The 240,893-nt window shown below is 42.9% G+C and overlaps 9 protein-coding genes and 1 pseudogene across 30 annotated transcripts; 6 read left to right on the plus strand and 4 right to left on the minus strand.

Moving 5' to 3' along the window:
• Nucleotides 1–619: 619 nt before the first annotated feature.
• On the minus strand, nt 620–14,653 carry LOC112228814. 2 transcript variants are annotated; one of them, XM_042309760.1, is made up of 6 exons: nt 14,369–14,653; nt 13,399–13,450; nt 10,799–10,854; nt 7,348–9,524; nt 6,073–6,378; nt 620–1,570 (listed from the first exon to the last, which is right to left on the minus strand). In XM_042309760.1, exons 4-6 carry the CDS (start codon nt 9,506–9,508, stop codon nt 1,305–1,307), a joined length of 2,733 nt encoding a protein of 910 aa, XP_042165694.1. In that variant the 5' UTR covers nt 9,509–9,524; nt 10,799–10,854; nt 13,399–13,450; nt 14,369–14,653; the 3' UTR covers nt 620–1,304. The 2 variants fall into 2 exon arrangements, with proteins under 2 accessions (XP_042165694.1, XP_042165693.1); XM_042309759.1 differs by having other exon boundaries at nt 10,762–10,854.
• A 7,486-nt stretch (nt 14,654–22,139) lies between these two features.
• mark2a (MAP/microtubule affinity-regulating kinase 2a) lies at nt 22,140–50,518 on the plus strand. Of its 14 annotated transcripts, none has more exons than XM_024394471.2 (19): nt 22,141–22,908; nt 35,008–35,181; nt 37,937–37,990; nt 38,438–38,486; nt 38,680–38,745; nt 38,911–38,981; nt 39,080–39,136; nt 39,593–39,829; nt 39,942–40,061; nt 40,208–40,346; nt 40,724–40,836; nt 40,926–41,061; nt 41,221–41,372; nt 41,467–41,555; nt 44,304–44,441; nt 45,683–45,946; nt 47,214–47,240; nt 48,599–48,637; nt 49,014–50,518. In XM_024394471.2, exons 2-19 carry the CDS (start codon nt 35,044–35,046, stop codon nt 49,447–49,449), a joined length of 2,325 nt encoding a protein of 774 aa, XP_024250239.1. In that variant the 5' UTR covers nt 22,141–22,908; nt 35,008–35,043; the 3' UTR covers nt 49,450–50,518. The 14 variants fall into 14 exon arrangements, with proteins under 14 accessions (XP_024250241.1, XP_024250239.1, XP_024250236.1 ...); XM_024394460.2 differs by having other exon boundaries at nt 22,142–23,375; XM_024394462.2 differs by having other exon boundaries at nt 22,142–23,375; nt 48,602–48,637.
• A 4,630-nt stretch (nt 50,519–55,148) lies between these two features.
• On the plus strand, nt 55,149–58,270 carry LOC112228810 (RNA-binding protein lark-like). 3 transcript variants are annotated; one of them, XM_024394459.2, is made up of 2 exons: nt 55,149–55,377; nt 55,857–58,270. In XM_024394459.2, the coding sequence occupies exon 2, from the start codon at nt 55,990–55,992 to the stop codon at nt 56,944–56,946; it is 957 nt and encodes a 318-aa protein (XP_024250227.2). In that variant the 5' UTR covers nt 55,149–55,377; nt 55,857–55,989; the 3' UTR covers nt 56,947–58,270. The 3 variants fall into 3 exon arrangements, with proteins under 3 accessions (XP_024250227.2, XP_042165409.1, XP_042165410.1); XM_042309475.1 differs by having other exon boundaries at nt 55,149–55,338; XM_042309476.1 differs by lacking the exon at nt 55,149–55,377 and adding an exon at nt 55,402–55,643.
• Nucleotides 58,271–61,631: 3,361 nt separating this feature from the next.
• LOC112228168 lies at nt 61,632–64,125 on the plus strand (annotated as a pseudogene).
• An 823-nt stretch (nt 64,126–64,948) lies between these two features.
• bada (BCL2 associated agonist of cell death a) lies at nt 64,949–71,333 on the minus strand. Of its 3 annotated transcripts, none has more exons than XM_042309631.1 (5): nt 70,830–71,333; nt 70,548–70,620; nt 70,283–70,433; nt 69,886–70,112; nt 64,949–66,191 (listed from the first exon to the last, which is right to left on the minus strand). In XM_042309631.1, the coding sequence occupies exons 3-5, from the start codon at nt 70,422–70,424 to the stop codon at nt 66,090–66,092; spliced, it is 471 nt and encodes a 156-aa protein (XP_042165565.1). In that variant the 5' UTR covers nt 70,425–70,433; nt 70,548–70,620; nt 70,830–71,333; the 3' UTR covers nt 64,949–66,089. The 3 variants fall into 3 exon arrangements, with proteins under 3 accessions (XP_042165565.1, XP_042165564.1, XP_024250225.1); XM_042309630.1 differs by having other exon boundaries at nt 70,548–70,623; XM_024394457.2 differs by lacking the exon at nt 70,548–70,620 and having other exon boundaries at nt 70,830–71,331.
• Nucleotides 71,334–76,244: 4,911 nt separating this feature from the next.
• LOC112228808 (sodium/calcium exchanger 1-like) lies at nt 76,245–123,799 on the plus strand. 2 transcript variants are annotated; one of them, XM_042309725.1, is made up of 9 exons: nt 76,245–76,993; nt 77,301–77,408; nt 102,433–103,845; nt 104,066–104,583; nt 120,117–120,223; nt 120,787–120,908; nt 121,575–121,674; nt 121,920–122,192; nt 122,338–123,799. In XM_042309725.1, the coding sequence occupies exons 3-9, from the start codon at nt 102,508–102,510 to the stop codon at nt 122,715–122,717; spliced, it is 2,838 nt and encodes a 945-aa protein (XP_042165659.1). In that variant the 5' UTR covers nt 76,245–76,993; nt 77,301–77,408; nt 102,433–102,507; the 3' UTR covers nt 122,718–123,799. The 2 variants fall into 2 exon arrangements, with proteins under 2 accessions (XP_042165659.1, XP_042165660.1); XM_042309726.1 differs by lacking the exon at nt 77,301–77,408.
• Nucleotides 123,800–137,663: 13,864 nt separating this feature from the next.
• On the plus strand, nt 137,664–141,792 carry LOC112228807 (protein phosphatase 1 regulatory subunit 14B-like). Its single transcript, XM_024394453.2, has 4 exons — nt 137,664–138,219; nt 139,624–139,707; nt 139,913–139,945; nt 140,180–141,792. Exons 1-4 carry the CDS (start codon nt 138,025–138,027, stop codon nt 140,264–140,266), a joined length of 399 nt encoding a protein of 132 aa, XP_024250221.1. The 5' UTR covers nt 137,664–138,024; the 3' UTR covers nt 140,267–141,792.
• A 240-nt stretch (nt 141,793–142,032) lies between these two features.
• Nucleotides 142,033–146,362, minus strand: fkbp2 (FKBP prolyl isomerase 2). Its single transcript, XM_024394452.1, has 6 exons — nt 146,255–146,362; nt 143,518–143,675; nt 143,235–143,347; nt 142,981–143,027; nt 142,744–142,779; nt 142,033–142,619 (listed from the first exon to the last, which is right to left on the minus strand). The coding sequence occupies exons 2-6, from the start codon at nt 143,671–143,673 to the stop codon at nt 142,558–142,560; spliced, it is 414 nt and encodes a 137-aa protein (XP_024250220.1). The 5' UTR covers nt 143,674–143,675; nt 146,255–146,362; the 3' UTR covers nt 142,033–142,557.
• Nucleotides 146,363–154,789: 8,427 nt separating this feature from the next.
• On the minus strand, nt 154,790–238,097 carry pcxa (pyruvate carboxylase a). Of its 3 annotated transcripts, none has more exons than XM_024394449.2 (21): nt 237,600–238,097; nt 228,364–228,505; nt 228,057–228,241; nt 227,776–227,941; nt 227,450–227,595; nt 227,233–227,350; nt 224,744–224,895; nt 218,343–218,461; nt 208,200–208,362; nt 198,764–198,946; nt 176,081–176,225; nt 175,461–175,550; nt 175,105–175,326; nt 174,263–174,419; nt 173,841–174,081; nt 173,427–173,676; nt 167,473–167,717; nt 166,410–166,589; nt 157,898–158,146; nt 157,611–157,751; nt 154,790–157,436 (listed from the first exon to the last, which is right to left on the minus strand). In XM_024394449.2, the coding sequence occupies exons 2-21, from the start codon at nt 228,503–228,505 to the stop codon at nt 157,185–157,187; spliced, it is 3,546 nt and encodes a 1,181-aa protein (XP_024250217.2). In that variant the 5' UTR covers nt 237,600–238,097; the 3' UTR covers nt 154,790–157,184. The 3 variants fall into 3 exon arrangements, with proteins under 3 accessions (XP_024250217.2, XP_024250216.2, XP_024250218.2); XM_024394448.2 differs by having other exon boundaries at nt 237,595–238,096; XM_024394450.2 differs by lacking the exons at nt 173,427–173,676; nt 173,841–174,081; nt 174,263–174,419 and having other exon boundaries at nt 237,595–238,097.
• On the plus strand, nt 185,804–193,328 carry lrfn4a (leucine rich repeat and fibronectin type III domain containing 4a). Its single transcript, XM_024394451.2, has 3 exons — nt 185,804–186,199; nt 188,034–189,743; nt 191,682–193,328. Exons 2-3 carry the CDS (start codon nt 188,053–188,055, stop codon nt 192,772–192,774), a joined length of 2,784 nt encoding a protein of 927 aa, XP_024250219.1. The 5' UTR covers nt 185,804–186,199; nt 188,034–188,052; the 3' UTR covers nt 192,775–193,328.
• Nucleotides 238,098–240,893: the final 2,796 nt, after the last annotated feature.

Genomic DNA, 240,893 nt, shown 5'->3' on the forward strand with positions numbered 1-240,893 from the left:
CTGTGTAAAGGAAAGAATTAATGGGGCCATGTATCGTGAGATTTTGAGTGAAAACCTCCTTCCATCAGCAAGGGTATTGAAGATGAAACGTGGCTGGGTCTTTCAGCATGACAATGATCCCAAACACACCGCCCGGGCAACGAAGGAGTGGCTTCGTAAGAAGCATTTCAAGGTCCTGGAGTGGCCTAGCCAGTCACCAGATCTCAACCCCATAGAAAATCTTTGGAGGGAGTTGAAAGTCTGTGTTGCACAGCAACAGCCCCAAAACATCACTGCTCTAGAGGAGATCTGCATGGAGGAATGGGCCAAAATACCAGCAACAGTGTGTGGAAACCTTGTGAAGACTTACAGAAAACGTTTGACCTCTGTCATTGCCAACAAAGGGTATATAACAAAGTATTGAGATAAACTTTTGTTATTGACCAAATACTTATTTTCCACCATAATTTGCAAATAAATTCATAAAAAATCCTACAATGTGATTTTCTGGATTTTTTTCTTCTCATTGTGTCTGTCATAGTTGAAGTGTACCTGTGATGAAAATTACAGGCCTCTCTCATCTTTTTAAGTGGGAGAACTTGCACAATTGGTGGCTGACTAAATACTTTTTTTGCACTGTATGTATATGTATATATATTTATATATTTAATTTTTAAATGTAATTTAGACATTTCCGACCCAGTGGGGAAGAATATAAAAAACCAACAATATGGTAAGATCAGCTATCCTGTGGGACTGGGCCACTTCAATTGAAACAACCAAACATATTGATAAATTGATAAAGTGCATTGGAATGCCCTCTCTGGGGCTATGGATAGTATTTGCTGTCATAGCTGAATGGTGGGGTGTCACTGTAGTTGTTTCTATTCTGGTTCTGCATGCATTATGGATTTTGTAAATGACAGCCTTGAGTCAGACCAGGACTCATTGCACTTCCTTAACTTCTGTAATGCTCTAATGCTCTATACCACAAGCATCACATGAGCCATCTGATTACAGTGGATCATGGTAAATAATGATATCTAAGCATTATATAAAAACTTGCCACATAATTACAAATGGTATTGGATGAGGATTAGGTTGACCAAAAATGGGACTATTTATGAGTTAACCAATCAAATGATTTATTCTATAAACTCTAGAAAGTGCACTATTTCAATATTTTATTCTTAATCTATGCCAATAGGGACATTCTGTCAATCAGCATTCCCCTCTTTGTTGCTCTAACTTTAGTTTCTCCTTCACAAAACTGTGGCTGGCCCAATGCTGGTTTCCTCCTCCCCTCCATTCCTCGTATCCCGCTGTCAGACCTGGGTCTCCAGGCCGCTGAGTTTGGGGGTCAGGATGCGAGGAGTGACCCCGGAGTTGAGGTCCCTCTCAAACTCCAGTAGCTGACCCATGAAGTTGAGGTTGGGAGACACCACAGGACGACGGCCACGCACATACTTGTAGGCATCAGTCATGGTCATAAGGGTGTGCTTCATCAGGTAGGCGATGACGATGGTTGCCGAACGGGACACGCCCGCTTGACAGTGAATCAACACTCCTCGCCCACTCTGGTGAGCCTCCTCTGTGGATGAAAATAGGTGGCTATCAGATTCCTGTCAAGGATGATCACTGGAATTCATCTATTCCACAGCTTTTTCTGGATCTGACTCTCCAGTACTCCCATCTTCCCTTTTGGTCCATTTATAGCTTCCTAAATGTCTCTCCAGTCAAAAACTTTGAAATCAGAGAACGAGATCAGAGGAAAGACTTCACATATAAATCATCATGATCCTCTCCTTATCTCAGTGCTAAAATACTTCTAAGCTCAGAGAGATAAAGACTGAAAGACAGAAACGGGGAGAGTGGGTGAGATAGAAAATGAAGGTAGATCAGGGGTGTCAAACATATGGCCCGCGGGCCGGATCCGGTCCAGCAAGGGGGCCCAATCTGGCCAGCGGGTGTTTTGAAGTTGTTGTTTTTTAAATCTACAGTTTATACATGTACAGTGCCTTCAGAAAGTATTCACACCCCTTGACTTATTGCACATTTTGTTGTGTTACAGACAGAATTCAAAATAAATAAATAAAAATAAATAAATAAAAAATGCTCACCCATCCACGCAATACCCTACAATGACAAAGTGAAAACATGTTTTTAGATATTATTTATTTATAATTTATTGAAAATGAAATACAGAAATATCTCATTTACATAAGTATTCACACCCCTGAGTCAATACTTTGCAGAAGCACCTATGGCAGCGATTACAGCTGTGAGTCTTTTGGGGTAAGTCTCTAAGAGCTTTCCACACCTGGATTGTGCAACATTTGCCCATTGTTCTTTTAAAAATGATTCAAGTTCTGTCAAATTGGTTGTTAATCATTGTTAGACAACCATTTTCAGGTCTTGTCATAGATTTCAAGTAGATTTAAGTCGAAACTGTAACTGGCCACTCGGGAACATTCACTGTCTTCTTGGTAAGCAACTCCAGAGTGGGTTTTTAGACATTTTTTATAGGTTAATATCCTGCTGAAATGTGAATCCATTTCCTAATCCTAATTGATTACAAGCATACTCATAACATGATGCAGCCACTATGCTTGAAAATATGGAAAGTGGTACCCAGCAATGTGCTGTATTGGATTTGCCCCAAGCATAACACCTTATATTCAGGAAAAAAAGTGAATTGCTTTGCCACATTTTTGTTATTGCCTTGTTGCAAACAGGATGCATGTTTTGGGATATTTTTTATTCTGTACAGGCTTCTTTCTTTTCACTCTGTCACTTAGGTTAGTATTCTGGAATAGCTACAATGTTGTTGATCCATCTTCAGTTTTCTCCTATCACAACAATTAAACTCTGTCATTGTTTTAAAGTCACCACTGGCCTCATGGTGAAATCCCTGAGCGATTTCCTTCCTCTACGGCAACTGAGTAAGGAAAGACACCTGTATCTTTGTAGTGACTGCGTGTATTTATACACCACCTAAAGTGTAATTAATAACTTCATCATGCTCAAAGGGATATTCAATGTCTGCTTTTTTATTTCTACCAATAGGTTCCCTTCTTTGTGTGGCATTGGTAAACCTCCCTGGTCTGAGGTAGTCATTAAAAAATAATGTTAAACACTATTATTGCACACAGAGTGAGTCTATACAACTTATTATGTGACTTGTTAAGCAACTTTTACTCCTGAACTTTAGGATTGCCATAACAAAGGTGTTGAATACTTATTGACCCTACAGATATACATTTTTTATTAAAAACATAACTGTAACATATCGGGTATTGTGCGTTGGCCGGTGATAAAAAAAGTTTCAATTTAATAAATGTTTAATTTTGGCTGTAGCACAACAAAATGTGTGTTTTGGGGGACACACACACACACACACAATATACTTTAAAATGACTAAAACCAAATCGAAACTTTGTAGAAATTATAATGGACCCTACAATACAAATCAAATCAAATTTTATTTGTCACATACACATGGTTAGCAGATGTTAATGCGAGTGAAGTTAAATGTTTGTGCTTCTAGTTCCGACAGTGCAGTAATATCTAACAAGTAATCTAACAATTCCCCAACAACTACCTAATACACACAAATCTAAAGGGGTGAACAAGAATATGTACATATAAATACAGTTGAAGTCGGAGGTTTACATACACCTTAGCCAAATACATTTAAACTCAGTTTTTCACAATTGCTGACATTTAATCCTAGTAAAAAGTCCCTGTTTTAGGTCAGTTAGGATCAACACTTTATTTTAAGATTGTGAAATGTCAGAATAATGGTAGAGAAAATTATTTATTTCAGATTATACTTCTTTCATCACATTCCCCAGTGGTTCAGAAGTTTACATACACTCAATTAGTATTTGGTAGTGTAACGGATGTGAAACGCTAGCTTAGTTAGCGGTGGTTCGCGCTAAATAGCGTTTCAATCGGTGACGTCACTTGCTCTGAGACCTTGAAGTAGTAGTTCCCCTTGCTCTGCAAGGGCCGCGGCTTTTGTGGAGCAATGGGTAACGATGCTTCGTGGGTGACTGTTGTTGATGTGTGCAGAGGGTCCCTGGTTCGCGCCCGGGAATGGGCGAGGGGACGGTCTAAAGTTATACTGTTACAGTAGCATTGCCTTTAAATTGTTTAACTTGGGTCAAACGTTTCGGGTATCCTTCCACAAGCTTCCCACAATAAGTTGGGTGAATTTTGGCCCATTCCTCCTGACAGAGCTGGTGTAACTGAGTCAGGTTTCTAGGCCTCCTTGCTCGCACACGCTTTTTCAGTTCTGCCCACAGTTCTGGCCACTCCAATACCTTGACTTTGTTGTTCTTAAGTTATTTTGCCACAACTTTAGAAGTATGCTTGGGGTCATTGTCCACTTGGAAGTCCCATTTGCGACCAAGCTTTAACTTCTTGACTGATGTCTTGAGATGTTGCTTCAATATATCCACATAATTTTACTTAGATGATGCCATCTATTTTGTGAAGTGCACCAGTCCCTCCTGCAGCAAAGCACCCCCACAACATGATGCTGCCACTCCCGTGCTTCATGGTTGGGATGGTGTCCTTCGGCTTGCAAGCCTCCCCCTTTTTCCTCCAAACATAACGATGGTCATTACGGCCAAACAGTTATTTTTTTGTTTCATCAGATCAGTGGACATTTCTCCAAAAAGTACGATCTTTGTCCCCATGTGCAGTTGCCAACCGTAGTCTGGCTTTTTTTATGGCGGTTTTGGAGCAGTGGCTTCTTCCTTGCTGAGCGGCCTTTCAGGATATGTCGATATCGGACTCGTTTTACTGTGGACATAGATACTGTTGTACCTGTTTCCTCCAGCATCTTCACAAGGTCCTTTGCTGTTGTTCTGGGATTGATTTGCACTTTTTGCATCAAAGTACCTTCATCTCTAGGAGACAGAACGTGTCTCCTTCCTGAGCGGTATGACGGCTGCATGGTCCCATGGTGTTTATACTTGCGTATTATTGTTTCTACAGATGAATGTGGTTCCTTCAGGTGTTTGGAAATTGCTCCCAAGAATGAACCAGACTTGTGGAGGTCTACAATTTGTTTTCTGAGGTCTTGGCTGATTTCGTTTGATTTTCCCATGATGACAAGCAAAGAGGCACTGAGTTTGAAGGTAGGCCTTGAAATACAACCACAGGTACACCACCAATTGACTAAAATTATGTAAATTAGCCTATCAGAAGCTTCTAAAGCCATGACATCATTTTCTGGATTTTTCCAAGCTGTTTAAAGGCACAATCAACTTAGTGTATGTAAACTTCTGACCCACTGGAATTGTGATACAGTGAATTATTGTCACGCCTTGGTCTTAGTATTTTGTGTTTTCTTTAATTATTTGTTCAGGCCAGGGTGTGACATGGGTTTATTGTGTTGTCGTATTGGGTTTTTTGTAGGCATTGGGATTGTGGCTGATTAGGGGTGTGTCTAGCATAGGCTTGGCTGCCTGAGGCGGTTCTCAATCAGTCAGGTGATTCTCGTTGTCTCTGATTGGGAACCATATTTAGGTAGCCTGGGTTTTACTGTGTATTTTGTGGGTGATTGTTCCTGTCTCTGTGTAGTGTTCACCAGATAGGCTGTAATTAGGTTTTCACGTTTCGTTTGTTGTTTTTTGTATTTATTTAGTTATTTCATGTATCGCTATTTTTTCATTAAAGAACATGAGTAACCACCACGCTGCATTTTGGTCCGACTCTCCTTCAACAGATGAACGCCGTTACAATTATAAGTTAAATAATCTGTCTGTAAAGAATTGTTCGAAAAATTACTTGTCATGCACAAAGTAGATGTCCTAACCGACTTGCCAAAACTATAGTTTGTTAACAAGAAATTTGTGGAGTGATTGAAAAACTAGTTTTAATGACTCAACCTAAGTGTATGTAAACTTCCGACTGTAACTGTATATGGATGAGCGATGGCGACACAGTCAGGCTTGCTAATAATCACCGAAATGAAAAGTAGACAGTCAGGGAGCATAGACAATTCCCAAAACTATGGATAGAAGACCAGTCCCTGGGGCAAAATGAGTTTGACACCCCTTAGGTAGATACTGCTCAACTCACCGATGAACTCAAACACCTCCTCAAAGTACTGTCGTAGGTTCTGCTTGCTGTTGTCGGTAGCCGGTAGCCGTTTGTAGCGTACCAGGCCGGAGCCGAGGTGGTAGAGGGGCAGGTGTGTGGTGACGTTGACCACGTAGCCGATGTTGAGTCGCAGCAGCAGGTCCAGGTCCTGGGCATCCCTCTCGTTGCCCAGGAAGAGGAAGGGTAGGATGGGGCTGACCACCGCATTCTCCACGTCAGGGGTCATCCCATTCTCATCTGACAGGGAAGCCGGTAGCGAGGAGGAGAGCGGCAGAGTGAGGTGCACTGGGAGAGGACAACACAATGCAGTGAGAGATTGCTGTTAGAAAGGACAATTTCATTTGATTTGGATCACTGACAGGCATTCACCCTGAAGTATACCAGAGTTAGACACAGAGAAAATAAATCAAGCATCAGAGATAGAAAGACTTATGAAGAGATGTGTGAATGACGGAGAGACAATGAAAGTGTACAATATATCTCATTTATGGTTTTTGTTGATTAGGAGTATCATTGAAATTCACTTTACTCCTGTAGAGCAAAGAAGTTTGCAGCTCTGAGGAACTGCTAATGCTTTCATCATATCATACATGTTCTCCAAACAGGAGGGTAACGTACAGATATGAAAAAGCTTCTGAAACTTGTGATTCTTTATTCTACACTCTATGTCATCAACAGATCCGGCAGTCACTTAACAGAGTGGAGGAGGCTACAGTTACGTAACTATTAAGAAAAGAGAGTACATCATAGCTTTTTGGGCTTTGTCATTTAAATGAGAACAGCTTAATCTCCCACTGACAGGGTTCAGTGTCAGCGACTCAATTTCCCCGAAATTGTTTTAATTAATTCAGCTATTCTAATCTCCCGCTCTTATCAGCTCTCTTTGCATTCCAATCACCATCCCTCCATTTTGCTCCTCTCTGTCTCTTTTTACGCTGGAGCCCAGGCTTTAATTAAGTCATTATCCCTGGGATCCTTTTAAACAACCAACATGTTAGAATAACATATAAAATGAGTTTGGCAGGAAAGGAAGTAGATTTCAAAGATAGGCGAGGGAAGCATGGAGAAAGAGAGACAGTCAGGAGAATAAGAATAGGATGAAAGAGATTTTCTCCCTAAAATGGTAATTTATGCAGTCAGACAGTAAAGCTGGTCTCTCAATTGGAAATTTTGTTTCTGTAACTATCTCTGCCAAAAATCTGCAGAAGTATAGCCTAAGAGACTGAAACAAAAACCAGTGTATGACACCCTTACCTCTGCCGCTCTCTTTGTCCTGCTCTCTGTTGAGTGAGTTGAGGACCAGGTGAAGGGACTGGGCGGAAGGGAGGGAATGGCGTCCGTCTGCATCTCTCTGTCTGGGTTTGGGTTTGAGGAGAGTGCTGGGAGCTGACGGTGGGGGTGAGAAGGAGGGAGGGGATTGGGGAGAGGGGGTGCGGGGGGAAGGGGTGCGAGGGTATGTAATATTGCCTTCCTGCCCCATGCCATCCACCTTGCCTGACTCCCCACCTTTGTTCCAGAGCCTCTTTAGGGAGTCCTGGTCTGGATCTCGCCCAGGCCCAGACCCAATAAAATCTAGGACGGCCATCTTGCCCTGCTGAAGCCGGCGTCGGCCAGCGTGGTCTGTTATCTGATTCCGGGTGAACTCCAATAGGTTCCTACAGTCCAGGGTGACAGGGCTGGTTCCGTTGCTGCTGTTTTGGTTCTGACCCACACTTGTCTTCCCCACTCCCATCCCCATCCCTGCACAGCTCTGCTGGTTCTGTTGGGTTTTAGACCCGGTCATCTTTTTCGCCAGCTCCTCAGGCCAGATTGTGCGCACGCTGTAATCATCATCATCAGCGGGGAATACTCCCATGGGGGGCCCTGCCCCTACACCCCTGCCCATACCAGGGGGCTTGCCGCCCCGACGGGGGTTGAAGGTGACAACTATAGGGTCGCTGCTACAATAGCTGCAGGTAGAGCTGCCGGCCTGACTGGCTTTGGGGTTGCAGCCACTCACACAACTCTGTAAGGCTCGCAGCGGGGCTGAGGAGGATAGTGGGGTACAGGGCAGGCATCCCCCCACCAGTTTTTTGCGGAACGCAGCAGGACTCTCAAAGGCGCCAGCCTCCCCGGAGCAGGAGGCACATCGCAGGGGTCTGAGCAAGCCCGTGCGGCAGTCCGACACAGTGCTGTTGGAGGATGAGGTGTTGGTGGTGGAGGCTGTGGACAAACATCCCCCAAGAGTTCTTAATCCCATTGCTGCGCCCCCTCTGTGGTTCACACCTACAACCCCGTGGCCGTGGCCACAGGAGAAAGAGGAAGACGGACTCCCTCCACCCGTCTGGCAGCCAGCAGAACGTCCCCTGGCCCCCCTGCAGCGGACCAGCTTCCAGCAGCCACAGCTGAATGGATGGGAGAAGTCGATGGTACAGGTGTGGTCTGGGCTGGGGAAACCTCCACGGGAGGAACAGGGGGAGAGGGGTAGGCCGTGGAGGATCTGAGGACGATGGTCCCTGCCGCGGGATGGACGAGACTGGTTGAGGGGTTGCTGAAATGAGGTAGGAGCATGGGGGTGGTGGGAGGGAGGGGGGACAGGGTAGTGGGAGTTTAGAACAGTGGCATGGGGCACAGGGACAGAGTTGTGGTGGCCGGGCAGGCTGTGGGGGTTGGGATTTTGATGGACAGGTCCCAGTTTGGAATTCTCTTTGTTACCCACGTAGGGCACTTCCCGGGCACCTCTGGGGGGGAAGCTGGCAGAGCAGACTTTGGAGGACACGTTCTGCACCTTCTCTCTTCTGGACTTGGACTGCTGTCTCTGAGATGGGACAAACTCTAAGACTCCTCCCGGGGACACAGACAGATTATTCTGATGGTGACTGCCTGGTGAGGCTTGTCTCTGGTTCTGTGGGTGGTTTTGGAGTTGCTGCACTGCTCCTCCAGGCTTCCCTGATGTTCCTCCAGTGTTTTTCTCCCCGTATCCTGGATCCAAGCGCAACGAAACCCTTTTTTTGCTCCCCTTCACACTCCCACTGCGAACTAAAGAGTTGCTGTGCCCCCCTCCTTTTGTTCCTTTGTTCACAGATAACTTGATGTCGATCGTATGTGTGTGTTGGTGTGGACTAGGGCCAAGAGTCACTGTCCCGTTGCTGTGACAGTGGCTAGGGGTGTGTCTGGTACCCTCTGAGACAATGGCCTTGTCGACCTTGGTTTTCTGCAGATGGGATGATGATCTGCGCTTGCATTCCAAAGACAGTGAGTTCGAGGAGGGAGGATTGGGGTAGGACTGAGGAGGGTGGGGATGAGAAGGGCGGGAGAGAAGTTTGTTGCTATGGGCTGTTATATGGGAGTGGGGCTGTGGGGAGGACCCAGGTAGGGCCAAGTTTTTAGGGCGCTGAATAACCACTATGCGCTCGTCAAGAGGGAGTGGAGGCATCTGGGTTTACGCAAAGCTGTGTGTGTGTGTAAGAGATAGGGGAGAAAGAAACAGAGAAACAATGTCAAGATTGTATTCAGATAACATTTTTAAATGACTGTTGGCATCAACATCATTAAATTTTTTTGAATTTGAAGCCACATTTACATCACATCTGTCCTACGCCAGAGTAATGACCAGTGGAACAACCAAGCTATGTAACTACCTTGCAACAGACTAGGTATGGAGTATGGTGTTATGGACAATTCCCACATTTGCTCTTGCTTTTGGTTTAATTTTGAACAAAACGCTCTTTGGCCAATACTATGAAACAGTCTCTATACATACCTAGTAAACAAGTTATTTACATGTGTTATTCCCTTATAGATAACACATAATAAAGCCATTTAATGTAAATTGTTGCAGAGTTCGAATTCAAGAAGAACACATCCCCGTGACTATTACTTGACTACTGCTGCCAACCACCGTAGTGAACGATCAGAAGAATATGTGAAGCATATTTAATATACATATATAATCCATTGGATTTGGAAAGAAATACAGCAAAAACACACAGTAATGAAATCAAAACCAAAAGACCAAAATAGAGCCTTTATGGTTTTGCCAAAACAGGGCAGAGACCACTGTTTTAAGAACATTTTGTTGAAATTGAAGTTAGCTGAATCGAATGGTTGAAGAAATGAGGTAGAACCAAATAAACAGACAAATATATCTCCCTGTTAGAGAAGGCCCTTTACCATAGCAAAACAGACTAGAGAGCTGGCTGTTACTGCCACAGGCACTGAATGACCATCGATGTACGTGTCGTAACCTATAAATAAGCACTTCGTCATGAAATACTTGAATAAAGACTGGAGAAGAGATTACATTTTGGGCAAAGCTTTAGATATTGTATTATTATTATCATGTGATTCTACCCTTTAAATAAAGACAGTCAAATTGATGCCTAATTCTCATTGGTACTAAAGACTTTTGTCATCTACTAAGCGCTACTTACGATGACAAAACCCATTAAAAACCCACTTTTTTTTGTTGCATTAAAGAAGATTCTCTGGGACAGGGCAGTACAGAAAGATAACGAGCGAGAGAAAGGTTGGGAGAGAAATAGAGAGACGGGAGGACAGCGAGATAAAGACAGAATATGACGTGACAGGGTAGACCACAGACTAGACAGGAGGAAGATACATGGCAAAAGGCACTAACGATTATTCACTCCCAAGCAATACACATAGTGACCCATAGACAAAGCACACCATGCTTGCGTTTTTCCACATGCATACGTCCACGCACAGAGCTTGGTGATGGCATCCTCATCTTTTTCCCTTTTTCAGCCTTGCCTTCGTAGCCTGTGGTGGAGGGGGGCGGGGTTACATTGACCCAGTTTTGTCATGGTGGAAGTCAACATCACTCTGATCACTTTTCACTCACACATTGTAAACACCTCATCAGCACATAAATGAACACAGTGTAGCGGTGTATTGGTCCTTTTGAATCATACTGTCAAAAGAACAGTCAGACCAAAAACACAGTGCAAATCACAAAAACATACTTAAGCAAATGCTTGCAGCAAGCAATGCCTCTAGAGATCATTGTCATCATCATTATTGTTCATTGGTGCCATTCTGACCATTACTGTCACCATATCTACAATTGTAGCCAGTAGTCCTACATACATTGTGTGAAAGGATGTTCTGAATGTGGAGGCTTGATAAAGGGTGTAAAAGTAATGTTTTTGCTACAGAATAAGAACATAGGCTTACCTCTAATAGATACAACGCTTCGGATGTGCAGAAGACAGACTTCCACCCGCTATACCATTATGTGATCATTGTCACGGCGATAGAATGGCTAGAACATTTTTGAAATTCTGTCCCTGAATGTCACAAAGGTGAATGTAGAGAGGTGACCTGATGATTAGTCTCAGTCTGAAGTAGAGGACCATGTTGGACTCACAAGGCACTGTCTGTCTCTTTAGGATCTTTCACCACATACAGTGCATTCGGAAAGCATTCAGACCCCTTCCCTTTTTCCACATTTTGTTACGTTACAGCCTTATTCTAAAATTGATTAAATAAATGTTTTCCTTATCAATCTACACACAATATCCCATGATGACAAAGCGAAAACAGATTTTTTGATTTTTTTGCAAAAAAAAATCAAAAATCAAAAACAGAAATACCTTATTTACATTAGTATTCCGAACCTTTGCTATGAGACTCGAAATTGAGCTCAGGTGCATCCTGTTTCCGTTGATCATTCTTGATGTTTATATAACTTCATTGGAGTCCACCTGTGGAAAAATTCTATTGACTGGACATGATTTGGAAAGGCACACACCTGTCCTTATAAGGTCCCACAGTTGACAGTGCATGTCAGAGCAAAAACCAAGCCATGAGGTCGAAGGAATTGTCCGTAGAGCTCCAAGACAGGATAGTGTCAAGGCACTGACCTGGGGAAGGGTACCAAAACATTTCTGCAGCATTGAAGGTCCCCAAGAACACAGTGGTCGCCATCATTCTTAAATGGAAGAAGTTTGGAACCAACGCAACTCTTCCTAGAGCTGGCCGCCCGGTCAAACAGAGCAATCGTGGGAGAAGGGCCTTGGTCAGGGAAGTGACCAAGAACTCGATGGTCACTCTGACAGAGTTCCAGAAGGATAACCATCTCTGCAGCACTCCACCAATCAGGACTTTATGGTAGAGTGGCCAGACCATTGGTCATCCTTGAGATGTTTCTACAACTTAATTGGAGGCCACCTGTGGTAAATTAAATTGATTGGATATGATTTGGAAAGGCACACACCTGTCATATATAGGGTCCCACAGTTGACAGTTGTCCGTAAAGCTCTGAGAAAGGATTGTGTAGAGGCACAGATCTAGGGAAGGGTACTAAAACATTTCTGCTTCATTGAAGGTCCCCATGAACACAGTGACCTCCATCATTCCTTAAATGGAAGAAGTTTGGAACCACCCATCCAAACTGCACAATTAGGGGATAGGGGCTTTGGTCAGAGAGTTGACCAAGAACCAGATGGATACTCTGACAGAGCTCCAGAGTTCCTCTGTGGAGATGGGGGAAACTTCCAGAAGAACAACCATCTCTGCAGCACTCCACCAATCAGGCCTGTCTGATGAAACCAAGATTGAACTCTTTGGCCTGAATGCCAATCGTCACGCCTGGAGGAAAACTGGCACCATCTCTACGGTGAAGCATGGTGGTGGCAGCATCATGCTGTGGGGATGTTTTTCAGTGGCAGGGACCGGGAGACTAGTTAGGATTGAGGGAAAGATGAACGGAGCAAAGTACAGAGAGATCCTTGATGAAAACCTGCTCCAGAGCGCTCAGGACCTTCGACTGGGGCGAAGGTTCACCTTCCAATAGGACAACGACTCTAAGCACACAGCCAAGACAACACAGGAATGGTTTCGCGACAAGTGTCTGAATGTCCTTGAGTGGCCAGGCAGAGCCCGGACTCAAACCATTTCTAACATCTCTGGAGAGACCTGAAACTATCTGTGCATCAAGGGCTGTAAACGCTGCCCAAGGTTCTTCAACAAGGTACTGAGTAAAGGGTCTGAATATTTATGTAAATGTGATATTTCTGGGAGTTTTTTGTCATAAATTTGCTAAATAATCTAAAAACTTGTTTTTGCTTTGTTATTATGGTGTGTAGATTGATGAGGTGGAAAAAACAATTTAATCAATTTTAGAATAAGGCTGTAACGTAACAAAATGTGGAAAAAGTCAAGGGGTCTGAATACTTTCAGAATGCACTGTATCATCTGTTATGGCACATCAGTCTACTGCTGAAATTATATCAAATTGTGAGGCCTATTTGAAGCCTTCCGTGACCTCTGGTCACCTATCTACACGTTCACACAAAGACCTACCTGCAACACTATTTATCCCGGTTTGCTGTGGACAAATAACGGCATGCTGCGCCTGCAAGGTAAGGAGAATAATAACAACGGGCATTGGTGAAAAAAAACATAATAAATTGACTGCTAATAACAGAGGAATACAATAACTTAAATAAGGTGAAATCATAAGAGAGTGAAATGATTTTGCGCATTGTCGCACATCATTATGCTTAGGGTCCCGTCTCTCTGTGGATGGCAGGGAAGAAGAAGCAGTGGGTACATCTCCATGAGCGGCGTTTGCCCTTTGTTCGCATATAGGATATAGATATGCTAAAATGATTAGACCTAGGCTATATAAAAATAGCCAAAATTAGAATACATTCTAGTATTGAATAGTGACTTGCAAAAACGCACATCATGTAAATAATTAATAAGAAAACCATGCAAAAAAGATATATATAAATATATATATATATATATATAAGAAATAATGGTTATGGCCTTGTAGCATGTATGTCCCACAACTCCAGCATTAGGCCATGGACAAAAATGAATCATCATCATCCATTATCACTTTCACTCTCTACAAGTCCTGATAAATAATATGACTTATTTTGGCAAAAACTGCAGAGATTGAGGGTTGGTGGTATTATCCTCTGTTGGGCAGTTCATAAGTAATGAAGGTGAATTGAATCAAATTGATTCGTAGTGTCGCGTCAAATGGATACATAGCGTCCGGTGTCTCAGTAAAGGGAAAACTAGTTTGAGGACATGACTGTTCTTAGGAGTCTAGTCTGTGAGACCAGGCTGCATCCTAACGCATTGGCGTGTTTCTTATATGCATAAGTGTGTAACACGTAGCCATAGTGCTGGATCCTCATGTGTCAACAATAGCCTATAATATTCAGAGTAATTGTATATCAGACATGAGTCTTGTTCGTCAGGATACTTTACGCCTGGTTAAAGGTTTAAAATAAAGGTTTAAAATAAACTCACTTACGTTAGGATTGATAATTCCGTTGTATCTTCATGCTCTCCGTGTAATATATTTATTTACATTTTCATTGATGTTGTCCAGACATTTCTTTAGTTAACGGTATCCTCTTCTACACTGGAGGACCTATCACATTTCGCGGATCCGTTTTCCGTACAAGAATAAGCTTGCATATAAAAATAGAGGACCTACGACACTACGGCATCTCTTATTGATAACAAAAAATACAAAAATATCACCACTATAAAAAGTGTCAGTGCTTGGGCATGTGTCAATGTGCTCTCGGCTGTATATGTGAATGAGAGCGAGGAAGACACTAAGACAGGCGGTGCTGTATGGAGGTGGGGTCTGTGGTCTGTGCAGTGGATGACATCATTCCAGACCAATGGCAAGAAAAATGTTATAAGGCAGCCAGCAAATTAAGCTTCGTTTTAAGCACGTATGCAGTATAAAGTGGTATTCTCCAATGTCATTCGACGGGGTGGGAGGCAGGCCTATTACAAGCCAGTGTTGTGCTGAAATTACGTAACAGTGAAAGCTTGAATAAAATCGATTGTGTCATTGTAGTTATAGCACTAGAACATTTAGTTTCAGCCATTGTTCAACCTCTTCTTGACCTAGCCTACATAACCTACAAATAAGGTCTGTGTCTATCAGACACAAATACACACACACATCCAACATGGTGTTTTTATTTTTTAACGATATACAGTCAGGTCCCAAATTTTTGGCACCCTTGAAAAAGATTAGCAAAAAAGACTGTATAAAATATTACAAATACAGAGCTATATTTTCTAGCACAAAAAAGCACCATAATATTATTTTATACAAATACAATTGCTCAGAGAAAGAGATTTTGTTTTAACAAGTGATACTATTAAAAAATATATATATATGGGTCAAAATGATTGGCACCCATGTTTCAAATACATCAGCTTGCGAGGATAACGGTACTGAGCCTTTAACATTTTTTTCATGATATTGGAGAACACATTGGGAGGGATCTTAGACCATTCCTCCATACACAATCTGTCCAGATCCTTGATATCCTTCGTCTGTGCTTATGGACTGCCCTCTTCAGTTCAAACCTGTTTTTCCAATGGGGTTCAAGTCCGGAGACTGAGATGGCCATTGCAAGATGATGATTTTGTGGTCAATTAACTATTTCTTTATGAATTGTTGTGTGGGCTTTGGGTTATTGTCTTGCTGGTAGATCCACTAACAGAGGCAACCATGTTTTTGGCTAAAATGTCCTGGTACTGGGTAAAGTTCATGATGACTTTGACCTTAACAAAGGCCCCAGGACCAGTGGAAGCAAAATAGTTCCATAACATCAAAGAAGGTTGCCTGAATACCTGTTGTATTCGGAGCATGTGACAAATAAACTTTGATTTGATTTGATCCACCACCATATTTTACAGTAGGTATGGGGTTCTTTCCTGCTTATGCATCCTTTTTTCGATGCCAAACCCACCACTGGAGTGCGTGGCCAAAGAGCTCAATTTTCATGTCATCTGACCATAGCACCGGTTCCAATTCAAGTACCAGTGCCATTTAGCAAACTCCAGGTGTTTACACTTGTTGGATGACATTAAAAAAAGAGCTCTTTGGCCATGCACACCAGTGGTGGGTTTGGCGTCAAAATAAGGACACAGGCAGAAAATAACCCCATTCAGACAAAATATTGATGTCATCCCTCATTATGAAGAACACTGTTCATGCCTCTCTGTGTGTGTGTGTGTGTGTGTGAGTGTGTGTGTGTGTGTGTGTGTGTAAGAGAGAGAGAGACAGAAAGAATGAGAGAGAGAGTGAGGGGGTGGGGACATGTGAGAGTCATTTATAATGAAGTCTGACAACTTTAGTCAGCACAATGATGTCATGATCTTGACTACACAGGCATAGCCTACGTGATTCTATGAGTTGTTGAACATTGTGTTACAACACTAACTCACACCTGAAAAATTATGTAATTAATTTCCTAGCCCCAAGCTTCAGAAATAATGCCTTCGGAAAGTATTTAGACTTTTTCCCCAAAAATGTAACTTACAGCCTTATTCTAAAATGGATTAAATCGGGGTTTTTTCATGCATCAATCTACATACAATACCTCATAACAACAAAGACAAAACAGGTTTATAGAATGTTTGCTAACTTATAAAAAATATCACATTTACATAAGTATTCAGACCCTTTACTCAGTACTTTGTTGAAGCACCTTTGGCAGCGATTACATCCTCGAGTCTTCTTGGGTATGACACTACAAGCTTGGCACACCTGTATTTGGGGAGTTTATCCCATTCTTCCCTGCGGATCATCTCAAGCTCTGTCAGGTTGGATGGGGAGCGTTGCGGCAAAGCTTTTTTTTAGGTCTCTGCAGAGATGTTCGATCGGGTTCAAATAGGGCTCTGGCTGGGCCACTCAAGGACATTCAGACACTTGTCCCGAAGCCACTCCTGTGTTGTCCCATTGGAAGGTGAACCTTCGCCCCAGTCTGAGGTCCTGAGAGCTCTGGAGCAGGTTTTCATCAAGGATCCCTCTGTACTTTGCTCTGTTCATCTTTCCCTCGATCCTGACTAGTCTCCCAGTGCCTGCCACTGAAAAACATCCCCACAGCATGATGGTTGCCACCACCATGCTTTACCTTAGGGATGGTGCCAGCTTTCCTCCAGACGTGACGCTTGGCAATCAGGCCAAAGAGTTTAATCTTGGTTTCATCAGACCAGAGAATCTTGTTTCTCATGGTCCGAGAGTCTTTAGGTGCCTTTTGGCAAACTCCAAGCGGGCTGTCATGTGCCTTTTACTGAGGAGTGACCTGCGCCTGGCCATTCTACCATACAGACATGATTGGTGGAGTGCTGCAGAGATGTTTGTCCTTCTGGAAGGTTCTCCCATCTCCACAGAGGAACTCTAGAGCTCTGTCAGACCGACCATCGGGTTCTTGGTCACCTCCCTGACAAAGGCCCTTCTCCCCCGATTGATCAGTTTGGCCGGGCGGCCAGCTCTAGGAAGGGTCTTGGTGGTACCAAACTTCTTCCATTTAAGAATGATGGAGGCCACTGTGTTTTGGGGGATCTTCAACACTGCATACATTTTTTGGTACCCTTCCCCAGATCTGTGCCTTGACACAATCCTGTCTCAGAGCTCTACGGACAATTCCTTTGACCTCATGGCTTGGTTTTTGCTCTGACATGCATTGTCAACTGTGGAACCTTATAGAGACAGGTGTGTGTCTTTCCAAATCTTGTCCAATCAATTGTATTTACCACAGGTGGACTCCAATCAAGTTGTAGAAACATTTCAAGGATGATCTACGGAAACCGGATACACCTGAGCTGAATTTCGAGTCTCATAGCAAAGGGTTTGAATATGTATTACTTTAATTTTAAAAAATACATTTTCAAAAATGTCTAAAAAAACTGTTTTGGCTTTGTCATTATGGGGTATTGTTTGTAGATTGCTGATCTTTTTTTTGTAATCCATTTTAGAAGACTGTAAAGTAACAAAATGTGAAAAAAGTGTTTCAGGAGGCACTGTAGGTCAACTTGTAGGCTAGTAAAAGCATGAAATGCTGTTATTTTAAGCAATAACCAACAGAGGGCAGCAAAAACGAGTAAATATCTGTGTTGGGGTTTCAAGATGAATTGGGGCCCTGCAATGATGTGTTTACAGTGCCTTCAGAAAGTATTCATACCCCTTGAGTTACTGCACATTTTGTTGTATTACAGCCAGAATTCAAAATGGATTAAATATTTTTTTCTTCTCACCCTTCTACACACAATACTCTAAAATGACAAAGTGAAAAGACATTTTTGCAAATGTATTGAAAATGAAATACAGGAATATTAACATGAGTCAATACTTTGTAGAAGGACCTTTGGCAGTGATTACAGCTGTGAGTCTTTTGGGGTAAGTCTCTTAGAACATTGCACTCCTGGATTGTACAATATTTGCCCATTATTCTTCAACAAATTCTTCAAGCTCTGTCAAGTTGATTGGTGAACATTGCTCAACAGCCATTTTCAAGTCTTTCCATAGATTTTCAACCCGATTTACGTCCAAACTGTAACTAGGCCACTCAGAAACTTTCAATGTCTTCTTGGTAAGCAACTCCGATGTAGATTTGGCCTTCTGTTTTAGGTTATTGTCCTGCTGAAAAATTAGTCTCCCCATGTCTGGAAAGCAAACTGAACCAGGTTTTCCTCTAGGATATCGCCTGTGCATATTCCGTTTATTTTATTTATTTTTTAAATAAGTCCTTACCGATGATAAGCATACCTATAACATGATGCAGCCACCACCACGCTTGAAAATATAGTGGTACGCAGTGATGTGTTGGACTTGCCCCAAACATAATGCTTTGTATTCAGGACAAAAAGCTAATTTCTTTGCCACATATTTTGCCATATTACTTTAGTGCCTTGTTGCAAACAGGATGCATATTTTTATTCTGTTCCTTCTTTTCACTCTGTCAATTACATTAGTTAGTATTGTGGAGTAACTACAATTTTGTAGATCCATCCTCAGTTCTCACATCACAACCATTAAACTCCAACCATTTTAAAATCCCTATTGGCCTCATGGTGAAATCCCTGAGCAGTTACCTTCCTCTCCAGCAACTGAGTTAGGAAGGACACCTGTATCTTTGTAGTGACTGAGTGTATTGATACATCATCCAAAGCCTAATTAGTTACTTCACCATGCTCAAAGGGATATTCAGCATCTACCAATCGTGTCCTTCTTGCAGGACTTTGGAAAAACTCCCTGGTCTTTGTGGTGGAATCGGTTGTTGAAATTCACTACTTGATCGTGGGACCTTACAGATAATCGTATGTGTCGGGTACAGAGATGGGGTAGTCATTCAAACATGTCATGATTCCATTCAACTTAAGCGATTTGTTAAGCACATTTTTACACCTGAACTAATTTAGGCTTGCCCTAAAGTAGTTGAATACTTGCCTCAAGCCATTTCAGCTTTTTCATATTTTTTTGTAACATTCTCTACAAACAAAATTCCACTTACATTATGGGGTAGTGTCTAGATCAGTGACAAAAAAACACCATTGAATCAAATTTAAATTCAGTGCAGAAGTAATGGTTTGTGAATACAGTGCCTTCGGAAAGTATTCAGACCCCTTGACTTTTTCCACTTCGTTAGGTTACAGCCTTATTCTAAAATTCATTAAGTCATTCCCCCCCTCATCTACACACAATACCCCATGACAAAGCAAAAAACTAAAATATCATATTTACATAAGTATTCAGACCCTGTGCTCAGTACTTTGTTGAAGCAACTTTGGCAGTGATTACAGAATCAAGTCTTCTTGGGTATGACACTACAAGCTTGACACACCTGTATTTGGGAGGTTTCTCCCATTCTTCCCTGTCAGGTTGGATGGGGAGCGTCGCTGCACAGCTATTTTCAGGTCTCTTCAGAGATTTTTGATTGGGTTCAAGTCCGGGCTCTGGCTAGGGCCTCAAGGACATTCAGAGACTTGTCCTGAAGACACTCCATTGTCTTGGTTGTGTGCTTAGGGTCGTTGTCCTGTTGGAAGGTGAATCTTTGACCCAGTCTGAGGTCCTGAGCAGGTTTTCATCAAGGATCACTCTGTACTTTGCTCCGTTCATCTTTCCCTCGATCCTGACAAGTATTCCAATCCCTGCCGCTGAAAAAGGTCCCCACACTATGATGCTGCCACCACCATGCTTCACCTTAGGGATGGTGCCAGATTTCCTCCAAATGTAACACTTGGCATTCAGGCCAACACATTCAATCTTGGTTTCATCAGATCAGAAAATCTTGTTTCTCATGGTCTGACAGTCCCTTAGGTGCCTTTTGGCAAACTCCAATTGGGCTGTCACGTGCCTTTTACTGAGGAGTGGCTTCCATCTGGCCACTCTACCATAAAGGCCTGATTGGTGGAGTGCTGCAGAGATGGTTGTTCTTCTGGAAGGTTCTTCCATCTCCACAGAGGAACTTCAGAGCTATGTCAGAGTAACCATCGGGTCTCGGTCACCTTCGTAACCAAGGCCCTTCTCCCCCGATTGCTCTGTTTGGCCGGACGGCCAGCTCTAGGAAGAGTCTCTGTGGTTCCAAACTTCTTCCACTTAAGAATGATAGAGGCCACTGTGTTCTTGGGGACTTTCAATGCTGACCAAATGTTCTGGTACCCTTCCCCTTATCTGTGCCTCGCCACAATCCTGTTTCGGCGCTCTCCGGACAATTCCTTTGACCTCTTGGATTGTTTTTTTGCTCTGATGTGCACTGTCAACTGTGGGACCTTATATAGACAGGTGTGTGCCTTTCCAAATCATGTCCAATCAATTGAATTTACCACAGGTGGAATCCAATCAAGTTGTAGAAACATCTCAAGGATGATCAATGGAAACAGGATGCACCTGAGCAAAATGTTTAGTTTCATAGCAAAGGGTCTGAGAAATTATGTAAAGGTATCTTTTTTTAAAATGTTTTTAATTTTCTAAAAACCTGGTTTACTTTGTCATCATGGGGTATTGTGTGTAGATTGCTGAGGATATATATTTTTTTTCAATCAATTTTACAATAAGTCATTTCTAAAGGCACTGTACATGTACATCATTGGGCCCTAACCTTGTGTAGTTTCAGAATGTGATTTGTTCAATTTACAAATTGATTCCTAAGGTACCCAATGGAGGGTGCTCGGTGTAGAAATGTTTTACTTTTTCGGTGGGAGCTCACATTGAGGAGGAGCCCTGATTTGATATGGGGATGCCCACGTCTCCCCTGTTATTTGAATGATGAGCTTGGATGAACATTTAACATAAGTGGGTTCGGGGCTGTTTCTTGAGTGCCTGAGGCTTTAAATGGGACAGAAGATTTAAGGTATTGCAGAAAGAAAATTAACTGTCAGTTGCAATAGAACCTTGTTTCCTTAGCCTGGTCCCAGATCTGTTTGTGCTATATTTCCACTCCTGGTCATGCAAAACATGTTTAGCATTAGCTCTCGTTTACACAAGAGGGGGGCCTCTTGGGTTCTCAATTGAAACATGGACAATGGCTTGGCCAATATGTACAACAGTACCGACGCTCTTTTTAAATAATCATTGCTTGCGGTACTGTTTTGGTAACCTTGTCATTGTGGGGGAAAAAGTCAAATACACGTTTTTTCTATTTGTTTTACACGGGTCCCACAGGTTATGGCTAGTTTACAGAAGAGAGGTGCCCACCGGTTCTAATTAGCTATTTAGCGTCTCAGAACACCTGTGTGTAACGGAAGACTGAATGATGTTGTAACATAAAAGCAACTGGCTGGAACTGTGTTAAAACAGTACGTGCATATTTTGCACAATTATTTTGATGTGATATGAAAGTAGAGGGCCTTACGTTTATAAAACTGTATTGCAATTGAGTGTCGATTCCGATGGAATATTTGCATGTCAGAGCACCTCTTAACATAAGGGCCTTGGACGTTAAAAGAGTAGACTAGCCTTTAGCACATCTTGGGCTAATTTTCCACATGACACGGTGTAACGTCAGCATAAACAGATTGGTACCCAGGCTAATGTTTTCTATTAGTGGCTTCTTATTTCCTTCAACCACACTGAAAAATCGGTAATTCGTGGAGGTGACAGATGAACATAATTAAAACTTGAATGGCTAGTCTGAAATCAAGTCAGACCTTAGATCTGAAATAATCGGATGAGTTAAAAAAAATCCACCTAGACACCTGGTAGGTTCCACCATATTGCTTACACCCATCAGATATTGCGGTAAATGTGTAGCTAGCTATGGTTAGTGTTTGATTTCACACTGGGTTGTTTGGCCAGCTGGAAAATAATCAGCGTAGACGCAGTCGAAACCTGGGGGGCGCTTCAACTCTAGTTAGTCTATAGCCCACCCGAGATTCAGCGACCCAGCAAACTGAGCATAGCGCGGAGGGACAAACTCGGAATTAAACTTGATTACATATGTCGCTTTAGCTAGTTATTCTGATATTCAAACCTGTTAGTGTAGACATCGAGCTACAATTTATATACCACATTTATAAAACCGAGCGAGCTAACTTACTGGCCAAGTAACATAGCAAGCTAACGTACGTAGCTGGTCAGGAAGAATACAGGACGTTGCGGTTGTTTTGCTCGTGTACCATTTTAGCTAACCGGCTAGTCGGCAGTTCATTTTCAGTTTAACTCGCGGATTCGTACCTCTGCTGTGGAGGGAAACTGGCCTACGCTATTTAGCAATCTAGAGTTGGCAAAGCAAGCTCGCTGATAACATTTTCATCATTAGAACGGAGGGTCGATAGTGTATTATAGTTAATGATATTTAACTAGCGAGTGTTTTTTTTTATCCCTCTAAAGAGGACGGTTGGACTGCTGCTGTCGGCGTGGCCAAAGTTTGGTAGAATCCCCGGACTAGATTTGACCGTCTACTTGTGGGAACAAACCTCGCTTTGGGTGGAGCTTTGGCTCGTATAGCCCTCTAACTTGACAGCTCATCCTTCCACTGCACAGCTCCGTGTGTAACTGGCATACCACTTTTCTCCATTGAGTGGAATAGGCGTACCAATGTAAGATAGCTTGTGAATGCAGGGTTACCTTTTCACGTGAATAGCTGTTATTTCAGATATTTGTGAATCCAGAACTTTGAACAGTACTTATATTCTATTGATAGGTAGCTAACTACTAACGTTATATTCCTACTACCTGGACTAGGTATGGTATTTCATTGACGATTGAGTAACTTAAGCTAGCTGGATAGCTAGCTAGTTAGCTAGCTAGCTAACTAGCTAGTTTAATTACTCATAGCTAGCTAACGTTAGCCCCGAGCTAAGGCTACGTATGAGTAACTTTTTGATAAGTTGGCTAGCTAACTAAATTAGCTACACAACCAATATAGTCCCCAGTTCAGCAATAACAAACACGGAGGACAGATGTACAGTGAGTTTTGAGATTCTGTTAAGAAGTTACCCCCCGAAAATCTGTTAAGATGTCAACCCGGACGCCATTATTAACAATTGAACATTCGTCAAACCAGGTAAGCCAACTGCAGTTGCGGTATGGTATATCAGACAATTTTTAGGTAGCTAATTTAGCTAGTCTGAGCTAGTTAACCTAAACCACATAAACCCTCTTTCTTTTCCTAGCCCTCAGGCTTGCTATCTTCCTAACTTGGCTACCTTAACAATCACATTGTGTGTGGCTAGGAGGTATTGCATGGTGTAGAATTGAAGTTTTTTTTAATAGATATTTAGCTAGCGAACTATGATTAAATAACGTTAGAGGGCTAATAGCCTAACTAGTTAGGAAACATTATTGTAACCAGGTTTAGACACTTTATGAAGCATTTCAGTATGAAATGCCAATACTTTTTAAAACACACTTTTCCATGTCTTCAAATCGTGTCACCAGGAGCAGATGTAATCTCTAACATTAATGTCTACACAGAATATATCAATCATGTTTACTTTTATATTTTTTGAGAACTTTTTAGGTCTTCCCCTTGTCCTGTATGCCCCCACATTGTTTGAGTGACTTTGTCTAACTCGTCAACAGATCATTCACTGCCAGTAAGTCAAGTTGTAGGCCCAACTAGATATTGCCACTTCTACAACTGTTTAGAGTGTGAGCTGCATCCTCTGCCATCTTGTTTGTGTTAGCCAGTAGCTCGTGTCTGAACTGGAATGGGGGATTCCATCATACAAATTGCCTGAGAGTGTCCTAAATATACTTTAGTAGGAATAGCTCAAATCAGGTGTAAGTAGAGGACAGCATAATTTACATTTGTGCATTTGAGGAGCAACTCAGTCATGAACACACATCTGCTTGCAGTGAAGGCTGGCTCTCATTGCTGACATGAATGTTTTAGTCAATAATGACATTATGAAACAATTGTCTATTCAAATCACAAATTGCTGATCTTTATACATGGGTAGCAGAGATGTTGATGCATTCCATTGTGGTGAAAATACCCTAACTTGCACATGCTACTAATTCCAAGGTTTTGTTTGCCACTGAATTTGGCTGAAGCAAGGAGTGGTACCCTGCCCAGCTTGTTTGATTACAGACTGCTGTTGACCAGGGACTCAATGTTCTTCTTACCCCAGTTTCTCTGTTCGTTAAAACCAGCATTTCCAGTTGAGCTGGGCGTAGGATATGTGTGAAGGCCAAGGGGAGTGCTTCTTTTCTCCACTTTGGACAGATTAGCATTATTTGTATGCACGCACATCTGTCAGAGTTTCCCTGTGTGTGTACTTATACATTTTAGCAGAGGCTAATATCCAGAGCGACATACAGGTGCAATTCGGGTTAAGTGCCTTGCTCAAGGGGACATTGGAAGATTTTTCACCTAGTCAACTCAGGGATTCTAACCAGCAACCTTTTGGTTACTGGCCCAATACTCTTGACCGCTAGGCTACCTGCCTCCCACTTTCTCCTGCATCTGTTAGTAATTATGGTTCTGGATATGGCATCGTATTTATGATTGGTCAATGAAAGATGAAGAGAATCTTTATCCATCTGGTTGTAGGCCTATTGAAAACAATTAGGTTTTTACTATCTGGTTTCAGTGACAGTGTCTTTGTTTTTACCAGCCCTTAGTGATCTTGGTTTCTCCCTGTGGTCTTTCTGTCATGACCTAACCACAATCATATACTTGTGGGTATTAATAGCTCACATAGGCAGGGGTGGGATGATTTTAAAAACTTGTGTCAACACTCTTTTTCTTCTACCTTTGTTTTAAATTATCATTAGGTTTCTTGTCTGAAAGGATTCATCACTATCGAGTATTCCTTTATTTCTCAGGTTTGTAGCTTGTGCTGTCTTCTCGGAGGAAAAAGTTGAGATTTTTAGTTCTGCTACGTATTTTTACATTTAGGCTTACTAATTCATGTATTCTCTTACAACATAGGCTACCTGTCTTTATTTATACTGAACAAAAATGTAAATGCAAACATTTTAGAGTTCAAGTGTGTATATATAAGGAAATCGGTCAATTGAAATAAATTCATTAGGCCCTAATCTATGGATTTCACATGGGCCCAACCACTGGGGAGCCAGGCCCAGCCAATCAGAATGAGTCCGTCCACCACCCCAGATAATCCCCACAGGTGAAGAACCCGGATATGGACATCGTGGGCTGGCGTGGTTACATGTGCGATTGTGAGGCTGGTTGGATGTACTACCAAATTCTCTAAAATGATGGAGGCGGCTTATGGTAGAGAAATGAACAGTAAATTCTCTGCGAACAGCTTTTGTGGACATTCCTGCAGCCAACATGCCAAGTGCACACTCCGTCAACTTGAGACATCTGTAGCATTGTGTTGTGTGACGAAACTGCACATTTTAGTGGTCTTTTATTGTCCCCAGCACAAGGTGCATCTGTATAAAGATCATGCTGTTTAATCAGCTTCTTGATATGCCAGACCTGTCAGGTGGATGGATTATCTTGGCAAAGGAGAAATGCTCAGTAACAAGGATGTAAACAAGTTTGTGCACAAAATTTGAGAGAAATAAGCTTGTTTTGCGTATGGAACATTTCTGTGATCTTTTATTTCACCTCATGAAACATGGGACCAACACTTTACATGTTGTTTATATTTTTGTTCAGTATAGAATATATAAAACCAGAGCCCCAGTGGTGTGTGTTCCTCCAGTGCAGTGCAGGTCTATGTGATTGTGCAAGCCTATGGTTGTGGTCCTTTTCATTTTAGCAGCTTAAGTTGTGCTCAATTATAATTAAAGACTAAACAAAACTGGGTTGCAATTGACTTTTCTCTCCCCCATAGTTCCACTATGCCATGTGTTTTGATTTCAGGATGTTCTACTCATGTTATTGAGGTAAAGGACTGTCAGAAGTGTATGGAGAGGGGACTGGAGGGAGAGCTCAGTTAGTGTCTATTTGTGGTTCTTGCTGCTGCTACCATGACTGGAAATAGCCGTGTGTGATATTAATACCCAGATAAATGACAAGCTGGCTCACTCGCCTCCTTTATTTACCAGTTCGTCTCTCTCTCCCCACCAGTCTGTTACTTTGTTTACTCGCTTTTCTTCTTTCCCTCTTAAGTTTCAATAAATTGAGTAGGCAAGAAACACTTTTCCTCTGACAGGTAGCCTAACAATTACTAATAGGCCTATTTTTTTATTAAATATGTTCACGTCTTTAGGCCTAGGCTATTTTTTTTGTTGGAAAAAATGTGCCTGTGTCCTTGTTTGACTACTGTGTTTTGCTCAGTCTGAATTGAAAGCTTTTCTCTGAGTATGTTAAGGAGAGCGAGATGTGAGGCGACAGCTAGGCTAGAGTGAGTGAGTGTTTTGTTTCTGTGTGTGTATGAGAAGGTTGGGGAGGGAGGAGGGCAGAGTAGAGGACAGGTTTAAGCAGCAGGTCCCCATGGCAACACTCCCACAGCAAGACTACTTTTTCAGAGCGGGACCATTCCTTCTGATCTTAGCAACGCTAAAGCATTTCCCCCAACCTCTCATAGCAGCATTGCACATTACTCCAACAAATCTTATGTTCTCAATTGTTTAAAGTTATCAAGTATAAAATAACATTAGTGCAATTGTGACAACAGGCACAAGTGTAAGTCATCAGATACTTTTAGAGGGTACAGTTTAGAGGTCGACCGATTATGATTTTTCTACACCGATACCTATTAATCCGCCGGTTTTTATTTATTTATTTGTAATAATGACAATTACAACAATACTGAATGAACACTTATTTTAACTTAATATAATACATCAATAAAATCAATTTAGCCTCAAGTAAATATTGAAACATGTTCAATTTGGTTTAAATAATGCAAAAACAAAGTGTTGGAGAAGAACGTAAAAGTGCAGTATGTGCTAATGTTTCAGTTCCTTGCTCAGAACATGAGAACATATGAAAGCTGGTGGTTCCTTTTAACATGAATCTTCAATATTCCCAGGTAAGAAGTTTTAGGTTGTAGTTAGTATAGGAATTATAGGACTATTTCCCTCTACCATTTGTATTTCATTAACCTTTGACTATTGGATGTTTTTATAGGCACTTTAGTATTGCAAGTGTAACAGTATAGCTTCCGTCCCTATTAACGAGCGCTAACTAGCTAGCCATTTAATTTCGATTACAGCAGCCTCATCTCGGGAGTTGATAGGCTTGAAGTCATAAACAGCGCAATGCTTGACGCACAACGAAGAGCTGCTGGCAAAACACACGAAAGTGCTGTTTGAATGAATGTTTACGTGCCTGCTTCTGCATACCACCGCTCAGATACTTGTATGCTCAGTCAGATTATATGCAACGCAGGACACGCTAGATAATATCTAGTAATATCGTCAACCATGTGTAGTTAACTAGTGATTATGATAGATTTTTTTTTTCATAAGAAGTTTAATGCAAGCTAGCAACTTACTTTGGCTTACTGCATTCGCGTAACAGGCAGTCTCCTTGTGGAGTGCAACGAGAGAGAGGCAGGTCGTTATTGCGTTGGACTAGTTAACTGTAAGGTTGCAAGATTGGATCTCCCGAGCTGACAAGGTGAAAATCTGTCGTTCTACCGCTGAACTAGGCAGTTAACCCACCGTTCCTAGGACGTCATTGAAAATAAGAATATGTTCTTAACTGACTTGCCTGGTTAAATAAAGGTATTAAAAATAAAATAAATCGGCAAATCGGCGCCCAAAAATACCGATTTCCGTTTGTTATGAAAACAACTTGAAATCGGCCCTAATTAATCGGCCATTCCGATTAATCGGTCGACCTCTAGTACAGTTGTGAATGCAATACATTTCAAGAAATGTGTATTGATGGTTTAAGCTGGACTAGGGGGATGGGGATAAGAGGGAGAATGGTTGCTAAGGTAGATGGGTAAAGCTAGCTCATCAGCCTATGATGTTATACATGGACCAGAGCATGGAAAAAGTTTTCAGGTTAATTTCTTGAAGGAGTTACTAGAGTACTAGTTACTGAGCACATTCATCAAGTGCTTGTGTGTGAGTAACCTGATTTGACACCAGGTAAATGTTTGAAAAGGTAATTGGGCAGTGTTTTTAAAAGGGGTGTGGTACAGAGACTACTACAATACACGGATTTGCTCATCTGTTAAAACCAATTGGTGATGAGTTTTAAGGAGATCAAAGTTGTGCTTCCTGTTGTATTCTCTTTAGTATTGGGGAATCCTTGACCTTCTCCCTTCTATTTTTTTTTTCTCTCCCTCTCATATCCGCCCTTCTTTCTCCTGATTGTATCTGTGGCACAGCTGTCTGAGCATGTCAGCTCTTGTCCTTCGGGCTGCCTCCCTCCCTGGTCATGTCTCACCAGTGCTGCTGCTGCTCCCTTAGCCAGACAAACCTAGGCACGTCTCACTGGCACTAGGAACCTGACCCTGTCATTGTGTCAGCCATTTTGTTAACTTTTTTTCTTTTTTTTGTGTGGGGGGGTAAATCACAATACTTCCTCAAATTACCCAAACAAACTTCCTGTTGACTGTTGGGACCGGCGAGGTTGTGTTTGGCCCTCTGGAGAGCCTGGCTGTGCGTGCTGTGTGTCCTATTTTAGCCTGAGACCTCATGGCCCCCTGTGTCCCACTTCTTGGCCATCCATCCAAGCCATCAACACCCCCTTTATGCTTTGAAATCTGTGTTGAGGGGGGCATTTACAATCTCAACTCTGTCCACACCTTTTCTTAGAGCATAGCTGAAGTCTGTCTCTTCATAGAGGAAGTGACAAGGTTCCTATAGCCTGAATGGTATCTGGATGGTCAGTTCTCATGCTACTGTTAGCAATGGATGGAGTCCACAAGTTCCACTTCAAGCATCAAAATAACAGGTCAAGTACATTTGCATGTGTAGTTTTGTGCGTATCGCTGAATGATTCATGTAGGAGTTTTTTTGACAGAATGATAGCCGGCTGATAAGTGAGGTTTTTCCCTAATACTACCGGCTAATATAGAGAAAATGATTTTTGAATTTCAAATCTGTCATCTTCAAGTGTTTGAGTGTGGTTCTTGCCTCTCTCCACCTGATGCTGAACAAAGAGATGTGGGGCTGTATATGTAATTGATGAGACCCTCTAGGTCCCTCAGGCTTTTCCTGGTTGCACTCTCCTCAGCCTTTCTCTGTCTTTCGCTGTCAGTCAGTCAGCCCTGGAGCTGAGCTTCCATGACTTTGACGGTATGTCTGCATTGCTCTCGGTTTTGTCTGATATTGTGTATTTGTGAACATGTTGTATTTATGCATCTTTGAATGTGCTGCGGTCTGTGTGCCAGCCTCTGCGAGTGCGTTTTAGTTTGTGTGGTAGACTAATGTGCGTATCTGGTAGGGATAGAAGTGCCGGCTGCTGTACTGAAGGTCAAAGCTGTGTTTGTGAGGACTGCGACTGCGTTGCTGACGCTCTGTTACTGCAGAGCATCCTCTGCAGATGAGCTGGGTGCAAGACACCTCTTTGACATGCAGTGGACACTTTCCCTCACACTCCTGACACACAACAAACCCACTGTAGAGTGATGGCTAAACCATGTCTACCAGCACAGAAATGAAAAGGAAAACAAAAATGAGGTCTGCACACTGAAAGTGTGGTAGTCTGGCTTACCCTGTTCTGCTCTGTATGGAGCTCTCTGTGATGAGGCACTTCCTCATGCATTTATGCCAGTGTGTTTTTTGTTGTGTATGTGTGTGGGAGGGAGGGAGGGAGCGTTTAGATATCAGCTGCCTTCTGGCTCATTGGCTCCTGCTGGTTCTACAGGCAGACTTGCAACAAGCTTCTGATTTATCGCTCTATGAAAACTCTGGGGCGGGACTCAACACAGACACTACACAGGTGTTACGTAATTGAACACAAAGCAGGCACACCTTTTGAAATGCAGATATTGGTGCGTAAAAAAAAAAAGAGTCTTACGTGGAATGCTGTTTTGTTTCTGAAAGGGAAGTGGCTTGTTGGGAAATGTGACGTACTGTCTTTGTCTCATAGCCCGTGCTTTTTGTTTCTTCTTGGATTAAATAGAAGAGCAGAACTTGACTTATATTACACAACGTTGTTTGTGTCAACTGTCAATTATTCACCCTATGCCAAATAGCCTTAACATTTCTGTCCAATTCATTGTAAATTACATTAACATTGCTCTTGATAAGAATCCGTTGAATTTTCCAGTTCAGAATGCAGAGAAGTAGTTCTGCTTGGGCCCAGACTTGTAACACGGAAACTAAGGTCCATGCGGAACAAAACGGTGCCCGTGTCAATAGCTTTTCTGTCCACTTACATATGCTCACAAGGTAACAATCTCCTCGAGAGAGCGAGCGCAGAAGGATACATTGCAGAGTTTGTAAATATAGAGAGAGCAGGGACATGTGAACAGATAACCCTCCCCCCCTTCAGTCACCTTCTCATCCTTGCTTTCCGGGGCTCCCACACACAAACTACCCCTCTTGCACCTTTCCCCATAAAGGTACTGTACCTTCATATTTTTTTCTGGTCTTGGTCACCCCCCCGTTCCTTCTTTTCAGCCTCATTAGCTGAGGTGGGGTGACTATGTAGATTAGTAAAAAGCATGAGCTGAAATTATTGTCAAGGTGCCGAACCATACTCCCTGTTACTAGCTGGCTACCACCCTCTACTCTACCCTGCACCTTAGAGACTGCTGCCCTGTGTACAGAGTCATTGAACACTGGTCACTTTAATGTTTACATATTGTTTTATCCATTTCATATGTGTATGCTGTATTCTAGTCAAGGATCAAGGATCACTGTTCATACGGTATATTTCACACCCATTATATACATATATACTCTGCACAAAAAAAATAAAGGGAACACTTAAACAACACAATGTAACTCCAAGTCAATCACACTTCTGTGAAATCAAACTGTCCACTTAGGAAGCAACACTGATTGACAATCAATTTCACATACTGTTGTGCAAATGGAATAGATAACAGGTGGAAATTATAGGCAAATAGCAAGACACCCCCAATAAAGGAGTGGTTCTGCACGTGGTGACTGCAGACCACTTCTCAGTTCCTATGCTTCCTGGCTGATATTTTGGTCACTTTTGAATGCTGGCGGTGCTTTCACTCTAGTGGTAGCATGAGACGGAGTCTACAACCCACACAAGTGGCTCAGGTAGTGCAGCTCATCCAGGATGGCACATCAATGCGAGCTGTGGCAAGAAGGTTTGCTGTGTCTGTCAGCGTAGTGTCCAGAGCATGGAGGCGCTACCAGGAGACAGGCCAGTACATCAGGAGACATGGGAGGGCAACAACCCAGCAGCAGGACCGCTACCTCCGCCTTTGTGCAAGGAGGAGCAGGAGGAGCACTGCCAGAGCCCTGCAAAATGACCTCCAACAGGCCACAAATGTGTATGTGTCTGCTCAAACGTTCTGAAACAGACTCCATGAGGGTGGTACGAGGGCCCGACGTCCACAGGTGGGGGTTGTGCTTACAGCCCAACACCGTGCAGGACGTTTGGCATTTGCCAGAGAACACCAAGATCGGCAAATTCGCCACTGGCTCCCTGTGCTCTTCACAGATGAAAGCAGGTTCACACTGAGCACATGTGACAGTCTGGAGACGCCGCGGAGAACGTTCTGCTGCCTGCAACATCCTCCAGTTTGACCGGTTTGGCGGTGGGTCAGTCATGGTGTGGGGTGGCATTTCTTTGGGGGGTCACACAGCCCTCCATGTGCTCGTCAGAGGTAGCCTGACTGCCATTAGGTACCGAGATGTGATCCTCAGAACCCTTGTGAGACCATATGCTGGTGCGGTTGGCCCTGGGTTCCTCCTAATGCAAGACGATGCTAGACCTCATGTGGCTGGAGTGTGTCAGCAGTTCCTGCAAGAGGAAGGCATTGATGCTATGGACTGGCCCGCCCGTTCCCCAGACCTGAATCCAATTGAGCACATCTGGGACATCATGTCTCGCTCCATCCACCAACGCCACGTTGCACCACAGACCTTCCAGGAGTTAGCAGATGCTTTAGTCCAGGTCCGGGTGGAGATCCCTCAGGAGACCATCTGCCACCTCATCAGGAGCATGCCCAGGCGTTGTAGGGAGGTCATACAGGCACGTGGAGGCCACACACACTACTGAGCCTCATTTTGACTTGTTTTAAGGACATTACATCAACGTTGGATCAGCCTGTAGTGTGGTTTTCCACTGTAATTTTGAGTGTGACTCCAAATCCAGACCTCCATGTGTTGATAAATTTGATTTCCATTGATAATTTGTGTGTGATTTTGTTGTCAGCACATTCAACTATGTAAAGAAAAAAGTATTTAATAAGAATATTTCATTCATTCAGATCTAGGATGTGTTATTTTAGTGTTTCCTTTATTTTTTTGAGCAGTGTATATATATTCTGGACTCTGACATGGCTTGTTCTGATATTTCTTCCTTTACATGTTTTGGAGGTGTGTGTGTGTGTGTGTGTGTGTGTTAGGTATTACTGCACTGTTGGAGCTAGAAACATAAGCATTTCACTGCTACTGCGATAACATCTCATATGTTTACACGACCAGTACGTCTTTGTTTTTTGTTTTGTTTTTACTAACAGAGTGAACCGTATAAAAAGAAAGTTGCACACTCTACATTACCTTCAGAAAGTATTCATACCCCATGACTTGTTGTTGATATGACCGGGTCTGGATCCAACCAGGTCTATAAGGAACTGGTGTAGTTGTCCTCGGGTCCGTTCAGAACGGGTGTCAATATTTATTTATGCATCCATTTGGAGACTTCTACTTGAGGTCCAAAATCCCTGTCACAACAGACAATGCCAGGAACATTGTGAATGCGGTCATAGAAGCTGGTCTTGGACCACAAATAGGGTGCTTTTTAGTTTTGTGTCTCTTGCCAAATTAACTACAGTAACTGTTGGCATTTAATTTTCCCGCTGTAATGTTACCGAACCGTGACCCCATAACTGTGAAACGTACACCCTTAATTTCTGAGCACTGCTACATTCATGAGGATGTTACCATGATTACAGATAATCATGAATTGTGAAAAAGGATTAGTGAGAAAGTTTGAGGAACAAAGGTCATAACCACCCAAAAAAATGCTAACACCCAAAATGATACGCTACATTATTCACCATTCAGTTCCCATTGGGCAAAACATAATCCGAAACACAACCAAAACAAACTGAAAATGCATTCAACAAGTTTGTAGTCACACGATTGATGTAGTCATTGTGTGCTAGGAATATGGGACTAAATTCTTAACTTTTGACTAATTGAATCATTGTAAATTTGTTTAGTCATTCCACCTCAAAAAGCACAAGAGAATTTCGACACCCACTATCTCCGATTTGTTCTAACATTGTTACTTTAGTTTAAAGCAAATAAGATGATCATTCATGAAATATAATTTGATTAAACGAATGAATTGCACCCAAATTGGCTATTTAAATTTTTTCAATAAATATGGTACCTAACATCCGATTTGGACCATTCTTCCTAACAACGAATAAGATGAGCTATCCAATAAAAGGATCAAAAGCCACCCACAACCCCACCCCCAACAGCCAGTACAGTATCAGTTCTGTCTGCTGTATTCCCTGTGAATCTTCATTTTTTTTGTTCAGAGAAATTAGCCATTGGAGTCACAAGCTATTGGTTTTCTGCCCAAAGTTGCAAAGAAAATGTTGTGATCCATTTAATAAACACAAGAGACTAGTCAAATTTGATAAAAGGGTGTTGCAGAAGCAACAAGAACAGCAGCATCCAGTGTGCAAACCTGGTACTTTCACACTAATTTATGTAAATAATGCAAGCAACTTCAATGGTTAATTTCTCTGAACAGGGGAGGAAAACAACATCACCAGATTCACAGGGAATATACATAAAGGATCAAGAAGCAATACAGCATCTCCATACTAGATAACTGATGCTGGTTGTTGGGGTGGGATTGCTGGGGGGCTCCTGGGGTGGCTTTTGACCCATTTTTTTGGATTGCTCATGTCTTACTCACTGTTAGGAAGAAGTTTGGTCCAAATTGGATGTTTTGGTGCTATAACTGTTGAGTATTATGTGAATTCTATACATTTAAAAAGCCAATTTGGGTGAAATTTTAAACAAAATATTTCAGGAAAGCTATCTTATGTTTCTAACTACAGAAACAATTCCAGAACAGTCTGAGATGGTGGGTATCGTGGCTTGCTGAAATGGCATAGAATGACCCCAAATACTTATGAAAAAGGTCAAATGGGGTGACTAGATGCATAAAGTGCTTTCATTTCTAAACAGTAAAACAGACATGTATGAAAACCCCCTTAAAAGGTGACATTCTGAACTATCATGAAACATTTGATCTCCAATTCAAAATGCTGGCGTATAGAGCCAAATTTACACATTTCAGCTTCACTGTCCAAATAAAGAGGGGAGTATATGCTCCCAACAATTTTAATGGGTGAACCTAATGGCTTAGGTTGACCCATTAAATAGTTTGGAGCATACATAGTGTGTGACTTTATTTCATTATTTTTATATAGTGACTATGTAGATTGAGAGATCAACATTATTGGACAGTATCAAGTTATGCTCACAGTTGTGTTTTTCTATGAGGTCTCCTTGGATCCAAGGCTCTTTCTCCTTTGGGAGTCTAAAATGCATTGTCTCGATTTGTGTCGGAGGTGTTGTGTAGGCTAGTGTTAGGAAATCACCACTCCTAACAGAATTTTGTTCTCCTCTTTCAGTCTCACTCAGAGTCCAAGGCAGGCGGGCGTCCTAATATGCCGCGGTGCCGGAATTCTGTCGCCACAACGCCAGACGAGCAGCCACACATTGGCAACTACCGGCTGCTGAAAACCATCGGCAAGGGCAACTTTGCCAAGGTCAAACTGGCTCGTCATGTCCTCACAGGGAAAGAGGTGAGGATAAACTGAGATCAAACCAAGTCCAAACTTTGGATTTAGTGGTGCTGATGTTACTGCTTTTTTGTTAGATGTGTTTAGGGATGTGACTCTTTCCTTTCAAACACGGTTTGATACGCATCTAGATACATGGGCTCTGATATGATACTTTTAGTTTGAAACGATTTGGTGCGATTCAGTTTGATTAGTGGAAGGAATCGATGTGATTTGTTGCACTAACATTGTTGTCTGAACACATTAATTTTCCAGTCTAAATTAAAAATGTGATGGCGCTCAGGAGCTGGGCCTCTGAACTGGATCTGTCTGAGCTGAGTGGCCCTTGTGTATGTGTCTCAGGGGTTGTGTTAGTTTTCAACATTTCAGACTGCGTTTTATACCATTTCACCTACGTTTTATATTGAAAGTCAAGTTTTTTTTGTTGCATCAATAGAGTGATCAGGAGTGTGCAACTATAGTTTTCCTTCATAGAAAATACATTAGTGCAACACATTTGGCAGAAAAAAAGCTTACTTTCCATCAAATGACAACAGAAGTGCAACACTACAGTGCCATCAAACTATTCACACCCCTTTACTTTTTCCACATTTTGTTGTTACAAGGTGGGATTCAAATGTTGACAAAATTACAATTAAATCCAGTCTACACAAAAAAAATAAAGTTCTATTCATGTTTTCTAGTTATTTTTATATCTTGATTAGTTAAGTATTCAACCCTCTGAGTCAAAACATGTTAGAATCACCGTCGGCAGTGATTTACAGAGACTTACCCAGAAAGACTCACCGCTACGAGCTTTGCACACCTGGAATGTACACCATTGTTGATCGATGCTAGACAGCCATTTTCAAGTCATGCCATAGATTTTTAAGTCAACTGTAACTAGGCCACTCAGGAACATTCAATGTCGTCTTGATAAGCAACTCCAGTGTATTGTCTATTTGGCCTTGTGTTTTAGGTTCTTGTCCTGCTGAAAGGTGAATTTGTCTCCCAGTGTCTATTGGAAAGCAGACTGAACCAGGTTTTCCTCTAGGATTTTGACTGTGCTTAGCGCTATTCTTTTTCTTTTTATCATACAAAGCTCCCTTGTCTTTGCCGATGACAAGCATACCCAAAACATGATGCAGCCACCACCATGCTTGAAAATATGAAGAGTGATCTGAGTGGAGAAGTGCAACTGAAGCACAAAATTAGTCTGATGTCGAACAGAAATTACAATAAGAAGCATTTTATATCTGCATTTACAAAACACAAAGATATTTCTTATGAGTTTAATCTTTTTCTCTTGTGAAAAATGCAGAACTCTGTTAATGCGACCCCTGGTGGGTGTGTAGACTCCTGAGCTGAGCCATACGGCAGACTGCGCATCTAAACACTATCCAATTGGGGGGAGGGGGGAATTTGTTTTATGTCCCCCTACTTTATTCTGATATCCCCGTCACCCACTAATTAACTTGCCATTTTACAGGGCTCCAGACTGCGACCGTTTAATCGCATTTTGCAACCCTTTGACTTGGCTGTGTGCGAGTTACATTTTTAATTGGTTGCATCAGACAAGTGTTCTGATTATAACATTTCAAAATCCAATCACGGGGAAAACACAGCAATCCTGTGTAGTACTGCTGTTGCCATTGAAGAGAGGAGGTTCTCTGCTTTCTGTGGGTAGGATTTTTTTATTTCTCAACTGAATATTCAGCAGGATGTTTGATATAGCTTTGAGATACAGAGTGCACGAACTGCGCATCGACAATTGTGATTGCATAGGCGTCATTGGATAGTAGGCTACAACTGCAAAGTTTTGGGACATTACATTTACTGTTAGATTAATACATGGCTACTAGCAGTGGGTATTAGATTTAGAGTTTACTATCTAGCTAATATTTTGAGTTTCCATTTACTCAGGTGTAAATTAGCCCATGATATTAGTGCACATAAAGACAGGCAAATTCATCTCTTTTGAGCAAGAATTCTGGAGCCCTATTTTTAACAGCACAATATAACAATTGCCTTGTAGTCAACCCAAAATTCAAAATGGATTAGGTTACACATCAAATTATTTAAAATCACAACCCGTGAGATTAAGTAACTTATTTCTTGAATACCATCTCAGTAGTCTATTACACTTCTTAATAAAGCACTGTGAATGACTTTAAAATGATTACCCATTTTGTTCTGTTGTGTGACCCCACATTTTTGTATATGAGATCAAATCATGGGCTGGTGCTCGCACAAATGATTTCACTCTTTGTAATGAAATTACAACTTTACCATGTTCATGTAAAAATGACCAGATGCACTGACTGTTTAAAGCAAAACTAGGAAAACGTTTCTTGTGAAACGGGCAATCTCAAAGCCCCGATCAGCAGGTAGATGTGCAATCGGCAAAAATGCGAGTTGTCCACTCCACTAGCCGACACAACTATGCCGGTAAAACACAATTTTCTACAGCACATTTGGTAACAATGACCCAGCAAATTACATTGGTTGTCACCCAACTACACTGAACAAAAATATAAACGCAACATGTAAAGTGTTGATCCCATGTTTCATAAGCTGAAATAAAAGATGCCAGAAATGTTTACATCCCTGTTGATGTACCATGAGTGCTTGGAGTGGGGCATAACATGGAGAAACAATACCGAGAGTAATAGAGTTGTTTGGGGGGAAAGAGTCCTCAGCCAGTTCTTTCCACTGGTGGGTGGTATAGTTCAAGTCGAGCTACTCATGTCTAACTTTCCCCCCTCCCCTCCTATAAAAGGTGGCTGTGAAAATCATAGACAAAACGCAGCTCAACTCTTCCAGTCTCCAAAAGGTGAGGACAATGAGATGCTGGGTTAATGCCACACGGTTGTTGTTTTGATTTGTGTGTTCGGATAGGGGCGGTTTATTTCTGAAATAGAAAGAATACAGCTCAAATCAAGAAGAGATTGTGACAGAGCATTGCTTATTCACATCCATCCTCTTGAAGCATCTTCCAGTCCCTAACCCCAATCTTCTCCTGAAGAGGGTAGTTTCCTCTGTAGGGCTTAGGGCAGGATATGGGGGTAATTACAGGAAATTAGACCCAAGTACTTCCTGTCGTGATGGTTTGGGTGGGGTGCCAGTACTCTATTCAGAAATGTATGCATGTAGACGTGCACACAGTGATTTTCACATACAGTCTTGGAGTGTAGAGTTAAAATTATATTGGATCAACTGTGACTTTGTCGCATATAAACTGATTGATCTTCTGTTAATGTCTCTGTTCTCCTGCCCATAGCTGTTTCGTGAAGTGAGGATCATGAAGCTGCTCAATCACCCAAATATCGGTGAGCTTTGTGCTGCTTTCCTTTTCAGATTATCAATCCCCAACCAAACAACAGAAACATGTTTTGCGTGCCTGCTTATTGGTGGAGGCTTCCAATGTAGAGGTCATAGTTCATATTTTGAAAATTGATCGCTAAGTTGTGATGGAAGGTGTTGTCTTGATTGAATTGAACAAAATGTATCTTTTCTCTGTAGTTAAGTTATTTGAAGTTATTGAGACAGAGAAGACGCTGTACTTGATCATGGAGTATGCCAGTGGAGGTGAGTGAAGACCTACTCAGTTCAACCTGATGTTCTGTTTTCAGCATTTAATAACATCAGTTCTGTCTCGCTTTATTCACGTACTCTTTTTACTCACTCAACCTTTTATCCTCCTTTGTTCAACACTCCCCTACATTCTGTCTCCCCCTCAACCCCTCTCCTCAGGTGAGGTGTTTGATTACCTTGTTGCTCACGGGAGAATGAAAGAGAAAGAGGCCAGAGCCAAATTTAGACAGGTGAGACACTGTTTGTCTGCTGGTTTCATTTCCTGTTATTGCCAATACTGTTTAAAAGGGAATGGTCATCCTAGCTGTTGCTCCTTGTCTTGCTACAGATTGTGTCAGCGGTACAGTACTGCCACCAGAAGTGCATCGTGCACAGAGACCTGAAGGTGAGGATGGACAAGAAATGGGGAAGTGTTTTGATGTGTTATGTAGAGAAAGAGATGGCTACATTTGTGACTAAATCAAGATTATTACATTATGAAATGCATAAAAACATTCTTTACTTCAGGATACTTCAACTGGTGACTACCCCAGAGAATAAACAAGAAGGAGCACTCAGTTGCTGCGTATATCTGATTTTTACGTAAGCCTATTGTTTTTCCCATCAATAAATCCATCAGATTTACCCAGCAACAGTGCTCCTTTTTTTCTCTATTTATTCTCCCGGATAGTCACCAGTAGAAGTATCCTGGGGTAAGAAATGTTTTTGGGATCCACCCTTTTTTTCATTTAAGCTGGGCTGAAGTGCCTTTTGAGTACACCTTTTTTCCATGTTCATGTTGGTGTTCTTTAAATATTTTTGTTGAAAGAACTGGTATCAATAGAAAATGATTTCTCTCCAGGCAGAGAATCTACTCCTAGATGCTGACATGAACATCAAGATCGCAGACTTTGGTTTCAGCAATGAGTTCACCATGGGGAACAAGCTGGACACGTTCTGTGGCTCTCCTCCGTACGCCGCCCCGGAGCTGTTCCAGGGGAAGAAATATGACGGCCCCGAGGTGGACGTCTGGAGCTTGGGGGTCATCCTCTACACACTGGTCAGCGGATCTCTGCCTTTCGACGGACAGAACCTAAAGGTGGGCGGGGAACAGTGAAGGTGGAAGGGATGCATGGTGAACACGTGATGTTGTTGAATACCTACCCACACCTCACTTTAATCCTTGTCTGTTGTGCTCGTCTTCCCTTTAGGAGCTGCGCGAACGGGTTCTGCGGGGGAAGTATAGGATTCCCTTCTACATGTCCACAGACTGCGAGAACCTGCTCAAGAAGTTCCTCATTCTCAACCCAACCAAGAGGGGCAGCCTGGAGGTTAATAGTACCTCACCTAGCCACTGCCTCCGCTGGATACAAACCAGAATTGTGTAGAGACAACTGTTAGTACTGTGTTTTTCTATCCACCTCCCTTTCCCCATTAACTCCAAGACTCCGTCCTCTCTCTCTCTGCTTGTGTCCAGCAGCAGATCATGAAGGACCGCTGGATGAACGTAGGCCATGAGGAGGAGGAGCTGAAGCCCTTCATCGAGCCCCAGCCAGACTACAAGGACCCCAAGAGGACAGGTCAGCACCCCGACCGAGCGGGGGGGTGGAAGAGAGGTGGGGCAGGCGTCTGGTGGATGAGCTGGTGGCAGTAGAGGGGTTTACTGGGGAAGGGGTTAGAAGTCACGTTAATTGGGGGAGGGCCCCTCTATCTGAAGGTAGTCTTATTTTACGTGCCCTGTTAGTCTGCCTACCTCTGTGTTGCGTAACATGCCCTTTGCTGTGTCAACATGTGCCTTCATGTTTAGTAAAACTAAATACTATACTTTACTTTTTTTGTTAGACTCTAATGATATGCCTTTATGGTCTAACTATTTTGTCTGTAGAATCATGTGTTTGTGATCGGTTTCTCTCTGCAGTATGCTGCATGTGTGCGTAGTACTTCTGTCTTTGATGTGGTAGTACAGTTGACCTTTTCTCGCCATTCTGTCCAGATATCATGTTGCAGATGGGCTACTCTGCGGAGGAGATCCAGGACTCGCTCGTCAACCAAAAATACAATGACGTCATGGCCACATATCTATTACTGGATTACAGGAACTCTGAGGTACAAAGTGAATACACTCTATATGTAGGAGCAAAGTGTGTCCTACTCCTGCCATGGTAATATTTATGACCATCCCTCTTCCCCCTCAGATGGACGAATGCATCAGCCTATCAATGAAACCCCGCCCAGGAAGTGACCTCACAAACAGCAATGCCCAATCCCCTTCTCACAAGGTACAGCGCAGTACCTCATCCAATCAGAAGCCCCGGAGAGCAACAGATGCAGGTAGGAAGCTGTTTGGATTGATGAGGATACTGTAAATGTACTGATATTTTGGACAAATGCTCTTATTTTGGTTTCAACTATCTTTTTATATTGATCTCCGTCTTTGCGTCTCTGTCCCACTCTTTCCATTCTTCTGTTGTTTCTTGTTCTTTTTCCCAGGTTCTTCAGCTTCTAAGCGTTCCCAGGGCGACAACAAGCACACAGCAGAGGATTATGGGAGGAAAGGTTCTGGCACTGGCAGCTCCACTAAAGTCCCTCCCAGTCCCTTAGCTGCAGCAGATCGTAAGAGGAGCACCCCAACCCCCTCCACCGTGAGTGGACTTATTGTTCTGCATGCCTGCCACTCCAGGGTTGATGGCATGTACCCTACTGTACTCTACATCATATCCTCTATCGGTCCTACAGAACAGCATCCTGTCCACTGGTACGAGTCGCAGTCGAAACTCGCCAGTCCCTGAGAGAGCCACACTTGGGGTCCAGAACGGAATGGACAGGTAGACACAAGCACCCGCGCGCGCACTCTTACACACTCGCAATCACACACTCTCTGACATGGCAGTGGAGATCTGTTTTTGGGGCTAGTCACATGTCTAGGTGGCAGTGTTTACAAGCAGTGGCCAGCCGCCAGTGGATTTAACACAGAGCAGGTGGATTCCTAGTGTACATACTAGAGGTCGGCTGATTAATTAGGGCGGATTTCAAGTTTTCATAACAATTGGAAATCGGTATTTTTGAACGCCGATTTTGCCATATATATCTATATATATATATTTTACAACTTTATTTAACGAGGCAAGTCCGTTAAGAATACATTCTTATTCTCAATGACGGCCTAGGAACGGTGGGTTAACTGCCTTGTTCAGGGGCAGAAGGACAGATTTTTACCTTGTCAGCTCAGGGATTCAATCTTGCAACCTAACGGTTAACTAGTCCAACGCTCTAACCACCTGCCTCACGGAGCCTACCTGTTACGCGAATGCAGTAAGAAGTCATGATAAGTTGCTAGCTAGCATTAAACTTATCTTATAAAAAACAATCAATCAATCAATCATAATCACTAGTTATGGTGGATGATATTACCAGTTTATCTAGCGTGTCCTGCATTGCATATAATCGATGCGGTGCGCATTCGTGAAAAAGGACTGTCGTTGCTCCAACGTGTACTTAACCATAAACATCAATGCCTTTCTTAAAATCAATACACAGAAATATATATTTTTAAACCTGCATATTTAGCTAAAAGAAAGGTTAGCAGGCAATATTAACCAAGTGAAATTGTTTCACTTATCTTGCGTTAATTGCACGCGGAGTCAGGGTGTATGCAACAGTTTGGGCCGCCTGGCTCATTGCAAACTAATTTGCCAGAATTTTACGTAATTATGACATAACATTGAAGGTTGTGCAATGTAACAGCAATATTTAAGCTTAGGGATGCCACCCGTTAGATAAAATACGGAACGGTTCCGTATTTCACTGAAAGAATAAACGTTTTGTTTTCAAAATGATAGTTTCCGGATTCCACCATATTACTGACCTGAGGCTCGTATTTCTGTGTGTTATTATGTTATGATTTGATAGAGTAGTCTGACTGAGCGATGGTAGGCACCAGCAGGCTCGTAAGCATTCATTCAAACAGCACTTTCGTGCGTTTTGCCAGCAGCTCTTCACAATGCTTCAAGCTTTGCGCTGTTTATGACTTCAAGCCTATCAACTCCTGAGATTAGGCTGGTGTAACCGATGTGAAATGGCTAGCTAGTTAGCGGGGTGCGTGCTAATAGCATTTCAATAGTCACTCGCTCTGGAGTAGTTGTTCCCCTTGCTCTGCATGGTTAACGATGCTTCGAGGGTGGCTGTTGTCGATGTGTTCTTGGTTCGAGCCCAGGTAGCGGTGAGGAGAGGGATGGAATCTATACTGTTACACTGGCAATACTAAAGTGCCTATAAGAACATCCAATAGTCAAAGCTATATGAAATACAAATGGTAGAGGGAAATAGTCCTATAATTCCTATAATAACTACAACCTAAAACTTCTTACCTGGGAATATTGAAGACTCATGTTAAAAGGAACCACCAGCTTTCATATGTTCTCATGTTCTGAGCAAGGAACTTAAACGTTAGCTTTCTTACATGGCACATATTGCAGTTTTACTTTCTTCTCCAACACTTTGTTTTTGCATTATTTAAACCAAATTGATTGTTTCATTATTTGAGGCTAAATTGATTTTATTGATGTATTATATTAAGTTAAAATAAGTGTTCATTCAGTATTGTTGTAATTGCCATTATTACAAATATATATATTTTTAAATAGGCCGATTAATCGGTATCGGTGTTGAAAAATCATGATCGGTCGACCTCTAGTACATACACATTCTCACATACAGTCACACAGGAGCAGTTTTGACATTTTTTATAATGGATTAGTGACACATTTTAGCAAGTATGAAAGAATCAAAATATACTCGAGGCCAGCTTACTCACAAAGTGAAACGCTGCATCTGCAATCAACTGAAATCATAATAATTTCTTGACCCTGATAGTCAGATCTCACTCTTTCATCTGGGATTTATGATGCTGGCTGCTTTTATATGCAGGCTACTTCCAGGCACAAAAAGGGAAGAATGCAGAGGGAACGTGTTTAAATAACATGTTCTGTGTGGGAGAAGGGGAGCAGCGTTGCCAACAGCATGTGACTAAAACATGTTTGCTTGAAAGAGATGAGAGGGCAAACTGACACGGTGTGGTCAGCACCATCGCTACTAAACTAAACCGTATTGGTTGAACACTAGCACACATTCTCCTCACTGACTGAATGGCGCTTTCACACAATGTTATGTCAAATATGCCTTGTTAATTTAATAGGGTTTTGTAACATTCACATTGTCCCCATTTAAAAAAAAAAAAAAAAAAAAGTATTTTATTCCTTTTTTTTTTAAAGCCACTTTTTCTTTCCTCAAACTTGTGTTCTGTTCTGACAATTTCTCTCTCCATCTCTTCTTTGGGGTGCAATGCTTCCCTGAAGTAATGCAGTCTTCCATTAAGGGAGCTTAATGGAAGCTGTTCTGTATAGTCATCCAATACAAATCTGGCTTATCTGAGATCCTGTGTTGTCTGTGTTGTTTTCCTCCCTCCGTGTTCCCCCCCGCTTCCTCCCCACTTCTAACCTTGATTACCCCATGGCCCTCTTCCACCCCTCACGGGGGGGCGGTCGGCACTGGGTTTATTAATTTCTCTCCCCCAGCCTAACCACCCCAGGGTCCCGCGCCTCCACAGCCTCGGCAGCCGCAGTTCTCTCTTCCTCCTCCCGCCCCCGACACCACAAGTCCCTGTCCACCTCTGCCCATCCCACCCCCTCAGACATCCACGCACACCGGCCCAGGCAAGTGTCACCAGAGCGGGGAACACAAGGACAGTCACTCGTCAGAAGGGAGAATAGAGGGGATATGAAAGGGTTTGGGTTAGATGGTCCCTGGTGGCAGTTCTCAGCATTGAGTATTCAAAACAGGTAGAGATGGATCACAGATGTAGGGGTTAAAAGGGTAGCAATATTGCTGGAAGGGCAACATTGAAAGCACCCTACTTTTTTCTGTCTGCTACTTTCCCCACCCCCTGAAACTCACCCTACAAGCACCCCACCTCTTTGGGAAATACCTTTCTCCCCAACACTTCTGTCCTTATTTTGACCAGTCCTACCACAAATATTGCACATGAAATCCAGAACCTTCCCAACCTGTGGTTCATGTGTAACTGAGAGTTTGCAGGTACACATCAAACACTTTGAACGTGGCCCGGCCGGTGCCATGTTTTTGCTTGAGCCGGAACTCTCTCAGCTCCTGGCTGGTGTGCATGTCATGTAATCTCTTTTTAATACCTCCTGTAACTCCCTGTCCATACAAAATCTGACATCTCATGGGCCATGCACATTGTTTTTGTTGATTTTTTTTTTTTTTTACAATCCTAGTGAATGAGCTATAATGGTAGGATGTCATTCACTTATCAATTGGTTAACACGTAATCCACTTTATCACTACGTGGTTTCGCTATAACCTCAATGACAATGAGTGAGTGGTCCATGACATAATCAACAGTATCACAGCTCCATGCCCCTTCCCCAACCTTTCCTTCTTTGTAGTGATGCTGCATTTGTTGTTACCCTGTTAGCTGATCCTACTGTGTCACGCTGATTTTGTGATAATGCAGAGTGCCTCTGATTTTAACACTCAACAAAGCTTCATTGGCCTCAAATTCCAAGTCTGTAGTTTATACCTGCTGCCCATGGCGGGTCACGAGGCTGTAATCGTTTTCTGGGCAATATGTCATTTTACTAGGCTTCATCTTTCAAGATTAAAGTCAATCATGGGAGATTTTGCGGTGTGGATGGCATGTTGTAGCCTAATAGAAGCAGCTACATTGTTGCACACATTCCTTTAGTCAAAGGCTAAAATTATATGAATTTACTGAACTTTTGTTTCACCATCTCAGGCTCAGTTATGTTTTTATCATACATTCTTTGTGGGAAATAGCTTCAGCAATGGGGAAAATGTTGATGTGCATGGTGATAATGAAATCTATAAATGTCTCCTCTGCCTACTCATTCTACTCCCAAAACTATAAAAACAGCACTGCCCCTCTGAGAGTACCAGTGGCGTCTCCCTCTGCTCACAACGTCAGCAGTTCCACGGCGACTGAGCGATCCAACTTCCCCAGAAATGTGGCCACCAGAAGCACTTTCAGTGCTGGGCAGCAGAGGGCAACGCGGGACCAGCATGCCTCCACCTACAATGGTCCCCCAGCATCCCCCTCCCTTTCCTATGGGAACAGCCAGGCCCGAAGAGCTGGGGGCACTGGTATCTTCAGCAAGTTCACCTCTAAATTTGTGCGCAGGTGAGAGAATGGGGGAACGGGGACCTGTGATGTGATTTTCTGTTTTGCTGATCACATCCTGGTGTTGAACATCTTGCCTTAAGTGAATGAGAGTGAGAATTACAGTGAGGTATTCATGTTTGTGCATTGTGATTTTTGGACTGTTCGTTCTTCTCTTCACTGTGTCCCTGTGATGATTTTTTTTGTCTGGACATAATGTTCTTGTGCTCACAATGTGCTTGACTACAAGTACTCCCCTCCTTTTTTATTTATTTTTTAGTTTGAGTTGGTTTGGAGCTGTGCATGTTTTTGTTGCTATGGTCAGTTGCCACATGTAATTGGAGCAGCTAGCGAAGTTACTCTGTGTAGAAATACCTTCAAATACAAATCTGAGTATCTTGCTATAGTTTAATTGTTTTATTGATAAATTGTACAGCACTCAGAATGTAAGGTGTTATACACAGTGTACAAAACATTAAGAACACCTTGCTAATATTGAGTTGCACCCCCCCCAATTTTGCCCTCAGAACAGCATCAATTCGTCAGGGCATGGACTCTACAAGGTATCGAAGGCATTCCACAGGGATGCTGGCCCATGTTGACTCCAATGCTTTTGTGTCAAGTTGGCTGAAAGTCCTTTGGTTGGTGGCCCATTCTTGATACACGGGAAACTGTTGATTTATGAAAAACCCAGCAGTGTTGCAGTTCTTGACAAAAAACCGGTGAAGCTTGGCACCTACTACCATACCCCGTTCAACGGCGCTTAAATATTTTGTCTTGCCTGTTCACCCTCTGAATAGCACACATACACAATCCATGTCTCAACTGTCTTAAGGCTGAAAAATCTTTCTTTAACCCATCTCCTCTCCTTCATCTACACTGATTTGTAGTGGATTTAACAAGCGACATCAATAAGGGATCATAGCTTTCACCTGGTCAGTCTGTCATGGAATGAGCAGGTGTTCTTAAAGTTTTGTAAACAGTGTAAATGTATCATAATTGGCATGCATGTCTCCCAACCAGTGCTAACGTTAGTCCTAATCCGAGTCCGTTCATGTAACTGCTCTGCCTTTAACATCCTGAAGACTATGGTAATGTCAAGCTACATTAACAGCTATTTAGTGACAAACTGTTTGGCTTAAGCAGCTCACCTCCTGAGGGACACCGGAGGGAGTATTCATCTCTTTCAGTTGACTGACATGTATAACAGATTTGCTGTGGTTTGTTTATGCGCACGTTTGTGTACATACAGTTTTTTCTTTTTCTTCCCCCCTCCCCTTTTTTGTAGAAATCTCTCATTCAGATTCCCCAGAAGGTAGGCAAAAATAACCACACCCAGTTTTTCCTCAACTATTACCTTGTCGTATCTCTCCACTGTGAGGCTATTTTATGTGTCATGACCCTTTTTTTTTTTTTTTTTTTATAGGATTTATTTTTGTAACGATTTGCCTTTTTATACTAACTCACCCTGCTCTCCATCGCCTGGTTCACCGTCATCTGCTGCTCTAGTCATCCCTCAGTGAATGATACTCCTCCCTTTCTGCTTTCTCTCATTCCCGTTTCCTTTTTTGTCTCGGTTAGTGTTGAGTGTTGCCCTATGGGTCCTTGGCCAATTGAATAGAAAATCCTCCGTGCAGCCCAGTCTGATCATGCCATGCTACCCAGTGTGCATAAAGCTAAGAAGCTTAGAATACAGAGATGGTGATTGTTGAGAAGAACACGCATTCTTCTGAAATCTAATGCTATTGCCAGCTGTCTGTATTGTGGGAAGGCTTTCAACATTACATGCTCAGACAGAAGTAGGGATTATTGCTGTTGATTTTGAAAATGTCACGTCACTGTTATTTTGGGAGGGATATCTCCTGCATTTCTTTTCTGATACCAGGCCACTGGTCCTGGTTTGCAGTTTGCACTAAACAACCTCATATTTCAGCAACGTCCTGCTGTTCTTTTTTCTTTTTCTTAACTTGGCTTATTTTTGTTTCTATTTCGAATGAGTTCCCTGAAGTGTCATTTGAGCCGTCTGTTTCTTGGCACTAATATAATATTCTCAGCAACAAAGTGATGAAGATAGAATTTTTTGATGTTTACTAAAACTTGCGTCAAGGAGTGCATGTATATGATGTCGTATAATTGTGGTGGGCACAGACTTAAGGTTTTGGGCACCTTGGGAAACTGAGAATAGGTCCGCAGAATGCCTGCATATGCATCTGACCGATGCTGTTTATTTTATTCTTATGGATGCCTTGCTGTGGGAGTTTGAGGAGAGGGGTTATTGGATGGTGGTGATGGGCCTTATTAACATAACAGACAAAGATGTGATCTCTGACTGTTCATTCCAGTTGTATGCTAAACAAAAATACAGCAGTATCCATGGATTGTGTGATTCCACTTCGGGGGGGGGGGTAAATCCATTTTGGGGGATTTGAAATAGAATTAGTAGAGGTATTAGTAGAGATACCTAGTTATTTCCTCATAGCCCTCTAAAATGTAGTGGAGCTCACATGAATGAAATCTATGGATACATACAGTATAATTTCTAAGAAAAATACTATAGAATCTGGAATTTGAAGGTGCAGGGGTTGCAATGGGAGTTGATGGTGTTTGTGCTAACCTGGTAATAAAGTCTAATTGGAATTTGGGGAGACTAAACTTTTGCCGATTTTCTTTGAGGAGCCCGTATGAGGGAGAGGGTCGAGATGAGGCCAACAGGTGAGGATTACGATAGTGACAATTTGATCAATCTGTTGATTCAGTGAAAAAAATGTCAATCAAATAATGATTAGATTAATTGATTTAGGTGGTGTAAAGAATAGCATGCTGATTATATGATCAGTAGCGCTCCTTCGGTTTTGACAATGTAAGCATTGATCTTTTAATAACAGAAAGAGACGCATGTATTCTGTTGCTCATTGAAGAGTCCATGTAAATGCACAACTTAAATGTTTCATGCTCATGCTGTCATTGGTTCCCCCTGTGATTGAATGCATTGTTAACCAGCCCGTAACCTTGCTGTTTTGTCTGTTTTTCATTCATTCTGTCCTTGCCTTATATTTATTCTCCTTTCCTACTTTCTTTCCCAACTCAGACCCATGTTGACCACTGCTGAGAAGCTGGAGAAGGGCACCCTGGGCTCTGCAGGAGACGAGAACAAAGACTCCCTGTCCTCCACCTCTACGGTGCCCAGCACCACGACCCCGGGCCTGACCTCTAAGGACAACAAGCCCCGCTCGCTACGCTTCACCTGGAGCATGAAAACCACCTCCTCCATGGAGCCCAACGAGATGATGAAGGAGATCCGGAAGGTTCTGGACTCCAACAGCTGCGAGTATGAGCTGCGAGAGCGCTACATGCTGCTGTGTGTGTCTGGGAATCCCGCCCGTGACGATTTTGTCGAGTGGGAGATGGAGGTGTGCAAGCTGCCCCGCCTCTCCCTTAACGGGGTTCGCTTTAAGCGCATTTCTGGCACATCCATCGCCTTCAAGAACATCGCCTCCAAGGTTGCCAATGAGCTCAAACTGTGAGCTTGTGGAAGAGGGGTAGTGATGTTAACAATGAGTTGGACGGTGGATGGAGACAGACTGGAGCACAAAGGCAAAGAGGCTGAACTTTGAGACTGAACTGAGAGCTTTTGAGATGAAGGCAAAGGAGGATGGAGAGACTTTGGGTGGGTGGGGGGGAGCAAAGTGGCTAGGGGGAGGTTGTGTGTGTATAGACCGTTTTGAGGGGATTGTTAATTTTCTTGGGAGGGGATGTTTTTTTTTCAGTTTGGGGTTTCTGGCCCCTCTCGCCCCTCTGACTTTTCTGTTGTCTTCTGAGACCGTTTTGTTTCTCTTAAACCTCACAATCATCTTTTTCCAAAATACATTTATTGTTGGAAAATATGAAAGGAAATTAGTAAAAAAAAAATGTATGAACTGATTTGTAGGTTTTCTTTTTATTTTGAGCCCAAAATGGCCCTGGACTCAGCCAGCTGTAACCCTCAGGCCTTTCTCCCTTGCTTATCCTGCACCAAGCCCAATCTATGGTCTAAGCACCATGTTACTGTACTTGAGTATCTTGCCCCCATTTTCAGCTGTCTGTTTTGAACAGATGAAGAGAGCTGCAGTTTGACACTGAATGTACAACATGATTAGACTAATGTATCTGAGGTACAACGCATATTCACTACAGCTGTAAATTGGTTTTCACATCATGTTCTAATTTTAATCAGCTAATGACAGTTGCACAAGGTGTTTCCGTGTGGTCCAGAAAGCTTCTGCCATTTTTTACATCATTGTACAGTGTCTTACTTGAGGCTACCATGGACATGCAGACTTGAACTCTTTGCACTCTGATTGCGAGCCTTCACCTGCCTGCTCCCCAAGCCCCTTCAAAAATTTTTTTTTTTTTTTTTTATACAGCAGGGGTAATTTATCTGATTAAATAATTAAGGGCCAATTGATAATTATTGGTGGATTGTAATGTAATTAAGAGTTGCTGGTTGGTTTCAATGTGCTGCACTGGAATGTCTGAGTCAGAGTTCCTTTGCCTTTCTCTGGAGAAAATAATTATTAATATTGTTATTATAAGAATAAACAAAGTTGGATGATATCTTTGCTTTTCAGTTTTGTTATCTGTTATAGAAGCCCACTTTAATATGCCCACATATTGCTGATGAATGAAGAAAATGCAGAACAATTGTACACGCTTAAGAGACTCATTATTTCACCATAAACATTAGATATGCAAATAATGTATATACAGTCGTTCAGAAAGTATTAAGACCCCTTGACTTTTTACACATTTTGTTACATTACAGCCTTATTCTAAAATGTATTAATGTTTTTCCCTCATCAATCTCCACACACTAACCCATAATGACAAAGCAAAAACTGGTCTTAAATGTTTGCAGATTTATATAATTTAAAAAAAGAAAAACATACGTAAATAAGGTAAGTATTCCCTTTGCTATGAGACTCAAGATGGAGCTCAGAGGCATCCTGTTTCCATTGATCATCCTTGATGTTTATATAACTTCATTGGAGTCCACCTGTGGTAAATTCATTTGATTGGACATGATTTGGAAAGGCACACACCTGTCTATATAAGGTCCCACAGTTTGACAGTGCATGTCAGAGCAAAAACCAAGCCATGAGGTTGAAGGAATTGTCTGTAGTGCTCTGAGACAGGATTGTGTCAAGGCATAGATCTGGGGAAGGGTACCAAAAAATGTCTGCCGCATTGAAGGTCCCCAAAAACACAGTGGCCTCCATCATTCATAAATGGAAGATGTTTGGAACCACCAAGACTCTTCCTAGAGCTGGCCGCCCAGCCAAACTGTGCAATCGGGAGAACGGCCTTGTGCCGGGAGGTAACTAAGAACCTGATGGTCACTCTGACTGAGCTCCAGAATTCCTCTGTGGAGATCCTTCCAGAAGGACAAGGATCTCCACCAATCAGGCCTTTATGTTAGAGTTGCCAGACAGAAGCCATTCCTCTGTAAAAGGCACATGAGTCTGCTTGGAGTTTGCCAAAAAGGTAACTAAAGGACTCAGACCATGAGAAACAAGATTCTCAAGTTTCTCTGAAACCAAGATTCAACTCTTCAACGTGAATGCCAAGCGTCACGTCTGGAGGAAACCTGGCACCATCCCTACAGTGAAGCATGGTGGTGGCATCATGCTGTGTGGATGTTTTTCAACCTCAGGCACTGGGAAACTAGTCAGGATCAAGGGAAATATGAACGGCTCAAAGTACAGAGGGATCCTTGATGAAAACCTGCTCCAGAGCGCTAAGGACCTCAGACTGTGGTGACAGTTCGCCTTCTAACAGGACAATGCAGGAATGGCTTCGGGACAAGTCTCTGAATGTCCTTGAGTGGCCCAGCCAGAGCCCCGACTTGAAGCTGATTGAACATCTCTGGAGAGACCTGAAAAGAGCTGTGCGGTGACGCTCCCCAACCAACCTGAGAGAGCTTGAGAGGATTTGCAGGGAAGAATAGGAGAAATTCCCAAATACAGGTGTGCCAAGCTTGTAGTGTCATACCCAAGAAGACTCGAGGATGTAATCGCTGCCAAAGGTTCTTCAACAAAGTACTGAGTAAAGGGTCTGAATACTTATGTAAATGTGATATTTCATTTTTAGATTTTATCAGCATAACGCAACAGGAACCAGTATTAGTCAGATGAGGCAATGTTTTTCTACTCATCAATTGTCCAGTGTCGCGTGCCAACTGGAGCTGCTGCTTCTGTTTTTTAGCTGATAGAAGTGGAACCCGGTGTGGTCGTCTGCTGCAATTGCCCATCCGTGACAAGGACTGACGTGTTGTGAGTTACGAGATTGCCAGAACACACAACTCGTTGTACTGTGCAGTTCTTTGCCTGTTCATTGCCTGTTAGTGACCTGCCTGTAAGCTTGCACAATTCTTATCATTCTCCTTCGACCTCTCATCAAGCTGTTTTCGCCCACAGAACTGCCGTTGACTGGATGTTTTTTTACATTTTTTTTAATAAACCATTCTTGGTAAACCCTAGACACTGTTGTGCGTGAAAAGCTCAGGCCAGGCCCTTTCTGAGATACCTAAACCGGCACCTGGCACCAACGATCAATCATACTGCGCTCAAAGTTGCTTAGGTCACCCATTTTGCCCTTTTTAATGCTCAATCGAAGAGAAACTGAATATCTGTCTGCTTTTATACAGCGAGCCACGGCCACGTGACTCACTGTCAGTAGGAGCTAACTATTTCTGTGAACGGGGTGGTGTACCTAATAAACTGGCCACTGCGTGTATATCACAACAGACCTTGATTTGAGTTGACCTTTGCCTTGTACCCATAACTGCAGAAAGCAATGCTATTTTGTTTTCCATTTCAATACAAAGCACAGTGCAATAAACACACAGAAACAATGTGAAAATCAACAAGTGTCTCTGCTGAAATGAAAGGAGACCGGACAGTGAATTAGAACACGGAAGAATGACGCATTCCTGCACTGCAGATCTTGGTGTTGTGTTCTTTAAACCAGGGGATCCTCACAAGACCCAGTAGTGGGGCAAAACATATTCTGGCCTATATTATAGTATATCGGACCAAATATTTATCACTACACAATTTCACTTTGTTTAATAGGGGTAGCCTGGGTGCAAAAAAAAGGGATGAGCCTGTAAACAGACCAGCATGGATGAAATATTCCATGCACTCAATGTGGACTGGAAAATGTTCTGTGGTAGATTTAGGCTACTTCTTGGGCCTTGAGTCCATTTGTCTCTCACTTCTTCTGGACCCAACAGTTTGCCACATAGTTGGCATATTTTTTTCAGACCCTGTCCTCAGGTCTGGAAGGTGGTGTAATCCGAATGGAGCGCAGGAATGACTTGGCATTAGGCACTGAATCAAAGATGTGGGTCTCGCTCTCATGGGTGATGTGTAGCTTTGCAGGGAACATCAGAGAATATATGTTTTTGGCTGCCAATTCTCTCTTGATCCCGTCTTAATATTTTATTTTCCACAACAGCTCTGCAGTATAGTAATTGAAGACAGATATGCACTTGTCCTTAGAATAGTTATCCCTTGGTTCTCAACAGCTGCATCATCTCCTGTTTCCGTTTTAGTTTTGAAGCAGTCTTCACCTGACAAAGTTATGTCAGTTATCCCGTGAGCACTTTTGTGCCGAACGTTGGGCATTGGGCCAGTAACCAAAAGGATGCTAGATCGAATCCCCGAGCTGACAAGGTAAAGATCTGTCGTTCTGCCCCTGAACAAGGCAGTTAACCCACTCTTCCTCGGCCGTCATTGAAAATAAGAATTTGTTCTTAACTGACTTGCCTAGTTAAATGAAGGTGAAAAAAAATTGAAACTGCACCGCAGAAATTGAATGTAATTCATAGAAAAACAAATGCATTCGGAAAATATTCAGACCCCTTGACTTTTTCCACATTTTGTTATGTTACAGCCTTATTCTAAAATTGATTAAATCGTTTTTCCCCCACATCAATCTACATACAATACCCCATAATGACAAAGCAAAAACAGGCTTTTAGAAATTTTAGCAAACCCTTTACTCAGTACTTTGTTGAAGCACCTTTGGCAGCGACGACAGCCTAGTGTCTTCTTAGGTATGAAGATACAAGCTCGGCACACCTGTATTTGGGAAGTTTCTCCCATTCAGGCACGTGCCTGTATGACCTCCCTACAACGCCTGGGCATGCTCCTGATGAGGTGGCGGATGGTCTCCTGAGGGATCTCCTCCCAGACCTGGACTAAAGCATCCGCCAACTCCTTGATAGTCTGTTGGTGGATGGACAGATAGTCTGTTGGTGGATGGAGCGAGACATGATGTCCCAGATGTGCTCAATTGGATTCAGGTCTGGGGAACGGGCGGGCCAGTCCATAGCATCAATGCCTTCCTCTTGCAGGAACTGCTGACACACTCCAGGCACATGAGGTCTAGCATTGTCTTGCATTAGGAGGAACCCAGGGCCAACCGCACCAGCATATGGTCTCACAAGGGGTCTGAGGATCTCATCTCGGTACCTAATGGCAGTCAGGCTACCTCTGGCGAGCATGTGGAGGGCTGTGCGCCCCCCCCCACAGAAATGCCACCCCACTGCTGCTGGGTTGTTGCCCTCCTACGGCCTTCTCCACGTCTCCTGATGTACTGGCCTGTCTCCTGGTAGCGCCTCCATGCTCTGGACACTACGCTGACAGACACAGCAAACCTTCTTGCCACAGCTCGCATTGATGTGCCATCCTGGATGAGCTGCACTACCTGAGCCACTTGTGTGGGTTGTAGACTCCGTCTCATGCTACCACTAGAGTTAAAGCACCAAAACATCAGCCAGGAAGCATAGGAACTGAGAAGTGGTCTGTGGTCACCACCTGCAGAACCACTCCTTTATTGGGGGGTGTCTTGCTAATTGCCTATAATTTCCACCTGTTGTCTATTCCATTTGCACAACAGCATGTGAAATTGATTGTCAATCAGTGTTGCTTCCTAAGTGGACAGTTTGATTTCACAGAAGTGTGATTGACTTGGAGTTACATTGTGTTGTTTAAGTGTTCCCTTTATTTTTTGAGCAGTGTACTTGGTGTTGGTACGCAGCTGCACGACAAAGTCATCTTCCTTCTTCAGTTAGCCAGCTGGCTTGCTGCCTGGCTCACGCCATTTGCTGTCAGTGAGAAGGTGTAGTCACTAGTTACCACAGCCACAAAGACATAAACCCCGCCTATTTCTACAATTGATTTTATTAAAATCTTATTGGAAACCTAACCCTCACCCCACTGTTAACCTTATGCATAACCTTAAATTAAATTCACAAAATCATGTTTGTAGTTTCAAAAACGTTTTCGATATAGACAATTGTGACTTTGTGGCTGCGTTATCTAGTGGAAACCGATGTGGGGCTGGTGAGAAGCCATCAAAGTACAAGGAAGGTAACGTTACATAGCTAGCTACGTAACCTAACTGGCAAGGTGAGATTAAAGTGAATTTGTACAGAAATAGACTAAACAAAAGTGACTTGGTTCGTACAACCTCAAAAGGTAGCTAGGCAACTTTAGCTTGATGTAGTTAGTTACTAACGGTTAAACATATCTAACATTACTATAACGTTGTTAGCTTGCTAGCTAGCCTACTGCTGGCAGCTTTTCAGTTGGCTAGTTAGCTCGCTCGCTAACCTTACATATACTAGCAAAACTATTTGTCTAGCTACAGTAGTCTACATCTACTAAGGTAATTGGTAAGTCCTTTTGTAACTCGCTATCAGTCAGCTAGCTAATGTACTAGCAAATATACTAGTCAGCTCCGACCCTAGCCTGGCTGCAACAAGCTAGCTAATGTTAGCCCCTAAGAGCCAAGAGTGTGCCAGAGAAAACCCCCAGGACTCCAATTTACTATAACGTTTCTAATGAGATCTTAATAGCTATCTAACTCCTCTTAATTTTGGTTTTAGAGACTGAAGAAGCTGCTCTGTCACCGTGTGAGTGCTGAAGAAGAGTCCTCCAGGAATCCTCATTTACACTTGATACACACCTTTCTCTGAAACAGCTAAGTCAAGACTGTGTCTTGTTAGCTACCATACAAAAATGGTGAAGATATTTGTTGGAAACGTGAATTCCTCAACCACTGAACCAGAACTGCGTACTCTTTTTGAGAAATATGGTCAGGTGTCAGACTGTGACATTCTGAAAAACTATGGCTTTGTGCACATGAATGAGGAGGAGGAAGCCCAGAAGGCAGTGGCAGAACTCCATAAGCATGAGCTGAATGGGGCACCCATCACTGTGGAGTTTGCCACTACGAAGGTCCGCAATGCCACCAAGATCTACGTTGGGAATGTCCCTGAGGGGACCACAGCTGCTAAGATAAGAGAGCTCTTCCAACCGTTTGGTAAGGTGGTAGAGTGTGACATTGTGAAGAACTTTGCCTTTGTGCACATGCAGAGAGAAAATGAGGCCTATGAGGCCATTTCCAAGTTGAACCACTCTAAAATGGAGGGCCAAAAGATCTTTGTATCCATCTCCCGCAACAATCAAGCCAGAAATGGCAGAGGGGATGACTACCCTCACCACTATCCACCTCACCCACACGACGCTCCTCACTACCTCCCCCCTCGAGCTCTACACGGTGACTACTACCCACCTCGTGGTCGCTATCCCCCTCCTCCTCCCCTTCCCCCACCCCCTCCTAGGGCCTACTACGAGTGTGACTTCTATGAGAGGCGTGTCCTCCATGACCCATACTCTTCCTCCTCACGTTACTATGAGCAGGATCCTTATGAGCGACGGCTTCCCCCACTCCCTCAGCGGCCACTTTCTCCCCCCCTTACTTCCTGTTATTACCGGGAGCGCAGCCCCCTGGCTAGCTGGTCTCCACCCCCACCTTCCTCTGCCAGCTATGCCCGAAGGGGTGCCGGGCGAGATTTTGTTGGTGGCAGCTCTGTGCCCCCTCCTTCCTCTATGTGCTATGCTCTGGGCTCAGGCTTTGATAAGGATGATTACTTTGAGGAGAAGTACTCCAATGGTTTTGGTAGGGGCTACTAAGGGCACTTTTTGGAGAAAAAAATTCGGTGGAAGATGCTGTGTATGAGTATGTTGGCCATGAGTGCACAGTTTTTTAGAAAAACGGGTAATAGGAACAATACCGTTCATTCATAAAGCTTACTTGTCAAGTCAAGCAGCACACTTAATTGATTTTGACCAGTTTTTGTTGATCATGAATAATCACCAGCCATATCAGCAGTCTTTGAATGCGTTTTATATTAGTTTTTCATTGTTGCCAGATTTTTAGACTTGAGGTGGTAAGCTTGTGTCTTTGAATGTTTGTTAATATTAATGTCATATTTTGAATTTTTGAAGGAGTTTAGGATTTTTTAAAATGTAGTATAGGAATTATGTTTTGTGTAGTCGGCCCTACATCAGGGGTCCCCAATTACATTCATCCGTGAACAGATTTTTCTTTCAGCGGAGGGTTGGAATGCCAGAACATAGTTATAAATAATTTGTACACTGAAAATTGACCTCAAGTATCCAAAACAGATCATATTTGACAAAAACAGAATAATTTCAAACCTTAATTACATTGGAATATGATCACATATACCTCTTTATGCGTAGTGATACTTGTGAACATATTTCCTAAATCGGCAAATAAAATCATTACGGGCCACCTATTGGGGAATCCCGCCCTACATTGAGTGGACGGCACTGACTAAAACTATTTCTGCTTTTTTGGAGACAGTTTGAAGGGAAATTGATATGTAATTATCAGTGGTAAGTTATTTATATCATACTTGTCTATCACATTTATTTTGTTGTCAAGTCCTGATACACTTTTCTCAAAGACATTTTTATTTTCTTCCTGAGGATTTTAGTCCCCTAAAATCCCGCTCACTCAGGTTTTTGTCATTCAACACAATTCAAAGGTTGGGGTGTTTGTTGTGTGCAAACTAGCTGACTGACTAACCAAGCACACTGCATCAGCTGACCAAGCTCATCTCATCTGAAGGCCTTGCCACATTCGGTGCAGCATCATAGGATAAAGCATTGTCTCCGAAACGAAACCCGATACGACCGATTCATCGACTTGACGACTAAATAAAAAGATAACCACCGAAAAATTGTTGCACCTCCGGAGTCACAGCCTGTATATCTATTTGACATTATGCATATGAATCACTCGCTGTCCGTAGAGTAACAAGTCCTTTTTGTTTTTGTATAAAATGGATGTAATCCAAGATAAAATAATTGAGAAATCTACGCCTATAAGGACAAATCTGACTTGTTTTTATTAGAAGAAATACATGAACAAATGTCTTGATCAACCGCTGTTGTCATTTGGCCGCTTAAATAAATGTTCGACCTCTGATCCCGTCGATTTTTCATTTCATTTATTTTTTAGTTGACTATATCTTTACGAATTGATAGTGGAATAATTCTTGCTCAAATACATGATTGACAGTTACAAATTGTTTAATTGAAATGGTTTTTGTCCTTTTACAACCAGATATGAATTGGAAGGGGGGACATCCTCACCGGTGGTCAAGCGAGTAGCTTAGAACAATGTCAATGGTGTTGAGGTGTTTGGAGGTCAAACATCTGCAGAAGGTAAGATGTCGGGTGTATACAGGAACTTTCATATAACCTACCCCCACAAACAACCCCCCACAGGGGGCTAAACTGTGACTAAACTCACTTTTGTGTAAGACCTTACACATGGCTTTTCCCTCTTGTTTACTCCAAATAGAGGAGTAGGATCGGTATAATGTAACCCTTACCTGCTGCTATTTAATTGATATTGTACATAAGCTATTCTATGGAAGCTTTCATTCATCTGAAAAAGGTAAGTGACAAGTTGTGTCATGAGCTTGACAGGAAAACTGAAAGTACTGAAATTGAATGTAAGGATGCACAGGGCCTCCAGCATGGTCTCTGATAAATGTTTTAGTATTTATTTATTTTGATGGTGTGCAACATTGCAACCTCTCCATGGTGTACTTCCCCAGTCTAATCCATGGTCCCACAATGGTGCACATTTTCAGTTATGTCCAAAGAATCTAATCTGAAATGTCTTAATTCTCTGTCCTTGCTGATCTGGTCTTGAAGGACGTGATTGACATGTGAGAATGAGGACAAAGAACTCTGGAAAGTAATTAGGATTTGGCCCATGATCCCTTTTCAAGCACATGGATTAGAATCGGATACTGTCCTCTTTCGACCCTCTTTCCTCTTCCATTCTGTCTAAAGCACGTCACTGTGTACGGTTCCTTATGGTATATTTAAGGATTTGTAAGTATTTAAGCATAACGATTAGTCATTCATTTATCATTAAGGGAATTTTTTAACAGCCGCCATTTTGAAGACTTATTTTACTATCTGCTGTGCAATAAATTATATTGATTTCCAATGCTGGGCATGACTTGTGTTCTTCATCGCGTGTGTCTGTGTGTTAAGAGGGAACACCTAATTCTCTGTTATGTAAAATAGCATACCAGTCTGCTGCATTACCTGAATATTTAAAGGACAGTTTTGAACTTCTGATATCTGATGGAAGGATCTGGGTAGTAAGAGTAAAAGCCAGGAGAGATGAGATCCAGGAGATAATTTAATCATAAAATATGGCCACTCGATCATCTGCAGTAAAGTGAAATAACTAATGAATTAATTTGATCTTAGCCTGTGTTTGTTATTTTTATACCCGTTTAGATTTTTAGATCAGAAGTAGTTGAAGGAAGCCACTGTAGATTATTGAAATGCGTGTCCCCAGTGCATGTGATGAAGTGCGTGAAGCAAATGACTGGAAAATGTGAAATATTTTTGGAATGTAGCCAACCTCGCTCAGATACTACAACATGTTTGTGTACCCTGTGTTAAACATATACAGTTGAAGTCTGAAGTTTACATACACCTTAGCCAAATACATTTAAACTAAGTTTTTCACGATTTCTGACATTTAATTCTAGTACAAATTCCCTGTCTTAAGTCAGTTAGGATCACCACTTTATTTTAAGAATGTGAAATGTCAGAATAATAGTAGAGAGTATTGTTTATTTCAGCTTTTATGTCTTTCATCACATTCCCAGTGGGTCAGAAGTTTACATACTCAATTAGTATTTGATAGCATTGCTTTTAAATTGTTTAACTTGGGTCAAATGTTTCGGCTATCCTTCCACAAGCTTCCCACAATAAGTTGGGTGAATTTTGGCCTATTCCTCCTGACAGAGCTGGTGTAACTGAGTCAGGTTTGTAGGCCTCCTTGCTCGCACACGCATTTTCAGTTCTGACCACAAATGTTCTATACCATTTGCCATATTCTAATAATTCTCATGTGAGTATTTATTGCCACGGTCTAATGTAAAGCAATTCAGTCATTCTTGAAAGACAAGACAATCCTTGTCATGGAAAGAAACATTATTTTTATAGTTAAATACATGGATTTTGTAAGCAGTAGGCATTTAGAATTAAATTGGGAATGGAACTTTATAGTTAGGCTTCGTGATAATATCACACCCAGCGTACCTTCAAAATTAGTCTGTTCGACAACCATAATTTATTCGGAAGGCAAAGTTTTCATAATTTGTTGCAAAAAATTAACTTTGAAAAAAGAACCCACATGGGCCTCCCAAAAGTGGCACAGTGGTGTAAGGCGCTGCATTGCAGTGCTAGAGGCGTCACTACAGACCCGGACTGTATCACAACCGCCGTAATCGGGACTCCCATAGGGCGGCGCACAATTGGCCCAGCGTCGTCCAGGTTAGGGGAAGGTTTGGCCGGGGGGTCTTTACTTGGCTCATCGCGCTCTAGCAACTCCTTGTGGGGGGACAGGCGCCTGCAGGCTGACCCCGGTCATCAGTTGAACGGTGTTTCCTCCGATACATTGATGCGGCTGGCTTCCAGGTTAAGCGGGCAGGTGTTAAGAAGCGCGGTTTAGGAGGACGCATGACTCGACGCATGACATCGCTGCAACTTCCCTCCCGAGTCCGTTAAAAAATCTAAATCCACCAGTTTTTGTTGTTGCAACATTGCTTTTGTCGAACGAACCTGGGTCAATGGAAACCTACCTATTGGCTGATTGCTCCCAACTCATAGGAATCCCCACCCAGTTGACAACTTTAAAATGCTGGAAGCCCTCAATGGCAATGTCTGTGTAAAAACAGCTTATATCAATGATGAGTCCTCTATCTTTCTTTATGTCAACAGGGCAAGTTAGGCAGGTAGCTTAGTGGTTAGAGCTTTGGACTAGTAACCGAAAATCGAATCCCCGAGCTGACAAGGTAAAAATCGGCCCCTGAACAAGACAGTTAACCCACTGTTCCTAGGCCATCATTGAAAATAAGGATTTGTTCTTAACTGACTTGCCTAGTTAAATAAAGGTTAAAAAAAAGTTGTTTTGGGGTAAATTGCCGAAATGCCACGTGTCCATTTACATCAGTGCATTTGTAACAACCTAACCATTACAAAACTTTTATTAGATCAAATATGCCTCACGTAGCAATTTAGCAATTACATTTTTTGTTGACCAAATTCGACACTCATTGATCTCCATACAAAAATTCCTCACTTCGTTGGCTTATTTTCGTGGACAAATTTTGGCCCAAATAAAGAGAATCTCTCTCTTCGCCTTTTCGTTTCTAGTATGGCTTATATCCACAATGTCCCCCCCCAAATCTCAAAGCACAGTCCTCCCCAGCCCCTTCATCTGGCAGTGATGTCTTCTTCACTGCCCTCTTTTAGACTGAACACGGGCTCAGATGCCCCCCCTGAGCCTAGTAACATACAAGCTGCAGGGTAAGCAAATGCACCTGAGTGGGGCTGGAAATCGTGCCTTTAAAACTCCTACAGTGTAAGGCAATGAAGCAGACTTGGGCTGTGCCTTGTTGGACCTGATGCCCAAGCACAAACTGACATCTTCCTCATCATTAAGCTGTACCCAGCAGACATGGACCCAATGGTCAGAGAGGGCTGTGTTCGTAGACTGGAGAAGCTGGGGATAGGGGGGACCTGTACCTGATCCATGGGCCTGAGACTGAGGGTCTGGAATCAGAGGACGAGAGGAATAAACAGCATTGAGCCCACAGTTGGATTGTCATGGAGGAGCTCCATGCCAATGAGATGCTCAGAGCAATTGGGGTCTCAAACTACTCTCCAAGACACCTGACAGCGCTGCTGAAGACCTGCAGGGTGCACCCTGCTGTGCTACAGGTTCATTGATACCCTCAAGATTTGTTGGATACAACAAGGGCACAGTTTTTAAGTTATGTCACAGCGGTTCATTGACTAAAGCTCAGCCTTCAACACCATAGTGACCTCCAAGCACATTACTAAGTTCAGGGCCCTAAGTCTGAACCCCTCCCTGTGCAACTGGGTCCTGGACTTCCTGACAGGCCGACTCCAAGTGGAGAAGGTAGGCAGGAACACCTACGCCACACTGATCCTCAACACGGGGGCCCCACAGCCCCATCCTATACTCCCTGTTCACCCAGGACTGTGCGGCCATGCACGTCTACAACTCAATCATCACGTTTGCTGGCACAACAGTGATAGGCCTGATTACCAACAATGATGAGACAGCCTATGGGGAGATAAGAGCCCTAACTGAGTAGTGCCAGGAAAATAACCTCTCCCTCAACATCAACAAACAAAAGGAGCTGATCGTGGACATCAGGAGACAGCAGAGGGAGCACGCCCCCATCCACATCGACTGGGCCGCAATGAAGCCATCACTGACAATGTGGTGAAGAATTTCAACCTAAGGATGCTGAAGAAATGTGGCTTTGCCATCAAGACCCTCACAAACTTCTACAGATGCACCATTGAAAGCATCCTGCCGGGCTGTATCAATGCTTGGTACAGGAATTGCACAGTATACAACTGCAGGACTCTCCAGAGGGTGGTGCGGTCAGCCCAACACATCACCGGGTGCACACTGCCTCCCCTCCAGGACATCTACAGCACCCGGTGTCACAGGAAGGCCAAGAATATCATCAAGGACCTCAGCCACCCGAGCCACAGCCTGTTCACCCCACTACCATCTAAAAGGCGGAGACAGTAATGGTGCTTTAAACACCACTAGCCTGAGTCACTGTTCTAGCCGGCTACCACACTCTACTCTACCCTGCACCTTAAAGACTGCTGCCCTATGTACATAGTCATTGAACACTGGTCACTTCTATTCATATATTGTCCATACTGTCTTTACACACCATTATTTATATATACAGAACCAGTAACACATATGGAATAATGTAGTAACCAAAAAAGCGTTAGAAAAATCAGAATATATTTTATATTTGAGATTCTTCAAAGTAGCCACCCTTTGCCTTGATGACAGCTTTGCACACTCTTGGCATTCTCTCAACCAGCTTCATGAGGTAGTCACCTGGAATGCATTTCAATTAACAGACGTGCCTTGTTAAAAGTTTATTTGTTGAATTTCTTTCCTTCTTAATGCATTCATTTAAGTGGCCTGGGATTTGAACTCTGATTGCCTTCTATTTCTTTGTTGCCATTCTGCAGGTGGAGTTCCATCCCAGACTGGCACAGAGGGAGCTGAGGACGATTTGCAGGCACTCAGGAGTCTGCTTCCAGGTGTATTCCTCCTTGGGGAAAGGTACCCTGTTGCCGAACCATAAGTTGTGGTTATGGCGGAGGGGCATGGCAGAAGTGCCTCCCAGGTGCTCTTGCAGTGGGCCACTCAGTAGGGTGTGGCTATGTTACCCAGGTCTTCACGGCTCGAGAGGGTGAGAGAAAATGGTGTTTGACTTTGACCTGGATGGAGAGACTGTCTGACATGGACAGTGGAACAAGGTTCTGCAATAGAGATCCCACTAGTGTGGTCTAGAGGAGAGAGCCCCACAACAATATATTTGATCAGTCATAGAACATTATGTGTTAAGTGTAATTCTGAACTACAAACGATCTATAATGAAATGTTTAATTTACCATATTATGTTTAGGACATAGTTCATTGATTCTTGAACAAATGTTTGGCCAATAGGTTAGTTAACATAGTTGTATCCTATTACATGTTAAAATGCTTATTATGAATGAGTTCAACAAAGATTTGCAAATAACAATTATGTTTTAATTAGTTAATCATTGACAGTAAGGCAGATTAATACAAATAGAATTATGCCATACCTTTATTTCTTTACTCTTTCTTTTTTTTCTCCTGTGTTATTGACTTGTTTATTGTTTACTCCATGTGTAACTCTGTGTTGATGTCTGTTCACACTGCGATGCTTTATCTTGGCAAGGTCGCAGTTGTAAATGAGAACTTGTTCTCAACTAGCCTACCTGGTTAAATAAAGGTGAAATAAATAAAATCAATTCTGAAGGCTAACCGCAAAGTCCTCTAGTGTAGCTAATCCTTATTGTGGCTAGCTTCACATAGATGGGTCTGACCACCATTCATCAAATAAGAACTGTCTTATAAATTAGGGTTATTTTAGATGACACCTAGCTATATAGTTAGCTAGCTAACTATATAGCTACTGAAACAGATTATGTCGTTTTGCTATGTTTTTGGGGAAGAACATTGTTTGCATCCATGAGCTAGCTAGCTTTTTTTATGAACAGCACTGTATGTGCGTGAGACAACTTCACCGGCATCATAGCATACGTATCGATGAATCGTTGTGACATGAAATACTAGTGATTAGTGTAATCACAGTGTAATAACTACGTTAAAAAATGTATGAACGCATTGTTATGTGACATGTAATCATATTCAGGTCCTGATTGGTCAACAAGTTTATTTGACATGTCAAATTAGTGTTAAATAGTATATATTTTGACACGCAAAGACCCAAACGGCGTTCCATAGAAATCCTGGTTGAGAATGAAACGGCTGAACAAATGGACAACAAAACAGCACAGCAAGAGACTGTAGTGACACTTCTTGCACTGAGATGCAGTGCCTTAGACCGCTGCATCCTTGTGTGTGTTAACTATTTAACTGTACAAGAAATGCTTAAAAGGACCCTAAAAAATGTTCAGGTTTTTTGGCAAGGAAAATATTGGATATTGGTATCAGCCAAAAATGTTATATCGGTGCAGCACTAGTTTTAATAAGAAATTCAAACATTTCATCTGTTACACAATATAAAAAGATGTAAAAACAGTTCACAGTTATTAATGAAAAGGAGAAATATCAAAATGTTAAGACACACAAAAAGTTTCAAGTAGAATATCAGTTATAACTGAAGGTAGTGACCATAGTTGTTCTACACCAGACTGCCCTATCTATATACACTCATATTTCTTCAACCGAAGACTTAACAGTATTCAGAATATTTGCTTATAAGGCAGTTGAGAAGGGCGTATATGGCCTGGATTGTAATTATGTCTTCATTTTTGTTTTAAATATCGGTATGCATAATATACAATTGAAAAAAATATACAGATTAAATTAAAGATGATTGCAAAAGAAAGAACATTATGAAATGTACAGTCTCTAAGTTTAAGATAAATACCAAAATAAACAGTGTATCAGTCAAAGTATGTATGAGGATAATTGTTGAATGTCAAAACATTACATTTTTGGCAAAACCCTGAATTGAAGAGTTATAAGAGCTTATGTGAAGTCAGAATTTGTTTTTGCAGAATAAAGCATTCAATAGACTAGCATAGCTAACGATTGAAAACGGGGAAAAAATATGTATAATAGAAAATTGTGTTCAACATACAACATATCTGTCTAATAATTATTGTCCTCACAGATCAGTTCTTTCACACGTTTCATATTTTAAGAATCTCAAAAGTATATTTACATTTTGTGAACTTCAAACCATTGATTATTAGGTCTTGAAATTCATACCTACAAATGTAGAACATTTTCAATAGAACAATTTATGAAATTTCTCTGGAAATATTGTTATACATATGTTACAAATATGTCAGTAGCACAAGAGATTGTCGCTTAGAAAATGCATCTATTATGCACTGAATAACTTATTGTTAATTATTGCAACATATTTTCAATTATGCAGTGAATTTTTACATAACATTTGATTTGATTGTACAAAAAGGTCACATTTGAACTGGTGATATTTTCCATAAAAATACTGTAATTTCCACAAAAGTATGCACACGGGACGTGAATATTTCAGCTGTGGTCCAGTCGTTATGGAAATGAGTATGAGCTCCTTCTTGCCTTGTCTGGGTCTTTGAAAGAGGTGTGAACTTTTTCACTCCCTGCCTTCGGCCTCGTTTGGACTCCAGAGGAAAGAGAACCATCCCCGGGAGACCTCCTGCTTGACCCCTCCTGGGCTAATCCCTCTCTTGGGCTCCTAGGGAGGGAAATGGATAGAAAGGTCAACTCTATACATTTTTATGTAAAGCAGTATGGATGTGCATCTTTCCCTTCAAAATGATTCGGTATTGGGAAAGGGGGAATGTGTCTTCCGCGTTTAACCCAACCCCTCTGAATCAGAGAGCGATTAACCAAAATGTTTTGTTTTTTGTCATTTTTAAACAACTAATTGACCGACATCGATAATTTGAATTCCATTTCATAATATTTCTTTCTATGAGCTCAATGCACACAAAGGTGACAGGCGGAGCAGTTTGAGTGTGTCAAGAACTTCAAAGCTGCTGGGTTTTTCATAATCAACAGTTTTCCGTGTGTATCAAGAATGGTCCACCAACTAAAGGACATCCAGCCAATTTGACACAACTGTGGGAAGCAATGGAGTCAACACGGGCCAGCATCCCTGTGGAATGCTTTCAACACCTTGCCCCGACGAATTAAGGCTGTTCTGAGGGTAAAAGGGGGGAGGAAACTCAATATTAGGAAGGTGTTCATAATGTTTTGTATATTCAATGAACAAAACAACAAATATTTTCATAAAGTGAATAAATGACAGTGATTGCAGTAATGCGAAGCCACTACCATCATGGGACTTTTATTGTTTTATTCTGTGTTGTTACAGCATTCAACCCACATTTTATTTTATTTTATCGAAACCGAAAAACCTTGATTATTTTTTAATAATCGAACCGAAACCAAACCGACCTCCAGCACTACTGGATAAATGGGCTCCAATACAATACAGGAACAATACAATTTAGTTTGAAAATATTTGTGCGATTCAGTTTGATTAGATGCGATAAGATGAAGAAATTTGTTTATACAGTGGGGCAAAAAAGTATTTAGTCAGCCACCAATAGTGCAAGTTCTCCCACTTAAAAAGATGAGAGAGGCCTGTAATTTTCATCATAGGTACACTTCAACTATGACAGACAAAATGAGAAAAAAAAAAAAAAATCCAGAAAATCACATTGTAGGATTTTTTAATGAATTTATTTGTAAATTATGGTGGAAAATAAGTATCAATAACAAAAGTTTATCTCAATACTTTGTTATATACCCTTTGTTGGCAATGACAGAGGTCAAACGTTTTCTGTAAGTCTTCACAAGGTTTTCACACACTGTTGCTGATATTTTGGCCCATTCCTCCATGCAGATCTCCTCTAGAGCAGTGATGTTTTGGGGCTGTTGCTGGGCAACATGGACTTTCAACTCCCTCCAAAGATTTTCTATGGGGTTGAGATCTGGAGATTGGCTAGGCCACGCCAGGACCTTGAAATGCTTCTCACGAAGCCACTCCTTCGTTGCCCGGGCGGTGTGTTTGGGATCATTGTCATGGTGAAAGACCCAGCCACATAGCCCCATTCATTCTTTTCTTTACACGGATCAGTCGTCCTGGTACCTTTGTAGAAAAACAGCCCCAAAGCATGATGTTTCCACCCCCATGCTTCACAGTAGGTATGGTGTTCTTTGGATACAACTCAGCATTCCTCCAAACACGACGAGTTGAGTTTTTACCAAAAAGTTATATTTTGGTTTCATCTGACCATATGACATTCACCCAATCTTCTTCTGGATCATCCAAATGCTCTCTAGCAAACTTCAGACGGGCCTGGACATGTACTGGCTTAAGCAGGGGGACACATCTGGCATTGCAGGATTTGAGTCCCTGGTGGCGTAGTGTGTTACTGATGGTAGGCTTTGTTACTTTGGTCCCAGCTCTCTGCAGGTCATTCACTAGGTCCCCCCAAGTGGTTCTGGGATTTTTGCTCACCGCTCTTGTGATCATTTTGACCACACGGGGTGAGATCTTGCGTGGAGCCCCAGATCGAGGGAGATTATCAGTGGTCTTGTATGTCTTCCATTTCCTAATAATTGCTCCCACAGTTGATTTCTTCAAACCAAGCTGCTTACCTATTGCAGATTCAGTCTTCCCAGCCTAGTGCAGGTCTACAATTTTGTTTCTGGTGTCCTTTGACAGCTCTTTGGTCTTGGCCATAGTGGAGTTTGGAGTGTGACTGTTTCAGGTTGTGGACAGGTGTCTTTTATACTGATAACAAGTTCAAACAGGTGCCATTAATACAGGTAACGAGTGGAGGACAGAGGAGCCTCTTAAAGAAGAAGTTATGTCTGTGAGAGCCAGAAATCTTGCTTGTTTGTAGTTGACCAAATACTTATTTTCCACCATAATTTTCAAATAAATTAATTTAAAATCCTACAATGTGATTTTCTGGATTTTTTTTTTCTAATTTTGTCTGTCATAGTTGAAGTGTACCTATGATGAAAATCACAGGCCTCTCTCGTCTTTTTAAGTGGGAGAACTTGCACAATTGGTGGCTGACTAAATACTTTTTTGCCCCACTGTATCTCTGTGAGCATTTCTGCTTTACTAAGACAATCCATCCACCTGACAGGTGTGGCATACCAAGAAGCTGATTAAACAGCATGATCATTACACAGATGCACCATGTGCTGGGGTCAATAAAAGGCCACTCTAAAATGCACAGTTTTGTCACACAACACCACAGATGTCTCAAGTTTTGAGGGAGCATGTAATTGGCATGCTGATGGCAGGAATGTCCACCAGAGCTGTTACCAGAGAATTTAAAGTAATTTCTCTACCATAAGCCGCCTCCGTCATTTTAGAGAATTTGGCAGTATGTCCAACCGGCCTCACTACCGCAGACCTGTGTAACCACGCCAGCCCAGGACTTTCACGTCTGGCTTCTTCACCTGTGGGAGTTTACTGAAGAGCATTTCTGTCTGTAATAAAGACATTTCTGATCGGCTGGGCCTGGCTCCCTGTCATTTTTGCAATTAAGTGTTTGAGCTAGTAATGTATCAATATTTATATCAGTATACACTGATTGTTTAAAGCAAAACTACCAAACGCATTGCTAATGGTGAATCTCTTGTAAGGCCCGTTCAGCAGGTATAGCCAGATGACAGTGGTCTCCGATAGCTTACTAGCCTGTCTCAAAATACAAGATTCTTTACCTGACTCGCGCTTTTCAAAGATGTCTAGAAATGCACATGTTTTGTGCTCTTGTTGGAAGCAACCATTACCCCATTGCGGACTACAAATGAGCTATAACTGGGCTAATAACTCACTAACCAGCAAAGGATATGAACAAATGTGCACACGTTGCTAGGGTTGTTCGGCATGCAACACGACTCGTGGATCAATGACTGTCAACACAGTTACATACTTAGTTCAACACGGAAGGAGAGGACGCATCAGTTGTCACAATAGAGGTATTTTTGAAAGGTAGAAAGAAAGTAGTATGAGCAAAACATGTTGGTGAATCGGCAATTCTTAATGTTTGAATCAATTTTCTGACCGATGCATGCTACATTTGGATCCTTTGGGGCTTGCGGAACGATCAAGTTCTATTTTAAACATTTGAATCGGGGACCGATGGTGAATCATAACGTCCATATTAAGCAGTCTTTACTGCAATCACTGTCAAGTAGTGATACTCTGGTAAAATTAGCTCCCTACAGTACATAAATGCACTACGCCTAGACTTTTGGAGTCCATTCATGTAGCGAAGGATGAAGTCAAATTGATTACACGTTTACTGTATAGTAATGTATAGTATATAGGAACTAGAGTGTCTGCTCTGTCCCCACTCTTTCAATTGTACACTCCTCTGTCAGACCTCATATCTTACCCCTTTGTCGAGCCAGGTGTCAAATTCATCACTCATCCTCCTCAGCTGGCGGCCATATTTCTTTGCAGCCCACAGTGTAGGAGGAGCAGACTGTGATCGGCTTCGGAAAGGAGCCCCATCGCCCCCGCCCTCCTCAGTAGGAGTTATTGCATCCTGAAACTCTGTGTCATCCCTTCTGCCAACCTGGGAGCACACCTGGGACTCGGAGTAGAGCCGAGCTCGCCCACCTGTGTCAGTGAGTGGAAAGGGATGGGGGGGATTGAGATATGGTTAGATATATTTAAATATAACTTAAGAGGTTCACACATGTATCCAAACTGAGTATTAATGCATTTTCATATTATTTTACATTTCCAGGCTTGATAAGTTTGAGGGTAAATTCTAGTTTGATTCTGACCTGGTCGTGGTCTGACGCTCCTCGTAGAGGAGACATTATGGAGCTGAAATTCTGGGTAGTGTGTGGTTCCTGAGTGGTCAGACTCGTCTTGTTCATTCATGGTTTCTGGATTGTCATCCACACAATCATGTGTGTGGTCCATTGTAAATATCTGAAGGGAAAATGGACATCCACAGTGAATGATAGTGTTGATTATAGCCATGTATCCGATTCCTGAGTATACAAAACATTAAAAACAGCTGCTCTTTCCATTGCATAGACTGACCAGGTGAATCCAGGTGAAAGCTATGATCCCTTATAGGTGCCAGGTTCACCGGTTTGTGTCAAGAACTGCAACTCTGCTGGGGGGGCAACTCAATGTTAGGAAGGTGTTCCTAATGTTTGGTATACTCAGTGTATATCTACTGTAAGGATATACTATCACCACAGGGTGTTGGTAAAATCACTATAAATGTATTTTATTGACAAATATAAATTGAACTTTTTAGAAAATATCTGCAACATATTTTTGTCAAGTAACTTAACCAGTTAGCTAGCTAGAACTTACCCAAGGACCTGTCTCGAGTCCTGATGACTTACAAAAGGGTTGATTACATTTTGGTTATCCTCTTCTTATGTCAATGTTAAACTGGAGGTGATATGATATTTCTGTCTTTTCCACGAACCGGTCGGTGATGATTTCCTCGCATTGCATGTGGCACACCCGAATACAAAAATATAGTAACAGGCTAGCTACCTTTAGCTAGCGTTACCTAATTAGTCGTTGAATTGTTTTGTGTGCCACCGGGAGCCGGATCAAATGTTCAAAATGAACTTGTTTAACTAGCTACCTGACATGTTATTTTCTTATTTTCTGTTATTTTCTTCACGACTGCCTTCGCAAAATTCTATTTCAGTTGGACGACTTTCTCAAATTATTATCGAAATGTCTTCACGTGATTACCTACTTTCACAGTCTATGCTATCACAGGCGACGCACCCAATGTTTTTGTTGTCTTCCGTCGTCTTGTACGCCACTGTAGTAGTACCTATTTACCCAATCGACTGCCACTGGCATTCAGAAAGAGCCAATAAGGGCACGCTGCTAGGGTTTACTGAGTGACTATCTTGTCAAAACGTCACTGTTGCGAAAGGGCGATGGAAAGCCAAATGACTCGTGACTTGTTATCCATTTCGCCCATCCGTAATGATCATAGATGTGTTGTCGTGGAGATTTAGATTATCTGATGAATAAACACACTTTTACATTAGGTAGACACATTTCCCAATGGCCTGTATATTTGCTCTTCTTCGGTAATTTAGAGCAATTTTCACTGTTGAATTTGAGAAGGTGGATTTATCTGAGATATCACCCCTAATTATTTTTCATTTGTTTGAAGCAGAACAGTATTCTGGCCATGAGGATGGACCTGTAATGATGGGCATCACGTCAACCTATGTTTGCTTTTGTTCCCCACACCCCTTCCCTCAAAAGCACCCGTACGGTTTTATGTACATAAAACCACTGGTTATGTCTCCAATCCAATGATTGCATTCATCAAGTTAAGGTTGGAAAACTACTGGTAATTTACCGAAGTTACTGGAACGTTCAGTCATTTTGGTAATAAACGGGTATTCAATGGAAATCTATAGTAACTTGTGTAATTTGTACTTGAATAACTTTTAAAAATTATACTCGTATATGGTATTAATTTGTGTATATGAGTTTTTAGTGGATATACCATATGGTTCAAGAGAAAATAGCTGAAAAAAAGCATCTAATCAGCAATGGCATTATTTTCAATTAACTCTGTAACTCTTCCAATTATTGCTTTTTTTCACAACTGCACTTGCACATCATCATCTGCACATCTATCACTCCAGTGTTAATGCTAAATTGTAATTATTTCACCTCTATGGCCTATTTATTGCCTTACCTCCCTACTCCCTACATTTGCACACACCGTACATACATGTTTCTACTGTGTTATTGACTATACGTTTGTTTATGTGTAACTCTGTTGTTGTTTTTGTCACACTGCTTTGCTTTATCTTGGCCAGGTCTCAGTTGTAAATGAGAACTTGTTCTCAACTGGCCTACCTGGTTAAATAAAGGTGAGAAGAAAATAAAACTGCCACCAGTTTGGCACCAAAACATTTACAACAAATATTGACATGGTTAAATAAAAGTGTGTAAAAATATAGAACTTATATTTCATGCTGAAACCCTCATGTTAAACACCAAATGGCATTCACTAAGTTGATGGTTTATATTTAGGATAATGTCATTCTAGTTCTATTTTAAGATCACCTTATTTGATTATTTTATATTACTTTTACACTTGATAAGGCCATACAGATGGCCAGATTCAGACCCCTGTAATAATCTGAAGTACCGAAAAAAAGAAATGTGTTAAAATTCCCCCCCAAAAATGTAAAGTCACCAAAATTCTGGTAATTTACTGGTAAACTTAGAAAATGTCCAGTTATAGAACCTCCCTTTGCAACACTATATCAAGTCGTCTGAGATGAGAAGGTGGCCGGAAAGGCAACGAGGAAAGGAAGCCATAAAAAACATTGAGATACAACCTCTATCTTGCCTATATGTTTTATTATTTACTATATGGTGTTTTATTTACTATAGTTATCTAGTTGTAGTTTCGTTTTATGGCCACTAGATAGCGGGAAACTCTTATACATCAAAGCTGTGCTGTAAATTATTTGACTGTAGCATGCTATAAAATGGTCCAATCAAAATCCAGGATTGTAATTTAGTATGTTGAGTCCATATCAACCACTACAAGTGCATTTATATTAATTCATAATAAGGGAGGGTCATTCCTGCTAACATTTCTGGAAAGGGAGGTAGTAGGCTTGCTGGAATTATTAGTTGTTTGGACTGTTTTACTAACACTAGCATTTCATGGGTATAAGTTTAGATCACAGTCTCTACCAGAGACAACTCAACATGTCAAGGCAACATGCAATGATAGGGAAGAAATTAAATATTCCTTATTAGAGTGCCTGTGTGCTCACTGAAAGTCTCACCATTACCAGTAGTCAAAGGGATGAATACACACACACACACACACACACACACACACACACACACACACACACACACACACACACACACACACACACACACACACACACACACACTGTTTGGGATATATTTTCTGTTTTCTAGTGTCTTAGAAAATGAGCAGTGTCAAGGCTGCCTATAGTCAATATTTCTGATGGTATCAACCTAAATCTGTCAGTGCTTGTTTTCTATTTATCATTTCTTGAGCTTGGATGGTTTATTTAAGTATTTTATTGTACAGTAAATCTGCTGTTTCTCATCCGGGATTACTGATTTAGTTTATGAACTCAGACCAGATTACTGGACCCTTTGTGCACATTAGTATGCGGTGATCATTTGTAACTAAATTTAATCGAAGATGTAATCGATGTAATCTGGTCTGAGTGATAAAGTAATAATCTATCATGACAGGGCCACAAACAATAACTAGCAATGCTGCACACTCCAAGAAAGGTTCAAATCTCACCTTTCTGGTAAAAAATAGTTATAAATTGCTGAAGTGTAGTCACTTTTGAGGACACAAGCTCAAGTACACAGTACAAATGTGTTGAAAATATGAAATATTTTTCATTACGTATTTCCTATTCAACAAAACTGTAGGAATAAGGCTTGAAATTACTTATATTCATTTCTAAATATAGTATAATCAATTGATAAAATGACCATAAGATCTCGCCTTCCTTATAACTCTAAAATACATATTTGCATATTTAGTGTGCATATTTTCTAAAGGTGTCTCTTGATCAAAACATTTTTTTTAACCTTTATTTAACTAGGCAAGTCAGTTAAGAACAAATTCTTATTTTCAATGACGGCCTAGGAACAGTGGGTTAAATGCCTGTTCAGGGGCAGAACGAGAGATTTGTACCTTGTCAGCTCAGGGGTTAGCCTCCTGGACTCGCTAGGAGCTGACTTTTCATCTCATATTAATATTGACTGTCTATGACAAGCAGAAAGTGTTTTTTGTTTAATATCTATTCATTATTTTAGATTACTGGCTATAAATGAGCTCTGAATGTGCTACAGCAACAAAACCACCCTCTCCTGTTGCATTACAATGTAAGGATTTCAGACATGCGTTGTTAGTGGCTGTGACATAGAGTTCAGCCAGGCGTTGATGGACAGTCGAAAGAGCTAATTAAATGGTAGGACCGACATCCCAGATTCAAGTGGTGTCAGATTTCACATCCTGCTTCACACAGACAGAATATACATACTCCTGTGTCTGTGAGAATCAGGGTTATTGCTCAATGCAAGCCATCTCGATCTATGCTGTCCACATATACATTTTTAAGGGAAAATGTCGGTTGGAACTGGTACCAGAACCACGCAGTTGAGGTCTCAACATACTGTTTGTTCTAAGTTAGAATAGTAGAATATACAAGGTGCAATTTCGAAATTTGGTTGTGCATCAGCAGTTTTTCTCTTGCTATGTCAGTCAATGATAGTCACTCAATTAACCCATGTCAGCAAAACATTTTTAGATTGGTAAGTTAGTCTGCAGCCAGCTATCTAAACTTAATCATCATAGTCAAATTACCGGCTGGGGGGCCCCCATTGATTTTGTTTGTCAGTCTTACTCAGATATCATATTAAAACCAGCAAACATTTCTTTCCACCTTATGGAAAAATGTGTAGAATCGCATACAATTAGTTATAAATTGCTAAATCTACTCTCCACCCATTGGCAAAATGTGTAGAATTGCAGCAGACTTGCTTTAAAGCGGCAACATTTTCTCTACACCCCATGGCAAAATGTGTTGAATTGCACAAAATGGAGGGGGGTATGCACATGTGGGTACACAGACTGCGGTCCCTCATGATGAGTTCTGATTTTTTTGTGGCCCCCACCCTATCAAATTTGCCCATCCCTGGTTTAAACTGAGTCGATGTCCACAGGGGCTTGCGGAATTGGATTACTCACCTGCCCTGGCCCTGATCAACTAACCTGAATGGCTTTGTTACTGTAGATGCCTTGGTGGCTCAAATCTGTAGCTGTGAGCAAGTAGGCTAATGGTGCATTCCGTGAGAGGCAAAACAAAGAAAACATGATTACTTGATATTACATGAATATATATCCATTGTTTAGTAGCCTAAGGTTGTGCAAGGAGGCCCCTGCTGTCAGGGGAAACTCAGTGAAATTTTGTGGAGGCCAGGTCTGCTGTCACTCACTGGGCTGGGGCTCATCCAGAATGATGTGATTATAAGTGGCTTTCGATTATGCAACCATAGACACAATGCCAGTCTGTGGGCAGTCCATTAATCCAAAACCAGCAGAGTGACAACGATTTAATTTGTTTATCAGTTCCCCTGTCCAGGAAGACCATAACCCTCTGAAACATTGCTCTCATAGGGAGTTACAACCATGGGTTCCATCCAAAGGTTATTTGGTTACATTTAGGTTTTGAAAGCTGTGAAATTATTCCCCAAATTAGTTGCTTTACCATTATACTTTATTTCAACCTAAATACATCTATTACATTTCATATTCTACAGTATGCCGTGGAGCGCCATTCTTTACTTACCCAAATGTAACCTCTGGTTATAACAGTAAGATTTATGGAGATTACACTGTTTCAATAGACTGGATAATTGCTAACAAGTAGTGTTGTTAATTGACAACTTGCGGTATGCATGAAGCAAAGACTCATTATTAATGTAAATAGGAAGAGAAAAGATCAGTAACCACTGGTTTTATATTTTTTTTGGTGGAGAAAATCCAATAATTTAAATTATTTATGTCGGCCGTTAATGGGCAGGCAATGGGGAGGACGAGACGCGCGTATCGAGCTGTTTCCAAACGCCACCCCCCCCTCCCGCTCTGCAGTCCACGCTTCTATAAACTGCTGTACCCTCTCGCGCACTGTTTCTGCATGGTGCCTAACCCTGTCCACTGATAGACGAAATTAGAGAGGGCTGCATTTGCAGATATCCCCGTGTCTGCCTATCCATCCTGTTCTCCCCCATTTCCATCACCTTTGCTTCTATGCTAAACTGATGCTGATGTGAGCGGTGGGTTTAAGTCCGTTTCCATCACTCATTCGCGCCTACACCCATGTGTAATCTCTCTATCGTAGGCTATTCTTCGAATGGACTCTGAGAAACAGCATTTTCCAATTCATTTTTGGTTAATTGTGAAACATTATGCTAAACCTGTTTATTATTTGTTTAATTTAGTGCAGACAAACAGTAGTTTGGTATTCTGGTTGCTGTGGAGAATAAATGGCCGATCCAAAAAGGAGCGAGGTTCTTTAAACGATCCAGCACGGTGTCAATCATTTAACTCAATAATTTAGCATCAACAACCGCTCATTGCCTGGCTAACAGAGACGAGTGCCAAATTAGATTTTAAAATACATAAAACATAAACAAAAGATTCTGAATACCAGACATTATTTATTAAGAATAAAATGACCGAGAATAGCATATCAATTCAATCCATGTTCGCAAGGAAACCTGCCTGAGAAGCCTAGAAGAAGCGCCTAGGCAAGCTGAACGACGTCTCCAAGATCCAGCGCATCAACGCGAGGAGCACCATTGATAGGCTAGTGTTCTTTGGAGGCAACATACAGTGAGTTTTGCTGTGCCACATTGTATACGGAGAAGGAGTCGAAGGACAGGAGGCAGCTGATATTGGGCAGCAGCAAGTGAGTATTATTGCTATACAATGCATTGACCAGCACCGAACCAAATGGATGAATCATTACTTTACATTGCACATATGAATTCCGCAAATAAGCTACCACTTTAATGGTAAACAAGGTTGTTTAACAATAAGCTAACCAACACGTTGTCTCATTGGGAGGAAGTGCGTTGGATTGGATACAGGCAGCTTCATATAGGATATTGTGTGCACCTTTAAAAAACATATGAATTCTGAACGCTAGTGTCATTTTGTGTATCTCTTATCGACCAAGTTTTAAGAATTGATGTCATTGTCCTGTCTTGCAACAGTACCACATAGGAAGAAAGCCTGCTTGTCCCCTGCCATTCGGGAAGAGGTAAGGGTGATGATCTGTTAAGACAAGTTTTTTTAGTTCCTGCTGACAGAGCGCTGTTCAGGTGAGTGATAATACTGTTCTTTCTACAGCGAGTTTGACCTATTCAAGAGACTATGGAATACTGTGTGTTTTTTATTAAAACTATGGAAGTAATAACGTTGGCAAATAACTCATTTGTCATAACCTCAGTCAATCGCTTTGTTTGTACCCTAGAAGTTTACTTGTTAACGTTTGTAGTACCTTAGCTACAGTATTGTGTCCAATTGTTGATGCTGTCGTTAACACACCTGTTTATTGTCAACCTGTGTGTTAGTGTAATGTTATAAATCCTCTTCCTGATTGTGTCATGGTAATGCTACAAAGTCTACAGGAGTTGCATACTTGTCTTATTAAGATGTGTCGATATGGTTTACATAACACATTGAGATTAGGTTATACCTGAGTCCAGAGTGTTATTGTACCGCAGCAACACTGTAACTACAAATTGCACATCCAAAGTAGTGTTTTTCCACCAAACAAATGACATTAAATGACAATGTGAATTGCTGGTATGACATGTTGTTTCCTGCATAGGTGTGAGAAGAGAACCTCTGTGTATGTGTTTTTTTCATTAGTGCAATGCATCAGCGTGTGTGTTGTGCTGCATCCATGATGTAGATTCCCTTAATGATACTTATGAAGGATGAAAAAAAGAGGATGGAGGCCTGAGATGTTTAGATCATATATTACATAATCCTGTGGATGCCTTCGCTCTTCACCTGAATAATCTAATGTTGAGTTAGTGGTTCTATTTTTATTTACCACATGTTAAGGGAATCCGGTTCCTGTTTTATCTGCTCTCGTAGGGCTTGGCTCTGGACAAACGTTGAATGCTGAGAGATAGGGGGTTTTGAGCTTTCTTTGATGCACAGCTGCTTGTATTTTTGCATTTTGAATATCTCTGATCTCATTTTCTGGGTTGGAGGATGGTAAATGCGATTAGTTGTGTTTTAGTGCGATACATTAACTACCCATCCTGGAGGTTTCAGTTATTATTATTATTATTATTATTAAGGAGCTGGTGTGAAAAAGAACAATGGCAGACAGCAACTCATTGAACAAATCCATAGTAATTTAACCTCTGTGCTCCTATGAGTTCAGTAGCTACTGTGGGACTTGGTCAAAAAGGTCTGTAAGAACAAGTACGTTCAGTGTTATATAGTGTTAGAAATACCATTTTAAGGATGCAACAGTTAAATTATGTTCAGAAACATGACACAAACATGAATCCATCAAAATGACATAATTACTTAATCTTTGTCATTTGAGTGTTTATTTTGTTTATTTATTAAACGTATTAGTCCTATTTTATTATCCTTTATGTTATAGCAGATTTAAAATAGTTTCCTCTCTTAAGATACAAGTATCAACATGTCTGTTTTTACATGTACAGTAGGGTTATTTTGTCAAGTTGAGACATTCTGTCCATCGCCAACATCCTCATTGAGCTGGATTGGCTCTAGTACCATTCTTTGCTGTTTTTTGAGGTTTGGTTAGAGACATGAACTTTGACTGCTGGCGCATTCCACCTATATTTGTTCTGTTTCTGCAATCCTGCAATCTGATTGGTTGTGAGTAGTGGATTCACTGTCTTTCTCAGTTCATAAGTCACAACCACAGAGATAACTTTACGGTTCGACTCATCAGGATGTGGGTGGGTAATAGTACTGCCAGGGTTCAGGGATGTCTCTCAGAGAAAAATATGCATTGAAAAGAAAGATCACGTTGGGTCAAAAATAGATTGGTTTGTCACACTTTAAAAAAAACATCAATATCACAACAATGATCCTGTATGTGGATTTATTGAAAACAGTGGACATATCTCCTCTGAAATCTGAAAATGTACCATCTGCTGGTGTGTTAGGTCATGTCGGCTGCGTTTCCAAGGCAGCCCAATTCAGATTTATTTTTGACAAATCACACCAGATATTTTCACATCAGCTCTTTTTTCAGAGCTGATCTGTTTGGTCAAAATACTAATTAGTGAAAAAAAGATTAGAACTGGGCTGCCTGTGTAAATCCAGGGGTCTTGTATTCTCATGTACTTAGGTCAGGTCTGTTGTCAGCGTTGTGTTGTCGAACCCTGTGTACTTTTTCAAGCAAGGGGTCTTGGTGACAGAAGTTGCATGTCCATCCCCTGCTACTGCTGATGAACTCACTAAAAGTTTGAGTTCATCTTAATGCAGGTTGTGGATAGATACAATTCATGTGATCCATGTTCCAGATATTGGGAAGCCAAAAGAAAACACATACACATTCTTATCGTGATTATGGATTTCTCAGCTCCACCCAGAACCTGGGGTTCTAGAGAGGGTTAAACACATGTGCTATGTGGAAGAAGCTTTTTGTGTGCTTCAGTGAGGCATTTTGTTAAATGTCTCCCAAATGTCATTCCAGTCTTACAAATTGCTAAAAGGAATAGGTCAATGTGTTCTGTTTTGTGTGCACAGAGACTGTGTTGTGTGTTTTGTGTTCATCAAATCCCAAAGTTATTGAGCTTTCCAGGACCCCAATCAGGCGATTGAATAGAAGAACATGTGCCCCAGTCCCTAGACCATTACAATTTAACATGGCAAACTTATCCCGTCTGCACAGTGAATCCTGGGATGCTTTACTGAATGCACAAACATGGTTGTGGATCCTTTCTTCTTTAGTCCTGAAGGAATGTTAATTTCAGATTTAATGTCTGTTTCCTGTTTAGTGTTTGGCTTTGTGACGCACTAAAGGAAGTTGCAGAGGCGTTGTAATCTCTCAACAGAAACTGATGAACGGTCCTCAGGGTCTTGGTTAATTATTCACATTTTGTTGACTGGTGTGTGTGTGTGTGTGTGTGTGTGTGTGTGTCACAATGACTGAGAAAATCAAATGTCTTTTGCAATGTTTATGCAATCGTTTTTTATGTTGACACAGCCCCTTACCACTAAACATCTTGAAGTGACTAATCGGAACCAAGCTACCAACCTGTTATATTGTTATGATAGAATGGCACATTAGGGTCTCATACCCTCTTAAAATATAAGGGTGCTTGAAAAATTAAATCTGGCAAACATTGACTGTCCACTCAAACATGAAATTCTGTACTGCAAAACACTTTCACAGTACTGCTATAAATCATTGTCGAGCAGCATAACTGTTATGGTGTTTCCAGATGCTGTCCATGGTTCTGATTCTGCATGTTAGAAACAGCTACACCAGTTTGATGAAATCTTGCTGATTAACACAAACCACTGAAGACAGGAGGAGTAGGAGAGCTAGGAAGTGCTATTGATTATTTTCCTGAAATTAAAAGCACACTATGTTGTATGTCCCTCGGCTCCACCCTGGTGAAGAGAATCCATATGGAGAATGTTAAATTCCCTACTCTCTCTCCCCCTCTTTATCTCACTCTCTCTCCCCCTCTTTCTCTCACTCTCTCTCCCCCTCTTTCTCCCACTCTCTCTCCCCCTCTTTCTCCCACTCTCTCTCGCCCTCTTTCTCCCACTCTCTCTCCCCCTCTTTCTCCCAGTCTCTCTCCCCCTCTTTCTCTCACTCTCTCTCCCCCTCATTCTCTCACTCTCTCTCCCTCCCTCGTAAAAATGAACTTTTTAAAAAACGTTCTGAGAATGGAAGTGAACATTTTGCCTGCATTTTTAGGTTGCAGGGAGGTTCTGAGAACATTTTACTATGGTTCCCTGAACGTTTTCCTGGGAGGTTTTATTAATGTTCTGAGAACGGAAATTATTGGTTATTTGAAGGTAAATAAATAATGTTTTGAGAACATGTTGCAATAAGATTTTTAATAACACTGCTAGCTTAATTTGGTTTAACTGTTTTAAACTCCAAGCACTGATAGGACACAAGGAAATGAATTTGCTTAAGCATTTAATCATGCAAACACGTTTATTTTTTACTGTGGCACGGCGTCAGTGAGATTCGAAACCTATGATCTTCTGTTCTCTATCCATGGAATTAGCCCGCTGCGCCACCAGGATTGAGCTACTGTAGCATGCCATGTTTATTTTTTTACTCATACAAAGCTGTTCATTTTAGTGTATTCAAACAGACCCCATTTCAAAAGAAATAAGCACTCATTAAGATCAGGCGCGGCCAATTAGCTGGCGCGGCCAACACACCTGAACACACTTAACAAGATAGTGTATAGAACCATGAGGAAACTTGCAGAAAACATTCTGCTGAAGTACTGAAATTATACCCACCTGGGAAGCATATGGTTCTCAGAACATTATGTGTTAGCTGGGTATCCTGCACTATTCTCAGAATGTTGTGGGAAGGTTATATTCAAAATAACCATAGGAAAACCACGCTCTCACCAAGCGCTAAGAAACATAATGTTCTTAGAACGTTATGTGCCAGCTGGTACTCTACCTCCCGCTCTCTGGAGATGTGTTAAAGGTTAGGATGGAAAACTCAACTTTTTTCTCTCCTCACTGCATGGAAATGAATGTTTTGTATGTAGACTGAATTCTATTTTGAATTGGACATGACATTTTAATGATGAAATGCTCATGATGCAAACATACAGTCAGGCCCATAATTATTGGCACTCTTTATAAAGACGAGCAATAAAGTAGAAACCCGCCACTGGTTTACATGGCCAAAGAGCTCTATTGTCATGTCATCCAACAAATGTAAACGCCTGGAGTTTTCTAAACGGCACTGGCACATGGATTGGAACTGGTGCTTTGGTCAGATGACATGAAAATAGAGCTGTTTGGCCAGGTACACCAGCGGTGGATTTGGTGTTGAAAAACAGAAGCAAATGTGGAAAATAACCAAATAACTAGGGTCAAATATTATGGTGGTGTATATTTAATGTTATGAGGCTATTTTGCTTCCACTGGTTCTGGGGCCCTTTGTTAAGGTCAACGGCATCATGAACTTTACAGAGTACTAGGACATTTGAGCCAAAAACCTGGTTGCCTCTGCCAGCAGGCGGAAGTGAATCTTCTAGCAAGACAATAATCCCAAGCACTAATCAAAATCCACAAAGAAATGGTTAATTGACCACAAAATCAACATTTTGCAATGGCCATCTGTCTCTGCAGTTTGAATTGAAGAGGGCAGTCCATAAGAGCAGTCAAAGGAAAGATTATGTATGGAGGAATGGTCTGAAATTGCTCCCAACGTGTTCTCCAATCTCATAAAATATTTGTGTGTCGTTATCTTTGCAAGGGGAGGGTGCTAGAGTATTGAAGACAGTGGTGAAAAAATAATACAATTCCCCAATTATTTGGGGCATACAATATACAGGTAACTGCCAAAAATAAAGGAAACACTTGAGTAAATGAGGGATACAAAGTATATTGAAAGGGTGTGCTTCCACAATCCACACAGGTGTGGTTCATAAATTAATGAAGCAATTAACATCCCATCATGTTTAGGATTATGTCCAGTTGCCCATTATTTTGGCTATCATGAAGCTCTTCCGGTGGCTCGTTGTGGTCCAACGCCTTATTAAGACACTTTATGTTGCCGTTTCCTTTCTTTTGGCAGTTACCTGTAGCTCATAATTTGTATTATTTATTTTGTAGTCTTTTTTTTGTCATCTTTATCAAAGGTGCCAATCATTTGGAACCAGATTGCACTCCATTCCAGCCATTATTATGAGCCGTTCTCCCCTCAGCAGCCTCCACTGCTGTCTATATCACTTTCTCTCTCTCCTCTTTCCCTCTCTCTCTCTCTCTCTCTCTCTCAACATGAGTGGGCAGTGTGAATGTCTCTGCCCAGCATAATGCCAGGCAGGCTACACACTTCTCACCAGACAAAGTAAAAACACAAAGTCACACCTGAAGACACCCAGAGGATATATACCTTTTTCAGCCAGCTGTGCATGACACTGATTATAAGGAAAGTTGTTTCTGCTGTTAGAAATGTCTGGTGTTTTTGCTTAATGATACTTGAAAGGAGAAGATGCTGTAGCCATAGTAAGAAGGCATACTACCAATGTTAATACTTCCCTTCATATAAATGCATTTCTATGGTATCTGGTTTTGTTCAGCTATTTGGGGATGTGCCCACACCGGCTTCATCTCTATGTAATTATGCAATTATATAATTACTGATTCAAGAAATGAAATGGGCCTGGAAAGCTGAGTGAATGTCAATGACTCTTGAATGGAAATTTGACTGCCAACAGAAGGGGGAGAGGAGGAGGAGGGGGTAGCAGTGAAGAGTAAAGAGTAACAGAGAAGGGCTGTGCAAGACGTGTGGATATAGGTTGGCAAAGTACAGAGAAGTTTTAAGACCAAGAAGAGAACATATGGGGGTTATTTGGCAACACAAGTAGTGGAACAGAAAACTTGAAGCGGAGATGGGGAACGGGTGCAACAAGACTGCCAGCTGCTACTTGAGACATAGAGAGGAGAGGAATGGAGAATATTACTGTGTCTGCCCCTGGGCAAATGTCACCAATTGAAAGTTTAAAAAAGAGTAGCGTTATTTTTGGCTGGCAAATGCCAAATGCTGCAGATGCTGTCTCCCAGGCAACTACCTGTGGCCTTTTGCATTGTGGTCTCTCCCAGGCAACTACCTGTGGCCTTTTGCATTGTAGTCTCTCCCAGGCAACTACCTGTGGCCTTTTGCATTGTGGTCTCTCCCAGGCAACTACCTGTGGCCTTTTGCATTGTGGTCTCTCCCAGGCAACTACCTGTGGCCTTTTGCATTGTGGTCTCTCCCAGGCAACTACCTGTGGCCTTTTGCATTGTGGTCTCTCCCAGGCAACTACCTGTGGCCTTTTGCTGCCTTTTGCTGGGTGGCCTCACTTGACCTTATATTCATCAGAGGCAGAGGCAGAAGAGCACATGGGGTTATGTTGCAACAGAAGGCATGCAGCACTGACAGGTGAACATCAACAGTTGTGAATTTGAACTCATCTTACTGGCTTGCTTCATTAACAACTGCTATGGTAATTTGGTGGGTGCTTATATATGTACTATAGTGTGTTTTATACGCATGTGTGAAGTGGAAATGTGTTTTTTTGCATATCTCAACTCCCCCTGAGACACCATCGGAGAGTGCTGTCACCGCCAGTGTGGGGTCACAAGCATTTCGCTGCACCTGCTTTAACATCTGCTAATCTGTTTACTCAACAAATAAATGTTGATTTGATTGCTGATCCTGTTGAGGTCGGGGTCAAAAATGTTATTTTTCTTCTTTGCTGCAAAAATATGTGCTTTGGATTCATTATCACGGAAACCTGATAACCGGTTGATTGAACAGGGTTTTAGATAAGAGGATGGAGGTTAGTAGACAAGCATAGTTCCATTGCTTGTTACACATTTACTTACCTGAACATCTCTCTGAGGATAAAGAGGTTGAGTAATTGTTGGATTTTGTTTGTTCAGACTATTGAGTGGAGCAGGCGATGAAATGAAAAGCACATTCACCTCAGAAGAAATTAGTGTGGAACCATTTCATTCTGTTCCTCAAGTCCTGTTTGGGATGATTTAGGATGGTCTGAATGGTAATGTGTCGCATGTGCTGTGAATATGAGGGACTTGACAGAGGGACTTGACAGCACTGAATATGCAAGGAGCTGGGCTAGGATAGACTTCCGGTTTCACAACTCAAGGGGAATGCCGTTGACCTATTTAAAATGTCATTTTCTATCACGTTTGATGCCTTACTAATGATGTTTGTCTCAACTCAATTAAATATGATTACGGTTAAGACCTTATGCCTATGTGATTGTGTAATGTGACTGTCGTGGCAGTCTTCAAATTGGAACACCTTGAATATTGTATCACAGTGTTGAGAATAAGATCCCACTCCAGTAGTATTTATTTATGAGTTGTCATCTCGGTGTCTGTCTGTCAGTTTGTGTCCTGGTATGCAAAAATATGTTTTTTTCAATTTGCGTGCAACATGTGTGTGTTTAGGCATGTACAGTTGAAGTCAGAAGTTTAAATACACTTAGGTTGAAGTCATTAAAACTTGTTTTTCAACCACTCCACAAATGTCTTGTTAACAAACTATAGTTTTGGCAAGTCGGTTAGGACATCTACTTTGTGCATGACACAAGTAATTTTTCCAACAATTGTTTACAGACAGATTATTTCACATATAATTCACTGTATCACAATTCCAGTGGGTCAGAAGTTTACATACACTAAGTTGACTGTGTCTTTAAACAGCTTGGAAAATTCCAGACAATGATGTCATGGCTTTAGAAGCTTCTGATAGGCTAATTGACATCATTTGAGTCAATTGGAGGTGTACCTGTGGATGTATTTCAAGGTCTACCTTCAAACTCAGTGCCTCTTTGCTTGTCATCATGGGAAAATCAAAAGAAATCAGCCAATTTCCAAACGCCTGAAGGTACCACGTTCATCTGTACAAACAATAGTATGCAAGTATAAACATCATGGGACCACGCAGCAGTCATACCGCTCAGGAAGGAGACGGGTTCTGTCTCCTAGAGATGAACGTACTTTGGTGCGAAAAGTGCAAATCAATCCCAGAACAACAGCAAAGGACCTTGTGAAGATGCTGGAGGAAACAGGTACAAAAGTATCTATATCCACAGTAAAATGAGTCCTATATCGACATAACCTGAAAAGGCCGCTGAGCAAGGAAGAAGCCACTGCTCCAAAACTGCCATAAAAAAAGCCAGACTACTATTTGCAACTGCACATGGTGACAACGATCGTGCTTTTTGGAGAAATGTCCTCTGGTCGGATGAAACAAAAATAGAACTGTTTGGCCATAATGACCATTGTTATGTTTGGAGGAAAAAGGGGGAGGCTTGCAAGCCGAAGAACACCATCCCAAACGTGCATAGGGGGATGCAGCATCATGTTGTGGGGGTGCTTTGCTGCAGGGACTGATGCACTTCACAAAATAGATGGCATCATCTAAGTAAAATTATGTGGATTTATTGAAGCAACATCTCAAGACATCAGTCAGGAAGTTAAAGTTTGGTTGCAAATGGGTCTTCCAAATGGACAATGACCCCAAGCATACTTCCACAGATTTGTTTACCCCATCCCTTGATAATTTCTCATTTGCCAAGATAATCCATCCACCTGACGGGTGTGGAATATCAAGAAGCTGATTAAACAGCATGATCATTACACAGGTTCACCTTGTTCTCGGGACAATAAAATGCCACTCTAAAATGTGCAGTATTGTCACACAACACAATGCTACAGATACCTCACGTTTTGAGGGATCATGCAATTGGCATGCTGACTGCAACATTGTCCACCAGAGCTGTTGCCAGATAATTGAATGTTAATTTCTCTACCATAAGGCGCCTCCAACGTTGTTTTAGAGAATTTGCCAGTACGACCGCAGACTACGTGTAACCTGCCCAGGACCTCCACATCCGTGTTCTTCACCAGCAGGATCGTCTGAGTCCAGCCACCCGGACAGCTGATTAAACTGTTGGTTTGCACAACAAAAGTATTTCTGCACAAACTGTCAGAAATCTTCTCAGGGAAGCTCATCTGCGTGCTCGTCGTCCTCACCAGGGTCTTGACCTGACTGCAGTTCAGCATCGTAAACAACTTCAGTGGGCAAATGCTCACTTCGATGACCACTGGCATGCTGGAGAAGTGTGCTCTTCGCGGATGAATCCTGGTTTCAACTGTACCAGGCATCGTGTGGGTGAGCGGTTTGCTGATGTCACCATTGTGAACAGAGTGCCCCAGGGTGGCGGTGGGGTTATGATATGGGCAGGCATTAGCTACGGACAACGAACACAATTGCGTTTTATTGATACCAATTTGAATGCACAGAGATACGGTGACAAGATCCTGAGGCTCATTATCTTTCCATTCATCAGCCGCCATCACCTCATGTTTAAGCAGGATAATGCACGGCCCCATGTCGCAAAGATCTGTACACAATTCCTGGAAGCTGAAAATGTCCCAGTTCTTCTGTTTCTTGCACACTCACCAGGCATGTCACCTCATTGAGCATGTTTTGGATGCTCTGGATCGACATGTTTGACAGCATGTTCCAGTTCCCGCCAATATCCAGCAACTTCTCACAGCTATTGAAGAGGAGTGGGACAACATTCCACAGGCCACAATCAACCGTCTGATCAACTCTATGCGAAGGAGATGTGTCGTGCTGCATGAGGCAAATGGTGGTCATATCAGATATATGACTGGTTTTCTGATATTACGCCCCTACCTTTTCTTTAAGGTATTTGTGACCAACAGATGCATATTTGTATTCCCAGTCATGTGAAATCCATAGATAAGGGCCTAATGAATTTATTTCAATTGACTGATTTCCTTTTATGAACCCAGTAAAATCTTTGAAATTGTTGCATGTTGCGTTTATATTTTTTGTTCAGTGTAATTCTCCGCTTTACTGCTGCCATGCATGTGATGTCGGTTCCCTGCCCCTCCCCTTCCCCAACTTCAAAGTCAAGTCTTCAACCCCCCACTTTCCCAGGAAGGGGTTTAAAAAAATTCTCTCACTCTCTGCCATTTCACTGTTCTGTCTTTCTTCTTTTGTCCCTCCCTCTGTGTTATCCGAATGTGCATGTTGTAGATAATAGGAAACCATTTTAAATGAGCTGAATGAAGAAGGGAAGATTTAAACCTCAGCTCTGTCACTTCCATGAAGCAAAGCCTCATATATTTGAAATAAACTGCCTTGCCTGCCTTGGTTATCTCTGTGTTTTGTATTTACAGAAATTATGCCAAACAGTGAAAGGAAACATGAATCACTGGCTAGTGCTGAGCGATTAACCGAAATGTCTTTTATTTTTTTAAACAAGTAAATTGACTGATGTCAGTTAAATTATTTGAATTCCATTTCGTTCCGTTTTTTTTCTGTGAGCTCAATGCGCACATCGCACAGTTTCTCTAGAGAGAAATCCGATCCAGCTTGAACTGTGCGATGTAGTAGGGAGTTGTAGTTTTAAAAAGGCCAATATATCTACATAGGTTAGTGCTTAAAACGTGGTAATTAACTACAAATGAACACAATTGCGTGTCTACTTGTCCGGTCTGTGTTTCATTAGCCTGCTATGGAAGAGAGTACACTGCGTGATCGTGAGGTGATATAGAGAGCAGATGTTGCTTCGCATCTCCACCTGAAAATACATGATATAACACCTTACCCAAACCTGCTGCGCGCAAATTGATTTTGTCACCCCACACCAAACGCTATCATGACACACAGGTTGAAATATCGAAACAAACTTTGAACCAATTATATTAATTTGTGGACAGGTCGAAAATCATTAAACATTTATGGCAATTTAGCTAGCTTGCAGTTGCTAGCTAATTTGTCCTATTTAGCTAGCATGCTGTTGCTAGCTAATTTGTCCTGGGATATAAACGTTTTGTTGTTATTTTACCTGAAATGCACAAGGTTCTCTACACTGACAATGAATCCACACATAAAACGGTCAACCAAATAATTTCTAGTCATCTTTCAATCACCCATGTGGGTATAACCAATGAGGAGATGGCATGTGGATATCTGCTTCTATAAACCAATGAGGAGATGGGAGAGGCAGGACTTGCACCGCGTTCAGCGTCACAAATAGAACTGACTATTCTATTTTAGCACTTGGCAACACAGACTCTCGTTGACGTGCGCAAGCGTCTATGGGTGCAATAATTGAATAACATGTATGAGCAGTGTGGTCAGCATGTAAGTGATTGATATTTGATATTCAGCAGTCATAAAAAAAAATTCTTATTACTTTGAAGAACTAGAAAATAGTGATTTTTTGAATGAAATAAATATTTTATCAAGGTAAAAAGTAAAGTGAATAAATTAAGGTTAATAATCGTGGGACCTTTATTAATTGTTTTATTCTGTGTTGTTATAGCATTCAACCCACATAATGCATAGTGCATTTAATTAAAACAATTATTTAAAAAACAAAATTGAAAACCTGTGATTATTTTTTAGAAACAAACCAAAACCGAACCAACCTCATAAAACACTGGTCTCCTGGGTGGCGCAGTGGTCTAGGACAGCTGCTAGCTGTGCCACCAGAGACTCTGGGTTCGCGCCCAGGCTCTGTCGCAGCCGACCGGGAGGTCCGTGGGGCGATGCACAATTGGTGTTTCCTCTGACACATTGGTGCACCTAGCTTCTGGGTTGGATGCGCGCTGTGTTAAGGTTGGGTTGTGTTTTGGAGGACGCGTGGCTTTTGACCTTTGTCTCTCCCAAGCCCATACGGGAATTGTAGCGATGAGACAATTGGATACCACGAAATTGGGGAGAAAGGGGGGTAAAACAAAAAAAAGCACTTCTGGCTGAAGAATTATCTTGGAATAATAGTGATTATTTCATATTATATACAATGGGGAGAACAAGTATTTGATACACTGCCGATTTTGCAGGTTTTCCTACTTACAAAGCATGTAGAGGTCTGTCATTTTTATCATAGGTACACTTCAACTGTGAGAGACGGAATCTAAAACAAAAATCCAGAAAATCACATTGTATGATTTTTAAGTAATTCATTTGCATTTTATTGCATGACATAAGTATTTGATACATCAGAAAAGCAGAACTTAATATTTGGTACAGAAACCTTTGTTTGCAATTACAGAGATCATACGTTTCCTGTAGTTCTTGACCAGGTTTGCACGCACTGCAGCAGGGATTTTGGCCCCGTCCTCCATACAGACTTTCTCCAGATCCTTTAGGTTTCGGGTCACTGGGCAATACGGACTTTCAGCTCCCTCCAAAGATTTTCTATTGGGTTCAGGTCTGGAGACTGGCTAGGCCACTCCAGGACCTTGAGATGCTTCTTACGGAGCCACTCCTTAGTTGCCCTGGCTGTGTGTTTCGGGTCATTGTCATGCTGGAAGACCCAGCCACGACCCATCTTCAATGTTCTTACTGAGGGAAGGAGGTTGTTGGCCAAGATCTCATGATACATGGCCCCATCCATCCTCCCCTCAATACGATGCAGTCGTCCTGTCCCCTTTGCAGAAAAGCATCCCCAAAGAATGATGTTTCCACCTCCATGCTACACGGTTGGGATGGTGTTGTTGGGGTTGTACTCATCCTTCTTCTTCCTCCAAACACGGCGAGTAGGGGTTTAGACCGAAAAGCTCTATTTTTGTCTCATCGGACCACATGACCTTCTCCCATTCCTCCTCTGGATCATCCAGATGGTCATTGGCAAACTTCAGACGGGCCTGGACATGGGCTGGCTTGCAGGATTTTAATCCATGACAGCGTAGTGTGTTACGAATGGTTTTCTTTGAGACTGTGATCCCATATCTCTTCAGGTCATTGACTAGGTCCTGCTGTGTAGTTCTGGGCGGATCCCTCACCTTCCTCATGATCATTGATGCCCCACGAGGTGAGATCTTGCATGGAGCCCCAGACCGAGGGTGATTGACCGTCATCTTGAACTTTTTCCATTTTCTAATAATTGAGCCAACAGTTGTTGCCTTCTCACCAAGCTGCTTGCCTATTGTCCTGTAGCGCATCCCAGCCTTGTGCAGGTCTACAATTTTATCCCTGATGTCCTTACACAGCCCTCTGTTCTTGGCCATTGTGGAGAGGTTGGAGTCTGTTTGATTGAGTGTGGGGACAGGTGTCTTTTATACAGGTAACGAGTTCAAACAGGTGCAGTTAATACAGGTAATGAGTCTCCACTCACAGGAGGGATTCTTAAAGAAAAACTAACAGGTCTGTGAGAGCCGGAATTTTTACTGGTTGGTAGGTGATCAAATACTTATGTAATGCAATAAAATGCAAATTAATTACTTAAAAATCATACAATGTGATTTTCTGGATTTTTGTTTTAGATTCCGTCTCTCACAGTTGAAGTGTACCTATGATAAAAATTACAGACCTCTACATGTTTTGTAAGTAGGAAAACCTGCAAAATTGGCAGTGTATCAAATACTTGTTCTCCCCACTGTATATAGAGAGAGACTTATTTACAATGACGGCCCTTTATGGTTGTGAGGTCTGGAGTCCGCTCACCAACCAAGAATTCACAAAATGGGACAAACACCAAATTTGAGACACACAATAATGTATGCAAAGAAGGCCAATACCCTCTAATTATCAAAATCCAGAAAAGAGCTGTTAAATTCTACAACCACCTAAAAGGAAATGTTTCCCAAACCTTCCATAACAAAGCCATCACCTACAGAGAAAAGAACCTGGAGAAGAGCCCCCTAAGCAAGCTGGTCCTGGGGCTCTGTTCACAAACACAAACAGGCCCCACAGAGCCCCAGTACAGCAACACAATTAGACTCAACCAAATCACGAGAAAACAAAAGCACAATTACTTGACACATTGGAAAGAATTTACAAAAAAACAGAGCAAACTAGAATGCTATTTGGCCCTAAACAGAGAGTACACAGTGGCAGAATACCTGAATCACTGTGACTGACCCATATTTAAGGAAATCTTTGACTATGTACAGACTCAGTGAGCATAGCCTTTTTATTGAGAATGGCCGCCAAAGGCAGACCTGGCTCTCAAGAGAAGACAGCCTATGTGCAGACTACCCATAAAATGAGGTGGAAACTAAGCTACACTTCCTAACCTCCTACTAAATGTATGACCATATTAGAGACACATATTTCCCTCAGATTACACAGACCCACAAAGAATTTGAAAACAAATCCAATTTTGATAAACTCCCGTGTCTATTGGATGAAATACCACAGTGTGCAATCATAGCAGCAAGATTTGTGACCTGTTGCCACAAGAAAAGGTAAACCAGCAGAAACACCATTGTAAATACAACCCACATTTATGTTTATTTTCCCTTTTGTACTATTTTTCTGTAAAAAAGACATAATATGACATTTCAAATGTCTTTATTCTTTTGGAACTTTTTGAGTGTAGCGTTTTTTGTTTTTGTTGTTGTTGTGTATTTCACTTTTGTTTATTATCTATAGGTGAAGTCGGAAATTTACATACACCTTAGCCAACTACATTTAAACTCAGTTTTTCACAATTTCTGACATTTAATCCTAGTAAAAATTCCCACTGTTTTAGGTCAGTTAGGAACACCACTTTATTTTGAGGATGTGAAATGCCAGAATAAAAGTAGCGAGAATTATTTATTTCAGCTTTTATTTCTTTCATCACATTCCCACTGGGTCAGAAGTTTACATACACTCAATTAGTATTTGGTAGCATTGCCTTTAAATTGTTTAACTTGGGTCAAATGTTTCAGGTAGCCTTCCACAAGCTTCCCACAATAGTTGGGTGAATTTTGGCCCATTCCTCTTGACAGAGCTGGTACAACTGAGTCAGGTTTGTAGGCCTCCTTGCTCGCACACATTTTTCAGTTCTGCCCACAAATTTTCTATAGGACTGAGGTCAGGGCTTTGTGATGGCCACTCCAGTACCTTGACTTTTTTGTCCTTAAACCATTTCCCACAACTTTGGAAGTATGCTTGTCCATTTGGAAGACCCATTTGCGACCAAGCTTTAACTTCCTGACTGATGTCTTGAGATGTTGCTTCAATATATCCACATAATTGTCCTGCCTCATGATGCCATCTATTTTGTGAAGTGCACCAGTCCCTCCTGCAGCAAAGCACCCCCACAACATGATCCTGTCACCCCCATGCTTCACGGTTGGGATGGTGTTCTTTGGCTTTGCAAGCCTCCCCCTTTTTCCTGCAAACATAACAATGGCCAAACAGTTCTATTTTTGTTTCATCAGACCATAGGACATTTCTCCAAAAAGTACGATCTTTGTTCCCATGTGCAGTTGCAAACCATAGTCTGTCTTTTTTATGTTGGTTTTGGAGCAGTGGCTTCTTCCTTGCGAAGTGGCCTTTCAGGCTATGTTGATATAGGACTCATTTTACTGTGGATATAGATACTTTTGTTCCTGTTTCCCCCAGCATCTTTACAAGGTCCTTTGCTGTTGTTCTGGGATTGATTTGCACTTTTCGCACCAAAGTACGTTCATCTCTAGGAGACAGAACACGTCTCCTTCCTGAGCGGTATGACGGCTGCGTGGTCCCATGGTGTTTATACTTGCATACTATTGTTTGCACAGATGAACGTGGTACCTTCAGGCATTTGGAAATTTCTCCCAAGGATGAACCAGACTTGTGGAGGTCTACAATTTTTTTTCTGAAGTCTTGGCTGATTTCTTTTAATTTTTCCATGATGGAAAGCAAAGAGGCACTGAGTTTGAAGGTAGGCCTTGAAATACATCCACAGGTACACCTCCAATTGACTCAAATTATGTCAATTAGCCTATCAGAAGCTTCTAAAGCCATGATGTCATTTTCTGTAATTTTCCAAGCTGTTTAAAGGCACAGTCAACTTAGTGTATGTAAACTTCTGACCCACTGGAATTGTGATACAGTAAATTATAAGTGAAATAATCTCTTTGTAAACAATTGTTGGAAAAATTACTTGTGTCATGCACAAAGTAGATGTTCTAACCGACTTGCCAAAACTATAGTTTGTTAACAAGTAATTTGTGGAGTGGTTGAAAAACAAGTTTTAATGACTCCAACCTAAGTGTATGTAAACTTCCAACTTCATCTGAATTTTCACCCACATGTCTATCACTGTGCTTTCAACCATTTTAAAAGCACAGCAAAGTTCAAATGCGAATACAATGTCAGATATTTTGTTTATTTATATATCAGATTAATGTGTTATCACTGTGCGACATGTAATAGCAGAACCAAATGGCCTGGATTGTAGTTGAGATTACATTAAAAGTACATGTTACAAATTATCAATGCCGTTCGATATTCTGCACAGATTATTACAGCAACTGTGAAGATCTCCACAGACCTGTGATGACAAGTATAGTTACAGTACACTAGGAATGTGGCCATGGATGTGTTAGTCATTTTAAGGTTGAATGTTACATTATTTTGTAAGAAAGCTTCAGGCTATTTATTGTATTGCAAAAGTAATATTGAACTGTGTTTGGTTGACAATGCAACCAAATATCAACCTATAAAGGAGATGTATCTACTGTTTGAATAGTTTCTCCTGTGCCACTGGCGTAATCCCATTCTTTAACTTTTATATTTGGTTAAATTGGAGATTTGAATCCAACATATAATCTGTTAGCTTGTCGATAAGTTAATAGAGGCTATGTTTTCTATTTAAAATATTTACTGTATCTTCTGCTTCAATAGTTCCATCTGTGCCACTGACTTTAATTCCAGCTGATGTCAACAAATGAATCATTGATATGCTGGATTCATGTCTCCATCTCAACCAAACGTCAAAGTTAAATCAAATCAAACTTTAAATGTGGATTAAGTTTGATTTGATTTTATCCTATTCTTTAACTTTGATGTTTGGTTGAGATGGAGACTTGAATCCAACATATCAATTCATTTGTAGACACTACAAATATGTGTAACATCAAAGATCCTGGAGAGAATTGTACATGAGCAAATGTATGAATATGTTTACAAACAGGGTCTAATATATGATTTTCAGTTGGGTTTTAGAAAAACATACTCCACTGATTCATGTCTAATTTACTTGACTGACTTCATCAGGAAAGAGATTGATGAGGGAAATCTGTGTGGAATGGTACTGCTTGACCTACAGAAGGCCTTTGATACAGTTCACCACTGTCTCCTAATCTCCAAACTGGAGGCACTGGGGTTAAGCAGTATCCCTCTAGGCTAGGTAAAGTCCTATTTACCAGGAAGGGAGCTAGTAGTAGAGGTTAATGGTTCACTGTCTCAGGCAGAACTAATGAGTTGTGGCGTTCCGCATGGGAGTGTGCTTGGGCCTCTGCTGTTTTTATTGTATATTCATGATATGAAAGATGCTTGTTCTTGCCGTCGTTGTCTTTATGCGGATGACTACACTTCTGGTGTCTCACAAAAGTAAAACTATGTTGGAGAGCATACTTAGCACAGAGCTTACTAACATTAGCAAATGGCTTGGAGATAATAAGCTATCTCTGCACTTTGGGAAAACTATTATTATTATTTTTGGATCCAGACCTAAATTGTGTAGGTTGTCTGAAATCAGAGTGGAGTTAGGGGGTGAGGTGCTGACTACTAAAACCTCTGTTAGCTACTTGGGATGTATCCTTGATGGAAGCTTGGGAGGTGTGAGCATGGCCAATAAGGTGCTAGGGAAGGTTAATGCCAGGACTAAGTTTTTGTCTAGAAAGTCCAAGCTGCTTGATAAGGACTCCATGAAAGTGCTAGCTACTGCCCTCATTCAATGCCATTTTGACTATGCTAGTATTTCCTGGTTTGGGGGCTTATCTAAACTTATGAAGGGAAAGCTCCAGATAGCCCAGAATAAGTTGATCAGGGTAGTATTGAAGGTGAGTCCACGTACTCACATAGGCAGGAGCTGCTTTCAGGAACTAAACTGGCTGCCTGTTGAGGCTAGGGTGTCCCAGATTAGACTAGTTTTGGTTTACAGGAGTATTTATGGTCCTGCACCCAGATATTTAAGTGATTACTTTCCTCGTGTTACGGATGCACACAATCACAGCACCAGATCAGGTGTTGCTGATGTGTGCTTATACAGGTTCAGGAGTAATGCTAGTAAAGGTACTTTCTTGTATACTGGAGCCTCAGAATGGAATGAGTTGCCTCTGCCTATAAAAACAATGTCCTCTCTGGGCAGCTTTAAAAATAAATAAAAAATATGTTTGATGTCTTCTGTGTCAATATGAATAACCCTTATGATGTAACTAGAATGATGAGATAGATGTTCCTCTTTTATGTTTTTGTATTATTACTTCACTGCCGTACTGTGTTCGATCTTGTAATAGCCATCTTGTCTCAAGAGGAACACAATGGAAATAAGTCCCAGACTTTATTCATGTGCTATCCTCAATGATTTTATTCATGTGCATGTATGGCTTTTAGGTTTTATGTGTGCTTGCTTTTTTAAATGGTCGAATTAATAAACTAAACTAAACTAAACTGGATTTAAAAACACTAAACTGGAATTAAAGCCAGACTAAGTCAGTGGCACAGATGGAACTATCCAAGCAGAAGATTTCATCTCCTTCAAATGTTGATATTTGGTTGTTTTGACAACCAAACACAATTCAATATCACTAAATGTCATTACTTTTTTAATCAGCCAGAGCTTGAAACCCTAGGCTATTGTTTCGTATAGTATTAGTTGAATTCTGGGTTGAATTGAAACAATAGCTGTTGATTGTTGAAGGCCTAAATATAATCATGTTATATGAGTGATAAAGTATGGTCACATATAATTTGCTCTGTTAAACCTACCCTTTGGAATGGCTTTTGATAGCAACAGTGAATATATCTCATTTTTAATTGGAGATCTCTCAACAGTCATTCTCACGACAGCACATTGGTGATAGTCAGTGACAAATATTATAGCTAAGCTGTAGTTAGATCAATTCTCCAGTAGGAGGTGCTGCCCAGCTCATTGCTTTTTGTCTGATATAGTGGATTTAATGTTGAAGATCGGACATTGTTTTAAAGGTACAAATTCACATATTTTAAGGTTTGTCTATGTTCAAATGTTTCTACCATGATGACATAATCCGTGGTTGAAAATGCACCCTTAAAACAAACAGTTTAAATGTATTACTTTTTTTCAAATCCAATGTATTTTCCACGTAGATTCCACGTCACAATACGTTGACTAATTACGTTGAAACAACGTTGATTCAACCAGTTTGTGCTCAGTGGGATTCTCCAGTGTAAGAACCTCAGGGGTGATCTGCAGGTGTTCTGTAACTTCTCTCTAATGCTCCCTTCATTAGTATGCTGCTCCACTCTCATTCCCCCTGCTATTTGCTGGCGGTGAGCAGCCCCACCATCTAACCTGGACAAATAACAATGCTATTATATTACATTTTTAGCTGACGTCAATGAGACCGCTACCATACTTGACCTTAAAGAGATCGTCTTCATGGTAAGTCTCAGTATTAGAATGTTGGCACTGAATCGATTTTCCGGTCTGGGGGCCATTATGAAAACTGCAAACATAAGAGTATATCAACGATCAGTTACTGTGTTGTATGAGTTACATGATCTGTGTAGCATTGCTGGGGATAGCTGTCATGAGGTAAATGAAGACAGAGGGGAGGTGTGCTAAATATTGACTTGGATGGACTGAAGAGGCAGAGGGAGGATACAGTGTCAATACAGTATTGACTGCTTTTGGTGCCCAAACCTAAACCCCCTATCACACATCTGTTAATGTAGGTGGCTTGGTATGGTTTTGCAGTGTTCCATAGACTCATACAAAACAACAATGTCAAAGAAATATATTGGGTTTGAATGACCTTTGTGCTATTTCTACAGCTCTTTGCATCAATGCTAACTGAAATCTGTGGGTATGCCAGCAAGTCTATGTGAAAACAAAAAAACTGATTTTGCACAGTTATCCTAAAAATGTCAGATAGTAATTGAGTTGAAGGAATGAGGTACCCCAGTCTAGACACAGTTTAACATGGAGTGAAATTGAATCAATTTGTACGAGCATATTCTGCTGAAGAAAAATCAGAAATGGCACCGCAACATTTATGGTTTGTGTGGTGTGTTCATGTTGTTTCAAACTCTATTTGTTGTTTCTGGCCTGTCACCGTGGCGAATTCTGAGTGGAGGCAGAGAGAAACGATGGCTGGCTGGACTACTGATTAAACCTCTACCAGACACACAGCTGATGTCCAGTTCCGCGCCTGCTCTGAGTCTCTTAACCTAATATTCATGCAGTCGTCTTCTTCTTGGCATCTTGTAATGTTATACAATTCTTTCCTCTTTGCTCTGAATGTCTGAATGTTTTTGAGATGCAACAATTTCATCTTTGACCCCTCGACAGTGTGCCACATTTGCTAAAGGTTTACATGCCTGAAGACGCTTTCCTTGTTAAGGGTGCAAGTCAATAAACCAAACCAATGGAAAGGGGCACAGGGGCTTAAGATGTCCTTTCGATGTTACGCCGAGATCTTGTCCCTACCTGACCATTTGACTGCCAGTGACTGTGGACAGGGATGCTCACTGTTATTCAGATCACTATTCCCTATCGTCCCGTCTCCTTTTTTTTAACCTTTATTTAACTAGGCAAGTCAGTTAAGAACAAATTCTTATTTTCAATGACGGCCTAGGAACAGTGGGTTAACTGCCTGTTCAGGCAGAAGTACAGATTTATACCTTGTCAGCTCTGGGATTTGAACTTGCAACCTTCCGGTTACTAGCCTAGCGCTCTAAACACTAGGCTACCCTGCCGCCCCGGGAGTCAGTCGTGGCATGTGCCATGTCCACAGAATGTTTTCACCTGTCAATCATTAGGGAACTCTAGCTAGTCTCACTCTACGTGGGCTATGTTGCATGGTAAGTAAAGAATAGAAGGCAAGGAAAAACACTATAATCCAAGTAGTTGGAAGTACCAGGGAGTGCACAGGAAGGCTGATGAAAACATCAGTGCTCTGTGAATACAGGGCTGGATCCTTTCCACAGATCAGCGATGCTGGTCTGTTCACCCACCTTTGAGTGATCTCCTCTTTAGTGTGTAAACCGCCTTGGCCATATGCCCACTTACCCAGAGAGGCTGTTTCTGTTGTTATTGGTGGTACAATAGCTGTCGGTGGTCTCATTGTTTGGAAACAAAGCAGCCCTGTAGTGCTGCTGATAGGGTTATGGTTAGGGTTAGGGATAGGGTTAAGGTTAGGATTAGGGTGATCATCGAAAGAGGTGGGCGACTGGTTAGGAGGGAGTGCACGTGGAGAGGTGGGGAATGGGGAGGCTGGCACTAGGAGGTGAAAGGCTGTGGACCACTGTACGGCTTGGAAAGACAGGAGCTGCTGATGTGAGTGTACTGTACTGTTTGTGGAGAGAGAGAGAGAGAGAGAGAGAGAGAGAGAGAGAGAGGCTAAGGAAGCAGAGGCGTCATTGGTCATCCATGCGTGATACAGGCTCTTATATAAAACACGCCTCAGCCAGGACTTTTCAGAGATAAGAAAGAAAAAACACTTTCTCTTCCTGTGAACATTACTCATTACACTGTTATTGTTACCACTGACGCTGGGCCACGGTTTAACACATTTGTTAAGCACCATAGACCGAGGCATTAAAAAGAACAAGGGTTAGTGTTTTCAAAAAGTGTATTTCAAAGTGAACACCGTGCTCGGTATATTACAGAGTTAACATTGACAATACAGCACAATGGGTAGTCAGTCACAGAGAGGGGGTGAACCAGGAGGTGTTGGATGGGATATTCAGAGAATAAAGTGCTAGTTGACAGCATCAGCTATTGTAACAGCAGCTGCAATGGCTTTTATACCACCAATAACACCATAAACAGGGTTACAGTAAGTGCAAATAGGAGATTACTCAGGTGGGTAAACAATGGCGGTGCTCATCTGTAAAAATCGATCATTCGGCTTCTGGAGAGCTACTTACGTGGTCTGCTGGTTTTAATTGTCGTCCAGGCTTTAATTGATTAACCAGATATGTGGGTTGTAATGAACTCTATCACTGTAACTTCCCCATCACATTCTGATTGACCACTGGAACACCTAGCCTTAGGGAAAGACAAGGACCACTCTGTGGCTCCAAGACCAGGGATGCATTGCAGACCCTTCACTGATCTGCAAATCAAATTGTATTGGTCATATACATGTGGTTAGCAGCTGTTATTGCGAGTGTAGTGAAATACTTATGCTTCTAGATCTGACCGTGCAGCAGTATCTAACAGGTAATATCAACAATTCCACAACATAACCTAATACACACAATATATGGGAATGGGAAAATAATATATAAATATATAGAAGAGCAGTGACAGAGCGGCTAAGATGCAATAGATAGTATAAGAATAGATAGTGTAGGATACAGTATATACATATGAGATGAGTAATGCGAGCTATGTAAACATTCTTAAAGTGGCATTATTAAAGTGACTAGTGTTCCATTTATTAAGTGGCCAATGATATCAAGTCTGTAAGTAGGCAGCAGCCTCTCTGTGCTAGTGATGGCTATTTAACAGTCTGATGGCCTTGAGAAATAAGTTGTTTTTCAATCTCTCGGTCCCAGCTTTGATGCATCTGTACTGACCTTGCCTTCTGGATGGAAGTGGGGTGAACAGGCAGTGGCTAGGGTGGTTATTGTCCTTGATTATCTTTTTGACCTTCCTGTGACATCAGGTGTTGTAGTTGTCCTGGAGGGCAGGTTGTTTGCCCCCGGTGATGCGTTGTGCAGACCGTTCAAATCAAATCAAATGTATTTATATAGCCCTTCGTACATCAGCTGATATCTCAAAGTGCTGTACAGAAACCCAGCCTAAAACCCCAAACAGCAACCAATGCAGGTGTAGAAGCACGGTGGCTAGGAAAAACTCCCTAGAAAGGCCAAAACCTAGGAAGAAACCTAGAGAGGAACCAGGCTATGTGGGGTGGCCAGTCCTCTTCTGGCTGTGCCGGGTGGAGATTATAACAGAACATGGCCAAGATGTTCAAATGTTCATAAAATGACCAGCATGGTCTAATAATAATAAGGCAGAACAGTTGAAACTGGAGCAGCGGCACGGCCAGGTGGACTAGGGACAGCAAGGAGTCATCATGTCAGGTAGTCCTGAGGCATGGTCCTAGGGCTCAGGTCCTCCGAGAGGGAGAAAGAAAGAGCGAATTAGAGAGAGCAGACTTAAATTCACACAGGACACCGAATAAGACAGGAGAAGTACTCCAGATATAACAAACTGACCCTAGCCCCCCGACACATAAACTACTGCAGCATAAATACTGGAGGCTGAGACAGGAGGGGTCAGGAGACACTGTGACACCGTTCCACCCTCTGGAGAACCCTGCGGTTGTGGGCGGTGCAGTTGCTGTACCAGGCGGTGATACAGCCCAACAGGATGCTCTCAATTGTGCACCTGTAAAAGTTAGTGAGGGTTTTCGATGACAAGCCACATTTTTTCAGCCTCCTGAGGTTGAAGAGGCGCTGCTGCGCCTTCTTCACCACACTATCTGTGTGGGTGGACCATTTCAGTTTTTCAGTGATTTGTACACAGAGGAACTTAAAACATTCCATCTTCTCCACTGCTCTCCCATCGATGTAGATAAGGGGGGGGTGCTCCCTCTGCTGTTTCCTGAAGTCCACAATCATCTCTTTTGTTTTGCTGACATTGAGTGATAGGTTATTTTCCTGACAGCACACTCTGAGAGCCCTCACCTCCTCCCTGTAGGCCTTCTCGTCAATTGTTGGTAATCAAGCCTACCACTGTTGTGTCGTCTGCAAACTTGATGATTGAGTTGGAGGCGTGCATGGCCACACAGTCGTGGGTGAACAGGGAGTACAGGAGAGGCTGAGCACGCACCATTGTGGCGCCCCAGTGTTGAGGATCAACGGAGTGGAGATGTTGTTTCCTACCTTCACCACCTGGGGGCGGCCCATCAGGAAGTACAGGACCAAATTTCACAGGGCGGGGTCAAGACCCAGGGTCTCAAGTTTAATGATGAGTTTGGAGGGTACTATGGTGTTGAATGCTGAGCTGTAGTCAATGAACAGCATTCTTATATCGGTATACCTCTTGTCCAGATGGGATAGGGCAGTGTGATGGCGATTGCATCGTCTGTGGATCTATTGGGGCAGTAAGCAAATTAGAGTGGGTCTAGGGTGGCAGGTAAGGTAGAGGTGATATGATCCTTGACTAGTCTCTCAAAGAACTTCATGATGACAGAAGCGACTGCTACGGGGCGATAGTCATTTAGTTCAGTTATCTTTGCTTTCTTGGAAATAGGAACAATTGTGGTCATCTTGAAGCATGTGGGGACAGCAGACTAGGATAGGGATTGATTGAATATGTCCGTAAACACACCAGCCAGCTGGTCTGCGCATGTTCTGAGGCCACGGCTAGGGATGCCGTCTGGGCTGGCAGCCTTGCGAGGGTTAACACGTTTAAATGTTTTACTCACATTGCCCACAGAGAAGGAGAGCCCACAGTCGTTGGTAGCGGGCCGTGTCGGTGGCATTGTATTGTCGGGCAAAGAAGGTGTTTAGTTTGTCTGGAATTAAGACGTCGATTTTTGCGACGGGGCTGTTTTTCTGTTCATAATCCATGTAATACTAATGATCGATATTGTGTTTGCGCTAGTGTTGTCTGTAAGTCACTACACTTCTTCCCTTTTGTCTTCCAGAGGTGTCGGTTGAGACGTTAGACGTGAAGTGGATTGATCTCTGGAGCCAGCTGACTCGAATTTCCAGACGCCGGCATGTTACACACTCACATTCTGAGCCTTGCCCAACTCTCCTCCACCTCCTCCAGCCTCTCCACCTCCCTCTTCCTCCTCTTCCTCCTGGGGCTTACCCACCTCTCCCAGGCTGGCTCAGACCATGCAGCACCCAGCAGCCCGCCCAGCAACTGCTCTGATGGAGACCCCTGCTCTGAGGGCGTGGTCCTGCCCATGTGGAACCCTCAGAACCCGTCAGTGGGCGACAAGGTGGCACGGGCCATCGTCTACTTCGTGGCACTCATCTACATGTTCCTGGGCATGTCCATCATTGCCGACCGCTTCATGTCTTCTATTGAGGTCATCACCTCTCAGGAGAAAGAGATCACCATCAAGAAGCCCAACGGAGAGACCACCACAGCCACTGTACGCATCTGGAATGAGACCGTATCCAACCTGACCTTGATGGCCCTAGGCTCGTCTGCCCCAGAGATCCTGCTGTCTGTCATCGAGGTGTGTGGCCACTCGTTTGAGGCAGGCTCCCTGGGCCCCAGCACCATCGTGGGCAGCGCAGCATTCAACATGTTCGTCATCATTGCCCTCTGTGTGCACGTGGTGCCAGAGAACGAGACACGCAGGATCAAGCACCTGAGGGTGTTCTTCGTCACGGCAACCTGGAGCATCTTCGCCTACATCTGGCTCTACCTGATCCTGGCTGTCATCTCCCCGGGGGAGGTGGAGGTGTGGGAGGCCGTACTTACCTTCATGTTCTTCCCCATCTGTGTGGTTCAGGCCTGGGTCGCGGACCGACGCCTGCTCTTCTACAAGTACATCCACAAGCGTTACCGTGTCGACAAGGCCCGCGGCATCATCATCGAGACAGAGGGGGACAGCATGTTCACCAAGATGGATGTGGAGATGGACGGCCAGGGGGGCAACTCCCACCCCCACCCCAAGGATGTGCTGGACCACATGCTGGAGGGGGTGGAGGAGGGTGGAGGGCTGAACTCAGAAGAGGATGAGGCTCGGAGGGACATGGCCCGCACCCTGAAGGAGCTGAAACAGAGGCACCCAGAGAAGGACACAGAGCAGCTGATTGAGATGGCCAACTACCAGGTTCTGGTCCAGCAGCAGAAGAGCAGGGCCTTCTACCGCATCCAGGCCACACGCATGATGATCGGTGCTGGGAACATCCTGAAGAAGCATGCTGCCGACCAGGCTAGGAAGGTGGTGAGCTGCCATGAGGCCAGCGGACAGGAGGAGGACCCCCACACCATCTACCTGCAGTTTGAACCCTCCCACTACCAGTGCTTCGAGAACTGTAGCTCGCTCAAGCTGTCTGTTGGGCGCCATGGGGGCGAAAGCGGCTGCACAGTCAAGGTCAGTGGGGACATGCTACTCATATTTGTCTTTGTGATTTATTGTACTGTATAATGGAAAGATTATTATGTTGAAAATCACTCAAGCTAAATGTAATAATGGGAAAGGTTTTTAGATGAGATAAGGGTCGAGCCAGGGGGCCATTTTCTCCAGTAATTACTCCTGTCTAGTGAATTAATTTAATCGTCATTGAGTTGGTTTTGTTCCTGGGTCACCTCAGGTGGACTACCGGACAGAGGACGGAACGGCCAACGCCGGCTCAGACTATGAATTTGCTGAGGGCACGCTGGTCTTCAAACCTGGTGAGACACTTAAGGAGCTGACCGTGGGGGTTATTGATGACGACATCTTTGAAGAGGACGAGCACTTCTACGTGCACCTCAGCAACCCTCGCATTGTCCACCGTGCCGAGGTGGCCATCCTGGAGCCCAGCACCATCACCACCACCAGCAGTATGAGGAACCTCTCCCCCCACGTATCCCCCAAGGCCGCCCTGGGCAACGCCCACACTGCCACGGTAACCATCTATGACGACGACCACGCAGGCATCTTCACGTTTGAAGTAGAGTCTATGAGGGTGAGCGAGAGCGTGGGCACCATGCAGGTAAAGGTGCACCGGATGTCCGGGGCCAGGGGTAAAGTGGCCATCCCCTACCACACCCTGGAGGGCACCGCCAAGGCTGGGGAGGACTACGAGGATGTGGCTGGGAAACTGGAGTTCCAGAACGACGAGACCATGTGAGTAACACCACTTCCTGCCGTGTACGCTGCTCTGCTGCTGATGGCTTGTGTGTTGCGTTAAAGTATGATATTAGATGGCCCATTTGTATGGTATAGAACATGGGGTATTCCACTCTTACCCTACGAGGACCAGAGCCTGCTGGTTTTCTGTTCTACCTGATCATTAATTGCACCCACCTGGTGTCCCAGGTCTAAATCAGTCCCTGATTGGAGGGGAACAATGAAAAAATGAGTGAAACTGGATTCTAGGTCCAGAGTTGAGTTTTGAGGGGTATAGCATTTTTATCAGAATTGGAGAGGAAGAGGAGAGAGCCGTAGAGAGGGGATAAACAGCAGGAGATCTGACAGTGGGGCTGCGGTGTGGGGGACAGAGAGAGAGAGGAATGGGTAGTGATGAAAGGGAAGAAAACATGTAGCTATATTAGAACACTGTCGTTTCTATGGGAGTTCATTCATTGTAACGGCAATGTGTTGCATTTGGGATTTCGCCATTTTCATAGAGAAGGCAATATAGTGAAATGAATGAGAGGCCATAAAAATAAACTAAATGAATATTGCTGAAAAAGGTGTCGTCAAATATGTAAATGATGTAAAATAAAGAATCGTGGACTGATTGAAGGAAGGGCAGTGGCTTTAGAAAATGAAAAGGGTTTGTGTGATGGTGATGATTTGAGTGATAATTTAGACTAGAGAAAAATTAGATAGATTTCGAGGTAGAGAGGCAGGTAAGAGGGCGGAAGGAGAGTTAGAGAGAGGATGAGAGTGCAAAGCAGTGTGTTTTAGCATTCATCTCTCACTGTAGGCAGGGTTGGCTGACTGATGAGGAAGAGAGCTCAGAGAGTGGTGTGTGGGCGGGTGCTTCATGGAATGTGTGACGAGAAAAGCGATGGTAATCATGGCTGGAAAAAAGTGGAGTGCGTATACGTGTGTTAGATGGGTGGGTGGAAGGACAGGTGCATGTGTTGTCTATTCTTCTGGTGTGTGTGTGTGTGTGTGTGTGTGTGTGTGTGTGTGTGTGTGTGTGTGTGTGTGTGTGTGTGTGTGTGTGTGTGTGTGTGTGTGTGTGTGTGTGTGTGTGTGTGTGTGTGCGTGTGTGTGTGTGTGTGTGTGGGTTGGTTGGTCGAGTAGATGAGTGGGCAGGAGTATACGTTTCTGCATTCGAATGCAGATTTTGTGTAGTACAGTAAGTGAGAATTGACATTATTGTGTGTATGTGTTTGTGTGTGCTAGCGCAGCTATCTGTCAGTGTTTTCTGCTGACCAGACAGATGAACCCTCTCTTCTAAACAGCGTAACAGACTCTAACTGTCTCTCCCTGGACAGTCACAACTCAAGTGGCCTGGCACCAGCCAGCACGAGTCCAGGGGGCTTTGTGTGTGTGTGTGTGTGTGTGTGAGTGAGTGAGTGAGTGAGTGAGTGAGTGAGTGAGTGAGTGAGTGAGTGAGTGAGTGAGTGAGTGAGTGAGTGAGTGAGTGAGTGAGTGAGAGGACACCAACTTTAACAGGCAAACTAAGAGGAGCCAGGATGAATGAATTTAAAATTGAAGCATGAAGTATAATTTGTGTTTGCCCTGCAGTTCTGAGCTCCAATCGATGCACCGGGATTTATACAGACAAACCTCCGATCCTAAAAAACAAATACAGAGAGATGTCACATTCCCTAGTTTTGTGGATTAGTGTGTCTGCTCTTCTCCTATTGGAGGTTGGAGAGGGAAAACAAGCATAAAACAATCCCATGAAAAAGGAAAGGAAACGGGGAAAGGGGACAGTTATATAAGCAGAGATCTAACGGCTGGGAGAGAGAGACAGATTCTACATGGGGGATCAATACAGCCATATTCCTCACTACTCTGCTCTACGGCTACACTAACTACTGGATCGATAACCACCTGAGCATTCTGATACACACACACACACACGCACGCACGCACGCACGCACACACACACACACACACACACACACACACACACACACACACACACACACACTCTCTCCACAGTGGCAGGGTCAGGGGTTAGTAGTGCTTTGAATGCAAATGAGACTGTTTGAAATTCAACAGAGTGAACCAGAAGCTCTGAACTTATGGGCACACTTTGAAGATATTGAAAGAACACACCGGTTTTGTTCTATTTAAGTAATACAGATCTTTAGGAGAGGTGAAAAGCATAGAGTTTTCACAGTAGATGTCACAGTAGATGTCAAAGGTTTCTCTCTTCTCTTCTCATCTCTCTCTCTCTGTTCCTCTGTTCCCTGTCCTTATTTCTTATTCTGTACTGCCTCATATCTCCCCACGCCTCTTGTCTGGCAGTAATTTGGAATAGCAATTACACTCTGTTACCTAGCTACATAAATGAGTTAGGACACTCACAGAATGGGGAAAAACCACAGATACTGCAGCTATAGTGTTTAATACATTCAAATCCTAATCCGCATAATCATATTCCCTCATTATAGCTGGTCTTTTTGATGTGTTAACCAAATCCTCTACCCTGGATTCAGCCAAAAGACTGATACTGTATACACTCTCACACATGAATATACATATTCAGTACCGCAATATTATCTCACCAGAGGGAGGGGATATCTGAAAAGAAACAGGTAATATTCTGCCACCTCCAATAACGACACTTGTATTACTTTTCTTAATGAAGGGAATTACAGATTGACTGGGGAACCCCCCCCCCCCATGATAGTGACAGCTTTGATTAGTATTTGCAGTCTGTTTGATTTTGTTTTCATCCGTTTGCTCACTCTCACAGCCTAGATCAAACGGCGGCTCAGATCACACGCTGTCTTTTGCCAAAGCACTGAAACCTAATCGCCTCTAATCCCTACGCCATCAGGTGCAGCTGCAGTGATGAGCAACTCGATACCTCTGCCAAAACCAAACGTGTCATTACATTGGCGATGTATCGGATGTCACAAATCAGGAGAGGTGTCAGACCATTTTGATTGATTCATCTGTTTTATTTTCATTGTATTTACATTGTGAATGTTTTGGGCTTATGGTGAGATGTTAAAGGGTGTGTCCAATTTCACAGCCTCTTGTGTAAAGTGGAGCAGGAAGCAAATGCATAACAATAAATATACAGTATCTGAGTTACCATGGATTATCTGTCAAAAAACTTGGTCATGTTCACAAGTCTCCGTCTCCCTGCACCCCTGTGTCTCTGTGGTTAATGAGGACTGGACCTGGCTAGACTTAGCAGGCAGTGTTGGGTGACCCGCGCTCCACACTTCCTCACCCACTACCCCCCCAGCCCTCCAGGGTCCTCTATGACACACCGTAGCAGCTGCTCCATGCCTCACTCAATCACTTCAGCCTTCAGCGCCGTGTGGAGAAATCTGATGTGGGTCTGTAGACTGTATCTCTTCCTGTCTTTGTCCTGCTCTCTTTTTTCTCTCGCACATTTATTTGAGGAGAAAATGTTGGCATGCTCTGCTCAGTCATTACACAGAGGGTGTGTGTGACGTCTCACTGACTTTTCGGTAAAAGCCCCCCCCCTCTCGCTCGCCAAACCACTGCCTGTGTGTGGCCAAGCTTGTGTTCTTTGTGTGTGGACACAAATAGACAGCCGCCCACATATCGTTAGGGAGATGGAGGACGAGAGAGAAACAGACTTAATGTGAGAGTACAGGGGAGTGTGGACAGCTGATGCAAACACATGGGCTCCCACTGAGACCTACAATAGAGTACAGCACAGCAGACACACATTTACATATTCAGACCCATTTACTGTGTGTCTGGCTCTGACTGGGTGCTTCCATGCCTTTTGTACACCAGTGAACGTAATGTGAAACAACACAGCCAGGTATCACTTAAACAACACACATTTACACACAAAAACCCTGTTACCACACACACCCGCGCAAATATTGCCAGTGCAGCAGTAAGGTGGTGGCAGTGTTCCACACTGCGACTATGTTTTGCTGCATAAAACGGAACTTCCCCTGTCTACAGCACATTTCAAACCCCACTGCAGTTATTTCTTTCTGGTTTATTTACGTTCCCCCCTGTGGCCATTAAAACTGCGTACACAAACATGTGGCGTGGAAATCAAGCACAACGTTGGATGCTCTGTCGCAGTTCATGGGAGCTTGTAAAAAGGGACTAGGGACTTCATCTTCGTCACAGATTCGTGCTGCCAAAGCTACCGTTACCATGCTACTGTGCCATGGTGATTGCTGCTAATGTACCATGGCTATGCTGCTACCACAATACTATCAGCAGTATCTGCTGTCTGCTGTTAGGACTCATGAACACAACTGCATTTACAGAACTATGTACTGTAGGTCTTTCAACTGTGGTCAAAGAGAGGTCTGTGTGTTGTTGCCACTAAATCAGTTTGGCATTGAGCTGCAATGTTACAGGGGAAATCACACAGATAATCTTCACTGAGCTTACTCTAACTCAACATCACTTTCCCTGAGCTTACTCTATCTCAACAACACTTTCACTGAGCTTACTCTATCTCAACATCACTTTCACTGAGCTTACTCTATCTCAACATCACTTTCCCTGAGCTTACTCTAACTCAACATCACTTTCCCTGAGCTTACTCTATCTCAACATCACTTTCACTGAGCTTACTCTAACTCAACATCACTTTCACTGAGCTTACTCTATCTCAACATCACTTTCACTGAGCTTACTCTAACTCAACATCACTTTCACTGAGCTTACTCTATCTCAACATCACTTTCCCTGAGCTTACTCTAACTCAACATCACTTTCCCTGAGCTTACTCTAACTCAACATCACTTTCACTGAGCTTACTCTAACTCAACATCACTTTCACTGAGCTTACTCTAACTCAACATCACTTTCACTGAGCTTACTCTATCTAAACATCCCTTTCACTGAGCTTACTTTAACTCAACAGATTACATATCTTTCTACCTGTCTCTCTCTCTATATACTGTATACTTCTGTCTTTATCTCCCCCTCAGATTCACTGAGTAGAGCATTTATAGTTTAGCATCAGATGTATATGATTAGAGAAGAATTTCACTGTGGGAAGAGAGAAGACAGGCTGATGATATATGGAGAGATAGCGCCCTGCGTGCTGGATTAGCCATTAACACTATCACCTTTTGTTTAGCCTTTCTATATCTTTCTCTCCCTCGCTCGCTACTCGTCTCTCGCTCAGTCTCCCCCAGCCACTCACCCCCACAGTATAAGTTAAACAATTAGGGACTACAGAGGTGTATGATTCCTATGCCAGGGAAGAGAACTGTGAATATTTGGAAAAATTATATCATACCTCAGATCTCTCTTTCTTCTCTCTCTCTCTCTCTCTCTGTCTCTTTGTCTCTCTCTGTCTCTCTGTCTCCCTCTGTCTCTCTCTCTGTCTCTGTCTCTCTGTCTCTCTCTCTCTCTCTGTCTCTGTCTCTCTCTCTCTCAGTAATTATGAGGAGGCTCTGCTTCAGAGTTGTTCCCCAAAGCCCTCTTCTCATCTCTTTCGTGAGATGCATTCTCTCCGCCTCAGCAGCTCCTTCTTGCTTGCTTTATCCTTCTGGCTTACTCTATGAAAAATAAAGAAGTATCGATAAAACAGGGCTTATGATGTATGACTTTAACATTTTAGAGTGGTTTAGGTGTATATAAATAGTCATTTATTGGAAGAAAAGCAATTGTATTTACTCCATTCGTATCAGACAAACCAGACAGACAATGTGGGAGAGAATATAGAGGAAAGAGGTTTCCAGAGAAAGAAGAGACCGTAGAGAGATGTCATTCATCTTGGCTGTCACATGTGCGCCCTCTCCGGCCTCTAGGTCACCAGGCTGCTCGTTATGGCGCACGCCTACCACCATCGTTACGTGCACCTGCTCGTCATCAGACTCACCTGGGCTCCATCACCTCCTTGATTACCTGTCCTATGTATGTCACTCCCTTTGGTTTCTTCCCCAGGCGTCATTGTATCTGTTTTAGTTTCCTGTCTGTGCGTTTTTATTGTTTTGTTAATTTGTTTATTCAATGTTTCACTCCCTGAACATCCTTCCTGACTTTCAGCGCACACGTTATAGAATGACGCCTCACCAAAGGGACACACCAGGGAGTGTTTTTTTATTTGTATTTTTTTGTGTTGGAGGTGATGTCGGGTCCGGGTGTCCGAACCGGAGCTACTTGGGAGGCCTCTTGCTGAGCTTACTTTAACTCAATATCACTTTCACTGAGCTTACTCTAACTCAAAATCACTTTCACTGAGCTTACTCTAACTCAACATCACTTTCACTGAGCTTACTCTAACTCAACATCACTTTCACTGAGCTTACTCTAACTCAACATCACTTTCACTGAGCTTACTCTAACTCAACATCACTTTCACTGAGCTTACTCTAACTCAACATCACTTTCACTGAGCTTACTCTAACTCAACATCACTTTCACTGAGCTTACTCTAACTCAACATCACTTTCACTGAGCTTACTCTAACTCAACATCACTTTCACTGAGCTTACTCTAACTCAACATCACTTTCACTGAGCTTACTCTAACGAAACAGATCCCGGATCCCCGGGATCATCCCTTTGGTTGGCGTCCGGCAGCTGGAGCCGAACGCGCCGGGGAGGCAGTACCGTCACGAATGCTCTCTCTCCGGCGCTCTAGTTCACCATGTTCCCGCGTCTCAGCCAGACTGACAGGTTTCCCGCACCTCAGCAGAGGTGACCGGTCTGCTCCTGATCCCCGGAATCGTCATTTTGGTTGGCGAGGGTGTACTGTCACATGTGCTACCTTTCCGGCCTCTAGGTCACCAGACTGCTCGTTATGGCGCACACCTATCACCATCATTACGCGCACCTTTTGCGTCATCAGATTCTCCTGGACTCCATCACCTCCTTGATTACCTGCCCTATATACGGTTGAAGTCGGAAGTTTACATACACTTAGGTTGGAGTCATTAAAACTTGTTTTTCAACCACTCCACAAATGTCTTGTTAACAAACTATAGTTTTGACAAGTCAGTTAGGACATCTACTTTGTGCATGACACAAGTCATTTTTCCAACAATTGTTTACAGACAGATTATTTCACTTATAATTCACTGTATCACAATTCCAGTGGGTCAGAAGTTTACATACACTAAGTTGACTGTGCCTTTAAACAGCTTGGAAAATTCCAGAAAATGATGTCATGCCTTTAGAAACTTCTGATAGGCTAATTGACATAATTTGAGTCAATTGGAGTTGTACCTGTGGATGTATTTCAAGGCCTACCTTCAAACTCAGTGCGTCTTTGCTTGACATCATGGGAAAATCAAAAGAAATCAGCCACAACAGCAAAAATATTGTAGACCTCCACAAGTCTGGTTCATCCTTGGGTGCAATTTCCAAATGCCTGAAGGTACCGCGTTCATCTGTACAAACAATAGTGCGCAAGTATAAACACCATGAGACCATGCAGCCGTCATACCACTCAGGACGGAGACGCATTCTGTCTCGTAGAGATGAACGTGCTATGGTGCAAAAAGTGCAAATCAATCCCAGAACAACAGCAAAGGACCTTGTGAAGATGCTGGAGGAAACCGGTATCAAAAGTGTCTATGTCCACAGTAAAACAAGTCCTATATCGACATAACCTGAAAGGCCGCTCAGCAAGGAAGAAGCCACTGCTCCAAAACCGCCATAAAAAAGCCAGACTACGGTTTGCAACTGCACATGGGGACAAAGATCGTACTTTTTGGAGAAATGTCCACTGGTCTGATGAAACAAAAATGGAACTGTTTGGCCGTAATGACCATCGTTATGTTTGGAGGAAAAAGGGGGAGGCTTGCAAGCCTAAGAACACCGTCCCAACCTTGAAGCACGGGGGTGACAGCATCATGTTGTGGGGGTGCTTTGCTGCAGGAGGGACTGGTGCACTTCACAAAATAGATGGCAACATGAGGGAGGACAATTATGTGGATATATTGAAGCAACATCTCAAGACATCAGTCAGGAAGTTAAAGCTTGGTCGCAAATGGGTCTTCCAAATGGACAATGACCCCAAGCATACTTCCAAAGTTGTGGCGCAATGGCTTAAGGACAACAACGTCAAGGTATTGTAGTGGCCATCACAAAGCCCTGACCTCAATCCTATAGACAGTTTGTGGTCAGAACTGAAACAGCGTGTGTGAGCGAGGGGGCCTACAAACCTGTCTCAGTTACACCAGCTCTGTCAGGAGGAATGGACCAAAATTCACCCAATTTATTGTGGGAAGCTTGTGGAAGGCTACCCGAAACGTTTGACCCAAGGTAAACAATTTAAAGGCAATGCTACTAAATACTAATTGAGTGTATGTAATCTTCTGACCCAGTGGGAATGTGATGAAAGAAATAAAAGCTGAAATAAATCATTCTCTCTACCATTATTCTAACATTTCACATTCTTAAAATAAAGTGGTGATCCTAACTGATCTAAGACAGGGAATTTTTACTAGGATTAAATGTCAGGAATTGTGAAAAACTCAGTTTAAATCTATTTGGTTAAGGTGTATGTAAACTTCTGACTTCAACTGTATCTCACTCCCTTTGGTTCCTTCCCCAGGGGTCATTGTTTCTGTTTCAGTTTCCTGTCTGTGCATTGTTCATTTTTATTGTTTTGTTCATTTGTTTATTAAAATATGCACTCCCTGAACTTGCTTCCCGACTCCCAGCACACACGTTACATTGGCCATTGAGAATGGCTGACACAGACAAAATTGCCCGGCCTATTGGGAACAAGCGCCGTTCATACTGGGCTATGCAAGAATACTAAATTAATTTTAGTAATGGAGAAGTACAGAGATAAAAAATAAAAAGTAATGTATTGCCTAATATACACTTTCTCCAGAGTCTCTCTCCCAGTGCCAGAGCAGCTTCCTCCTGGGAGAGGTATGTTTTTTCAGCCCTGCACCTACAATGCATTAGCCTCAGGCCCACAAAGCAGTAGAATGACCTCACCGCTGTCTTAAGCCGCATTACTACCTTTATAAACCCAGATGTGAGGCGTCACTAACTCTACGTTAATGCAATAGAAGCAAAATAACCAAGAAGAATATTTCACAGAGACACGGAGGCACATCACAAGTCAGTTGGGCTTCTTTAGAGAAGCCATCCAGTAGTTGTGCGACAACAACAAGTTCACGCAGCTTGAGCCAGAGAAAAGGCTCTAATCTGGGAAGAAGGAAGCAGCTTGAGCCAGAGAAAAGGCTCTAATCTGGGAAGAAGGAAGCCGCTTGAGCCTGAGAAAAGGCTCTAATCTGGGAAGAGGGAAGCAGCTTGAGCCAGAGAAAAGGCTCTAATCTGGGAAGAGGGAAGCAGCTTGAGCCAGAGAAAAGGCTCTAATCTGGGAAGAGGGAAGCAGCTTGAGCCAGAGAAAAGGCTCTAATCTGGGAAGAGGGAAGCAGCTTGAGCCAGAGAAAAGGCTCTAATCTGGGAAGAGGGAAGCAGTTTGAGCCAGAGAAAAGGCTCTAATCTGGGAAGAGGGAAGCAGTTTGAGCCAGAGAAAAGGCTAATCTGGGAAGAGGGAAGCAGTTTGAGCCAGAGAAAAGGCTCTAATCTGGGAAGAGGGAAACAGCTTGAGCCAGAGAAAAGGCTCTAATCTGGGAAGAGGGAAGCAGCTTGAGCCAGAGAAAAGGCTCTAATCTGGGAAGAGGGAAGCATCTTGAGCCAGAGAAAAGGCTCTAATCTGGGAAGAGGGAAGCAGCTTGAGCCAGAGAAAAGGCTCTAATCTGGGAAGAGGGAAGCAGCTTGAGCCAGAGAAAAGGCTCTAATCTGGGAAGAAGGAAGCAGCTTGAGCCAGAGAAAAGGCTCTAATCTGGGAAGAAGGAGGCAGCTGGAATCAATAGTTGATGAGTGGTGAACAAAGAAGAATTGTTAATAGACATGCAGGGTATTGCAGAAGAACGAGGTGAAGAAGAAGAGGGGGAACAAGACAGTAGACATAAAGAGGGCCAGCGTTTCTTTCATTCTCTCTAATCGCCAGTCCTCAGGGACTCGCCAGCTCCTTTTCATCAGCCACCCAGAAGCACATTGAGTCAGGAACATAGATGCCGTGGTAGAACGATGACCCAGAGCTGCAGGTGAACCCGTACTGCAGCTCGTCACTAGCAACCCCTCAGGGACACAAATCCACAGACACAATGAGACAATGATTCCTCCAGCATAAATGTGAAGGTGAAAAAACAAGGTCGGTTTTGATCGGTCTCACCCCAAAATGCTTGTTGTTTGTCATCAGTCTTTGGCATGGTGTCTTTCAAAGCACTCATATAATTACAATACCACTACTACATATGAGATGGTTTACAACAGAAACACGAAGAGCCTCTACCTCTTCCACGCTCAGACTAGAGCTATTTTACCGAAGGCCGTGACTTTTTAACAGAACATACATTATTGCTACCTGTTGCCATGCCAACCCCCTGAATTTGTGTTTCGTACACTTCACTCGCAGTTGCGCATGAAACACCGTCATAAGACGGTGCTTGTACAGGCTCACCTTTGGCACAGCAGGAGGTTTTACTTAACACATTTATGTTTGCCTGATATTTTATCTCTCCATGTTCTTCCACCAGAGAGAAAGGCACACTGGTCGGTCTATAAATCATTTTCGGTGAATTCCCCTCCTATTGACTGGCGTACTGGAGGCCATCTGCAACCCCCGCAAAGCTGGAGGGCCCCAAGTAATTTAAGCCCCCCACTCACACACTCAACTATAATGTATTGAATATTTGGAAATGTCTATTCAACAAATGTTGTGATCCCACCCAATCCTTGCTCTGGTGTTTTAGGGCATTTCTATAGAAAACGTGAAGTTCGTAGGAGCATATCAAATTGGGTGTCAGATGAAAGCTAAGGGTCTATATTTTCCATCTTAAAAATGAGAAATAATTAAAGGCTTTGATTTCTGGATAAACAGATTGAAAGGGGGTCTTAGAAAACATCTAGCAGAAAAAGTCTTAGAAGGGATAAAAAAATACATCAAACACAATCATGTTGAAGTAAAGTCCCCTGACAACTAATATCAACACTTTTATATTTTGTTTTGGAGAAATTGTTTACCTTCTGTAACTTTAAGAAATACCGTGTGCCTTGTAATTCCGTTACCAAAAACCCACAAAATTATAAAAAATTAAAAAATATTTTCACATTTCTTTCGCTCATGAGGAGGAGGATAATGACCGTCCACAGAAGTAAGAGGTAATGGTAGACTTACCAATTCGTTATAGTGATTTTACTGATATCAATTTTGTTTATGAATTAATACATGATTAAAACTCATAATTCCGTTACCTATTTGGTAATTATCCAAAAAATCTGTAACGGAATTACTGCAACTGACTTGGCTACAATGCGAAATCATGATAGTCACAAACCACAGTTGGGTCTGCTACTGTCTGCCCTTTCACTGACATACTGTTATGTTCAGCTCATAGTGTCTCCTGCCACTGTCTGCTCTTTCACTGACATAACTGTTATGTTCAGCTCATAGTGTCTCCTGCTACTGTCTGCCCTTTCACTGACATACTGTTATGTTCAGCTCATAGTGTCTCCCGCTACTGTCTGCCCTTTCACTGACATACTGTTATGTTCAGCTCATAGTGTCTCCTGCTACTGTCTGCCCTTTCACTGACATAACTGTTATGTTCAGCTCATAGTGTCTCCTGCTACTGTCCTCCCTTCCACTGACATACTGTTATGTTCAGCTCATAGTGTCTCCTGCTACTGTCTGCCCTTTCACTGACATAACTGTTATGTTCAGCTCATAGTGTCTCCTGCTACTGTCCTCCCTTCCACTGACATACTGTTATGTTCAGCTCATAGTGTCTCCTGCTACTGTCTGCCCTTTCACTGACATACTGTTATGTTCAGCTCATAGTGTCTCCTGCTACTGTCTGCCCTTTCACTGACATAACTGTTATGTTCAGCTCATAGTGTCTCCTGCTACTGTCCTCCCTTCCACTGACATACTGTTATGTTCAGCTCATAGTGTCTCCTGCTACTGTCCTCCCTTCCACTGACATACTGTTATGTTCAGCTCATAGTGTCTCCTGCTACTGTCCTCTCTTCCACTGACATACTGTTATGTTCAGCTCATAGTGTCTCCTGCTACTGTCCTCCCTTCCACTGACATACTGTTATGTTCAGCTCATAGTGTCTCCTGCTACTGTCCTCCCTTCCACTGACATACTGTTATGTTCAGCTCATAGTGTCTCCTGCTACTGTCCTCCCTTCCACTGACATACTGTTATGTTCAGCTCATAGTGTCTCCTGCTACTGTCCTCTCTTCCACTGACATACTGTTATGTTCAGCTCATAGTGTCTCCTGCTACTGTCCTCTCTTCCACTGACATACTGTTATGTTCAGCTCATAGTGTCTCCTGCTACTGTCCTCCCTTCCACTGACATACTGTTATGTTCAGCTCATAGTGTCTCCTGCTACTGTCCTCTCTTCCACTGACATACTGTTATGTTCAGCTCATAGTGTCTCCTGCTACTGTCCTCCCTTCCACTGACTGTTATGTTCAGCTCATAGTGTCTCCTGCTACTGTCCTCTCTTTCACTGACATACTTTTATGTTCAGCTCATAGTGTCTCCTGCTGTCTCCTTCCACTGACTGTTACTGTGTCTCCTCCCTTCCACTGACATACTTTTATGTTCAGCTCATAGTGTCTCCTGCTACTGTCCTCCCTTCCACTGACTGTTATGTTCAGCTCATAGTGTCTCCTGCTACTGTCCTCTCTTTCACTGACATACTTGTATGTTCAGCTTGTAATGTCTCCTGTTACTGTCCTCTCTTCTACTGACATACTGTTATGTTCAGCTCATAGCTGTTTTTTTTCTCTTTCTGTTGTCTGAAGGTCAAACCAAGTGTTATAATAGTCTGAGTCTGGAAAACCCCTCCCCCTCTCTCTCTCTACTCTCTCCCTCCAGTATTACCTCTCCCAGCTCTTTCTGACACCTACCCATGATCCCCCTGTCTTTCCATTTACTGTAACCAGCATCCTCACCCACTGAGCACCGACCAACACGGGATGTCCATGGACGTTGAGAAGTAGTTGAAATTTGCTCAGTCCACCCTGGCCTTGTTGTTAAGGCCCACTGAAGGGCCGGACTGGACCAAATCGGAACCTGTCATAGACGTCTGATTCGCATTTGGATAGCACAGTACAATACAATACTGTACCATAGAGTGCAGTACAGAAAGGTAGAGGTTAGTACAATAGAGTAGAGTATACTCTACTTTACTCTTTTCTACTGTGCTCTGATGTGCTGTACTGTGATGTCCAAACTTGTGAAACATGAAGAGAATGACATTCATATCCATAGTTATGCATTTTTTGTGTAGTACAGATCTGGGACCCATGATGTAACTCGCCATGTCATAGCTGACACCCCAGTTTTTACGTTATTGCATAAAAACCTGAGGGAGATTTTACCGCTATTACGTTACCAAAGTTTGCATCTGCACAGTTAAATTCGTTTTTGTCCATTTTTTCAGTGGAAATTGTTAAAAGTATGCCTTGATTTGTATGTTTTGTTAAACTTTTAAGGCAGTGGTTTTTGTTTGGCATACATTTTAACACGAAGTCAAAGCCTAATTTTGTTTCCGTGGAATTGCCTTTTAATATTCTGAGTGGTGCAATTCTATTTATTCAGAACAGGATCTTGTAACTAATTCAGTCGTGATGGCTGCAATCAAATGCAACGGGAGAGTTTGTTCTCTAATTGGTTGATTTATCGCAGGCGTACCCGGAAAGAGGCCAAACTCTAAATCACCACGAATGTAATTTAAGTTTTATAAAAACAAACAGTTGGCTCTGATGAAAAAAAAACACAAAAAAACGGAATTCAATCTGTAGCTGTACTTTTTCACACAGTCTAGCCTAGGCTACTATCTGCGTTAGAATTCACCTCGACGTTTATTATCTGCTCATTGCGAGCGTGCTGTTGCAGTGTACTCAGGGGAGTAAGTCAAGTTGCATGTGTGTGGAGTGGTTCATTACCTATATATATGTATATTTAGCTGTTTATTTACCTATTTACAGTGTGTGTGTGTGTGTGTGTCTTTGCGCACGTGCTTGTTAAGAGTTTTTGCTCCAGTGAATAACAGCGCCATTCAATACCTGAAGGCCGTAGCCTGGGACCAGGGCCTCGTGCTTAATATGCTTAATACTGCACAAATGCAGTTTTCCTGCTCGCTCGCTCATCCGTCTCCATCAGGCTGTCCTGCACCTCTGCCGGTCTTCTGGGATGGCCCGTCAGTCTGTGTGTGGACTGTGTCGACAGGAGGAGTGGTCACCCGGGACCTCTGCTCTCCTTTGTGTGTACCAGAGTTCTGCTGGGCCTAAGGATCACAATGGATCCAGGTCTATTCTTATCTCTACGCTGTGTGGCTTGGCCCATCTGCTGGAGCCAGCCCTGCAGTCTTAACATGGGCTGATAGGCCTCTCTGATAGCTGTCCACCACTATCAGCTTGGCTCTGAAGTGTTTGGCTGGCATGCAGAGGGAGTGGAGCTCAGAGCTCAGCCACCCATGGGAATAGTCCAGTGAGCGACAAGGCTGCATTAGACACATTTACACTGATATGAGTCACCACACCGACAGGCTTTTTGGGTCACTGGAATCTAATCAAGAAAACAGAGAGATAGGGAGAGAGAGAGCAGTGAGGGGTGGGGGGGGGAATCATGTGATAAATACTGTGCCAATCAATACAGAAGATTTCTTATTAAATGTAGTTAAGGTGAACTCTTGTGAGGGCTTAAGCAACGGGTCTGGGTTGGAGGGCGAGATAGAAAGGACGATAGTGAATTACATTTACGTGATAAGGCTGAGAACACGTGAGTTTAAACGGTAGCTAGTGGTAAAGGTTGGAGGAAAATTAGGGGTGGTGTGTGTGTGTGTGTGTGTTTGTGCATCGTGGCCATAATGTGAATGGCTTAACTGCTTAATTGTTTGTTCCCAGCAGTGTGTCTGTCCCTGTCTGCCTTAGTGGCTTTCTTCATTATTAATGAACCCTAATTACCAGCATCCTGGACATCTGTGCAGCCCACCCTGCTCTCCTCTTTCTATCACTCTCACTTTCTCCTCCAGTCAAAGGAAGGAGAAAAAAAACAGGATGGCAAGCTGTTTTCTCTCCATCGCTCCACGCTGCTATTCGTCTCCCCTTATCTGTTTCTCTGCCCTTCCTCACCTCTGTCCCTTCCTCGCCTCTGTCCCTTCCTCGCCTCTGTCCCTTCCTCACCTCTGTCCCTTCCTCACCTCTGTCCCTTCCTCACCTCTGTCCCTTCCTCACCTCTGTCCCTTCCTCGCCTCTGTCCCTTCCTCGCCTCTGTCCCTTCCTCACCTCTGTCCCTTCCTCACCTCTGTCCCTTCCTCGCCTCTGTCCCTTCCTCGCCTCTGTCCCTTCCTCGCCTCTGTCCCTTCCTCGCCTCTGTCCCTTCCTCGCCTCTGTCCCTTCCTCACCTCTGTCCCTTCCCCCTTCTCTGTTCCCATCTTTTTCTCCTTCGAAAAGAGCTATCTGGTTCTTACCCAACATGCTTTTCTCTGTCTGTCCCCGTCTGCAGGAAGCTGTTGGAGGTGAAGGTCATTGATGATGAGGAGTATGAGAAGAACAAGACCTTCATCATCCAGCTGGGGGAGCCTGTGCTGCTGGAGATTGGACGGAAACACGGTCAGTGCAGAGCAAAAAAGGAGCAGCCCCGTGTTATCTCTGTCAGTCGCAAATGGTCTGTTGCACACGATCAGTCATTGGAAAAACACAACGGCTGTATATAAAGGATAGAATGGTAGTTGAGGAAGTGCTGTAGGTTTTATTTGACCTTGGCAGTTCCGTGTTGTAAGTGATAAGGATGTGGCACATAGAATCACAACACATGACATCCTTAACCAGTCAATGTTTTTATTCCAAATATAGTTATGTTGCTTTCTTACTTTCAAACATTATATTTTTAACGTTTTCTATACAGATGAAAGCCTCAGTAACACACAAAAAGATATATATACACACACACACTAATTTAATGTTCTCAGTGCCTTTGTCCTGCAACGTGATACCCACGAGAAAAACATTTTTACCCCCCTCACGGAACTCTGTGTATCGATGCATCGTTATACTATTTATTCTCAGAGCATTCATTTGATAAGTCAATTACATAGTATTTTTGTATACCGGTACATGTTATATAGCAGTAGGTAAGGATAGGTTGATATTGAATTGTTCCTTTGCTTTCACAGGCGACTCCAATGACAACAAGCCAGCAGGAACTGATGAGGAGGAGGTGTCCAAGATGGGCTGTCCCAGCCTAGGAGAACACACCAAGCTGGAGGTGGTGATCGAGGAGTCCTACGAGTTCAAGGTAACCCACAAAAACAAACCCCCACATACGTATGCGTCCTTTCTACTCTGTCCCCCTCTGTCCTCATCTGCCACCCCCCCCCCGTCCCATCCCGTCTCAGCAGCATACTATTTATTAAAAGCATGTCTTCTGCCAGTTAGAGATCACTGTCTCATTACTCCCGTCGAGCCCCCCCTCCCACCTCCCAAGGGGAGACAGTGTGGACAGAAAGGCCAGTCAGGTCATCTACACTGAAACCAACAGATGTCTCCTTGCCCTCTGTTAAAGATTACTAAACAAACAAATGTAGTAAACAAACAGGGCAAGATGACATTGCACACAGCATTAACATTAGACCAACCCTGACCTCATCCACCCCATACAACACTTCTCTATCCATTCTATGAATTGATAACTCTATTTTACGATAGCTGAAATCTGATTGTTGTTATTTTCTTGCTTTTTTGTTTGTTTGTGCGTGTGTTCTTGTGTGTTTGTTGGTGTGTGTGTGTGTGTGTGTGTGTTTGTGTGTTTGTTCATGTGTATGTGTGTTTGTTCGTGTGTGTGTGTTTGTTCGCGTGTGTGTGTGTTTGTTGGTGTGTGTGTGTGTGTGTTTTGTGTGTTTGTTCATGTGTGTGTGTGTTTGTTCGTGTGTGTGTGTGTGTGTCTGTTTGTGTGTGTGTGTAGAACACAGTGGATAAGCTGATCAAGAAGACTAACCTTGCTCTGGTGGTGGGCAGCAGTAGCTGGAGAGAGCAGTTTGTCAATGCTGTCACTGTCAGTGCAGGTGAGTGCCTCTCTCCTTCACTCCTACCATCTCTGGGGCTGACTCATTATAGCTGCATGCTCTTGCATTAACGGAGAGTCAGAGGTGTGTTGTTCAGGGCAGAGAAGTCGCACTCTACTTTAGGAGCAGTAATGAAGTCACAGACATGCAAGTTGCTGTTTGAGAATTTATAGATACAAGTTGAAGCAACAAAAGGATCATGGATTTTGAAACGGTGTAAACACCTCTCTCTTTCTCTCTCCCAGGTGATGATGATGAGGAGGAGAGTGGGGAGGAGCGCCTGCCGTCCTGTTTCGACTACATCATGCACTTCCTCACAGTGTTCTGGAAGGTTCTGTTCGCCTTTGTCCCGCCCACAGAGTACTGGAACGGCTGGGCCTGCTTCTTTGTGTCCATCTCCCTGATTGGTGTTCTGACGGCTGTGACTGGGGACCTGGCCTCTCATTTTGGCTGCACAGTGGGGCTCAAGGACTCTGTCACTGCCGTAGTATTTGTGGCCCTGGGTACTTCCGTTCCAGGTGGGCGCCTGTCTATCTCTGTGTAGTCTCTCTCTGTCAGTCTTTCTCTGGGCTGTATCTGTCTTCGTTGTCCCAATTTTAAACCGTGCCAGAATCACTAACCGTTTTCTAACCAGCTATTTCTGCTTCCTGCATGTTCTCTCAGACACCTTTGCCAGTAAAGTGGCGGCCATCCAAGACCAGTACGCTGACGCCTCCATCGGCAATGTGACAGGCAGCAATGCAGTGAATGTGTTCCTGGGCATCGGTGTGGCGTGGACCATCGCGGCCGTCTACTGGAAGACCAAGGGCAAGAAGTTCCTTGTGCAGCCAGGCTCGCTGGCCTTCTCCGTCACCCTGTTCACAATCATGGCGTTCGTATGCGTCCTAGTGCTGATGTACCGCCGCCGGGCCGGGGTGGCAGGGGGCGAACTGGGGGGCCCGCGGACCGCAAAACTCCTCACCTCCCTCTTCTTCTTCTCCCTCTGGCTCCTCTACATCATGCTGGCCTCCCTGGAGGCCTACTGCCACGTGCCAGGCTTCTGAGAGACAGAGAGAGAGAGACAGAGAGAGATTGAAGGAGAAAGCTTGTCTCCTATTGTTTACATGTCTATCCCGCTCATTTCTGTGTACTTTTCTGAGTGTTATTAAGTATTTCTATTGTTATTATTATTGCTACAGTGGTTACTTGACTCTGAAGACTTCTATCCCATTTAGAATGACGTGGATGGCAGCCTTAGTCATTCTGTTGGAAGCATACTGGGACCAGCTAATGACTTGATGTATATCTTGGGAGGACTCATCATGCCTTGAGGCGTAGCTTTGTCTAACCAGGCTGTCTGCACAAACGAGGGGGGGGAAAATGACCCTTGACTCTTCTGAGTATGCTCCCGTTTTGTTTATAGCCTATCCTGAACCCTTAGCTATTTCAGCCCCACTGCCTCTCTCCTGCATCTCTGCATTCAGATAGAGTACGGCCCTAGTAAATCAGTCTGAATGTCTTGGAGATGACGCACACTGACTCAGAGTTCAGAGCCGGATCAGATCTTCCCTCTACCCGTGTCTTAACGTTGGTTCCTGGTTGACCAACTCTCGAACCCCTGATTCCCACCAAGCACAATCATTCCCATGAAGATTCTCAGCCTCTGCCCTGAACATTGACTACTTCCCCCACCCCCATCCTAACCCTCTCTCTTAGTTTTCAACAACGTCATGTGGTTGTCTTGTGGATTTTTGGGGGGGGAAATGATGCCAAGATAGTAAAGATGTTTGAAAAATCTAAGTGTTTGTAGATAAAACATTGCCATATATTATCTTGGAACACGGTCTGAAAAGCAAACTTGTAGTGGGGGTTGTGAAGTGGAAGAACTACAGTTTGCATGGTACTGCATTAGAATTAGTAGCCACTGAGAGCAAAAAATAATGTCAGATGCTATTCAGGAAATGGAGATCAGTTGAACAAAGCTGTTGGTGTTTGTTAATAAGATTAATGTTCATATTTATTATCTCAAACTATTTATTGTATATCATGTAAAAGATAATACTCCTGCTAGTTGTGTACAGTGCCTTGCGAAAGTATTCGGCCCCCTTGAACTTTGCGACCTTTTGCCACATTTCAGGCTTCAAACATAAAGATATAAAACTGTATTTTTTTGTGAAGAATCAACAACAAGTGGGACACAATCATGAAGTGGAACGACATTTATTGGATATTTCAAACTTTTTTAACAAATCAAAAACTGAAAAATTGGGCGTGCAAAATTATTCAGCCCCCTTAAGTTAATACTTTGTAGCGCCACCTTTTGCTGCGATTACAGCTGTAAGTCACTTGGGGTATGTCTCTATCAGTTTTGCACATCGAGAGACTGAAATTTTTTCCCATTCCTCCTTGCAAAACAGCTCGAGCTCAGTGAGGTTGGATGGAGAGCATTTGTGAACAGCAGTTTTCAGTTCTTTCCACAGATTCTCGATTGGATTCAGGTCTGGACTTTGACTTGGCCATTCTAACACCTGGATATGTTTATTTTTGAACCATTCCATTGTAGATTTTGCTTTATGTTTTGGATCATTGTCTTGTTGGAAGACAAATCTCCGTCCCAGTCTCAGGTCTTTTGCAGACTCCATCAGGTTTTCTTCCAGAATGGTCCTGTATTTGGCTCCATCCATCTTCCCATCAATTTTAACCATCTTCCCTGTCCCTGCTGAAGAAAAGCAGGCCCAAACCATGATGCTGCCACCACCATGTTTGACAGTGGGGATGTTGTGTTCAGGGTGATGAGCTGTGTTGCTTTTACGCCAAACATAACGTTTTGCATTGTTGCCAAAAAGTTCAATTTTGGTTTCATCTGACCAGAGCACCTTCTTCCACATGTTTGGTGTGTCTCCCAGGTGGCTTGTGGCAAACTTTAAACGACACTTTTTATGGATATCTTTAAGAAATGGCTTTCTTCTTGCCACTCTTCCATAAAGGCCAGATTTGTGCAATATACGACTGATTGTTGTCCTATGGACAGAGTCTCCCACCTCAGCTGTAGATCTCTGCAGTTCATCCAGAGTGATCATGGGCCTCTTGGCTGCATCTCTGATCAGTCTTCTCCTTGTATGAGCTGAAAGTTTAGAGGGACGGCCAGGTCTTGGTAGATTTGCAGTGGTCTGATACTCCTTACATTTCAATATTATCTCTTGCACAGTGCGCCTTGGGATGTTTAAAGCTTGGGAAATCTTTTTGTATCCAAATCCGGCTTTAAACTTCTTCACAACAGTATCTCGGACCTGCCTGGTGTGTTCCTTGTTCTTCATGATGCTCTCTGCGCTTTTAACGGACCTCTGAGACTATCACAGTGCAGGTGCATTTATACGGAGACTTGATTACACACAGGTGGATTGTATTTATCATCATTAGTCATTTAGGTCAACATTGGATCATTCAGAGATCCTCACTGAACTTCTGGAGAGAGTTTGCTGCACTGAAAGTAAAGGGGCTGAATAATTTTGCACGCCCAATTTTTCAGTTTTTGATTTGTTAAAAAAGTTTGAAATATCCAATAAATGTCGTTCCACTTCATGATTGTGTCCCACTTGTTGATTCTTCACAAAAAAATACAGTTTTATATCTTTATGTTTGAAGCCTGAAATGTGGCAAAAGGTCGCAAAGTTCAAGGGGGCCGAATACTTTCGCAAGGCACAGTACATGTGGGAGAGTGAGATCGTGAGTGTGTTTTTTGCATGTATTGAGTGAAGAATTGAATGATAGAAATTTGGAAGTATTGTATGTAACATTTTAATATGGCTATCATCATGAGTGAAAGTCTAGATGTGATTCCAAGCTAAGCACAGTAAAATATGAGTATCACTGCCTGGTTCCCTGACCCAGACTCTGTCTGGGGACAACCTCTTAGTCTTGTGAGGACTTCTTCCAATAGCCTTTTTATTTTTACAGGACACTAATCAATGTGAGACAAGACCTGCCAGAGTTTTCCTGCTTCTTGAAAAGTGTGCTTTGAAATATACATTTGGGACCATGTTGAAGCGAATTCTTTTCCTAAGGTTTTGTATGAGTGTGCGAGCGTGTTGATGTGGATAATTCAAGGTATTTGTACTTCTTGTCTTCAGAGTTTGATGGAAGGCATGCCTTTATACCGTCACAAAATGTTTACTCAAGGGGGTATGGATTTCAATGATGAAATGTCTACACTTCTGAGTTATGTTCCCAGGAATCCTCTCCCCAAAATGTTTTCTTAGTCTCCGTCCCGTTCAGGCTTTGAACATATTTCTGCTACATGTCAAAGCCCTGCATAGGAGTAGAAACAACGTTTCTAAAGCCTAAAGCGTTTGTTTATTTCCTGAACATAGCACACACATTCCAATATACAGGTTTGAAAATGGTGACAAAAGAACTATGACAATACTGTACTGTTATGAAAAAAAGACCACAAACAAATGATTGCCAAACCTTCCTATAATTTGCATAAGGACCGTGTGTAGACCTCATGTTTGAAATCTAGGATCCTCCGATCCATTCTTATCATTTCTAGATGTATTCCTAGTTACATGATCATTGCTGCTTTTATTTGGATTAATATGCACGCTAAATGTATGATCAATGGAAATAAAAGTTGTTTATTTATCATTTCTCAAAATTGAGTTTGGTTTATTTCTTAATCGGGACTCGGATCCCTTTTCAATCATAACTGGTGGCTGAGCTTACAGGACACGTCCAAAACGCAGTTCCCTTCAGAGAGAAACGCGTGTTTGAATCAGTAAGGTAAACATTGTTTTGTTGAATTTGAACTGCATTTGGCAGTGTAAAAAAATGTGCTTGACTGGGTACCACTGTATGACTGATTGAGTAGGTTCAACAACCCAGTTACTGTACACTCTTAGAAAAAAAGATTCCAAAAGGGTTCTTTGGCTGTCCCCATAGGAGAACCCTTTTTGGTTCCAGGTGGAACCCTTTTCGGTTCCAGGTAAAACCCCTTTGGGTTGTATGTCGTTCTACCTGCAACCAAACAGGGTTCTTCAAAGGGTTCTCCTATGGGGACGGCCCAAGAAGCCTTTTAGGTTCTAGATAGCACCTTTTTTTCTAAGAGTGCCACACCTGATCCATCCCTGCGCATGAATCAGCTCTGAAATCTTCCACTGTTCACTTTTTATTCACCATAAGAGTGTCCATAAATAACTTTTCTTACACGACATAATCATTAAGCGTAGTCTCTGCGCCCTCATTTCCTCACCCTCCTCCATCTGCTCTGATCAACCTGGAACATATGCTTCAGGAAGTTTTCATGGCGCTTGTTGTGGTTAGGCATCCCATTGGATTACACACCACAAGCAGGGAATTAACCTTGTACTCTAACCATCTCAGTGGAGTCCCCGTTTCCCCACAGACAAGACGTTTTCCAGGTCTGTAACAAGGAGGGATGTCTTTGACGTTAACCACTTTTCTTTGATGTAGATCCTTGTGCTGCGACATCTGCTTCAAGTAGAGTGAGCATTCTACAGGAATACTACAGAAATCTTCCAGGAATCCTACAGAAATCTTACAGGAATCCTACAGAAATCTTAAAGGAATCCTACAGAAATCTTACAGGAATCCTGCAGGAAAAGATCTACAAGAATTCCTGTAGTTGTAGTTAGTTAACCTTAGCTGGTCTTTGGATTTCATTCACTGAACAGTATTAGAACACATTTTAAAACAGTCTCAGAGTTTTCAAGCACAAATCTGAGTCAGCTCTGAAGTCATAGTCTGAGTCAAGTCACAAATCTGAGTCAGCTCTGAAGTCATAGTCCGACTCAAGTCACAAATCTGAGTCAGCTCTGAAGTCATAGTGGCACCTGTGTACCCTGCAGCACCTGGCACGATTCCCTCTTCCCTCCAATCCCCTCTTTATCAGTTGGTCTTTCCCCTATTACCCATTTGATGCTGGTTACTACGGTGTCTCATCAGTGGAATGCTATTTAATGATCTCGCTCTTATCTATGAGAGTAGCAATGCATTTCAGTCATTTAGATGCTGGGCCCGCTGCAGCCGGATGTCAAATGTCACAGCTCAATTGTTATTCCAGACAGTTTTCAGTATCAAGAGTTGGTTTGACACCAAGCACAGCACAGGAGGGTAAAAATCACAATTCAATTTCAAGAGAATGTATAGTCGATATGAACAATCACTATACTACTAGCTAGCACAGCAATGCATATATTATTCATTATGGTCTATTGGATACGACACATAAATCACAGAAAAACACAACGTCACAGTGCATCCTTCATATTCATGTTGCTGATATTGTCCTTAATCAGATTTGTTTTGGGACATCACCAGGAATACTGTAGGAAAAGTATATTTGTCATACAGAGACATGAGTAGCCGATTGGTTCCCTCAGGTATGGGGCACCCCTGGGAGGGAGGTTTCCTGCTCTGTAGCTTCAAAAGGATTTCTCTGGTCACTAGGCAACAACAAAAGTTTATGTGCTTATATTTCAAAGTGTGTATAATACATTTATTCATATACTTGTAGAAAATACAGGCAATATAAAGTGCGCACCTCTGCATGTATTTTTAGTACTTCTTGTTGCTAGGCGACCTCTCAAAGAGTCATTGTCTTTCTATCATTGCGTTGTCTGATGTCAGTGCAGTGAGGTGGGCGTGTTGGTTGTAATTTCCATTTAAGGTCATTCTCCTCGTCTCTCTCTCACTCTGACTCACAGCATATAGAGTAAATTAGCTATTGTGAAGCAGTTCTTATTCAAACCAAAATAGCTATCTCTTCATTTTTGATTAGGAATGTCATATTGTTGGAATGCAGAGAGAGGGACCCCAGGAATAGACTCGGAGAGCCTGAACGCAGAGAGAGAGCGAGAGAGAGCGAGAGGGTGAGAGAGAGAGAGCTCAGAAATAGACTCGGGGAGCCTGAATGCAGAGAGAGAACGAGAGAGAGCGAGAGCGTGAGAGAGAGCTCAGGAATAGACTCGGAGAGCCTGAACGCAGAGAGAGAATGAGAGAGCGAGAGGGTGAGAGAGAGAGAGCTCCGGAATAGACTCGGAGAGTCTGAACGCAGAGAGAGAGCGAGAGAGAGTGTGAGATGGAGCTCAGGAATAGACTCGGGGGGCCTGAACGCAGAGAGAGAAAGAGAGAGAGCGAGAGAGAGCGAGAGCATGAGAGAGAGAGCTCAGGAATAGACTCGTAGAGCCTGAACGCAGAGAGAGAGCGAGAGAGAGCGAGAGAGTGAGAGATAGCGAGGGAGCGAGAGAGCGTGAGAGAGAGCTCATGAATAGACTCAGAGAGCCTGAACACAGAGAGAGCGAGGGAGAGTGTGAGATAGAGCTCAGGAATAGACTCGGAGAGCCTGAACGCAGAGAGAGAGCGAGAGAGAGCGAGAGAGTGAGAGAGAGCGAGAGAGAGCGAGAGAGCGTGAGATAGAGCTCAGGAATAGACTCGGAGAGCCTGAACGCAGAGAGAGAGCGAGAGAGAGAGAGAGAGCGAGAGAGAGCGAGAGAGCGTGAGAGAGAGCTCATGAATAGACTCGGAGAGCCTGAACACAGAGAGAGCGAGGGAGAGAGTGCTTGAGAGAACGAGAGCTCAGGAATAGACTGGGAGAGCCTGAACCCAGAAAGAGAAAGAGGGAGCTCAAGAATGGACTTGGAGAGCCTGAACCCAGAGAGAGAGCAAGAACTCAGGAATAGAGTAGGAGAGACTGAACCCAGGGGCGGATGCCCAATGATAGTCATGATAGAGCCCCCATGAGGAAAGTTTAGCAGCACAACAACTGTATGATATAATGGCATAGTTATTTTTATGATGAAGTGCAACTTCCTATGTAAAGAGTATTTTGAGAGATGCACTGTTTGTGTCGTGCTCTGTATTATATTAGTATGGTGCTATGCCCTGAACTCTCTCAGTTGATATTGCTATATTTGGCTGGCCAGTTTGTCTTTTCAGCAATGCTGCGATAATCTGGCCTTGGTTTTATGAAATACTATTTGACAGAAATACCTATTCAACACCAAGTGGTCGACTCAACTGAAACGTTCAGTAATTGTCATGTAGTTTGCGGAAGTTCAACCAGGAAGGCTGGTCTGAATGCTCGTTTAACATCATCCAGGAAACATAACATAATTCACTTTGCTTCCTATTCTACTGGCTTAGTGGGAAGGCATACTAATGATCATCTTGTTTATTCTCCTCCTTCCTGTTAGCCATGTGTGGAACGTCATTCGCCTATTTACCCTATAGCCTATAAGCACGGCACAATTATGCACATTCCGCACGCTTGCTGTTTAACATATGGGGTCACTCTTGCAATTATCACCTTCCTCTCGCTCAACCAATGGGCATAAATCTTGGGATGTATTTATATGTCAATTTACCCTCGTTCTTTCACTTACTGTTTTTCAGCAAATGTTTTTGACAAACGTCCTCCTCCCCCCACCACTCCCAGCTATAATAACCTTAAGGTTCGTCATTGGAACTCCTTTCCCCCTGCGGGGGTGTTTTGATACCAGCAGCCCCCCATAGTGCTGTATTCTGTATTCTGATCTATGGGGGCCTATTAACTAGCGTCTGGATTCAATCAGTATGGCGGAAGAGCCGCGCAAAGATTTCAAGGTAAACCCGATTGAGCCGAGATATGCAGCGTTCAACGTGTTCGCGAACGCAGGAATGTTGCCTTTACATTTCTAATGAGCTATAAATCAAATCACATTTGATTGGTCATGTACACATATTTAGCTGATGTTATTGCGGGTGTGGCGAAATTGCTTGTGTTCCTCGCTCTGACAGAGCAGTAGTATCTAACCATTCACAACAATACACACAAATCTAAAAATAAAAGAATGTAATTAAGAAATATATAAATATTAGGATGAGCAATGTCGGAGTGGCATTGACTAAAATACAATATAATTATACATATGAAATTAGTAAAGCAGTATGTAAACATTATTAAAGTGACTTGTATTTATATGTACATATTCTTATACCATCCCTTTAGATTTGTGTGTTTTAGGTAGTTGTTGTGGAATTGTTAGATTACTTGTTAGATATTACTGCACTGTCGGAACTAGAAGCACAAGCATTTTGCTATACTCGCATTAACATCTGTTAACCATGTGTATGTGACCAAAACATTTTGATTTGATTTAGTGTTCCATTATTAAAGTGACCAGTAATTCCATGTCTATGTATATTGGGGCAGCAGCCTCTAAGGTGCAGAGTTGAGTAACCGGGTGGTAGTCGGCTATTGTTGGCTATTTAACAGTCTGATGGCCTTGAGATAGAAGCTGTTTTTCAATCTCTCGGTCCCAGCTTTGATGCACCTGTACTGGCCTCGCCTTCTGGATGGTAGCGGGCTGAACAGGCAATGGCTCGGTTGGTTGATGTCCTTAATTATCTTTTTGGCCTTCCTGTGACATTGTGTGCTGTAGGTGTCCTGGAGTACAGGCAGTGTGCCCCCGGTGATGCGTTGGGCAGACCGCACCACCCTCTGGAGAGCCCTGTGGTTGCGGGAGGTGCAGTTGCCGTACCTGGCAATGATACATAGCCTATAAAGCGGATCTTCCCTGATACTGAAGGCCCTAAGTCGATGTTTTATTGACTTAATTAAGTCCATGTTAAGTCTACTTATCTTAAGTCTGAATCGGGCTCTGGGTGCATATACTTCCCAACAAAGAGTGAGTGATGAGACAGTTAGTGTGTGTTATGCAACTCCAATATTCATGAATATTTATTACTAACATTTATCTCAGTCCTGCTAATTGGACACAATAAAACACATTTACGGAGGGTTAGCTAAATTAATTTAAAAAAAAAAAGGGATTTAGTCCTGACTCTAGATGCGATCTAAAAAGGTCCAAGAAAGCAGAAACGATGTTTTAATGAAAAGAAAATGCATGAATGGGGAGAGACATGATATTGCTTTCTAAGATCCGGTGTTACCAGAATGTCTGACAGATGGATTCCAACCCAGACTTATTCCCCCAAAGACAAGAGAAGTGCACGGCAGTGCAAAACAGTCATTAGAGAGAGAAAGGGAGGGGAAGGGAAGGGAAAGAAAGAAGAGGGAAATGTCTGAATTGCAGAAAGAAATGAAAACAGAGAATTGAAGCCTCCCAGGGCCGTAAATACCCCTATTAATTCAATTACTTCAGAACACTGCAGCAGAGACTTGTCAAAACATGACTATAAAGAGATACGACTGGGCCAGGGTGATAGGGGAATAGTAGCAAAATAATTGTAGATGATATTAGTGGAGATACTGTAACTACTCTAATAGTGACTGAGGTACAAGACCTTCCGGGTAGGACCCCCCTTTGCCACCAGAACAGCCTGAATTCTTCTGGGCATAGAAATGTTGCTCAATTGGTAGCAAGAGACATAATGTGTGCCAGGAAAACATTCCCCACACCAGTACACCACTGCCGCCAGCATCTACCATTGACAGTAGGTAGGCTTACACTAAATCCTGACTCTGCCATCAGCATGACGCAACAGGAACTGGGATTTGTCGGACCAGGCAATGTTTTTCCACACCTCGGTTGTCCAGTGTTGGTGATAGCGGGCCCACTGGAGCCGCTTCTTCTTGTTTTTAGCTGGCAGGAGTGGAACCCAGTGTGGTCGTCTGCTGCAATAGCACATCCATGACAACGAACCGACTAGTTGTACGTTCTGGGATGTCGTTTTGCACATCACTGTTGTACTGCACCGTTATTTGCCTGTTTGTGGGGCCCACTGACAATACTGCCACAACCACCAGTTCAGTGGGCGTATTGCATCTCTTGTCTATCTGGATCTTTTCTGGTCTTTTCATCTATTGTTGTGTGGAAACTGTGTGTGTGTCAGTCCCAGACTCAAAGATGTATTCATATTGCTGCGATGATGGAAAGCTCTGGCACATCAGCTACCAGAGCTGGACAAGAGCTTGAACTCAGACAGTATGGCTGCTAGTTAATAAATTCTCTGCATATTAATGTGCGGCTTCACCCATAGGAAAAGCAGCTTGTTCTCAGTGATGGCTAAGCGCCTTTGGACTGTCAAGTGAGCCTTCTCATGGCTGCCTTTGCATGGGAGATCTCCCATCCTCCTTCCCTCCCTCTCTGAGCGTGCAGTGTACCCATCCCCAACACTGGCGTATCCAATCCACATAGATCCTCACCACCCAAGTGGATTCATGTCTCCCAGCATTTGTGTTTAGGATTAGTATTGTTATGCAACACTGTTTCTTTTAGCCTTTGAAAGAAGTCTGGAAAAGCCCCTCATCAACACCAGCAACAAGTATTTCATCCTGAGAAAAGGATTCTGCCTCAAAATGAAACTTCCTGGTTTGTACCTGTAGTTTGAGTGGATTCTGTAAGGATTAGCTACCAAAATCGGTTTTTAGTTGTACTGTTTAATGTACAGCATGTTTATGCTTTGTTGAGCTCCTTCAGTTACGTTGCCCATGTATGCTGATGAGTCAACCATATACGCATCCGCAACCACAGCTAATGAAGTCACTGAAACCCTTAACAAAGAGTTGCACTTTGTTTTGGAATGGGTGGCCAGTAATAAACTGGTCCTGAACATCTCTAAAACTAAGAGCATTGTACTTGGTACAAATCATTCCTTAAGTTCTAGACCTCAGCTGAATCTGGTAATGAATGGTGTGGCTGTTGAACAAGTTGAGGAGACTGAATTTCTTGGGGTTACCTTAGATTGTAAACAGTCATGGTGAAAACATAATAGATTCAATGGTTGTGAAGATGGGGAGAGGTTTGTTCGTAATAAAGAGATGCTCTGCTTTTTTAACACCACACTCCAAAAAGCAAGTTCTGCCATCTCTAGTTTTGTCTAATCTTGATTATTGTCCAGTCGTGTGGTCCAGTGTTGCAAGGAAAGACCAAGTTAAGCTGCAGCTGGCTCAGAACAGGGTGGCACGTTCTGCTCTTCATTGTAATCAGAGGGCTGATATAAATACTATGTATGCCAGTCTCTCTTGGCTAAGAGTTGAGGAGAGACTGACTGCAATCACTTGTTTTTTATAAGAAACATGAATCTGTTGAAAATCCCAAATTGTTTGCTTAGTCAACTTAGACACAGCTCTGACACACACACACACTTATCCCAGCAGACATGCCACCGGGGGTCTCTTCACAGTCCCCAAATCCAGTACAAATTCAAGAAAGCGTACAGTTTTATATAGAGGCCTTATTGCATGGAACTTACTTCCATCTCATATTGCTCAAATGAACAGCAAACCTGGTTTCAAAAAACAGATAAAGCAACACCTCACGGCACAACGCCTCTCCCCTATTTGACCTAGATAGTTTGTGTGTATGCATTGATATGTAGGCTATGTGTACCTTTAAAGAAAATGGATGTAGTTCTGTCCTTGAGCTGTTCTTGTCTATTGATGTTCTGTATTATGTCATTCTATATTATGTTTCATGTTTTGTGTGGATCCCAGGAAGTGTAGCTGCTGCTTTTGCAACAGCCAATGGGGATCCTAATAAAATACCCAACAAATTGACAGAAGCTAACAGACGGAGCTAAATATGATGAAAACATTATGATACGGTGACCTGAGCTAAGCTCTGTTATTGCCAGCTGTATTTTCACCTGCACGGCAGTGACAACCACATCCACTGTAAATTCACTGTCATCCATCACAGTTGCCACGGCAGCAATTCATGCGCGACTCAAGGGTCAGCGGATCACTTGCACATGGTGGTTATTGGAAATTGATTCCATTCTGTACAACTACGCTTGTCATGTTCCATATAGCTACACTGTAGGTGTTAGTCATCTGACACAGGGGGGGCACACGTTTTGCTACACTGACACAATAATTTTGTTCAGTGTCAAGAATATGAAAACAATTTCATATAATTACTTCTGTAATTGGATCATGGATATTGCAGTGGGGGCATGAGTCTGTTTCATTTAGTACAAATAGCGTGTACCTGCTACATATACAGTAATATCACAATCAAGAGTACACTAATATACTGTAATATCAAAATCAAGAGTACAGTAATACAGTTATGTCTAAATCAAGAGTACAGTAATATACAGCAATACAGTAATATCAACATCAAGAGTACACTAATATACAGTAATATTAAAATTAAGAGTACAGTAATATATAGCAATACAGTAATATCAAAACCAAGAGTACAGTAATATACTGTAATATCAAAATCAAGAGTACAGTAATATACAGTAATAGAGTAATATCTAAATCAAGAGTACAGTAATATACAGTAATACAGTAATATCAAAATCAAGAGTAATATACAATAATATCTGTCTGTTCCTCATCAACACAGATGATTATTTTTCAAAAGTAGATGCAGAGCTTTTGAATGATCTTCAGAACCATGACAAATACATTCTAATTTCCATATGAGCAAAAGTGTGATTTATTCTCTCTAACATCCCACAGAGAGGACATGGCAGAGTTTCAGAGGGTATAGATATAAATATATTAGAATTGATCAGAACTAACTTGGTTGTTTTGGACAATGAGTCACATGGTGAATCTTGTTAGTCATCATCATAGTGCCACCTCCAAGAGTGAGGATGAATCAGACACAGAGAAAACCAACCTAAATACATGGCTAAAGTAATCCCACTTGGTTAACCATGATACACAGCAATACTATGTTTCACCACTTGAGCCAATGTTTTCCATTTCAGTAATCATTTGAATACTGGTGAGTTGGTTGGCATAGAGCACAAATCATTCAGCTAAGATGAGAATCAATGTCTAGTTCTCCCAAATGTCCCAAACGTCAAGTGGAAACGTCCTACTAGAGTTCCCACATACTTTATGATCATCATACACTATATATACAAAAGTATGTGGACACCCCTTTAAATTTGTGGATGTGGCTATTTCAACCACACCTGTTGCTGACAGGTGTATAACAATTGTGCACAAAGCCATGCAATCGCCATAGACAAACATTGGCAGAAGAATGGCCTTACTGAAGAGCTCAGTGACTTTCAACGTGGCACCATCATTGGAATCTGGAGCAGTGGAAACACGTTCTCTGGAGTGATGAATCATGCTTCACCATCTGGCAGTCCGACAGACTAATCTGGGTTTGGCGGATACCAGGAGAACACTACCAGCCCGAATACACAGTGCCAACTGTCAAGTTTGGTGGAGGAGGAATAATGGTCTGGGGATGTTTTTCATCATTTGGGCTAGGCCCCTTAGTTACAGTAAAGGGAAATCTTAACGTTACAGCATACAATTACATTCTAGACGATTCTGTGCTTCCAACTTTGTGGCAACAGTTTGGGGAAGGCCCTTTCCTGTTTCAGCATGACCAATACCCCCGTTCACAAAGCGAGCTCCATACAGAAACGGTTTGTTAAGATCGGTGTGGAAAAACTTGACTGGCCTGCTTAGAGCCCTGACCTCAACCCCATTAAACACTTTTGGGATGAATTGTAACGCCAACTGCAAGGCCAACCTCACTAATGCTCTTGTGGCTGAATGGAAGCAAGTCCCCGCAGCAAGATTTCAACATCTAGTGGAAAGCCTTTCCCATAAGAGTGGAGGCTGATATAGCAGCGAAGGGGGGAACCAACTCCATATTAATGCCCATGATTTTGGAACGAGATGTTTGATGAGCAGGTGTCCACATACTTAGGTCATGTAGTGTCGCAGTAGCAGCCCTTGAACAGTAAGGCACCACAGCTCCTTACGCTTGTCAGATTGTTGGGAACGAAATGTATATTCTGCTTAGAGAGTAAATGTTTGTCTGGCTTTTTGGGACTTGAGAGAAAAGAGAAAAGCTAAAAGCCTTTCTGTCCTGGTAGATTTACTCTCAATCGCCTTCCACCCACTTAAGGAAGAGTTAATAGAGTCAAAGAAGTTTATTTTTAATTTTTACACTTTGCTACATTTTGCTGATTAACTTTTAAACAACTGAGCCACTCCTGTGAACACCTCATGTATTTTGTATAGGCTTTTCGTAGGACAGTGCAATCTTCACTTTACAAAGATTATTCACATCAAATGGGTAGGGAGGAGGAGGGTTTCCCAAACTGCACTGGGTGCACGTGGTGGGGGGTGGGTGGGACCCGGCCCTAGAGAACCATGCAGCTCTGTGATCACTGAAAGAAAAGGCCACTGAGCCAATGACACGCTGCATTAAGAGGAGGGATGAAGGGATGAGGCACACTCAAACTCTGAACCCCCCCCCAGACTGCAATAAACTTACAGGTTCTGCTCAGGCACATTCTCAGCTAGGATACTGTCTGTAGGCTCCACTGTCAAGCATGAGCCTGGCTGGAGAGAAGAGATGAAATCTTAAGGCTCAACACAGCAGGTGTGCCTTGACCAGACTGTATCTCAGTAATCTTTCGACCATGTTTTATTGATATGGCATGATGACAGAGGACATGGCTTGGAACCACATTTACAAAGAAGTGTTTTAATCTTATCCAACACTACACAGTTGACCAAAGCCTATGCAGATGAGGTTTTGCTTCCCAGGAAGATAGGATTAATTGTTGCCTTCTGCCCCCTGGTGGTAAAATCTGTTTTTTCCACAGTTGGCATTCTCACTTATAATGTTTTGTCTGTCTTCTTTATTAATTTGACACTGGAATTGTTAATTATCCTGTTTTTTTTTTTTAATGCAAGTATCAAGGTATATCCAATGCATTACATTTGGATTTTGTCGGCTATAGCCCTTTAAACTCCATCCAATCTGAATGTTGCAATTATTATGTTTTAATCTCGGGAGGGAATTACAAACCGCTGTTCAGTTACAGGCCTATATGTCATTCATATTGCGTGGATTATCCATGAAAAGGTGGGGTAAAGGTGCATAGTCATTGACATTTGGTACTTGGGATAGTCCAAAATAGAAATATGGGGTATGGGAGTCTGCAACAATGAATTATATAACAGTTATTAACATGTGTTTTATCTATACGAATTGTGTAGGATACACTGTACAATGAAATGCACAAAGTATTTAACTTGGTATGTAACGACGTGTTAGAATGTACCAAATGACAAGGCCTAAAACCGGATTTGGACTGTGCAACTACCTTGCCTACACGGGTATAGGACTGTACATCTGAAGGAGGGTGAATGCTCTGTATCCTCAAAATGCTTACTTATTTTTCACCAGCCTGTAATCTTTTGTCATCGATAATTGCATATTAGTGTGAAGCATTTGCGTGAATATTCTAGCCTGCGTTATTTTAATGAGTAGTTCAGTAATTGGTGCAATACCATGCAAATTCGGTCAGAGAGAACAATAGCGTCACCCGGTATTTAAACTGCAGATAAGAAAGACCAAATAAGCCCATCTAAAATCGAACCAGTCTTATCTAGACGGACATAGGAGGACTATGGCAACATTAACAAGCCAGGACTCAACCGCTCAAGCGCGGGTTTATTTCCAAACGCCTCCCGGTACCGAGGACACAGAAGTCGTCCAGAAGCAAGGGCGGGTAACCGTGAAATACGATAGAAAAGAGCTGAGGAAGCGACTCAATTTGGAGGAGTGGATAATTGAGCAGTTAACGGATTTATATGACTGTGAGGTAAGCAATGACACATTCTATGATTCATTGTGTACTCCATGACAGATTTTTTGTTGTTGTACAACATTCAATGATCTCTACTTTGATTGGGGTTTATGTATGCTATAGAATTGCAGTAATATTAAAACCTAGGGCAATACAATAATTCAATAATATAACAAATATGAGTAGGAATTACAGACAAAATGTAGGGTGTGGCCACATAATTGAAATACTGTACTGAACAATTGAAGAGATGAGGTATCTGCCCAATTAGTGATGGACAGAATGTGCTGTTCCAATAAAAGGTGGGCATCATTCATTCATTGATAAGTAGGCCTTGGCACAGAGCACTATGGCCACCGTACCTGCAAAGCTGTTACAGTACAGCCTCTACTCTGGAGGATTATGGTACATGCCCACTTTAACGTTACATAATGGTAATGCCTGGTTGTCTTTAACAAAGGAAATATACATGACTATGGATAGATATCCCACCCCCCTCTGCTGATCCATGGAAATGCAGGAGGCACATACTGCGTGACATGTTTGTGATGTGTTCAACCTGAGCAAGTATGACTTAATCCCTTTCATTTAAAGACCCCTGTAAACAACTGTTTTTTTTTTTGGGGGGGGCAACACCCCTCAGACCACTGGAGAGATATAGGTGTTTTGACATGGTTAACGTGTGAACTATTCACATAAAAGGGTCGCAGTAGCCCCTATACATCAGATAAGTTAGTGGGAACCAAGTGGTCAACATTGTAGATTGAGTAGTAACATAGAGCACCTGCACATGACACATTATTGCTCTTGTAATGAAATTGACCATTACCTATGTCAAATGGTCCTCAAAGAGACCATCTGGGCAGGTAAAGAGCTAATTGGACTAATCATGACCCTGGCAGGAGCAGTGGGTGGCATATGGTGGGAGATATTGTAATTTATCAGCCTTTGATTTAGGCAACAGACTCTGGGCCTCAGGCTTGTGCCAGAGTATGGGGTCTTGCAACTACTCCTTGACCTCGTGAATAAGCTCCTGTGCTGTAGATTATAGTTAGTTAAATATCAATACAATGAACTGGAAACCAGATTGTATTTCTATAGTGATGGCTTCTCCTACTGTCATGTTCAATTGAGTAGACAGCAAGGCAGTGGTCAGGAAGTCACTGCATTGTTTTCAGTACACACCACATAGGGAGATTCAGCACATCCTGTTGTGTTAAGCAGAGGGGGGGGGGAAGCCAGGGACATTGGGGACCTGTGGAGGATGGTCAGGGGGTGAGACTGTGGTGCAGGAATATTTAGTTTGATCCTAAGCCTGTCTGATCTAATCACCACTGTTTTTCCTCCTGTCCCCTCCCCCTCTGTTGTTTTCTCAATTTTCTGTCTATCACCATCACTCTCTCCCTTTGCCTCTCGCAGGAGGAGGAGATTCCAGAGTTGGAGATTGACGTGGATGAGCTGTTGGATATGCCCACTGATGGAGACCGGGCCTCCAGGGTCAAGGTGACCATTAAACCTTAATCATTGCTGACTACACATCTGTTATTGTCCTTTTCTATTGAGCGATTGAATCCGAACTTGAGGCTGATCGCAATTCTCCCATTGATATCGTTACATGATTTACACAGAAGTTACCCACTTGGATCTGAAGTTAGGATCTGGCCTTGAATGGGGTTCATTTCCTCTTTCACTTCCTATTGTTTTGCAGGTTTTGCTGGTTGACTGTTACAAACCTACAGATGTAAGTTCGAAATACTATCAGATTATTCTCTACTACTGTTCAGCTTTTGTATATGCCCGGCATTGGGTCAACTGATCCACTGAAACAATAACTGTTTGAAATCAACTTCCCATACATCGTTTTGACCAAGTTTCTAGAAACAATGTAATACAGTAATGTGTGTGCAATACAGTAACATGCATAATAACAATTGTTCAGTGTCTCACAAAATGTCCCATTGTTCATTTACTGCAGGCCTTTGTCACGGCTCTCCTAGAGAAGGTTAGAGGTCTGCAGAAACTCAGTACTCCGCCCAAAAAGAATGAAAAATCTCCCCCTTAGCCTCAGAACGACCGCAACCTATTACAACTCAGTTCTACACAGGGACACCCAGCTAGAATCCCTCAGCACCTAGAATCCCTCTGAGTCGGCAGGATTTGATAGAGGGAAGAGGATCGACCAATCACTTACTGTCTCTTTCTTTGTTTAAACAACTTCTTGTCGATATATAATCATGTTATCCATTAACAGTAGTAAGTGATGAGTGTTATAACATAATAATAAAGTATAGCATTGATAAACAGATTTGTTGACACGGAGGAAGAACATGCTGACGTTTAACTTGAGCTATACAAGTCACAAGCAGAGCATGACAAGTACACACACCTAATGATAGCTTATAGTGACATTATACAGTCAAACAAATCTAACTTGTTGATTAATCAACTTACATTACTGTATGTATAATGACAGCTTGAAATAGTGAACTGTCACTGGTTGGTATTAGTTCGAACCATGTCATTTTTACAATGCCATTTTAACGACGAGATTTACCGAGAATGGTTTATGTGGGATACGGTAGTTAAGTCTGTGTAATGATTTCAAGCCGAGCACTCTCAACTGTCAAATAGTTTTTTTGAGAGGTAGCACGAAGGGCTATTTAACATTTTACACTGGACTAATTGGAGTGTGATCATTATACTTTGTGTTATACGTTTGACATGCGCAAGTGTGGACAGTATTCAAATACAAACACCAGCATGTCACACATGGGTTCCTGTAATGACATCAGTAGCCTACGGGTTTTCATGGCGCAAATACTGTTATTTCATTTGAAGAGTAATGCATGACTGACTCTATAAAACACAGGAAAACATGGGCAAATAATGGTTAGGCTCCATTGAAATTCATTACATGAACGACCACAACAGTAAATGCTTCTGAGCCCTACCATAACATATGGTTCAACTGTTTCCCCCGCCATATCCTCCAGCCTGGTGCCTGAGACTGGGGGAGGGGGTCTGTTTCTCTCAGACCTGATCTGAGAGTGTAGAAAGGCCTTTGCTTTGTATTGCTTTTTATTTGTTTCTCAAACCAAATATACCTATATCATTAACCACTGCAAAAAGGGATTGGAAAGGCCTTAGAATACAACAGCGACGATTGTATTGACTATTGTGGCTGAAGCGATGTCTTTCGAGATGTATGACAGTTGGCCCTGGAGTGTAGCCATGTACAATATTCTGGTTTCCATTGTATACCAGAAGGTTCCTTGATAGGTCAATCAACCTTGAATACCATGACTATCATAACCATCTGTATACCTTACAAACATCGCTCCTTATTCTTTTGGAGCCCCATTGTGATGTTATCTTGGGCAGACTTTTAACTACCATATTCAGTGTACCACCTTGAAGACTGAATCAAACCACAAACTGAGTATCTGCTGGAGGTCGGGACTGTATTATCTGTGGTGTGTGTGTTCAAAATGATTGCAAGACTGTAGTCATGTAATGTAGCAATACTTACTGGTGCTGTTGACCAATTTGTTACATTTGTATTAAAATTCAATGTTTTACCTACTCAGACTTTTGTGTGCACTTCAGATGTTACTGTAAGGGGGAGGGGGGCAGGTAGCCGAGCGGTTGAGAGCGTTGGGCCAGTAACCCGAAAGGCCGTTGTTTCGAATCCATGAGCCGACTAAGTGAAAACTGTCGACGTAAAAGGCACTTAACCCTAATTGCTCCTGTAAGTCGCTCTGGATAAGAGAGTCTGTTAAATGTTAAAGGTACTGTAGCTAAATATCTGCCGGGGGAAAAAAGTCACACTTTCAAAATCCAAATCTTTAATCTTTTACTGAAACAAGACCATTGGTCAAGTCTTGTATACCAATGTAGTGAAATTGGAAATCTGTTACAAATAAATCCTTTCAATAGAGCCCAAAAACCTACTGAATAGTGCACCATCGCTTATCTTGTGCTACCACATGTGTGTTATATGCCCTGTTCTCTCAGCATGATATACGTACCCTGTAAGTTTCACTTATCAGGCTGGTAAATTACTCCAAAATGAGAATGATGATACATTTAAGTCAAAGAGCAAGAGCTGGTCATGGCATAACATTCAGGAAAACATAACACAGGAATGAGGTAAGGGGCAACTGAATGCTGAACTAAAAATGATGACATTTTTAAGGCATTGGATTCACCAGAGAGTACCAGTTACATATGATGTTAGTTATAGTTGAATAGTATGTATATTATGCAGGTTCTTCAATGGCTTATAAGTGGTAGAGCACACTGACTTAAAACCAGCACTAACAGGCCGCTGATTTTGCTTGAAGTTAACGTTCACTATAAATCAGACCTCCTCTCGATGCTGAGCAGTTCAACTTCAAAAATGAGAGTGGCACCACCTGTTGGAGAGACGTGGTAGTTACGAACAAAGAGAAGAAAGCGCTTCACAATAAAGACATGGTTACCTCAGAGGCTGACTTGTAGAGAAAGCCTGTGGGAGACGTAGAGAAATATCTGAAATACCTGGGATCTTAGGAGGCGCTCCTCTGTCTCCATATCCTACAAAATGAGTAATATAAATGGAGAGGTCAGAACAGTGGCTGGCAATATAGAGCTCAAGGCTTAGGGCTTTTTATCTTTCATGATAATTGATTGGGTTTATATAATCTACGTGGATAATGCATGCTATATTTAGTCATCAGTATAGGAAATATATAGGTGACCATTGGAACAGTGTGAAGTATCAGTGTGCAACCTCACCAAGCTCCGAGGGGATGACCAGTTTCCTCTTCTCTCCCTCACACATTCTAATGAGAGTAAGTGGGATTGGTGAATGAAGAACTTCACATGCAAGAGTCAAAGGTCAATTTGTTGTTACAACTTATATCCAAAAGCACATAATTCTATAGTTTTTACACTGTCTGCAAATGTAATACCTTCACAAGTCATCCAGTCGCATGAGCACACAAGTCCATAGGGGCAAAGAAAACATGTCAATAAAAACAGGCACCAACCCGAGCAGGCCCTGGTCCCAGCCTTTGATGACTTGTCCGGTTCCCAGAGTAAAGGTGAAGGGCTGGTTCCTTGGAATGCTGCTGTCAAACTCTGTTCCATCCTCCAGCTTTCCCTGCAAACAAACACAGTTATTGACTAAACACACTGTCATTTGTTCAAATGTGTCAATTTCTGGATCTCCATTATATTGGGATGACATTCATTGAATGAGCATTAGATGGAAATAGATATATTGCTTTTCATTCAATGTCCAAAAGCAGACGCATCCTCCTTATCACTCACAGTGTAGTGCATGTTCAGCACATCCCCTTTACGGGACTTGATGGGGCAGTTGTCAACTCTTTTCTTGATGCCAATTTGGAGCTTCTTTTTGTCGCCACCGCGAACTGCCGGGGCCAAGGACAACAGAGTGACCACAAACAGCAGACACAGCCTCATATCTGGGGAACACGTGAAAGACTTAATGAACGACAAAAGTAAGCACAAATCTCAAAGGTCGCGTTCCCCTAGCCTTGTTCGGAACATCCTGATCTCGCGAAACAAAATGTAAGCTTGCGATATCAGGATGGTTCATACGAGGCTAGCATTACCCTGCTCAGACCTTCCCTGCATCAACCAATGGTTGCGTGCCACGTCAAACTGTGCCGTCGGGTATCAGACTGCTATAATGGTGCTTTCAAGACTGGGAACTTGGAGAAAAAAATAAAACTAGGTCAAATCATGAGCCAGTGATCTTCTGGTCAGAAAGTCAGAGCTCTATAAAAGATGCCAGAGTTTCCGTCATGGAATTCCGAGTTCAAAACCGTTTTTCCTAGTCATAATTTCCTAGTTATTTTGAGCGAGGAGTAACATGTGGGTCACGTATGGAACGCAGTTTGGGTCTTTGCTTGTCAAACAGGATGCACGAACAAATAACACTATTTGATGCGTCAAATATCACAGTTCTATTATATAATGTGTGTTCTGAATTTGCACGTGTAAGCCAGGCGCCACCACTGCTATCAGTAGCCCTGTCAAAGCGGCACAAAAAAGTCTGCAAACAAGCAAACACCAGCCACGAACAATGTGTTTACAATACCGCGTTGGTAATAAAGCTTTATTTGTTCGACCGCAACTTCTGGGGTACCTAGCTAGCACCAATACAACCAACCTGAAAACAATGATCAGTAAAACCTGCAGTCATTTTCATTATTCTTAGCAATGATTTAGGAATCATTGTGTGAGTATTAGCTAGGTAGCCACTTGTTGGTCGCCTACTGAAATTGAACTTCAGTTCATGAAAATAAATAGCCAGCCCGCTACTTAACCCTGTTGCCCAAAGGTAACGTTATTAGCAGCCAGCTAGCTTCATCTGTCTGGTGTGAAGCTAGCCACAATAAGGATTAGGCACAATGGTGGAATTTGCGTTTTGCCTTCAAAATAAAAGTACCTCTTTGAAAGTGATGCAGAAGGTTACAATTGGTGGAATCATGCCATATTTAGACTAGATAATGTTAAGCAAGGTTGGAATGTGAAGCAATGAAATGGGGTATCAGTCTACTTGGTGACACCCACAGAACACAACTGTGAAGAGTTTATGCAAATCTTAGTGGTGTAGCTCTTATCACGTGACTGTGTGAAATCACCTATTGTGTGTATTGACATTCATATTGCACTGTACAGATTTACCCAAGTATTGGGGATCAATAAAATGAGGTATCAGTCTACTCAATGCCCAATATATATTTTTTCACCCAACGTCCTCCTCCGAGTTATCAGACTCCAAAACATCCACGCAGTATTGTTTTTCCTCTGGAATAGTGTTCAATACACACAGGTTGACAATAAATGTGGCTCAATTCACAGTTGTTTCAGAGTCCCGCAATGTTCTATGGGTATCACTGAGTAGACTGATACCCCATGTCATTGATCCACAATCCATAGGTAAAGGCTGTACAGTGAAATAAGTACGCCTCCAATGCAATTCTAAAGTATAATATATCCAGTGTGATTTCAACATATTTTTGTCAAATTAACACATTGTCTTTTGTTGATTTTAAATAACATTCCAACCTTTGATGGGTCCGACCACCATTAAACAAATAAGAACTGTCCTATAAATTAGGGTTATTTTAGATCATGTTAGCTAGCCATCTATAGCTACGGAAACAGATTATGTCGTTTTGCACAGTTTTTAGGGAAGAACATTTTTGCATCTGTGAGCTAGCCAGCTTTTTTTATGAACAGTATTGTAGGTGAGCGAGACAACTTTGCCAGCATCATAGCATACGTATCGATGAATCGTTGTGACAAATGAAATACTAGTGATAGTGTAATCACAGTGTAATAACTACGTAAAAAAATGTATGAATAGGTTAAATTATTATGTGACATGCAGTCATATTCTGGTCCTAACACGTCACATAGTGTGATTTGACGTGTATATTTTCTGACACGCAATGACCCAAACGGCGTTCCATAGTCACGTCCCCTGCTCAGACGTTGTATGCTTAGACCAATGGGTGCCTAACACCCAATCGACAGTGTCATCGACTGACAGATTTCTATAATATGTGGTTCGTTGATACATACATATCCATGCGTTGTAAGATCTGGCAGGTGTTTCTAGACCTCCAACTTTACGAGAAGATCACGTCATGATTTGACGTTTTTTTTTCTCGATACCTCTGTTGTCTTGAAAGTACCATAGGATTGTTACACTTCATCATCAATGGGCACATGCTTATAGCAATAATACAATGGAAGCTTGTTGATAGGCCTATAGCTCCAACAAGTTGGGCAAGTTGTATTACTTGTCATTATCAAAACACAAAAATGTTTAATACAGCTAACTATGGCCCACAATTGTGCCGAGTTAACAGATAAGTTAGCAAGATAACTAGCTAACGTTATCGGTTGTGGCAATTGCTTTAGCTACCCTAATACATGTATTTAGCCATGCGTTTCGCTCATAAATATTCCTAACCAATTTCAGATCAAAAAGCTTGTTACGTATCAGTAATGTCTCCAAGAAGCTTACCAGCGTTTTAACGGAATTTACACACAGAAGATAGTCGGTGTGCTTCAAAAATTTCGGAAGAGGAAATGGAACGATTGAATGGAATGTCGCGATATGTCTACGCATTGATTTTCTCTCCTGCTATTGGTTCGTTCTCATAGAGCCTGCTGGCAGAGAAAATAGTAGATTCTGAACGTTCCCCCAGGTGGTGCCAAAGTGCCGTTAAAGTTGGAATGGAAAGCAGACTGCCACATATATTGTATCTACAGTGTATTAATAAAGACAGGAACCCAAATGAATGATCATTTCACACACACACTTCTCGCACACGCAAACACCAACACAGGCAATGTAGCTATGCAGGAATGTTTATGATCTAAAGCAACATATTGATTGAAAGTCCTCTTGCACACTTTTCCCCTTAGAGATGAGCCCTCAGTTACACTGTAATTACTGCATTCGTTTCCAGTAAGGTTTTCCATTTGGGTTCATATGACTCAGACGTGTGTGAGAGAAAGAGAGAGAGAGAAGAGAGCAAGAGATGAAAGGAACAGAGAGGTGAAGAAACCATTATAAAAGGTTGTTGTTGCCATGCATACCAAAGATATACAGCCTGCCTCATTCTCTCTTTCTACATTCTGACTCCATTCCTCCTCTTGTTACCAATGTACTGTCTTTGCGTTAGTCTCCTCCTCTCGCTTCTCAATGATTTCTTATGTCTATGATTACTTATTAGCAAATAAAGACATTAGGCTTCCTATATGAGCACTGAAGAAGAACTGACTGATTAAACATATTTGATATATTGTATATGCATGTCCACACTGCCATTCTTAATGTGCAGCAGATTGCTTTCATTAAGAAAAGACAGTTTGTGGATAGCCTCACCGATAATTTAAATCAAATTAGCCCTCTCCACCACCAAAACAAATACAGTCCTCCTCAGCCCTAAGATATAATCAGAAAATCCATGTTTTGACTGTTGGGATATTAGCATTATTAATATTGTTGTGTATGTGGCCTCCTTTTTTGCATGAGAGCAGAGAACTGACATGAGAGATGAGCATTTAATAGACTTGGCTTCAGGCTTCCCCCAGGGGAATCCATTAAGTAACGTCTTAATTTCTAAATCAGAGGGATGAAAGGGGTAATATCCAGGAAACAGACATACCTCTGTTGTAAACACAGACTTATTGAACTATGTTTAATGCTATCACAGAGTATTGTACGGCACAGTGGCAAGACAAATCCCATCAAAACAGGTCAAGCAATATGACAGCTGCAAGTATCCCACAGACCACGGATTACAGTGCTCTTGTAAAGTATTCAGACCCCTTGACTTAGCATCCCGGAGTAGCCTCTTCACTGTTGACGTCGAGACTGGTGTTTTGCGGGGACAATTTAATGAAGCTACCAGTTGAGGACTTGTGAGGCGTCTGTTTCTCAAACTAGACACTCCAATGTACTTGTCCTCTTGCTCAGTTGTGCACCGGGGCCTCCCATTCCTATTTCTATTCTGGTTAGAGCCAGTTTGTGCTGTTCTGTAAAGGGAGTAGTACACAAGATCTTCAGTTCCTTGGCAAGTTCTCGCATGGAATAGCCTTAATTTCTCAGAACAAGAATAGATTGACAAGTTTCAGAAGAAGGTACTTTGTTTCTGGCCATTATGAGCCTGTAATCAAACCTACAAATGCTGATGCTCCAGATACTCAACTAGTCTAAAGAAGGCCCGTTTTATTGCTTCTTTAATCATACAACAGTTTTCAGCTGTGCTAAAATAATTGCAAAAGGGTTTTCTAATGATCAATTAGCCTTTTAAAATGATAAACTTGGATTAGCTAACACAACGTACCTTTGGAACACAGGAGTGATGGTTGCTGATAATGGGCCTCTGTACGCCTATGTAGATATTCCATTTTAAAAATCTGCCGTTACCAGCTACAATAGTCATTTACAACATTAACAATGTCTACACTGTATTTCTGATCAATTTGATGTTATTTTAATGGAAAAAAAGGGCTTTTCTTTCAAAAACAAGAACATTTACAAGTAACCCCAAACTTTTGAGCGGTAGTATTATATATATATATAACCATTGATTATATATCCATTGATTATTGAAGAATATAATTTATAAATACCTCATGAGCTTTAGTCCAACTGTCATAATCCATGAGAACCCAAAATATAAACTTGTTTTTCTCCAATGTTTGTAAACAATGTAAATGTAAACAAACGCTGTGTAGCCTCATAACATGGTCAAAGCAATCATTTTGATATCATGGATGGTCAATCCTTGCATCCATAGCTCTGTCTATTAATCTGAGAGGGGTTACATTTCTCCAGGCCCATCCCTCAGCTTTTTACCAAAACAGAGGCAGGGCGAACGTTTGGTTATTGTTTGATCTGTGGATTTGCCCTTTAAACAGCTGCATATTATCAAGATATCAAAGTGTCACCAACAAAAAGGTAAACAATAGGCCTATAGCAAATGCAGCATATGGCATTGATTTTTCACATGTAAATAGCTCAGAGCATGCCATTCGATGAGCGCAGGACATCTACAGCATGTCAGTGTCACAGGAAGGCCAAGAAGATCGAGGACCTCAGTCCCCCGAGCCAAGGCCTGTTCACCCTGCTACCATTTAGCAGGCAGAGATGGTAAAAGTACATCAAAGCTGGGACCGAGAGACTGAAAAACAGCTTCTATCTCCAGGTCATCAGACTGTTAAACAGTTAACTCTAGCCGGCCTGGTACCCTGCCTTGTACCTTAGTCACCGTCACAAGCCGGCTTCCACCCGGTACTCTACCCTGCACTTTAAAGACCTATGCTACCCTATGTACATTGAACACTGGTCACTTTAATTTTTTTTACATCATGTTTATTGTTCTGAAATAGTTTATGTAGTTAGAAACAGGTACGATTAGCATTCTTGCAACATCATTCTGTTGAAATGTAATTTGATCTCGGACATTATGCAAATTGATATCTCACTTTATATGTATAGTGGGGCAAAAAAGTATTTAGTCAGCCACCAATTGTGCAAGTTCTCCCACTTAAAAAAGATGAGAGGCCTGTAATTTTCATCATAGGTACACTTCAACTATGACAGACAAAATGAGAAAAAAAATCCAGAAAATCACATTGTAGGATTTTTTATGAATTTATTTGCAAATTATGGTGGAAAATAAGTCCTACTTGTATATTGTACATACTGTCTATACACACCACGTATTTATAGTGAACAAAAATATAAACGCAACATGTAAAGTGTTGGTTCCATGTTTCATCAACTGAAATAAAAGTTCCCAGAAATGTTCCATCCACACAAAAATCTAATTTCTCTCAAATCTTGTGAACAAATTTGTTTACATCCCTGTTAGTGAGTATTTCTCCTTTGCCAAGATAATCCATCCACCTGTCAGGTGTGGCATATCAAGAAGCTGATTAAACAGCATGATCATTACACAGGTGCACCTTATGCTGGGGACAATAAAAGCCCACTGTAAAATGTGCAGTTGTCACAACACAATACCACAGATGTCTCAAGTTTTGAGGGAGAGTGCAATTGGCATGCTGTCAGCAGGAATGTGATCCAGAGCTGTTGTCAGAGAATTTAATGTTTATTTCTTTACCATAAGCCGCCTCCAACATCATTTTAGAGAATTTGGCAGTACGTCCAACCGGCCTCACAACCGCAGACCACTTGTAACCATGCCAGCCCAAGACCTCCACATCCGTCTTTTTCATCTGTGGAATGGTCTGACCCCAGCCACCCAGACAGCTGGTGAAACTGGGGAGTCATTCTGATTGGCTAGACCTGGCTCCCCAGTGGGTGGGCCTAGCACCCAAGTCGTGTGCCTGGGAGGGAATAGGCCAACCCACTTGGGAGCCAAGCCCTGCCCAGTCATGTGAAATCTATAGATTAGGGCCTAATTTAAAAAATGGACTGATTTCCTTATATGAACTGTAACTTAGTAAAATCATTGAAATTGTTGCATGTTGGACCGCATAGTGAAGGAAAAGTAGCCAACAAGTGCTCAGCATATGCGGGACCTCCTTCAAGACTGTTGGAAAATCATTCCTCCTGAAGCTGTTTTAGAGTATGTTCAGAGAGATTGCAAAAAGCTGTCATCAAGGCAAAGGGTGGCTATTTTGAAGAATCTTAAATATATTGATTTGCTTAACACTTTTTTGGTTACGACATGATTCTATGTGTTATTTCATAGTTTTTCTACAATGTAGAAAATAGTAAACATAAAATCCCTTGAATGAGTAGGTGTGTCCAAACGTTTCAAATCAAATCAAATCAAATCAAATTTTCTTTGTCACACATACACATGGTTAGCAGATGTTAATGCGAGTGTAGCGAAATGCTTGTGCTTCTAGTTCCGACAATGCAGTAATAACGAGCAAGTAATCTAACTAACAATTCCAAAAAAACTACTGTCATACACAGTGTAAGGGGATAAAGAATATGTACATAAGGATATATGAATGAGTGATGGTACAGAGCAGCATAGGCAAGATACAGTAGATGATATCGAGTACAGTATATACATATGAGATAAGTATGTAAACCAAGTGGCATAGTTAAAGTGGCTAGTGATACATGTATTACATAAGGATGCAGTCGATGATATAGAGTACAGTATCAACGTATGCATATGAGATGAACAATGTAGGGTAAGTAACATTATATAAGGTAGCATTGTTTAAAGTGGCTAGTGATATATTTACATAATTTCCCATCAATTCCCATGATTAAAGTGGCTGGAGTAGAGTCAGTGTCATTGACAGTGTGTTGGCAGTAGCCACTCAATGTTAGTGGTGGCTGTTTAACAGTCTGATGGCCTTGAGATAGAAGCTGTTTTTCAGTCTCTCGGTCCCAGCTTTGATGCACCTGTACTGACCTCGCCTTCTGGATGGCAGCGGGGTGAACAGGCAGTGGCTCGGGTGGTTGATGTCCTTGATGATCTTTATGGCCTTCCTGTAGCATCGGGTGGTGTAGGTGTCCTGGAGGGCAGGTAGTTTGCCCCCGGTGATGCGTTGTGCAGACCTCACTACCCTCTGGAGAGCCTTACGGTTGAGGGCGGTGCAGTTGCCATACCAGGCGGTGATACAGCCCGCCAGGATGCTCTCGATTGTGCATCTGTAGAAGTTTGTGAGTGCTTTTGGTGACAAGCCGAATTTCTTCAGCCTCCTGAGGTTGAAGAGGCGCTGCTGCGCCTTCCTCACGATGCTGTCTGTGTGAGTGGACCAATTCAGTTTGTCTGTGATGTGTATGCCGAGGAACTTAAAACTTGCTACCCTCTCCACTACTGTTCCATCGATGTGGATGGGGGTGTTCCCTCTGCTGTTTCCTGAAGTCCACAATCATCTCCTTAGTTTTGTTGACGTTGAGTGTGAGGTTATTTTCCTGACACCACACTCCGAGGGCCCTCACCTCCTCCCTGTAGGCCGTCTCGTCGTTGTTGGTAATCAAGCCTACCACTGTTGTGTCGTCCGCAAACTTGATGATTGAGTTGGAGGCGTGCATGGCCACGCAGTCGTGGGTGAACAGGAAGTACAGGAGAGGGCTCAGAACGCACCCTTGTGGGGCCCCAGTGTTGAGGATCAGCGGGGAGGAGATGTTGTTGCCTACCCTCACCACCTGGGGGCGGCCCGTCAGGAAGTCCAGTACCCAGTTGCACAGGGCGGGGTCGAGACCCAGGGTCTCGAGCTTGATGACGAGCTTGGAGGGTACTATGGTGTTGAATGCCGAGCTGTAGTCGATGAACAGCATTCTCACATAGGTATTCCTCTTGTCCAGATGGGTTAGGGCAGTGTGCAGTGTGGTTGAGATTGCATCGTCTGTGGACCTATTTGGGCGGTAAGCAAATTGGAGTGGGTCAAGGGTGTCAGGTAGGGTGGAGGTGATATGGTCCTTGACTAGTCTCTCAAAGCACTTCATGATGACGGATGTGAGTGCTACGGGCGGTAGTCGTTTAGCTCAGTTACCTTAGCTTTCTTGGGAACAGGAACAATGGTGGCCCTCTTGAAGCATGTGGGAACAGCAGACTGGTATAGGGATTGATTGAATATGTCCGTAAACACACCGGCCAGCTGGTCTGCGCATGCTCTGAGGGCGCGGCTGGGGATGCCGTCTGGGCCTGCAGCCTTGCGAGGGTTAACACGTTTAAATGTCTTACTCACTTCGGCTGCAGTGAAGGAGAGACCGCATGTTTCCGTTGCAGGCCGTGTCAGTGGCACTGTATTGTCCTCAAAGCGGGCAAAAAGTTATTTAGTCTGCCTGGGAGCAAGACATCCTGGTCCGTGACTGGGCTGGGTTTCTTCCTGTAGTCCGTGATTGACTGTAGACCCTGCCACATACCTCTTGTGTCTGAGCCGTTGAATTGAGATTCTACTTTGTCTCTGTACTGGCGCTTAGCTTGTTTGATAGCCTTGCGGAGGGAATAGCTGCACTGTTTGTATTCAGTCATGTTACCAGACACCTTGCCCTGATTAAAAGCAGTGGTTCGTGCCTTCAGTTTCACACGAATGCTGCCATCAATCCACGGTTTCTGGTTAGGGAATGTTTTAATCGTTGCTATGGGAACGACATCTTCAACGCACGTTCTAATGAACTCGCACACCGTATCAGCGTATTCGTCAATGTTGTTGTCTGACGCAATACGAAACATCTCCCAGTCCACGTGATGGAAGCAGTCTTGGAGTGTGGAGTCAGCTTGGTCGGACCAGCGTTTGACTTATACTATATGTGTATATTTTTGGGGGCTTAATTTGTGTATTAGTATTGTATTATTAGACATTTACAGCACTGTTGGAGCTAGGAAAACATGCATTTTGCTGCACCTGCTATAACATCTGCTAATTTGTGTACGCGACTAATAAACTTTGATTTGATAAACACTTCTAACACTCCTACTACTCCTGGACAAATCTCAGCACTTCTCTAATGAAACCTAGGCTTCATTTCATTAACAACAGACCACTTTGAGATGGTATTAGGCTAATGAATTCCTTAAAAAAATACTGATACCAGTTTAGTACATGACCTCATTCTGTGGGAAGACAACCCTTCACTGTGTCCTTCCCCGCCAGTGTCCTGTCACACTGGTAGTGTACACTAGCCCACGGTTAGCCCCATTGTCACAGCAAGCTCACACGCTACTAATTAGCACAAACTAAGGGGATAACGACCAAACAAAACAGAGAAGAGAGGACCACCTATATCATAGTAGCTTTGTTACTTGGACAGAGAGCCTGAGCCGCACCTGTATAAATTAATTATGTCGCTGAGATGTTCTGCAAAAGTGGCTGCTGCACTGTTTACTTGTGGGAGGATGGCAGAGTGAGCCAAGCTAACAGAGGAGCCAGGGGGAGAAGGAGCAGACTGAAAGATGAGATGTCAGATACATTAGGACTGAATGGGAGGAAGGTGGTGGGGGCACTGGATCAAACATCTATGACAGACTGCAACAAAGGCATATTTCTAATATCGAAGAAGCACCAACTCTCATGATGAGGTATGATTATCTGGGGTTAACTCCCTCCTCAAAAATATAACATTTGAAACACAGCCATTTAGCATGCACTTTGCAACCCATCTACATCTAAGCGAGCAATAAGGACTCCGTGTCTCTTCGGTCTAGTCATTCAGCCTCCTACATCGCCTCAGTCCCTCAGTCCCTCCACATCAAACCATCACATGGTCATGTTCAGCACCCACAGGTACCCTGGTGCAGACGGAGCCATCAATCAACGCCTGCAAACGACACCACCACTTCTCCAAAGGAGCATATGGCAGCTCTCAGGCCCATCATCCATCACTGCAGTAATATCATATAATAATAGTACGCTACTCGGTTTTGAAACTGAGGCTGTGTAAACACGTGGATTTCAGGCTTTAGAAAAGATGAAGTGTAACCGGGTGTAACTATTGACTCAATGTCAACATTATGAACATTGCGGCATGCTAAGGAACGGACAAACACACGAGTTGTCCTCATTTCCATCCATTTGGATCCATTAAGGGATTACTCTATTAGCAATCAATCGATGTGCTCCATCTGAGGTGGCAGGTAGCCTAGTGGTTAGAGCATTTGGCCAGTAACCGAAAAGTTGCAAGATCAAATCCCTGAGCTGACAAGGTAAAAATCGGTCGTTCTTCCCCTGAACAAGGCAGTTAACCCACTGTTCCTAAGCCGTCATTGTAAATAAGAATTTGTTCTTAACTGACTAGCCTAGTTAAAATAAAACATTTGGGCTGTTCCTGCACATTTCCATTAGTGGGGGCATTATCAACCACCTGTGCTTTTCCCCCCTATAATTGAATCTGCAAATGAATTATACCTGTCGACTCACAAATGGTCACAATTATTGAATCGTTTTCATTAGGTGATTATTTGTCTGCCATGTTGATTATTTCACGCTACTCTTCTTTAGAAGAGTAGAGTTACTTGAACTGAGCCTCACACTGTAGGTTTCAGATGCACCATTACACACAAGCTCGATTATCAAAACATTCAAATGACAAAGAGCGAGGCAACTGTGTTATGTATGACCTTTTAATTTCTTTCAAAGTTGTCACATTGAAAAGAACATGGTTACAGTGAATTAGTATTTGCATATCTTAAAACGGATGTTATCAAAACAGACAAAAATGCCATGGAAGGATGAGATAACAAATGCCACATAAATCCACATCCCCAGAAAGAGACTAGAATACAAATTGCATTGCTATTGCATATAAAACGGTAGCAACGTTAACACTTACAAACACAGGTAACTGCCAAAATAAGGACAACTCTTGAGTAAATGAGGGATACAAAGTAGACACAGAGGTGTGGTTCTTGAGTTAATCAAGCAATTAACATTCCATCATGCTTAGGGTCATGTATATTAATGCTGGGCAGGTCATTATTTTGGCTACCATGGCTATGACACGCAGGGTGAATCCACTGGTGACGGAATGGTTTGAGGAGCATGAAAACAACGTAAACCATGTGCCATGGCCGTCTCAGTCACCAGATCTCAACCCAATTGAACACTTCTGGAGATTCTGGAGTGGTGCCTGAGACAGCGTTTTCCACCACCATCAACAAAACACCAAATGATGGAATTTTCCCCATGGAAGAATGGTGTCGCATTCTTCCAAGAGAGTTTCAGAAACGTGTAGAATGTATGCCAAGGCACATTAAAGCTGTTCTGGCTCATGGTGGCCCAACGCCCTATTAAGACACTATGTTAGTGTCTCCGTATTTGGTCAGTTACCTGTACATCTGCGTATAAAGCTCACTAATATTTGTTTTTCCTATATATGTATATATTTATATTTGCCTTAGAAAATATTTGATGCATGTCGCTAGTAAGTTCCCAGGATGAATTGTTGTATTAGTAGGCTTAAGTCTTATGTTTCACATATAGGCGTTATAAGAGTCTAAGAAACATTGGATTAATGGTTTAATAAAACCGTTGTTGTATCAAACAAGTCTAAGAGACAAGAAAATGAGTACTTTTTTTATTTTACTCACGCCATAGCAGATTTTTGACGTGTCCCAAAAAAATCTTAAATCAATAACATTTCACAACTCCCTTTGCACTGCAAATACTGCATTTACATAACCAATGTTCATGGTCATCAACACAGATGTGAACAGTCACACTAAGTGATTACCATGACAGTTGTGACAGAATGAGAATCTGTAAACATTTAACATCCGTCAAGAGCACTCAGGAATTGCCCAACATGTACTGTAAGGTCATGCCATACACAGCAGTAACATTAAAATATAGCCTACCATTTTACTCACCACACAAAAATAATAATAAAATTAAAAAAATTGGCCCCAATTATTTTGTCATAGGTTATTCAGGTTTACAATTGGGGGAGGGAGAGGGCGGACGGATGGGCGAAAAAACAACAACAAACACCTTAGTAATCTACTATCACAGATAGAGCACATGAAAACTCCCCCCTACAATCTGTAAATCTAACGAGAGTCCAGTCTGTCCCAATGAGTACCAGAACGAAATATGTCCAATTCAGTATGATTCATTTCTATGTTTAGAATTCACAGCGAGTTGCCAAAATATCAATATCAAGAATATTTGCATTCATGTACATAGCAAAGCAATTGGTCAAAATAAAGAATGGTCTTTTAGGTTCCATATCGAAAAGAACAGTTTTGGTCAACTGAGTCACTTATGCTTCAATAAGGAATTTTACAGTAAAAGCTTGGTTTAATTTTAAAATGGGTTGGGAAAAATGTGTGAAAGTAACGCAATGAGTGAACACATGTATTGAGAGTAGAGACTTAAAACATCTTTACTCAGTCAACGTAGTGAGATGGAGGCTGGAAAGAACACTTATTATGGTTGAACATCTATATTATTACGTTAACTTTAATTTTTATATTTAAACATATCAAATGATCAAAATCAGGGTGGGTGATGCTCGTACAGGGATGGCCCAAAATGTTCTGTGGAATTTAAAACATGATAAGCCAAGATTTTACATTGCATTAAATACCTGAATGTCAACTGCTTATCAATTGCTTTCTACTTGTTAATGAAATCATTTTTTCATTCGCATAGCCTCAGCAATTTCACTCTTCGTGAAAGCGTTCGAGAATGACGTACATTGATGTTAATACGAAATCTTACAGATTAGTCAAGATTAATGGTTAATGATTGTACTTTTCGGTTTCTAAAGGGAGTGGATTACCGCATATATCACTAAAGTGCAAACATAGGAAGCTCTCCAACAAGAAAACAAACTAAATGTTAATTGATTACAATCATACTATATATATTTTCCAGAATTTCAAAAATATATCTGTCTTTTCAACAGTTGGACTTGTACTTTAGCATGTGTGACTTGAAGCGCTAAGGTTGTGCTAAGGTTGTGCTAAGGTTAATGGTTCCTGCTGGTGGCCTTTCCTGTCCTACTCGGTGATCTCCAGGATGAGGTCGTCTCCCTCCAGGCTGCTGTCAGCATTGACGTAAATCCTGACCACGGTGCCGGAGAGTGGAGAGTTGACCACTGTCTCCATCTTCATGGCGGTGAGCACACACAGAGGCTGGCCCTTCTCCACCGTCTGGCCCTGCTTCACCTTCACCTCCACCACCTTCCCAGGCATGGGCGCCCCCACCTGGCCACGCACGTCCTTCAGCGCCTTGGGGTGGAAGTGCATCTCCTGGGTGGGTGGGAGAGTACACTTGGTGAGTTTGCAGGAGCACCACGTGTCTATTGAGATATTGGTGTGGATATGATATGCAACTATTTTGCGGGAATGGATTGAACTTGTTACGCGTTTTAAGAATTGAATGGATAATTGTGTTTAGAGCTAATGTGAATGTATGTACTGCACCTTCATGGCCACTGTATCCTTGACCAGGACAGATCTGAGCGCTCCATTCAGCTCAAAGAACACCTCCCTCTGGCCAGCCTTGTTGAGGTCTCCCAGGGCCAGGGCTTTGATGTGGAGGGTCTTCCCTCGCTCCAACTCCACCTGACAGACACAGGGACAAACAGAAAGTGCGATCAGAGGAAAACAGAACAGTGGCAAATATATTGCAATCAGTAAGTTCATTTCAAATTAAATCACACTTCACATCCACTTGAAGAATATGAATGAAAACAAATGGTGAGAGTGACCTCGAACTCCTCAGCAATCTTGGGTCCATCGAGGAACAGGCGTGTGTTCAGGCAGTCCACGGGGCCAAACTGATGGGTGAACTCCTTGAACTCCTGGAACACCTTGGGGTACATGGCTGCTGACATCACATCCTCGGGAGTAATGTCATCTCCGTGTGTCTCTCGCAGCTGTTTCTCTAGGGCCTGGAAGTCCATGGCGGGCAGAGAGGCACCAGGGCGGCCCTCCACTCGTGGCATATTCTTCAGCACCTGGGGGGAGAGGTTAGAAGTCAGCCACTAACAGGCCAAAGGGAGCTAGAATGACAGGGAGTCAGAGTTATTATAATTATAAGAAACAGTTTAGACCGGTTTAGCTTTTTCAGATCAAAGCAAGCCCTTTAAAATATAACGCAGTGTTTGAACATTACAAGCAAACATGAGTGGATATAATGGCGCCGGAGGGGAGGACTGACGTTTCACGGGCTCCTAACCAACTGTGTTATGTTGTTTGTTTGTTCGCATTGCTTGTAACTCATTTTGTACATAATGTTGCTGCTACCATCTCTTATGACCAAAAATAGCTTCTGGACATCAGAACAGCGATTACTCACCTCAAACTGGATGAAGATTTTTTCTTTAATGAGTCCGAGGCAAAGGATATACAATACTGCTTTGTCAAGACAAGGCCCACATCCCAGTCATCAGCATCAAGAAAAGATGGAGGAAAAGGGGGAGGAGGGCGAGGTGCCTTGTAAGAATTGGCTGACGAGTAGGTAAACCACCACTTCCCTCCTTATTAGGAAACGTGCAATCATTGAAAAACAAACTGGACAATCTACGATTAAGACTATCCTACCAATGGGACATTAAAAAGTACCAGTGACTCGCTCAACACGGAAGTGGTCAGATGACGCGGATGCTACAGGACTGTTTTGCTAGCACATATGGAATATGATCCCGGGATTCATCCAATGGCATTGAGGAGAATACCACCAGCAGTCACCGGCTAACTCAAAAAGTGCACCGACGATGTCGTACCCACAGTGACCATACGTACATTTCCCAACTAGAAGCCATGGATTACAGGCAACCGCTATAGGCTAGAGCTGCCGCTTTCAAGGAGCGGAAGACTAAATCAGGACACTTAGAGTAATTTCTTATATGTCCTCAGATGAACCAACAAACAGGTATAGCATAAAAACAGGACGAAGATGGAATCCTACTACACCAGCTCTGACGCACGCCCGATGTGGCAGAGCTTGAAAAATATTACAGGCTACAAAGGGAAACCCAGATGCCAGCTACCCAGTTACACGAGTCTACCTGACGAGCTAAATGACTTTTACGCTTGCTGCGAGGCAAGCAACACTGAAGCATGCATGAGAGCACCAGCTGTTCCGGGCGACTGTGTGGTCACGCTCTCCGTAGCCAATGTGAGCAAGACCTTTAAACAGGTCAACATTCACAAAGCCACGGGCCCAGACGGATTACCAGGATGTGTACTCAAAGCATTCGCGGACCAACTGTTGTGACTTCACTGACATTTTCAACCTTTCCCTGACCGAGTCTAATACCTACATGTTTCAAACAGACCACCATAGTCCATGTGCCCAGGAAAGCGAAGGTAACCTGCTTAAATGATTACTACTCCGTAGCACTCATGTCTGTAGCCATGAAGTGCTGTGAAAGGCTGGTCATGGCTCACATCAAAACCATCATGCCGTAAACCCTAGACCCACTCCAACTTGCATACCGTCCCAACAGATCCACAGATGATGGAATCTCTATTGCACTCCACACTGCCCTTTCCCACTTGGACAAAAGGAACACCTATCTGAGAATGCTGTTCATTGACTACAGCTCAGAGTAGGTGGTCTCCTTGCTCGCACATGCTTTTTCAGTTCTGCCCACAAATGTTCTATAGGATTGAGGTCAGGGCTTTGTTGTCCTTAAGCCATTTTGCCACAACTTTGGAAGTATGCTTGGGGTCATTGTCCATTGGGAAGACACATTTGCGACCAAGCTTTAACTTCCTGACTGATGTCTTGAGAGGTTGCTTCAATATATCCACAATTCTCCTACCTCATGATGCCATCTATTTTGTGAAGTGCACCCAGTCCCTCCTGCAGCAAAGCACCCCCACAACATGATGCTGCCACTCCTGTGTTTCATGTTTGGGATGGTGTTCTTTGGCTTGCAAGCCTCCCCCTTTTTCCTCCAAACATAAAGATGGCCATTATGGCCAAACAGTTCTAATTTTGTTTCATCAGACCAGAGGACATTTCTCCAAAAAGTATGATCTTTGTTCCAATGTACAGCTGTAGTCTGGCTTTTTTCTGGCGGTTATGGAGCAGTGGCTTCTTCCTTGCTGAGTGTCGATATAGGACTCGTTTTACTGTGGATATAGATACTTTGTACCCGTTTCCTCCAGCATCTCCACAAGGTCTTTTGCTGTTGTTCTGGGATTGATTTTCGCACCAAAGTACGTTCATCTCTAGGTGACAGAACGTGTCTCCTTCCTGAGCGGTATGATGGCTGCGTGGTCCCATGGTGTTTATACTTGGGTACTATTGTTTGTACAGATGAACGTGGTAGCATCAGGCGTTTGGAAATTGGTCCCAAGGATGAACCAGACGACAATTTATTTTCTGAGGTCTTTAGCTGATTTCTTTTGATTTTTCCAAGATGTCAAGCAGAGGCACTGAGTTTGAAGGTAGGCCTTGAAATACATCCACAGGTACACCTCCAATTGACTCAAATGGATGTCAATTATCCAGAAGCTTCTAAAGCCATGACATCATTTTCTGGAATTTTCCATGCTGTTTAAAAGGCACAGTCAACTAACTTAGTATGTAAACTTCTGACCCACTGGAATTGTGATACAGTGAATTATAAGTGAAATAATCTGTCTGTAAACAATTGTTGGAAAAATTACTTGTGTCTTGCACAAAGTAGATGTCCTAACAGACTTGCCAAAACTATAGTTTGTTAGCAAGAAATTTGTGGAGTAGTTGAAAAACTAGTTTTAATGACTCCCACCTTACCTACCTTGGTACCCCCTGTATAGAGCCTTGTTATTGTTACGTAATTTTCTTGTGCTCATTTTTATTTTATTTTTTCACTTTAGTTCATTTAGTAAATATTTTCTGAACACTACTTCTTGAACTGCATTATTGTTAAGGGCTCGTAAGAAAGCATTTCACGGTAATACCTGTTGTATTCGGAACAATCACAAAATACTTTGATTTGTAATAATTAACATAGATAATGCGAGGCATCTGTCGGAAATGAGAAATAGCTGCAACATAATGGCTGTTCCATTCATTTGTTATACATGATGTTATACATAAGCAGGTGGACTTTTTAAGTTTGAACTGATCTGCAAAATAAATTACACAAGAGCAACCATGCGTTTGATGGGGGGGGGGACGACAAACAAGAGGGGGAACTGCATTGTACCCTGGTGATGTGAGGGACACATTTGATCGTAGAAAACTGAGCTTCAGGGGAAATGTTTCTGGGTAACTGTGGAGATTCTTAGAGATGGGAAATAAATCATATTTATTCAAATTTCAAACAGATGAAATGGTGCGAGATCTCCAAGGACAGTAGAGGGACAAAAACAGGCAAACTTTTCAAACAAAGTATTTATATGACTTAATGGGATCCTGTCGTAGTGGGTTATAAAACCAACATTTTCTGAGCTCTTTAAAAATACCTACTGTAATGTAAGTGGAACATAATAAATGTACTCTTAATGTTAAATCCATAGAGTACCAAACCTAATAATCTTTAATACGGTCTGTGGGAGTACAAATCCTGCCATTATGGTTGGCTGTGAAAAGGCAGATAAGGTGGGGCAAAAAAAGTATTTAGTCAGCCACCAATTGTGCAAGTTCTCCCACTTAAAAAGATGAGGCCTGTAATTTTCATAGGTACACTTCAACTATGACAGACAAAATGAGAGAAAAAAAAATCCAGAAAATCACATTGTAGGATTTAATGAATTTATTTGCAAATTATGGTGGAAAATAAGTATTTGGTCAATAACAAAGGTTTATCTCAATACTTTGTTATATACCCTTTGTTGGCAATGACAGCGGTCAAACGTTTTCTGTAAGTCTTCACAAGGTTTCCACACACTGTTGCTGGTATTTTGGCCCATTCCTCCATGCAGATCTCCTCTAGAGCAGTGATGTTTTGGGGCTGTTGCTGGGCAACACGGACTTTCAACTCCCTCCAAAGATTTTCTATGGGGTTGAGATCTGGAGACTGGCTAGGACACTCCAGGACCTTGAAATGCTTCTTACGAAGCCACTCCTTGGTTGCCCGGGCGGTGTGTTTGGGATCATTGTCATGCTGAAAGACCCAGCCACGTTTCATCTTCAATGCCCTTGCTGATGGAAGGAGGTTTTCACTCAAAATCTCACGATACATGGCCCCATTCATTCTTTCCTTTACACAGATCAGTCGTCCTGGTCCCTTTGCAGAAAAACAGCCCCAAAGCATGATGTTTCCACCCCCATGCTTCACAGTAGGTATGGTGTTCTTTGGATGCAACTCAGCATTCTTTGCCCTCCAAACACAACAAGTTGAGTTTTTACCAAAAAGTTATATTTTGGTTTCATCTGACCACATGACATTCTCCCAATCTTCTTCTGGATCATCCAAATGCTTCAGACGGGCCTGGACATGAACTGGTTTAAGCAGGGGGGCACGTCTGGCACTGCAGGATTTGAGTCCCTGGTGGCGTAGTGTGTTAGTGATGGTAGGCTTTGTTACTTTGGTCCCAGCTCTCTGCAGGTCATTCACTAGGTCCCCCCGTGTGGTTCTGGGATTTTTGCTCACCGTTCTTGTGATCATTTTGACCCCACGGGGTGAGATCTTGCGTGGAGCCCCAGATCGAGGGAGATTATCAGTGGTCTTGTATGTCTTCCATTTCCTAATAATTGCTCCCACAGTTGATTTCTTCAAACCAAGCTGCTTACCTATTGCAGATTTAGCCTTCCCAGCCTGGTGCAGGTCTACAATTTTGTTTCTGGTGTCCTTTGACAGCTCTTTGGGCTTGGCCATAGTGGAGTTTGGAGTGTGACTGTTTGAGGTTGTGGACAGGTGTCTTTTATACTGATAACAAGTTGAAACAGGTTCCATTAATACAGGTAACGAGTGGAGGACAGAGGAGCATCTTAAAGAAGAAGTTACAGGTCTTGTGAGAGCCAGAAATCTTGCTTGTTTGTAGGTGACCAAATACATATTTTCCACCACAATTGGCAAATAAATTCATCATTAAAAATCCTACCATGTGATTTTCTGGATTTTTTCCCCCTCATTTTGTCTGTCATAGTTGAAGTGTACCTATGATGAAAATTACAGGCCTCATCCTTTTAAGTGGGAAAACTTGCACAATTGGTGGCTGACTAAATACTTTTTTATAAATGCAACAATCAACGATTTATTGAGTTACAGTTCATATAAGGAAATCAGTAAAAAAAAATGAATTAGGCCCTAATATATGAATTTCACATGACTGGAAATACAGATAGCTTCAATTTAAAAAAATGTAGGGGCATGGATCAGAAAACCAGTCAGTATCTGGTGTGACCACCATTTGTCTCATGCATCTCCTTCGCCTAGAGTTGATCAGGCTGTTGATTGAGCCCTGTGGAAGGTTGTCCCACTCCTCTTCAATGACTATGTGAAGATGCTGGATATTGGCGGGAAAGGAACACGCTGTCGTACACGTCAATCCAGAGCATTCCCAACATGCTCAACAGATGACATGTCTGGTGAGAATGCAGGTCATGGAGGAATTGGAAAATGTTCAGCTTCCAGGAAGTCTGTACAGATCCTTGCAACATACAGTACCAATCAAAAGTTTGGACACACCTACTCATTCAAGGGTTCTTCTTTATTTTTACTATTTCTACATTGTAGAATAATAGTGAAGACATCAAAACTATGAAATAACACATGGAATCATGTAGTAACCAAAAAGTGTTAAACAAATCAAAATATTGTTTATATTTGAGATTCTTTAAAGTAGCCACCCTTTGATGACAGCTTTGCACACTCTTGGCATTCTCTCAACCAGCTTCATGGGGTAGTCACCTGGAATGCATTCCAATTAAAACAGGTGTGCCTTGTTAAGTGAATTTGTGGAATTTCTTTCCATCTTAATGCGTTTGAGCCAATCAGTTGTGTTGTGACAAGGTAGGGATATCCCTATTTGATAAAAGACCAAGTTCATATTATGGCAAGAACAGCTCAAATAAACAAAGAGAAACAACAGTCCAGCATTACTTTAAGACAGGAAGGTCAGTCAATACGGAACATACCAAGAACTTTAAAAGTTTCTTCAAATACAGTTGCTAAAACCAACAAGTGCAATGATGAAACTGGCTCTAATGAGGACCGCCACAGGAAATGAAGACCCTGAGTTACCTCTGCTGCAGAGGATAAGTTCATTAGAGTTGACAATCTCAGAAATTGCAGACCAAATAAATGCTTCACATAGTTCAAGTAACAGACATCTCAACATCAATTGTTCAGAAGAGACTGCATGAATCAGACCTTCATGGTCAAATTTCTGCAAAGAAACCACTACTAAATGACACCAATAAGAAGAAGAGACTTGCTTGGGCCAAGAAACACAAGCAATGGACATTAAACCAGTGGAAATTCATCCTTTGGTATGAGGATTCCAAATTGGAGATTTTTGGTTCCAACCGCCGTGTCTTTGTGAGACGCAGAGTAGGTGAACGGCTGATCTCCGTATGTGTGGTTCCCACCGTGAAGCATGGAGGAGGTGTGATGGTGCTTAGCTGGTGACACTGTTTGTGATTTATTTGGAATTCAAGGCACACTTAACCAGCATGGCTACCACAGCATTCTGCAGAGATACGCCATCCCATCCAGTTTGCCCTTAGTGAGACTGTCCTATTGAAAAAGAAATGATAATGACCCAACACACCTCCAGACTGTGTAAGGGTTTTTGACCAAGAAGGTGAGTGAGTGAGTGCTGCATCATATGACCTGGCCTCCACAAAGCACACAACCTCAACCCAATTGAGATGGTTTGGGATGAGTTGACCCCAGACTGAAGGAAAAGCAGCCAACAAGTGCTCAGCATATGTGGAAACTCCTTCAAGACTGTGGGAAAAGCATTCCAGGTGAAGCTGTTTGAGAGAATGCAAAGCTGTCCTCAAGGCAAAGGGCGGCTACTTTGAAGAATCTAAAATGTATTTTGATTTGTTTAACACTTTTTTGGTTACGACATGATTCCATGTGTCATTTCATAGTTGAGGTCTTCACTATTTTTCTACAATGTAGAAAATATTAAAATAAAGAAAAACCCTTGAATGAGTAGGTGTGGTCAAACTTTTGACTGGTACTGTGCATCATGTTGAAACATGAGGTGATGGCGGCAGAGGAAATGGCACAAAAATGGGCTTCAGGATCTCATCACGGTATCTCTGTGCATTCAAATTGCCATCGATAAAATGCAATTGTGTTCGTTGTCCGCAGCTTATGCCTGCCCATAACATAACCCCACTGCCACCATGGGGCACTCTGTTCAGAACACGGACGTCAGCAAACTGCTCGTCCACACAACACCATACACACTGTCCTCAATCTGCCATATGACCTGTACAGTTGAAACCATCATTCATCCGTGAAGAGCACACTTCTCCAACAGTGGTCATCGTAGGTGAGCATTTGCCCACTGAAGTCAGTTACGACACAGAACTGCAGTCAGGTCAAGACACTGGTGAGGACGACGAGCACGCAGATGAGCTTCCCTGAGACGGTTTCTGACAGTTTGTTAAGAAATTCTTCAGTTGTGCAAACCCATAGTTTCATCAGCTGTTCAGGTGACTGGTCTCAGATGATCCCGCAGGTGAAGAAGCCCGGATGAGCAGGTCCCGGGCTGGTGTGGTTACACGTGGTCTGCGGTTGTAAGGCCAGTTGGACATACTGCCAAATTCTCTAAAATGGGGGTGGCTTATGGTATAGAAATGAACATTACATTCTCTGTCAACAGCTCCGGTGGACATTTCTGCAGTCAGCATGGCAATTGCACGCTCCTTCAAAACTTGAGACATCTGTGGCATTGTGTTGAGACACTGCACATTTTACAGTGGCCTTTTATTGTCCACAGCACAAGGTGCACCTGTGTAATGATCATGGGGTTTAATCAGCTTTTTGATATGCCACACCTCTCAGGTGGATGCATTATCTTTCTAAAGGAGAAAAGCTCAGTAACAGAGAAATACGATTTATATGCGTATGAAACATTTCTGGGATCTTTTATTTCAGCCCATGAAACATGGGACCAACACTTTACATGTTGCATTTATGTTTAAGTTCAGTGTAAAATACATGTTCTCCGTACAATCATCATGTTCTCCATACAATCATCATGTTCTCCATACAGAATCATCCCAGCAGCGTGTTAAAAATAATGTTGCGAGCTGAAAAGAACTTGGGCCGAAGGGAAGTTAGACTTATTGGGAATTTGTGAAGTGTGTTTTACCTTGGACCTGAAGGGTTCAGGGAAGCCTCCGTGTGGGATGCCAATGTGGCCCTGCAGGAACTCCACCACAGAGAGGGGGAAGGAGAGCTCATCAGCCCTCTCCTCCACCTCTGCCCTCGTCAGAGAGTTCTGTACCATGAACTGGGCCAGGTCGCCCACGATCTTCGAGGAGGGGGTCACCTGCAGGCAGGCAGACACAGAGTGGGCAGAGGAGAGAGGTGGAGCGAGATGAAAGATTTTATCCACAACATTACTGGTGCTACAGCCCATCGGTCATAGACTATTGTGTATTAACATTGGAACCTCAAGCTGATGTGCAAATTGGAAGTGAACAGAAGTGTGGTAGAGTCAAGAAGGGAGACCGAGATGAAAATTGTTTGAGAATTATATATTTTTTTGCAGCCAATTGTAGGAACAGTGAAAAGACAAGACAACGAAAGGGGTTAGAAGGAGGAGAGAAAAAAACATGCATAATGAAAGTGAAGTAAGCGTGTCCACTATCGAACAGACACCGACTCACTGTGCCTGTGATATGGACAATATGACATCGAAGGAAACGAAGGAGGAGAAGAACAGAAAGTCAACTATCTCTGATCATTTAATTAAGCCCTAGGAAATGAAAACCAGCAAGGCAAGACCAAACGCTAGAAGATGCCATTGATTGGAGAGATCAGACAGAAGCATGGAGAACAGAACAGATAAGCTTTGCTCAAAGCTTCTTGGTTGATCTGACTTCAGGCTGCAGCGAGATTAATGGCTCCACTTTCTGCAAACTTATTCCCATTTCGTTTTTTATTTTGTCTTTGAGACAGTAGAGCCTCCCTCCCACGTACACATAGTTAAGAGAGAGTGAAAGGAGGAATGTGAGGTAACAAATTGAGTGGGCAATTCATTCTGAAGTTCTCTTCAAAATCAGAAGAACTCTTTTGTAAATCCACCTTAATAGCAATAATTATGAATCTGAAAAGACAATTTGTGAATGAGGAATGTGAGTTTTAGCACATAATTTGAACTGCTGAAAATGAGGCCAGTGTTAAGGACACCAGGAGTCTGGTTGTCTCACCTTGATGAGGTCACCCAGCAGCTTGTTGGCCTCTGTGTAGGACTTCTTCACCTCCTTGAACTTGTGTCCCAGGCCCATGCTGTGAGCCTGGAAGTGCAGGTTGGTGTACTGGCCTCCAGGGATCTCGTTCTCATACACGTCAGCATTGCCAGACTTCATAGTGGCTGTACAGTCAAATGGTGCGTAGAGCCCACGAGCAACCTCCCAGTACTCACTGTAGTCATAGACATTCTCCAGAGATATGCCTGTCAAAGAGAGGGCAGGACATAGAGAATAATAGGCATCTATAGATGCTGTCAGCACAAATACAATGAAACATTATCTACAGTTGAATTCAGAAGTTTACATACACCTTAGCCAAATACATTTAAACTCAGTTTTTCACAATTCCTGAAATTTAATTATAGTAAATTCCCTGTCTTAGGTCAGTTAGGATCACCACCTTATTTTAAGAATGTGAAATGTCAGAATAATAGGAGAGAGAATGATTTATTTCAGCTTTTATTTCTTTCATCACATTGACTACAGCTCAGAGTTTAACACCATAGTGCCCACGATGCTCATCACTAAGCTAAGGACCCTGGAGACTAAACACCTCCCTCTGCAACTGGATCCTGAACTTACAGACAGGCCATCCCCAGGTGGTAAGGGTAGGCAACAACACGTCTGCCACGCTGATCCTCAACACTGGGGCCCCTCAGGGGTGTGTACTTAGTTCCTTCCAGTACTCCGTTCACCCACGACTGTGTAGTCAAACAACTACAACACCATCATTAAGTATGCTGATGACACAACAGTGGAAGGCCTGATCACCGACAACGAGACAGCCTATATAGAGGTCAGAGACCTGGCAGTGTGGTGCCAGGACAACAACCTCTCAGTGTGAGCAAGACAAAGGAGCTGATCGTGGACTATAGGTAAAGGAGGGCCGAACAGGCCCCAATTTAACATCGACAGGGCTGAAGTGGAGCGGGTCGTGAGTTAAGTTCCTTGGTGTCCACATCACCAACAAACTATCATGGTCCAAAACACACCATCATGGTCCAAATACACCAAGGCAGTTGGGAACAACACCTTTTCCCCCTCAGATTTGGCATGGGTCCCCAGATCCTCAGAAAGTTATACAGCTGCCGCAGAGAGCATCCTGACCGGTTGCATCACCACCTGGTATGGAAACCGCTCGGCATCTGACCGTAAGGCGCTACAGAGGGTAGTGGCCCAGTGCATCACTGGGGCCAAGCTTCCTGACATCCAGGACCTAGAGTTGAAGTTCGGGAGGTTTACATACACGTTAGCCAAATACATTTAAACTCAGTTTCACAATTCCTGACATTTAATCCGAGTAAAAATCCCCTGTCTTAGGTCAGTTAGGATCACCACTTTATTTTAAGAATGTGAAATGTCAGAATAATAGTAGAGAGAATGATTTATTTCAGCTTTTATTCCTTTCATCACATTCCCAGTGGGTCAGAAGTTTACATGCACTCAATTAGTATTTGGTAGCTTTGCCTTTAAATTGTTTAACTTGGGTCAAACATTTCAGGTAGTTGGGTGAATTTTGGCCCATTCCTCCTGACAGAGCTGGTGTAACTGAGTCAGGTTTGTAGGCCTCCTCGCTCGCACACACTCTTTAAGTTCTGCCCACAAATATTCTATGGGATTGAAGTCAGGGCTTTGTGATGGCCACTCCAATACCTTGACTTTGTTGTCCTTAAGCCATTTTTCCACAACTGTTGAAGTATGCTTGTGGTCATTTTCCATTTGGAAGACCCATTTGCAACCAAGCTTTAACTTCCTGGCTGATGTCTTGAGATGTTACTTCAATATATCCACATAATTTTCCTTATTCACGATGCCATCTATTTTGTGAAGTGCACCAGTCCCTCCTGCAGCAAAGGACCCCCAGAACATGATGCTGCCACCCCGTGCTTCACGTTTGGGATGGTGTTCTTCGACTTGCAAGTCTCTTCCTTCCTAACATAACGATGGTCATTATGGCCAAACAGTTCTATTTTTGTTTCATCAGACGAGAGGACATTTCTCCAAAAAGTACGATCTTTGTCCCCATGTGCAGTTGCAAACTGGCTTTTTTAATGGCGGTTTTGGAGCAGTGGATTCTTCCTTGCTGAGTGGCCTTTCAGGTTATGTCGATATAGGACTCGTTTTACTGTGGATATAGATACTTTTGTACCGGTTTCCTCCAGCATCTTCACAAGGTTCTTTGTTGTTGTTCTGGGATTGATTTGCACTTTTCGCACCAAAGTACGTTTATCTCTAGGAGACAGAACGCATCTCCATCCTGAGCTGTATGACGGCTGCGTGGTCCCATAGTGTTTATACTTGCGTACTATTGTTTGTACATATGAACGTGATACCTTCAGGCGTTTGGAAACTGGACGAACCAGACTTGTGGAGGTCTACAATTCTTTTTGGGCTGATTTCTTTTGATTTTCCCATGATCAAGCAAAGAGGCACTGAGTTTGAAGGTAGGCCTTGAAATACATCCACAGGTACACCTCCAATTGACTCAAATGATGTCAATTAGCCTATCAGAAGCTTCTAAAGCCATGACATCATTTTCTGGAATTTTCCAAGCTGTTTAAAGGCACAGTCAACTGTGCCATACTGTGTATGTAAACTTCTGACCCACTGGAATTGTGATACAGTGAATTATATGTGAAATAATCTGTCTGTAAACAAGTGGTGGAAAAATTACTTGTCATGCACAAAGTAGATGTTCTAGTTTGTTAACAAGTAATTTGTGGAGTGGTTGAAAAACAAGTTTTAATGACTCCAACCTAAGTGTATGTAAGCTTCCGACTTCCACTGTATGTTAAACCTGATGTGTTAATCTACTGTATGTGGGAGGCATGCCGCAGAACCCTAAAGCTCATCAGTGTGGTGCTCACCACTTAGGCATTCACGGGCTTCCAAAGCAGGAACACTTAGTCAGTCAATGCACCCTCTGCTGCCAATACCCTCATTTAAACCCAATGACCAATCATAATGCCTGTTGCTATAATTACAATTAGCTCCATGCTTCACCTGGCAACAAACACAACTCCAAGACACACATACACACACACACTCAGGCCAGCGTACACACACACACACTCAGGCCAGCGTACACACACACACTCAGGCCAGCGTACACACACACACTCAGGCCAGCGTACACACACACACGCCACAAATTCTCCAACCAATCTCAGAGCCTAGTGAATTTTAAGCTTTGACATCAATCTGAAGCTTCCCACTCCCTAAACCATACACATCTGTTGGCACATATCCATCAGCATGGGAAGAGGAAATTGAAAAGAGAAAGCGAGCGAACGAGAGAGTGTGACATTGACCACATTTCCTGTCCCTCAGGACTAGAGCTGACTTAAAGATGATCTATACACATCAAGGGAGAGAACAAGGGACCTTCGCCAGAGGGGAGCTCCCAGTGCAGATGAAAGATGGATGGGTAGAAAGATTAAAGAAGTGAAGTGCTCAGAAGTAATTTAAGAGCAAGAGAATGTGGATGAGAAGGGATCACGGAAAAGAGGAAAAGGTGAAAGACTAAATGAGGCAATTGAGGGTTTTCTATAAACAATTACCATTAGTTAGGATTAAGAAACAAGTCAACACAATAAATATGAACAAATGGGACCGAGGCAGTAACATGTCTTTGGGGTTAAGTGCCTTGCTCAAGGGCACCGACAGATGTTTCACCTCGTCTGCTCGTGTATTCGAACCAGCGACCTTTCGGAGCAGACCAAAAGAGCGCTTAGACAAGTAAGAGAGCATACTAGTGGGAAGAAATACAAATGAAAACAGTCTTATCATCCTGTCTCATGCATGAATACCCAAAGTCATATTTTGAATTAATTTTGAATTAATTTGACAATAAATGGACAAAAACTGTACTGCACTAAAGCGCAACATTTCAAAAAAGGGAGAAGGGAATAAGACCGAATTTGCTTGACATTTCAATTACCTAGGCAGCCTTCTACTCAGTGAGAAGGAGCAGGAGAGAGAGAGCGAGAGAGATTGGTAGACTTCACGGGAATAAACAAAATCAACAAAGAATTACAACATGTCTTTTTCTCAGAATGTGAGCATTCTGATCGGTTTAAAACTGCTTGTCGAGAGCACAATCACATACACACTCCAACACGAAATCTAGTTGTGCTGTGTGTCCTTGAACAGTAATTATCGGAATGAGAGAATCTGGAGACCATAGAGGCACATGTTTTGAAATGGAAAATTGGAACAAGTTAAAGAAAGATGCTAAATTGCACCTCTAGGCCGTCTACGCTTTCATCAACTCGCATCCAACAAAACAATTTCTGGGTTATAATCATTTTGAAAACTACTCAATTTCACAGCGTGGATTGGGCTTTAGAATAATCTCACAGAGTCCTGCCACATTTCATTTCTAAAGAGGACATTTTTCCTTCAATAAAAACTAGATAACTGGATTAGAACGAGAAAGAACGAACTGTTAAGTGTTCACTTGTGCTCAGGTAGCGTAGAATTCCCAACGGTACACCAGTACATGGTCAAGTCATTTCAGAGCAGCTGCTACCTCCATTCTCCTCATGACTAATTCATTATGGATGGAGTTTTATATTCTCAAGTGTTGTTCAATTCTAAACAAACAGCAACTCCATTATTTCATTTGCCTCCACTTTGTTTCAGGTGGCCTACGATAAGGCTCTAATTAAGGGTTTTACAAGCAGCTAATCAAATCCTGATTCATTGTGAACAAAATAAAGAGTTACTAAGCCATTTCATGGATGTTATAGGAGGGATTAGATGCTCATCAATTGTGAGAATATTATCTTCTAGTCTTTGTTCATCTAACCATTAGGAATGAAAAAGAACAGCCCTTCAAACCTCGTCTTCCATCTTTCATGAATCAAAGCACACTGTAACCGTCAGACTCATAGGTGTATGCATGGTGATAGCACTAGCCTGCTGCTGAATGGTTCCCTCCTAAATAACAATGCCACACAGGGGCAATGATCTCGCCTCACGGCCGTTCCCCTAGCAACAAAGATGGCTGCAGCCATGAGAACTTGGTTCTGATCACGTTCCTGTTCCCACGCAGAGACAGAGCTTTACGGAGCCTTGCAGGCCAGGTCATTACAGCGGGTTAAGACTCATCTGCTGCAGTAATGTCTCAATTAACTGAAGGTCGCGGGGTCGTGTGTGAGCTATGTGCGGCCTATCTTCCTTCTGCCTTTTCCTCTAGTTCCCGCTACCCGTTGCTCTCTCCACAACAAACATACTTCATTTTCCTCTGCTTTACATTAGTCTGCACATGTACTGCATCATCTCCCACGTGTTCATATTCTCTAAGTCATAAGGTTGTCTTTGTTTTTTACTCAACTGCTGAGGTGAAGGGGATAAGCAGAGTGACGACACACTAAGCATCAGCACAATTCAGTTGTCACTATTTCCAATTGGCTGGCAGCTCACTCCATTTCCAATTGGCTGGCAGCTCACTCCATTTCCAATTGGCTGGCAGCTCACTCCATTTCCAATTGGCTGGCAGCTCACTCCATTTCCAATTGGCTGGCAGCTCACTCCATTTCCAATTGGCTGGCAGCTCACTCTATTTCCAATTGGCTGGCAGCTCACTATATTTCCAATTGGCTGGCAGCTCACTATATTTCCAATTGGCTGGCAGCTCACTATATTTCCAATTGGCTGGCAGCTCACTATATTTCCAATTGGCTGGCAGCTCACTATATTTCCAATTGGCTGGCAGCTCACTATATTTCCAATTGGCTGGCAGCTCACTAGATTTCCAATTGGCTGGCAGCTCACTAGATTTCCAATTGGCTGGCAGCTCACTAGATTTCCAATTGGCTGGCAGCTCACTAGATTTCCAATTGGCTGGCAGCTCACTATATTTCCAATTGGCTGGCAGCTCACTATATTTCCATTGGCTGGCAGCTCACCTGTGTTGAATTTGGTTCCCTTGGTGCAGGCGACAATGGCTCCCATGCTGGGCTGCGATGTCATCCCAGCCATGGAGTCCACAGCGACGTCTACGATGTCGGCCCCGGCCTCGGCACACGCCAGCATGGCGGCCACGCCGGCGCCTGCCGTGTCATGGGTGTGGACGTGAATGGGCATGTCAGGGAAACGGTCCCTCAGAGCACCAATCAGCATCCGGCTAGACTCCGGCTTCAGCAGCCCTGCCATGTCCTAAAGAAAGAGCAAGGAGTCAACAACATGACACACAGACTATTTATGCCAGAGTTGCTGATTCCAAGTATTTGTAAATAGAGGAATATAAATAAAATGTGTAATTGATTGGGATAAACCGCATTACTGGGTTTGATGACAGAGCAGGTTCAGTGCCAGTCTACCTTGACATTCAGTATGTGTGTTCCAGCTCTGACCAGCTCATCAGCCAACTTCAGGTAGTAGTCCAGAGAGTACTTCTGCCTCATGGGGTCAGACACATCTCCTGTGTAGGAGATGGAGGCCTCCACCACCCCTCCGGCAGCCCCAGCAGCCTCCATACCCAGCATCAGGTTGGGCAGGTAGTTCAAAGAGTCAAAAACACGGAAGATGTCCATGCCGTTCTCCTTGGCCACCTCACAGAACCTGGTCAGAACGATTGAAAGGTGGATAAGTACATGCTTCAAATGAAGAACCCTTGGGTTTAAGGGTGATACTTTCAAGAAATACTATGCAGACGATGACCGTCAAACTGTGAAGGCTGGGGTTGAGACGATGTGTGTTCTAGTTGGAGTAGGGGTGTTTGATCCAGGGCAGAGGTACTGACTTGAACACTGCGTTGTCGGGGTAGTTGGTGTAGCCCACAGCGTTGGCGCCTCTCAGCAGCATCTGGAAAGGCACATTGGGCAGCAGAGCTCTCAGCTCCTGCAGTCGTTTCCATGGACACTCGCACAGGAAACGCATTGCCACATCAAAAGTGGCACCTACTCAGAAGAGGAAAGATCAATATCTGCCATAGCAACAGACTCCATTGACGAGAAAGTCCATAAACAGACAGTAAATGGACAGATTCCCCTGAATAGACAAACTTTCCTATTCCTCCAGAGTGATGGACTTCCTCCCTAGTCTGATGTCCAGCTCCCTCAACATCAAAAAATGTTTTTTTTGACACTGTCACAATAGATTTGTTTCAAAGGGGGCCAAGATGATTGTCTGCGGCCTTAGTTTGTAAAAAGTGCTATCCAAATAAAACATGGATTTCATAAGTCACTTTGCTACAGATGAAGAGAGACGGAGACTTTTCTTCAGTCTTTACTTAGAAACGTACCGCCAGTCTGCCCGTATCAACTTCAAAACAGACTTGAGGAGAGCCCACTCCTGAGTAACCCAGACGCAGTAGTCGACTCACTTGCTCTGCTCAACGATGTGAACCTGGCCCTGGGGCAGTGTCATATTTTCCCTTCACCCTAGCAGTTGATTCTATTTGACCTTTAAATTGAAAACTGTGACTTTTGAAAACATAACGTCTATAAATGATGCCACTGAAACAGAGGCAGGTGGCAGATTCGGGCCAGAGCAAAGCAGAAAGCGCAGATTAAGATGGAGAAAAGTGTGATAGTAGAAAGAAAGAGAGAGAATAAAGGAGTAGAGGCTACAAGTGTTGCTCACCTCCCCAGTTCTCCACGCTAAAGAGATTGCTGAAGTTATGGGCCACGAAGGGGGCGACCTGTTTGAGGTCGTGGGTGCGGACACGTGTGGCTAGGAGAGACTGGTGGGCATCTCTGAAGGTGGTGTCCATGAGCAGCAGACCCTTGTGGGCACGCACCGCCTTGGCAAAGCCCTCTGGACCCTCCCTTAAGAGGACTTCACGGAACCCAACTGGAGGCTCACCTAATCCACATCAATACATACAGCTTTCACTATGTTGTACTGACTAAATCAAGACAAAAATGGACGGCTACAAGAAAAAAAATATGTTTTACAGGAAGCTGGTAGGAGGAGGTTGTGTAGGGTTGGAGTCTTACCCAGAGGAATGGGTGGGATCACAGGATCGATAGAGGAGGGCTTGGCCTTCACTGGGATGGGAGTGGTGGGGCCATTTACCATCACATGACCTGAAACCGGACAGCAGGAGGGGGGGATCATAAAACCCTGAGTTGGTCATCGTTGTAGGCATTTCAAACCAAATAATATCATTATATGGGAGACAAACATACTACACCCCAGACAGCATATCTTCAAGGAAAATAATGACTCATAGTAAAGGTGTCATTTGTGTGAACGGATGATGTCAGAGTTCAATAGTCAACATGATGTACAATACAACACACTTCATGGGTAGGCGATGCTTGAAGAAACAGCTGTGCCGTCAATAGTCTTTAGTGCCAGCCAGGCATGAATTCATCTAACTAACTCACCTCTTGATCTAGGGGAGGGGAGTTTTAATTGTTAAATGAATCAAGACTATCATTAGCTGCACTTCAGATGACTGAGTAAGTGTTGACATGTCTAAAATGTCAAATATAAATCTACACACACAAAGAAACATAGAATTCTGAAATAAACAATGGTTTGAAATGGAGGTCAAGCAGAGTCATAATGCAAGAAACTACATGTAACTGCAGTGAGTTGAAGACAATTTTACCCAGGTAGTGCAGCAGCTTCTGGGCTCGGTTCTGGACCGGCTTAAGGTTGAAGAGCTCCTGGTTCTCATCTATGAACTGGGTGTCAACGGTGCCATACAGGAACTGATCGTTACTAAGAACGTTCTGGAGGAAGGGGATGTTGGTCTGTGCAGAGAGAAAAAAGGAGAGCGAGAGAAAAGGGGGAAGAGAGATGCTAAAATGACAAAACGGTTGACAAGACAGTCTGCATGATACAGAACACCAGGGACCGAGAGAGAGAGAACAGTGCCTGAAAATGCAAAAACACTGCTGAAGTGCAAATGGTCTTGGAGGGGTGTGAGGTCATTCTGCGGTCAGTCCCAAATCAAATGACTTGCAACACTCAATATCGTCACACGGAGGTCCCATCCTCTGTGTGCACTATCAGGCCAAAACACACAGCGCAGAATACACAATGTGAACAGTGAGCAAAACAATCCCAGAATCCCAGCTAATCCTCAACATATGCACTGCATGTTCCCCTGTGCCCTGCTGCACATCTGTCTCAGGTGCCCTGGGGTACACAGAGCGAGAAGCCACAGCCAGAGAGAGCGCGAGACGCAGAGAGAGCAATGAGAGAATATAAATGAGGATAGTATAGGCTACTGCTCAAGTCTCAAGATCTTAGACCATCTCAAATCAAATCTCTACTACACACTTCAAAACAGCATATAGTCTAGTAAGCCTACACAGAGCCAGAGCTCGTACTGTACTGCAGACCTAATTACAGGGCCTGTAGCCACAAAGCATCTCAAAGTAGAAGATTGGTTGTACAGTAAGAGCTGAGCATTTAGATATTTTACTTTACTGTTATGGGTATAAAAAATATAAAAAAATATATTTAAAAAAGCCTCTTTGGTCATAATTAGGGTTGCAAAGGGACATTACTGGGAACTTTCTAAGTTGACCAGTAAACTACCAGCATTTTGGTAACTTAAGGATTTTAAGTAACTTAACTTTTGGGTACTTCAAAATTATCTCAAATGTCTTTAATTATCTCTGGCCCTCTGTGTGGCTTTATCACATGTAAAATAATCAAATAAGAATGACAAAAGCTGTAAAACTATCCTAAATTACACTGAGCGTACAAAACATTATGAACACCTTCCTAATATCGAGTTGTATCCCCTTTTGCCCTCAGAACAGCCTCAATTCGTCAGGGTATGGACTCCACAGGGACGCTGGCCCACGTTGACTCCAATGTTTCCCACAGTTTTGTCAAGTTGGCTGGATGTCCTTTGGGTGGTGGACCATTCTTGATGCACATGGGGAAAACCAACACGGGCAACGAACACAATTTGATCGAGATCCTGGAGGCCCATTGTCGTGCCATTCACCTGCCGCCATCACCTCAGCCTGATCAACTCTATGCGAAGAAGATGTGTTGCGCTGCATGAGGCAAAATGGTGGTCACACCAGATACTGACAGGTTTTCCGATCCACGTCCCACCCTTTTTCTTTTAAAAAGGTATCTGTGACCAACAGATGTATTTCTGTATTCCCAGTCATGTGAAATCCATTCATTTATTTCAACTGAAAGACTTTCTTATATGAACTGTAACTCAGTCAAATATTTGAAATTGTTGCACGTTGAGTTTATATTTTTGTTCTGCGTATACAGTACATTCCGAAAGTATTCAGACCCCTTGACTTTCTCCACATTGTTATGTCTTACTCTAAAATTGATTAAATTGTTTCTTCAATCTACACACAATGCCCCATAATGACAAAGCAAAAACTGGATTTTAGAATTTTTTAAAAATGAAATATGACATTTACATAAGTATTCAGATTCTTTACTCAGTACTTTGTTGAAGCACCTTTGACAGCAATTACAGCCTCAAGTCTTCTTGGGTATGACGCGACAAGCTTGGCACACCTGTATTTGGGGAGTTTGTCCCAATTTTTCTCTGCATATCCTCTCAAGCTCTGTCAAGTTGGATGGGGAGCGTCGCTGCATAGCTATTTTTAGGCCTTCCCAGAGATGTTTGATCGGGTTCAAGTCCGGGATCTGGCTGAGCCACTCCGAGACTTGTCCCGAAGCCACTCCTGTGTTGTCTTGGCTGTGTGCTTAGGGTCGATGTCCTGTTGGAAGGTGAACCTTCGCCCCCAGTCTAAGGTCCTGAACGCTCTAGAGCAGGTTTTCATCAAGGATCTCTGTACTTTGCTCTGTTCATCTTTGCCTTGATCCAGACTAGTCTCCCAGTCCCTGCCACTGAAAAACATCCCCACAGCATGATGCTGCCACCACCATGCTTCACCGTAGGGATAGCGCCAGGTTTACTCCAGCCGTGAGAGATGGCATTCTGGCCAAAAAGTTCAATCTTGGTTTCATCAGAACAGGAATCTTGTTTCTCATGGTCAGAGTTCTTATGGTGCCTGAGGAATGGTTTCTGTCTGGCCACTCCATAAAGGCCTGATTGGTGGAGTGCTGCAGAGATGGTTGTACTTCTGGAAGGTTATCCCATCTCCACACAGGATCTCCGGAGCTCTGCCAGAGTATCCATCAGGTTCTTGGTCACCTCCCTGACCAAGGCACTTCTCCCCTGATTGCTCAGTTTGGCTAAGTAGCCAGCTGTAGGAAGAGTCTAGGTGGTTCCAAACTTCTTCCATTTAAAAATGGAGGCCACTGTATTCTTGGGGACATTCAATGGTGCAGAATGTATTTTGTACCCTTCCCCAGATCTGTTCAAAGGGTCTGAATACTTATATAAATAAGGTATGTTTATTTTTAATACATTAGCAAAAATGTCTAAAAACCTGATGTATTCACTTTGCCATTGTGTGTAGATTGATGAAACATTTTTACCTAATCCATTTTAGATTAGGTCTGTTACATAACAAATCATGGATAAAGTCAAGGGGTCTGAACACTCTCGAATGCACTGTATGAGCAGGTCTGCATTGAAAATGTTGGTTCAAAAACCAAATAAAGTTTGTAAACTTTGAGAAGGGCAAAACTAGTCCATCATGGTTGCATCAGGATGATGGTTATGATTACAGTATGCTGCAATTCATTACATTTGGTATTCAATGTTGATCTAAATAAAACATACAAATTGGATCGTTCTTGTTCTCTAGTTATGTAAGAATATGAGATGTAGCTTGTGCCCTGACACTCCCTGCTCTCTACTATTAACTTGGGAAACCATCAAGAACAAAACCTAGTTTAATATATATTACGTTTTCAGAATGACTGCTTCAAGTGGGCGGGAAGAGAAAAAAAAACAGCCCTTTGAGGACAATGCATCTGGGAAACGCTTCAAGGCCTCTTCTTTGGACTCAGTGATCAATTACGCATCCATGAAACCGCTTCCAAATGAGCCATTCATGATTAAGAGAAAGGCACACAAAAAAAACCAAAATCAGGTCAGTTTGCCTCAAAAATATTCACCAATTTGTCAACTGGCAAAAGTTCTGACAGTGTTGTGAAAATTGCCTCAGTGGGGTTTTTTCTACACTCTGACGGTACTGTTCTGTACGGTTCAGAGTGCCAAGCACTGCTTTCCATGGTCTAGAATACATCCTCTGCCATGGGACCTGCATCCTCCATTGTCCAGGCTGAATAACTATGGATTGAAGCAAAATCAATTTCCCCCTGCAGCTTCACCAGGTAAATCATTCCACAAATGTCCTGCAGCTAGATTAGATTCACACATTTTTCATCTAAATTATACAAAATAGTCCAAATGAGAGTTAGGTCTGTGGTGAAAGACCCGTGTCACGTCTTCATATACACCAGAGTAAATAAGAAACGACTAAGAAAATCAGTAGACTAAATAACCATTACGTTTGTGTCAGGAGGCCAGCATGACCAAGCTCTCATTGGTTTGATGCATACAACAGTTTCACTCTAGGGTGGGTGTTACACTGTACCAAGTCCTCTATATACATTGGGGCAAGAAAGTATTTAGTCAGCCACCAATTGTGCAAGTTCTCCCACTTAAAAATATGAGAGAGGCCTGTAATTTTCATCATAGGTACACTTCAACTATGACAGACATGAAAATCACATTGTAGGATTTTTAATGAATTTATTAGCAAATTATGGTGGAAAATAAGTATTTGGTCACCTACAAACAAGCAAGATCTCTGGCTCTCACAGACCTGTAACTTCTTCTTTAAGAGAGGCTCCTCTGTCCTCCACTCGTTACCTGTATTAATGGCACCTGTTTGAACTTGTTATCAGTATAAAATACACCTGTCCATAACCTCAAACAGTCACACTCCAAACTCCACTATGGCCAAGCCCAAAGAGCTGTCAAAGGAAACCAGAAACAAAATTGTAGACCTGCACCAGGCTGGGAAGACTGAATCTGCAATAGGTAAGCAGCTTGGTTTGAAGAAATCAACTGTGGGAAAAATTATTAGGAAATGGAAGACATACAAGACCACTGATAATCTCCCCCGATCTGGGGCTCCACGCAAGATCTCACCACGTGGGGTCAAAATGATCACAAGAACGGTGAGCAAAAATCCCAGAACGACACGGGGGGACCTAGTGAATGACCTGCAGAGAGCTGGGACCAAAGTAACAAAGCCTACCATCAGTAACACACTACGCCGCCAGGGACTCAAATCCTGCAGTGCCAGACGTGTCCCCCTGCTTAAGCCAGTACATGTCCAGGCCCGCCTGAAGTTTGCTAGAGAGCATTTGGATGATCCAGAAGAAGATTGGGAGAATGTCATATGGTCAGATGAAACCAAAATAGAACTTTTTGGTAAAAACTCATCTCGTCGTGTTTGGAGGACAATGAATGCTGAGTTGCATCCAAAGAACACCATACCTACTGTGAAGCATGGGGGTGGAAACATCATGCTTTGGGGCTGTTTTTCTGCAAAGGGACCAGGACGACTGATCCGTGTAAAGGAAAGAATGAAATGGGGCCATGTATCGTGAGATTTTGAGTGAAAACCTCCTTCCATCAGCAAGGGCATTGAAGATGAAACGTGGGTGAGTCTTTCAGCATGACAATGATCCCAAACACACCGCCCGGGCAACGAATGAGTGGCTTCGTAAAAAGCATTTCAAGGTCCTGTAGTGGCCTAGCCAGTCTCCAGATCTCAACCCCATAGAAAATCTTTGGAGGGAGTTGAAAGTCCGTGTTGCCCAGCAACAGCCCCAAAACATCACTGCTCTAGAGGAAATCTACATGGAGGAATTGGCCAAAATACCAGCAACAGTGTGTGAAAACCTTGAAGACTTACAGAAAATGTTTGACCTCTGTCATTGCCAACAAAGGGTATATAACAAAGTATTGAGATAAACTATAGATAAAAAGATAAAAATATTTTCCACCATAATTTGCAAATAAATTCATTAAAAATCCTACAAATGTGATTTTCTGAATTTTCTTTTCTCATTTTGTCTGTCATAGTTGAAGTGTACCTATGATGAAAATTCCAGGCCTCATCTTTTTAAGTGGGAGAACTTGCGCAATTGGTGGCTGACTAAATACTTTTTTGCCCCACTGTATACCACAGTGTATGTCTGGCTGAGGTTGAGTCACTCCCCTCACCTAAAAAACCCACAACAAGCCCAGAGTAGAATAAAAACAAAGATGAGAGGAACCATTGGGAGGAGGAGGAAGATGGGGCTAAGCCTCCCCTCCTCTCCTTTGTCTCATTCCCTCAAACTCAGGGTAAAAAGCCATGCTGTCAGACTCAGCTATAGCGCTGGTGTTAACCTGTATTAACCCTAATCCCTTCTGTTTGGGTTGAGAATCCTACTGTAGTCCTCTGTGTTCGTCTTTATCATCCGCAATCGATTATTTCGAATGCCATACCATACAGCCCCAGACCACTGCATGGAAAACAAGCAAGTATTACAATCTTCTTTATTCGCTCAAAAAACGGCTGAACAATCAGATATCCCTCGACCACAACTTAACATTCAAGGCGCATTTGGGAACATTGCGATCAACTTGTTAAATAATTGATAATGACTTTTAATATAAAATTAATCAAAATGTTGAATATTTCATAAGAGGAGAATGGCTTACCAAGAAAAGCTTCAGAAAGTACTCATTTAAGGCAGAAAGAAGTTTGAGCAATCAAAAATAAAAGCAGAGATGTATTTTAGCTCATCCATTGTTCAAGATGAGTACAGCTGACTGATGCTTCGTCGTCAAGCTGACATCTTCCTCAGATTGACCTGACCATTGCACTTAGTGCCTATTTACAGCCTAGTGGCCTATTGAAAACACCAATGTAAGCAAATAAAATAATACAATTAATAATAATAAATAGCAGTGAACAGCAATGAACGGGGTTCACAGGATGACAGTGACAAAGGTACAGTGCTGCCACATTTGAATGCAGTAACAATTCTTTCTCAAAACCATCTATCCTGTTAGTCACTTTACACCTACCAGTCAAAAGTTTTAGAACACCTACTCATTCAAGGGTTTTTCTTTATTCTTACTATTTTCTACACTGTAGAATAATAGTGAAGAAATCAAAACTATGAAGAAATGTTAAATAAATATGAGATTCTTAAAAGTAGCCACCCTTTGCCTTGACAGCTTTGCACACTCTTGGCATTCTCTTAACCAGCTTCATGGGGTAGTCACCTGGAATGATCTCAATTAAAAGGTGTGCCTTGTTGAAAGTCAATTTGTGTAATTTCTTTCCTTCTTAATGCATTTGAGCCAATCAGTTGTGTTGTGTCAAGGTAAGGGTGGTATACAGAAGACATCCTTATTTGGTAAAAGAACAACTGCATATTATGTCAAGAACAGCTCAAATAAGCAAAGAGAATTGACAGTCCATCATTACTGTAAGACAAAGGTCAGTCAATTCGGAAAATGTCAAGAACTTTAAAGGTTTCTTCAAGTGCAGTCGCAAAAACCATCAAGCGCTATGACGAATCTGGCGCTCATGAGGACCGTCACAGGAAAGGAAGACCCAGAGTTACCTCTGCTGCAGAGGATAAGTTTATTAGTTTCCAGCCTCAGAAATTGCAACCCAAATAAATGCTTCAGAGTTCAAGTAAGAGACGCATATCAACCACAACTGTTCAGAGGTAGACTGCTTGGATTAGGCCTTCATGGTCGAATTGCTACAAAGAAACCACTACTAAATGACGCCAATAAGAAGAGACTTGCATAGGGCCAAGAAACACGAGCAATGGACATTAGACCGGTGGAAATCTGTTCTTCGTTATGATGAGTCCAAATTGGAGATTTTCCGTTCCAACCTCAGTCTGTCTCTCTCTCTCTCTGAGGATCTGAGCCCAAGAACCATGCCTCTGGACTACCTGGCCTGATGACTCCTTGCTATCCCCAGTCCACCTGGTCATGCTGCTGCTGCTCCAGTTTAAACTGTTCTGCCTGCCGCTATGGAACCCTGACCTGTTCACTGGATGTGCTACCTTGTCGCGGACTTGCTGTTTTGGACTCTCTCTACCGCACCTGCTGTCTCTAATCTGAATGATTGGCTATGAAAAGCCAACTGACATTTACTCCTGAGGTGCTGACCTGTTGCACCCTCTACATCCACTGAATATATATAATTTGTTTAACACTTACGTTAATTACATGATTCCATTTGTGTTATTTCATAGTTTTGATGTCTTCCCTATTATTCTATAATGTATAAAATTGTAAAAATAAAATAAAAACCCTTGGATGAGTAGGTGTGTCCAAACCTTTGACTGGTACTGTATGTTAACTTTGATTGTGTCCTATGAAACAGATCTTTCAAAGTTTTATGCAACATTAACCTCTCTAGATCTGGCCAACATCAGTGAGATTGCAGAGCGCCAAAATCAAATACAGAAATGGTCATTATAAAAATTCAGAAAACAAAACTTATTTTACATAGGATTAAAGATTAACTTCTTGTTAACATATTCCTATCAATTGTACATTTTTTGCTTGACTCGTTATAACTATAACCCGTAATGTTTTGTCAGCCATCTTTGCTGAAGTAAGTCACCAGGGATGGGTGGCTCGCATCAAATTTGTCATTGGAACCACTTGATAGGATTGGTCACATAAAAACCTTGGGACCCAAATGCATAATGAGTGCTCTAACTCCCCCTTGTGGTGGTCTGGAGAAATGAAGCCGTGACGCTGGGTACCTCCCAAGTCCCACAGTGTAAGCTCGCAACTTTTAAAGGAGGAACCACTGTAGGTGCATCCAAACTTTTGACTGGTACTGTAGATTTTCAAAATATCGACCAAAACCCATCTCGTTCCATCTTCTCCCACTGCCGGCTACTGGGCTTCCTCTCACAACCGCATTTGGTAGTGAGTGGATACGTCAAGCAGATGACTCACTGCCAAACTTAACATGATTCATCATCATGGTAATGTCTTGACCTTAAACAAATTTCAACTTGATAGGCCATTGTGGAGTAGATTTACAAAGGACTTAAAATGGACATGTAAAATCTGATGTCAATAATAAGAGCCATCTCCATTAGCTTTTTACTATGGGCCGACATACATTCTGACTAATGGTTCATGAGAAGTTCCAAAGATTTCCCCAAAATTCCAAGATGGAGGAAAATCTACCCTGATGGTCCTTGAGGCAAATTTGTTCAGCATGAGGAAAGATGCCTACTTAGAAGGTTTCAAGTCTCTAGGTCAGAACGGGGCAGCGGCTATGAGGGTTTATATGAGACTGCCTATAACAGTGCCACCTAAAGGCCAATCATTGCCATTCTTTTTGGACCAATTTATTCATGACCTCTAGTTCCTGTGTGTCAAATTAGAGTGATTTGGCCATGTCAAGAACATAACAAATCTAAGAATAACCGGTTTCATCATAACATAATTCAAGGTAAACAACAAATTATAGCGCAAACATTTATGTAATGACAAACGTAGAATTGTTGGTTTAACAAACAGGCCTCTTGATAGTAACGAACGAGTACCATCACTGCAATATCCCATTTCAGAAACCTCAGCATAAAGCCTGGTTAGGCTACTGTACAGCATCTCCATAATGTTTCTCACTTGAACAGTGTTCTACAGGCAATGCAGATAGGAAACCACCAAATGCTAACAAGCTGACCAGTCTGCATCTTCTAAGGGCTTGTGTAAATAGATCGCGGACTGCTTTCATCCAAGCAGTAATGAAGCCGTCTCTTACTTTGGCCCCGACTGTTTGGCTAATAAATGTTAAGGGGGAGGTAAAACTGCTGGCTTTACCTCCTCCTACACCCTCTTCATTTTGATTCATTTCTCCTACGCTCCTTTTCTGCATTTTCTCCTAGCCATTCCAATTCCATCTTTCCCCCCTTTCTATCGAAAGCCAGGACTGCTTCAGGCTCCCTCTCCCCCTCCCACTCCCCTCCCGCTGTCCTCTCTCAGTAGCACACACATTGCAGTCTCGCTCTCGATCACACACACACACAGGCTCGCTGCAGCGAAATCCACAAATCACAGACTAGTGCAGCACAGGACGGCAGGGGAAAATAACGTCAAAACAAGCCATTGATTGAGTTGTGGAAAAGCGCGTCGACCACAGAGGTGAACCATGCAATCGTTATAGGTCGTTGACATCTATGGTTGAGAGCCTTCTACTTCTACAGCGCCGCTCCTTTCCCTGGGCATGTCTGAAGGACTAACACAAAACAGGCAGCCTGACGGAAGGAACCAGGGAGTGAGAAGGCATCATTAACCTTCCCACACAGTGGGGACACTGAACTGCCCATTTAGGAGGAGAAAGGGGTTAGAGAGGAGGGGGGTTGGACATTTGAGAGGGCGAAAGGCTGTTCAACACGGAGAGAACACAGGCGTGGGGATGTTCTAGAGCCTCGCTGCTTCTGCAAAGGACAGCGAGAGGAAGAGGGGTCTGAATACCAATAACTACAGAGTAAACTGAAGAGACTGGATACCGTCCTGGGAGAAGACTGAAGACTGCAATCAGTGAATAGATAAGAGACAGAGGAGGATAAATGCTGTGAAGCAGAATGAAATGTTTCACACATTTCAAATCGGTTGTTGATCTGGAAAACATAAGCTTGTTGTCTGTGAAAACCTCCGGGCTCATGCTTGAAAAACTCAATCGGATTATTTTGATTCACGCTCCAGTTATCAGAACGAATCAATGGATGTGGCATCCTGAACAGCATAAGCAGCAAAACTTCTGTAAGTTAAGATTAATTTGTTTTCACAGTAAAACAGACCCCTGTGTTTATCATAAGGAGATAGCGACTCACAATCTGTTCAGACTGTAATGCACATTGTGCGAGAAATTCATTATCGGTGCCCATGTCCCTCTGCTAATCCTTGCACATCATTCGGAGGAGGTATATCATGGACTGACCTAGCAACAGCTCTGCATCGGGCCTTAGAACAGCCCATAGTCAGGAGCTATTCACACAATAATCCCCGGGTTCTCATGCCTTACTGCTTAAACAGAGAAACTGACCGGCATCAAAATTTCTCATAGGCATGTTGATTTGGGAGCTGAGCTCAAGTCAAAGTGAATATAGATAGGTGGACAAAGGGACAGTGACGCGACACGGAAAAGGTGTAATAGGTCCATTTAGTCATCAATCATAGAGTCAGGAGAGGAAAACATAGCAAAACCAACAGTATAACAAGGCTTTAAAGCAAATTGAAAAGACTGTCAGTTATAGCCAGCAGATTGTCTTTCTTTAAAACAACGCTATATAAAATGGGGCCTTAGGGATTCTGCTTGGGAGAACAGGGCATTCACACTCACCTCTACAAGCCACCTACTGTAGGGGACAAACCAATCCCGTGCACGCCTCAGTCACTGACTATGAACTAAGGGGGGGGAGGTGCGCAATCCATTCAAACCCTCAGACAAAAAAGGTGTGGGACATAACGTCATGCTCATTATGCTCATTAGGCTAATTCGATGGTGAATTAACCCTGTTACCATGCATTCCTCTCCCCCCTCAGACATACAGGTTTAAGGGGAAGCCCCATAAACAGATTTCTGGTAATCCAGTCAAGGGCTTTTTTATCAAAGCATAAACTATTACTGCACACACCTCAACCCTACACCATTTGTCGGTAAGGCGTCTATGTAGATCATTACGCCATGCATGGCACGCGTAGAGACAAACAGTCTACCACGTATAGGTATTTATAGGTTGCATCCATTATTTCCCCTGTGGGTCCTTCATCTCACCCTCGTACTCTTCCTCAAACACATACACTAACTGTGAGCGTGACAGCGGAAAACGCCTGCCTTGCATAAGGCTCAAACGAGCACAAATTGAATAATTCTCAACCTGGCGAAATGCAGCCGCCGTGGAAAAGCACAACACTGTCACATTAATCACAATCATCAGCCTTGTGATGTAACTCAGACAATTCAAGCGACTAGGCTTCCATTCAAAGTCCATTTGCACATAATGACCTGGAGAGTCAGTCGCACCACAAACCACTATTCAACTTCACTTAGGGCCTGCCTTTTCTGGTCAGGTTTTCAACCCTATTATTCCAACTCATTAGATGCGTGTTAATGTTCACACTTAAGACACACACAACGACACATACAGTAATGCATCAGGTTAATGGGGCAATCCCTCGTGACAACACAGCAGGCCGTGGGGGGTGAGAACAAACAAAAAGGACACTTGGCCCCAGTAACATTGTGATTCAGTAGACATGGCCACATCCCCAGAACCACTGAACAGTGTCTTGTCTGGAAAAACATCCCAGGCTTGGAAGGTTCATATTCAATCTGGCCTTATATCTCACTGAAATTACACTTGCAAAACACACACATACACCTACACAAAACATAGCAGCTGAAACATACCAACACAGATTATAAAAAGGTGGTGTTGACCGACATGTTTGTGGATTGTCAATATCTAAAACTCTGAATACCATCTGCACAATCCAATACCTCTAATGCACTGTTAGATCTAAACGCCACTGGATCAATAAAAACAACAATGAACCAGAGGGATCTAACAATGTCCCATTTCTACTTCCACAGGTGAATAACCAGCACAACAATGCCTAAATCCAACTCACAAATACTACACCCATACCTGGCACCACACCACTCAAAATACTATTGGAAGCCTTCAAAGCAAAGCTCCTCTCTAAAAGGGGTCCACCCAGACAGAACAGTACCCCCTCCTAAACTCAAGCCAAAGGTGACCAAACCTTCCCTGAGACCCCCTGCCTGCCCTCTGACCCCACAGACGGTAGTCTGGCTGGCCGTGGTGACTGGTTCCTGTGTCTTCCCTGCGCTACTTGGCCCAGGCGTGTCTGCTGGAGAGACCTGGGGCATGGTCTCCATCTGTCCCTTCCACTGTGTGTGTCGAAACCTCTCAGAGTCTCTGAGCACGCTCTGCGTCAACAAGGGCCTGCTGTTCGTCCCTCCTGACATTGACCGGCGCACCGTGGAGCTCCGTCTGGCAGATAACTTCATCCTGGAGGTGGGCAGGGTGGACTTTGCCAACATGTCAGGCCTGGTGGAACTGACTCTGTCTAGGAACACCATCCACACCCTGCGGCCCCTGTCCTTTGCTGACCTGGAGAGCCTGCGCTCACTCCACCTGGACACCAACCGGCTGACCATAGTGGGGCCAAGAGACCTGTCCGGCCTGACCAACCTACAGCACCTCATCATCAACAACAACCAGCTGACCGACGTCTCCGCCGAGGCCTTCGATGACTTCCTGCAGACGCTGGAGGATCTGGACCTGTCCTACAACAACCTGAGGAAGGTCCCCTGGGAGGCCATCCAGAACATGGCCAGCCTGCACACCCTCAACCTGGACCACAACCTCATAGACCAGATCGCTGAGGGCTCCTTCGGCGAACTCTACAAGCTGGCCCGCCTGGATATGACATCCAACCGGCTGCAGACGCTGCCCCCCGACCCCTTGTTCTCCCGCTCCCAGACGGGCGTGGTCAGCCCCACGCCCTACAGCGCTGTCATCAGCCTGAGCTTCGGGGGGAACCCCCTGCACTGTAACTGTGAGCTGCTGTGGCTGAGGCGGCTGATCCGCGGCGACGACATGGAGACGTGTGCCACCCCCGTCCACCTGGCTGGGCGCTACTTTTGGTCCATCCCAGAGGAGGAGTTCACCTGTGAGCCTCCGCTCATCACACGCCACTCCAACAAACTGTGGGTGCTGGAGGGCCAGAGGGCCACGCTGAGGTGCCGTGCCATCGGTGATCCTGAGCCCATCATTCACTGGATCTCCCCTGACGACCGCATCGTGGCCAACTCCAGCCGTGTGTACTCCTACTACAATGGCACCCTGGACGTGCTTGTGACGCGGGCGCGTGACGACGGGGCTTACACCTGCATCGCCATCAACGCTGCCGGGGAGGCTACAGCCCTGATAGACCTCAAGATCATCCCCCTCCCTCACCGCGGCAACAACACTGTCCCCCTCACCAACCCTCGTGGAGACCCAGGCTCCTCAGACATTTCCAGTGGGAGAACAGGAGGGTCTGGAAGGAACGGGAAGGGTGGTGGTGGTTCGGTAAAGAACGCCACAGGAGAGGGGGAGAGCGGAGAGAGGGGGGATGGAGAAGCCAGTACCAGTGAGCGTTTGGTGGGGGTCCTGGGGGTGACCGCCACCTCTGCCCAGGTGCGCTGGGTCCTGGGCCGGGCCACTGGGCCGTACCTGGTGTGGATGTACCAGATCCAGTACAACTGCACTGCAGATGACGCCCTGGTGTACAGGTAAGCTCCTCTCAGTAACAAAGCAAATTGTGCACAACCTGAGAGCCAGTTCCCAATTGGCAAAGCACGAATAGATCATAAATGAGGCTAGATGCAAAAAAAACACAAAAAAAACAAAACACCCCTTTGTTCTCCTCTATTGTAACACTGTCATGTTCAAAAACACCCCTGTGGTTCTACATTTACCAGAGTTCTCAGTGTTCTTGAGTCACAGGGACCAGGGGTGATGAACAGGACACACCATCCCTGACACAAAACAAAGGAGAGCAGTCATAGTGGACTGTAAAATAAGTATGAAAGAGGGCAAGGTATTTATAGAGGGAACGGAAGGGAGATGGGGCAGTGGAAGGAGAGAGCCTGAAGACTCGGGGGAAAAGGAGGATGAACTCCTTATAAGAGCGCAAGCTGCAGATCTGAGGACAGTGTCACATCCCATTCCGCTGACTGAAACGGAGACAAATAGGGAGATGGGGGGGTTTGGGTCGAGGGAACACTGAACCCACTCACTTCAGTTTGTGGAAGTAGGGAGAGGTAGCTAAATAGAGATGCAGTGTTTTATATAAAATACTGAAAGATTCTCAAGGACTTGTCGGGACATCGTGTCAACAAACACACTGACACGCACACACACACACACACTCGGAATGCTGTCAGAAGGAAAATGAAAAACAGGAAGAAAGCCTCCCAATCCGTCATTTCCAGCTCTCGCTCTCGTTTACCCACTCTCCGTTTGCCGCTGTTTCTTGGGAACTGCATCTCCAGCCTGTCATGTTCATGGAATAAGTCATCAGGAAACAGGTCGTTTTGTTCAATCTAACCCACTCCTTGCACGAGAATCTGTGTATGACCACAGACAATGGAGGGGAGAGAAAGAAAATGAAAATAAGAGCAGATAAATTGGAGCATTATAACGAGGTACTGCGCAGACAGACTGAAGCGACGGTTAAGGCCAGTCTCATACCCCTTCAGCAAGTAGCCAGGATGATTGAACTCTTCCTCCTTCTCCCCTGATGGATATCGGACACGTTCTCAAAGAGGACAAATGGGAATTGCCGCTTATAATCGTTTCACGGCTCATAAGGTGAACTGCTTGTTAAGCCTACCTGAGATCAAAGTTAAAGTATGCAAATACACCGTTTCGGCGCCGAGTACATGCCAAGGCATATGTCGTCTTCATTGCTAAATAAAAGGAGAGATGACAGCAAACATTAGGTTCTACCGTCCCTAATTGGTTTGAACAGCATATCCCTGTGAGAGGTTTTCAATAGAGCTCTTACAATTCAAAAGTTATTCACAGAATATAAACCCATGGGGATAATAGCTTGCGCATTTGGAGTTAATGTTTCGAGTAAAGCCCATCTTTCCAATTTCCATTACAATGTCTGAATGTACACAAGTAAACGCATTAAAGTGATTAGTAACCCAAAGCTAGAGATAATTTGAGGATAGTGTGGAGGAACGGAGGTAGAGCCGGGGCTCAAGGAATGTTATCTGCCAGCCAGGTGAGATTGAAAGTAGGGAGACGGGCGCGGTGGTAATTGGGGTGCGAGTATGTGTCATCACCTTGGTCTTGACTAGCTCATTGCTTGGCATGACACGTTTCTGAGGGAGGAGGGGGGAGTTCGGGAAATAGATTTTGGTAAAGTCGGACTCCTGTTACCCTGAATATCCTTCATAGTCTCCATTACCCTTCTCCCTCTACAGCAGAGTATTATTGATTAAGGCCATTTACACAACAAAGGAGCAGATCAGACGCCTCCCTCCCTCTAGCTGGCTGCACATTATCATCATTAGCGCTTAGGCGTTGTACTGTAGATTATTGCATTTCATTCGATTCATCTCCCTCTCCTAGCCGCTTTCAGATATCCTCTTTCTCTGCTCAGCAAATGGCTCAATGTCCTTTTCTCTTGTACGCCCCCACCCTTCCCTGTCTGCTAGAATTCTGCCGCCTACAAGCAGCTCTTTCCTGCTGAAGAACCTGGTGTCTGGAGCAGACTACAGCCTGTGTGTCCTGGCCATCTTTGACGATGGGGTGTCCACCCTGGCCACCACCAAGGTCCTAGGCTGCACCCAGTTCAGCACCAAGGAGGACTTCCCAGAGTGCCGATCCCTGCAGGCCCACTTCCTGGGCGGCACGCTGACGGTCATGGTGGGGGGGGTCATCGTGGTAACACTGCTGGTGTTCACCGTGGCGATGATGGTAAGGCACCGTGTCTGTGGAGACTGTCGAGACGAGGGCCACTACCCTGCCCATCACCATGACGACTTCCTTCCCTCCAAGGAAGGAGTGGATGTTTACGCTCAGACCAACGGAAATGGGAGCGTGATGATGGTGGCTCTGCCCAACAACATTCTTGGTCAACAGGCTAAGCCGCTGCCGTTGAAAACCAAACCCCAAGCCAAGAACAAGCCTGGGAAACTGCCCAAGCCAAAGCTTGACTCAGATCAGCTCAGTGGGGAGGGAAAAGGTGAGAAGCCAGGCCTGGAGGTGGTCGTGAGGGGGAAAGGATTCCCCCCTTTCACCCTTGAGAGTGAGAGAGTGACACTGTACTACTCCCCTTCCAACACCTCCCAGACCTTACCCCATCCCCGAGCTCACAAGGCCCCGAAACACTCAGGCAAGCTCAAGCTGCGCCGCACTGAGGAGAAGGAGAGAGACTTGGACAAAATGGTGGGCTCCATATGCAGCATAGACTCTGAGGCCCAGGGGGAGGAGTTGGAGCGCGTGAAGGACTCGAGGAGGGGAGATCGCCCGCCACTAGGGCCGACACGCAGCTGCTCCTTTGACGTGGGCGAGATCACCACGACAACCTGCTACGGATATGCGAAACGACTGAGTGTGATATGGACCAGGAGGAGCCAGTCGGTGCAGGGCATGCTGGTCCAGTGTGCCTCAACAGCCAGTTCAGCGAGCAGCACAGGCAGCGACCACCCCCCTCCTGCCCTCACCCATGGCTACCTGCACACCAACAACACCTCTAAGTCCAGTGAGGCTGACAACATCGGAGACCTGGAAGAGAGTGTTTTATAGGGTGAAGAGGACAGAGGGCCAAAAAGGAACAAAACAAAGACAAAATGGATACATTGACAGTGGACAGGTGGATGTAAAAGCCATTTGGCTTAAAAAGGACGAGAAACTATCAAAGCACACAGTGCATTGCACAGGGAACATAGCACATGGTGAAGGAGGTAATGCCACGTGTGGTGTGGACAGATGGGAGTGACAGCTATTGTGAAAAAAAATAAGGTATAATGATGTCTGCTGGTCTAAAGCTGTGAGATACCGACGACCCAAACGCATGGGGATTACAACCGGAGACTTGTTTCAACAAGATAAATTAAACCATTAATGAATCACTACAGTAAATAAATCAACCACCACTCAACAGCAGCGTCTCGACTTTGAATGCCAAACCGCTGAGTAAATCAGGCCTCAAAAACTGGTACATGAGACAACTGTGATAATCAGATGCCAGTCAATTATCATGTGTTTGTTTGCAAAGAGCAGGAAGCAGCCTATCTGCAAACACAGAGGTGTTTGTTTAGCTGAGAGAGGGAGCGAGAGAGATGGGGAGAATAAGGGGTAGAGACACTGGCTGGGGGGGGCAGAAGAGATGCCTGGCGTCGGGGAGGAGCTCGGAGATGTCGACAGGGAGTTGGTTCATGCTACGTCTATCAATGCCATCTGTCATGTACTTCTCTGTAGTACACGTTCATAGCCGCAAAAGCCCCGTCGAGCTCAATTAGCATGAGCTGTGTGATTGAGTGGCCGATACACACATTCACACATAAGTGAGACGACAAGGAGATAGTGTGAGAGAAGTGCGTGCATCAGTTTCCTATTTTCTTGCCAGTGGCAAACTGCTGACCTGTTTCAGCCAATTAAAAAAAAAATGCTGATTGGAGAATTCACACAAACACAATGTGAACTCTGCCCAGCGGTGTTGCAACTACTGACCCGCGGTTCTACAACCAACCATTGTTCACATCGGAGAGCCCAGATGTGTCATGTACTGCTGACAAGTCTAGTTAATATCTGGGCCCATATACACAAAGCCTCTCAGAGTAGGAGTGTTGATCTAGGATCAGTTTGGCCTTCTAGCTCATAATGAATGATTATATGGACAGCTGGGTACCTGATCCTAGATCAGCACTTGTAATCTGAGACACTTTGTGGACAACGGGCCCAGATTGGCAGATCTTGGTGGTTATTTTTTTAGAAACTACTATAACACATCTTCCGAGTTAACAGGACCAGCTTGGGTAAAGCTAGAGTGTTCTAAGCTGTAGATACAAATTGTGCAGTTAAGTTCAGGAGGAGTTCAACATCTCAGAAGTAGCTCAGACATCTCCAATACGCTGGATAAGAAAGTAAAGCAGTTATTTTAAGTAGTCATTACGATCCAAGTCATTCACCCTGGCTGGCCGTTTTCTGCCCCTGCATATAAAACCCTACCTGTGAGCATAGCCGCGAGAAGTACGGGTGCTGAAACACCCCCCCATAAAATAATAATAATCTGAATGAAAAAAATATATATAAATTTAGTGCACCGGGGACTTAACTAATCCTGTATTAGTCGACCGATAAAGCCCTCTGTAGTGCGGGGAACCTTTATTTTTCATCCGAAGAAATCGTTTCCCCCCCACCAGATTCAGTCAAGCTAGTTTAATTCCAACGTTTGTAAACCATGCAAATGTAAATAAAACACTGTATAGCTTCAACACGGTAAAAACTATAACTTTTGATATAATTGATGGTCAGTCCTTGAACGCCTGGTTCTTTTTGTCATTACAAATGTACCGATAGCAGCACAAACAGGCTTCAGAGTGCCCATGTCTGGACACCTACGCCGCCCTACCTTGATGAACTAAACACATATTTTTTTCTCTCACACTTTGAGCATTACGACTGAGCTGCCGAGGACAACGTGCTGAGCCGGGGGACGATGTTAAGGGTAGCGGCAATTTTTTCATCGACGGACAAAAAGTTCTAATCTGCCCCCCCCCCCAACGTCTTCCCGAGGCTTTGCCTGTGAGACAGCCAGACGGAAAACGATTTTAAGTGACAGCGTTGAATTTTGCCATCTCAGATGTGGAGTCAAGGTGTTTTCTATTTGCAACTGGAGACTTGAGCAGAAAAACATGGTAATTCAACAGGACAGACCAGCATTCTAACTCTCCCATTTGAATTTAAAATATATACTCCCCGTCACACTGAAGCACCTCTACCCCAGCCACACCCTATGATCAGAGGAGACGTGTGGGTGGATGTCTGTTTGCGAGAGAAAGTGGATGGGAGACTGACACTCGTTCCACATAAAACCACCAATATGAATTTCAAAATCTTAAAAGAAGCACCTTCATCCACCACAATCAGTCTCGATTTGATTTGATTTTAAAAAAATTAAATGACCATTTGGACAAGCTAGGCTTCGTCACAATATATAGACAGAACTCAAACAGTATTCTGGACATTTGTGGTTGGTTCCTTGAGGGAATCACAACCTTCCTAAAAGGAAATGATGTGGAAATCAGCACCAAATGCAAATTGGGAAATTAATGTAGCCGTACAATTCAGTACAATTCTATTTGTGTGCGAGAGACAAATGTGCGAGACAGGTACAGAGGGAGGGAGAGAGAGAGAGAGAGAGAGGGAGAGAGCGAGGGGGAGAGAGAATGAGCGTTGGAGGGCTTGAGTATTATTCATGCAAATGACTCATGTACATGCATGTTTAAGTGGTCAGTAACAGACTGCTGCATACATCATTAAAATCCTTGTTTATCTGCTAGCCTGGTCCTACAAATGTCTCATCACTAAACTGCATAGAGAGACTGTTTGGGGAGGAACAGTGAGGGGTATGATGACAATAAGTGCCACAGCTGTGAAATCCTTAGATCCTTATTGAACGCCCCTAATGCACAATCCCACCTTGAAGCAGAGTGCGGCAACGATTTCAAATCCCATTGACAAAAAAAAAAAACATAATAATAAAAATCACGTATGTTCACCTGAGCGAGGTAAGAGATGAAGGGATAATTTGTCTCGAGCCTTGCCTGCACACAACATCTTCCTCTCCTCTTTAAGCAGCCTCCCACTCATCTCAAATTTCACACAACTCCTCTCCCCATCTCACCACCCCCTGATTCAGTACGCAGTATCTCCCTCTAACACCAGTCACACCTCTGGGAACCATTTAGCGCAGATTAGGGCTGCAAAGTCCCTTGTAAAACCACTCTTCCAGCTCTACACAGTGTTTAGTATGGACCACGAGCCACATCTTCGGGTTCTATTTGTAAAGGAACATAGTAGTTACACAAGCTGGCAATAACCTGTGCTCCCATCTCTTGTTCAAGACCCTGGTCTTCGCTCTCATCCTTGTGTGTGTGTGTGTGTGTGTGTGTGTGTGTGTGTGTGTGTGTGTGTGTGTGTGTGTGTGTGTGTGTGTGTGTGTGTGCACACTGTACATCCATAACTGAGGGGAGGGCGAGAGAGGGAGGGCGGGGAGGAGGTAGGAGAAAGGGGGACACAATAGATAAAACTGATAGTAGGCACAGGAATCCTCGAGTAGGACCCAAGAGAGTCATTTTCCAGAGCACGAAAGGCACGGTTTCTATCTGCAGATGAGAGAGGGGTCAAAAAACTCAATTTAAAGCCAATTTATAGTCCAGCTGCAAAGTGAGACAGAGCTACATGTAATGGACATTGGGTTGGTACTGTTGGTTAGTCTTCCCAAGGGGCATCGGCATCCCTACAGTATACTGCAAAGCTAATAGCAGAACAGAACAGTGGACATGAGCACCGGAATACCTGGAGATCTTGCTGAAGCACAACTTCGGAGAGTCGGAGTCTGTTCCTACACCCAGCAAAGACATTGTGGGATTTACTTTTTGACAGGATTTCAACATGTTTACGGATTTTTTTTCTCCATTTCTTTTCTCGCACCATCAAATCATGAGGGATTTGGTAAAACATGACACCTGCGCTGCCTAGGGCTAGGGTAGTATCACAGTTTGACTGTTTTTCCCTGCCAACATGTTGCGCTTATAAATATGGGCAGATGTTGGCAGCAAGTCCTCTGCTTCCTAACACCTAATGGTGCTGGTGAGGAAATTACTTGGATCTTATTTGAACAGGTAATTAAATCTCCGGTGGTGTCAGTGCTAAAGAAATGAGCTATTTGAAGCTGCTGCTTAATAAAAAAAGGAGGCACTGCTGCGGCCTGATGGGATTTGAGTGGCCTTCCGCCACTGGGAGGAACAACATGAGAGATGGCGAGGTGGGAAAGGAGAGATGGCGAGGCGAGGTGGGAAAGGAGAGATGGCGAGGTGGGAAAGGAGAGATGGCGAGGTGGGAAAGGAGAGATGCATGATAGCGGGGGGGGAGAAAGAGTTTAGCTTACGCAGCGAGGGAAGTTAATCACACACGCAAAGAAATGGAGGGAGGGAATTGGACAACAGACATGGTTTGAACTTGTTCACCCGTCCTGAAGTGAAAGTCCGCCATTAACACGTGACAGTTGGCTTGTTAGTGCCCTTGTGGAGCAGAGAGGGGATGATCTGGAGCAGCTTTAATGTCTTTTGATATTTTGGAGTGCTGCCTTTGCAAATCCTCATGCCAACAAAACACCTTCGAGGCAGAGGAGAGCATAAACTTGGGGAAAGCGAGGGGTAGGGAGAGGCTGAAGATGGGGGAAATAACAGAGCAATGGAATATCACAACTCCAGGGCAGAAGTCTGTCACACTGCATCAGCATAGGTCAAAAAGAGGAGGAGAGTAGGGACACAACGTCGGGAAGGGGAAACTAGACAAGCTGAAACAGAACAAGGACAATCAAGAGAAGGGATTACGCCGCTGGAGGCAGAGGTTTGAAGAGGCTGGGGTCGGACACGGCCAGAAGACCAGAGTTCCACCACTGATCAACGTTGGAGAGTTGCCCCGCTGCATGCCCTTCAAAAGCTCAGCTGTGCCATGGTGCAGCTGCTGCCTCTAACCCTCGCTCAAATCACACACACGTTCCCCAATCAAAGGTTTCATTTAGAGCCATGGAAAGCGAAGGCTGGCAGTACACGAATCTCCTCTCACATATCCGGCAAAAATACATCCAGACAGCCATTACTGCCTTTTCATACTGCGCTTTCATGTGAGCATGTTGTTATTGACACTAGTATGGAATAAACAAAGAAATCCCACTGATCTGTATCTCTGATTCTCTACTTCACAATTCCAAACCAAAGCCCTCTTCGATACATAGTTGAAAGTAGACTCCTCCTGCCTGAATGTTTCTAATATGCTAGCCTTTCATCCTCTGTCACATGCTTACACATGAGCCATCCCATCCCCTGTATAATTAGCTTCTACTTCCCCTTGCTACTAAATAATTGGCCACTTAAAATGGTGCCATTTAAAAGATGCGCTTCTTGCAAGAAAACAAATCTAGGTTTTGTGGAGAAAATGTTTCATCATTGACTTTATCTGTGGCCCGTGGACTGGATTAGATGGAACTAGGAAGAGAGAAAGAACAGAGCTCCCTTGACCTTGCAGTGCAGTAGCGTAGTGATTAAAATGCCTTTGATCAGAACCAGATCCATAAATCAAGGCATAGATGACCTGACTGGCCTTAATGGCCCGTAATGGCCTCAACACAGTTCACTTCTCCCTGCTCACTTAGCCTTCTGACATCCTTTTCATGGAGCTCCTGCTTTCCGCGACTCTCCTCTCCAGAGTTGCCACTTTCAGCACTTTTCACCATGTAGCTTTTCCCTTACTAAGGATCTCCTGTCAAAAGCATCCCTGACCATAACACAGTAATGACACGTACAGACAGTTTCAGGTGAGGGTAAAACGGGGTACTTTCAAAAGATGCACTTTCGGGTTCTCTGACAAGTTGCAAATTCTTGATGACCGGATACATTTCGATTTGAAGCCATCCACCTCATGGCTTTACTGCTTGAGTAGAGCAGTTGGGAGAATGAAAAAAGGCTAATGTGGACACACGACGTGCTGTGGGTAATGACCCTACCTTGACCCCGCGGACACGGAACTCTGCCAGCGCCCGGTTCATCTTGGCAGCGGCGGCAGGCAGGTCATTCCCGCTGGCGATGACTTTGACCAGGAGGGAGTCGTAGTGGGGGGAGATGACGGCCCCCTGGAACGCGGAGGCACTGTCCAGACGGATGCCCATGCCCTCTCCCGTCCGGAACACCTGAAGAACGGGGACAGGAGAATTACAGGGTATGCAGGCAGCAATGCAACAGATGCGACAGGAAAAGAACAACCCTGTTGATACGCAGTACGTGCCAAGTACATGCACATTTACAAATGTGGCAATTCACATCCTTTGATAACACTCAACCCTTTGTTAATTCACTCAATTAGTCAGTGGTAGTCTCAGCTGTAGCTGTGCGATATGTTTAAATTTGCCGATATCCTTTAAACAAGCTGCATTTCATGAGCCAATTAAAAATCTATGACTTTGGATTTTTTTTTTTTTTTTTAGCACAAAGAAGCTCACAGGATGTCAGTAAAGTTAACATTCCAAATTAAAAAGGTTTGATTGAAAAGACACAAAAAAAGAGAGGACGTTCCTAAAGTCTTGGGCTAGGCTCTGTGCAATATCAGAACAGACCAAGGATAAAAAGCTAGCCTTCCAAACAGCAGATATTGCCCTTAAATGGGTGATACATAGTGTTGGCACTGAACCACTGAATTATTCAAGCTTGGTAATACCGTGCTGTGCTGAGATCTTTATTGGTTGAAAATGGCATACTGAAAATGCAACTGAAAATCGTGTTTAGCTCCATAAGAGTCACCCCCTCATCCTCCAAGCTCCCGTCCCTCTGCCTTCGTGTGCCTCCCAGCGTAGGGATTAAAGCACTGTTAACCTCATTCTCACTGTGTGAGAGGCACTGCAGGGAGGACCCTTACACAAATCAGAACAATCGCAGCCAAACAGCCTCCCAACACAATTAAACATGTCCACCTGCGTTGCCAGCGTTGGAGCCCCAGCCCTCGTGTTGTGAAGAGGACTGGGAGAGATGATGTGTTCCGCGGTGTGCTGCTCCCACCTTTGGCGCTGCTGTGTATCTTGGAGCGCTCACATTTCAATTCTCTCAATTAGATATGAATAGGATATCGCAATCTTAGCCGAATAATGTTTTATAGTACACATTTGCACTTCGGGATAGATTGTATGCCAGTGGTTTTAATATATAGAAAAGTAACCAAATGAGCAAGTTACAACTACGATTGTGTTTGATTGTTTTCCAAACAGTAGGCTAATTGAAGAATAGAGAATTTTCTGTTTATTAACTGAAATATACCCGGAGGGATGAAGCCCACAGCAACACAGTAATGGACAATGTCAGAAAAAAATACAAATTCAGTATTTATGGCAGAAGGAGGAGATCACCTCATGGCTCCAAGGTAACACTGGTTGATGTCCAATCACGCTGCCACAGCACAGTGACTAAAACCTTTCGGGCCAGACTCAGTGTGTACCTCCTGCATCTCTCTCGCGCGCTCTGTCTGGGAGAATAAACTGATCCGAGGTTTAATGCGCTCTGGTCATGGAGCACATGCTGCATCATGGGAGGGAGGCTTGAGGGGGTCTAAACGTGCTCGTTTCTGTCAGGATGCTTGTGCGACGCTTCAACCACTGTCGTCAAGGCAACAGGGCAACTTAAGATGGCGGCCTGCCAATCCAGCTCCCCCCCCTCCACCATCGTTAGACACAGCAACCCTCCGTTCAAAAGTAGGTCACAACACCTACACTAATTCACACAGCCTAAAACCTCCTTGACAAGCATGTACCCGTACCACGCTGCAGCCTCTAACAACACACCCTCTAGGACCCATCCAACCCGACCAAAAAACCAACAACTGTCAGTCCAACAAAGGCTTCACACCACCTGTGTTTAGCATCTCCCCTCCTTCACTGCCTCCCTCACTTAGAGATGACTTCAAAAGTGTTGTCAGTTTGACAAGTTGAACAGAACGTTTGCCCAAGCTTACCCAGCTGTGTAGAGCACATTTACAACAGAGGCAGGGTCCTCCGGAGGAACGCAGTATACTTGTTCAGCATGTCTACTGAACACCTCCTGTGTGTGTGCAGATCAGCTGCACTACGAAGCCCAATATGACCAGACAACTGTCTTTACGGTCAAGCTAGGGGGAAGATTGTTGCTGATAGACATTTCTGCTTTTTAATTATTCTTTTAAAAAAAACTTAAAATTAATTCATTATTTATGTAAATATATTAAAGCTCTGCCTGAGAACGTGTACGTCCAGTGCGGCTAGTTGAACTGCTGATACAATGTGGACACAATCAAATCTCTCCCACAGGGTGTCCTTTGGGCCGGCTTTTGACAAAAATAATCAATAAAAGCCGATAAATAAAATTAACGCCGGCCAACTGTCTGGGAGAATATTGTTTTATCAAATTGCATTGAATAATGTTTTTTTTTAGCCCATTCAATGATGAAAATACATTCGACTGGTCATGCTTATCAGTTTATGGGTTCATTTGCACCATTTAGTGCAAATGTAACTTGGGTGTGCATTTTCGTTAGGCCTAAATAAGACTCATAACGACTATCACACACTCACAGCATACACACAACAGAGCCTGGTTTAAGCTGAAAATCTGTCAGCCAGAGCAAAAGCTGCTGCTCCTGTTGCTGCTGGAGTGAAACATTCTTTCAGAAGCCAAGTCATCACGCAACAATTCTAAATGAAATCACGCGTTTAAAAAAACGATTAATTATTTTATTTTTTAAATATATATATATAATAATTTAAATGAACTTATACTCCTATTTCTCAACTGGTAATCGAAGCGCACTTCCCATTCAAATTGCGTACAACGGCAGGCAGGCTTCCGCGCATCACACCACTTTGCAATGAGTTGGCGGTAGTATGCATTTTGAAAACATATAGGCCTACTTAACTGTTAGACACCTGCACATTTTACTACATATTATGTAACATGTTAAACTTGCTCCAAAGTAGCCAAAACACAACCAAATGTGGAGGCAATTCTTTTATAAAAGACCTCCATTGCTGTGCCTATAAAATGTGAAGAAATAATAGTTGATCAATATTTTAAAAGCTAGACATTCTGATCGGTTGCATCAGCCACATCTTTTTATGTATCCTCGGCCTACTGGTTGTATGAATTTGGGATCTACTGTCCAAAAACTGTCCCAGAGTCTGTTTGGAATAGGCTATTTATTTCTCGCACAGAACGACAAGCTGACCAACAGAATAGATTCATGCTAGTGCTAGGCTAGTGCTAATGCTAGGCTAGTGATTTGGCTGTTGATTACTCGTCTTGTGGGCTGAGAAAAATTTGTAATGTGGAATGTTCTAACATCTTCGAAATGCGCATCAGAATTCGGTAAGAAGGACGCCATAATCCAAACGTGATTTCTGTCATTCAGAGCACCGTGGGGTGGACGCCCAAATCCGGTTTCGCACCCGGTGCACATGGGTCAGGTACATTTCTCAAAATGTCTGGTAAATGAAAATGCTGCCAGTCAAATGTCCGGGGCCACATTTTCCTATCGGAAACCCTGCTCTCCCAACACGCACTTTAACGGATCCAACAAATCCCAGTGACATTGCAGCGATGCACCACAGCTGCAGTCAGGCAATTAAGACATCAGGAAAAGGACTCTCATGCCCCGTCCTGCTCAGAGACACACAGAGACACAAAAGACCTATTCACTCCATGGACACCCCTTAAGAGACGTGTAACCTACATGGCAGTTGAAAGTGACATTATTAATAATTCAAGGTTTAGGCAGGAAAGAAACCGGAGACAGCAGCTCTCTAGATGCTGCAAAAACATTCACAACCTGACATTCCCCAGTTGGAGACAACAAGTAGACAGAACAAATGCACATTCACAAAATGTTCACACACACACAGGAAGACTAATGAGTCTGGGATGCGCGCCTGGGACACTAGAGCAGTATCAAATATGACCCATTAATTAGATTGGATCTCAGAGGAAACATGGTGGCGAAGCAGGGAGAGGAAGGCGGTTAGGAACCATTGATCCCTGGAACACGCAGCAGTACGGGGTCAGCGGTCATACAGAAATACTGCAAATATGACACACAATCACATTAGGCTGGACATTAGAGACACTCAGAGGTGGTGTAGTGCTGTTGGTTTGGGGGTCAGGGTTGTGGATGGGGGCAAGGTTAGGGGGAGGCAACGCGTAGGAGAGACTCATCAAGAGCCAACAAGCACTGTTCGGGAGAGGGGAATAAGGGGAGGGCAGGATAGAAGACAAATTGAACAGGAGAGAGAAGGACAGAAACAGCAGAAGGGATTACACCATGAAGAGACGAGAGCACAAAACAATTGTCTGAAAACAAACCAAGGTGGGAAGAGAGAAAGGCGGAGTGGGATGGAATTGAATTGCATGAGAAAAGAAAATGTCAAGCAGAGGGAGAAGTGTGCAGTGAGGGAAACCTAAAAATAAAAAAATAAAACATAACTTGTTTAAAACTAAAAATGCATCAGAGAGGAGGAAGATGGTGAAAGAGGGAGAGAGCGAAGGAGGTGGAGGTGAAAAAAGGAAAGAGGGAAATGAAGTGAGAGTGGATGGAGATAAGGAAAGAAAACCAAATTATTTCAGGAGACCAAAACAAAATTGAAAATTAGAAAACGCAAACCGGAGTAGACAAGGATAGGGGGAGGGATGAATAATGGAAACCACCCAAAAATGGGGAGAACGTGGGTAAACAGGATGAAAAGAGGAGACTTTTATTACCTATAAAATACAGTGGTGCAGAGGCACATTTTTCACGAGGAATAGAATGTCCATCATAATTACAGTGAATTGGTTTCTATTAGGCGTAGGACAAGGGGCGAGGTGGGGGGGGGGCTGCGCAATGATATTCATTTCAAAGTATCAGCAAATGGGACATTTTCAATTTCATTTGGGGCAGCAGGGACAGATTTAGTTTCTGAGAGGTTATTTTACAGGGTCTGCAACAGATGGGGCTCTCCATCGATGAACAACATTGGTACGAGTGCCTGTCTGAATAGGGAAGCCTATACAGGTTTAATATGTACTACAGTACCTCATAAGAAACAGAAAAAAAGGTCCTATACAACAGGTTCTAAATTCAAAGGAAATATGAACCAGGGTATTACATTGGACAGTTCTGTTAAACTCGCTTTTAAAAATCAAGCTAGTCTGGTTTGTTCATGTCAACACATCACAACGCAAAAAAAAAAGGAAATACTTAGTAGTGATGAAGGACAACACAGAATAGTAAACCGACATCAAGTAGATTAATAAATAAAAATGCTAAAGTGTGAAAGAATGGAAGGTAAACATGGGAGATCTTGGTAAGCGTCAGCCCCAGCAGGAGACTGAAAAGAGGCAAGCGTGAAGAGGCATGAATTGAGTGGATTCAGGAATTTAGTGGGTTCAGGAATTCAGTGGATTGAGCAATTTAGTGGGTGGGTGTAAGGCATTATTTCAAACCCTTACATTTCATTGGCCATGAACCGCAAGTCAATGGATGAAGAAGAAGTGAACTCAAATCAGTATAGAAGAGAGTGAACGGCTCTTTAAAATAAAAAGCTATAAAAAAAACGTTATAATCACAGGAGGCTGCTGATGGGAGGACGGCTCATAATAAATGTCTGGAACAGAGCGAATGGAACGGCATCAAACACATGGAAACCATGTGTTTGATGTATTTGACACCATTCCATATATTTCCGCTCCAACCGTTACCAAGAGCCCGTCCTCCCCAATTAAAGGTGCCCTCAACCTCCTGTGCTATAAATACAAATTATTCAACCCCCCCCAGCTTTCATTAACACTGTATAAATGTAGTCGTGGACTGATTCAATTCCTCCTCCCCCTACCTTCCAACCTACACAACAATAGACCCTGCACGCACTGGGTTAGAAGGCCACAAATGGCAACTGAGAAAGCAGGGACAAGAAACATCCATCTCCTCGCTCAGTGACAGTATCAATATTGCAGTAGAAACAGCCAAACAAACTTGAGGAGGACATGCCTTTTTCAAATCCATAAATGTTCAAATACATCCATTTCAAATCTCACCCCAATGCAGTAGTTTGAGGGCAGCTGTTCCCACATTTCTGAGTGGGGAACAACAGAGGCAGTCGAACAATAGAGAGACGGACTGTACAACGGGATATGTGAAACCCTTCTGGGCATATTGAACTTGGCTGAGATTTGCAGTCCAGAGCTGCCTTCTTTATCTAATGCCAGGTCGCCATGTCATTAAAGCCAGCATGGCTATACTTTGGTTACAGGTGAGATTGCCCAACTAACCACAGGGAAGAGAAACGCTGAGCAAGATTCAAGTGTTTCAAACGACTTATTTTCCTGGTTTGACCAATTTTTTTTCGGGGGTGTGACTAGCTACTTGAGCACAGAAAATATACTCACTTTGTGAACCTTTAAAAGAACAATTCTGCTATTCCAGGATTTTGATGACGTAGTCATTTGAAAAGTTAAAAATATGAATATAATTTGCCTGCCTGTATAAGTTAGTCTGAGCAGGAGTCATCAGAACCGATATAGAATGGTTCCCTGGAAACTGCCCTGCTCAGTACAGTTGCTCAAGTATTCATCCCCCTAATGGATAAAGAGAACAGGACAGGTACTAATACATATTTAGCAGTGGAGGGAGCTGGGGACGTCTCACTGTGCTGAGAGTGGGGTGTGGCTGAGATCAACTGCATACGTAAAACATGCATCTAAATGAATACATGAAGCATGTGAATCATCCTAGTCTAGTCAGTCCACAATACATGAAAGTAGTAGTATTCTTTATTCCACAGTGAGTCACTTCATGTGGAAGCTAGTCTGCAGAACATGCCAGTTTCTGGCACAAAAACCTAAGAGAACAATAACCAGACTACCCAATAAGACAGATCACACCGCCAGAGAGGCTAGAAAGCTAGCCACCACAAACATCCTTTGCCTGTTTATAGAATGCCTGCAAGTTCTCCTGTTCCCTGCTCGGAATTCACAAGTATGTGTTCCATTTTATGTCGTCTCGCCTTGGGAATATTTCACAAATGATGGTTTTGTTAACATGGGGGCAACACAGAGCTTAATACAGAATACTAATGTAATCTTCAGCTTTGCCTTTATTCCCTGGGCCATCTGAAAACCACATAAAAACAAAAATGGCACCACTGGTTCAAAGATTTGCCGTTAGAGCTGTGAAAGGCAACAAATAACAAAACAAGGAAGTCTTCATGGACCAATTCAGCAAAACTCCTACTCAACGTGTACAACCTTGACTTTTGTTTAGCATTCTCAGATGCAAGCCCAACTGAATTCAAATGTCTCCATGATATTGGCCATGCCCTTGGGAATACCTGCACAAAGAGTCGAATATGCATGGAGTTTAGATAATGGCTAATCGGATTTATAAAGGTAGTTTATTGGTGCCACCCGGCACCTCTCCAGTAGAATGGGAATCGCCCATTCCAAACAGTCTGGAATGTCTCAGCTCAACATTCATCATGCTACGGTTGTTGTTCAGGACCATAATGAGGATGATGGCAACGACAACGCAGTGATCACAATAACGACGCTGGTCAATTTCTTGGCACACTGATACTGAACATTTCCTTGACAGACTGCTTAAAGTAGGCAGAGGTCATTCTGTTGTTTTCATGTGCAGTTCTCATTTACCACCTGCCCAGTTAGTGAACAGAATACAAAAACATATCGACTGATGTCAAAACAATTCAAAGGAACCGTTGACAAGCTAACAAAGTAAACTGATCCAATGCCAGTGATTACCTATTGAACCGATGGCAAGTATTAACGCTTCTTTTCCCTACCTACTAAATTACGGTGCTCCTACTCGCCCTGCATATCTGAATCCCATCCATTAGGAGTTGCATCCTCATTCATCATTGTGTCTTCAAATGAGCTTCTGGAGAATAAACACAGGAGGAGAAAGTCCGGAGCTAAACCTGCGCCCCTCCCTCTTCCCCAGTCTTTACTAGATGTCACATTCACACGTTGCTTACAAGTTATTTTCTTTGCACAAACATTCTCCTTCTCTCGTAATGTCTGGGAAAGCAGAGAAGAAGAAAAAAATAAGTTGACACTTGTCATTCAGACAAACCCGGAGGAGCGGGAAGGAACGAGAACCCGTCTGTAGTGTGTACCTCATCTACTATCCTGTCCCTGGACAACACCGAAACATTCCTTCTGCATTTCACCCTTCTGGCGCCACTCTACACCTATTTACTCACATCCATAATGCATCAAGTTGTCAATATTGATGCTCTACCCATCACCTGCTGCATCTCTCATGGACAATAACAACGGCCGCATTACATTGCCTTTCAATTAGAGGTAAGGAAAAAGACCGGCACAGAGACAGAGACCGTTCCAAATCCCACAGGGTGTGTTGAGAAAAAGTTGAAAACTTTCATAACTTCAAAGACTATTGACACATCCTTAACTCTCAGAACTGTGGAATGAGAACTTAGTATCAATTTCTCAGCACCTTGATGCAGAACCTGTTTACACAAACTGCCTGCACTGGGTACTTGATGTTACATGTAGTCCTCTGTAGCTCAGTTGGTAGAGTCTTGGGGGTGTAACACCAAGAGTGGGTTCGATTCCCCGGAGCACCCATACGTAAAATGTATGCACGCATGTCTAAGTTGCTTTGGATAAAAGCGTCTGCTAAATGGCATATTATTATTATTATTTAAATATGTATTATGGAGAATTGCCTTCTCATGGAAGGAAAAACCATCAAGCGTTCCCAATTTTCTGAGGAAAGAGCTTGCAGAATTTGCAAATCGTCTCAGGAATTAAAGGGCACGTGGGCACGTGGTTATCAAAATACCACAAGATAGTTTTGGAGTGATATTTTGGAGTGATATTTCCGTATCTTCCTTTAAGCTTGGCAATTTACTGGATATATGTACTCAGATAGATCCCTGAGGGCAGTCCGAGCAGATCTGAGGCTGAACTCTTAATGCATTAGGAAAAAACCCAGCTCCTTAGTGTGAATCAGAGAGACCAGGTAGACGACCAGACTAGACAGACAATCTACAGCTGGAACAGACGGGGATTTTGGCCTGATTCAAGGCCTACATGTCAAACAACCGGGGGATATCAATATTTGCTCCATTATTTATTTAAAAACGCAACTCATCCCCAACAATCATTCAGACCAGAGGGCTCCTATGGGAAAAGGGTCGGTACGCCAAGTCTACAGCATTAACTAAATAAACACTCAACTACAGAACCCTAAATGGACATGCATAAGTAGAGGTAGGAGGGTTATTTCCTGGGAAATAGTTCTGTCAGGGCTCATGGGTCAGAAAACCTTCTGGCCCTACATGGCGGGAGAGACTGCGCCTCATTATAACTGAGTGGCAGTCTGCAGGGAGGGGGGGGGGGGCTGTTGCTTACCTCAAGCCGTCCAGTGTCAGGCTGGAAGCCACGGGCAGGGTCCTCTGTGGTCACCCGGCATTGGATGGCGAAGCCATTTATCCGGATCTTATCCTGCTTCAGGCCCAGCTCTGGCAGGCTACGCCCCTCACACACGTGCAGCTGAGCATGAACCAGGTCCACACTGACAGGAAGAAGTCGGGGAGAGTAGAAAGAGAGAATTTTACTGTCTGAATTGACAAGGAAAACACAAGAAAATGCGCTCGGTTGTGCATAAAGTTCCCACTCTGGTATGTCTACAGGAGTTACCAGTTCAGAATCTTTTTTTATCTTGATACCCATGACAAACTTCAGATACCTTGTGTGAAATTACCCTACACGATACACAAGCAGTGTGGTGACATTCACAACTGATGTGAAGATGAGAGTTCACAAAGCAATATCTACTCCCATTTTAAAATGTGATGTTAGGTTGATGACACGCCTTCAGTGCACTTGAAAAATAGACCTGAGAGATGGGGAGGGGGGACTTCAGTTCAGAGGGGAACAGAGCGCATAAAAAGGTATTCAGGGTAAGGAAAGATAACTGACACTTTGCTCCACTGTGACCACAGCCAACAATCCAGAAGAAGCTGGAACTGGTTTCTGTTCAGTCACGGATGGAGAGGAATTTAAATCTGATTCGTCACGATACTATGAGAGCAAAAAACTAAAAACCCTATTGCTGTTAACTTTCACAGAAACATCTGTCCATTTAGCAATTCTAATTATGAAAAAGGTTGGTAGAAAATCTATTTAATGGTAATTCAAACTCAAAGCTCCACGCCACATGAGGGAATGTTTTTGTAATGGCTCGTAGGCAAATCTCAACAAATCCAAGTCAATGATATCACTTTTGTCTACCGCTCACTGAATGACTAAAATATATGTGTGCATGTCTGTGCCTCGAGGCTGAGGGAACACTTTTTCTTACCAATAAAAAGGAAGGGACAGAGTTGTACTTGCATTAAATGTTAAACATCAATTTAAAGAACAAAGTGTCTGGGCAGGAGTTTTTTTGTGGCATCAAAATGGATTGAAACATTTTGGCTGGTGGTGACAAATACTTGATGAAGAGTCACACAAAGGCAAAATGTTCTGCGATGAAACACAGAACCTCAGGCCATGGAGTAGGTTGTGGACACTGCTTATGTCTGAGAGACGGAATATCGTCTAAACTGACAGAAACAATTGCAGAAACAACTGGGCAGGCTGAGAATAAGCGACTGTGTAGCTTGAAAACCGACATTCATTTTATACTTCCATCACTTACTGTATACCATTATTTCTCCACCTTCTCCCGCTCGGCAGACGACTGTCAACCACTTCGGGGGAAGGTTGACGACATCCGTTCCTCATTCACTCTCAGCCTAATGAGCCCATAACAAAAACGACCTACTCCTTGACCTCTCGATTGTTAACGGTCGATCCAAAACAGGATTTGCTGGCCACCAAACAATACATTTGATGTTGAAAATGCACTTCGAAAAATATGTTTAAAGGGCTTTTCTACAAGTAAGGTCAAAACGGAAGTGTTCATTGTAAGAAAATTGCATGTAATTGTGAAATTCTATCATTTAGTGGGTGGAACGCTACACATTTGATATAATAGCTGACATTCTTGTAGCTGTGTTCATGTTCTCTATACTGCGTTTTAAACGTGTGTGTGCCCAGTCCAAATGTTTTTTTTTAAAGAAGATATTTACTACTACATGAAATGAAAAGTATGTGGCTGCATTTCAAACTTGATTAACAGAAAACGAAGATATCAAGAGGCACAGGATCATCTGGTGAAAATCACTGGGGGGGGGGAAAGCAGCTTCTGCCTCTTATTTTTCTTCTTGACTTGTTTGGTCATTTGGTATTTACACAGACTAAGACAGGTGTTACCAAGGTCTCAGTAAGACATAATGACAAATTGAGGCAATAATCCCTTCCAACTGAAGCAACGGGTCGTTTTGTCATATTGGATTAACCCAACTGTTCTCCCCACTTTCTCCACCTCCAAGACAATTAGTCGTAAAAAAGAAAAAAGGGCCCTTCACACAGGTTGTGGACAGGTGTCTTTTATACTGATAACAAGTTCAAACAGGTGCCATTAATACAGGTAACGAGTGGAGGACCTGTAACTTCTTAAAGAAGAAGGTCTGGTCTGTGAGAGCCAGAGATCTTGCTTGTTTGTAGGTGACCAAATACATATTTTCCACCATAATTTGCAAATAAATTCATTAAAAATCCTACAATGTGATTTTCTGGATTTTTCTCTTATTTTGTCTGTAATAGTTGAAGTGTACCTATGATGCAAATTACAGGCCTCTCATCTTTTTAAGTTGGTGACCTTGCACAATTGGTGGCTGACTAAATAATTTTTTGCCACACTGTATGTATGTATGTATGTATGTATGTATGTATGTATGTATGTATGTATGTATGTATGTATGTATGCATGTATGTATGTATGTATGTATGTATGTATATGTTACTGAGTGACCTGGAAAGTTACTGAGAAAAGGGGACATGCAGAAAGTTCATATTCTGTTCAAATATGTTATTGTGGAATATAAAATATTCTTAAGGAGGGAGGCAAAAGGGCAAGTCTAGTGTCAGTTCTTGATATGGTAGACCAGTTGCTGAGGAACCACAACCATGAGGGATGTGGAACTCAACTGGAGATAAGGTCAACTGTTGAAGTGAAAAGACACTGCTGGGAGCGGGGCACCCCGAAGACCAATCTGATTTACAGTCCTCTCACACACACAAATTCCATGCCCATGCGGGTCCTGGACTTAGGCAGGGCCATGACAATAAGAGGAACATAGTGTGTTTCTGACTAACAGAGGACAGTGCATCTTAAACACGCAAGGAGATGACTCCGCCTAGTTCAAAGGTATAAAGAAAATGTGCTTGTGGGGACTTGTATGTTGTCTTTCTAGCTGTATCACCCAGTGGGTGAATAAACTCTGTTTGAGCTTTTTCCTAGTCATCCGTTTGAGTTTTTACTCTGTTTTTTTTCAGAACCTAACAGCACACTGCAGTCTTTTGATTAACAGATACGGGAATTTATCAATGTTTGATTTGTTTTCAAATTCTTTGTGTCATCTGTGGGAAATATGCATCTCTAATGTAGTCATACATTTTGCACGAGTTTAGTAAGCGAAGCGCAGTTTCTCTCCCTCTCAATAATTATTCTCCTGGATCTGTCGCTGCCCTGGGCCCAGCAGCTCAGCTACTTCTCAAAAGGAGGTAAAGAACCTCCATCTTAGCACACCTAGCAAGGGCCTTGGCTTTTCATGGCAAGAACTAGTAACTCATAAGTTAGGGAAAGAGCAGGCTCCTACCTGCAATTTAGTACATTTCTAATTGGGGCTGAAGAACCTAAGTACAAGCAGTTTAGGTGACGACTTAAAGAGCTAACATTCAAGGAGAAGTCACTTCAGAGCACAGCCTCTGCAACTCAAGGAAGGGTCAAAAGACAAAGCAACCAGGAACACAGTCCGAGGAGAGGAAAGGGAGAACGCCACAAGCACAACAACTTCGGACCAAAGGACACACGGCCACTTTGAGCAGATTGAGTATGACATTTAATGTTCATAATGTCAAGGTCTTTAAATCTCATCTTTCATTCTATTTCATCATCATTATGTTTTGATTAGTGACATTAAAATGTTGATGGTATAAAATAATTACGTTCTTGTTATTCTGGTAAAGTTATTAAAAAGATAATTGCTAAGTCAGGTCTTCTCTGAAAATAAAATGTTTTCCAATAAAAGGACTGGCACCTAGATTTCATAATTTATAGTAATAATTATACACACACGTCAAACAGACAATCCATGCTTTTTTTTTTTGATTGATCTCTTATCTAACTCCTATACCCAGAGAACACTAGACTGAAACTCTTGATTTCAGTCCCAAACTCTCTTAGGGTGGCAGGATGAAAGAAAAGGGGTGGAAAATACCCAGAAAATACAAGAGGAGGACGACAGAGGAGAGGGAGACAGAGGAAAGGCAGAGGAGACTGCATTGCACAAAACCAAAGATGTGATATGAGCTGGAAGCAGAGGGAGTGAAGGAGGGGGGGAGAGAGAGAGACATGAGGGGGGATTAATATATTCAGTGTGATTTCTTATTCCACTTTAATTGCTGATGCCAGGCAGCGTATGTAGCGCTGGTGTGGATGTGCTGGAAAATTCTGCACCTCTCCCTCCTAACAAACCAAAATCCTTCCACTGAAAGCCTCTCCACTTTAACCCATTTTTATTTGAATAAGATCCAGGTCTTTGAACCAGCCCCCAAACATACCAATCCGTTGACAAGCTTTCCCTCATCCTTGTGTGCCAGTTTAGTAGTCTTCTCTACCCTCGTCTACCCGTCTCACATTCTTAATTTCTTGCAGAATAGACAAACAAATATGCAGCTGCAATCTAGCCACAACTCAGTGATTAGAAACCCATTACAGGGTCAGTGACAGAGCCTACACTGAGCTGTAAACACACACACACACACACACACACACACACACACACACACACACACACACACACACACACACACACACACACACACACACACACACACACACACACACACACACACACACACACACAATTGAATTAAGGGAGGAGTGGGAAGAAGAATTGGAGTGGAGCAAATGCTGAGAGAATTGAGGTCTGCCATAAGCCTGTCTTAACTGAATTTATAGAAGGGAAAGCACAACACAACAATGACCTCCACCCAAAGTATGTGGGCTCCATACCGCAGGATACTGTTCCTAAAGCCCGTTTCAAGAGGCATTATATCACAGTAATGTAAGAAGATATTGTGAATGCACCAAAAATGATTTGATCTACACTGACTGAAATGCATTAGTCTTCATGTGAAAGGAGGAAAAAAGGGATGTTGTGAGACTGGAGAGGTTGCAGAGTCCAAGGAGTGAACACATTCCAATGACATGGGCCATTTCCAGTGATTCCCAATACCACGCAGAAGGTGTCCTTAATTAGTCTTAATCACTGGGACCAATGACAAGTCATGATACAGGCAGAGGCAGACAGCCAAAAACAGAGGCGTAATAGCCTACCAACAGGAGAACTATATACAGACCAGAGAATTCAACACGTAGTCGGAGGAGAACATAGCCAGTGGCTAGGGCTATGGCACGAATGCCCCTTTGGCGAGTAAGACTCAATCGCATTACAGTCATGTGCCTTTCCAGAGCCAATCACTCAGAGCAGTGTGCCAGCAGAATGCCAATTGCAGTCTGACATATTCAATTTAATACGACAAGATGGACATTTAGAACGAATGAACCTACATTCCTTCCACATGACTACAGAAGTCTGCCAGGTGCACAGAAGAAAAGTCATACATATCAATCTGTGCGTGGGTCAATGTGTACGTGCACACACACAAAATAAGACTTAAAAAAAGAAAAAAAAAAGACGCAACATCGCATTCATCCCTCCTGAATGATTACTTTGGCTGCATCTGATAAATGCACAACCCATGGCTATTGTCAGTGTTTGAACTCTGAATGCATGAGATGGGTGAGATTAGGAACTTTAATCATCTCTAGTCTCAAGTAGGAACTCCAAACGACATAGCGCTGCGCGACATGATTCGTGGACTAGGATTCTGGCTCTGAAAGTAGAACTCAGACAGTATAGAATGATTCATATGGGAAGGAAAACTTTGGTAAGAGCATCACGTCCTAAACGATCTGCTACATCAGTCCATTTGCTTCATAATTCCAGGACTTCTAGATGGTTCCTTTTGCGTTGGCACAGCATAGGAATCCTATAGTCCTTCACTGGTCAATTAGAAACACGTATTTAAGTGTCAACTATTTTTCTTAAAACCACTCAAAATGGACACAACAGTCATAGTACAAGGAGTCATCTATACACATGTACACATAAACTAAAATAAATAAAGTTGAGTGGATAAAAGGACAAATCGGGCACTTCTAAAAGAAAAGTCTCTGTGGCAGGATTTGGCACAAGCATTTACATTATTGTTACTTTAATTTTTTTTCTCACAATTTATTATTTTTCATCAGGGCTGGACTTCTGACCAAAAAAAAAAAAATATCCCTCATTTCATTGTATAACCCACAGTAAAGCAAGGCATGCGGGTACATAAACGTTTATCTAGGGGATTGTTTGTGTATCGACCAGCCTCAATAGCAAGACTGGCCAGTCCACATCAACATTTTACAAAAACACCTTCAATATTGCTTGGATAAAACAGTACGGTTAGGGTTCTGTCCCAAAAGTGCATTTACAAAAAGCCTGTAGGGTGTGCAGCTTGTTACTTTCAGGTTTGTTTATCCGTTTGGTACCACTTTAGTTTTGCTCTCCAAAAGTGCTGACTCAAAAGCACCACGGCCATTTCCAGTATACACACTTGCCTGTATCAGTGAGCTGAGTCATACCAATGTTGAAAAAAAAAAGCTTAGACACGATATAACATTTTCCTTTGCAGTTGTAACACCACAAGTCCATTAAAAACATGTCTACATTGACATTCATTTGGCATGCTGCAAAAATCACTTCCATTTAAAAAAAGAAACATAGCCTCCCTCTGGTGATTCATAGAGTTTTCCAGACAATATTGTCTTCAATAGGGCATGCATTTACCCACACAGAGGTAAAATCTGCAGGCATGGTTAAAAACTGCATTAACCCAGGTATAATTTGTGCCCCCATACTTCTGAAGCATAAATAATACCAGGTAGCACCAACGAATCAAACAGTTTAGCATAATATTTTTAAAAAGCTAGCGTTACTCTTTGCAATGATTGCACCGAGGACACGATTTGTGTGGTTAGCTATGTATGTACCTAACAGACAAAATCCAAAAAGGGCTTGACAATCAGTCCCAGATATTTGTACTCACTGACAACATCTAATAAGGAATAATAATATTGACTACGTAGTGTTCTCCCCGGTTCCTGTTCATCCTCAAGGCTAAAGCTTTGTTCGTCAACTCTTCAATCAAGCTCCCAAGCAGAAGAAAGCCACGTCAACCATGACGATCAAGCACACGGAGCTTCTAGAAAACGGAAATAACTACAAAAACGCCGTCTCTTGCACCGCCCCAGAAGTGTTCAATTGGGTTGAGATCTGGTGACTGAGACGGCCATGGCACATGGTTTACGTTGTTTTCATGCTCCTCAAACCATTCAGCGACCACTTGTGCCCTGTGGATTGGGGCACTGTCATCCACTCCCAACAGGATAGAAATGAATCACCATAGGTTGAAGGTGATCCCTCAGAAGGGCTGTGTATTTACTGGCGTTTACCTTGCCCTCTAAGGGGTTCAGTGGACCTGAACCATGCCAGGGAAATGCACCCCACGCCATCAGTGCCGCCGGGAACACTCATTTACTCAAGTGTTTCCATTATTTTGGCAGTCCGGCTTTAAACTTACTCTTGAAAGTTGTAATCGTACAATGCACAAGGTGCAATTTCAAAATTGGGTAGTGCATCATCAGTTCATCTTGTTAGTCATACCTTAGAGCTATTTTTTAAATTTTATATATATATGTAAATGTAAATGTAGTGACCTCACCTGGTTTAAAGGGTGTCTCGAGACAAAACCTCTCATCGTCACTCAATGCCTTGGCTTACCTCCACTGTATTCACATCCTACCATACCCTTGTCTGTACATTATGCCTTGAATCGGTTCTTGCGCGCCCAGAAACGTGCACCTTTTACTCACTGCTACAAACGTACTAGACAACCAGTTCTTATAGCCTTTAGCCATACCCTTATCCTACTCCTCCTCTGGTGATGTAAATCCAGGCCCTGCAGCGCCTAGCTCCACTCCCACTCCCCAGGCGTTCTCATTTGTTGATTTCTGTAACCATAAACCCGGATGTCCTAGCCGTGTCTGAATCCTGGCTTAGGAAGGCCACCAAGAATCCTGAAATTTCCATCCCTAACTATAACATTTTCCGACAAGATAGAACTGCCAAAGGGGGCAGAGTTGTAATCTACTGCAAAGATAGCCTGCAGAGTTCTGTCGTACTATCCAGGTCTGTGCCCAAACAATTCGATCTTCTACTTTTTTCTTACAATCCACCTTTCCAGAAATAAGTCTCTCACTGTTGCCGCTTGTTATGGACTACCTTCAGCCCCCAGCTGTGCCCTGGACACCATATGTGAATTGATCCCCCCCCCCCATCTATCTTCAGAACCTGTACTGTTAGGTGACCTAATCTGGGACATGCGTAACACCCTGGCCATCCTACCATCTAAACTAGATGCCCTCAATCTCACACAAATTATCAATGAACCTACCAGGTACAACCCCAAATCCATAAACACGGGCACCCTCATAGATATTATCCTGACCAACCTGCCCTCTAAATACACCTCTGCTGTTTACAACCAGGATCACAGAGATCACTGCATCATTGCCTGCGTCTGTAATGGGTATGCAGTCAAACAATCACCGTCAAACACTCCCTATAACACTTCAGCGAGCAGGCCTTTCTAGTCAACCTGGCCCGGGTATCCTGGAAGGATATTGACCTCATTCCATCAGTAGAGGATGCCTGGTTATTCTTTAAAAAAGTGCTTTCCTCACCATCTTAGAGTAAGCATGCCCCATTAAAAAGAAATAGAACCTGAAACAGATATAGCCCTTAATTCACTTCAGACCCAACTGCCCTTGACCAGCACAAAAACATCCTATGGCGTACTGCATTATCATCGAATAGCCCCCCACTTTTCAGGGAAGTTAGGAACCAATATACACCGGCAGTTAGGAAAGCAAAGGCTAGCTTTTTCAAACAGAAATTTGCATCCTGTAACACAAACTCCCAAAAGTTCTGGGACACTGTAAAGTCCATGGAGAATAAGAGCACCTCCTCTCAGCTGCCCACTGCACTGAGGCTAGGAAACACTGTCACCACCAATAAATCCATGATAATTGAGAATTTCAATAAGCATTTTTCTACGGCTAGTCATGCTTTCCACTTGGCTACCCCTGCCCCGGTCAATAGCTCTGCACCCCCCACAGCAACTTGCCCAAGCCTCCCCCATTTCTCCTTCACCCAAATCCAGATAGCTGATGTTCTGAAAGAGCTGCAAAATCTGGACTCTTTCTAAAATTATCTGCTGCAATTGTTGCAACCCCTATTACTAGCCTGTTCAACCTCTCTTCCGTATCGCCTAAGATCCCCAAAGATTGGAAAGCTGCCGCAGTCATCCCCCTTTTCAAAAGGGGGAGACACTCTAGACCCAAACTGTTATTAGGTCTGTATCTATCCTACCCTGCCTTTGTAATGTCTTCTTGTAATTGGTTTCTCAAAATGACTGCCTCGCCTGGTTCACCAACTACTTCTCAGACAGAGTTCAGTGTGTCTAATCGGAGGGCCTGTTGTCGGGAAATCTGGCAGTCTCTATGGGGGTGCCACAGGGTTCAATTCTCGGGCCGACTCTTTTCTCTGTATACATCAATGACGTCGCTCTCGCTGCTGGTGATTCTCTGATCCACCTTTACGCAGACGACACCATTCTGTATACTTCTGGCCCTTCTTTGGACATTGTGTTAACTAACCTCCAGAAGAGCTTCAATGCCATACAACTCTCCTTCCGTGGCCTCCAACTGCTCTTAAATGCAAGGAAAACTAAATGCGTGCTCTTCAACCCGATCGCGGCCAACACCCGCCCGCCCGTGCAGCATCACTACTCTGGACGGTTCTGACTAAGAATATGTGAACAACTACAAATTCCTAGGTGTCTGTACAGATTACCTCAAATAGCCTGTACCCCTGCACACTGACTCAGTACCGGTGCCCCATGTATATAGCCTCGCTATTGTTATTCTTATTGTGTTACTTTTTATTTTAGCCTACTTGGTAAATATTTTCTTCTTCTTGAACAGCACTTTAGGTCAAGGGCTTGTAAGTAAGCATTTCACGGTTACGTCTACACTTGTCGTACTCGGCGCATGTGGCAAATAAAGTCTGATTTGATTTGACAGGGAACACAGTCTTATAGGTTGTCAGAAGTGACATGGTAATGCCAGGTAACGGTCGTGACTCACTCCGTGATCTGCCAGGTAACGGCTGTAAGACTGACTCCGTGATCTGCCCGGTAACGGCTGTGACTCACTCCGTGATCTGCTCGGTAACGGTGTGCTCCACCTGCAGGCGGGAGTTGACCTCGATGAAGTAGTGCCTTCCATGTTTATCCACCAGGAACTCCACCGTGCCAGCGTTCTCATAGCCCACCTGTACACACAGACAGATCCAATTAGATACATACCTTTACTAGGCTACTTCAAACTTACTTGAGGACATCAAGAATGTCACAGTTAATAAGGCACAGTTATACAAGGGGGGTATTCAAGTACTCCATTTTTCTTAGAAGAGCTTTATTGCTCACATTCCATGACTTTTTAAAATGAACCTTTATTTAACTAGGAAAGTCAGAACAAATTCTTATTTTACAATAACAGCCTACCCTGGCCAAACCCTCCCCGAACACGGACGACACTGGGCCAATTATGCGCCGACCTATGGGACTCCCCATCACGGCCTGTTGTGATCTATCCCAGGATCAAACCAGGGTCTGTAGTGACGCCTCTTGCACTGAGATGGAGTGCCTTAGTGGGTTTCCGAGTGGCGCAGCGTTCTATAGTCCAATATAGTGTGTACAGTCAGATTTCCTCCATGGGCAGCCCTATACAAAGTAAGTTATTTGTAGAAGGCACATTCTCATATTCTGAATTCTATTTGAAGAGATTACAAGTTCTGGTTTCAAAAAGTTAAAATGATCTTGATAAAAAGATGCATAACGAATTAACCACTCACAAACCCAAATTGTAGATCTGAATATCTTACAGAACACAACTAAATCTTCTAAAATGGGGAAGCGACAAGACTGACAGCTAATAGCTACAAAAGGAAGATAGCGTGTGATATCCCAGGCTGTGATTATAGTTATGAACGTCCGTGCTGTCTGTAAGAATGACAGCCCTACTACAGCTCAGGCACGGAGGCACCAGGAAATCATTTATCAGAGCATTTCTCCCTCCACATCGCTGCGGGGGCTTGAGACTGCGACGGCCAAAATTCACTGAAATCTGATCCAATTTATCTTTGTAATTCATCCCGCGCTCCAAAAAAACTCATCTCTGCCAACCAGGGCAGGCACCCCTTTCATCCATTCAGACAGTACCCCATGTCAAGGTGCAGGCTCACAACTAGACAGCTTATATCACACACTGCATAGACCACACAAACAGACAAAAAGGGACAAGCACTGTATGCATTACAACAATGTCTGGAAATAAGTGTTAAGAGTGCCACAGGAAATAGTCATAGTAATTTCAGTCCAATTAAAACACCCTGCTAGCAGGAGACCTGCTGGCGACCATATTCCACTGTAAAACAATATCCTGTGAATTTCAGAAATTTGCATAGAACAGGCTGTATTTCATTATGGGCTTTGTATACTTAAGCGGCCCCATATCTCCTGCCTACTGTTACAGCAAACATAAGGAAAAGGTAATGGAGAAGCAGGTGTTGCTGAAAACCACAGGGTATTTGGAGTTAAACAGTACAGCATCACTACAGAGACTGGCATGTGGATAGAGAGGTTTGATTAGAACGGGAGGGAAACAGATGGCATTCCACAGAGGTGTAGAGGCGGCAAGATGGAGGGAGTCGGAGAGGGGGTGAGGCACACGCCAGCAGAGCGAAACACTGCTGCCGTCACCAAGGATAGGTACTGTACCCGCAACCACTATAATCCAGAAGCGTAAGCAATCTGCTGTGTGTAACATACGAGTTGAGAAGAAAAATACAGGCCTGTCGTTTGTATAGAGTGTATGTATTGGGGGGGGGCATGTTGGCAAGAAGAGCAAAGAAGTAGGGAAGCTGTGAACCCCCCTAGCTGACCTGTAAGAGGTTTTGGGGTAAAGCATCTGTCACCATGGAAACCACAGACATAAAATAGTTTTCGCACCAACGGTTTATTTCTCTAGCAGCTATTCTCGTTATACTTTGTGACCTTTACAAAACTCCCTGTGCTAGCTTACCTTGACCAGAGATTTCCATCACTGATTTAATTTATTGAACCTTTATTTAACTAGGCAAGGCAGTTAAGAACAAATTCTTATCTACAATGAAAGCCTAGGAAAAGAGAAAAGGCGTCCTGCTGGGACAGGGGGCTGGGATTCAAAATATAGGACTAAACAAACATCACAACAAGAGAGAAACCCATTTCTGGGGTTGGAGTAAAAGTACCTTTGTCCACCAATTTATCAAAATATGCTGAGATTCATCTTACGATTGCAACAAAGGCAAAACCAAAAAGGAATAAAGTAGAACATAAAACCTGCTGATGTCGTCCATTAAAGGGGTGTGGCTGTAACAGGCCTACATCTCTATAACCACTATGATGTGATACGCGTCTGTATTTAATGTACAAGAGAGAACTAGAACCACACCGACACGTGGGTATCAATATTGTAATATAAAGAAATCATTTTTTATTTTAGTATTCTAGTGATAATTCTCTCCCAACTCAAATCCTTACCAAGTCTACTTAAAGCATGCTTCACTCAGATATTTTGGTACACAGCTTACTCCGGAGATAAAAGGCTGGCCCACCCTCTTTTAATCAACTAGTTCTTTGCCGTTTCCTAAAATAACTGCAGATGATTAAAATTGGGTAATGCTTTAAATGTTAATGGATAAAAATTGGCCAATTCCTCTCTCGGAACTGATTTCCTCTCATGAAAGACTTGGGAGTCTGGGGAAGTTGATAATTAGTAAGGTGATATTTAGTGAAAGTATAAAAGCTTCCCAGAAGAAACAGTTCGGAAGAGTTTGCGCATATATTCTGACCACATTGTGACGTTTTTGTTAGTTTTGGATTTCGACAAGGGTTTTTTCGGCTGTTCGGGCACACCGAAGTCTACGCCCCTTTTGACGGTTATGGTCAACAGTAAGGATTCTTAAATAAGGTCCGTTGTCATTCGACGAGAGACTAATCTTCATTCACCATTTTTCCCATTCAAAAACAAATACTGCACCAAACATCTTAGTTCAATGAAAAGAAATTAAGGAAACGATACTGGCAACAGCATCTCAAAATTGACAGCACTATTGCCACTTTTTTGGGGGGATTTTAAAGTTAAAAGGTCTAAAGGGAGTCGGCGAGCACTCGTTCGGGTTAGGCGCTAGCCGAACTGAAGCATGCAGACACCTTTAGGGTGAACATGATCCTCCTCAAATACAGCAGGAGAGGTCATCGACTTGACAGATGTGGGATCCATAGATAAACATAGGAGGAGAAACATTGGACTTTAAAATGTACTGTTCTCTTCTTTTAGAGAGAAGATAATATATCCTCCAGCACACTAATCTGAATAAAAATAAAATGTTAAAACGTCAAATCCCTTTGACACGAAAAGCGAGACGCCAGTGAAAACCCATACGAAAAGGACAAAACGCATCTGATAAATGTTATTGGTTGCATGCACATATTTAGCAGATGTTATCGCAGGTGCAGCAAAACGCTTGTGCTCGTCTGGGCGCAGACTGACAGTGAACCACCACTGGCAGGGTTGTTTTTGTTAGGAGAGCAGCTTTCTAAAAGTAGAATCCAAAATGTTCTCATCATCTCAGCCCTTCATTCCTCACTGCCATATGATTGAACAGATGGAGATGAATTCTGTCCCTCACTCACACCCAATTTCTTTCTCTCGTGCTCTAACTCCTTCCCGTCACACAGAGACTAACGCGCTCAACAGTGGCGGTTCCCAAATTGCAGGCAACAAAGCACATTAAAGAGATCTCTCCCTCAAAACACGTACCAAACTTACCACACGCGCGCGCCCCCCGCCCCCCCCTCCCCTGTCTCTCTCTCTCTCTCTCCCATCCCCAAACAGACAGCAAACAAAGCAGTACACAAGGCAGAGATTAGCACTAGCAGGACAGCTAGCTCAAGGGTACACATAACAGGCACACCAGCTACTGTGTACACAACGCCTAATAAGCTTATCACACACAGGATGGGGAATCAGCGGGATACAACAGTCACTAGTAATTGTTCTCATGTCAAAGTAATTGCTTCCACCTCACAATAACAAAAAAAAAAAGCCAGCTTGATTGCAATCAGGAAATTATGCAACTGCATATTCTTTGAGTGTGGGAGTCCCACAAGCTTACTCATGGCGTCCCTTCGAGGCTAAGTTGATAAATGCTGCCATCTAGTGTACCTATTGGTAACCTGCAGGTGAAATTCCCACTGCTTTAAATCACCTTTCTTTATCTAAAAGGCTCCCTCTCTCATCTCTCTAAATCCTATTCTTACACTGCAATATTTTCCTCAAGGTTTTTCCATCCTTCTCCCACACTTCTCCACTGGCCCTCTGAGCACAACAACACTGAATGAGAACACCTATTTGGTAAGGCTCAGAGTTTCTTATAAGTGACTTCAAAACGCATTGTGCTTTGAAGGCCCTGGCTTTATTTAATTTCTTCTTCTAAAAAAAAAAAGAACAAACATTTTTTTCCAACCTAATCGGCCCAACAGCCGGTGGGATAAAGACGGGGATGAGGTAGAGGGAATGTTTCCCTATGAGCAGATACAGTGGGGAGAACAAGTATTTGATACACTGACGATTTTGCAGGTTGTCCTACTTACAAAGCATGTAGAGGTCTGGAATTTTTATCACAGGTATACTGCAACTGAGACAGAATCTAAAACAAAAATCCAGAAAATCACATTGTTTGATTTTTAAGTAATTAATTTGCATTTTATTGCATGACATGAGTATTTGATACATCAGAAAAGCAGAACTTAATATTTGGTACAGAAACCTTTGTTTGCAATTACAGAGATCATACGTTCCCTGTAGTTCTTGACCAGGTTTGCACGCACTGCAGCAGGGATTTTGGCCCTGTCCTCCATACAGACCTTCTCCAGATCCTTTAGGTTTCGGGGCTGTCGCTGGGCAATATGGACTTTCAGCTCCCTCAAAAGATTTTCTTTTGGGTTCAGGTCTGGAGACTGGCTAGGCCACTCCAGGACCTTGAGATGCTTCTTACGGAGCCACTCCTTAGTTGCCCTGGCTGTGTGTTTCGGATCATTGTCATGCTGGAAGACCCAGCCACGACCCATCTTCAATGTTCTTACTGAGGGAAGGAGGTTGTTGGCCAAGATATCGCGATACATGGCCCCATCCATCCTCCCCTCAATACGATGCAGTCTTCCTGTCCCCTTTGCAGAAAAGCATCCCCAAAGAATGATGTTTCCACCTCCATGCTTCACGGTTGGGATGGTGTTGGGGTTGTACTCATCCTTCTTCCTCCAAACACGGCGAATAGAGTTCAGACCGAAAAGCTCTATTTTTGTCTCATCGGACCACATGACCTTCTCCCATTCCTCCTCTGGATCATCCAGATGGTCATTGGCAAACTTCAGTCGGGCCTGGACATGGGCTGGCTTGAGCCCATGGGCTGGCTTGCAGGATTTTAATCCATGACGGCGTAGTGTGTTACTAATGGTTCTTTGAGACTGTGATCCCAGCTCTCTTCAGGTCATTGACCAGGTCCTGCTGTGTAGTTCTGGGCTGATCCCTCACCTTCCTCATTATCATTGATGCCCCACGAGGTGAGATCTTGCATGGAGCCCCAGAACGAGGGTGATTGACCGTCATCTTGAACTTCTTCCATTTTCTAATAATTGAGCCAACAGTTGTTGCCTTCTCACCAAGCTGCTTGCCTATTGTCCTGTAGCCCATCCCAGCCTTGTGCAGGTCTACAATTTTATCCCTGATGTCCTTACACAGCCCTCTGGTCTTGGCCATTGTGGAAAGGTTGGAGTCTGTTTGATTGAGTGTGGGGACAGGTGTCTTTTATACAGGTAACGAGTTCAAACAGGTGCAGTTAATACAGGTAATGAGTGGAGAACAGGAGGGCTTCTTTAAAAAAAAAACTAACAGGTCTGTGAGAGCTGGAATTCGTACTGGTTGGTAGGTGATCAAATACTTATGTCATGCAATAAAATGCTAATTAATTACTTTAAAATCATACAATGTCATTTTCTGGATTTTTGTTTTAGATTCAGTCTCTCACAGTTGAAGTGTACCTATGATAAACATTACAGACCTCTACATGCTTTTTAAGTAGGAAAACCTGCAAAATCGGCAGGGTATCAAACACTTGTTCTCCCCACAGTATGTTTGAATAAAAAGAACATACAAGTTCAGAGTTTCTCAACTGTAATTAGTCTTGCCTATGGTGTTAGATGTGTTGTTGCAAAGTAAAACCACAGTCCTTTCAGATAACAATGGTCTTATATGCCATTCAAAACTGCAAATACACACAGCTCTGCCATTTCAAAAAAGGCAGTAGTAACAAAATTCGAAACATTCAAAAAAATGTAAAATGTAAAAAAGTACTGAAAAGAAGCCTGCCTAATGGAATAGAAGAAGTTTCAGCTAGACACTACCTATTAAAAGAATGCATCAAAGTGTGTGGGCATGTTGCATCTTGTACCTGTCTGGCCAGGTTGACAGAGTCAGCTGTGAGTCTGTCCCGGAGGTGTGGGTCCAGTTGTACAGCCGGGGCCATCTCTACCACCTTCTGGTGCCTCCTCTGGATAGAGCAGTCCCTCTCATAGAGGTGGATAATATTACCATACTTGTCACCTGGGAGAGATGGGAATGACAGTAGATCTACAAGTTATTTAGGCCAGTAAGATCGAAGTAAATTTACTGGTGTGCGCGTGTGTACACACACACACAGAGCATTCGGAAAGTATACAGACCCATTCCCTTTTCCACATTTTGTTGTTACAGCCTTATTCTAAAATGGATCAAATCATACCCCCCCCCCCAATCTACACACAACACGCCAATTATGACAAAACAAAAACATGTTTAGAAACTTTGACAAATGTATTAATAAAAAAAACAGAAACACCTTATTTACGTAAGTATTCAGACACTTTTCTATGAGACTCGAAATTGACCTCAGGTGCATCCTGTTTCCATTGATCATCCTTGATGTTTCTACAACTTGATTGGAATCCACCTGTGGTAAATTGAATTGATTGGACATGATTTTGAAAAAGGCACACACCTGTCTATATAAAGGTCCCACAGTGCATGTCAGAGCAAAAACCAAGCCATGAGGTCTAAGGAATTGTCCGTAGAGCTCCGGGACAGGATTGTGTCGAGGCACAGATCTGAGGAAGGGTAGCAAAACATTTCTGCAGCATTGAAGGTCCCCAAGTCACAGTGGCCTCCATCATTTTTGAATGGAAGAAGTTTGTAATCACCAAGACTCGTCCTAGAGCTGGCCGGCCAGCCAAACTGATCAATCGGGGGAGAAGGGCCTTGGTCAGGGAGGTGACCAAGAACCCGATGGTCACTCTGACAGAGTTACAGAATTCCTCTGTGGAGATGGGAGAACGTTCCAAAAGGATAACCATCTCTGCAGCACTTCACCAATCAGGCCTTTATGGTAGTGGCCAGACGGAAACCACTCCGCTTGGAGTTTGCCAAAATGCACCTAAAAGGACTCTCAGACCATGAGAAACAAGTTTCTCTGGTCTGATGAAACCAAGATTGAACTCCTCGGCCTGAATGCCAAGTGTCATGTCTGGAGAAACCTGGCACCATCCCTATGGTAAAGCGGTGGTGACAGCATCATGCTGTGGGGATGTTTTTCCAGCAGCAGGGACTGGGAGACTAGTCAGAAAACCTGCTCCAGAGCGCTCAGGACCTCAGACTGGAGCGAAGGTTCACCTTCCAACAGAACAACGACCCTAAGCACAAAGCCAAGACAACACAGGAGTGGCTTCAGGGACAGGTCTCTGAATGTCCTTGAGTGGCCTAGCCAGAGCCCGGACCTAAACATCTCTGGAGAAACTTAAATAGCTGTGCAGAGACGCTCCCAGTCCAACCTGACAGAGCTTGAGAAGATCTGCAGAGAAGGGGAGAAACTCCCCAAATACAGGTGTGCCAAGCTTGTAGCGTCATACCCAAGAAGACTCGAGGATGTAATCGCTGCCAAAGGTTCTTCAACAAAGTACTGAGTAAAGGGTCTGAATATTAATGTAAATGTAATATTTCATACATATGCAAACATTTTTAAAAACCTGTTTTTGCGTTGTCATTATGGGGTATTTAAACAATTTTAGAATAAGACAAAATGTGGAAAAAGTCAAGGGGTCTGAATGCCCTGTATATTGTTGGATGCTGCTGGGGAATTAAAATGGAAATGTAAAACAAGTTGCTGAGGTGGAAACCATTAAGTTGAACCTTTAGCAGGAGGAAACTCCACATGATTCAAATCTGCTGCATTCATGTAATAGAACCTAGCGGGAGTGAAACGCGGGAGTGAAACGCGGGAGTGAAATCCAGGTCAAGGTTGCTGCATTCACATCAGGGGAACATAACTGGGCTGAAACTTTGTTGCAGCTCCATACAATGAGGCTCTGTCCACACCAGGGAAACTGATCAGGAGTTAACGGGGGTGAAACTCAACATGATTATTGCATTTCCATTTCCGTGAGTTCCACTTGCATTCAGTAGCATTCATGAATCACATGATTATGCATAGCACTGACGTCAAAAAGGAAGAATCAAGGACACGGATGGTTCCTGATGTGAGATTCTCTCTGGTGTTTACAGAACAACTGGTGCTGTGATATTAGGATGGCAGGACCTGCTCAGGACAAAGCAATTGTGACAGGAGTAAAGGATCGCAATATGGGAAAATTAATGGCTGCAGCACAGCCGGTATAATGAATGCTTGACGCATGGAAAACTAAGGCAATACATGTATTCAAGCGTGTATTCTTTTTCTAAACGTATGCAGTTCTGTCCTTGCGCTGTTCTTGTCCATGAATGTTCTGTTTTATGTCATGTTTTGTGTGGGCCTTAGGAAGAGCAGCTGCTGCTTTAGTAGTAGCTAGTAGGAATCCTAATAAAACACAGAATCATAATGTCCCCCAAAACCAGTTGAGCGAACAAACTCACCCAGGATCTGCACTTCAATGTGTCTGGGTCTCTCAACGAACTTCTCCACAAACAGAGCACCGTTCCCAAACGCAGCCAGGGCCTCAGAGTACGCACGCTGATAGTTCTCCTCCAGCTCCTACACACGTCAACCGACGGGGGATCAACAAGTCAAACAGCACAAAGACAAAAACACTCAGATTGGAGCCCCTACTTACTCGCAGATATCTCTACTCACCTCGTACTCTTTGACCACCCTCATGCCCCTGCCTCCACCGCCGTAGGCAGCCTTAAAGATGATGGGAAAGCCATAGGTGTTGGAAAACTCCTGGGCCTCCGACAGGCAAGTGACGGGGCCGTCTGTCCCTGGTACCACTGGGACCCCTGGAAGAAAAAAAAAAAAAAATCAAACATGAGGTTAGCTGAGTGTAAATAAACTTTTACTTAACTGTACGCAATGTCAGCAAGACTGTGTTTGAGGATGCTGCTGATTTAAAACCTAAAAAAACTGATGAAACAAACTTCCATCAGACAGTCCTGAGAATGGCAGTGTGTCCAGCTTACCTGCACGGATAGCGATGGCTCGAGCCTCCACTTTGTCTCCCATCTTGCGCACCACTTCAGGGGAAGGGCCAATGAAGCGTACCCCAGCATCGGCACACGCCTGGGCAAAGTCTGATCGCTCAGACAGGAAGCCGTACCCAGGGTGGATGGCATCCACATCATTCTCCTGAGAATAAAATATGATACGACAAAGTTGTGGCAAGACAGCATAAAGGTGTGATCTTAAAACGTAGTGAGAATTGGTTCAGAAAAGTTTGAAAAGACGCATTAAAATCTCAGACCTTGGCCACTTTGATGATGTCAGGGATGTCCAGGTAGGCAGCCACGGGCGGCAGGCCCTTCCCTATGAGGTAAGCCTCATCTGCCTTCTGCCTGTGCATCTGGCCTGTGTCCTGTTCAGAGTAGACAGCCACCGTCCGGATCCCCAACTCAGTGCAGGCCCGAAACACACGGATAGCAATCTCACCTACAAGCGGTTGAATTAGTCAGCTGGGGATTGAATTATGTGGTGAGAGGAAACTCTCTAAGACTTTGGCTGACAATTTCAGTGTCTACAGAATGGCCAGGGTGGGAGAATGGTTACTGTACCTCTGTTGGCCACCATAACCTTTTTGATGGGCTTGTACTCCAGAGTACGAGGGGAGGTGTGGTTGGAGCGGGACAGGCAGCATGCCCTCCTGACAGCCAGCAGCCCCAGGGCCGAACGCATGCCTCCAACCTGCAGCAGCATCTACACAGGTCGGGGGGCAGAACAAGTAAACAACTGACAGCCCATGAATGATGCAACACAGGTCCTGACCTATATACACAGTAGTATGTAGTCTAACTTAAGGCACTGAAAATGTCAACCTTGTCAAGGAGATCACCTATGGCTGTAAAGCAAACAAGTGTTGCTGTTGCATTAAAAGACGCAGACAGGACTATCTAAATCGTGAGCGATTTATAGCTAACGCTTCCTTTACCTTGGAAATAATTTGGGAAGAGTAGATGGCCATTTCTACAGTTTAGTCAGCTGTTTACATTCCACTGGCATCGGGCAAGTACAGTGATTAAAAATAATCGGCACAAGACACCAAAAGACAGAATTGCCTTGGAAGGAGTGCAAGTAACAGTAAGGAGAGTAGTGGACAGAGACAGCCTCAATTTATAAACACTCTGACCACAGACCTCTGGAGAGGAGTAGAAACGTTCAACATTCCCATTATTCACAGGAAGACTGCAATAGCCAGAGAAAATTTGCCTAAGAAATTGGTTAGCCTGTAGTTAGAAGCTCAATGTGGCAATAGCTGATTCCTTAAGAAAAAGGCCAAGGGGAAATGAACAGGTTTGAACTTGAACTTAAAAAGTTAAATATAAAATTGTTGAATGGTCCAACTGTGCTAACGCACGACCCTAGCTCACAAATCAATCAAAACCCTTCGGAGTATCCAAAAACTGTTGGCCTGTTGTTGTAACCATCATGAGACTGGTCCTCTGACACAGAAGCAGCATTGAACTCCAGTAGCAGTAACGGAGTTCAGACTACATGGTCCGACCAGCAGTTCTACAGATCCAATTCAAGGATATACCAAATCTGTGTAAGTATTCCCATGAACATGCCAACTGATCAACATTAAGAGGTTGATCAGGGTCGATACAACAGGGCCCGGTTTCCCAAAACGCATCTTAAGGCGAAGTTAAACGTTAGAACCTTCGTAGGAGCATCGTTAAATCTCTGGGCTGTTTCCCAAACTCATCAATATTAAACTACTCAGAACAGCTAAGTGCGATTAAAATATAAACCGTAGGCTATAGGCCAATTTCAAACATATTTTAAGTTACATTTCATGTTCAAACAATTGAGTTCTGTTTTGCTACTTGCAGGCTACGGTTGTCTAATTTGACTCAATATACTGTATTTAATGTTTAGCCTAAAACATGCGCAATGATGTGCCAAAAATCTGTGATTTTATGAATTTTTATTGGGTCAGCATTGTAGACTGAACAAAAATAAAACAATATCAAAAGTTGCAGTTCATATTAGGAAATCAGTCAATTGAAATAAATCAGGCCCTAGTCTATGGAGTTCACATGACTGGGAATACAGATATACATTGGCTGGTCAGACACCTTTAAAAAAAAAAAAATGTATTACAAAATAAATGAAAAAGTAGGGGACGTGGATCAGAAAACCAGTCAGTATCCGGTGACCACCTTTTGCCTCAAGCAGCACGACATCTCCTTCGCATAGAGTCGATCAGGCTGTTGATTGTGGCATGTTGAATGTTGTCCCACTCCTCTTCAGTGGCTGTGTGAAGTTGCTGGATACTGGCAGGAAATGGAAGACGCTGTCATACACACATTGATCCAGAGCATCCCAAACAAACATGCTCAAATGGGTGACATATCTGGTGACTACGGAGGCCATGGAACTGGGACATTTTCAGCTTCCAGGAATTGTGTACAGATCCTTGCGACATGGGGGGGTCGTGCATTATGATGCTGAGGTGATGGCGGTAGATAAATGACACGACAATGGGCCTCAGGATCTCATCACGGTATCTCTGTGCATTCAAATTGCCATCAATAAAATGCAATTGTTAGTTGTCTGTAGTTTATGCCTGCCCATATCTGAGTGTAATAACTTCAACTCTACCACGGGGCACTGTGTTGACAACGCTGACATCAGCAAACCATCTGCCATATGACAGGTACAGTTGAAACCGGGATTCATCCGTTAAGAGCACACTTCCCCAGCACGCCAGTGGTCATCGTAGGTGAGCATTTGCCCACTGAAGTCAGTTACGACACAGAACTGCAGTCAGGTTAAGACGCTGGTGAGGACGACGAGCACGCAGATGAGCTTCCCTGAGACGGTTTCTGACAGTTTGTATAAGAAATTCTATGGTTATGCAAACCCATAGTTTCATCAGCTGTTCAGGTGGCTGGTCTCAGATGATCCCGCAGGTGAATAGTCTTGGCAAAAGGAGAAATGCTCACTAACAGGGATGTAAACAAATGTGTGCAGAAAATTAGAGAAAAGCATTTTGTGCACATGGAAAATGTCTGGGATCTTTCGTTTCAGCTCATGAAACATGAGACCAACACTTTACATTTATATTTTTGCTCAGTATAATAAGCTGCCTCAATATTTGCAGCCATAAGGTGGTAATCTCCCTTTAGGAGCGGATCTATCGTCAATATTGTGAAATAATTCATGTTAATAAATCCTCTTGCGTCAACCTGAGACGCAGACGTCTCATCTAGCCATCAGCAAATGCAAATGCGCTACGCCAAATGCTAATAGCACTCGTTAAAACTCAAACGTTCATCAAAACACACATGCAGGGCACTGAATTAAAGCTACACTCGTTGTGAATCTAGCCAACAAGTCAGATTATTAAAATGCTTTTCGGCGAAAGCATGAGAAGCTATTATCTGATAGCATGCAACACCCCGAAATACCTGAAGGCGACGTAAACAAAAGAATTAGCGTAGCCGGCGCTACACAAATAGCAGAAATAAAATATAAAACTTTCATTACCTTGGACAAGCTTCTTTGTTGGCACTCCTATATGTCCCATAAACATCACTATTGGGTCTTTTTTTCCGATTAAATCGGTCCATATATACCCAAAATATCCATCTATGGAAACTGTGTGATTCAGAAAAAAACACTGTTTCAAAACGCTACATCATTTTTTTAAATTAAAAAAGTTGACGATAAACTTTCACAAAACACTTCGAAATACTTTTGTAATCCAACTTTAGGTATTAGTAAACGTTAATAATCTATCAAATTGATCACGAGGCGATGTGTATTCAATAGCTCCACGCTTTCAAATCATCTTCCGAAATCTCTCTTCCAAAACTTCCTGTCGGAGACCGGATGGAAAGTGGTCTCTCTTCCTCGTTTGACCAAGAAACAACGAGAAGGCAATTGACAAGACTGGTGACATCGTGTGGAAGCTGTAGGACTTGCAATCTCGGCCCCATTTAATTTCGTGCCCCTTAAACAATACATGCAAGTGGCGCATGGATATTTTTTTCAGTGATCAGTTTTTCTTGCGCTTTTCAATGAAACAGACGCTCTGTTATAGTCACAGCGGTGATTTAACCAGTTTTAGAAACGTGAGAGTGTTTTCTATCCACACATACGAATCATATGCATATACTATATTCCTGGCATGAGTAGCAGGACGCCGAAATGTTGCGCGATTTTTAACAGAATGTTCGAAAAAGTAGGGGGTCGACTTAAGAGGATAAGCGGTAAGATTTGACCGGAGAAAGCTGATCTGAGAGCAGCACTCTTTCTTTCGATCCTATCAGTATCGACATGCTCCGACGATGCACTTAGTGACCGTTCTCTCTGCGTGGTGTTTTGGGAAACGCATGTTACATCTTCGGCCGTTGTGAGAAAATTGTATCGTTAAAACCCTCGTTAAGCCTAAATTCCATCACTATCTGAAAGCCAGTCCTGGATCATAACAGTCCATCCAAACACCAAACGCTGTCTAAACAGCAAATGTTTTAACAGGAGCAAAAGATTGTCATTGATCAGTCATAAGCTCAGCACTTGTGATCCTAAATAAAGTCTGTGGTTGAATGAAAGAAAGTGGGACAAATGAAAGACTATATTCTTGATGACATTCCTCTTGTCCACTCACTTGTGCAACATGGTAAAGGGCAGCCTACTGTAATACAGCCTTGCACATTTTTGCCTGTAACTAATGTCACCTGTCAACCATTCCTGCAGTTTTTTCCCCGGCAAGAATAGGCTGCAAATGTATTTCAATGTGTTCTGGATTCAAGCTGACAGGGTGCGTTTGCTTTATGGCTTAACGAGGGCTCTGGAGAGAAAGTCTGGCACCAAAAGGAACACCCGTCAGCAGACTGACCTTGTTGAACAGTCTCTCCATTCTCACCTACAGTGTCTTCTTTCCAGACAAGGTTGACTCACCAATGAGTTATTAATGCCACACAGAGAGATAACTAAAAAGGTTGGTTTGTCAAACCTAATTAAAATGATGTAGTATTACCTCATTTGAGAGTCAAACGTGTACAGTCAAGGGTTGGACAAGTTGCCAGTTAGAGTAGTCAACATTGTGACAACTAGGCTAGGCCATTTCTCATCTGGAAAGAAAGACGCTAATAGAGAAATAGTTCAACAAGGTCAGTCTGCTGACAACTATGAAAACCGGCTACAACAGGCAGAACAAGGTGGTTTACATTTTCAATAAAACGTGCCTACATTTATCTCTGTGCTGGTCTTTTCCACTCCACAACAGAACAGAAATACGAGAGTGGGGAGTCAACATGACTGAACATGTTAGGGCAATTGTCTTAAAACCAGATTTAACATGCATATAAACACAAACCCAGTTCAACAAAGTGATGTGGCATCCATTACTAGGCCTATAGCCCACTAACAAAACAACAAAGTTTGTAGCCTGTTCATTTTTATCTTCACAAAAGTTGTTTTATTACATCGAGACTAGGCTAAATCCTAAACATTCTGGAATGCAGTACCCAAGAGATACTTTTGTTGAAAGTACTGATTGTAACCAGAGTGCAATAGTAACAAGACAAAGTTGTTGGCTAAACCCCCCCCCCATGCAGGTATAAACATACAGGTATGGAAGCGCTATTGAAGAAACACAAAGCCTCAAACTTTATCAACTCATCTGGCACAGATTACTCCAGAGCCGACATGCTCTTGACAATCACTCAACACCTTCATTCGACAACTTTTTTTCTTGTGGAAACTTGGTGAGTTATATAAATGACAATTGTAGTGCAAGGAGTTGATGTTGTAGACAACCATTAAACAGATAAGAATGACCTCTGACTTACTGAGAAGAGTGCTGCGGGAAGTCTACATTTGACAAGGTAGCTGAAGCCGTTTCTCAATCTCTCGGTCCCAGCTTTGATGCACCTGTACTGACCTCGCCTTCTGGATGATAGCGGTGTGACGAGCCGAGCCAATGCCTGTTCACACCGCTATTTATTTTTTACATTTATTTAACTAGGCAAGTCAGTTAAGAACATATTCTTATTTTCAATGATGGCCTAGGAACAGTGGGTTAACTGCCTTGTTCAGGGGCAGAACGACAGATTGTTTTACCTTGTCAGCTCGGGGATTTCATCTTACAATCTTTTGGTCACTAGTCCAACGTTCTAACCACTAGGCTACCTGCCGCCACATCCAGAAAGCGAGGTCACCACAGGTGCATCAAAGCTGGGACCGAGAAACAGCTATCTTAAGGCCATCAGACTGCTAAACAGCAATCACCAGCTCAGAAAGGCTGCTGCCCCCATTGAGACCCAATCACTGGACACTTTAATAAATGGATCACTAGTCACTTTAAACAATGACACCTTAATAATGGTTTACATAACTTACATTTCAGCAAGAAATAATAAAATGAGGATCCCACACGGCCTTACCTCCATGTTAGTGCTTGTTTATCGAAAACAGAAGTGACCACCCGTGCAAATTAGCCTATAGTGTGCTCGAAGACCTGTGCGTAAGCGTAACTGGGGAGGAAGTGTAGCGGAAGTGTAGTTTGTAGGCTGGAAGCACACAGCCGTATGGGTCTGTGCAAATCTACCTCAAGGAGAGTCTCCTTTCTATTTGAAAGATTTTCTCTGCTGATATGAAAGATAACATATGGAACTTTCGAAAACCGTAATCGCAAGCGATGATTGAAATTTCTGAAATTTGAAATTTGAAATTGCATTGGGATTGTAGCTCACATGGTCCCAACGGTAAGTGGTGCTTATGGCTGAGATCCCTTGGGATAAGGCAGAAGGTACTACAGCTGCAACATCGAGAGCATCCTGACCGGTTGCATCACTGCCTGGTACGGCAATTGTTCGGCCTCTGACCGCAAGGCACTTCAGAGGGAAGTGCGTATGGCCCAGTACATCACTGGAGCAAAGCTGCCTGCCATCCAGGACCTCTACACCAGGCGGTGTCAGAGGAAGGCCCTAAAAATGGTCAAAGACCTCAGCCACCCCAGTCATAGACTGTTCTCTGTACTACCGCATGGCAAGCGGTACCGGAGTGCCAAGTCTAGGACAAAAAGGCTTCAACAATTTTTCCCCCCAAGCCATAAGACCAAATGGTTACCCGGACTATTTGCATTGTGTGCCTCCCCCCCCAACCCCTCTTTTACGCTGCTGCTACTCTCTGTTTATCTTATATGCATAGTCACTTGAACTATATATTCATGTACATACTACCTAAATTGTCCCGACCAACCAGTGCTCCCACCCATTGGCTAACCGGGCTATCGGCATTGTGTCCCACCACCCGCCCACCCCTCTTTTTACGCTACTGCTACTCTCTGTTCATCATACATGCAGTCACTTTACCCATATCGAAATGTACATACTACCTCAATAAGCCTGACTAACAGGTGTCTGTATATAGCCTTGCTACTCTTTTTTCAAATGTCTTTTTACTGTCGTTTTATTTCTTCACTTACCGACACAGTTATTTTTTTCTCCGCACTATTGGTTAGAGCCTGTAAGAAAGCATTAAACTAAGTATTGTAGTGTTGTATTCGGCGCATGTGACAAATAAACTTTGATTTGATAAGGCAGAATGCCTTGTTGAAGTGGCACTCCAATCTCCTTTTCACCCAATTTAAACACCCAATTTATTTCACAAAAGGACCATCTCAATAGGTGGTCCAGGTATGTAATGATATAGAATAAAAGGGATTGGGCCTTTCCTCAAGCAAGGGGGGAGGCCGATGATGTCACAGATTTCCATAAAACTAAATCCTTGAAGTTTGCAAAAAAAAAAATATATATATATATATATATATTAATATATACACACACACAGTTGAAGTCGGAAGTTTACATACACTTAGGTTGGAGTCATTAAAACGTGTTTGTTTTTCAACCACTCCACAAATTTCTTGTTAACAAACTATAGTTTTGGCAAGTCGGTTAGGACATCTACTTTGTGCATGACAAGTAATTTTTCCAACAATTGTTTACAGACAGATTATTTCACTGTTTCACAATTCCAATGGGTCAGAAGTGTACGTATACAAAGTTGACTGTGCCTTTAAACAGCTTGGAAAATTCCAGAAAATTATGTCATGGCTTTAGAAGCTTCTGGCTAATTAACATCATTTGAGTCAATTGGAGGTGTACCTGTGGATGTATTTCAAGGCCTACTTTCAAACACAGTGCCTCTTTGCTTGACATCATGGGAAAATTTGTAGACCTCTACAAGTCTGGTTCATCCTTGGGAACAATTTCCAAACGCTTGAAGGTACAACTGTACAAACAATAGTAAGCAAGTATAAACACCATGGGACCACGCTCGTTTTGAGCACTCGGATGTACTTTTTTGGGTCTCATCTGTAGACTCTCTCCATACTGTTTCACATGATTCTTGCGTAGGTGGTAAAAGAGGTTAGTGGTGTTTGAGCCGGTTGTCGGGACCGGCCTGCGGCATATTTTGCCGGAGACCATTTTCTGGTTCGTGTCAGACTTTTCATATCCAAACCACGTCCATGCAACCGAAGTTGCCCCTCTTTTAGGTACGAGCTCAGTGTCTCCGTGACACGTTCACTCTCTTCCATGTGTTTGTGTTGCAGATTTCCTTCCACGCGGCACATGTGGAAGAATGCAAAACGTTGTACAATTGACGAAAAATATTGCCATAAAGAGTGTGATTTGCGACAAAGAAATAAACGAGATCACAATATGAAACGATAGACGTTTTTCTATCATCACACAACATATATTGTCATATTGCCCAGTCCTACAGTACAGTATGAAGACCAGTCTGAGTCCTGTTTTTGCAGTAAGCAGGTGCCCTGTACCTGCACCCATATGGGGAGTAGTTCAAGTCAAGGTGCCGGAGGTGAGCTTTGCTGACGGCCCTAAAGTGATTAGAAGTGATTTTATCTAAGATACAGCATAAAAGATATGGCCTCATTTCCAAGAGATTACCCCTATGTTACTTCATTTCAAGGAGTACCTTGTATCCTCCAAGAAGATGTATTTTGGAACTTGGATGGCTTTAGTGTGTCACTAATCACAGTGGGTGCAGTCCACTGTACCATGACATCAACCTACCTACCCCCGAGCTTGCCAGCCACCAAGCAGTCATTCATCAGTCCTGTCCGGCATTAGGTGGACATGTCATTCACTTTATTTATTATTTAGTGACATTTCAATCTTCCCAGTGTAACAGTTGGGATAATGGGACAATTCGGAGTACAACTAATTTCTCATCCCTGAATTAAGGTATGTTTTTTCAAGCCATATCTTTCAAGTGTTCCATGGTGTCTTACGCTACACTGTCATGCTGTCCGACCCCAGTGCAGCTCATTGTAATCAAGCACAACTGTAGGGACGGAATCTTTCAGCAACTTTACCTGGTGCAACAAAGTCAAGGTTCTTCACTGATAGAAAGAGCAAACAAATCAATCTCAATGTTCTCACGTTCGACGTATCAGAACAGAGAATCGATGTAACTATTTTCTTGAGTCCAAACGTTTAAAGGTGGTAGAGAATTCTAAATGTTGAAATGTCACCATCATTTTGGAGAGATGCAGCTGCAATACCCATTTTTACCCCTGATGCAGCCACCTCACTAACCAACTCTCCAAATCAGCTAGCTGGCTTAGCTAGCTAAGCAACTGTTTGATAGCTAATATCAAACAGCTGTAGCTGCACGCAAAGACATTGCAGTAATATGATTTGATGGATGGATATTGACCAACTACCTCGGGATAAGCAAGGGTGACAACCCCCCCTCAAAAAAAAAACATTATCTAAGACTTGTAACGTTAATGCAAACAAACTTACCTTACCGCTTCAAACCTAAAGTTAGCACGCTTGAATAGGCTTGAAAGTCTCCCAGCTAACTATCTGTGGCTATCTGACGTTAGCAGGAGTGTCGGGTGTCGCTATTGACTGTTGCTGGCAGATAACTCTCTTCTTCAATCAACGTAATTAGCTAGATGGGTACTGTGAGATGACGGAGGTCCCCCTCAGATCGTGTTTTTTGTTTGTTTTCTGTGCACCCTAGATTGCAGTCACGGTTGATGACAGAAAAAAAGTCTGGGGTTTGAAAGACAAGCTAGCTGTCTATTTACCTGAGACGTCTGACCCACTCAGACGACTCGCCCACCCCCTTGCTATTGGTTATCCTGATTACGCCCATTAATACGCTCGCACCCGGGGCCATAGAGAATCCAGTGGGCCTGATCTATATATCCATTTATTTTGTCTATCTGTTTTACAGAGGTGTATACTATCAATGAGTTAGCCAGCTAACTTTGATAAAACAACTAGAAATAGCTATTGATTCCGAAGCTAAACCCCTGAGTTTCTAAACCCATTGACGCAACATCGCGAGACATCCGGGAACGCTTGCGAAACAGACCAGTCCTGGGTTTGAGAAGTCAATAAGAGAAGTGAAATGTTCTTCCATATTTGTTCATTTTCTCTAAATCTAAAGGCACAACCTAGATCCGAGGCCGTGTCTTAAGTAGTCGGCCATGTTATTACTCAAACCTCGTGAAAGTGACAAACTGACACGTTTTCATTTTCGTCAAAAACAACTTTATATCGAAGGAGTGCCTGTGATATGACGGCGTGCCGTGTGGCGCGAGAATCGTTAGACCCAATGACCTGAGTTAAACTAGCCAACATCGCCTACAAGTGTGATAGGCTAAAACTGCTTCTCCAATAAAAATCCCCTATCGTCACAGTGTTTGATTTAGGGCGAGGTTCGTAAATTCAACCCGGAGTGCCAGAGTGTAATTTGCATCACTGTCAATGACATACCTTTATTTTGAAGGCTAACCGCAACGTCCACTATTGTGGCTAGTTTTACATATATGGGTCCGACAACCATTAATCAAATGAGAGCTGTTTTATAAAAGGGGGTTATTTTAGATGATGACACCTAGCTATATAGTTAGCTACTACTGAAACAAATTGTCGTTTTGCTATCTTTTGGGGGAAGAACATTGTTTGCATCCGTGAGCTAGCTAGCTTTTTTTAATGAACAGCACTGTGGGTGCGTGAGACAACTTCACCAGCATCATAGCATACGTATCGATGAATGTTGTGACATATGAAATACTAGTGATTTAGTGTAATCAATGTGTAACAACTACGTAAGAAAATATGAACGCAACAAGCTTTTTTGACGTGTATCTTTTTTGACACGCAAAGACTAAATATTCGTCGAATAAGACATGTGAGAGATTAATTTTGCCAAATAGATTTATTTATTTATTTATCTACTAATACAAAATCAGTACCGGCGACATGGGCGGCATCTTGCAGGGAGCGGCACGGGGGCGATCGCGGATGCTGAAGGGGGGGTTCGCCCAGGGCGCCATACAAGCTAGAACCGCCACATACACTTGAAACAAATAGCCAATCCGAAAACTCAGACAAAAATGATTTCTGCTACTAAGATCAGTGAAATGTAGGCTAAACTGAAAACGGAATGAAGAGCAGAAATCTCAACTAGCAAGCAAGTCGCCGCAATGAAGAACACAAAGGGGGGATTCTGGCAGGGGGGAGATTTTCAGCACAACACCGGCACCTATTTCAGTCCTCCAAGGCAAACACTGCCTATCTTCATACTGTAGTCTTCAGGGGTGTAAAGTACTTAGGTAAAAATACTTTAAAGTACTACTTAAGTCGTTTTTTCGGTATCTGTACTTTGCTTTACTATTTAAAATGTTCACAACTTTTACTTTTACTTAACTACATTACTAATGAAAATAATGTACGTTTTACTCAATACATTTTCCCTGACACCCAAAAGTACTTGATACGTTTTGAATGCTTACCAGGACCAAATGATCCAATTCACGCACTTATCAATTGAACGTCCCTGGTTATCCCTACTGCCTCTGATCTGGCAGACTCACTAAACACACATGCTTCATTTGTTAATGATGTCCAAGTGTTGGAGAATAGCCCCTGGATACCTCTAAATGTAAAAAACAAGAAAATGGTGCCATCTCGTTTGCTTAAAATAAGGAATTTTAAATTATTTATACTTTTACTTTTGATATTTAAGTATATTTTAGCAATTGCATTTACTTTTGATACTTAAGTAAGTTTAAAACCAAATACCTTTACTCAAGTAGTATTTTATTGGGTGACTTTCACTTTTACTTTAGTCATTTTCTATTAAGGTATCTTTACTTTTACTCAAGTATGAAAATGTGATATTTTTCCACCACTGACTGTCTTTGGCTAAACTTTGTTTCTGGATGTTGAGTCAATTAGACCATGCCCATTCAACTCATCTTTCTAAAAAAAAAAAAACGTTTTTGCACAATATATTAAGTTAGCTGGCTAATTTATTGATTCTGCTTTGTAGTATATGCTTCTGGTTAATGTTTGGAATTTACTGTGTGCTATTCGCCATACCCAACATCAATCAATGTGCACAGCAATGATTTATACACTGAGTGTACAAAACATTAAGGACACCTGCTCTTTCCATGACATAGACTGACCAGGTGAAGGCTATGATCCCTTATTGATGTCACTTGTTTAATCCACTTCAAACAGTGTGGATGAAGGGGAGGATACAGGTTAAAGAAAGATTTTTAAGCCTTGAGGCAATTGAGGCATGGATTGTGTATGTTTGCCATTCAGGCGGTGAATGGGCAAGACAAAATATTTAAGTGCATTTGAACTGGATATGGTAGTAGGTGCCAAGCGCACCGGTTTGTGTCAAGAACTATTATCAGAATTATTATTTCTGAATGGTCAGTTAGCTAGCAGCAATGACAAGAAGCTGCCATGTGGGGAATCGTACGAGGCTCATTTCAGATAGTTTTATCTTGTTCTTGATACCATCTTGTTTTGAACATCATGTCTATGCTAATATGGCTCAAATTCACTAGCTTGCTAACCAACAACTGTAACGATGTATTTGAGACAAGCGTTCACTGTGACAATGTATTAACAGTTGAAGTTGGAAGTGTACATACACCTTAGCCAAATACATTTAAACTCAGTTTTTCACAATTCCTGACATTTAATCCTAGTAAACATTCCCTGTTTTAGGTCAGTTAGGATCACCACTTTATTTTAAGAATGTGAAATGTTAGAATAATAGTAGAGTG

Source organism: Oncorhynchus tshawytscha, linkage group LG30, assembly GCF_018296145.1.
Source record: "Oncorhynchus tshawytscha isolate Ot180627B linkage group LG30, Otsh_v2.0, whole genome shotgun sequence".
Lineage (NCBI taxonomy): Eukaryota > Metazoa > Chordata > Actinopteri > Salmoniformes > Salmonidae > Oncorhynchus > Oncorhynchus tshawytscha.

Excerpts from the sequence above, each read along its gene's own strand:
- LOC112228814 (XM_042309760.1), bottom strand. The coding sequence starts at position 9,508 with ATGCCTCCACTCCCTCTTGACGAGCGCATAGTGGTTATTCAGCGCCCT. Across the intron at positions 6,379-7,347 it reads GGACAAAGAGAGCGGCAGAG|TGCACCTCACTCTGCCGCTC; the intron begins GTAAGGGTGTCA and ends GTCCTCTCCCAG. Across the intron at positions 1,571-6,072 it reads GGAGGTGTTTGAGTTCATCG|AGGAGGCTCACCAGAGTGGG; the intron begins GTGAGTTGAGCA and ends TTTCATCCACAG.
- mark2a (XM_024394460.2), top strand. The coding sequence starts at position 23,328 with ATGTCAACCCGGACGCCATTATTAACAATTGAACATTCGTCAAACCAG. Across the intron at positions 38,982-39,079 it reads CCAGAGCCAAATTTAGACAG|ATTGTGTCAGCGGTACAGTA; the intron begins GTGAGACACTGT and ends GTCTTGCTACAG. Across the intron at positions 39,137-39,592 it reads TCGTGCACAGAGACCTGAAG|GCAGAGAATCTACTCCTAGA; the intron begins GTGAGGATGGAC and ends ATTTCTCTCCAG.
- LOC112228810 (XM_024394459.2), top strand. The coding sequence starts at position 55,990 with ATGGTGAAGATATTTGTTGGAAACGTGAATTCCTCAACCACTGAACCA.
- bada (XM_042309631.1), bottom strand. The coding sequence starts at position 70,424 with ATGGACCACACACATGATTGTGTGGATGACAATCCAGAAACCATGAAT. Across the intron at positions 70,113-70,282 it reads GAGCGTCAGACCACGACCAG|GTGGGCGAGCTCGGCTCTAC; the intron begins GTCAGAATCAAA and ends TCACTGACACAG. Across the intron at positions 66,192-69,885 it reads ACACCTGGCTCGACAAAGGG|GAGCCCAAGAGAGGGATTAG; the intron begins GTAAGATATGAG and ends TTCCCTCCCTAG.
- LOC112228808 (XM_042309725.1), top strand. The coding sequence starts at position 102,508 with ATGTTACACACTCACATTCTGAGCCTTGCCCAACTCTCCTCCACCTCC. Across the intron at positions 104,584-120,116 it reads TTCCAGAACGACGAGACCAT|GAAGCTGTTGGAGGTGAAGG; the intron begins GTGAGTAACACC and ends CCCCGTCTGCAG. Across the intron at positions 121,675-121,919 it reads TGCTGTCACTGTCAGTGCAG|GTGATGATGATGAGGAGGAG; the intron begins GTGAGTGCCTCT and ends TCTCTCTCCCAG.
- LOC112228807 (XM_024394453.2), top strand. The coding sequence starts at position 138,025 with ATGGCAACATTAACAAGCCAGGACTCAACCGCTCAAGCGCGGGTTTAT. Across the intron at positions 139,708-139,912 it reads ACCGGGCCTCCAGGGTCAAG|GTTTTGCTGGTTGACTGTTA; the intron begins GTGACCATTAAA and ends ATTGTTTTGCAG. Across the intron at positions 139,946-140,179 it reads ACTGTTACAAACCTACAGAT|GCCTTTGTCACGGCTCTCCT; the intron begins GTAAGTTCGAAA and ends CATTTACTGCAG.
- fkbp2 (XM_024394452.1), bottom strand. The coding sequence starts at position 143,673 with ATGAGGCTGTGTCTGCTGTTTGTGGTCACTCTGTTGTCCTTGGCCCCG. Across the intron at positions 143,348-143,517 it reads TGCTGAACATGCACTACACT|GGAAAGCTGGAGGATGGAAC; the intron begins GTGAGTGATAAG and ends GTTTGTTTGCAG. Across the intron at positions 142,780-142,980 it reads GGTCATCCCCTCGGAGCTTG|GATATGGAGACAGAGGAGCG; the intron begins GTGAGGTTGCAC and ends CTCATTTTGTAG.
- lrfn4a (XM_024394451.2), top strand. The coding sequence starts at position 188,053 with ATGCCTAAATCCAACTCACAAATACTACACCCATACCTGGCACCACAC. Across the intron at positions 189,744-191,681 it reads GATGACGCCCTGGTGTACAG|AATTCTGCCGCCTACAAGCA; the intron begins GTAAGCTCCTCT and ends CCTGTCTGCTAG.
- pcxa (XM_024394449.2), bottom strand. The coding sequence starts at position 228,505 with ATGCTGCTGCAGGTTGGAGGCATGCGTTCGGCCCTGGGGCTGCTGGCT. Across the intron at positions 228,242-228,363 it reads GGTTATGGTGGCCAACAGAG|GTGAGATTGCTATCCGTGTG; the intron begins GTACAGTAACCA and ends AACCGCTTGTAG. Across the intron at positions 175,551-176,080 it reads GAAGCTGCTGCACTACCTGG|GTCATGTGATGGTAAATGGC; the intron begins GTAAAATTGTCT and ends GTCCGGTTTCAG.